Consider the following 288,358-nt stretch of genomic DNA (forward strand, 5'->3'; position numbering starts at 1 on the left):
CTTCATTGTCTGCCTTCAATATACAATCAGCAACCTTCACCACCTTCTTATAGGGCCACACATTGCCACAACTTAACAGCACTGTGTAGGGGTACAACATTTTCACTTGTAAAGGTTCCAGATACTTTGCCAAATCTTTGTCCTACCTTCTGCATGTGAATCCATGGATGTTTTTCACACAGTTTTTTCTTTCCACCCCTTTGGAAATCAGACCTCTCTCTTTCCTGCCCGCAAAATGACAAAAGTTCCCTTCTCTGTGGCACTGTTAGGGATAGTACAAAATTCCCACACCAATTTCTTCGCTACAATTCTCCACTGGCTGCCTTGACCCAATGCCAACTGTAAACCCTTCTTCAAGGTCCTATTGCACCTCTCAACTAATCCATTGCTCTGAAGGTAATACACTGAAGATCTAATGTGCTCCACACAACATTTGTTCATCTCCTGTGAGACAAACAGCATGCCGTTGCCAGTTACCACTTGCTCTGGTATCTCCTCCCTACTCCATAGTTATCCAAAAATGTTATTACATCTTGAGTGGTAACATGATCAGTAAACATAACCTCTGGCCACCTAGAATGATAGTGTATGTCTACCATTGCAAACTTAGGACACAAACCAATAACTCTGTATGGAGCAGAGATGTCCAGACCAATCTTCTTCCAGGGTGCATCCATCTTGTCAACCTCAACTTGTGGATTGTCCACCATCCTCTGTGACTTGCTGCTCCAAGGGCAGGACACACACTCCTGTATGGCTCACCCAACATCTTTGTCCAGCCCGACACCACTATTCCAATCTCATCCTATGCTTGTCACACACATGCCAATATGCCCTTCGTGCAACAACTTTAAGATGTGACCCCTCAACACTTCTGGTACAACTAATAGTTCTCCTCCAAGTATCACTTCATACACTACTGACAATTCTATGCTCACATTTGTAAAAGACTCCGCACCATCAGACGTTCTACCCTTCACCGGCCATGCCCTTGTCATGTACTCCTTCACCTTTTGCAATGTCCTGCTTGGACCCACTCCTCTTGAGATTATGTGGCCCTCTGTGAGTGTACTCACACTCGCTACTGACCACTCCTCACCCCCTTCAACTACCTCATCAGAACTTTTAACAGGTAATCGTGACAAGCAGTCAGCCACTACAAGGCTTTTTTCCGGGACATATTCCATCTTGAAAGTAAACTTCATCAATTTCAACACTCATTTGGGAATTCTGAATGATACTAGACAAATACGCTTATTGGTAACAACTTATACCAAAGGGCGATGATCCGTTCAAATGACAAAATCCTCTCCCTATTCAAATTTGTGGAAATGACACACTCCATCAACACGCCAATCCTTCCCTTTCAATCCTGAAATACATCAACTCAGCTCCCCTCCAGGGACGCCCGGCATAGGCAATGGTGACCTCCCTCCTATATCTGTACTGAATCAATGCTGCCCCCAAACCTGCTAGCATCCGTGCAAATTATACATTTGTCCCATGTGTCAAATGACTTACACGCAATACACTTCTTAAGATGTTCTAACTCCCTTTGACAATCTTCACTCCATTTGAATTTAACACTCTTTCCCATCAGCTCCCTCATGCTTTCAGTTTTGTCTGCAAACATCGGGACAAACCAGAATTAGTACTATGCCAGCCCTAAGACCGAACACAGTTGGTCTTTGTTCTGCAGAGATGGTTCTTCTTCTATTGCTCTCACCAACTTGAACTTGGGTGCCACCCCACACTCATCCAGCCAGTGACCCAAGTACTCTACCCCTCTCATGCCAATTCTGCACTTGTCCTTCTTCATAGTTAATCCATAGTCCTGTAAAGACTTTGTCTTGTTTTTCCACACTTTACCCAAACACCAATATGTCGTCCTGGAAGTATGGCACATTCTTGAACAGCTGGTGCATGGCCCTCTGAAACACCACATCTGCAGACACCAGCCTGAAAGCCATGCACCTAAACCGGTAAGCCCCCTCAATGTGAGGTTTGCCAGGTAAATTCAGGAATGGTGTTGGTGCCAATAATCCATACATAATGGCACAAAGGGATAGCCTGGGTTACCGCTATTATAAGTTGCATTATTGTAACAAAAAGTATGTGATTAATGTATTAAACATTAATTGTGGCATAGGCGGTAGGCACTTTCATATGATAGCATTAGAATAAACGCTTTCTTAAAATACAATCTGAAGTCTCTAATTCGATTTACTTGTGGTCAGAATTCCTCTTTGGGAGGGAGGGGTGGGGGGGAACAGACCACAAACCATCTATGTGTGTGTAAAATGCCGCTTTATTGAAACAGGTGCACATTAACAAATGTAAAACCTCGGCCAATGCCTTACAAAACTAAACCTCACTAAATAAAACACTTCCTTAACCCCCACTCCCGTCCCCATACATTACATCATTACAAAAATTACAAACAATACAAATCACTGCATAACCGTCTAAACCTATAATTAAAACAATCTGTTACACCAATTCCCCTGCCTGCCCTTTCACAACTCTTGATCCCCCAACCTATGCAACCACCCCAACAAATTAACCTGCCCAACATATCCTGTTGATAACCCAACTACGCTAGGCTCCTCACACCATCCTTCCAATGAGGCGGCCATTTCTCGGCACACCACCTGCCCTGCCAATAAAGGCCAAAACCATCACTGCCTGCCGCATCTGAAAAGATCTGAACATCCCACCGAAAGTCATCCTCCCTGTCCAATGGAACTCCATTAAAAAAGTGTAAAAAGACCGACCACATATGCAGATCTTCCTTCACCCCCACTAACAATCGGACATGGTGGTGAGTCAAATGTGATTGACGACATCGTAGCGCAAAGCGCTTGGCAGTGACTAAGGACTGTTTTTAGCGTTTTAAACTGTTTTACCTGTATTTCTTAAAATTGTACTTTGCACAACCTGTTCTTGTCCGCTCACTCCCCGTTCCACCGCAGCTACCAGTAATGTTTGTTGTGGAGGGAGGCAAGCGGTACCACTTCCTGGTTGCTCCAGCAGAGGCGGCCATTTTCGGAGGGTTGACGCGCTAGTCTCCCCTTCGCCCTCAGTACTTAAGGATCCCATTAGGCGCGCTCGACAGTGATTGACGACATCGTAGCGCAAAGCGCTTGGCAGTGACTAAGGACTGTTTTTAGCGTTTTAAACTGTTTTACCTGTATTTCTTAAAATTGTGCTTTGCACAACCTGTTCTTGTCCGCTCACTCCCCGTTCCACCACAGCTACCAGTGCTGTTTGTTGTGGAGGGAGGCAAGCGGTACCACTTCCTGGTTGCTCCAGCAGAGGCGGCCATTTTCGGAGGGTTGACGCGCTAGTCTCCCCTTCGCCCTCAGTACTTAAGGATCCCATTTGGCGCGCTCGACAGTGATTGACGACATCGTAGCGCAAAGCGCTTGGCAGTGACTAAGGACTGTTTTTAGCGTTTTAAACTGTTTTACCTGTATTTCTTAAAATTGTACTTTGCACAACCTGTTCTTGTCCGCTCACTCCCCGTTCCACCGCAGCTACCAGTGCTGTTTGTTGTGGAGGGAGGCAAGCGGTACCACTTCCTGGTTGCTCCAGCAGAGGCGGCCATTTTCGGAGGGTTGACGCGCTAGTCTCCCCTTCGCCCTCAGTACTTAAGGATCCCATTAGGCGCGCTCGACAGTGATTGACGACATCGTAGCGCAAAGCGCTTGGCAGTGACTAAGGACTGTTTTTAGCGTTTTAAACTGTTTTACCTGTATTTCTTAAAATTGTACTTTGCACAACCTGTTCTTGTCCGCTCACTCCCCGTTCCACCGCAGCTACCAGTGCTGTTTGTTGTGGAGGGAGGCAAGCGGTACCACTTCCTGGTTGCTCCAGCAGAGGCGGCCATTTTCGGAGGGTTGACGCGCTAGTCTCCCCTTCGCCCTCAGTACTTAAGGATCCCATTAGGCGCGCTCGACAGTGATTGACGACATCGTAGCGCAAAGCGCTTGGCAGTGACTAAGGACTGTTTTTAGCGTTTTAAACTGTTTTACCTGTATTTCTTAAAATTGTACTTTGCACAACCTGTTCTTGTCCGCTCACTCCCCGTTCCACCGCAGCTACCAGTGCTGTTTGTTGTGGAGGGAGGCAAGCGGTACCACTTCCTGGTTGCTCCAGCAGAGGCGGCCATTTTCGGAGGGTTGACGCGCTAGTCTCCACCTTCACCTAACCTATTTAGTCCTTCACCTATCCGCGCAGCGGTGACGCGCAGCGGTAGCGCCGTAGACGCGCCGAAGAGGCGCCAAAGAGAAGGCAGTCTGCGCCAGTCCGCGTCCAGACGCCTCCCGCAGTTCGGCGGTCAGTTCCACCATGGTGGGGCCTTCACTTGTTTATAATTCCTTATCCCTCCTTTCCTTACGCCCTTCCACGACTCTTCCATGTCACCACTCCTTCCTCCCTTCCCATACTGGGTACCATTGTTCCAAATGTAACTGGAGTCCTCTCCCGTCACATATCTGCCAGGCTCCCCCCGTTCAGGAATGGAGAATGTTTCTTCTTAATTGCCGTTCTCTACCCAAACATTACACTGAACTGCACATATTAATTGAAGAGCTCAAACCGGATGCCCTGTTTCTGACAGAAACATGGCTCCAAGCAGATCATGACCCGACTATTGCATGGGCTACTCCTCAAGGCTACACGCTTAAAAAACTGGATCGCCAATCCGGGAGAGGTGGCGGACTGGCCATTATATACCGTGACACCTATAAATGCCGCATTGTCCCAACCACCCTACCTTCCTGCGAGTGTTTTCATTTCTCGCTAGAACTCTCCCCCATCACTACCTTCACAGGCATTTTGGCGTATCGCCCCCCCGGCCCCCTCAATAATTTCATCACTAAATTAACGGACCTCGCTGCTAGCGTAGTACTGTCTTCACCCAACTTTACCCTGTTGGGAGACCTCAACCTACATCTAGATGACCCCCATGATACCCCAGCTAACAATCTCCGTTCTAACTTACAAGCTATGGATCTCTCTCAAAAAGGCTTTCATGCAACCCATAACAGGGGTCACCTCCTTGACCACATCTATAGTAATGTAGATGATCTAATGGTAGAGACCCCTCTACCTCTACCTTGGACCGACCACTTTTTAATACCTTTTACCTGGCGCACTAACCTGCCTTCCTCCTCTCAAAACCTTGCAAAGTATCGAGGCAGAAAGTGGCCCTCGCTCCCCCTCCAAGCGTGGGAAGCTGCCCTTGCCAGAGCCCCTCCTGGGAAGGCAACTAACCCCAATACGGCCACCAACAACTTTGACAACTGGATTTCCGGCACCCTTGATCTGGTCCTTCCCATGCATTCCTGCAACTCCTTAAAAAGACCTAAAGCTGCCCCATGGTATACCCCTTCCCTCAGAACCATGAAATTAGCTTGCCGTAAGCTTGAGAGAGCATGGAGACATGATTACTCCCAACTTAGGAAGGCTCAGTACAGAGCTGGTATAAAGCTCTACAAACAGGAATTAAAGGCAACTCAAGCCTCCTTCTATGAAGGGAAAATCAATGCGGCCGCGAATGCCCCAAAGGAAATTTTTAAAATTGTTAAATCCCTCATCTCACCCTCCGCGGAGCGTCCTTCTGCCGAAGGTGCCCATAAATGTTGTAATGACCTTGCCATCTTTTTTTCTCAAAAAATTCAGATCATCTACTCCTCATTCGGGGACGTCAAGAATGCCGGGGAATTTCGCATGCCCACTACCTCTGATCCTCCCGCCTCTTGTTCACTCGACACTATTCCTCTACTGGACAGTCTTGGCTTGGGTGGACTTACCACCAAGATCACCTCTGGTTCTCCTAACGACCCAGCACCCCCTCAGACCCTTACTAAGGTTATGGACGTCATTCGCCCGGTCATATTGGACGTCCTCAATACATCTATCACCTCCAAACTTGTGCCACCTTCTTGGAAGTGTGCGATGGTGAGGGCCCTATTGAAGAAGCCCAATCTTGACCAGAACAACTTGGCAAATTACCGCCCCATCTCCTTACTCCCCTGGCTGAGTAAATTGCTCGAGAGGCACGTAAATAACGTCCTGGTGGACTATCTAGAGTCCAACAGTCTACTACGTGCCTCCCAGACAGGGTTTCGCCCTCTACATGGGACTGAAACTGCCCTTCTGGCGGTAACGGAAGAGGCAAGAGCGGTGCTGGACCAGGGAGGAAAAGTCGCCATTATCCTACTCGATCTCAGTGCCGCGTTCGACACAGTCAACCATGTCACGCTATTGCAACGTTTGGCGGACATGGGTGTGTCGGGCGCGGCCCTGGAATGGCTGACATCCTTCCTGGCTAACCGCTCTTTCCAGGTCTTTGAGGGCGAGACAGTATCTCCCAAACACCCACTCCGGTGTGGAGTACCGCAGGGCTCCTCCCTCAGCCCTACCCTCTTTAATGCCTACATGGAACCCCTAGACAGGATAGTCCATCCCTTCGGTGTGCGTATCGTCACCTACGCTGACGATACCCAACTGGTGGTCTCTTTAGACCACTCTGAGGGATCGTCCCACACCTTAGGTCCCTGTCTAGAGGCCGTCGCTAGATGGATGCAATCCTCATGTCTGAAACTGAATGGGGAGAAGACAGACATTCTTCTCCTGGGCAACCCCTCTCCCACCGCCCTTGCATCCATCTGGCCCCCATGTCTAGGCCCAGCTCCGATTCCCAAACCCCAAGTAAAGAGCCTTGGGATCTGGCTCAACAAAGCGCTGGACTTCTCGGCCCAAGCAACCAAGACCGCCGCCACTTGCTTTGGGATTATGAGGATGTTGCGGAAGGTGCTCCCCCTGCTCCCATTCCAGGCAAGGAGGGTTTTGGTCCAGGCCCTCATTCTCTCCCGCCTGGACTACGGAAATGCTCTTTACATAGGAGCGCCGATCTCCGTCACCCAGAAACTCCAAGTGACACAAAACAGTGCGGCCCGTTTACTTTATAATCTCCCCCGCTGGCAGTCCGCGAGGAGTGCCCTAAGGGAGCTCCATTGGCTCCCTGTAGGAGCGAGAGTACAATTCAAGGCTATGTGTATTCTACACAAGGTCTTCCATCGTACAGGCCCCGCAATTCTTCACCCGCTGGCTACACCCTATGTCCCGTCCCGCTCCCTCCGTTCTTGCACCCTCCAACTGGCCACCCTCAACAGAGTCAGGAAGGCTCGCTGGGGCGGCCGCTCCTTCTCCCATACCGCCGGCAAGTTCTGGAACACCCTCCCTTTACCCCTCCGAGCCAACACTAATCACTTGTCCTTCAGGAAAGCCCTGAAAACGCACCTGTATAGTAACATCTACTGAACTGCCCGAGTCTCGCGTTGAGTATTCAGTCACAAGCGCGGCGAGGCCTCCGGGTAGTTTCAGCGCTATACAAATGTAATTTTCATTCATTCATTCATTCATTCATTCATTCATTCATTCAAATGATGGCCTGACAGTGAACGCCCGAATCGCCTACAAAAAGTCCTCCCTGCCCTGACCACTCTACAAGCAAAATTAAGATGCCTAGCAGGACTTGAATATCTTTGTCCGTCACTTTCCGTTTTGATAGAATGCTGTCCAATAGCTCCAACATTTTCACTTTCTTATCCACTGGCAAGCGAGCTTGCTTTACCACTGAATCAATTTCAATTCCCAGAAAAGACATGGTCGTGCATGGACCCATTGTCTTCTCCGATGCCAACGGTACTCCCAAGTCCCCCAGGAGCTCTTGAACAGTGTCCAGGGCTACCTGGCATTCCGTGGAGTCCGGGGAACAAACAAAAAAGAAATCATCCAACTAGTGTTTTACCAACTCATGACCAGCATGTTGTGTAAAATACCACTGCAAGAAGGTGCTAAAACACTCAAACAGAGCAAAAGACATCAAACAGTCCATCGGCTGTGCTTTGTCCATGTACCATTTACCGTCGAAATGGATCCCCAGAAGATTCCAATCATCTGGATGGACTGGAAGCAACCTAAATGCAGATTTCATATCACATTTTGCCATCTCTGCAGTTGCGCCCGCGGTCACTACTAGTGACTTAGCAACGTCAACTGAGTAATATGGAACAGAGGCCACCTCCTCATTAATAAAATCATTAACTGAAGACCCCTCTGGCCATGATAGGTGTTGAATTAGTCTGGACTGTCCCACCTCCTTTTTGGTGACCACCCCAATCGGGGAAATAATCAAGCCCTCCAATGGCCAATCATCAAATGGCTTGCCATCCTCCCTTCTTGCACCTCCTTGTTGAGTTTTTCTTGCACAACTGCCTTATGTTCATCAGCTGATTTCAAATTCTTGGCCCACCGCCTCTGCCTCGGACCAGTGTAACCCAGCCTAAACCCCTCCTGAAACCCCTCCAACAGCACCCTCCTAGCCCTCACATCCTCATACCCCCTTAGACCCTCTGTCCAGACCCTTGGGGACCTTTTCCTCCTCTAGCACCCTGGAATTGCCGAGAGGGGCCTGGAGCTCTGGTACTCGGCTGTTGCCACTGCTGGCTGCCTGAAGGCTTAACCCCCCAACATTTGACCAAGAGATGTTTCTTTCCACATTGTGAACACTTGTGTCAAAACCTACAGTACTCTGGTGTGCACAGGCCTTTATTAAAATCCCTTCAGAAAAGGGGGTGGTGATTTCAAATTCTTGGCCCACCGCCTCTGCCTCGGACCAGTGTAACCCAGCCTAAACCCCTCCTGAAACCCCTCCAACAGCACCCTCCTAGCCCTCACATCACAGCATCTGAATTAAGCAGAACACTCATACCCAGTCAAAAGATCAGAGTTTGATCCATCACCATTTTTTAGCTCACTGCACCATCCCAGTTCAGAACCTGGCTACATGCAAATTAGTCTGTCCCTGGCCCAGTGCATCATGGGAACAGGGAACCAAACTACCAAGCCAATTCTTTACTGGATAGGAAACAAGCTTCCGGGGACCGGTTTCTGGCATTGCAGCCGTCTTCGGCCCGGCTTGCTTGAATCCTGATGGTGCAGTGAGCAAGGGACTCATGTCTGAGCATACCCGTCCACTCCTATAGTGGCCAAAACGATTCAGAAAAGGGGGTGGTGATGGACAGAGCATCTGAATTAAGCAGAACACTCATACCCAGTCAAAAGATCAGGGCTTGATCCATCACCGTTTTTTAGCATGCTCCAGTCCCTGATTGTGTAGCTGTTCCACTCCCCACCCCTCCCCGGGTGGGCTTTCCCTGAAAGGGCCGATATACTAAAGGTAACCCACTAGCTGTGAATATGGTCTTACCACCAGCCGGTGCATCCATCGTGTGCTGCCACAAGTCAGTATCCAACTCCCCCCTCTTTGCCTCTGGGTCCCAAGCCATACAGGCCCGGAATTCCTCATCATATTGCGCCCAAGCAAAACCGCTACCCGTAATTTGAGCTTTCCTAATAACGTCCATATATTTGAAAATGGCAACACAGCACTCCGGAAATTTTTTGCAATATACGCTGGCATAAATTAGAAATGCTGCCGTCCAATTCTCAATCGTTTAAGGGACTTTTGAACGCTTAGCCAGCTCATACTCCTTGTGAGAGGTTAGCCTGGTATATGGTGCTCACTAGTTCTAGTGATCACCTTGTACAATGCCAAGCAACCCTTATGATGATTGGTTGTAAGTCAACCTTATAGACCAGCTATCCTAATGGTAGCATGGACAAAGCAGTCGTAGGCTAAACTCTGTAAAGGCATGTGAAGCAAGCTGTTATACCATATACACTCCCTTGAATATCAAATGAAAGGACAACACACAGATATATATTGAAAATATATATATATTTATTTACTACAAGTATCCCCTATACTCTTTATGAGCACAGAAGCAAATGCGTTAAAACAAAACAGGGTTTAAATACACAAAAGTTGCACAATATGGACATGCCCTGGTGGCCCCTAAAACCATATACTAAAATAGTGGTATAAGAACCACGTATCTAAAAGGAAGAAGGCCTAGGGCCTTGGGAATCGCTGGGACTTCGAGGAGCTAACAATAGTTAGTGACCAGGAGGCCCACGGGCTGCGTGTGCAGTGCTTGAAGTTACACACGGGCGCCCATAGACTTTCAATGGGTGCGTAAAAAGTACAAAGTTACTGCAAAGGGAACCTACGGATGGGCCAGAACCTAACAACTTAAAACCTAGACACTAGAGATGTTTCTCTCAACAGGAGCACTGGAGTGCCAGCATTACATCACCCACAGGAAGCGGGTGCATAGGGTTCAAAGTGCGTCGGGTTTCGTCGTGTGGTTCAATGGAGCCTGAAGATGAAGATGCTGCAGGCGGCCAGTCGAGAAGAGTTCTGGTGGATCCAAGGGTGGATCTGAAGATGTGAAGACCGGAAAGCAGAGGGGACAATGTTCAAAGTCACTAGCCAGTGACTACCGTGAACCCAGGAGGGAACCAGGCGATGTCGGGTGCCAACAGGTGAAGAAGGGAAGCTTGTCTCTGCAGCCACGTGGACACAGAGAGGTCAGCGACATTCAGGAGTCGATCACGAGCTGTCCCACGCATGCTCTCGCTGATGGCGGTGTCGGCAACTTGATGGAAGCAAACAGGCCTTGGCAAAAGCAAACCACGCAGGAAGTGAAGTAAGCTTGTTACTCTGACCAGCAAGGCCAGAGGGGCTGCTCCTTTTTACAGGAGCGAGGGCCAGTCTGGAGCAACCAGACCAGTGGTGTTGATTGTAGATTTCGTCGCTAAGATGGCCACTAGCCAATGGGCCAGTAACCGGGATGACGCGTCGAGTGGCAAAATGCAAAAGGGCCCCACGCAGATCTTGGAGATGCTGGGGGGCTGATCTTCAGTGCAAGTGCTGCTTGGTGGTGGGGCTTCTCAAACCCCAAAACACAGCATTGAGGGTACCTCGGGGTCTTTCAAGATGGCCGGTCCCACGTCTCTCGATGCCTCCACGGGTCTCTTCTTTTCAGGGACTGTGGATCGGGCTTGGAGATATCTGGGAATCCAGGTCTTGTTGGGCTCTGGGCTCGGGCTCCGGCGGGAGGCGGCGGCAAAGCAGACGTCGAGTTGCTGGATGGTGCCTGTGTTAACAGGGTGGTCACTCCTTGGCCACAAGGGACATTCTCTTCAGTCTTCTGTGCAGCAGAATGTTGAAGTTCAGTTTTCTTCTTAGTTGCACGTCGAGTTTAGGATGATCTGAAGTCTTAGGACACAGCTCCTACTCTTAAACCAAATCTAGGGGCCGGATTACCTGCTAGGTCCCTCCTCTGGGTGGGACCAGGAAGCGGGGTGGTTACACCCCCTTTCCTTAGTCCAGTTTCACGCCAGGACTGGGGCTGGAGAGCCCCAGGACCGGTTTGAACTGGCATAGGCACAGTGACACCTTGTGTGCCCCAGGCATGTCTCATTCTATTCAACCCTCCCTAACCCACTACACAAAATCCTGTCTGGAGTTGTGCAAGCACCTCCCCTGACTGGAAACCCTTTGGCCAAGCCTCCTAAGCTGGAAGGACTCCCACCAGCAGGAGGTCAGACTTGTGTCTGTGGTGGCAGCATCCATTTTGTGATGCTGAGGCTCGTGTTAAACTTTACCCGGGATTCAGGTTAGGTAAATGTCGTGTCCCTCTAGAAGGGTGGAATGCTACCCCCGTCACCAGAACTGGCGAGGGGGTAGTATTCCAATTCGTATGACACCTTACTCAACATGTTTTGATAAAGCCAAACCAAAGATAGCATTTAACCGTGAGGTTCATAATGCACTTAAGATTAAATGGTATGGCAATATCATGAAACAGCTGAAGGACATTGTTCCGAAAGCTGCAGACAGGCTCAGCTCATGCCAGAGCACCATCTCACATGAAACCAAGCACTCTGCCTCCAGGATTGTCGAGGCCTTCCATAGGAGTGACTCATAGGTTAACATGTGTCCATATAGGGTAGATATAGATACTATACCTAAGTAAGAGGTGATTACACCAACTTACCCCAGCTGAGTGATCAGCCAGTTGTGTCAAATAGCTAGGCCAGGCCAGTGGTGGCACAATACATGCTGCAGCCCCTGGTAGGCCTTGGATACACCTATGCCCTGGGTACCTAGGGTACACTGTTACAGGGACCTATAAGGTGAACCAGTTCCAATTGGTAATGCACCTAGAGTGCATTGGCATTAATTTAGAGAGAGAACAGCAGGTTGTGGGTCTGATTAGCAGGCCCACAGCCGCATTAAGTCAGAAACCAGTGAAGCAAAAGCAAACATTTGGGGTGACCATAGGATAGCAGACCCTACTCTCCTACACAACCCCCCCAAATGCAGGGACATTAGACTAACCTTGACCAGTTGTGTCTTCATGTTCTAAGTGGAAGTACCTGGAGAGACCATCTGCATTACCATGGTCAGTCCCTGGGCGGTGCTCCACTGTAAAGTCCATCCCCTGTAGGGAAATGGACCACCTGAGTAGTTTGGGGTTTTCACCCTTCATCTGATTAAGCCATAAGAGGGGCTTATGGTCAGTCTGAATCTTGAAGTGAGTCCCAAATAAGTATGGTCTCAACTTCTTCAGGGCCCACACCACAGCAAAGGCCTCCCTCTCAATAGCTGACCAACGTTTCTCTCTAGGGGTCAGCCTTCTGCTAATAAAAGCAATGGGCTGGTCTTGACCATCTACATTAAGTTGTGAAAGCACAGCTCCCACTCCCAACTCAGAAGCATCGGTTTGGACAATAAACTCTCTTGAGTAGTCAGGACTCTTCAGGATAGGTACAGAGCACATGGCCTTCTTCGGGTCATCAAATGCCTTCTGACAGCTTACTGTCCACTGAACCTTTTTGGATGTCAGGTCATTAAGAGGAGTCACAATGGACCCATAGTTCTTAACAAACTTCCTGTAATACCCAGTCAGGCCCAAGAAAGCTCTGACCTGAGTCTGGGTGGTTGGAGGGGACCAGTCCTTGATGGTCTGCATCTTACTCTCCAGTGGTTGAACTTGGCCTCCACCTACAAGGTGGCTCAAGTATACTACCTTACTCTGCCCTATCTGGCACTTTGTGGCCTTGATAGTGAGGCCTGCCTTTTGCCGAGCCTCTAGCAATTCCTTCAGGTGGACCAGGGGATCCTCCCAGGTGGAGCTGAAGACAGCAATATCGTCAAGATAAGCTGCACAAAAGTCATCCAACCCAGTAAGGACTTGATTCACCAACCTTTGGAAGGTGGCAGGGGCATTTTTCAAACTAAAGGACATCACCACAAACTGGTAATGACCTCCTGGGGTAGAAAAAGCAGTTTTGGCCTTGGATTCCTCAGCTAACCTGATTTGCCAATAGCCAGCTGACAAATCAAATGTGCTCAAATATTTGGCAGAAGCCAATTTGTCTATGAGCTCATCTGCCCTTGGAATAGGATGTGCATCTGTCCTGGTGACAGCATCGAGTCCTCTGTAGTCCACACAGAACCTAATTTCTCTCTTTCCATCTTTGGTATGAGATTTGGGACCAGAACCACTGGGCTAGCCCAAGGGCTCTCTGAAGGCTCAATAACACCTAATTCCAGCATCTTTTGCACCTCAGTCTTTATACAGTCCCTGACATGGTTAGGTTGCCTGTAAATCTTGTTCTTCACAGGAAGACTGTCACCAGTGTCCACCACATGGGTACACCAGTTAGTCTGACTGGGTGTCAAGGAGAACATATGTCTATATGACTGCAAAAAGTGTCTGCAGTCCTTTTGCTGATGTTCAGTGAGGCTGCCATCCAAGGCCACACCATCAACTGAGCCATCTTCAGGGTTCTGAGTCAACAGGTCTGGGAGAGGGTCACTCTCTTCCTCCTGCCCCTCATCTGTAGCCATGAGCAAGCCCATGTCTGCCCTGTCAACATATGCCTTCAATCTGTTGACATGGAGCACCCTGTGGGGGCTCCTGGGAGTTCCTAAGTCCACCAAGTAGGTAACCTCTCCCTTCTTTTCAACAATGGTATGGGGTCCAGACCATTTGTCCTGGAGTGCTGCCGGGGCCACTGGCTCCAACACCCATACTTTCTGTCCAGGCTGGTACTCAGTCAAGACAGCCTTTTGGTCATGCCAAGTTTTTTGTAATTCTTGGCTGGCCTCAAGGTTTTTGGATGCCTTCTCCATATACTCAGCCATCCTGGAGCGGAGACCAAGTACATAGTCCACTATTTATTTATTTATTTATTAAGCGATTTGTATTGCGCATACTCAACCCGAAGGTGTCAAGGCGCCTATCCAAAAAAGATCAGCAAATTACAGCAGCACTGCTACAGGTAGGCATGTACAAAGAGGTGAGTCTTTAGGGCAGATCTAAAGGCTTGAAGAGTGGGGAGAGACCTTACCTCAAGAGGGAGAGCATTCCACCATTTAGGGGCCAGATTGGAAAAGGCCTTGCCACCCCATCTGGTCTTCCGAACACGGGGAACGGAGAGGAGGAGTCTATTAGAGGAACGAAGGTTCCTACCGGGATTATAGCGGGACAGGATGCATCCAATCCCAGTGGGGCTGGTTTTAGCTAAGGCCTTATAAACCATGCACATGGACTTGAAAAGGATGCGGTCCGCAACGGGGAGCCAGTGCAGCTGCTTCCGAGCAACGGTGGCAGAGGCACGTTGGGGTAGATCGAGAACAAATCTGGCCGCTGCGTTCTGAACCACCTGCAAGCGCTGCAGCTGGCACTTGTTAAGACCAGCATACAGCGCATTGCAATAGTCCAGACGCGAGCCCAACAGGGCAACAGCCAGTTGCTTCCTTGCCTGTAAGGACAGGTAGTGCCTGATTTTCCTAAGGATGTGGATGATCCCCCAACAGGTCGATACAGTCCTGTTGACCTGTTGGCACATGCTAAGGATGGGATCGATCATGACCCCCAAGTTTTTAGCTGAGGATTTAGGATCCGGGCAGGCACCCAAAGAGTCCGGCCACCATTCCGCGGACCAAATGTCCTCCCTCCCTCCAAACACCATCACCTCAGTCTTCTCCCCGTTCAGTTTCAATGAATTGTGAATCATCCATTGGCCGACTGCCTCCATACAAGATCTAAAATTGGCGGCAGTCGACGTAACTGATTGAGAGAGAGAGACGAGGATCTGGGTGTCGTCCGCATAGGAGACTACCTCCATCCCGCAAGATCTAATGAGTCTGGCAAGGGGGGTCACATAGATATTGAAAAGGGTAGGGCTAAGCGCTGACCCTTGAGGGACCCCACAATGCACAGACAAGGATGGAGATAGAAACTGACCCAGCATCACCCTTTGCTCTCTATGATCGAGAAAAGAGGAAAGGAGTCCCAGGGCCGCCCCCCGCACTCCAATATCCCTCAGTCGAGATGTTAAGACTGAGGGAGAAAGGGTATCGAAAGCAGCCGTGAGATCTAGGAGGATCAGGAGGGAGGTCTGTCCCCCATCAACCCGCGTGCGGATGTTATCAAGCACTATGGTGAGGGCAGACTCGGTACTGTGTTCCCTCCTGAATCCATGCTGGGAAAGATCCAAGCATCCGGAGTTCTCCACAAATGCAGCAAGATGTTTATTTAGGTGGGCTTCTAACATCCTTGCGGGAGCCGGGAGCAGAGAGATGGGGCGAAAGTTTTTTAAAACCCCAGGGTCAAGAGAAGACTTCTTGAGCAGAGGTTTTACCACAGCATTTTTCCACTGCTGGGGAAAAACGCCCTCCTCCATCGCCCTATTCATGATGTCAACCAGAGGGGGAAGGAGGGATTCTCTGCACAGCTGTAGGATCTTTAGCGGACATACATCTAGCAGAGATCCAGATTTGGTTTTGGTAAGGAGGATCTCAAGATCTTGGTAGGAGAGAGGGGGGAAAAGATTCAAGACCCATGAGCCGAGGAGAGACGACGCCGTCAGAATCTAAAATAGCGGGCAACGAGGGCATAGTGGTGGAAGATTTAAGGGATTCCAACGCACTATGAATGTCTAATATTTTGGACTGAAAGAAAGAGGCTATTTCGTTACAGAGCCCCTGGGAGGCAACCACAGGGTCTCTGGTCTGGAGAGAGGTGAGGGAATCAACAATTCTGAAGAGCTCTTTAGGAGACGAAAGTGAGGAAGTGAGGGCCGTAAAGTAGTCCTGTTTGGTCTTGATCACTTCAAGTTTGTATTTTTTAAGCAAGATCTTATGTGCTTCTCTGTCCTTAGGATTCCAGCTAGAGTGCCATAAGCGCTCTTGTCTCCTTACGTGTTGTCTAAAGAGCCTTAATTGTTCGGAGAACCAGGGAGCTGAGGGTCTTTTCCTGGCTGTATAGCAGGACCTAGCAGGAGCCAGAAGATCCAAGGCCTCCAGAATGGTCTTTTCATATTGTGAGACCGCTGATGAAGCATCCTGTTCCTGAGCAGTAGACAGTCTGGGTGTCCACGGATGGAAAGAATCTTCCTTAATGTTTTTAAGGTTCCTACGTGCTTCCACCGTCCCTGGAGACCCTCTAGCTATATTCTGGGTCGGATAAGTCAGACCAAAGGGAACGGCCAGATGATCCGACCAAGAAAGATGGAGAGAGTTGGTAACTGTCAGCCTTTGATCATTAGAGAAAATACCATCGAGCGTGTGTCCAGCTCGATGAGTGGGTCCTTTCACCAGTTGGGTGAGTCCACATGCCGACATAGCTTCCAGAAGGGAGATGGTGTCATTTGCCTGCAGCAACTCTAGGTGAAAATTAAAATCACCTAGAATCGTGAGATCTTGGCGACCAAAATATGGTTCCAAGATCTGAAGCAGTTTCAGCCCAAAATCCGCTCTAGGGCCAGGAGGCCGATAGAGCAGAATCCCATTGAACACAGGGTTAGAGTGATCGGACAGTGAGAAGTTTAGTGCTTGGAGCGCATCCTTGGGGTCAGAGAGAGGTGTGATGCGACAGTGAAACCTGTCCTTATACAGGATAGCCAGGCCACCACCAACTCGGCCTATTCTGTCCTGTCGTGCTAGGCAATAGCCCTCTGGGATTGCTTCCACGAGATCAGGGCCAGAGGAATCTTTGGCCCAAGTCTCAGTAACGAAAACCCAAGAGGGGTTCCTTTCTGAAACAAACTCTTTAAAAACAATATTGTTTTTAACGAGAGATTGAGCGTTAATAAGAAAGCCGAGGTCGCTCGACATATTGGGCCCCACCGAAGAACAGAGCTCCCAGGGGGAAGGGGAGGAGAGAGGATTAAAACCCCCTAGGTCTGTCAGAAAACAAGCGCATCCCCGAGGTAATAGAAGGTCTTCAGGGGTGCACCGGTGGAAACAAGGTGCAGATGGAGGTTTAAGCCTTAATAAATCCTGTAGGGAGTATTTAGGTGGATAGGAGCTTACCTTAGCCTGGCCAGCAGTCCAGCCGTCCAGCCCGTCCTCAGCGCGGACGGGCGCAGACGGGCTGGACTCTGGCGTGACTCCGGCGTGGCTGCGGCACACACGCTGCGCGCCCACGCTGCGCGTCATGATGACCCGTTGAAATAGGGCTCTAGCTAGTCCTCGTGACTGCTAGAGCGCGGGAGTGTCCAGCGTCTCCCTACCCCACCCAAGATGGCGCTCACCAAATGTGGAGCGCGAGGGACCGGCCCGCCAAAGAGGCAGTGAGGAGACAGTTTAATTGCAGGTAATGCGGCCAGGGATTTAAAAACAAGGGAAAACGGTGCAAAAAGAAATTAAATCAAATACCAAAAAACGGGGCAGTTAAAATCAGAAAGTGTCTGAGACGAGCCTAGCTGTCGCAATGCTAGTAGGAGCAGGGAGAGCCTACCTCCTGTTCAATTTATGCACAGATCCCGGCGTCGGTCTCTAGCCAGTCCTCGTGACTGCTAGAGCGCGGGAGTGTCCAGCGTCTCCCTACCCCACCCAAGATGGCGCTCACCAAATGTGGAGCGCGAGGGACCGGCCCGCCAAAGAGGCAGTGAGGAGACAGTTTAATTGCAGGTAATGCGGCCAGGGATTTAAAAACAAGGGAAAACGGTGCAAAAAGAAATTAAATCAAATACCACAAAACGGGGCAGTTAAAATCAGAAAGTGTCTGAGACGAGCCTAGCTGTCGCAATGCTAGTAGGAGCCCTATGTCTTGCTTGGGCTTTCTGAGAGGTAACTCCCATCCTTCCCCCACTAGACATAGGGGTCCTCTAACAGGGTGCCCAAACAGCAATTCAAGGGGGCTGAAGCCAACCCCTTTTTGTGGGACCTCTCTGTAAGCGAACAGAAGGCAGGGTAGAAGGATGTCCCATCTACGCCTGAGCTTTTCAGGTAATCCTTTGATCATACCCTCTAGGGTCTTGTTGAACCTTTCAACAAGCCCATTATATTGTGGATGATAAGGAGTGGTGAACTTGTAGTTGACACCACATTCCTTCCACATAGCTGTCAAGTATCCTGACATGAAGTTGGCACCTCTATCAGATACTACCTCCTTAGGAAACCCCACTCTGGAGAAAACTCCAAGTAAGCCCCTGGCCACAACAGGAGCTGTTGTGGTCCTAAGGGGAATTGCCTCTGGGTACCTGGTGGCATGGTCCACCACCACCAGTATGAATCTGTGCCCAGATGCTATAGGGGGATCCATTGAACCTACAATATCAATCCCCACTCTTTCAAAGGGAACCCCCACCACAGGTAGTGGTATCAGGGGGGCCTTTGTTGTGCCACCTGCTTTGCCACTGGCTTGGCAGGTTACCCAGGAGCGACAAAACTCCTTGGTATCTTCAGACATGTGAGGCCAGTGAAAGTGAGGGACACGCCTGTCCCAAGTCTTGTTCTGGCCTAGGTGTCCTGCTAAAGGAATATCATGGGCCAAGGTTAGAAGAAAGCCCCTAAATTGCAGAGGTATAACCAACCTCCTGGTTGTACCAGGCTTGGGGTCTCTACCCTCTGAATAAAGGAGCCCATCATCCCAATATACTTTATGGGTACCTTGAGCATTCCCAGCAGCCTCAGCAGCAGCCTGCTGTCTGAGGGGTTCAAGAGAAGGATAGGTTAACTGAGCCTGCCCCAAGTCTGCCCTAGAAGGTCCCCCTTGCCCCAGAAACTCAACCTGGTCAGGTTCAAGTTCTTCAGGGACAGTTCCTTCAGGGGTCTCGAGATCATCTTCCTGGGAAGACTGATCCTCACTTGTAGACAGGTGGGAAGGCACAGCCTTAACCCTCCTGTTCTTCTTCTTGGTAGGTGCTTGGTCCATTGTTCCAGGATCCAGGACCTGAGGTTCAGAGAGGTACTTTTTGGCCTGTGACCTGGTCACAGCAAGGACATGTGATGATATCCCTAACATCTCTGCATGAGTCCTGTACTCTACTTCTGACCATTGCGAGCTCTCCAGGTCATTGCCCAACAAACATTCCACTGGGAGATCTGCACTAACCACAACTCTTTTTAGGCCAGTTACCCCTCCCCAGGAGAAATTAACAATTGCCACACTATGTGTAGTAGTGACATTGCTGGCATTGGTCACCAGGTAATTATCACCTGGTATGTATTGTCCAGGGTCCACTTAGCCAGGCGTCACCATAGTGACACTGACACATATGCCCCTATATGCTTGAGCCACTTTTTCATTAATCAAAGGTGTCTGTCTATACCTGCCCAGATTACTGGGGCTCACAGTAGTGGACAAATCTATGTCCACATCACAAATCAGAACAGCCTGTGTAGGGGTTCTGACTAGGCCAGATTCTCCCTCAGTTCCCAAGGCGGTACCCACTACCCCCTTAGTTTGTGGACCAACACTGCTGACTGTACTAGTGGGTGCAGGTGCCTTAAGGGCTGCATTGTTGGGGGATCCACCCTTTTTACACTCACTGGTCCAGTGAGAGGTGTTTTTACAGGTACTACACCAGGGTTTCCTTTGACCTTCTTCCTTCCTCTTCTTGGAAGTTTGGGACCCACCCTCAGTACTAGTTTGGGGCCCTGTTGAAGACTTCTGGTCTTTAGCTTTCTGCTCCTCACCCTTCTGGTCTGCCTTCTTTTGGTCACCACCCTGGTTCTGGTTCTGGTTCTTTTGCTTAACCCTGGTGCTAACCCATTTGTCTGCCCTCTTTCCCAATTCTTGGGAAGAGGTCAGATCTGAGTCAATCAGGTGTTGATGCAACTGCTGGTTCTGACAATTATTTAAAATTTGTTCTCTCATAAGTAAATTGTACAATCCTTCATAGTCTGTAACCTTACTTTCCAGCAACCAGCCCTCCAGAGCCTTAGTGGTACATTCAACAAAGTCAGACCAGTCCTGAGTCTGTGTCTTCTGGGTCTCTCTGAACATTAACCTGTACTGTTCAGTGGTTAAGCCTAACCCCTCAACCAGAGCATTCTTCAGGACCAGGTAGTTTCTAGAATCCTCATCACTAACTGTGAGGAGTCTGTCTCTGCCTCTACCTTTAAAGGAGAGCCACAAGATTGCCGCCCACTGCTCCTGAGGAATCTGCTGTACTCTGCAGGCCCTCTCAAGTGCAGTTATCCATTTGTGGATGTCATCCCCAGCTTTGTAGGGGGGCACAATCTTACTCAGGTTTCTATTGTCATAGGACCTGTCTTTATCCTTAGGGATAGTGCTGCCACCAGTGGATCCTAATCCACTCTCTCTAGGCTGTCTTGCTTTAGCAAGCTTCTCTTGGATCAGGGCTACTTCTAGCTCTCTCTTCTGGATCCTAAGCTTAGCCTCTCTCATGTTGGCCTCATGTTCCTTCCTCTGAGGGGTTGTCATTCTCCTTCTGGAGTGACCATGAGAACCTCTAGAAGCATGGGAAGTGTTAGATTCACCTGAGTGATTCCTTCTCCTCCTAGGCTCCTGGTTAAGTCCAGATGGGGGTCTGAGGGGGTTTGACCCTGTCTCAGTCCCAAATAGGCTTAAGTTAGCCTGGCTAAGTCTCCTGACTGGCACCTTACTAAGTCTCTCATCATCAGAATCACTTTCTTCTTCCTCCTCCTCATCCTCCTCATCCTCAAGCTGAGTATCTCCAGTGTTCTGGTTTTCCTCACCTATCTGGACAACAGGGACAGGGGCATCAGGGTTATCATCTTCAGAGGGAGAGCCTCCTTCTCCAGACCCTTTGGGGTCGGGATTAGAGGTCTTTAGAGCTTCAGACTGGTCTAAAAGCTCTCTGAGGTGTGCTGTGGTAGGGTTCTGACCCGTCTTGAGACCTCTTAAGGTACACAGCTGCCTCATCTCTTTAAACTTTAACATAGCAAATTTGGATGGTGCCGTTGGAGGGTCACTCTCAACAGGGACAGGTCCAGTGGACCCCTCTGCTCCAGACATTACTCTAGTGTGGGTGGATGTGTTGCAATCTACCTACACTGGTGTTTACCTACTAAACCTATCTAGTAGTTGTAGTCAGGGTGTGCTACTCCCTATCCTCTACAACAACTAAGTTCAGTAGAACTTAAGTATACTAGTTTTGTTTTATATGTACCTAGCAGGTACCTGTATGATCTTTTAAATGATATTTTCAAAGATTGCAATGGTAAAACAACAGCAAGCTCAAATCCCAACTGCTGCTCACCAATGTGAGAGGTTGGCCTGGTATATGGTGCTCACTAGTTCTAGTGATCACCTTGTACCATGCCAAGCAACCCTTATGATGATTGGTTGTAAGTCACCCTTATAGACCAGCTACCCTAATGGTAGCATGGACAAAGCAGTCTTAGGCTAAACTCTGTAAAGGCATGTGAAGCAAGCTGTTTTACCATATACACTCCCCTTGAATATCAAATGAAAGGACACCACACAGATATATATTGAAAAAATATATATATTTATTTACTACAAGTATCCCCTATACTCTTTATGAGCACAGAAGCAAATGCGTTAAAACAAAACAGGGTTTAAATACACAAAAGTTGCACAATATGAATAGGCCCTGGTGGCCCCTAAAACCATATACTAAAATAGTGGTATAAGTACCATATATCTAAAAGGAAGAAGGCCTAGGGCCTTGGGAATCGCTGGGACTTTGAGGAGCTAACAATAGTTAGTGACCAGGAGGCCCACGGGCTGCGTCTGCAGTACTTGAAGTTACACGCGGGCGCCCATAGACTTTCAATTGGTGCGTAAAAAGTACAAAGTTACTGCAAAGGGAACCTTCGGATGGGCCAGAACCTAACAACTTAAAACGTAGATACTAGAGATGTTTCTCTAAACAGGAGCACCGGAGTGCCAGCGTTACCTCACTCACAGGAAGCGGGTGCATAGGGTTCAAAGTGCGTCGGGTTTCGTCGTGTGGTTCAATGAAGATGCTGCAGGCGGCCAGTCGAGAAGAGTTCCGGTGGATCCAAGGGTGGATCTGAAGATGTGAAGACCTGAAAGCAGAGGGGACAATGTTCAAAGTCACTAGCCAGTGACTACCGTGGAACCAGGCGATGTCGGGTGCCAACAGGTGAAGAAGGGAAGCTTGTCTCTGCAGCCACGTGGACACGGAGAGGTCAGCGATGTTCAGGAGTCGATCACGAGCTGTCCCACGCAGGCTCTCGCTGATGGCGGTGTCGGCAACTTGATGGAAGCAAACAGGCCTTGGCAAAAGCAAGCCACGCAGGAAGTGAAGTAAGCTTGTTACTCTGACCAGCAAGGCCAGAGGGTCTGCTCCTTTTTACAGGAGCGAGGGCCAGTCTGGAGCAACCAGACCAGCGGTGTTGATTGTAGATTTCGTTGCCAAGATGGCCACTCGCCAACGGGCCAGTAACCGGGATGATGCGTCGAGTGGCAAAATTCAAAAGGGCCCCACGCAGATCGTGGAGATGCTTGGGGGCTGATCTTCGGTGCAGGTGCTGCTCGGTGGTGGGCTTCTCAAGCCACAAAACACAGCATTGAGGGTACCTCGGGTGCTGCGCCGTCAGCTTCTCGGGGGTCTTTCAAGATGGCCGGTCCCACATCTCTCGATGCCTCCACGGGTCTCTTCTTTTCAGGGACTGTGGATCGGGCTTGGAGATGTCTGGGAATCCAGGTCTTGTCAGGCTCTGGGCTCGTGCTCCTGCAGGAGGCGGCGGCAAAGCAGACGTCGAGTTACTGGATGGTGCCTGTGTTAACAGGGTGGTCACTCCTTGGCAACAAGGGAGATTCTCTTCAGTCTTCTGTGCAGCAGAATGTTGAAGTCCAGTTTTCTTCTTAGTTGCAAGTCGAGTTCAGGATGATTTGAAGTCTTAGGACACAGCTCCTACTCTTAAACCAAAACTAGGGGCCGGATTACCTGCTAGGTCCCTCCTCTGGGTGGGACCAGGAAGGGGGGTGGTTCCCCCCCTTTCCTTTGTCCAGTTTCATGCCAGGACTGGGGCTGGAGAGCCCCAGGACCGGTTTGAACTGGCATATGCACAGTGACACCTTGTGTGCCCAGGCATGTCTCATTCTATTCAGCCCTCCCTAACCCACTACACAAAATCCTGTCTGAAGTAGTGCAAGCACCTCCCCTGACAGGAAACCCTTTGTCCAAGCCTCCCAAGCTGGAGGTCAGACTTGTGTCCGTGGTGGCAGCATCCATTTTGTGATGCTGAGGCTCGTGTTAAACTTTACCCGGGTTTCAGGTTAGGTACATGTCGTGTCCCTCTAGAAGGGTGGAATGCTACCCTCGTCGCCAGAACTGGCGAGGGGGTAGTATTCCAATTCGCATGACACCTTACTCGACATGTTTTGATAAAGCCAAACCAAAGATAGCATTTAACCATGAGGTTCATAATGCACTTAAGAGTATATGGTATGGCAATATCATGAAACAACTGAAGGACATTGTTCCGAAAGCTGCAGACAGGCTCAGCTCATGCCAGAGCACCATCTCACATGAAACCAAGCACTCTGCCTCCAGGATTGTCGAGGCCTTCCATAGGAGTGTCTCATAGGTTAACATGTGTCCATATAGGGTAGATATAGATATACTTTACCTAAGTAAGAGGTGATTACACCAACTTACCCCAGCTGAGTGATCAGCCAGTTGTGTCAAATAGCTAGGCCAGGCCAGGGGTGGCACAATACATGCTGCAGCCCCTGGTAGGCCTTGTATATACCTATGCCCTGGGTACCTGGGGTACACTGTTACAGGGGCCCATAAGGTGAACCAGTTCCAATTGGTAATGCACCTAGAGTGCATTGGCATTAATTTAGAGAGAGAACAGCAGGCTGTGGGTCTGATTAGCAGGCCCACAGCCACATTAAGTCAGAAACCAGTGAAGCAAAAGCAAATATTTGGGGTGACCATAGGATAGCAGACCCTACTCTCCTACACTCCTCCTCCTTGGAACTCTCTTTCGAGCAGACCTCTCTGTGAAGAAGCTTCAGTATTTCTACCTATTCCCCCTTCCAAATTGTTCCTTAGTTGCTAACATCAAGTGTGAACCCAGGGGCTTAGTCACACCCATGTAAGGCAGCTTTTTAATCTTGAACTCCTTACTCAGTAAGGGCTCTTTACCTGATTCAGTGACCTCGGTGTTCATCCCGCTCTCCACCTTAGTACCCAATGTTCCCTCCATGTCTCCAGTTCCCACCCCTTGATCCTTAACATATTTACCTTTGTGAAGCTTCCCTTCCCCATCCCCTACCTCCCCCTCCCCCCTAGTCCCCACAGACACCATTTTTGGTTTGGCCCGTGGTTTACCAATCTCACCTGGCTCTGACATGGGTGCCCGACCTCCATGCCACATTTTCCGCATTGTCCACCGTCCAAGCAGCCCTCACCGAGGGGCCGTGCTCTCTTCTGGGTCCAAATGCCACTGTTTTCTTGGACTGCACCACCTCCGGTGCCTGCAAAATACTATGAGAAGGTCCCCTCCCCATCCTCATTATCCTTCAATTCCCCTTCCTCAGGGCTATCCTCATCATAGTCAAGTACCCCCGGTTCCTGTATCAGTAGAGAATCTGACACCAACACCACACCACAGGCCTTACCCGACCCTTCATGACCTGTCACGGCCCTAACGGCCCTTGTCTATACACCTGGCGGGGGAGCCGACTGTACACGTCTGTATTCCCCATTCGTTGACCACACCTAGAATCTCCATCCGCTGTCCAAACTGTCTGCCGTGTCCTGTCTATTGTTGGGGCCAGCGACGTCGCACTTGACCTTCGTGTGCTGGCAGCGCCGGGATCCCCCGACGGTACATAATGTGCCGCGTGAGGCTCCACCCTCCCTTCTCCTCAGCGCAACTGGGCCGCACTCCGCCCTACCGAGACTGCTGTTCCGCAACGCTCCCTGCCCTGTGGAAAAAAAGTTTGGACTGATGTGCTGGATCTCTTACTTCTGCTAACATACCAACTCTCTGACCTACCCCAAGCACCATCCCCCGACCACCTAGCCTTGCTCCGCTCTACCTGCCCTGCTCTCCCCATGCTTACCCTTGAAGTGGTATGGGGGGAGGACCTTCCCCCCTTCATCACTACTCCACTCCAGCATTGACTGCACTACAGCCGTTGAAGGCTCCAGAACCTGGCTCCCACTCTACCTACCTCCTGTGCCCGGGAAATCCCATGCGGTCTTACCCCTGCCCCCCCCCCCCCCACTGGGCCTATCAAATTACCTCCAACAGTACTGCTCTGGGGAGAAACATGACATACCGTACCAACCATTGCTCCAATGCCACGTACCCCCCCTGACCAAGCTGGAAAGATATCCAAACCCTCCCAAGACCTGCCCCCGCGTTGAACCTGCTCCCCCGCACCTACCTCATCAACCACTCCTACACCTCCCCATCCCCATAAACCGGCCTCCCATGACCCCACAGGGGGGGCGGTGGCAAAGCCGTCGCATCCTGACCACCCTCCTGAAAGTGGAAACCACCCCACCCTCCCACCTGTGCCCATTCCCCCTCTCCTAACGAGCTACCGACAACAGAGGCCCTATCACCCCTAGCAGAATAAGGTGGCGAGAAAAGGAGGGGGCTGGTAGTATCCCTGTCACCCCCTGCCTCAAAAACCAACATACTGGGGTCTTTCCTCACACTGCCCAGCACCCTCTTGGGATCAACCTCAGAATAAGCCCGAACCGGAGTGCTCAGACCAGCCCCCAGCCCCAAATGCACCGCTCCGCCTCCCTGCAACATAACCCCCTGGATAGGCGACACAGAAACGTGCTGCTCACTCCCCTCCGGCCTAACATACTTTGAAGGACTGCCGGCAGCCCCATAAAAATTTGGCTCCCCCTCCCGCCCACTCTCCAATGCCGCCTCAAAGACCGAGGCAGCGGAAGCCGAGGAAGAGCGTCTCTTAGCACTTCCCTCTCGGCGCAGGGGCAGACATCGCTCTTTCTCTAACCGCCAGAGCAGAAAGTGGCTCCAGCGGGTCAGCGCGCACCACTCTGCCAGCTACGGGGTCCCCCCCGCCCTCTCGCTCAAGACCGCCCTCCACTCCCAACCTACCCCCCTTGGCATAATGCGACTTTGCTACCGGGGTCGCCTTCTATCATGGGGCGTTTGGGGGACATGCACGCTGCCACCACAGCTGCCACCACAGCTGGAGGACTGCCGCGTGGGGCATGACGGCACGCAACGTCCCCCAAAACCAAATCCATCCTTCCTGCTTCGCTGAGAAGCCGGAGGGCTTCCAGCACTCAATAGTCTTCAGCCGCCATTGCTACCAAATCTAAAGAAACTACCTCACTACTCCTGACAAAATAAATCTAGCTAAAGCTCCCAGCCACCAGGTCACCAAACCTAAAATGGTGGCTGGGAGCCGGAGCCCAAAGCATTTATGCTTGTGCTCCTTTTGGGCTACAGAAAAACAAGCCCAAAAACAAAATACCCGCCTTGCAGCCTGACAAACCCCTCCCCCGCCCCTCCCAAACTACCCGGGGGGGCCTCCCTGCGGTCAGCTGCACCTCCAAACCCCCCTTACAGGCACTCACTTTAAAGGTTGAGTGCCTCTCATTGCAATGCGCTGCTATGAAGTGCGTGTGTGTCTTCACGCTCCACGTGTAGGCAATGCTGTGGAGAGGAAAGTGTCCTGCTGTTCTCTCATGTGCACGTGCCCTTTGACTAGAGAGTGGCACAGCCTCTGGCTCTCGAAAGCGTGCTGACTACAATGGCAGAGCGGTTGTGAGTACAGGTTCACCTATCAATCCTGCAGGATTCCTCGAATTTCTGCCTCCACAGCTCGAAAAAAAATGCAACCGGGCTACTGCTGTAGCGCTACACACCTCAGCGCCGTGCTGGTAGGGAAAGCACGGTATGCCAGCGTCATGCTGGGTTACCTGCATCTCTGACGGTGCTGGTCCCTAATCGAGCACTCTCCTCCTGGGTTCGGTTCGAAGCTCGTCACCAGTGAAAGGTGGATGTCATCAAACTGTCTTAAATTAAACTCCGACAAGACGGAGGTGATGACATTCGGGAACTTGCAACCCATCTGGTCCCCTCAGTGGTGGCCTTCCCAGCTGGGGAACCCCCCTCAACCTGTAGTCAAGGTTCGCAACCTGGGAGTAATTTTTGATACCAAGCTGACTTTCTCTCAACATGCCAACGCTGTGGTATCTTCTTCCTTCTACATCCTAAAAAGGATTAAAAAATTATTGCCATACCTACCGCCGTCTGCGGGTAAAACCCTAATTAGCTCCCTGGTGTTTTCAAGAACAGATTATTGTAATGCCCTCTTGTTAAATGCCCAAGAAAAGGTCCTTCACAAATTACAGACGGTACAAAATGCCACAGCCAGGGTCCTTTTGGCTATTCCCAAATTCACTCCCACTTCCTCCTACATCAGAGAGCTACACTGGCTCCCCATACGGAGTCGGATTAAATTCAAGGCTCTTTTTTATAGCCTACAAAGCTATTAATCACCCTGGCCCGCAGTTTTTAAAAACAGCTCTCCGTCCCCTGGAGCATGCCAGAACACTAAGATCATCTTCAGCACACCTACTGAGGGTTCCACGGACAAGGAGGACCAACTGGGGGGACAGATGTTTTTCCGTAGGGACTGCTAAATTGTGGAACACACTACCACTCCACATTAAAACTGCCCCTTCCTTGCTACACTTCAGAAAAAACCTTAAAACCTGGCTGTTTTCATCCTAAACCCGTCTTTTACCTCTAGAGTGAGTTCAGTGGTACTAGCGCCGAGACACCCTTACGGGTATTTGCGCGCTCTAAAAATCGCATAAAATAAATAAATAAATAAATAAATAAATAAATAAATAAAGGAAGTAGCTTTATCTTTATTTTCTTCAAGAGAAATCGTAACACCAGGAGGGAGCTGCCAGCCAGTTCAGTAAAGGGACATTCACTCAAAAGCATTCCACACATTACCACCAACCCTCCGCAATACAACAGAACACAACCACAATGGAATGCTGTGTGAAGTATCAACCAAATTCAACACTGAGCTTTTAGACTTTTTCAAACACTGAACCTGCCTGAGTCTTGGGTATTTGTTTATTCTTGTGGAAGTGGGAGTAGTATGAATTGAGTACAAAATGAGATAGAAGTGTGTCGGTGGAAAGGAATGACAGACAATTAGATGGTTAAAAAGAAGAGGAGTAGATGAACACATAACAGAATGTGAGAAAGTTAAAATTCAGAGAACGAGAAATGAGGTAAGTACCAGCAAAATGAGCAATAGAGGAGTGAGAGACAGAAATGGGAAAGGGAGTGGAAGAGAAATAGAGGAAAGGGATAGGGACAGCGAAAAGGGAAGATGGAGCTGGAGAGAGGGAAGAGAGAAGGTAAGAAATGTTGAATGGAGGACTAGAAGCTACAGTAATGCCAAGATCGGGGGTTGTGGTTATCCTACTGCACCCAATTATATCTTTATTTTAATATTAACCTTAGTGCTCATTTTCCTTGTGAGGAAAACTTGCCTTGCATCTTTTCGGTTTATGTAGAAAGTGTACATTACTGCTGCCAGTATGCCTCAGTTTCGTGTGTGTCTTTTGTGTGTGTGAGTGTGTGTGTGATGTCTATGTGTGTATGTCTGTAGGGGTCTGTGTGTGTGTATGTGTATGTGTGCATGTAAGAATAATCAACCATTTGTGACTGTGCAGTAGCCCTTACACTTAATTTTATCTGTAGACCGAATGTCGAAGCAGCTACCAAGAACTGTAAGCACAATGTCAAATGTTACAATTATGGAACACATTTCAGAGGGTTTATGCCATATCTGTCTCCAAAATGTATGTACTTTGGACCAATAAAAGAAAATATGCATAAAATAACCATTGCCAGTGTTGCATGAAGAGCATTTATTTGTTCATAAACGTTATGGTATATAAAAACACAAAGTGAAAACTAACCTATTGTGAAAGAACATTTACGTCTGGGTGGTGCCAGCAGAAGGAGAGGCGTAATGTACTTTGAGCCATATGCTATACATATTTCTAAGGAAAAGCCTCTTTTTTGAATGATCACCCCAACTCTGTGAGTGCATTGAGGCCTGCTAACTAGACCTCAATGCCAGTGTTTCTAACCCCTTACAAAGTACATGTTGAATTGGCTACCCTCAATTGGCATAAGCTGACTTAGTTATAAGTCCCTGGTACATGGTGCCAAGGGTACCGAGGGCACATAAAAGAGTGTTCTCCCAGGGCTGTAGCACTAGTTGTGCCACCTTGTGTGGGACAAAGTACACAATGTCTCACAGCCTGCCACTGTAGCATGGAAGGGCCAGTTTAAACTGCTAGTTCAACTTTGCCATTTAAACTAATGGCAATGCCCCCCATTTTCTGTAACAATATATGTAAGTCTCCCATAAGGAAGGCCTAAGGAGCCCTGAGGCAGGGAGCTATATATGATTAAGAAGAACATGTGCTTTTAATCTTCCCTGAAATCAACACTTGCAAATTGTCGTTATGCTGTGGAAAAGTGAATTGCCCCATTGGCTAACACAAAGTTACCGGCTGACCCCTTAGCCCAGCTTACGTCTGAATGGAACTACTAAAATTGGTACTTCAAGGTATTAAAATAATCATGGGATTAAAACAGACTTGATGCCCAAGTCGAATTTAATGTCACTTTTAAGGAAAAACAACCGTTAGAAAGTTGCCACTTTGTAGCCGAGCTTGTCCAGTGGCCTCACACGATTGTTGGCCACCAGTCAGCTTTCTGCCCTCCTGAGGAGGAGTGTGAATGACTCCCAGGCTTAGGAGCACTGGTAGTCTAATACGGAGGGATGTGTTACTTTCCCCATGCAGGAAGCCACTCAAGGTAGTGGCCCAAAAGACTAGCTTCAAAGGCCAGGCCTCCTTTTGTGGGCAGATGGCGATCACACTCCTGAGGGGTTGCCCCTTTGTTCAGATAGACAGGCTGGTGGCAGGAACAAAGAGGGTAGACCAGTGCCCAAACCGGTATTCCATCGGAGGGATAGCCCACAGGTAGCCACACCTCAAGTGTGAGCTACCAGGCTCCGAACATCCAAGGAAGGGTTCAGACATCTTGGGAGTGGGCAGAATAGTGCACCCAGCGTTTGCCAGGTGCCCTCACATGGCGGGAGGGATCCTGGTAGCCCATTTGCTTGTGACCGCATCATCTCCCCAGGGTACTTTCTGGGCATAATTATGACACCCCTGGCACCATGAACCTCAGATCACTATGGATAGGACCGAAGAAGGACTGCCCTGCTGTCTCCTGGACTTGGCAAAGAGAGGCTGCACCATCTGCTGGACTACACCTGCCGCACCTTGGGCTAGTTAAGAGAGGCATGTGCCTCCCAACTTGAGGAAAAGTCAATCACAAGCCCCAGACCAAAACAGTGAGAGAAGATCAGTCGGCTCACCATACAGATCCAGCACAAAGGCCATCAAAGCTGAAGTTGCCCAACTCCCAAGACACTAGCCACTTTTGGAGAATCGTCACTGACTGCCGCTGTGCACCCCATGAGGCCAATCCCCAATTGCCAAAAGTTGCACCCGAACCTGCCAAATCCAGGCGTATCATCTGAGTCCAGCTTGGTTGTTCAAGAGGGACACTAGCCTCCAGCAAAGGTTACAGCTGGACCAGCTGTGGACAGAGACCGGTAGCCCAACAGCAGCTGGCCTTCTACTGGCTCAAAGAAGCCTTTGAGGAATCTGATCTCTGTGGCCAAAGTCACCCCACCTGACCCCTGGGCCAAGGGGTAACCACAAGGACACCTCGGTTGATCGCACAGCAGCCATTGCACCCATTGCATCCTTCTTCTCCTGCATCCCCAGTATAAAGACCACTCCATCAACGTCTGTGGCGGTTGTGATGTAAAGTTCAGAACTGGTCTGGAGAAATGTTTGGTGACCAGGTAACTATCCAAATACTCCTTCGCGGCCCCTTGATTTTCTCTTTGCTGGATTTGGTGTCCCTAGACAGAGCCGGAGAAGAAGAACACAACTCTTTCAAACTTTTCAAAAGTTACCAAACTTCACAGTTACCAATGCTTGTTTGCAGTTGTGACTAAAAGAATTGAGATTTGCGTTTTCTTAATACATCTATATCTACATCGTTATACATCTGTTTCTAAGCATTCATAGAATTATAATCTATTTTTATAAATTGGTGTTAGATTTCTTTTGTGTTATGTCATCTTCTTTCATTGTTTGGCACTTCTAAATGTTCTAAATGCTTTACCCTAGTTTTTTTGTTTAAGTCTTGCTGCTCGAAGCCACGGCTACCCAGCGTTGGGCTAAAAGTTCTGCAAACAAGCCTGACTGAACCCAATACAGTCTTTACTAACGCATTACACAGTATGGTCTCTCAACCATACCATATAAAACATCCAAATCCTCACACTATTCCATAAGGAAGTGGAAAAGTTCATTTTTAGGGAAAGCCTGGGTAGCCCACTCTCTGCCCATATTTTTTATTGTCTTGTGTCATTGTCCTTCATGAATGCGGGCTTCTAATTCGTTAATAGGCTTGTAAGTCCCTCTGAAGTACTGCCTTGTCTTCATTTGTAACGTTCCATAAGGACATCCCCTGCTACGTGTGTTGGTGCTCGTTAGATTTTAATTACAGCCTCTGAGCACTATTTTGTTAAATGCTTTTCACCACACTCTCTCATAAGGCGTTATTTTTTTTCTCATAGCAACGCACGCTACAGTGGCTGCAAGGCTTTGGTTTATTTGCGGCCGCTTTGCGGCGCCGAACACAGCCGCATGTTTTTTTTTCCTATTTTTATATTTAACATTTGTTTGTAAATCATTCCATGCCCATTTCTTTAGATGACCCACATTTAAGGAAAGGGGCGCAGCTGCCATTACACTGAAAGTGCTGCATGGGGAGCTTTTGCAAACAACCATTTGCAATGCAATAGGTCTCGCGTTTTCGAGAGTTTCATAAATTTCTAGACCTATTGCATTGCAAATTCTTGTTAATTCTGTTTCCCATAATAGCTCAGTTTCGATTTTGGCCTACCTGTGTCATAATCTAAGAGGTTTTTTTTGTATGTATGGAAGAGGCTTTGACCTAAGTGGCAAAATTATATGGCAGCAGTGGATCTATGCTAGGGAGTTGGGTGTGAAAGCGGCAAGATGGCGGCTGTGTGAGTCTAGCGGTTAGCTGTCTCCTGACCACGGCCCCACTTTTTGACTCTGGAGTATCTGGTTACTGCCTAACTATGCTGGAAATTGCTTGAAAATTGCTACAGTCATGCTGCAAGATATCGGATATCGGCAACCCCATTAAAGAATAGTTTTCTTACCTAGCCCCTGACGGATGCGGCTCAGACTTTTCCCGGCGGCGCTGACTCTCGCCATCAAAGCGCTTTGAACCTGGTGAGGAGCTGTGATCGCCGTGTTCAGCAGTACAGAGCAGAGGAGGAATCAGAGTTACGTTGTGGCATCGCCGTTGAGCCCAATCCACGCCAGAATGCCCCCGAAAGGAAAGACAGTGAAGGAAGTAATCGGAGCAGGTGACAATCTGGCATCCCTACCTGCATCCTCTTTTCGGCGAGCCGGAGAGTGCATTGCCCCTGACTCCAAGGTGGATGCTCGCCACTCTAGTCTGAACGGGGACGGTGCGCAGGGGATGAGAACAACCCCAGGAGAGCGGAAGGGGGAGAAAGGAGCCCGCAGCAAGGCACCAACTGTGCCGGGGATGTTTGCTGGCAGAGGCGCCAGCAATTCTTCCTCTTTACAAACAGCCCTAGGAACTACCAAAGGTAAAAATGCTAACGCTAACGCTAACAGCAATAACACTAATGGCAACATTTTAAAAGATAAAAATGCTGGGTTAAAAGATTAGGGTCGAAAAAGCAGGTAGCCGACAAGAGTGCCGATAAGAGTGGCGATAAAGCTGCTGCCAAGGGGGCTGAAAAAGGGCCAAAAGACAATGTACTTACTACCATCACCACCATTACTCAGGGCCTGGTGTCAAGCGTAGAGGAGATCAATGGTCTTGCCAACAACCTTGCAAACATCTTTACTACGGCTCCTCCAAGCACAAAACACTCTGTAGTAGTAGAAACTACGGTGGACACGGTGGCAGCAGAAGGAAAGACTGGAAGCCCGGATATCAGAACCCCCAAAACCCTGTCTAAAAACTTACTGGATGCAACGGGTCAGGCACTTATGGCAGGAGCAGGCGCAGGGACTCCTGAGGTGGATAATTTTTATTCTGTGACGGATGAATCTGATGCATCAGAAGAGAGCTGGCAGAGCAGTCCCGATGAGCTCTCCTCAGAAAGCAGCGATCCCGATCTCAAGCTTGACACCCAGAAGCGCTTGCCGGCCCGCAGTAGGAAGAAACCCCACAAAGACTCTGGGAAAGATCTCGGATTTACATCAGATGCTAGCCAGTCAAATCAGCTGGTTTGGGACTACTCTGCCTCACACTTGGAGGGAGTACTGGAGCCTGACACCACACCTGGGCAGTATATCAACAAAGGCGCAGACACGGGATCAGAGGTGAAAGGCAGCCCAGCTTCGATGGATTTCATTTATGCTACCCTAAAGCAAATCCAGACAGAAGCCCGACAGGAGCACAAGAGGGCGCATGCCAGAAAGCTTCAGGGGGGTGTCAGGAAGGTCAATAAGGCTTGCTCCGAGATCAACATCCGTACGGCGGCACTGGAAGAGCACGTAGTCCAGATGGAGGCAACAGTTGAGAGCTCCGAAAAGCAAACCACCTCGCAAGAAAGCAGATTAACGGACGTTCTCTGGAAGCTGGAGGACTTCGAAAACAGACAGCGTCGGAATAACCTACGACTGTTAGGGATTGCGGAAAAGGAGGAAGGAGACAACATCCGAGGTTTTGTTTTGAGACTTCTTCAAGAGGCCTTTCCAGAACTGTCCCACTGGGATTGGGACGCAGAAGTACAAAGGGTGCACAGGTTTCCTTTAATGCTAAAGAAAAGACCAGGCCAGGAAGACAAACCAAGGGCCATACTAATATTTTTTGGTAACTTTCTGCTGCGCCAAGATATTTTTGACAAAGCCCGGCCCGATGCAAAAAGAACACCAGCAGGGCATTCCTTCTTTGTCCGCCCTGATTTCTGCCACACCACGGTAGAGCAGAGTTGGAGACTTCGCTCTCTGATCTCCCCCTTCCAGCAGCAAGGGTGTGATGTCTTTCTGTTGAGCCCAGCTAGGCTTAAAGTGATTTTTAAAGGCATGGCTAGAGTGTTTACCTCTGAGATCCAAGCGCAAGAATACTTAAATGAGCTTAAGGATAGGGCTATCAGTAAATGAGAGGTTTTTTCTTTTCTTTTGTTTGGTTAATTGTGCAGTTCCACGTAAAAGTTTCTGGTGTGGGGTCTGGGTCGGGGAGCAGCTGGGGGGCGCTAACACATTCAGGAGGCATCTTAAGGGTCTCAGGACCTTTTTGCCACATTGAAGGGAGGGGGAGGGTGGGGTTGTGCGGGGGGGGGGGCCACGGGTGAAGTAGTAATATATCACGGGAGATGGGTGTGTATAAAATACGGTGGTTCACTATTTTTCCAGGCGTCTGACCTTATTTATTTGATTCAATCTTTCTGTTATTTTTTCTATTCTATAAATGGGGAGGAAAATTAGAATAGCTTCTGTAAATATTTGCGGGTTAAATAACCCCCAGAAAAGGAGGCAGACCAGTATTGATGTACAAGTGCTGAGAGCTGATATCCTATGCCTCCACGAAATGCACATCGAGGGTTGTAGGAAAAGACTTTTGGTACTGTCTGGGTACTATATTGTTGCAAATACGTCCCAAGAATGTCGTGCAAAAGGGGTGGCTGTTCTGGCAAAGAACGGGACACGGGGCTTCCTTCACTTCCCCCGATGGCAGGTGGACAGCCTCGGCAGATGGGTGATTGTTCAGGGGTGTATTGAAAATAAATTTTTTACTTTATGCTCGGTTTACAGGTCAGTATTGGATGACTCAGCTCCGCTGGATTGGCTTAAGACAGAACTAGTAGGTTGGACCCTACCGTTGATTCTTTGTGGGGATCTAAATATAAATTTGAATTGTAAAGTCGCCTTAAGGAATCTTCCCTATCAGGGGAGGAAACCCAAAGTGTTTAAGTCCTTATCTCAGATGCAGGCAATACATGGGCTAGACGATCTGTGGGCTCTGAAAAAGGGGGCCGACCCAGGATTTACGTACTTCTCCGCACCCCATAAAGTCTTTACTAGGCTGGATTACTTCTTTGTTTCTCAGGAATTAGCCCACAATAGTACAATCGAGCTATTTCTAAAAGAGATGCCAGACCATAACCCCCTAGTGGTTGAGCTAGATTTGGAGCTCACTTTTAGGCAGACACAGTGCTCTTTTAACAGGGCTTACTTAAGTGAGGCAGATTACATCCGGAAGGTTGGTGAATGGATCCCAGGTTTATAGAAGAAAACTATGGTATCACTAGTTTAAGTGTCGTGTGGGAAACACTGAAAGCAGGGTTATGGGGCGAAACAAACAGATTTGGGTGGGAATCTCAGAGGGAAGAGAAGAACCGGCTACAAATATTATATCAAGAACTAGCCGCAGCTGTGTCCCAACTGATAGAGGTCTTGTATGCTGGTACAGACTCAGAGGCGGCGCAGACAAAAGTCACTATCGCAAAATCTGCTATCACTCAAATATCAGTTAAAAAGGCAGCTGGTAAATACTAGGCATGGAAATCCCGGGTGTATGAGAGTAGTGAAAAAATAGGGCACCTTCTTGCAACACACACCAGGAAAAGAACAGTGCACGCCAGAATAAGAGAGATTAGGGATCCTGACCTTGGGCCGGTGACGGAGACGAAGGCTATTATTACGGCATTTCAGAAATTTTATCAGAAACTGTATACTGAAGATATCAGGGGTGGGAGCCAGAATATCCAGGAATACCTAACAGGAGTGGCGCTGGGTCAATTATCAGAAGAAGAGGGAAATCAACTTGAGGGCCCTATTACCTGGGAAGAATTGTCAACAGCGATAGACCAGACCCCAAACGGCAAAGCCACGGGGCCTGACTCAATTCCAGGGGAATTCTATAAAAAATTTAAGAAACACAATATGGGGATGATGCTGGAAGTCTTCCAACGGGCGCAACGGGATCAGATTACGACAAAATCTTGGAAAGGGGCATCTATAATAGTTTTCCCAAAGAAAGGTAAGCCAATTGAAGAATTAGGTTCCTACAGACCAATAACCCTGCTGAACAGCAATTTAAAAATCTACTCAAAAATCTTAGCAAACAGGCTCTCGGCGGTTATAGCTAAACTAGTGTCTCCATTTCAGCATGGATTCGTACCTGGAAGAGGGACTACTGACTACATAAGGAGGTTCATTACGCTACTTGACCTAGCGGGAGTGTCAGGAGACCATGTCGGGGCCATACTCCTAGACGCCGAGAAGGCTTTCAACAGGGTCTCCTGGCCCTTTTTGTGGGCAACTATGGCAAAGCCGGGCATGGGCGAAAGATATATCTACGCGATACGGTGTATGTATCAAGACCCCGAGGCAAGGATCAATATGATGGGCGCTGCTTCAGAGATAATCAAAATTACCCGCGGATCTCGCCAAGGGTGTCCTTGTTCTCCACTATTATTTGCTTTATATATAGACCCTTTTATTAGGACAATAGTGGAGAACAACGACATCCGGGCAGCCCAAACCATGGGAGGAGAAATAAAAGATTTTAGCTTATGCAGACGACCTCGCCATAACAACATCTAACCCTGCGGAGGCAGTTAGGGTGGTAGAAAAAGAGGCTGAAAAATTTGGGGCAGTCTCAGGCTATTACCTGAACAGTGAAAAAACTATGATCATTAAAAACTCCATCACAAATATGGCAGATAGCAGGGTTACAGAAAAGGCTAGATATCTCGGGGTGGAAATTACAGCAAAAGTAGATGAGATAGTACGATGCAATCTGGAGCCACTACTTTCTAAAACCAATGCAGACTTCAATAGGATGAGCAACCTCCACTTGACACTACTAGGAAGGTGCAACGTCTTCAAAATGATGTTTCTACCTAGAATTTTATACTTTTTTAGATCAATCCCCTTGGAAGTTAATAAAAAATGGCTCTCTGCCTTTAACCAAGCTAACTCCAAGTTTTTATGGGCAGGGAAGCATCCACGGAGGGCATTGAAATATATGACGTTAGCTAAGGATCGGGGGAGCTGGTCGGTCCCTGACATTCAGATATTTTATTGGGCGGCTAATCTCCAGCAGCTGTCCGATCTGCTGGGCAGAGGACACATAGAAGACCAAACTGGATCCTACCCCTCCATATACAAATTACTGCTTGGGGAAGAGGCCCACGGCTGTCTGATACGGCATATTGATCTCGCCTACTTTAAAAGAGTTAAATTCAAGGTAATGTTGGGTGCTTTTAAAATTTGGACTTCAATTAGGAAAAAATTAAAATGAAATAGGATACACATTTACACGCCCCTACAAAACAATCAATTGCTACCAGAAATTTTCCACGACGGCTACATGGAATCTTGGAAGGAGAAAGGGATAAGACTCTATGGAGATTTAATTAGGGACAACACAATTCTGTCATTTGCTCTAACTAAAGAACAATTTGGTCTGGGGAATACATTTTTTTTAAAATACTTACAAATTAGGGACTACCTATTTAGAAAGCCGGTCCTGGGCCACAAATCGCCATTAATGGAGGCAGTTTTAGGTTCACAAGGCGTTTCAATCTCTACACTTTATACTTTACTTAATAATTTAAAGGAGGATGATCTCGGTAAGCATATGGATCTTTGGCAAGAGAAGGTGCAGGCTGATCAAGGGGCCTGCGAGGATTTTATGCTCCACTGCAGCTATCTCAGCTAATATTCAGGTTCAGTGTTATAAAACCTGGTTTAATCTGTATATTACCCCAGCAAGGATATTCAGGTGGCCTACAAAGTGATCTTGTCAGAAGAAGAGTCTGCAGTGTATAATTAATAAAAGAATTCAACAAAACAAGTCAAAATATCACAGTCTTTGTGGAGTTTGTTTCTGTTGTCATCAGGGATTTTTGGTTTTCTTGAATTTTAAGCAGTTAGCCAGTATAGCCTACCAGCTCTATTGGATCCTCCATAATAAATAGCATTAATTCTCAAACGAGTACTAAGCAGTTTCAGTGGAAAGCTAATTAAACAAAAGATTGACCTGCGTAAAGCATTAAAATTTGTCATTACGATTAGCAGAGTAAGGTGCATGTTCCAGTTTTTTAATTTGTTGTAGTAATGTAGATGATTCTAATCCCTTTTTGTTGCTGCATAATCAATGATGTATTCCTTTGCTGTCGCCTAAAGTAAATCCCAAACTAAACGAATTTTAGAATCAGGATTGATGTTAATATGAAAAATCAGTTATGAAGTGGTTAAAACCATTAACAAAGTCTTAATCATGCAGTAGACTGTTATTAAAATGCCTTCTGTTTGTATGAGTCTGAACATTTAGGCCCTGTTGGAAATGGCATCGAGCACCGCCTTCATCTCGCACCGCGACCCTGGTCTCACCGACGACGACATCTGATGACGCCACCGAGCCGCTGCTAGCACCGCGACCTGAGGGTACCGCACACATCACCGCTGCACTTCGCATCGCAGCACCCAACGCCGGCTGACAACAGCCTTTTGACTCCAACAAAGAGGAGATCAAAATGCAACGCGTGTGACTTCGAGGGCCCCAGACGCCTCCTGCTCCGTCCTCCGGAACGATGCCTGCGGACGCCGTGTTTACGGAAGCTCAACGAGAGGTCGCCGACGCCCTGCATTTCTAAAAGGTATGGTTTGCGGGTCTTCCTGACACCGTAGCTGACCCGCGACACCACGGTCATCCAGAACTGTTTGGATTTGTTTGCTCACGACGACGTGATAGCCCCAGATGGAGCTATCGACATCAAGGAACTGTTTTTAAAGCGTATTTTGATAACTGTGGATTTTTTGTCAGTACTGTACTGTGGATTTTTTTAATCATTTTTGGTCTTGTCTTAAGTATATAAAAATACTGGATATTTTTCTAAACTGGTGTGGTGTCCTTTTGTAGAGCTTACTCTGTATTACTGTTGGTTATGTGCAAATGCCTTACACACAGCCTCTAAGATAAGCCTGACTGCTCGTGCCAAGCTACCAAGGGGGTGAGCAGGGGTTATTTTAGGAGTGTAACTCCCTTATCCTGACTAGAGTGGTGGTTTTTGCCTGGCTTTGGCGAATGCCCTAGCCTGCCAAAAATCCCATTTCTAACATTGGTGGCAGCGGTGGGATAGGACTTGTGTTTGCACTTGACTTACAGTGATTGGTGTGCACTACTATCATATCGCAGACCAGTACGTACCACATACTGTTTTTTTGTGGGTCTATTTTTGCCTTTCCATTGGTTTTGAACTTGAACCTTCCAGTACAACATGCCTAAATCAATTGCATCATCTGTTGCATCCTTGGAAGTGGCCTTTGAGGAAGAGAGGTTAGGAACCTACAATGTGTAGGAATTGAAGGCATTCTGCAAAAAAATCAAAATCCCAATCAGGGGCCTCACCAGAAGAGAGGAGCTGCAAAAGTCGCTGAGAGCCTGGGTATCAGCCAGACATACTAGGGAGCTGTCTGGGGATCTTGGAATGGAGGACGAGGAGCCTATTCCAAAGGTGGATGTGCTTTTGGGAGGGGGGTCCCCTCTAAGCCAGGCAGCAGCAGTTTGACCCCAGAGGAGCTGGAGGACAGGCGGGAAGCAAGGAGAGTTCCTGTGGAAATGGAGAAGCTTAAGTTAGCCATGGAGGAGAAAAGGATGATGTTAGAGCATGAATTGAAAATGAAAGAGCTGGACTGGGAAGCCAGTAGGGCTTGTCCCAGCCCAGATGGTGGCAGTAAAAGTGTTAGGTCCAGTACTGAGGGTGAGGTACATACACACACAGATTTGGGACCCTGCTTCAAGGAGAGGGGTGACATACACCAGGGGGTTAAGGATTGTGAGGTTACTCCAGTGGTGCGCACTGTCCCTAAGGTGAATTGGTTAACTGTCACAGGAGATCATATTCCTGGTAGTGGGAGGGACACTCTACCAACTCTAGATGAGAAGTGCAGGGAGAGGGGTTCCCCCATTATAGAAGCCCTGGTAGGTGAGTAAGGAGACCAGCCAGAAGAGTATGGGTTGAGAGACAGCAACAGTCAGACACTGTCTCACCAGTCTTGTGAGAATGATGTGGGGTACGTTTCTGAGGCACTGGATGGTTGGGTGAAGAGCGGTTTGGTTAACACCTGCATGGAGCTGTGTGATTGAATTGTTTGAGAGCATATTTTAAGTCCCTGTTTTCCAGAGCTATGCCAACACACAGTGGATTGTGAGTTCTCTGACCCCAGGGAGCGTGCACGAGAGGCAGACCTTTTGGTGGATTCCAGAGGGTCTGGAGAAGCATCTGGGGATGACCTGGAAGGAAGGGGCTTAGGTATTTTCCCACCAAGGGTGGTGGGAAAGGTTTGTGGTAGCCCAGATAGGTCCCAGTGTCATGGTAAGGGTGTAGGGACTCATGTCCTGTCTCCGCAGAGAAGGAGTGGGAATTGGCTGCGGCCCAAGGTACCCGAAACCCAGTCTCAAAGCCTGGGTGGTTTTATGAAAAGGAATAACCCGTATTTTATTTTGAGAATTTGGAGAACAATAAACAGAAAAATCTAAATTTTCTTTAAGAGTGTGAATATCTTTTTCAGAAAGATGAGTTTCTTGCAGTAAAGCAATACAACATTTAAGTTTAGACAGTGCTTTCCATACTTTTTAGTCCCATGACTCACTTTTTAGAATAGCAAATTTTCAGGCCCGACCTAACCTTAATGGATATGAAGCCGGCGATTTTTAATATAACTAAAGCATCGTGCTGCAGTGCACTGTCATTTACAGACAGCACATTTTCCATTGAAATGGCAACTAAATTGTACACATGGTTATACTGATCGAACTATATTGCACACAAATGATGAGCGCAAATCGAGTTTCAGTGAATATTTATCATTCGTAAAGTATCTTAATTGGTATTGCTCCTATTAAAATCTTTACTTCTATCATACTTCAGATGTTTTTTTAAATGTGATTTATTTTTTATTTTTTACCTTCTGAATGAGTACAGTTCATTTTACAGGTATTTACATTTTGTTGTGTGTTACAAAAAATGACACCCTACAGTCTTTCCTGTCACACACTCAGTGCACCAATCTAGATTGTCACATAATTCACTTTCCTTTTCTTTTTCTGATTGTGAAGTGAGAGGACCTTGTAAACACCAATCTTCATGTTGAAAAAATAATTTTGCCATGAGACATAGCCTGAAATTTGATCTCTGTCTTTGAAGTGCAGTAAATGTGTAAAGACAAATACTGAATTTAAAGGCATCTTTATATATTGCTTGGACTTTCATGACCCAACAAAAAATGGTTTGCGCACCCCTAATGGGTAAGATTCATAAAAACAGATTTAGAGAGATGAGTAGGTAATTTTTACAGTTTAATTGGACTCGTAAGACCTTTAATATTCCAAGAAACAATTCTAAAGATATTCCTAAAAACGAAAGCAAATATTATTGGGCAGCCTTACGTCCAAAAGCCTGGTTTATCCAATGTGAGAGAAAGGGATGATAATGAATTTGACATAACAAAACAAGCATAAATTACATAGAAGAAATGGTAGGAAAGGAAAGAAAGAAGACAAGTGCAAAACAACAAAACAGGGGTCAGGAAGAAACTCTACATATATAGGGAAGAAGAGTATGGTGAAATGTCAAAAAGACTTGTACCATAATGATAAAGTTAAAGAAACAGAATATATTGACTATCGGGTGCAGAGGTGCAACATAATGGATCACCAGCCAGTACTTCCAGACCCATAAAGAAGAAAGGGAATACAGATGGCATAGGTAGAGGATCAGAATCTTCCATATGAGTCATATTAATTATTAAAAACTAAAATAATGAACATATAAAATATTAAAATGAAACATACTCAAATATGAGGAAAAAGGAGGGGAGATGAACTCATGTATCATGTAAAGCATTAAATAACTAGAAAACAGCATATGACAAGGGGTACAGTCAGGGATATCACTATGACATTACTGAATCTGCAAAAAGAATGAGAACCACAGTTTGATAGTTGTGAGGAGAAAGTGGTAAAAAATAAGCAATATAAACAATATAGAAAAACAGAATATATGCATGAGGCAATGAAAACTGTAACAGTATACACAAGCAACATACGGATAATCAGGTGTTGGTACTTTCCACAGTCTTGTTTGTGAAGTTGGATGAAGTCTCTAAGTAGAGTTGGCGATTCAAAAGTGGTAGTCGTATCCTTATAGGTGACTTTAAAAAGACAAGGTAATTCGTCCAAATCATTGCATTCACGGCTCATGGCGTGGAGACCGAAATTAACTTCATGACATTTGTAAACAGTAAGGAAAAAAAAACAATAATTCCTCTGAGTTTGGATGCCAAGCTTGAAGTAGTGAGTGATGAATAATAGAGCCTTATAAAAGTATCAGATGTAAAGAGGTGGAATCACATGTGGCAAAGTAGTAAAGGAAAGGTGTAAGCTATTCAACGAGAGATTATTTCAAAAGTAATTTGTATCTCTGCTGTTTTAATAAAATTGGTATCTCTGCTGTTGTATCTGACACACTTGTGCCTAATAATTATTGTAGAGTGGTTGAGAGGGCTACAGGTTACATGAACGTTTCTCATGATTAGGCTTCTGGTGTATGGCAGGGACTCTGCGTGAAGGGCTCTACCAAGTTTGTGCAGGCAGAGCTGGCGTAGCTCTACCATTCACTACAGAAGTCTACACGTTCAACATTATAAGCAAATAGGGCCCGGGCCTTAAAGGGAATCATAAAGCTGCAAGAACTGCTACGAATTGATGTAGATTCACAGTTCTTCCCAATCACAAACCATACCAGTAGTGCGTCTGGAAAACTGAATATTATTCCCATGAAGAAACTAGTTCCTCCATATCTCCGTAGCATGGAGGTTTCCATTCCCTTAACCACCATGGAACTCCAGCCTTTGTAGGAGTAAATGTTCAGCCATTTCAAGTATGTGAAGAGTAGGAGAGGTACTTGTGAACAGGGGTGGCTCCTCCGCTAAGGTAGCGGAGCGTCACTCCACTACCTTTCATCACTGCAAACAAGGAAAAATAAAATTGTTAATAACGCAAGGTTATTATCATTTTATTTTTCTGTGCGAAGGCAGATTAGCAGGGCGGGGCTGTTCTGACTACAGGAGCAGGGGGATTGATGAGCACACTTTGTAAGTGCGACTGAATGTTTGGCTGGCCGTCTCGGTCCAGCCAAACATTCATGCGCACTTTGCATGTTCTCCACCCAAGCTGCATTACAGTCTGGCTGGAGAACATTCACAGGCTCCCATTCCCTGTCTGAGCACCGAGCCTCGGCACTCAGACCAATTGCAACGCTGCATTGCAGCATTGTGAAGAGCTTAGGGAGCCTGGGTGCTTCCTGCTAGAAGACAAGCCAGGAAAAGATGAAAGAGATGGCAAGTAAGTGATCCACCCCTCTCCGCCCTGCCCCCCTGCCCCACTACCATTTCACAGTTAAAGCCGTCATTGCTTGTGAATGGCTACTAGCTGAGATATTTCTGGGCATTCACAAACTCACATAGCAAAACCCACCTTCTTACACCCACTGCTCACACCTTGTGTTTGAACAGAAGATCATGATGGTCTATAAGACCAGGAATACAGTAGTCATTTATAAGGACTGGAATCAGGCAAATCATATATTTACATTTTTGAAACTCCAGTGACTGACAGAGGCATACTAGTTTTAATGCCCCAAATGTGTACCACACTTCTGGTCCTGATCTCTTCTGCCAGGGGGCACAATGTCATAACATGTGCATTTGTAAAGTGCCTGTTCACCCCTTGTGGGATCCTGGTGCTGAATAACAGATGTTTATTGTTACGAAACTTAATGATACACATTTATTGACCTTCAAATGATCAAAGGGTGAGTGGATGTGCTGGCATTTGAACCAGCAATCATCAGGTCGAACACTGATTCCTGGAGAGTATGCATTAGTCCACTGAACAACCAGATCTGTCTAGACCCAGCTTATGCAAGTTATATTGGTTCTAGATATGAACTGGGAGATGTCTCCTGGGAGTTCCGGGCCATTTTATGTCTTTGTTTCACAGCAAAAAACCTTACTCTGAGGGTTTGTTATTTGTGGGGTGACTGTGGAGTGGCAGCTCATGCATCAAATTTAAAATTAGCACCCTCTTCTCCTTATTTGTACAGATGTTTGACAGCTCTGTCACAAAAATGCAGTACTGATTTTGTTAGATCCATCACCTGCATTTGATACCATCTCCCATGAGATTCTACTACATCACCTCAACGCATGTGGCAACTTCCATTTGGCTTTGGACTGGCTCAAATCATTCCTGACAGGCCGTCAGCAAGTAACCAAGCTTGGGCCCTACCAGTCAGCCATGAAACGTCTGCACATAGGTGTTCTGCAAGGATCTATATTGAGTCCAGTACTGTTTAACATCTACATGGCCCCACTTATAGAATTGATATAATCATTTAACATTGAAACTACATCTTATGCAGATGACACTCAGCTGATTCTAACATTAGATAAACAATCCATCAATGGTGAAGAAAACTTCCAATACTGTCTCACAGAGGTCTTCCATTAGATGTAGCAGACCCACGTGATGTGCAAACTGGAAAAGACTGAAATCATGCTCCTAGGGAAAGTCAACAACTTCACCCCAGTCGCTGGTGACCACCAAACACCCCTCCGCCAACCAATACAGTGGAGGTAGTAAACAATCTTTGGGTAAAATTTGATTTTAACCTATCCTCCCGTCCGCAAGTACTATCAGTGGCAGGAAAACTGCGAGGATAGTACTCGCAAGGAAAACTGTAAGAGCAGCCCTAATAACTTCGAGGCTTGACTACTGCAATAGCCTCTATGCAGGTGCCAACAAAATTATCCTAAAAAAACTTCAGACCATTCAACACTCAGCAGCCTGCCTGGTACTCAAGCTGCCACGTCGCTCCTCAGCATCCACAGCTTTAAAAGTGTTGCATTTGCTACCCGTACACAAAAGAGTGTTATTTAAGATACTCGTCATCACTTTTAGAGGTTTCAGGGCCACTGGACCAGTGTATCTAAGATCTCGATTCTGACTCTATATCACCACACGTACTCTGAGATCTACCTCAGCTAATCTTCTAAAAGCTGCCTTTTTCAAATTTAAAACTAGAGAAGGGAGATCAGTAACCGCCCTAGGAGCAAAAGCATGGAATACTCTCCCCAGACATCTTCGTTTCATCCAATCTGAAGCCTGTTTCAGGAAATCCTTAAAAACCTGGATTTTCGGAGCCCCCAACTCTCTATGCTTCTCCCTCATTTAACAGTGTCAGTCTCCTCAAGGTAACTCAGCCCACCCGGTACCTTTCTTCAACCATTTCTGCACAGCAACAAGATACTCCTTCAGAGTGATAGTCGCGCTATAGAAATTCCAGTTACAGATACAGTTAAAAAGATAACATGCCCTAATTAATGATTGATTGCCTGGTCTTGTTTGATGGTAAAAAAAAGCTTTGGCACAACCCCAGGAATTATGTTTTGTCATGGCTGTGATAGGTAGAACATGCTTGACAAACTCCTAGAACTGTACATGAGAGATGGATTTAGTATAAATTCTGATTGGACCTTTTTAATCTGATGTGCTACCGTGGGTAAGATTTGGACACCTTGCAAAGTCCCTTTTCAAATCTCTTATTCTGTTCTTTCTGAAGGTTAAAGCAGCGGAACCTTTTTGGTTAATTCCCCATTTCAAATAAACCCTGTGCAAAAGGTTAAACAATGGGTATTCCTCTAACCAGGTGCAATGAATTGCAGATTCCTATATGAAAAGAGTGCTAACCCGTGGCGCGGTGGAGAAGCAGACAGGGACACAACCTATACATTTTCAAATGCTTTATTAGCAAGCCAACACAGTCAGGATACTCAGTACACAGCTTGTTGGCATAAAGTCTTCTTTCCGGGGTCTTTTTGTGGGTGGACGCCGTCTTCTCTCAGATAGTGTGGAAGCCCTCAGCTTTCCTTCACCACGGCTCACAGGGGGAAGATCTCAGTGGATCGTCAGTGGTCCAAAAACATAAGGAAACAAAAAGAAAGATACCCCGTAAGGAGGAGGCTCCATTTGATTAAACAGTGGTCAGGGACAGGGAGTGTGGGGACTAAGCACCAGATACCAGCACCAGTGTGTTTGTGCACTGAAGAGCAGTTATGCGTCCAACATTATGCCTCACAGCAAAAGCGTGTTACGGTACTCAGTTCCCTCCACCCCTGCCTGACGTGGGAGTACCAGCCAGGGGCGGCCTTAGGCATGTGCAAGCTGTGCACCTGCACAGGGCCCCCAAACCCCTGGGGCCGCCACGCCAATATATATCATTATTATATTAATTCTCTGAGGATGGAAACATATTTGCCTGGTGGCCCCTAGCAGGGATTTGGTGGCCTCCGGCTCTGTTCCATTTCCAAACACCCTGACCCCCACCCCTTTTCACTGGCCTCCGCGCCTGCGTTCCTCCGGAGTTCCCCTACCTATGCTCCCTGCCCAGGGCCGCCATGAGCCTAGAGCCACCCCTGTACCAGCCCCCTTTCCTCACATGGTTTCCACTCGGCCCTTACCTTGTGGAGCCACGTACCACCAGGGACGTGGCGGGCATCTGCGTGATACCGGATTGGGTCCAGCTCCCTCTCTGGTTCCCGGCTTAAAAGAGCATCCTCTGGTCCTTGTTCCAGCGACCTTTTCTCCCCGTCTTTGGACCTTGTCAGTATCGGCAGCCCTCGAGAGACAAAGAAGGTCTGTACACGCCCCTCTTCTTCCTCCGATTCCTTTCTCGCCATCCACGGTGTTCAAGGTGAACGCGCCAGCCAGATTGCTTCTTCCTCTTTTAGAGAGACTGGGTCACCTGGCCTAGTCATGTGATCAGGACCCCAGGGTGTTTTGTTCTTAAAGGAACATTCCTGGTCTTTCTCTGTAGGCACGGTCTGCAAATAGAGGAGGGGACAAGGAGACAGGTAAGGGGGCACAGTTATACAGGGCATACAGAACCAGACTGAACCGTCCGGTTTTGGCACTAGCACGATCAGGGATGACCACTCGCTCTGTGAAGGTTTTATTACCCCCAAGGTGATCATGCTTTCGACAACTTGGCTTATCGCCTTTCTGCGGGCAGCAGGAATGCGGTATGGTTCTTGCTTCACTATTTTCCCGGGCTGTGTAGGGATGGAGTGTTCAGCTAGATAAGTCCTCCCTGGGAGGTCCGAAAACAAGGGAGAAAAAGGGCGTAAAGTGTCTTGTAGCGTTTCTTTCTGTGCAGGGGATAGGTCGGGGTTGACAACAGTTTGTTCAGGGTGGTATCGTGGGTTACGACGGGGATAAAAGTGTGCAGATCTCTGGGAAGGGGGCCTAGCCATTTTTTTAAAAGATTGATGTGCTACAACTGAGTGCATCTAGGAGTGATTTGTATGTGGTAGGATGTCAAGCCTACTTTGTTCATGACCTGGTATGGGCCTTGCCATTCGGATCTAATTTTTGGTAACGCTGACGGCATCAGCACCAGGACCCAATCCCCCACTTTTAGATGTCTCCATTTCTTTCCTTTGTTATATTGAATTTGCTGTTTGACCTGGGCCTGGTCTAAGTTTTCATCAGCAAACTCTTGTAGTTTGTGTAAGAGGGTACATAGGCTTTGGGTATAATGAAGGAAGGATTTGGTTTCCTCTTGTGTTTCTTGTTCCCTCACCAGCCAGACTGCTTCTTCCTCTTTTAGAGAGACTGGGTCACCTGGCCTAGTCACGTGATCGGGATGCCAGGGCGTTCTGTTCTTAAAGGAACAGTCCCGGTCTTCCTCTATAGGCACCGTCTGCAAATAGAGGAGGGGACAGGGAGACAGGTAAGGGGGGCACAATTCTGTTATCCTGTCCGGTGTTTCAACCTGAGGGGGTAACTGTCCGTCACACAACCCAAACATGTTTAAATTGTGTGAAGACTTAGATCCTTTTTGGTTCTCACTCACACCATGTCTGGATTATAAGGTGAAAGGCTCTTTGTGGAGAGAACTGGGAAGTGACCAGAGCTCTTGGGGCACTAATTTCAGTGCCCATAGATTATGCTGGAAGACAACAGCCTGGAAGGTTCTTATCCAGCAACAACCCTGACTTGGGGAGTGTTGTCATCAATCACAGGACCTGAGGGAATGGAAAGCGAGCCCTTTGGGCATTCAAGATCTATACCCCTGCACTATGGGGAAGTACAAGTCCCCTTGTGACTGTCTTCTGAAATAACCTAGAGCGCAAATCAATTTCTTATTTAACCTCTTAAAAACTTGAGATTCAATTGAATTGCAAATCACACTTTTTTAAATAATTTCATTGAAACAAATGAAAATTTGTTCCGTACAGTTGTCATCCAAGATGGTGATGATTTCAGAGTGTTGGAGAACATTGTGCATTCAAAAACGTAATTGAGAAAATTAAATATAGCATTTAGTCGTCCACAAAATGTACAAATTTTACCAAATTACATACATCTTTTATGATTCCCCTAAAAAAACATATAAAAACAGCTTCCACCATATTGTGGACATTGCTGAGGAACACGTAGATGCATGCCCATGCAAGCCAGTGAAGACAACTCAAGAGTGCCATCTGCCTTCAAAAATTTTAAAAGGTCACATTTAATGTTAACATTACTAAGTAAACAAGGAGAAGATTTTTAAAAAAAAATCATACAGGAAAAAATATGTTGTGGCAAACCAACTAGAGACGAAAACATGCACATGTCCCAAAAAAAACTTCCGGAGTAAAAGGATTCCAAAAAATACAGGAACCATCAAGTCTGCATATTAGAAATATTATGCAAGGTAAAGAATTGTCACAATGCTTTAAATTACCCACCAGGTACCTCTAGTATGCTGCACCAGGGAGCTGCATTGCAGAGAGGTGTTCAGAGGCCACGTCCCTTTTTACTCTTCTCTGAAACGCAGCTTTGTGGTGCTTACTGGAGGTACCTGGTGGGCTAGTTGGCCCCAGGGACCCTCAGGACTCAAGGGTAATTAATCAACCAATTTACAATGTGCCAGGGGGTGCATTTGCACAGTGGTGCACAGAGGGGACAAGCCTGACATACCAAGTGTGCAAATGCACCCCTGGCACATTGTAAATTGCAGCTCTTTGGCGCTTACTGGAGGTACCTGGTAGGCTGGTTGGCCCCCAGGGACCCTCAGGATTCAAGGGTACTTAATCCCCTAACTTAAAATGCGCCGCAGGGCGCATTTGCACATTTGTCATATCATGCCCCGCCCCCCTCCCTGTACCACTGTGCAAATGCGCCCGTGGCCCATTTTAAGTTTGGGGATTAGGTTCCCTTGAATTATGAGGGTCCCTGGGGGCCAACTAGCCCACCAAGTACCTATAGTAAGTGCCAGGGAGCTGCCTTGCAGAGAGGTGGTCTAAGGCCCCGCCCCCTTTTTACACCACTCTGAAATGCAGCTCTCTGGCACTTACTGGAGGTAGCTGGTGGGCTATTTGGCCCCCAGAGACCCTCAGGACTCAAGGGGACTTAATCCTCCAATTTACAACACACCAGGGGGTGCGTTTGCACAGTGGTGCAGGGAGGGGGCATGGTCTGATGTGACAAGTGTGCAAATGCACCCTGTGGCGCATTTTAAGTTTAGGAATTAAGTCCCCTTCAATTCTGAGGGTCCATGGGGGCCAACTAGCCCACCAGCTACTTCCTGTAAGCACCACAGAGTTGGCTTGCAGAGAGGTGTAAAAAGGGGCATGGCTTCGGGCCACCTCTCTGTAACGCAGCTCTGTGGCGCTTACTGGAGGTACATGGTGGGCTAGTTGGCCCTATCAGGATTCAAGTGGAATTAATCCCCCAAATTAAAACCCGCCTGGGCGCGCGTTTGCACAGTGGTGAAGGTAGGGGGAGGGGCCTGATGGGACATGTGTGTACTTATGCAATCACTCCACCAAAACCCAAGCACTTATAAATTCATCATGCACTCTCCTTGCAGCACTCTAATCATCCAGTCACTACCCATGCACTCATGCAATGACCCATGCACTAACTCATGCACTGCTACAATACCCTGAGCAGTACCCTTGCAGTCCAGCCATTGCCCTGTCAATACACATGCACTCCTCCAATCACCCAGCAAGCACCATGTACTTATCCAATCATTCCGCCAAAACCCAGGCACTTATAAATTCACCATGCACTCTCCTTGCAGTACTCTAATCTTCCAGTCAGTACCCATGTCCTCATGGAGTGACCCAGGCACTAACACATACACTGCTACAATCCCCTGTGCATTACCCATGCAGACCTCTAACCACCTACACAGTACTGATTCACTCCTCCAATTACCCAGATTGTACCCATGCACTCTAGAAATCCCTCTGTCACTACCCATGCACTTCTCCAATCACCCATCCAGCATCATATACTTATCCAATCACGCCGCCAAAACCCAAGCAGTTATAAAACCACCATGCACTGTCCTTGCAGCACTCTAATCATCCAGTCGCTACCCATGTACTCATGCAGTGACCCAGGCACTATCTCATGGCAAATACAGAGGAGGTCATGCTCATTACAGGGGTACTCCAACGCAAAACAGTGGTGTTGGTAGGATAGGCCCAGCTATCCAGTATATGGTTATCAAATGACTGTGATCCCTGCTTAGAGGAGGGGTGAACAAGACTAACAATGTCATACAGGGTTGGCATAACTCCTTAACCTGTACAATTGGCAAACCTCATCATTCATTTTATCATTTCATGGATTTGAAAGAAAAAGAAATTAGAGAAACACAATATTTTTGTGATAGTCTGCAAACATAAATATCTAAAAACAAATCAAAGGAATTGAATGCACAATTGTTTTCTAAAGTACAACAATTTAGCACATTTTTCAGAGAAGACTACCACAAACGAATTGCCTACATACTACACTACTAACAGTAAAACAAAATCCATGTATTAACATACCCAAAACCCTCGAACATATTTAATAAGCACTACAATATTACAAAAACAACCACTAAAAATTATAAAACATTTTAAATTACATTCAAAAAGAGGGAGGTGCCTTTGTCAGGGGAGACCTCTGGCAGGCCCCTCACTTGCATTAAAATCAAAGCATCTTTAAATTCTTCCTGTTCCTCATTCCAGTGTCCAAACTAAAACCCTCCAAAATCAAAGAAACTCTCCAGGAAAAATGAAATGATAAATAACCATAGTGAGCTTTTTACCCAAAAGGTAAAGAGCTGCTCGAGAAAACTTGAAAAATGCAGTAGATAAAGTCTGTATTTTGAGGGAGATCCTCAAAATCCCTATTCTGGTAACAGCAAAATGCCTCAAATCCATTCATGCCATTAAAGCAAATTCAAGACCAACCAAAACCTGAAAACAGAAAAAGTTTTTTTTAAAAGCGGTCCAAACATGATTTAAAAATGAAGGTGAGAGTAATTTTGTCAGGAGAGATACTGACCCTACTCTATCCTTTGAAATCATAGCCCTTTGTCTTCATCCATCTCCTCCATCCAAGACCAAAACCAGTCAGAACCCAAAAGTCCTAAAAAGTCAGAAACTCTTACCTAAACTAACATACCTTTCCCTGCAACAAACCTACTTTAAAGTACTATTCGAAGAAACATAATAGGTTTCTTACTTTTCCACAGCATCACCTTTTCATTGATGACCATGATGCTCTAACTACAGACAGAACAGCTGTATCCTGATGGCAAAATGGCAGCACAGAAAGGAAAAAAATACAATTTTCCCCACAGAAATTAGTGCAAATCTGTAATATTAAAGGACAACAAAATGGTTTAAAAAAGTTTGTAAATACTAATAAATTCTTTTTACTGTTGTAAATTATTTTAAAACACTATATTGTGTATATCAAAAATCTATAATAAATATATTAAATCATGTGTATTGATATAAATCAAGCAATATTTTTAAATGATGTAATACATAAGATAAATATTACCAAAAATAAATGTTTGTATTTTTTATTCAGTGTTACTATTGTATGGCTTCATTTATTTTAAATATTATCTATTTCTGCTAATGAAACTGTAATTTATTGTTACAGTTTAAATTATTAAAATTACTTAATAATTTTAAAAACCTACCTCCATGATGGGAAGTAACAACTTCTGATATAATGACTCCAGTGTAACCGCCTCCGATGTTACACTCATCACAAAGTAAAAACACTGTCACATGTACATCGAAGTAGTAACACTGGTCTAGTTTTATTGTGGCATCATTGGCTTATTGAAAGCCAGGGCTTGGACTCAAAGAAAAACACATAGCTGAGACATGGTGTGGATACCACAAATACATTTCAGTTGAGGCGGCAAGTGGATTCCCTGAAATATTTAGGGCCTGATTGCGATGTTGGATGGGCTGTTGCGGATTGGGAACCAACCGGCCTCAGGTGGCGGTTCTGACAGCATTATTTAGCTGCGACTCACATGGCACGGTCGGAAACATCAATTTTTCCATGGGAGCTTGTGCAGCAGGCTGAAACCGCACGCAGCACAAGCGCCCATTGAAAAATGCACCTCACAGTACCTGCCACACGGTGCAGGGATGTTTATGGGGGCACCATAGGGGCCCCACAGGGTCAAATGCTGATGGCCAGGAGGGAAGGGGGCCTGCTAGGTGCCCTCAAAGTCAGTTTCCGACAGCCAATCACAACGGCGGAAAAGCCATCCTTAAGGCATTATGAGAGCTTTATGACTGCCCGACGGACTTCTTGAGCCTGTCGGAACCGCGTTGGATTTCCTAGCCAGTTTAAACTCTGACCACCATAATCATAATACGGCTGTCAGACTTTAAACCTACCATGTCGATCAGAAAGCCTCCGACCAGGTGCAGACATCCAAAATACAGGTCTCAAAGGTACAAACAGGCATTCCCCGGGGGAGGTTGCAAACAGCCACAAAATGGCCATTGGTGAGGGATATTGCCTTGAAGGAGTTTTTACTAAGGCAGGGATTGATTTGCCAAATGTGCGAGTATATTCTCCTGTAAAGACACAGCTTCTTGGCAAAATACTGAGATACCATGTAATAAAATATGGTGCTTTCCCCTAAAGATGTTTTCAGATTGAAGGCTCCACCTTTAACATTGGAGTCAATCTACTCATCCTACCAGTCTTTGAGAGCAAGAGAAAAAACCCTGCTGATTTAAACGAATAAAAGACATTAGTTTTGAATTCTAGTTCTGCTGTTATATCAGCACTATTCCTTGCTACACAGCTGACAGGCAGCATAATCATTCCTTACACAAACACGGCTGATGCAGCACAGGCAACAGTAGTGGAACCTTCTATCACAGTTACTACCTTGAAACCCAAACCCAACAACACATTATTGGTACTATGCAAGTGTTAATATCAAGACATAGAATTATCATAATTGCCAGAGGGAGTTGCCTTACACCTGGTTGCTTTGTGTGTAAAAAGCCAGAGATACCGTTCGCTATTGTGAACAAAAGATCGCCCGTCTTTACAGTAGGGGTATGGGGACGGGGGAGGCAAGCAACATCGCTGGAGGTGGCAGGAGAGATGGGGCAAGCAAGTAACAACACTGCAGGGGGCTGGTGGAACGGGGCAAGCTATCAACAATGCAGTAATGGGAAAAGACAGTAAGAAAGACAGATGGGGCAAGCAACGGGAAAGTAGGTGTCAAGCAACAATGCTGAGCAGAACGAGGGTGTAGAGACCGCATGGAAATGTTTTCACTCTTATGGAGTGCTACAACTAAAAGAAACAAGATCAGTGGAAGGAACACTGAGCAAGGATATAGTACTCAAGCCACGCTCTAAGGAAGGGAAAAACACATGAAGCGGAAGGTAAACTAATACACACTGACCAAAGAGAAGCAAGGAAATGAGAGTGACGGTGAAGCCAATTAATGGTAAGCAATAGGCGGGCGCTAATCCCGCAAGCAACAGCACAGAACTAAACATGATGTGTTGTACAGTCCAGGTATGCTAGATTGATACTACAAGTCACCTCAGAGTTCTGGAACATAATAGAGGATAGTGACCTTTGACCTGTTTCATCTATATGGCCACAGACCTCCTTGATGATTACAAACACAGTTCCAATGTAGGGGGTTTAATTGAGCCCATATATAATATTTCATCATAATTACACTAAAGTACCACTATGCCAGAACCAAGAATATAAACCTAGTTTCACTTTTGCCATTTTAAAATTATAGATAATTGTATGTGTTCCTATATTCAACAGCTTATGTAGTGATTAGAGCTTCTAAAAATATTAAGATAGCTCAGTAGGTTGGGAACCTGCCATAGATGTCTGTATTCAACCGGAATATTCACGACGTGAGTTCTGGAAGGGTCCCATCCCTTTCCACTCACCGAAGGGTAATAAAAAGACTGCCTCTGAGATTAATAAAAACCCCTATTATGTGTATCAGAAGCCATGTCAATGGTATAGTATAAGATGAACAATTATTATGTTATGCGTATTTTTTTTTTGATAATCAATTTTTATTGAAATTTCTGGAACAAACAAGTTCATTGGTAGCAAGTCACACATCACAGTTAAAACACTTCCCCTCCTTGGCGACAACACAGACATATTAGGTCCCCACTGAGAGGTTACTTTAACTTCCACATAACACATTGACATAGCAAGACTAGGACCAACCCCTTCGACGCTCATGACGAGCCCAGCTCGTCATGGAGTTTTCATTGACTTCAATGGAAATTACATTCAAAGCCATAAAACACCTTAGCATCCAAGTGGTTAAAGATGGTAATAAGCCAAACCATTTGCCCCACACTTTACCGAATAGTTCCGGGCAGCCCCGGGCCTCAAAGAGAGACTCCTCCTGTACCCCGCACCAATCTACGCCCCTCCTCCATTTCTGCAGCGTTGGGGCCGCAGCTTGGGACCAACCGGCAGCTATGTCCCGCTTCGCCACCGCCACAGCTGTCCCCAGGAAACGCTTGTCGGCCCTAGAGCCATCTAGGCCATCAAACACCCCCAACAGCAAGTGCCTCGGGTCGTGGGGACCGCCCACCCCAGGGCCCGTGTGAGCTCGAGTTTCACCCCTCTCCAGAACGGCTCCAAGGCTGGGCACAGCCATACCATGTGGTAGAAGTCTGCTGGAGTACAGGCACAGCGCGTTCAAGCTGGGGAGGCTCTCATGCCGGCTCGGAAGAGACATGCCGCGGTGAGGTACACCGTGTGGGGATAGTAAAGCTGGACCAGGCGTAACTTAGATAATGTAGTCAGGGTTTTGGGTGCCATAAGGGCGTCTCGTCAGTCCGCCTCTTCTAAAGGACCCACCCACCCCTCCCACCGCTCTATAAGCTGCCGAAGGGATGTATGGCAATTATTTACCAGAGCTCGATATATACCGGACACACCCCCCTCCCCAGGTTCCCCATCATTAACTGGGCTTCCAGAGGACTACATTCGGGGAGAGAGGTGGGTGTTGGGAGGTGTATGTGGAGAGTATGACGGAGTTGTAAATATTTGTAGAACTGGGAGTGAAGAAGGGCATGCCTGTGTTGTAGGTCAGAAAAGGAGCACATGTGGCCCCCCACCCACACGTCCGCAAGGAGCGAAATCTCCACCAAGTCCCAGTGATGGAATCCCCCCAAGGACGAGACCTCCCTCAGCCAGGCACCATGCCATAAATGTGTTTGTCTAGTTAGCCTCCGATCCCCATCTCACGTGACGAAGGGCCGCGCGCCAGGCCGTGAGCACCGTCCTGGTGACTGGGGGTAAGGCATGCGGCACCGGGGAGCCGCAGAGGAATCCTTGGATCTGCGCGAAGTCCAAGGTACTGAGCTCCACCAGGTAAGCTGGGTCGGACCAGCCACCCGCAAACCAGTCATGGATCACGATAAGCCTCGTGGAGATGGAGATTGGTCACTCCCATGCCTCCGTCAAAGGGGGGAACCCGACAGTGAGACAGAGACATTCGCGATCGCCCACCTCCCCACAGAAATCGGGTGAGTGTGCCGTCCAGTTCCCGAAACCAGCCACCCAAAAGGTGGACCGTGGTGTTCTGCAGAATATAAAGAAAGCGGGGGAGAATCATCATTTTAAAAAGGGTGCTCCTGCCCAGCGGGTTGAGGGGGAGGGATTGCCAGTTCCTAAGGTCGGTTTTCATCCGAGCGACCAGGGGGGCAACTTTGAGGGCCCATTCCAGCTCTGGGAGCAAGGTTACCCACACGTACAGGTATTTGAATGATTGCCTCCGGAGGGGAATCACCGTTTGCCAGTCCAAACAAGCCCAAGAGGGGGGTGTAGGGGGACCAAGGTGGATTTTGTCGGGTTAAGACGAAGTCCCGAGACCTGCTCAAACGCCGAGATGGCCGCTAGGGATCTAGGGCCGGAATGCTCCGGATCCGCCAGGTAGAGCAGGACATCGTCCGCGTATAAAGCAATTTTATCAACCTGGCTCTGATCCCAGGCCCAATCCTGGATAAGGGAGTTCTGCCGGATTAACGCCACCAGGGGCTCCATTACTAGTGCGAATAAGAGTGGTGAGAGTGGGCAACCCTGACGGGTGCCTCTCCAGATCGGAAATGGTTCGGAAAGCTCACCGTTAACAAGTACATGGGCTCTAGGGCTATTATAAAGAACCCTGATCAGGCGGCGGAAGGGAAGGCCGAATCCCATTCTCTCCAGAACATCACCCAGGTACCCCCAGTCCACCGTGTCAAAGGCTTTCTCAAAGTCCACGAGAAGCAACGCCAGGTTTGGGGACAGTCGATGATGATGGGCCAGCGCCAGGTGGAGGCAGCGAAAACAGTGGCGGGTGCCCCTGGCAGGCATGAACCCACATTGATCAGGGTGGACCAGGTCTTGCAGGAGGGGCCGGAGTCGCTGAGCTAGCGCAGTGGCTAAGATTTTGATTTCTGTGTTAATCAACGAGGTTGGGCGGTAGTCAGAGCAGTCCAGGGATGACCACAATGGTTGCCGCATCAGATTCAGACGAGAAGGACACTTCATCGACCACCTGGCGGAAAAGCTCCGTCAAATGGGGGACCAGGTCATCTCGGAATGTAGCGTAATATTCCTGGGGGAACCCGTCGGGTCAAGGCGTCTTACCAGAGTGCAGCAAGGAGATGGCCCGTGAATTTCTTCCGGGGTGAGAGGGCCGTCCAGGGTATCAGCGGTTTCTCGGGAGAGACATGGGAGGTGGGTTCCGGACTCCTCCAACAGTCCAGCTAGGGAGGCTCCGGGAGGACGCGCTGCGTATAAGGCCGCGTAGCAGTGCGCGAAAGTTTGTGCGATGGTCGACGATGCCACTTGACAGGTTCCTGTGACCGTCCGGATCTCCAGGATGATACGGTTGGCCCTGGGGTATCACACCAGGTTGTGGAGAAGTTTACCATTTTTATCCCCCCAGCCGTAGATACGGGCCACCGAGGAGCACCAGAGCATTTTGGCCGACTCCAGGGAGAGCTGCCGAATCTCGTCTCGGACCAACGCCAGCTGCCTAGAGGAGTCGTTAGTACCATTGGTCAGCTGAGCGCGTTCCAGCTGGACAGCCCAGGACTCTAATTGCACCAGCTGGGTGACTTGGTCCGCGCGTTTGGCGTGGACTAGCCCCCTGGCCACCCCTCGAACCACCGCCCTACCGGCCTCCCAAAGCGTTCCTTGCGAAGGGACCGAGCCTGTGTTAGTGGAGAAGTAGAGACACAGTTCCTGGCCAAGGGACTCCACCAATGCGTAGTCTTGCAGGAACCAAGTGTTTAGTCGCCAGACCGCCCCAGGGCCTGCAGCGAGGGACCCAATGCAGAGTGAGATGGGGGAATGCTCGGAGATTCCCCTGAGCAGGATCTCTGCCCCTGACACCAGTTAGCAATCTGTGGTGGGCATCAGGACAAGATCTATGCGGGAATGGGTATGGTGAGCAGCCAACGTGTGTGTGTATTGTTCCCTGTGGGGGTTCCACACCCTCCAGACATCGCAGAGACCCACAGCCGAAGACCATCCTACAAGTTTCCTCGCGGAGGCCAACCGTTGTGCTGACGGAGTGCCCGTCACATCCCGGGAGGGCTGCAAGACAGCATTGAAGTCCCCCCGATGACAGTAAGGCTCTGGGGAAGGGAGGAGATCACCTGCATGAGGCGCCGAAGGTTGGGTGCCAAGAGCCCTGGGGGGACATAGGTGCACAGGAGGTTCACGGTATTCCCCTAAATCATCTCCGACAAAGCCACATACGTCCCCTGCACATCAGAGTCTGCGGTAACCAAGGTAAAGGGAAGCCCTCGTCTAAGGAGAATGGCCAACCCCCAGGAACCTCGGGCAAAGCAGGAGTGCCAGACTCGGTCAAACCCACATACTCTCACTCATAATTGGCGTTATTGTGTGCCTATGAAAGTAGATAGATGTTTTCCACACTATATCTGCTTCAGGACGAGCATAGATGACAGTTTAAAGTGCAGCTGCATAGAAATAAGTGCAGATTCTGGCTTGAATCCCCATAGATGTGTCTCATTGGTTTAATAGTAGAAAGAAGACAATAACTTGCTTTTATGTGAAGTCTGAATTGAGAATTAAATCATTTCAAATAACAGGTGTTACAAATACTTAATTTGATGGCATTCTCTTTACCAAACTTGAATGATGAAAATCTTATTGGGACATATGAGGGTGTGGCATATGTCCCTGAGGCAGTGCTTATTTAAAAACAATAAGTTCAGGTGCCCAAAATATTTCTTAGGAGACACCGCTCGCTGTCCCACCTGGCACCGTCCTCCTCCCCCACTGGCAGCTCGCACTGCATGCATGGACAGTGGCCAAAGCCAGATTGACATGAGTGGGCGAAATAAGCTAGCTGGAATTCCTAATGCAAAATGTTAAAAAAGGAGTAAAATATGTGCATTTATTGTGCAATTTTCACTTAAATTTAGTAAGAATGCACAGGCGCTGAAAGTATACTCATGAAATATTCCATTACTTTAATTGTCCATTTTGGGGGGTTAGGGTATACGAAGTAGTGCTTTGTTGTGTGTTCCATTGGTTCAAGTTAAAAGTTTAACTTAAATAATAAACCATTAATGGAGGTCAGACCACACAGTAAACCCATTGCTGTCATGTCACTAACAATCAGCATTAGGGGCCATGGGAAACAGTGGTACCTAGTAATCATAGAGGCTTTAGAGATCTTGACTGCAAAAGATCATTCAAAACACCTACCTCTCTTTGCTCTTACAGCAATTCATAGTCTATTCTGACAACAACCTTCCTCTCGTACCTTTAGACTTGTGAGGACTCCCCAATGAATCGCTACTAGAAGCTGGGGACCCCAACTGAATCACAACGGGAAGCCGGGGACGTCAGCATCAGCAATTTCTATGATTTGAACTTCATAACAATTAACAAAATTAGAGTAAGAAATATAGATCGAACAAATACACAATTTATTAAGTATATTTAGCACACAAACTAAAAATGTACAATAATCAAATGGGATTTTTCACAATGACGTTTTGTTTCTATATGATGAAGCAATATGCTAACATATCACTTTGTCTGTGCGCTTAATGCACACTCTCTCTTTGTTCACTGGTGCAGCGCAGCTCCAGAAATTTTCCATAAACCATCACCTTAAACCAGGGAGCTATTCACAAATTTCTCATCAGTGGGCCCATAACACTGCAATTCATTCATACACACATTTACTCTGCTCCGAGGATTCAGTAAAAACCAAAGGAGAGCCGCTTGATTATAGCGGAGTGTCTAAAACTAAAGTTTTATACATTGTTTTCACTGCAGTTTAATCTTGTTACCATGGTTTTATTAAATAAAACATTTAAAACACCCCACCATTATTTGTCGATGGATCAGCTAGTAAAAGTTAACTAAAGGAGAACAAGACCTGCTTAATTCTCCATTTATTTAATTTTTATTTAGAGATTAAATCTTCTAGCATGACCTCTACGTATTATTTCAAGGGGAAAATTCAATTATGCATTAAAAACCTGAAAGAAAAGTTACATTTAAAACAATCATTTATTAGCATGCCAGTTTAAAAAATAAGCAAAGACTATATTACCAAGATGTAGAGAAGCAGACAACAGCATAAGACAGACTAGTTCCCAAAGAACACCTCTCTATCTCTCTCGATGTTCCCCTCTCATAGGACTTTGCACCCATTCAAAAGTTAAAGTTAAGAAAAATTTCAAAGTCCCTGCGCCGTAGGAAAATTGCACAGTTCTACAGCATCTCAGGGTGCAAAGATTAAGTCGAAAAGCAAGCTCCTTTCATCGTCCCAAATGTCCTCTTTTATACCCTTTTTCACTAACTTATCTATCTAAAATTCGTAACTCTAAAGTCCTGGAGTGTCCGTGATTGATCAATTAAGGGATGGATGAGCATCGCCTCATCGCCTTACTGTTCAATTTCAGCAGAGTCATCGTTATAATCAATTGTTCATGTCATGCTTCTTCCGTTGTGTCCTTTAATTCATTATTCGATGCCCTATTCCCACGTTCAAGAGGCTAACATTTGAAAAAGTTGCCATCTATTCCAAGTGGCAGGCCAAGCTGTCCTTGACCCATTTCTACACAGGCACAGGCAGCTCGCACTTCTTCTCAGCGCATGCGTGCTTAGACCGCCATCTCAAAGTCACAGTTAGCTTCCATTTCTCTTAGGCCACATATGCCTCAATTTGGAAACTATTACAGAAACAAACTCAATTAAACGTAAAGCTGAGAAATAAAGCTCTTCTGTTTACCTCCCCCTTCTAATAATATCCCAGTTAGTATTTACCTAGGTTTAAGCAACAGATATGCGTGAATTTACTTACCAATCTTCCATGATTTATGCCACAAATAAACAGACAGAAAACATATTCATGCAATTTCCGATTAGATTATAACAAACGCATACTTTTTATGACGAGATACATAATAAATTAGTAAATTACGCTTGGCCATTATATGCACTTTAGTATCCCACGTTTATTTGTGTAGGTGCAGTCTTGCACCTGGCATTGCTGTTGTGGGGGTTGTGGTTAGGATCAGGATGGTCCAGGTCGGTGTCTGCTCATTGCTGCTTGTAGTCAGGGTTCACTCAGTGGTGATGCTTGTTAGTGGCTGGCACTACCTTTAGGCCCAAGGCTTGCTTTGCTACCTTCTGAGTTAAAGATATCTGGTATGTGCAATGGCAGGGAAAATTAAAGTCAGTGCTTGCCTGGAAGAGAACTAAATCAGGTTACTTTGTGAGTGTAATCTGTGAGTTGTAGCCTGTAGACTGTCCCAGATTGAGGCTATACCTTCATATCATAATACATTAAACACACATAATAGCTCACAGGCCATTTGAATCATTGAGTGGCTTGCAAATTCCCATCAGCTTTAGTCGTGAGCAGGTAAAGATGAGGGTTTATCAGGGTGTGACTTTCTTAATGCTAGATAGCTAGACCACAGAAAGTATACACTCTAAGCATGAAAATGTAATGCAATGTATTTTGTAGAAAACAAAAGTGAAAGTGTGAGTGAGTTGGTGTGCATTAGAAAACACTTGGAAGTCAGAAAGGGCTCGAGCCATGTGTTGTAGCTGGTGGGTTAAAGGGAGAACCATGAATGTTGAGAGAGGAGAGTGGCAGAATCCTCAAATAGTGAATATACAGTGTAGACGTGATGGGTAAATTTGCGATGAAAGGAGACATGTGAAGACCAAAATCCTGAAATAGCAGGCTGCGTCATAGAAGTATGTAGACAACAAAGAAACTTGAAGGTCAGAACTGGCTGAGTAGATTAGACTATCACTGGACTAAGCACAAAACAAGTGCAATACATCAGTTGTCACGTGATGGAAAGGCACTCAACATAATAGTTTGAGTCCTATCAGCCCACTTACATGGCGGAGCCTCATCATATAGGACATCTTGAACAGGGTCTGTGTACCGAAGCCCAGATGTATTTTGGCTTTGTATCACTAGGCCGTAGTTCAGTCAATGCAAGTGTCCTTACCAATGGTGGAGCTGATGAGTGCAGTGCAGAAAATAAAGTGATGTGTATTAAAATGGCGGTCAAGGCAAATAATGAATTTTTATTGATATTCACCTGGACGTCAAGTTAAAAAACAGTGTAGGGACAGTGTGAAAAAATCACTGTCTGTTTTGCTTGGTAGTAAATAGGGCCAACATGTTTCTGCCGTAAGGTGGATATTCACCGGCATTCGTCAGGGCCAAGCTAATTGGTATGCTACTGCAAAAAATGCGTCATAGAAGTACCACGAAGATGCATCAGTTATGCAAGAATTATGTTACTTTTCATATTACATATATTACATATGCTTTCTTAAACTGTGGTGCCTTTTGTGTTGCACTGGGCGTGTTTGATTGTGTTGTCTTGTTTCATTGTATTCAAGTTTTGTTTTGTTTTTGATGTTTGCTAGGGGTGTGCTGTGTTATATTATCCGGCCAGCTTGGGCTGTAATGTAGAATTGGAACTTTGGGTGTCATTATGATGGCGGAAGGACCGCCACCGCTGGGCCGGCGGTAGCCGTCCTTCTGCCATCACCAAGCTCATTACCCACCTCCAAATTAGGATGGCGGTGGGTATTATGGCGGATGCAAAGTCCGTCCGCCGCTTGTCCGCTAAAGGCAATTGCACTCATTGCCTGGTGGATGGTGTAGGGCCCTGAAATGGTGGCGGTGCCTAGCAGGCACCGTCCACCAGATCAGGATGTGGGTTGAAGAAGGCCCCTCCATTTTGGTGATGCCGCCATGGAAAGGCTGGCAGGGATTGGGGGCCTGTTACAGGCCCCCTTTGTGTGGGGGGCTGTTTCGCTGCACTGGGGGTGTACCCATGGTACCCCACTCATTTCCATGCACCAAGTGGCAGGCACTGTGTGGTGCCTGCCACGTAGTGTAGGGAAATGTTGTGCACGCACTTTTCTCATTGCGTGCGTTGCTGCAGCCAGCAGCACCGCCCGCAATGTGAAAAGCCCAGGATGCACCCACCAGTATGGCGGGCACGTCCTAATCACAGTGGTGGGACGGCAGAATGTCTGGCGGGCGATGCCAAACACCGCTACGATGGCACGGGGACCCAGTCCGCCTGCCATCTTAATCAGCCCCTTTGTGTTTAAAACCATGCCTGCCAAATTATGGAAGTGCTGACATGGGCTCTATATATACAATAAAGTACTTACTTTCTACCATCACACACACATTTGCTATCATTTGTCAACATTTAGACCGTTTTGACAGGGAAGCAACATGTTTAATGGTGTGGTGAAACGGATAATGAAGCTTGGTTGTTGTACTAGATAATGGAGGGAATTCACGGGTTGTGCTGCCTTGACATAGAAAGTACACTCTTAAATACAAGACGGATTGTACCTTGGTATATCTAGGAGATATTTACCAAAAACAGAAGGTTCTTGGTAATCTATTGAATTGGAAGCCACTTGTGAAAAATGAGGAACCCATATTGTGAAGGACTCGTTCAACAATTATCGTTTTCCTAACAGCAGCTAATGTGAAGCATGGACAAGAGAGCTACATGGTCTCAATTTTAAAGCCGCAGAGAGTTTGAACTGTGTTACTTTGCAGTTGTTGCATTTTTTCAGAAGGTAGGAGTAGAGAACTATGTGGGCAATTTTTCGATTCTAGAGGCAGCCAAGACCTTTTATTTTTTCTTCAACCCATTGACCGCGGTGCGAATTCCGCCTCGGTTCGGGCATTCTAACCAGTGGGTGGGGTTCAGACGCCCCCCGGCTGTCCTCCGCACATGCCCACCATCACGTGAGACAGCTGGGAGCCATCCGCAGCACCGAAGGGTTTAAGCTGGGTAAAAATCACAGAAGCAGACTGGCTCAGTGCCCTAAGCAATGATCAACTTAGTCCCATAGACAATCCTGACAAGGACATCAACAAGTTCAACAATTGGATCAAGAATGGCGCGGACTCCCTTGCACCAATCAAACCCAACAAGCATAGAAGATCAAACAAGTGGGCCAGCTGGTACACAGAAGACTCTGTCTGAGACACCAAACAACTCTGTAAAATGCTAGAAAGCAAATGGAGAGCTAGCCACAACACCACCGACAGAACTCCCCACAACGCTGCACACAGATAATATCACCAGCAAATAACAGATACCAAGAAAAAAGCACTAGTGGACCGCATCGAAGGAAGTTCCAACAGCTGTAAGGAGATCTTCTCGATCATCAAAGATTTCATCCCACCCTCAGCCACTGTCAACAACATTGCTGCCTCCCAACAAATCTGTGACAACCTATCCAACTTTTTTCACAGCAAAGTAGCAAACATTTACACACTGGTGTAGCAATTGCGGTCCGCCCCGGGTGGCACAAGTTTTGGGGCAGCAGCCGCCCCTGCTCTTAGCTGCCGCCTCGGGGAGGCAATCGCCCTCGCTCTTCAATCGGCCACCGAGGGACAGCAAATTGAAAAAATCTCGCCAGCACCTCCCACTGCTCTTTGATGTAGCCACAGTGGGACGGCAAGCACTGAGACCGCCACAGGCGGCCAAAGTGCTAGCTACACCACTGCATCTACAGTAACTTCACACACCAACCAAACCCCAGAGAACTCATCATCAACCTACCCATCAACAACCAAGATGGCCAATTACCGAAACAGCAACCATTCCCAGAAACCACACAGCAGCAATCATGCAGACCATCTTTAGGAAGTGGGGGTCCTTATCCCTCACCGCCACCACCAAATGCTGGAAGCGGGAGTCCCTGTCTCACACCACAGTCACCAGGTGCGAGATCTGGACCCCTCGTTTCAACGTTAGGCTAAGTAAGGACACCGTCTGAGATAGCCCTGCTCACCCCGTTAGTAGCTTGGCACGAGCAGCCAGGCTTATCTCCAAGGCATGAGTGTACAGTATGTGCAACCACACTCAGAGCAATCTAATGATATCACCAAATAGACTCCAAACGAGTTTTTATGAAACAAGTATAATCTTTATGTAAGCAGATATACGATATTGTGGAAAAGTAAATTTTGCCATGTTCTGTGTCCCTACGTGTTCCCCATGTTATGTTATATGTGCACGATTAATATGCATATGTATTCCCCATGATCGATTAAAGACGCAATTACAGTTGTGTCCATCTCTAGTATGCCAGTTTCCAGTTCTCGTGAAAGCTACGAGTATTAGGCCTATGTAAAGCTACGTTGCCACGTTTCTCAGTGTGCACGTTATTTCATTGTAAAGTCTCCGTTTCTAGGCCTCAAAAGGGCCCGGACTCAGATTCAGCTCCTGTCTCCTGAACCCTCGCTGAGGAGCGATACAGCCCCCACCTGTATCCCTGACCCTTCACTTACTTCCTGCCTCACAGTGCCCGGCTCGGCCTGGCTCTGCCTACCAGTCTGCCAAGAGTATGTTATGATTCCAGTTATCAGTCCAGCTCTCCTTCTCTGCATTCCTAAGCTACTGAATCGCATCAATAGTTTCAGTCATCGTCTAGCCTTTACGTCTCCATGTAAGAGAAATACTGTATTTATGGTCATTTAATATTCCTCAACACACACTACATGTAGAATAATGCATGCACCAGTCTTAGTGTCTGTTAGCCTTTGCCCTGATAACTTTTGGATTCTATCAACATGTTCTCTAAACATCAGATACTAGATAGTGTTTAGGTACATGTCGCTCTGACTCTCCAGACTTTCGTCTCTCCTTCTAGCTCAGAAGTCATAGCCCCCAGCTTCTCCCTAGTAACACGTCATTGCCAGCTTGCGCGCACCACTAGGTTAGAGGTCCCGGCTCCTTAGGTAGCCCCCTCCATGTTTCCGCCCCATTTTAGACATATTCTGTTACGTTTACATCACATGTCTATGTATACGCCCTGTTCACGCCTCCTGTTACACCTACTTTCACCCTTATCTTTCGCGACTGTTACAGGCCCCACCCACTGTTCCGCCTATTGTATGTACTGTAATGCAATTGTTTTAGTATATATACTTGTGTACTGTTATTAAAAGCCAGCGCGCTCATTCCAGATCCTGCCCGACAGCTGTCGGGGCCCCCTGTTGGCTAGCCATCCCAGATCTTGCCCGTGCAGGTTGTCCTGTTCCTGTCCTTTATGCTGTATTAAACCTGCAAACTCCTACTACCTCGAATCTTGACTCTTATTTATTGAGCTATCTGTTATTGTTATATCCAGTCAAAAATAGAGGTATTATTTATTTATTTACCACATAATGGCGCCCGAACACGGACTTGCCCTTTCCCCACGCGCCGGAGAAGCCACGCAAGCCCCCTGATCCTCTGCAGCCGTGACGGAACCATACCGTGCACGTGCAGATATTTCTGCTTCAAGTATCCCTCAGGCCCACGGAGGAGACGGAGGTTGCGGTCCAGCATCCAGACGAGGCGGTGGAGGAACGCGGCGAGTCCCGACCAGAGCCCAAGCCGAGAGTCCAAGGTCCGAGGTATCCGGAGACCCACCCGTAACAGAAGTCCGAAGTTCGTCCGTCCGTCATCGTAGCAGTCCAGTCCAGTCCGAGGCCTTCCGTTCTTGCTGCCCGGTGAGTACCGTTGCTGGGGTAGTATCTAGACAGGGTCAATTGCATTGTCTCTGGTCTGTGGGTTTGGGGTACACAGATCCAACACGAAGTGTCCACTTAGGTGGGTGCGGGTCCTGACCTGTCTCTTTATGAGACCGGTAAGTTTCGTACTGTTTTAGCAGTGCATCTAGTTTCTGTTCTAGTCCGTTCTGTTCTCGAGAAATTCATGTATTCTGTTTTCAGTATTCCAGGTAGTATTTTGTCAAAACTGTTCATTTAAATGTCATTCATGTATTTCAATGTCGTGGTATGAAAGTGGTGTAATCATCGTGTTCATTGTGTATTGTATTGTGTCTAGACTACAGTTCAGTCATGCCGCTGCTCTCAAAACTACGTCAGTTAAAAACTAGAAAAGGTCTGTTAGAAGAAGCGGTTCCTGTCCCGCCTAGGGACAGTCCAGGTCATTTTATGTATCAGAAGCATGGCATAAGTGCCATATTATATCTAGATTTATGGGTGGAGTACACCAAACAGTTAGAAGAAAAGTACAGATGGCCCGTATCGGGTACATGGGATGCCGAGTGCATCATGCGAGTAGAAGAAGTATTATGGAAAAAGAAAGCCAGACAGTCACAGAAAGATGCCATCGAGTTATGGCGCAAAGAATCTCATAAAAGAACCGAAAAAGAAATCAGAAAGTCAGAATTAAGTAGAGAATCCTTAGAAAGAGCCCAAGAAAGGGAATTAATCGAAATAGGTGAACGAGTTCAAACCGAACAGTCAGCCAGACAGAGGAATGCCCTCATTAAGGGTATGTATCCTCTTCTTGCCGAGGGCTTGCCAGGGGCAACCCCGGAGGCATCCAGTAGTTTTCCGCCACCTTTAGTTCCGACCAAGCTACGTCACAAACAGACCGCAGCTGATATTTTTCTCTCGTCCTATTTGGACGACACAGTCCCAGAATATGCAAATCCTGTTCCACCAGCTCCTGTAAATAATGTAAATCCTGCTCCTCCAGTCACCGGGGCACCTGTTGCAGTACCTGCTACGGTACCCCCGGTCCAGCCCGTAGTACAAATTCCCGCCACATCAGTCACTCTGCCAGCTCGAAGAGTATCAGTCGACGATTCCAGTTTAGGGGCCGCGGGAGGAGGTCCTCCTGGTACCCCGCCGCCAAGTAGACGTTTAGGAGCAGTCGAGTTACATGAACGTGCGTTACAGCGTACGCCTAAATATAAGTCCATTGCCGAAATCAGGCGACTTCTTACTGAATGCTGTTATGATCCAGTCCCAGGCGAGGATAGTATGGTTATATATTCCGTACGTATAAGACAGGTGTCCGAGTATTTGGTCACCCTACCGAATATGAAAGAAGATCTAGACAGAATGTATCGTTTCATTCGTACAGGACAAGATCCAGAAAGTATTGCTGAAGTCATGTCTCTCAGAAAAGCTGAGATCCAGTTCATGTTATTAAAGTTTCTGATCAATTGTTTAATTAGGGAACAAGATTCCCCGACTAAAGATCCGACCGAAATGAAAATTCTGACAAAGTGGAGTGATAATATAGCCGAGGGTAAGCACAAGACACTCAATAGTATAGAGAGTATGTACAAGAAAATACGTAAAGAAATAATAAGGTTACACGAACAACGCAAAGAAGCACAAGTAAGCGAGAAAGAAAATGACTCTTCTACTGAAGAGGTAGACGACGAGAATACCGCCAGAATAGCGTATGTAGGTAAATCTAGAATTCCAGACCGACATTTACGCCTAGAACGCAAGAAAACTGTTCATCTTCCAGCACCAGAACAAGGTTCTCTAGAACAAGTATTTCAAGCTACCGATCAAATTCTGAAATCACGAATCGGTTATAGTGAATTAAGTACTATGCATGAACAAGAACTAGCCCGATCAGCAGTCCGATGGATTACTGATTCTACCACTTTTCCAGACGAAATAGTGGCACAAATGTTTCTGAAACTGCCCCCAGCCGAGCAGCGACTGGTGGGTATGTATATGATCCAGCACCTCATTACGCTGTATGAGGGTCAACATTCTGATCCAGGTCCGTTACATGATGTCCTGAACGAGTTACTCCAGTATAGATGGAAAGGTTTAGGTACCGATTTAATTAGTGTCATTCTAGAACAGCGCCACAAATACAGAACGTTTTTGAACCCGCATTTTGTTCATGTCTCACCTCCAGAAAGTAAACCGTTTTTCATAGACAGACAGCATCCGTTACGAGAAGTACACCCAGTTAGGACACCAGATGGTGAAATGCAACGAGTATTTGTTTACACCCCAGTTACAAAGATGGAACTCTTAGAGATGAAGACATTAATTCCCTGTCACGACAAAGATCCAGCAGGGTTCCACCGAGAATTAAAAGACATGCTCCGTATGGGAGAATACACGTATCCAGATATTATTAAAATGTTAAAAGTCCTGTTGCCCGCAGGGGTATACGAAAAACTCAAGGAAAAGGATTGGGAGGTGGGAGAGAAAAAGATCGATTGGACAGCTCTAGAAGCTGAAGATAAGATACGAGTACCAGGTACCGGTCTTGGAGACAAATGTAAAGAATTACCAGAATTATTAATACAAGTTTTACCTAGATTATTAGCCACTAAAAAGGAAGACTGGGATGCAATCTCAGCCTGTAAACAGAAACCAGACGAAGATACTAGTGATTTTTATTCTAGATTCGAGAAATGCTTTGGCATTAACAGTGGTCTCAAGACGAGTAGTGAGTCATACCCTCATCTTTTTGTTACTAAACTAGTCGAGAATTCAAGTCCACAAGTTAAAAATAGAGTTTTGAAAGTCGAAAGTACCTGGCAAGCTAATACCCCGTCCCAAATGCTTCAGATGCTTCAGTACCACCAGAATAGAATCAGAGAAGAGCAAGATCACGAAAGGAAACGTATGAAAGACACGAAAATGAAAGTATTAGTTGCACAATCCGTCCCTCAAGACAGTCAGAAGAGGGGTACGAATCAAGCCAGTCATCCTGCAGTTCCTGTTAAAGGGACCTGCAATTACTGTAAACAACCAGGTCATTTTATAAACGAGTGTGCAGTTCTGAAACACAACATAGCTACTGGTAAGACTAAAGAAAGACCACGTCCGCCTAGACAAGAACAAGTTTCACAGACTTCTCAGCCACAGAATGCACAACAGACAGTTCCAGCACCGCAGCCTATGACTGCAACACAGCATGTTACACAGCAGATGTACCAGTATGCTCAGTCAGAGTAACCAGAGTATCAAGCGTATTCATGAAACAGCCTAGAGAGGGAGGTAGGCTTGCCTCTCATCGAGATTCCTGTAGATCAAGAAGGTCCCTATGTACATAGTCAAGTATTGGGGAAAGACAGAAAGTTTTTGATTGATACAGGGGCAAGTAGGACGACCATTAGTCACGACGAGGTTCCAGGGGCTCCGCTCTCAGGCTCTAGAAATGTTTCCCTTGGATTTTCAGGAAAGCCAATTGTTAACGAGATTTCCAAACCAGTTACTCTAGAAGTAGGTCCATTGTCCCGAACTACTGATCTATTACTTACAAAGTCATGTCCAGAAAATTTGTTAGGTATTAAGACACTGAAAGAATTAGGTGCAGTTATTTGTTGTTCCCCAGAGGGAATACGTTTGTTTTTACGTGACTTCAAGGGTCACTATGTTTTACGAGATTTTGATCCGAGATTGTCTAATGTTCCGCAGCATCTATGGGCGCAAGGTCCAACTGATGTTGGTTTCATGCAAATCACACCCCATCGTGTGACTCTCAAGCAAGGTGTAGTGTTACCACGAATCAGACAGTACAGATTGCCACCTGAGGCTGTAGCAGCCTTATCCAAAATTATTGACGAGCTCATTGCTCAAGGAGTAGTTGTAGAAACTGACTCCAATGTATGTAATTCTCCTATCATTCCAGTCATGAAACGTACTGATCTAAATGCACCTCCAGTATATCGATTAGTGATTGATCTTCGAGAACTTAATAAATGTATCATCCCCCAGTATCCAGTAGTCCCAGATATCTCATCTTTATTGACAGCTATTGATTCTGAAGCCACATTTTTCACAGTTATAGACCTCAAGAACGCATTTTTCAGTGTTCCCATTCATCCAGACAGCCAGTTTCTTTTCGGATTTTGTTTAAATGGAAGGAGCTATAAATTCACACGAGCTCCTCAAGGTTTCACAGAAAGTCCTAGTATTTACAGTCAAGCACTTAAGAGACAACTAGACAACATTCACATGCCAACTGACACTGCCCTGCTCCAGTATGTCGATGATCTACTGATCACAGCCCGTTCTGAACATGCTTGCGAGCGAGCATCGCTTACAGTCCTGTATTTCCTAGCCGAGGATGGGGCACAAGGTGTCTCCTTCAAAGCTTCAATTCTGTGTCCAGCAAGTGATCTACTTAGGCCACTTACTGTCCAAGTGGGGTAGGCAGTTGACACCTGACCGTATCCAGTTAATAGCGAGTCTTCCTCAGCCCAAGACACAGAAGGAGGTACGTGCTTTTATCGGCCTTACTTCTTATTGCAGACAATGGATTCCTCAGTATGCATTTCTAGCCAAGCCACTGATACAGTTAACGACACAGGAGGCAGCCGTATCGACTGTCCTCCCTTGGACATCTGAACATACACTTAGTTTCAATGAATTAAAGAAAGCCTTATGCCAAGCTCCCGTTCTAGCTACACCGAACTACAGTAAGCCTTTTACACTTTTTGTCACAGAACGTGATGGTACAGCATTATCTGTTCTTACACAAGATCAAGCAGGACAATACAAGCCCTGTGCTTATTTTTCGAGTACATTAGATCCTGTAGCCCAGGCTCTGCCTGCGTGCCTCAAGTCAGTTGCAGCCACGGCACTAGCTATCAGACAAAGTGACTCCATAGTATTAGGACATTCCTTGACAGTACAAGTTCCACACTCCGTGGAAGTTCTTTTAAACCGAACACAGACTCAGCACTTGACAATTGCACGTTTAACAGGTTATGAACTGACACTGTTCCAGCCACACATAGAAATCAGACGCTGCAACGTTCTAAATCCTGCTACACTGTTACCGTCAGTTACTTCAAATCCTGCCACACATGACTGTGTGGAAGTAGTTAACACTATGACTAAGCCAAGACAAGATCTGACAGATATTCCATTACCAGACCCCGACCTGACACTTTATGTGGATGGTTCATGTATGAGAACAAGTACAGGAGAACTAGTAGCCGCGTATGCAGTGTCTACTGACACTGAAGTTATTGAAACACATCGTATTGACACCCTGTCTGCTCAAGCAGCAGAGCTAGTTGCTCTGACTCAAGCCTGCATACACGCCAAGAACCTGAAAGTTAATATTTACACAGATTCACGCTACTCATTCGGAGTCGTACACGACTTCGGAGTGCTCTGGCAGGAGAGAGGTTTCATGACTTCTCATGGAACCAAGATTCAGCATGGTTTCCTTATTCAAGCTCTGTTAGATGCAATACATTTACCGACATCTATCGCTATCATGAAGTGCAAGGCACATACGAAAGTTAATGACATTATTTCCCAAGGAAATGATCTAGCAGATCGAACAGCCAAGCTTACAGCACAGACACCAGACATACCAGTTAACAAGACACCGACATCCACTCTAGAACAGACTACTTGTATGACAGTTAAGGACCCTACTCAAGATGTCATAGATATCCAGTTACATGCTACCCCCGAGGAAATTAAGAAATGGTCCGAACAAGGAGGGGTCCAGACAGACCAGGGATGGTTGACGAAGGGTAGAGCCACATGGTTTCTCCCCGACTCAATGGTTCAAGTCATTATCAATACCGCACATAGTCCTGCACACTTAGGAGAAAAAGCCATGTTAGACAGTATCCAGAACATTTGGTTTAACAAACATTTACGAGCTGCAGCCAAGCAGAAAGTCCGTACTTGTATGATATGTTGTCAATTCAATCCAGGTAAAAGTGTCCCGGTGGAACAAGGTGGATTCCAACCCCCTGACCACCCTTTTGAAGTCCTCCAGATGGATTATATTCAGATGGAGCGATGTCGAGGTTTCAAGTATGTCCTTGTAGTTGTATGCGCTTTGTCCAGGTGGACAGAAGCATATCCAGTCCCAGATTACACAGCCGCGACCACTGCCAAGCAGTTGGTTCGTGAATATTTCCCCCGTTATGGACTCCCAAGGGTTGTATATTCTGATAACGGCCAGCCCTTCTCATCTGAATTAATGAAGCACGTTTCCCTTTTGTTAGGGTACCAGTGGAAGTTCCATTGTGTACGCCATCCAGAAGCAGCCGGTCTCGTAGAGAGACATAATCAAACCTTGAAAATCCGTATTGCCAAAGTATGCAAAGAGAAAGGTGTAGACTGGCTAGTAGCCCTGCCAGTTGCGTTGTTTTATATGCGCATGGTCGCACATTCCAGATCAGGTCTGTCCCCTTATGAGGTCGTATTCGGCCGCCCCCCGAATGTATGGGGTACACCTAGACCCCGAAGTATTACAGATGTTTCCAGTAATATGCTGACAGATTACCTAGCTTCCTTGATGTCTGCCCTACACTCTTGTCGTTCACAGGTTGCCGCCGCATTTCCAGACAATACCGAGGTGAAACCGCATGAAATCGTTCCAGGAAGTCTAGTGCTTGTCCGGAATTTCGATCGTTCAAGTCCGCTGGAGCCTCGCTGGAAGGAGCCGAAGTTGGTCCTCTTAACCACCCGTACTGCCGTCAAGTTGGAAGGCAGGAAGGGGTGGGTCCATTTGTCTCATGTTAAGAAATTTCACGGACCCCGACTACAAACTGTTTCCAAGAACTTTTCCAAGGATTGTCAAGATTTTAAAGACTGCCAAAATACTATTCTCAAGGACTGTCCCGCAAATGACATTGATACCAAGCCTCCCCTGTTAGAGAAAACTCCACAGCAGGAGTATAAAAGTAAGCTACGGTCTAGTAAAATAAGTCAGCCAGTTTAATTGTCTAAGTCCTCCCCTAGGTGAAACGGTTAGACAGGTTTCTGACATGTATGAAATAGACCCCCATAGCGAGAGAGTTAGTCAAAACTCAATCCGATGTATCGTTTTTCTAAGTTTCATATTATTTTTAAGCTTAATGATTACCTGCACGAGTTATGCATTTCATTTATGTTTTCCAATTTCTCATGTAAATAAGTCTTCTAATGCTACAGTAGAGCACACATTTAGTGATCTACCCCCTCACGAACTATCCTATCGTCTTGCTATGCGCAACAATTCATTTATCCGTATGTTACATTATTCACACCAGACCAGCAATGCCACAAATTGTTGGGTGTGTGGTCGACTCCCCCCTTTTCAGACACCGAAGGGAGTTCTGCCACTGTTTCCTTATCCATTTTCACATAATGGCTCATGTGGAGCATGGTCCACGTTAACGTCATCTTCAACTGATATGTCCCTTCTGAACAGTACATGTTTTCCAGACAAGCAAGGTCTTCCCCACAGAACAGGGTTAGATCTAGAAAATGAAGTTTATAATTTGGGTAATTATTCTTCGAATTTCATGGTCCTGAATGTTCAGTCTGATCCTACTCCAGACTTACCTGCTATTTCAGTACTACCAGTCAAAGGCGAATTATGTGTCAGAAATAATGGTTCCGTACATGTAGGACATAGTGATTGTACTACTATTGTCGAGTATAGTGACAGTGGGAAATCTATTTTCAAAGCTTCACGTCATTCTTATTTTGTTTGTGGTCAGACCGCATATGTTCGTCTGCCCCTCGATTGGGAGGGAACCTGTTACATTGCCTTCCTACTGCCACCAGTTTTCCTAGCCCCATCTGATTATCATAGAAACACACATCTAGTACACATTAGACATAGAAGGGAGATTGAGTCCCCGATTGTCGACCAAACGGAAACTGCTCTAGAACAGTATACAGATTTCAATAGAGGATTCTTTTTCTTTATAGGACCTATCCAGAATAGTAAGTTAATCCGTAGATTAACCAGAACCCTTGAAGCAGTAGTGAATGAGACTGCCTCTGCCCTAGGTAACTTAACTGAAGAGCAATCTGCTATGAGATTTGTCGTGCTCCAAAATCGTCTCGTTCTTGACGTCATACTGGCCGATAGAGGAGGAGCATGTAGAGTCATCGGATCTAGTTGCTGCATTTTCATTCCTAATAACGCACCGTCTGTTTATTCAGCTATAACCAGACTTCATAAAATTGCCCATCAGTTACACCAGAATCCAGGCACCTGGACATGGTCCGGTTGGTTTTGGAGTATTATTTCTGCCTGGGGATGGAAAGTATTGTCCTTTCTAGGTATTGCAGTAGCGATCATATTCAGTTGCTGCCTCTGTATACAATGTGGCCCTACGATTTGCGGCATTTGTGCTACCTCTTGTATTCCTAGTCCCAAGTCCCGTCCTAGATCCCGTTCCAAGAAAATTCGAGACGAGCAAATGATACTGTATGAAATGATAGATGGTATCATGAATATTGATGTTTCTTGATGGAAACGCAGTGACAAGGAGGGAATGTGGAAAAGTAAATTTTGCCATGTTCTGTGTCCCTACGTGTTCCCCATGTTATGTTATATGTGCACGATTAATATGCATATGTATTCCCCATGATCGATTAAAGACGCAATTACAGTTGTGTCCATCTCTAGTATGCCAGTTTCCAGTTCTCGTGAAAGCTACGAGTATTAGGCCTATGTAAAGCTACGTTGCCACGTTTCTCAGTGTGCACGTTATTTCATTGTAAAGTCTCCGTTTCTAGGCCTCAAAAGGGCCCGGACTCAGATTCAGCTCCTGTCTCCTGAACCCTCGCTGAGGAGCGATACAGCCCCCACCTGTATCCCTGACCCTTCACTTACTTCCTGCCTCACAGTGCCCGGCTCGGCCTGGCTCTGCCTACCAGTCTGCCAAGAGTATGTTATGATTCCAGTTATCAGTCCAGCTCTCCTTCTCTGCATTCCTAAGCTACTGAATCGCATCAATAGTTTCAGTCATCGTCTAGCCTTTACGTCTCCATGTAAGAGAAATACTGTATTTATGGTCATTTAATATTCCTCAACACACACTACATGTAGAATAATGCATGCACCAGTCTTAGTGTCTGTTAGTCTTTGCCCTGATAACTTTTGGATTCTATCAACATGTTCTCTAAACATCAGATACTAGATAGTGTTTAGGTACATGTCGCTCTGACTCTCCAGACTTTCGTCTCTCCTTCTAGCTCAGAAGTCATAGCCCCCAGCTTCTCCCTAGTAACACGTCATTGCCAGCTTGCGCGCACCACTAGGTTAGAGGTCCCGGCTCCTTAGGTAGCCCCCTCCATGTTTCCGCCCCATTTTAGACATATTCTGTTACGTTTACATCACATGTCTATGTATACGCCCTGTTCACGCCTCCTGTTACACCTACTTTCACCCTTATCTTTCGCGACTGTTACAGGCCCCACCCACTGTTCCGCCTATTGTATGTACTGTAATGCAATTGTTTTAGTATATATACTTGTGTACTGTTATTAAAAGCCAGCGCGCTCATTCCAGATCCTGCCCGACAGCTGTCGGGGCCCCCTGTTGGCTAGCCATCCCAGATCTTGCCCGTGCAGGTTGTCCTGTTCCTGTCCTTTATGCTGTATTAAACCTGCAAACTCCTACTACCTCGAATCTTGACTCTTATTTATTGAGCTATCTGTTATTGTTATATCCAGTCAAAAATAGAGGTATTATTTATTTATTTACCACAATATGACCACACGATACAAAACCAACATATAATAATGGGTAGTATTCCTTCTGGTGGATTGGTAGGTTCTAATCCCAACCACCATTTCTAACCAACAGTTAAGCTTACGTCTAACCGTTTTCAAAAGGTTAGGCAGGTCGTATTGCTAGAATCACCCACGTTGCAAAAGAAAAGAAATACTGCAATGCGTAACGATATACTCCTGTACTGTGCAATAGAGAAACAATGCCATACATAGCGCCACAGTCATGCACTTTGCAATAGAAGGAATAATGCAATGCGTATCACTACCAGCATGCCCTGTTCAAAGAAGAAACAAAGCAATGCGTCATGCTACAATCATGTACTGTGCAATGAAGAAATAATGCAATGCACCAAGTTATAATCAGGTACGGTGCAATGAAGAAATAATGCAACGCACCACGTTACAATCATGTACTCTGCAAGGGAAACATAACGCAGTGCGTAGCGCACCAAGCATGTAGTTTGTCAGGCACAAATAAGGTCAGGCGTCATCCGACAGTTTGATAGTTCATTAGCAACAATAATGCAAAGTGTAATATGACAGTTTAGGTGCTCCGTTAATAGTTGTCCCCAATGATGACATAAAAGTACTGCTTCTCACACCGGCCCTAGTACTGCCCCTCCTTGGGCCAGCACGGGCCTAGATCTGAGCTAAAGCAATAGACTTGCGCAGCTGACAGACGCGAGAGGCAAAGAGAGTGTCCCTTCGGGCCTACACCCCACCCCAGGTGATGATCCACGTTACCTGGGGGGGCGCAACACCACTCTCCTCTCCTCCTTCATCGACGTAGGCCTTGATCCAGAACTCCGTCAATGGGCACGGCGAGCTTGGGCCGGCAGCTCAGCTCCTCTGGGGCTGCCGGTCTGGGCCATTACTGTTCCACTCCGAGGGCCCAATGACCTGGCCCTCCTTCCGGCGGTCTCAGTGGACACCGAGACCAGCCCTCAGCACTGTGGAGACTTGCTTCAATTTTGGTGCACATACTAGCCAGGCACTCCTCACCAGGGCCTCTGGTTGCACCTCGACACGCACTCTGTGCGTCCGAGACTCGCCTCTTCTCTGGTGCACATGATGACCAGGCTCTCTTCCCTAACGCCCCGACTTGCACCTCAATACGCACCCTGCGCATTCGAGTCTCACCTCTTCTCCCGGTACACATGATGACCAGACGCTCTTCACCAAAGCCTCGGCTTGCACCTCGACACGCACCTTGCGCGTCACAGTTTCACCTCTTCTCCGAGTGCACACCACGACCAGGAACTCTTCATCAACGCCTTGGCTGCACCTCAATACGCACCCTGCGCGTCTGAGTCTCACCTCTTCACACGGTGCACACCACGACTAGGTTCTCTTCACCAATGCCTTGGCTTGCACCACGACACGCACCCTGCTCGTCCGAGACTCAACTTCTGAGGGTCTCAAACTGCAAAAGCACGCACACACCACGTTGCTTGGGACTTCTCCAGAAACTTTTATGTTCCTGTGTTTCCAAACAGGGAGCCCGCTCACCTCGGGCCTTTGGGGTTCAAGACCCAGCACAAAGCACAGTGTTCGTCAAGCAGGGGTACCCAGCACCTCCAAGCACAGTCCCAACAGCCTCTTCCTTGTTTAGAACAGCAAACTGCAGACCAGCCCCAGATCATGAAGCAAGGATTGGTCTTTCGCCAGCAGTATCATCAGTTGCTCTTTCCTTAGCAGAGGTTCCTCTTGACCATGAAATGGGACCAAGCCTTTTCAGTCTCAATCCATTTCTGTTTCATTCCAACTTCAAGGGTTTCAGCTCTCATAGGTATACCCCTTAATGTCTTTGAAGTTTGTTGTGCTCAGGGGTCCCTGACCCCTCCCTAAATCATTTTTGGGTGTCTCCCTCCCGCTGTCACCTTTCTCCCTTTGATACTGGGGTCTGGAGCCTTCATCACTCAGCAGGAGATGGGTCAATTGGTTTATAGCACCAGCCCATGCCTTTTCACCTCCCAGGCTTCTCTGCCCCCTACTCTCCAGATGCAGGGCAGCCTGGTGCCATCTCAACCCCTCCCTGGGTCAAGACCTCTACCAGCTCCTCTCACCTCTCAGATCCAGACAGTCAATCCACATTCAGCAGAGACACACAGAAATGCTTAAAGCACAAAACTCAGCCACTTTCTAAAAAAGTTGGTTCTGAACACACAGTGACAAAACCACGTTCACAGTAAGATGTGTTCTGACACTGTGAGTTCACACATTCTAAACTTCACCTCTCCATTTTAAACTTATAGGAAGCTAGACTAACAAACACAACACCTAGCCGCCCCCATTCTGTCCTATGGGCAGGATGGCATTTCAGCTGTGAAAATTAAATAGAGTGGTTTTCACTGTCTGGACATAACACACACCTTAGTATATGTCCTGCCTTTTACTTACACTGCACCCTGCCCATGGGTTACCCGGGACCTACCACAGGGGTGCCCAATGTGTATGCAAAAGGGAAAGTACGCCTGACAAGTGGTTGCACTAGTCAGGACAACATGCTAACTTAGCAAACTGTGTGCAGGCCCTACACTGCAGGCCTGAGTTCCCTTCTCCACAGGCCTTTGTATTTCTAGCCCTGGCACACACCGTACACATCACTAGGGACTTTACTAGTAAGGCAAATATACCAATCATGGCCAACCAATTACGATTACACTTTACATAGGGAACACTTGTACTTTGACACTGATCAGCAGTGGCAAAGTACCCAAAGCATCTAAATTGGCAACTCTATGTCAGCAAAACGTTCTAGGGGGAAAGCAAAAAGTTTAGGGAACTTTAGCCAAAAAGGCCAAGTCCTACACCATCCATTCATGGGCCTAAACAAACACATACTACCACTACCACATCTACAACTTGAGAACATCACCAATCAGCACCACTCTTACCCCAATCATCAATACCGCCATCACGTTCGCTACTTTTCTGGACAAATAGAGGTTTTCAGAAATCAATGCCCTCCCCAAGAAGCCCACACCTGACCTAAACAACTGATCCATCTCCCTGCTCCTCTATCCAGCCAAAGTGATTGAGAAGGCCATCAACAAGCAATTGACAACTCAATTTCGGACTTCACCATCATCTAGACAACACTCAATCAAGATTCAACAAGAACCAAAGCACCGAAAGGGCACTCGGCCATCAACATTCAGATCATAGACTGATGAGAAACAGGAGCCCTCATCCTGCTTAACCTCTCTTCAGCATCAACACTGTCTCCCAGAACACCCTCGTCAGAAGATTTCACAAGACTGGCATAAAAGGATCTGCTTTCAAACGGATCTGCTCCTTCCTCACGGGAAAAACCCAAAGAGTTAGGTTGGGACCCTTCACATCAGAGACCAAGAAACTGATATGTGGAGTTCCATAGGGATAGTCACTAAGCCCCACTCTTTTCACCATATACTTGACACCGCTTGCCAACATCATGCTATCACAAGACATCACCGTCCTCTCCTACGCTGATGACACCCAACTCATTCTCTCCCCGACGGACATGACAACCACCACTAGAACCATCTTCACCTGGTTCTTCATATAAGCACCTTGGAGACCACACAACTATACATCTGTCCTAACGCTTGGATATCTTTTTGGATGATTAGTGCGCTATATAAATAAACATAATATAGAATTTTAATTTTGATACTGCCCACCACAGCATACAGCATGGGGCAAGAGGTCTGGTCACTTGAATCATTTGCTTCCCTCACCGTAAGTGACAGCATTTTCAATGTGCACTTGTACTTAACCGCATGCGCGCTGCGGCGATTTTCGTGCTACGTGGCTTTTTTCAAAAAGCAGCGTTAGATGACGAGCTCAGCTCGTCATCAGCGTGCGAGCGGCGCAACTGATGACGAGCTGAGCTCGTCATCAACGCCGAAGGGGTTAAAAAGAAGTACTAGAGATTTGTGGGCAAAAGTACTATTTTTTTAATAAAAGGTCGAAATTTTCCTCTTTTCAATTTTTCAAATATTTTTTATTTAACGAGGGTCCAGCAGCTCACGAGGCAATGCTGACGAGTCCTTGTTTGACTAATGTCAAAGCTCACAATGAACAATGGTGAATTATGCGCGCAAGTTCTCTCTTGCAGTCACTTTCTTCGAGTCTATTTTCACTTTTCATTTAAACAATTTTAGAAGCTGCAAATCCTGCTGGCCCTCGTTTCTGCCTCTTCGCACATTTCACCAACAGCCAGGCTCCTAAACACAGGCAGAGCACTACTCGGACTTTCTACTTGAGCGCGAACGCTGGGAAGCTGTGGCTGTTGTGTTTAATGTTTAATTAGTGAGTGTTGCAAGGAAATGACAGATCAGCATTACGTTACTATTTCAAAGAAAAATATAAAAATCATGTCTCTATTTATTTTAGTGACAGCTGTAAATCTCTTCACAATATGCAATGCAATCATTTTTAAATCCATAACTTCTGGATGTAACATTTCCAATTTACTGATTAAATTGCAGGGAAGCCAGATTTGCCTTGCAGGCTGTTCTTTTGTTCAGCCAAAATGCTTCATTAGGAATGGAAGTCTGGGAAGGAAGATACAAAAACTGCAGCATTTTATTCGTTTAACTCATCTAAGGCGCCGCGTCATTCTTTTTACTCTCAATACGATAATTTTCTTGGGTTTCGTATTTTTGGGTGCAGTGTATTGAGATTTATAGTAAGTCAAGAGCTGAGATATTTATATCTTGAACATGGTAAATAAGTGGTCACTAACAGCCCAGTGTGTCCAGCAGACTCTCTACAATTGAAACTCAGCATACAGCACCAGATCTGCTCAGCAGTAGTTGCGGATGCCTCCCTGCCCAGCTCCACCTAGAGCAACCCCCCTCCTTCATCTAAGACTGTCCATACCTGGCTACTTCCTTTTCTCCCCTAGCTCTGCTTTCTGTGCCAACGTTTCTTTGCACTCCACTATGCACACACCTTTGTTTCACTCACGTCTCATGTATTTCACTTTCTCCCCCACCTGCTTGTAACTTTTCCCTGTTTGTACAAATACCATGGATCCGCTTCTCTTTCACTTTATTTCTGCCCTCTTGAATACTCCTTTGCCTTATTCTTCTCCTATCTCCTCTCTATCCCCTTCTCTTTTCTGTACCTTACTTTCTTAACTCTAGTACACTCCATTATTTCTGCTTCACCCATCTTGGATACAAATATTTTTTTCTTCATTGTTTTCCTTTATTTAACTTCTTTTCACTTCTCTCCACTAGTATTTTCAATCTCTTCTCCCGTTATTTCCCTTTCCCCTGTTTTTCCTCTCCTCCACAAACCTCTCTCTCTACTTTTTCCTTCCTTCTTTTTCTTCATTTATACTATGACAATTCTTGTCCGTCTCTTCAACAACTATTCTAATCGCATCAGTTTTACTCCCTTCTTACGGACATCTCTTCCTTCTGGCCTTCTCTTCTGTTTTCCCAATCTCCTCACATCCCTCCTCTCAGCCTTCGCCTTTTCAGCTTATCTTCTCTATCATCATTCTCTTCCCATCTGCTCACTCTCCTCAGTTTGATCTTCTCTACTCTGTGACAGCGCAACATAATTTTCTCCCCTCCACTCCCATAGCTGCTGAGGTTGAGCTGAGATCCAAGTGGATGCACTCTGTAATCTGTTGTGGTGCAATGGTGTTATTTCAGAAACTTGGTGTAACAATCATAACATTAATTCCCCACATTATGTGACATTACACTGGCATAATTCGAAATGCTCTCCTGGCCTAGGTCGCTTGTTCGTCTCTGTCAGGAAACTTCAGTGCCCATGGTTGTCGCGTCTCTTGGCTCAGGTACGACAGGAGTCAGGTGAGAGATTCACGTAGTCTTTATTGATGTTGCTCTGTGCTGGACACACGTCCAGTCCCTTGCCCTTCTGGTCAAGCTCTGCCCCTTTCCCACTCCCCTGACTAGAAGTGGTGTCGGGTTTATGCTCCCTCCTCACCAGTCGGGTACAAGTTCCTGGTGCTTTTGTGCCCAGGTCACGAAATCTCCCCTTTTGTTGCAGGAAAATGACAGAAAAGGTGGTGATTGCTAATGTACCATAACAAAAAGGATATTACTGGCCTCACTGAAAGGTAATGTAAGGCAAAATCAGAAACTATAGCATCTAGACCTGTGTTAAGCTGGAAAGGAATCCCATCAGCCCACCCAATGGCAGAACTTCATCGTCTGGGATTTGAGAAAACTGGCGTTTGAAAGCAAAGCTCACCTTGTAAAATCGAGAGCTGTCCTAAATCAAAACCACCAGTGATGGATCAGGCCATGATGGTAAGATCTGTGGTGCTTAAAAACAATTTGCAGTGATACTAAATGTAAAGAACAACAAAAGTGCAATGTAAACGTGACGTGTTAATTGTGACGCGTATAAAAAGGCCCTTCCTGCCTGTCTGGTTACATCCCCCTCGGCTCAGACATGGCCCGAGGTACCGACGGACAGGTAGGGCGGCCTGACTACAGCGGGTATGTGGCGCATTTTTCTGGATCTCCTGCAGATAGCTTGCACATTTCTGGGCATTACTTTTTCATACAGCCATCAAACTGGGCGACCCTTGCTTTTGCAGCAGACATTTACAACGACTTTTTAAGAGAAATATGCGAACATTTCTGCATGCATTTCTACCTAGCAGTCCCACTTGGTTTTGGTCTTTATTCAGTAGGCACTCCATTGACCAAACTATAGCTTTGTACATGTGTGACATTTACCTGGCGACAATATAGCATCATGCTTAATACTGCTGCTGATGCTTTAGCAACATCAATTACAAAACCTCTGATTAAACCATCGACTATAGTGAGTCATGGCTACATATATATTCACAGTAAATGCTAGCAATTCAGGTTAATTTTCTAAATAGTATATCTTCGAAATAGCAAACTTTACAAAAGACAGGAGTTGATGGCACATTTGTTGAGGGGAGGAGTCTCAATTATGCTGTCATCTATTGGCTTATACCAAGTACCAAGGTTATAGCGTTTTTAAGCAAGTGGAAGACTGACGGGGGGATACTGACTTAGTCCTTTGCCATTTTCTATCCACTAACAGAGCGGGCCTCATCCCCTGAGCAGTTGCCAGGAGAGGTGAGGAGTACTCCCATGAGATAATGGGTGAGTTAACGAAAATTCTAATGTTATTTGAAAAGATTTAAATAAATCCTTGTTCGATTATTCATATAGAAATTAAAATAATTGGTATATGCGGCAAATATATGTGAAACTTATAGTTTTTAACTATTGTCAGTTCTTTCTTGTGTATTTTTCTACGAAAGAATCTAACTTTCTGAATATTCGTCCTACACAATGAAACCATAACAGTATGATAGGATGTATCATCATTATTCATTTATTTTACACCACACAGGTTTTTCGTTGTTTTTGCAGTAGTGTAGTCTTTGGTACTGAAGAAAGCCAGAGGTTGATTGTTACCTATTATGGCTGAAACATGTAGACCCTTCTAGTCAACTGACGATAGTTATTTTGACAGACTATCCACACTATGCTTTTAGTCTTGACACTGTGATAAGCTTCTAATAAAGTGACCTTTGTTATCACAGTAGCCAATTTTACATTGCACTTTTGTTTTTCTTTACATTTAGTATCACTGCAAATTGTTTTTCACCACCACAGATCTTACCATCATGGCCTGATCCATCACTGGTGGTTTTGATTTAGGACAGCTCTCCATTTTACAAGGTAAGCTGTGCTTTCAAATACCAGTTTTCTCAAATCCCAGATGATGAAGTTCTGCCATCGGGTGGGCTGATGGGATTCCTTTCCAGCTTAACACAGGTCTAGATGCTATAGTTTCTGATTTTGCCTTACATTACCTTTCAGTGAGACCAGTAATATCCTTTTTGTTATGGTACATTGTAGACTGGGGACAGAATATTACTTGGTCTATAAAAAGTTGTCTCTTGTACCCCTTCGTAAGTATTTGTATTGGGTGATTGCTAATGAGCTATAGAGAGAGACATGAGAGAGAAATGAGAGAGAGATGAGAGAAATGAGATGTGTCCAAAGACATGTCATTGTCTTCATCATTACATTTCTTCAATCAGTTCTTTTGGTCTTTTGTGTTCTCTTATTTGATATGTCTCTCCCTTGTCCATTTGCTGGTCCTCATCCGGCCTCTCGCCTGTGCCTTTGTCCCCTGCGGTATACAGTCAAAATATCGAGTAAAAAATATAGAATTAAATTTATATCGAATTAAAAATATAGAATGGACAGAATATCGAATGGACAGAATATAGACAACAAAAATATCGAATGTAATGGAAAAAATATCGAATGGACAGAATATAGACAACAAAAATATTGAATTTGAGGTAAGTAAGTTAATATCGATTTACATAAATATAGAAAGTCAAAATATCAAAGTTTATAATATAGATGTTAAATATATAAATTTTTTAATAATATCGACATTTTAAAGTGTTTTTTTATGTTAGTATATGTGTGAAAAGTGTACATATATTTTATAATTTATTATAAGTAATGAATTTAATGGTATTTAATTTTTGCATAATTTAATTCTGTAGCGGGTTGTGGGTTTATGGGGGAATAGGGTGGGAAGCCTTTTTAAAAATTGTATTGTGCCCATCTTGCTGCGAATTGCAAACTTAGCGTACTTGTACTGGAACTGTAGCCCTGATTTCCCCGATCCTCCCGCTCCTCTGTTGCAGACGATTTTGGGGCTGGAGGGAGACTGGGAAGGACCGGGCAAGAGGGAGATGCCATCTTGGGGAGGGTGCAGGGTCGGCGCACTAGTTGCTCGGGACCGCACCTGGCCAATGTTATAAATAGCCAGTTCTACACCACGCCAGTACCTGAGGGGACTCCTGAGGCGGAAGCCGGGACCCCGTAATTACAGCGCGTTTTAAAAAATTTATATTTTCCTTTTGGTAATCAGATTGAGTGATTTGCCTTTTTAAAAATTGTATTGTGCCCATCTTGCTGCAAATTGCAAACTTAGCATACTTGTACTGGAACAGTGGCCCTGATTTCCCTGATCCTCCCGCTCCTCTGTTGCAGCCGATTTTGGGGCTGGAGGGAGACTGGAAAGGACCAGGCAAGAGGGAGACGCCATCTTGGGGAGGGTGCAGGGTCGGCGCACTAGTTGCTCGGGACACCACCTGGTCTAACGCCCCCATTTAAGGATGTGATTGTACCGGGCGCGAAGTGGACGCGCCGGTGGCGCGCCAAAGGTAAGCCCGTCTGCGCCCGTCCGCGCCAGTACATCGCCTCCCACCAGGGACCCTCATCTAGAGAGGAGGGCAAACGTTATTTATACCAGAGATGTCCAATTGGGTTTCAACACCTTAACTGCCTCATGTAAGTGGATATCTCCTCATCATCTGAGGGGAATTCAACATGCTCTTGTGGATATACCCTTCCCAAACCCATTTCACTTCCGCCCCGCATGGACACTTGCCCTCAGCAACAAATCCGGGTAGCACAGCTTAACATTAGATCCCTGGCAAAACACCATATGGAAGTCCATGACCTGGTTAAACAATATGCATTAGACATCCTGTTCCTTACGGAGACTTGGTTGCTAGAGGACATGATTTCTGTAACTAACTTAGCTACCCCAGCGGGATACTCTATCTACCCACTGAATAGACAATCGAGAGGTGGGGGTATAGCGGTGATGGTTAAATCCCAATATTTATGCCTATTTACCAAACTGTACATCGAAGTGAGTGAATGCTCCCGCTACAATATTAAGATAAACCCCCAGTTAACTCTATCAGGTACCTTAATATATAGACCCCCAGGACAGGACAATAGTTTCATTAAGGCTCTCCTTGAAACCACCTGCTCGCTGGTAACAGGGCCGGCCAACTTTAGCATCATGGGAGACTTAAATATCCACTTTGACCTCATTGGGGATCAAAAGATCAGTGGTCTGCTAGCAGATCTCACCTTGTTCCAACTCTGCCAGCTCGTCAGTGGCCCTACTCATAGTGGAGGTCATCTTTTAGACCCTATATTCAGTGGCAGAAGCTCCTATCCCACTGACCTGGACGGACCATATGCTAGTGATCATGTCAGTACCGATTCGAGGTGCACCCAATGTGAGTTCTGCCCAACGGGTTTTGAAACGCCCCTGGCGGAAACTCCGACTTGATGATTTCTATGCACTACTTAAAAAAGACCCTCCTAACATCAGTGATAACTCTGAATTGGGATATGAGAGCTTTTGCAACTGGATTATCAAGGCGCTGGATGCGTTAATCCCGGCGGACTGGATTAAGGCATGCTCTCAGGAATCAAGCCCTTGGTACAGCAAAGCGCTCTCCACCCTTAGGAAAGAATGCAAAATTGCCGAGCGAAAGTGGAGAAAGGCATATGATCCTGTGCTCAAGACTCAATACACTCGGGAGCAAACAAATTATCATAGAAACATTTGGAGGGCGAGAGCCACCTACTATGCTAATGAGATCAATACTAGCCAGAATCCATCCAAAACTATTTTCAAAATTCTAAAAGATCTTAGCTCAAAAAAAGCTACTGAGAAAACTAATGCCTCTCCCACACTTTGTGAGAAATTAGCCTCCTTCTTCATTGACAAAATTCAGAAAATATATAACTCCTTCCCTACCACTCCACGTCTCAATTCCTCATCCACTGAGCCTACTTACAAACTTACTAATATACCAGAGCTGAGCCAAGAGGACTTCCTCAAACTTTGTGAAAAAATCAAATCAGGCTCGCCTGCGGACCCCCTAAAACCTGCGCAATTTAGAGCAGCAGACACACCTATACTCAACCCCCTCCGAGACATTATAAATTCCTCATTCTCTACTGCCATAATACCCACCAGATGGAAGCAGGCACTGGTATCTCCCATTATAAAAAAACCTACGCTGGACCGCACTCTGCCCGAGAATTTCAGGCCTATCTCACTACTCCCCTGGCCAGCCAAGGTAGCCGAGTCCCACATCAATACCATCTTGACGAAATTCCTTAGGTCAAACGCCACTCTAGACCCATCCCAGCATGGCTTTCGTGAGGGCCATAGCACCGAAACGGCACTCCTAAGTGTTACGGAACATCTCCAGTCCATCTTGGATTCTGGCCAGACGGCAGCACTGATATTACTAGATCTCAGTGCTGCCTTCGATACGGTCTCACACGAGGTACTGCTATATCGGTTAGAGGAGGCAGGAATTATGGGGCAGGCCCTGGAATGGTTCAAGGCATTCCTAACGGGAAGATCCTTCCAGGTCTCCACTCCGCCGTTCCTTTCTAAAGAACGTTCTATCGAACAGGGAGTGCCGCAAGGGTCTGCGCTCAGTCCGACGCTATTTAACATATACGTCAACCACTGGCTGAGGTCGCCAAAAGATGGGGACTATCGATAGTATCATACGCGGACGACACTCAGTTAGTGGCAACTTTGAGGGACGAAGCAGGACTGAGCGCACAGAACTTTAAACAGGGCCTAACAGCAACAACCAACTGGATGACAGCAAATTACCTACAGCTCAACGCGGGCAAGACCGAGGTACTGCTAGTAGGTAAGGAAGCTGTGGCATGGGGGGATACATGGTGGCCCGAAACTCTTGGCAATCCACCTGTGCCGAAAAGTGAGGTTTTAAACCTCGGAGTCTGGATAGACTCCTCTCTCAACTTCACCCATCAGACTAAAAAGGTGGCAGCTCCCTACGTGCTCCGGAACCTCCAGCCGATCCTAAAGTACTTTGATCCCCACACGCGTCAGCTAGTGGTACAGTCTGCCATTCTTTCGCGACTGGACTACGCGAGCTCTCTACTCCTAGGGGTCAATCAGGCAGAGAGAGTAAGGTTGCAACGAGTGCAAAATGCAGCAGCCAGAGCTTTGACGGGCCTCCCCCGTCATCACACGGTTGCTAGCACTCTGGTCAAACTCCACTGGCTCCCGGTAGAGAAAAGGATTCAATTCAAGACCTTATGCCTTGCATTCAAAATCTTGAAAACTGCCTCACCGCCCATGTTATGTCCCCTCCTGACACCATACACACCCCGGCGAACTCTTGGTTCGGAAGGCCAGAATCTGCCAATGATCCCCCGTGTCAAGCTAGCACGGATGGGAGGACGCTCCTTCCGGTATCTTGCAGCAAAGCTCTGGAACGCCCTCCCTCTCCATATTCGTGGACTAAATAACCTTCTGGCATTTAGAAAGGCCATTGAAACCCATCTTTTCTGTTAGACTGCTCTGCTATATGATTACCACTTTTCCATCTGTTGTGGCTGTCTCTACTACCTCTCAGGTAAGCGCCGGGACGCCCCTTTGCTGGGGCAGCCGTGCGCTATAGAAAATCATATAACATAACATAACATAACAAGTAATTTAATTATAATTGATTAAATGTTTTAATTTATGTATTGATATTTATCTTGAATTAATTGTTAACTCATTTCTAATTGTAATTAATTAAATTATAATTGGTAATTAATTTTTATTAATTGATTAATTGATAATTATGTTAATGTTATTAATTCTTTTTCTGTAGTGGGTTGTGGGTTTATAGGGGAATAGGGTGGGAAGTAATTTAATTATAATTGATAGAATGTTTTAATTTATTTATTGGTATTTATCTTGAATTAATTGTTAATTAATTTTTAATTGGTAATTCATTAAATTATAATTGTTAATTAATTTTTATTAATTGATTAATTGATAATTATGTAAATTTTTTTCTTTTCTGTAGCGGGTTGTGGGTTTATAGAGGAATAGGGTGGGAATTAATTTAATTATAATTGATTAAATGTTTTAATTTATTTATTGGTATTTATTTTTAATTAATTGTTAAGTATTTTTCATTTGCTAATTAATTAATTATAAATTGGTAATTAATTTGTATTAATAGGTAATGATTTTTAATAAATAATTTGTATTTGTATTTTTAATTGATTAAATATTATATTATATTAAAATGGTAATTATTTTTAATGAATTTGTAGTTGATATTAATATTTTTTAAAAAATTAATTAATATATGAAGTATTTACTTTCCCTACTGTTGCACTCACTGGAGTGGGAATAGTAATTTTTACCCCTACGCTATCCTACGCTTTCTCTACTGTTGCACTCTCTGGAATGGGAATAGTAATTTTTACCCCTACGCTATCCAACACTTTCCCTACTGTTGCACTCTCTGGAGTTGGAATAGTAATTTTTACCCTTACGCTATCCAACGCTTTCCCTACTGTTGCACTCACTGGAGTGGGAAGAGTAATTTTTACCTTCTCACTATCCAATGCCTTCCCTACTGTTGCACTCACTGGAGTGGGAATAGTAATTTTTACCCTCCCACTATCCAACACCTTCCCTACTGTTGTACTCTCTAGAGTGGGAATAGTAATTTTGACCCCTACGCTAGCCAACGCTTTCCCTACTGTTGCACTCTCTGGAGTGGGAATAGTAATTTTTACCCCTACGCTATCCAACGCTTTCCCTACTGTTGCACTCTCTGGAGTGGGAATAGTAATTTTTACCCCTACGCTATCCAATGTTTTCCCTACTGTTGCACTCACTGGAGTGGGAATAGTAATTTTTACCCTCCCGCTATCTAACGCTTTCCCTACTGTTGCACTCTCTGGAGTGGGAATAGTAATTTTGACCCCTACCCTATCCAACGCTTTCCCTACTGTTGCACTCTCTGGAGTGGGAATAGTATTTTTTACCTTCCCGCTATCCAACGCTTTCCCTACTGTTGCACTCTCTGGAGTGGGAATAGTAATTTTTACCCCTACGCTATCCAACGCTTTCCCTACTGTTGCACTCTCTGGAGTGGGAATAATATTTTTTACACTCCCACTATCCAACGCCTTCCCTACTGTTGAACTCTCTGGAGCGGGAATAGTAATTTTGACCCCTACGATATCCAACGCTTTCCCTACTGTTGCACTCTGTGGAGTGGGAATAGTAATTTCTACCCCTACGCTATCCAATGCTTTACCTACTGTTGCACTCTCTGGAGTGGGAATAGTAATTTTTACCCTCCAGCTACCCAACGCTTTCCCTACTGTTGCACTCTCTGGAGCGGGAATAGTAATTTTTACCCCTACGCGATCCAACACTTTCCCTACTGTTGCACTCTTTGGAGTGGGAATAGTAATTTTTACCCTCCCGCTATCCAACGCTTTCCCTATTTTTACACTCTCTGGAGTGGGAATAGTAATTTGTACCCCTACGCTATCCAACGCTTTCCCTACTGTTGCACTCTCTGAAGTGGGAATAGTAATTTTTACCACTACGCTATCCAACGCTTTCCCTACTGTTGCACTCTCTGGAGTGGGAATAGTCATTTTTACCCTCCCGCTATCCAACGCTTTCCCTACTGTTGACTCACTGTGGTGGGAATAATCATTTTTACCCCTACGCTATCCAACACTTTCTCTACTGTTGCACTCACTGGAGTGGTAATAGTAAATTTTACCCTTTTCGCTATCCTATGGTAAAGATATTTTATATTTTTTATTAATATTACGTTCATATATATATATATATATATGTATATATATATACATATATATATATGCACAACAGTTTCAAATGCTAAGTGCAGCAGACTCCATTCCGCCGCGGCACCGTCAAGAAACAGGAGACCCAAAAGTTTCGTGAGTAATTGTTTATTCTGCAACGGACAGCATAACGTTTCGGCCTTCCAACGGCCTTGGTCACATGGCGCCACTGAGGGCGGTGGCAGAATTTTAAAGTGCAAGTGCAAAAACGTTGTCCAATCACAATGGATAATTACAAGCAACACAATGAAAATAGCAAAAATACTGCACATTTTCCGTTTTCGTTATTGTGTGCATATAAATCATGAAATCACAATCTTAGGTTAAATCCCTCAGCACGAGATGTTTACGCTGGATAATCCTGCATTCGCTTATAAAGATGGCGATGGTTTAGGCAGGTGTTGATGAGTTTAAAATAACTACCACCATACAGGTCCTCATAATATTTGATTTCCTAGACCAAATTATCTTATATTCTTAACTCATTGTTTGTCATATCCCTATTACTAACATCTATACAAAAATACAATATTACAAAAATCCAAAACTACTAGATCTACAGTATATACAACATCCTATCACGATGCTTAAACATGTATCTGCATGTAACCCATAGTTCAACTTAGTATGTACAAGGGCTGACATATGAACACCTGGAAACCAAACCCTGTGTTATTTCAAAAAATACGTGTATAATACAGAGTACGTGAGATCCACACCAGTTTATCCTTTGTGATGAGGAACATTCCTGGACAACGCAAAAAAATGTATATACAAAAAAGATTTCTCTATATATACAAATTTATACAAAACGTGCTCGATATTTTAGTGTATGTGAATGTCAATTACTTAAGTATCAAGTAAATAAAAAATTGGACAGACTGGTCCCAGTCTGACAGATAGACACATCTAGTAGCATGTTCAGAAATAAGCAAAAACAAGAATGTTTGAGTTCACCAAACAACTAAAACAACTCACATACACAACATCCCGTTGGTAACACAGTAGGTTAATGTCAATGTGTATGTAACTATGGACTATTGTGTGCCAGATATTGCTACAGTTTGGCACAAATTGTGAAACAACCAGTCGCCTCATAGACAGGTGTAGAAATCTTCTGAGGCATTAAGTCCGTGAGGGGCCTTGCTATCTAGCATCACTATATACCTTGTTTCCAGCTTTCTTAATGCAGCATTCCTGTCGCCTCCCCTTCTCATAGGATCTATTGAGTCAATGGCATAAAACCTCAACAGAGTACTGTTGCTGTTATGGTACTCCTTGAAGTGCCTAGCCACTGGGTCGGCGGGGTCATTGGTGTTAATAGCCCTCAGATGTTGGAGAACCCGTTTGTGGACTTGCAGCTTCGAACTGCCCACGTATCTTAAACCACACGGGCATTCCAACACATACACTGCAAATTCACTCTTGCAGGTAAGCTTTTTACTGATCTTGTACGGGACTTCAGAGAAAGGGGTAGTGTATTCTGTTCTATTGACCCCATGAGTGCATGCCTTACAGACAGAACATTTCCTAAATCCTTTACTGCCACTCAGCCAGTCTTTGTTTGTTAATAATTCTGGACTGGATTTCACCAGGGCATCTTGTAAGGAATAGGCCTTTCTGTAGGTGATAGCGGGTTTTCTAGACATGCTTTCGCCAATTACTGGGTCGCACTTCACTAGATCCCAGTATTTATTGACGATCTTTCTTAAAGCACCGTGTTGAATGTTAAATGACCAAATTAATCTGACTGGTTGCTGCATGGATGAAACAGTTGGGGCTTGTGATTTTTTATGTAGCAAGGCAACCTCACGAGGAAATGCATTAGCTTTACGGATAGCAGCCTCGACAGCTTTAACATTGTATCCTCGTGCCAGAAACCTAAGTTTGCTGGCTTGTTGTGCTGCAATGCATTGTATCTCAGTACTGCAAACCCTTCTAATCCTAAGCATCTCCCCATAGGGGATGCTCCTGATTAAATGTGGAGGGTGGTGACTGTGGGCCTGCAGAACTGTATTCCCCGCAGTGGGTTTTCTAAACAAAGTTGTCTCCAAATACCCATTGTTGACTTCAATTGATACATCTAGAAAAGTTGCATGTTGTTCACTGATATTGGAGGTGAAAGCCAGGTTGTAGTTGTTCGTATTCAGCTGAGAAACAAAAAGTTCTGCCTCAGTGCGTGTGCCTTTCCAGATCATGAAAACATCGTCGATGTATCTATACCACCGCACGATGTGATCTTGACACATAGCTGAGTGCTCACCATGGAGGACCTGCTTCTCCCAGTAACCCATATGAATACAGGCATAACTTGGAGAGAAGCAGGCCCCCATGGCTACTCCCCTGATCTGTTGAAAGTATTGTTGGTTGAACATAAAAAAGTTATTATTAAGACAGAAACTAATCATAGACAGTAACATCTTATTATGTTCTACCAATTCAATCGCACGTTGACCCAAGTAGTACGAGACAGCCCTCAAACCATATATATATATATGTATTAATAAATCAATGTGTATGTTTAAGTTAATTATATTTATTATTTCATTAATTTTTAAATACTTTAAAGCATTAAAAAAAATCGATATTTTGACAAACTATTTTTTACAACAATATTTTTGATTCGATATTTTTGTACTTACCTGTTTGGAGATAGGAAGTCGATATTTTTGCATTCTATATTTTTTACTCGATATTTTGGTAGTTCTATATTTGTGTCATCGATATTTTTTCAGTGATCCGTCCCCTGCTGCGGCATCTCCTCCATCTTCATCCATGTTCTTTAGCTCCTTGAAGTGCAAGCTATTTTATGTGATCTGGTAAGGGCCTGCTCTTGCTGTTATCATGGGCCCTTTCACTTGAGTCACCGTTAATGGTTCCTTTGAGAACTGGCTCTCTGATTTTCTCAGCTGCCGCTCCTGTACCACCACGACATCCCCTTGCTTGAGGTGCGCGGGAGTGGCATGTCTCCTTGCCTTGGTATATGCCTTCATTTTCTCCTTGGCCTCTTGGTCTCCTATAGCAATGCTGCTGTGCTCTGGTGTTGTTGTTGCTTCCAGCTGCTGTAAACTTTTCCTGTTTGATGTGCCCAGCACCAGTTTGGTGGGACACCATCCCGTGGAGCGTTGAAGGGTGTTTCAACAGTCCCTTAGTACTTGACGCAGGGCCTGTCCTATTGATATCTTCGCCAGCTTTGCTCTTTAGACGGCCTTTTTTATGTTTCCCATGAATCTTTCCACCATGCCATTTGCTTGTGGCCACAGTGATGTTATCCTGTGATCGATACCTAGATAGTCCATAAACTATCGTCAATGATCACAAACAAGTAATTGCCCGTTTCTAGAGGACCGTATAAGTCTGCTGCCAGTTCCGTCCACACTGCCCGCGGGAGCACTGACATTTGTAGTGGTTCTGGTTTTGCTGGCTGCCCTGTTATTTGGCAGATGTGGCAGTTTGTGACGGTGGTCTCCACCATGTTGTCCAACCCAGGGAATCACACCTTCTCCCGTAGCAGTTTCTTAGTTGCTACCATGCCTCTGTGTGATTTGTGTGCCAAGTTTACAGTCTGTCTACGCAAAGCTCTTGGCATCACTATTCTTGTTCCTCTCATTTTTATTCCATTCACAGTCTCTAATAGCTCTTCATGAATCTTTTTGAACGCCAGCATTTCCTCTTTGTTCACTCCATCTTCCATGTGGCTGTTGTTGTTGATATGTCTCCATCTTTGTTGTCTTGTTACCATTTTTACCGCCTGCATCGTGGCATCCCTTTCTGTTTCTTGCTCCAGTTCCGCGATCTTTATTGATGCCGGAGTGTTTTGTTTCAGTACAAAGTTCAGTGTAGTGTAGCTCCTATTTTCCCAATAGGCTCTGCGCATTGGAATAGTACCTACAGCAGTAAAGGCCTAGGCCAGACGTTAACTAGGTCTACTACTGTCGATGTTAGACTTAATTTTTGGGTTTGCCAGCTAAGCTCAGAGTTCGCTAGAAACTTTCTCGAATGTTCAAGGAAGGAATTAACTCCCCTGATTAGACAAGAAGGGATTTAGTTTCTGACAACCATAGAACATGACAACTTTGCTCTCCCCTAATCAAGAGTCAATCTCGAGAGTCGTGTGAGCACAAGGCAATTATTTTACTCAGTCAGTACGTGCATTCTTAGTCTCATCAGAATGTAGAGAAAAGGAAGAGTCGGGCGTGTTCAATAAAATATGTTATTTATTGATCAGTCTCTTTTCTCGTACAAGAGAAATGGATCGATATTATTGCAATACTTATAGTTAAGTAAAGTGCATACATTAAAAGCAATAGTATAAAATAATACTGTAAAAACATTGATATGGTTTCTGAGCCATATGATGTTTAAAATGATTAAAATATATTTACATACACATATACATTTGACTAAACGTACTCAACTGGTGTTTCTAAATACGCCTACCCCGTGTACCTGACCTAAGTCTAATGCGTGGGCGGGAATAGAAAGTTACAGTTTAAGTTAAGTTTGTTTTTGACAAGTGAATAACTAAAGAATTCTCTGTGAGGGGTTATTCAGTTCTGTACCTGGAATTTAGGATGGATGAGGAATGGTATCTCTTTCTCTGCTCTCGATATTCCAGGCTGCCTGCGAGGGCTGCCCAGAAGCGCCGGTGCTGGGTCTCTCGGCTTGAGATAGCAGCGCGTCTCTCAGCGCGTCAGGAAGGCGGGGCTGCTGCCAGCGGGGTCTGCTTCTGCTCTCGGCTTCGGCAAGTATGGCTGCTCCGTCTTGTCACCACGCGTGTGTTTGCATAGGGCAAGGTCGGCAATATTTATACCTTAAAGGTGCCGAGATTGACGTAAGGATGGACATAGGTACGTCAATAAAGATGTCATACGACTTGCTCGTTAGCACATTCTTTTGCAAAAGTTCTCTGTGAAATCAAAACAATGGCCGCACGGATTATCCAGGTTGTCATAGGTTTGATTTGTTATGAGAACGTCGTATGCCTTATCAGGGGCTGGAGGAATGTCGCTTGTCTAATTAGATCTCAAGCGTTATGACCTAATCAGATAACACGTTCCTGTGCCGTAGTGTGACTGCGTCAGATAACGGTATCTGCATCATGGGGGATTTCTTGCCTCATGGGCTGACTGTTAGTTAACTTGATAGTTAGTTTAACCAGAATAGGGTCAGGAATAGGGGGACTGATTCAGAACCTATAGAAATACACGACACCCACTCCACGCTAACTATGGTCATATCTACTAATCTATGCATAGTATAACATAGTACAACATACTATAGAGTATAGTGTATACCTTACCACCCCAAAATACATAAATGCATTTCGAAATTTTCAAATATACTGAAAAATTGCAGTCATATATATTGTATGCACTTAAGCTATGAATTAAATGCAAAAGTAAACACGCATTGTTATGCATTATTGCTTTTTGGTATATGAGAAATACACATGAAATGGCTCTTAATATGGCTATACAGAAAGGAAGTCCGAGACCATTTCATCACATAATAAAATATTTGTGAACCTACCAGCGGGCAGCTAAAGTCTATATAAAGTATCTAAAAATAGAAATCTTATTTCTCTAGGAATAGTTTCTTACTTTAAGCAGAAGATCAGTGTCCCGGGAAAAAATATGTAGAAAAATATTTTAAGGGGCATGCTGAAAAAATTGCTGTCCGTGAACTGGATGGTAATTGTTCATGTGACTTTATTTTTAAAGTTGAAGGCCGAATTCAGGGAACGCCGTGTGCGAGTTTACTCAAAAGTCTCTATTTCTGTTCTGGAGAGAACATCATATCATTCAGGCTTTCGAAAAAACTGTCAACAGCTTCATGGGAAAGTTCCACTAAGTCGGAAATAGGGGTAACCATGCATTCATGCGCATGATTGTCTCCATTGACATTCTGATTTGCATTGCTGACAGAAGGTCGTACCTGTTCGATGTTGCTTTCATCTTGAACTTCACTACTCTTCAATCGCAGTGGTGAAGATTCCAGGAATGCCGTCATCAGGATTGGCAGCCTTTGAGGGCAGCACAAAGCGTGAACCTTGGTAGGAACCAACAGTGTATCTGCATCCACTGGCGCATCCGATTGTAGCGTCAGACAGGTGTCTAACACGCATTCTTCTCCGCATAGCAGACACCTTAGTACAGGTAAAACACACCTTTGCCACATTGGTCGAAATGATAGAAACCAAGTCATGTTTAGGTCTCTAAGCCGGGAAAGTCCCAGGATTTTTGATATCCGGTCCCGGTATCCAATGGCTAGGATCGTATCTTCCATTGTCGCGAGAGTTTGATCTGTGACATGGGTTGCCATAACGAAAAATAAGGACTAGGAATAGGATTCCGGCAATTAGTCCCAGGATCAGGGGAAGTCCGCCAAAAATCGAATGGACGAAATCTGGAAAAATACCCAGTATGGCTTTGAATGGTGTTAATGCCATCGAAAATACTGTCTTAAATACCTTTGAGACCCCAGTGGTATCAGAAATATTTAAGATTTCGCTCAGGATTTCCGCGAAATGTACGGGGGAATTAGTTGATAATAATGTATGTATCTCTGCAGTCGTCCTTGCGACTTGTAGATCATACATTTCTTTTGATGACGTGAGCCTTGTAGGCGTCTGAAGAAGCACTGTTTTCATTCTGCTTAAAGTGTCTATTCGAATAGAAGTAATTTTCAAACTGGGCCATGCCCTTGCCTCCCTGTCTGGAAAGGAGCTGGGGAACAAAGAACGTCCACAGCACTTGACCTTCGCTGTTGTAGTTACTAGATAAGGAGTCCCGGGCATAAGACTGCAACATCTGCGGTCTACAATAAGAATGTAACTCCCATTATAGAGTCTTTGAAAGAATGGTTCTATTTCAGTTGCAGGTGCGCCTTGCTGGTGACATGAAAGGTTGTATGAATTCCCTTCACAGGCTCCGTGCAAACTAATTCCGTTACACAGAAGCGTGCCGCTTAGTGACATAGCACAATTGTTGCCACTAAGAAACACTTTCTGTCCTTTATTACTGACACATGCATGTGAATAGGGCAGGTTCCAAGTTGTTTTAAGGTACCCCTTTCCCAATTTCTCGTACATGCCAGCCTGTATATATTTTTGGCAGTATTGAAACCTGAAGGTTGAGATTGGAATATTTATTATTCCGTGGATTATCCATTCACTGACAGGTCGTTCTGACATTGTCATTGGTAATCTTTCTAGTTTTTCAATGCTCAAGATTGTATAATCAGCACCCTTTTGTGCCATACCGATTTGTCTATCAGTAAGGTTAAAGATTTGGAATAGTGACGTTGTGTTGATTAAACGCCAAGGCACATAGCCTGAACGCAGATTTTGTAACGTCCAGCCAAGCTGTACAATGGAACGCAATTGTGACTGACCATGTTGTAATAACAGTAAGTCTTGCGATAGTATATCGATTGCTGAAGACACAATGCTGTCCAATGAAAAAATTCTGGAGGACAGAGTCATTAACCCATTGTCCACTACAGAAAGTGATTTTTCCAAATTGATACGGTCAATTTCCCGTATTCTTTCTGCTGTCTCAATTTGAGTAACCTTCCAGGCCTCATTGTATGCTGCATATACAGAGGCTGCTATGAAACGCTTTTGACGCTGTTTGCGTGGTCCCAGTATGAAATCACGCAAGTCAGCACCATCAGTAAGTAAAGTTAGGTGTTGCTTAATTTCAGGCAGTGTGGAAGTCTGTAGCCATTGAAGGCATAATTTGCCCACACTGTAGGTTGTTATTATCCCTGGGTGATGTCTTTGGGGATATCTAGGGTCTGGCCTGGTCATTTTGAAACCCTGTGTTTTATTCAGGAATCTATCTTGACAGTTATTTGTATCTGTGGGCCAGATCAACCATTGTTTCCAATCAGGATGTGTTCTGTTTTGGTTAAGTATATGGTTTATGTCTATACCTTCATCTGTATCAGACCTATTGCTAAACATTGTTGGCTTTGGAATAGACGGGTTATTTAAATCTTTGATTTTGGCTAAGCCAAGACAGGTGGTTTGTTGAACAGTGTCATTTAAAAATATCATTTGTTCTGGGATCATGCAGGCTCTAAACAAAGCTTCTAAACCCTGTACTTGCCATTCTTTTGTACCCCAAACACTTTTCAAATCAACATTTTTGTCCCAATAATCAAATCCAAAAGTATTCATTTTTTCAAAGAATGAATCTGAATATATCAATTTTGTGTTGGTTATCATGGTTTTCATCCCTGTCTTGTTTGACAATTTGTAATAAAATGTTTCAGCATTAGTTATGTTAAAACCTGAAAAATATGAATATTTGTCATAAACGGTTCTAGAGCTCCCTTTTGGAGGTGTAGCACAATGTTCCCATTGATTATAATTTAAAACATTTCTAGGTTGTGCAGATTTATGCAAGAAATGGTTACCATAATGGTTATAGCAATACATACTATCATAATTTGTAGAACCTTGCAAATATTCATGTTTTGTAAATTTAGCAGACATTACTAAGTCAGACATCATATGGTTAATACTTTCAAAGTCCCAATCATCAGCAAATGAGTTTGGTTTTGCAAAGTCACTCAAAGAGATCTTGATTTGGTGTGGATATTTCAGGATCTCGACCGGACCATAAATTTCATAGTCACTGTTGTCCCAGGCTACCCCACCAGGTATCGGATTGGCTGTGAAGTTGGCTGAAGAAAGTTCTGGAGAAAGTTCTCTTTTCTCGACGTGTGAAGATGTGTGTGGTTTGAGGACCAAGTTGATGTTCTGACTTGCTGTGTCCATTTTAGCATATTTTCCCTCAATGAAGCGTCCCAAAGTAAATACCATGATGAGCCAAAGTATGAGGATAAATGCACCAAAACCCACCCAAAATTCAATCCACGGAGAAACCAGATATGTTTCTTTCAGTTGTTTCAAAAGTTCCTTAGCTTTGTCTTTAAAGGATTTTGATGATGGCTGTGTCTTTGGTTCACTGAAGCCTTCAGAGGAATCATCGAAGTTGATGAAGTAACCAGATGCAGTTCTGTCAATTGTTCCAATTGGTTCAGGATTTTTGTTTTTTGCATTGTCACTTGGTACTTCAGTATAGATAGGTGTGTCTCTGCTAAATGTTTTTATTTGGGTTTTCAGAGGTCTTAGTTCTATTGCATTGTTGCATAGTCCTTCTTGTTCTTCTGCAGGCGTTTCGAATGTGATGAGCCTTTTTGTTAGGACCTCTGTACTGGTAGCAAACCTTGGTGTTCTGCTACTTATTGGGAGTCCACTTGGCCTACTGTTTGTTATCGGCCACATGTTGTGGTTTTACCAGGTCGATGGATACAACTCGGTTCTCCTTTTTTCCAGCAAGTGGCGGTAGTACAACTGATCTTGTCCCGTTGACAGACAAGACAGGAACTGCTTTTCTGTAAGAAGGCCCAAATTCCTTCTTTACCGCGATCTTCTCCCTGACTAGATCCCCGACTTTTGGAATCCAGACAGGTCTTGCTGGGACAGGTGGTGATTCTTCAGTGGTTGTTGGCTGTTGTTTCAACTGTATGTTGCTCAGGTCTTTTCTTGTTTTGTTTAAGTCCTGCAAAATAGCCAAACGGTCTTTGACATCAAAGGTTTTTTCTATCACCACTGAAGTCTGACTATCAAGGTCAGAGATCAACATCCTAGTTCCGAATAATAATTCGTACGGACTGAATCCCTTCAGAGAATTTCTTGGCAAGTTATTTAGACTACGTTGGACACTTATTAAATGTTTGACCCACCCAGCTCCCGAACCTAATATCCTTTCTATTATAGATTGCTTTCTGCCTTGGTTTTTTCTTTACACCATCCCATACCCTCAGGAAGGAAGTGAGAAGATTCCCGCTGGGCTGTGCTCATTTGGCCATGTTTCCCCCCCAGGCTGGTTTGCCTGAGTGAAAGAAATGGTCGAACGTAGCATGCTCTTAGCGTATATGCCATTTAGACTTGCAAATCTTGTATAACAGTCCGGACGTCAGCCGAGTGCTGGTGATCTACATTATAAGTGGAAACTAGCCTGTATATGTTAATCGCAAGCCATTCTTTTTGCTGGTAATATTATCTGCCTTGATTCGACGAGGTATTAAACTGCTTCTCTCCCCACTGCGATCTCTGTTGCAGTTTGGGCAGTTTTTTACAAACATGGTGTAGTGCAGGCTCATGCCTGGCCACCAGTACCGTGATTGTAATTCTTCCAGAGAATCTTTTAATTTAAGGTGTCTGTAACCCTCGCCCATGTGTGCGTCTGCGATTAACAAGTTTCTCCTGTCCATGTTTGGAATCACTCTATCCCCCACTCCAGGGATTCGAGCAAAAGGGACGGAGTTTGCATCGATTATGTATGTATAATTGAGTGGATAGTTGATCGGTAACGCTGAGCAGTCGCCTTTTGATGACGTTTTCACCGCCAGCAATGTTTCACCGTCAATGTATTTTAATGTACGCTTTTTTCGATCTACGGGAGCCGATTTAGTGGCTGCCGCTGCGGCTGTTTCAGCCAATGAATTCCCTACAACGTGAACGCCATCACGCTGATGACTCAGTGAGTGTGTCACGTGAGTCTTTGGTAGTTCTTTTTTCAAAAGAGCTACCTGTTCCCAGAGTAGTCTCTGCTTTATTGGTGCATCTGTGTCATCTTTGTAACCGTTCTGAATCCATGTCTGCAAATCTTTGTTATATGCTTTGACGCAGTAATATGAATCTGACACTATAAGTGTCGGGAATTCGCGATCCGCATTATCTAGCGCCATTTTCAAAGCTATTATTTCAGTTTGTAGTTCTGAATTAGTTTCTACTGAGTGTGATTTTGTTAATAGAGGTTTTAGTTTACCTCCGCGCCACACTTCTTTTGTAATCTCACATGTGGGGTTGTATGCATGTTCTCCCCAAACGGAGGGTTGAGCATGTCCGTCTGTATAGATTACACAGGCGTAATGTCGTAGAGGCAAAATGTCGATTGGCAGAGGATACGTCTTTTCATATTTTAGATTTTTTAATTCTTCTAGTTCTGGATCAAAGTAGTAGTATACTTTGTCCGTTGTGATTGAATTCACCCATTGTATCCATTCTGGATCCAATGTTGTTGATGGTAAATTACACGGTGTTGTTAATGCCTCAAAGGCTGATTCAGCTGTTCTGACTGTGATATGTCTACCGTCAGCTATGTCTTTTTCTCTAGCTATTGCGGTTTGAACTGCTTGAACAATTTTTCCTTTGTTGCTGAATCTCTGTTCAGCTTTTGTGTACAAGTGTGATTTGAATGCAATTGGTACCTTTTCTCCCTCATTAGAGGTTAGGTATGTGAATCCGCATCTCCCTGGGATGACTCGGATCACAAGGTTGCGTGTATTATCACGGGTTTCTAATTTTGTTTTAATTAGCATGTCTGTTTGTAAGGATCTCAAAATTTCTGTGTGTTTTTGAGTCCAACTGGATCTTTTAAAGTCTGGTTTAATTAGATCATAAAGGGGTTTGACCCTTTCTGCGTAATTTGCAATGTATGTTCTTCCGAAATTTAGGAAGCCTAGAATTGACTGTAGGTTTTTTAGTGTTTTAGGAGCTTGGAGTACGGCACATTTCTCTAGGAAATTGTCTGCCAGGCTTTTACCTTCACTTGATAACTCATATCCTAAGAATAGGACCGTCAGATGGGCAATTCTGGACTTTTTGAAGTTGAATTTGTAACCCTCTGCAGCGAACCCAAGTATTAGGGTGTTCACCCTTTTCAAGTGAGTCTCCAAGTCATCATCTGTTAAGTAAATGTCATCGACATAAGATAACGCTTCATCATCATATAGTTGTAGTAATTCTGTTACTCTCGCTGAGAATACCCCTGGGCTGTTCTTGTACCCCTGGGCTAACCGACAGAATTGTTTTTGAGTGCCATTTACTGAGAATGCAGTTAAAGATCTGCTCTCTGGTGCTATGTTTTGACAAAAGAATCCATTGGAGATGTCCAAGGTTGTTTTGTATTTTTTGCGCACTATGTTATTCATTAGTGCAGCACTGTGTGAGTTTTGCACTGCAAAGGTTTTGCAACATGTGTTAAGGTGTCGGTAATCCAAAACTAGACGGTACGAATTGTCTGGTTTGGAGACCGGAAACAAAGGATTGTTCATTTGTGAGGTGCAAGTTTCAATCACCCCCTGGTATTCTAGCTGATCTAGTATTTCATTTACTTGTTTTTTAGCTTCTTGCTTATTTGGGTAGTGCCTTTGTGCAGTTGGTTGTGATTTTAACTGGATTTTGTGAGGAGGAGAATCCTCATCCCATCCTACATGATTTTTATATAAAGCAGGTGCTAAGGCCACTGCCCACTTTCTAGCAAGTGTGTATTTTTTATGAATCGGTATTTGATTCGAGAAGGCAGGCATAATTACTTCTTCGCCATGAGGGCACTCCCTGACAAACTCTGGTGGCCAGTCTTTTTCAGCTAGAAGGATGTCATAGCCTTTGGAGAGGTTATCCCAAAATAGTCCCCTTATTTTCCTAGTCTTATCTCCCTCTATACGTAATGTTATCTCGTATATCTTGTGGGGCTTGCTAACTCTGGTGTCTGCAGTTTCCACTTGAAGGTATTCATTCATGTCCACTGTCTCCAGATGATTCATAAGGACTTTGCGAGCTATGCTCACCTCTGCTGCGCTGTCTAGCATTGTCTGAGCCCATTCTCCGTTTTTCAGTTGTGTCCTCAGTATTCTCGGCATTGTTAACTACCTTGATACTGGCTACCTTCTTTTTTGGAAATTGTAATTTCTTTTTTAGCTGAGCAGGTTCCTTGTCTTTGGACTTGGCGTGCTCTTCTGATCGTCCTCTTCTTTCCGATTTCTGCGAGGAATTCTGAAAAGATTGAGAGGGACGTGTATCAATGTCTTGATATCTATCAGGTTTTTTAATATTATCCCTATTTCTAAGGTTATATCTATTCCCAGAGGGGTCACTCTGTGGTGACCTCTGTCTTTGGTTTGGAGATTTCTCTCTTCGCCTCGGAGACCTTCCTCTGGACTGGAATTTCTTTTCTTTAGGATTGGATTGTTTGTTTCCATCCCAGTTCTTTTTTGGTGAATTATTATTAAAAAATATTTTTTCTGGACTTGTAGTCAGTTGCGGTTTTACTGGTATTCCACCTAGACTATCTCTGCCTAGTTCTTCATAGGATTTTTCTATGATTCTGGCAATTTCAGCTGGTTGGTCTGCTATAGCTGTCTCTTTTAACCTCTGGCGGATCGCCACGTTTGCTGCTTCACCTTTTATGTTGGCTAATAATATAGCCGAGACCTGCTTGAAGTCTTTTAGTAATTTCATACCAAGAGTTAAAGCAGGTTCTGGACCGTATTCATCTTGAATTTGTTTAAGCACATCTGGTATTACCGAAATGGATGGAACACCGTGCGTTTTTGTGTAGATGGAAGCAAAGACTGTACCCCAAGTGTCACAGTCCTCAATGTGTGGTGCGATTCCCATTGGGAGACATATAGTCAGAATCCTGTGTTTTTCCAGCGGGGTGGTGTCAGGAAACACCGCCTCTATTTGGGTGATTTTCTGTGCCAACCAGAATGGTATTTGTTCCCGTTTAGCTGGAACTTTACCTAGGCAGGGTTGGATGTTCTGTGGTGTAATTTTATTTGTGTTCCCCTGGTGAGGGGTCAGCTGTGGAAGTTTAATCGCTGGCTGAATTGTTGAAGTCCGCATTACATACTGAACTAATTGTCTGTGAATTTTTAGTAGTTGTTTTAGCTGTATTAATAGCTCTGCTGCAGGCATTCTTTCGATGTCTGGATGTGGTGTGTATCCGGCTAAGACCGGCCACGTTGCTCCTGGTCTTCCTAAAGGACCGAGCCTTGTAATGTGATTGTTATGTATTAGGGCGCCATCAAATAAGAGCAAATGCTCTTGGAATTTGAGTGGTACTTCCACCTCCTCGAAAGGAGTGTAAATGTCGGGTGGAACCTCTATTTTGTAATAGTGGAAGTACTTTGTTACAGCATTTGCTGCTGGAAAATGTATCCATGTATAGTATACCTCTGTCTGCCGATATTCATGTGCCTCAATTACGAATATAACTGTGCCACCTCTAGGTGTCAGTCCATTTTCTATAAGTTTTAAGGTTATAGATCTCCTTTTAATGACCGGAATGAGTGTTATATTCGGGTCTGCTGCTTGCATGGTAGCATCAGCATCTGCGAGTTCAGTTGCTAATCTAACTGCCTCTCTTTCATCATCACTCTCTGCCATTTTACAGACAGGATGATATTATGTTTGTTTGCAGATCAGGTTTCTTTATGGAACAAAGATTAGATGCACAATATTATGGAACTGTTTTTATCCTTCAACGTTGACTTGACCAAGAACCATACATCGGAGTTCCCTCCTGCGAGGTTTTGGAGGATATAACCTTTCACCCACTCCAGACGTCTTTGGAGTATTTGGGAAAAGGGGTCTGAGTGAGAGAGCACGACTGAGTTACTCTAAATGTCTTACGTTAGTTTTATCGCCCTTTCCAAACGCGTTGGGCGCCATGTAGTGTAGCTCCTATTTTCCCAATAGGCTCTGCGCATTGGAATAGTACCTACAGCAGTAAAGGCCTAGGCCAGACGTTAACTAGGTCTACTACTGTCGATGCTAGACTTAATTTTTGGGTTTGCCAGCTAAGCTCAGAGTTCGCTAGAAACTTTCTCGAATGTTCAAGGAAGGAATTAACTCCCCTGATTAGACAAGAAGGGATTTAGTTTCTGACAACCATAGAACATGACAACTTTGCTCTCCCCTAATCAAGAGTCAATCTCGAGAGTCGTGTGAGCACAAGGCAATTATTTTACTCAGTCAGTACGTGCATTCTTAGTCTCATCAGAATGTAGAGAAAAGGAAGAGACGGGCGTGTTCAATAAAATATGTTATTTATTGATCAGTCTCTTTTCTCGTACAAGAGAAATGGATCGATATTATTGCAATACTTATAGTTAAGTAAAGTGCATACATTAAAAGCAATAGTATAAAATAATACTGTAAAAACATTGATATGGTTTCTGAGCCATATGATGTTTAAAATGATTAAAATATATTTACATACACATATACATTTGACTAAACGTACTCAACTGGTGTTTCTAAATACGCCTACCCCGTGTACCTGACCTAAGTCTAATGCGTGGGCGGGAATAGAAAGTTACAGTTTAAGTTAAGTTTGTTTTTGCCAAGTGAATAACTAAAGAATTCTCTGTGAGGGGTTATTCAGTTCTGTACCTGGAATTTAGGATGGATGAGGAATGGTATCTCTTTCTCTGCTCTCGATATTCCAGGCTGCCTGCGAGGGCTGCCCAGAAGCGCCGGTGCTGGGTCTCTCGGCTTGAGATAGCAGCGCGTCTCTCAGCGCGTCAGGAAGGCGGGGCTGCTGCCAGCGGGGTCTGCTTCTGCTCTCGGCTTCGGCAAGTATGGCTGCTCCGTCTTGTCACCACGCGTGTGTTTGCATAGGGCAAGGTCGGCAATATTTATACCTTAAAGGTGCCGAGATTGACGTAAGGATGGACATAGGTACGTCAATAAAGATGTCATACGACTTGCTCGTTAGCACATTCTTTTGCAAAAGTTCTCTGTGAAATCAAAACAATGGCCGCACGGATTATCCAGGTTGTCATAGGTTTGATTTGTTATGAGAACGTCGTATGCCTTATCAGGGGCTGGAGGAATGTCGCTTGTCTAATTAGATCTCAAGCGTTATGACCTAATCAGATAACACGTTCCTGTGCCGTAGTGTGACTGCGTCAGATAACGGTATCTGCATCATGGGGGATTTCTTGCCTCATGGGCTGACTGTTAGTTAACTTGATAGTTAGTTTAACCAGAATAGGGTCAGGAATAGGGGGACTGATTCAGAACCTATAGAAATACACGACAATTCCTTCGCTATGATGTGGCCTGAGGTCTCTGTGGTAAAGGATGCCACGACATGTAGTCCGCGGGGTTGTGTTCTTTCCCTGGCTTATGCACGATCTTGAAGTTATAGTCCATTAGCCTTATGCCCCAGCGCTCGATTCGAGGTGGTATTTTTGCATTTGGATTTCCATACATGGTCACTAGGGCCTGATGATCTGTTATGATGGTGAATGGTTTCCTGTATATAAACATGTGATAGTGCTCCCACGCCCATACTACTGCGAGGCTTTCTTTTTCTTGCTGTGAATATGCTCTCTCAATGTCGGACAGGCTTTTGATTGCATATGCCACGATCTTTCTTGGAGAGTCTTTGCCTGGCATGTGGTGTGCCAGGATCGCTCCTAGTCCCACCAGGCTGGCGTCCACCGTCAGTTCTGTGCACAGTAGTGGATCGAAATACGCAAGATGGTCTACTGCTATCATCGCATGTCTGATGGCCTCAAATGCCTTGTTGCATTTTTCTGTCCACATGAAGGTCGGGCCTTGCTTCGTTAGTTCTCTCATTGGTGTGCTTACTGGGGCAAAGTCTTTTATGTATCTAGCGCAGTTGCTGGCAAGCCCAAGGAATGACCTCAGTTCTGGGGTCGTTTTTCCTGCGCTGTTTCTTCTCTCCCTCACTCAGGCCAGAGTGGGCTCCTGGCTCCGTATTTTGTTACTCCTGGGGGCACCTGGATACATGCTTCGTCGCTTCTATCCCACCTTCATTGCCAGTTGTTGCGTCTCTTGGCTCAGGTACAACTGGAGTCAGGTGAGAGATTCACATAGTCTTTATTGGTGTTGCTCTGTGCTGGACACACGTTCAGTCCCTTGCCCTTCTGGTCATGCTCTGCCCCTTCCCCACTCCCCTAACCAGAAATGGTGTCTGGTTTACGGTCCCTCCCCACCAGTCAGGTACAGGGTCCTAGTGCCCTTGTGCCCAGGTCATGACATCGGTGAGAGTCTGGACCTGAGCGAAAAACACATTGACGCTGCACCTCGTGGTGGGAAATATTGCAGCTGAATGGGAACTAAACAATACATTCTTAATATCCACATTTTGCTATTGTAAAGTGGTGCCCCCATTTGAATTTTCTGTTAAAGTTGGATTTCAGCTGTGCAAGTATGCCAACCACTTAACCATATTACAGTTTAGTTGGAGTAGTGGCTAAAAATACACATGTGGAATGGCTGCAGGATTGTGTTATATGAGCACATGCAACATTTGATCATGGACATATTGTTGTGATTCTTCGGTGGCCCATGACATAGAAAACCACTGAGGGGCAGATTTACTACTTTTTCACACAGCGCATAGCAGCAGCTGCAAATGCTGCGCTGCGCGAAAAGTAGAGAGGAGGAGAGCGCCAAATTTACTGAAATATGTCACTCTCCTCCCCTTTACCTAGCGCAGGCAGTGAAATCAGCTGGCGTGCGCCATGGAGACACCTTTGTGCCATGGTGCAAGGGTGTCTCCGTGAGTCTGGCATAAATTTTGTACTGCAAAATACTATACATAGACAGACTTAAACCAGTTTTCCTCTTTGTATGTGTGCTGTACAGTGCAGCAAACGTACAAAGTCAGAAAAAGGAGAAATGAAAGCTTTTCTTCTTCCTTGCACCTACTTCTAAAGAGCGCAGTCTACTTTATTTAGTAAATTGGCGATAGCATCAGAAACCTTAGGTGGTTGCATGGGAATGCCCATGCACCACCCGTGGTCCGCTCCCACTAAGTAATGAAAAGCGGCACTATGTGCTGCTTTGCGTTACTTTCACATAATTTCCAGTGCTAAGTTTAGTGTTGGAAAGTAAAGTGGAAAAAAAAGGATTTTGCACCAATTTGCGTCACTTTTGTGACGGAAGCACAGCATAAAATCTTAGTAAATCTCCCCCTGTGTGTTAAAACAGTCAAGAAGACACATGCACCACCAACCGCTGTCCCTTACATATCCAAACGATGTCAGTTGAGGTTTATAATAGAGGAAGCTGACAGCCCTGGGCTCACCACCATCTTTGAGATGACAGAATGTTGGAAAAGCAGGTGGAGTGGAAGGAGGACAAGTTGCAAGAATTGAATATAAGTTCTCTTACTTCTCCCATGTCGGCAGTCCCAGCCAGGACAAGACTGTCCACTGCCAGAACACAGCTCATACCACCCACAAACCATTTAATAAGTCTCGTTAAAAAACAGACCACATTGCTTGGAGAAAAGCATAAGGAACATATGTACTATATGTCTCCCTTGAGAGTGAAAATGCCCAGAGACTAGCTGCTATTTAGACTCTAGTACCATTCATATATGCCTATGTTTCACTATTGCTGTCTAAGTTTTGGTACTTCCCTTTTTGAGGCTAAGAGCGCCCACTGTTTGATCCTTTATCTCATCTTTGTTGAATGAATGTTCATGACTTGATGTGGTTTATAGCCATGGCCAGAGGAATCATGCAGCAGTGAGGATCAAATTATCTGACAGGTTGAGAAAATAACGCAGCAAGAAAAGCCAGATTTTACAGCTTAATCTGGCATGGTCGGAGTGAGTATTATATAGCTATTTTAATATTATTTCACTTTTTTATCATTTGAACCCATTAATTCTGTTTCAGCAAATACTTATCTTTACTAATACAATTTTAGCACCTGAAAACAATAATCATGAACTGAAAGGCTAATCTTTCCAATGGCTCCACCACTATGTGGTATTTCCTGGTGCTTTGTAGTAAGTAACTTTTGATCCATTTTTAGCATGAAATATTTTTATTTGTTAAAATCTACAAAATATGGAATTATTTGTTGGTTATGTGCCCGGTTTGGCAAATCGATTCATATTCATCCATTTTGGCCATTCTTATATCATCAAACCAATAAACTAACAACCATTACCCGAGCAAAACAGGTATGGGTTTGCCACACGTTCAATTGTTCACTGTGTTCAGCTAAAAACTGTATGGAAATGGGATTATATGTGTTTGACCGTGTTGTTTAAATCTGGGATTGCATAAAATATCAGGATCCTGAATCAGCAAAGAATGCCTTTTGTTTTCACATTTATACCGGTTTAAATCTCTCCAGAAAAGTGCTATGCTAAATCTTTCCTTTAGGACCTCTCGAGTAGGGCATCTACATAGAGCGGACAACACACCACACCCTGCATCTGAAATGAGTCTCCAGTATGGTGAAGAGAGCTTGGGCCTGCTAAGAGTTACTAGAACTGGTTAAGGGTAGCCTACCTCCCAAATTGTGTACACACATCTTGTGTCATTCATTGTTATGATGCAGTTTTTCATATAATGAATACACTAGCACATTTTTAAGTGGGATGTTCTTTGTGCAAAATATCTTTCCAGCTCATTCAGGATATTTTTGCACCATGTAGAAATCATCATTTGGATGACTTAGGGTCAGCTCATTTACATTGTCCTCTACCCATCGAACCATGCGCCTACTCACCTATTAGCTATCCATGACATTGGTAACAAATGTCTAACTATTAATCCACTCTATCCTCAATTCAAGCATCTTCCATATTCCCATACCCCCACTTGTTGATGCAACCATGCAAACTCACCATTCAATTAAGGGACACTTTCACTTACAAAATTGCCAGACCAATCCAGAGCAATTGGTTTTGCCAATGCTTGTTCTACTATTTGAAGAACCAGTAACCCTTTGGCCTGTAAATCTGAGGTAGATAATAAAATAAGGAGAGTTTTTGTTTTTTAAATAATTGTATAAATGTAGAAACCTGTACATAGGATCTTGGAAGTTTGAGGTTCTCTTTTCAGATATTCATTTCAGATGACCACCAGATTCCTTACTACTGGAATCTGTCTCACATTGGTGCTAACCAATGAGGCCGGACTTCCAAAGATCACTTTTGGATACACACTCACGGGCATTAGCATGGCTTTTAGAAAACTGCTGTCTGGTAAGGCTGCGAGCCATTTACACAACTATAGATTTAATTTCGATTTATATGGCCAGAATGTCGCAGCAGTAGTGGGTAATGCTTTGATTACTTACCGATAATTACATCGCTCTAAGTCCATTTCTCACCTTGATTAATTACATACAGAGGTCATGTGCATTTGAGGCGCACCACCTAGAAACATAAAATCCCTCCCACCCTCATTACTTCCTGTTAATTTAACATGCCCACACAAATGCAGTTGAACTGGATTACAGGGTGGGAGGGCGTAATTAATCAAGTCGAGAACTGGGCGTGGAGTAATGCAATTACCGGTAAGTAATCTAAGTATTACCCCCTCATTCCTCTCGCCTTGATGACTTACATAGTGAGATATACCCAGGCTAATAAAAACCAGTACAACTGCACACTTCTGCCCAAGAAAAATACCTTTTTATCCTAGAAAGTCTAACCACTGTTACTTCACAGCAGGAAGAACTTTTGAACCCAAAACAACCTCCACCTTAGAGTCTTGTACCACCTTGTAGTGCCTAATAAATATCAAAGGAGATGCCCAGGTGGCAGCTCTCCAATGGATACGGGATCCCGTACTCATTGTCAGGGCCAGACTGGCCATTGCAGGCACCGGGTGTTTCCCTGATGGGCTGCCAGGGTAGGCCGATTTTAGGCCCCTGGGGGACTGTTTTTGTTATCGGGGGTCAGCAATATCGACCCCCTGTAACAAAATCAGCAGAAGCAAGCCCTCGCAAACCGCTCAGCTGCACCACGCCCCTCCCAACAGGGGAGGGGGGACGACCGAGGAGTTTGCCAGGGCCTGTTTCGGTTCCCAGTCCGGCCCTGCTCATTGTAAGATAGAGAAATACAAAATCTGATCCATTTGCTCAGGATAAGGGCTGATGGATTCAAACCCTTCTTAGCTGAAGTCAGCCACCCTCTCAAGATAAACCATGTTAACTTCCAAAGAACGTAATCTGACTTCTTCAGGAGATTGAGCATTAGAAAAGAAGAATGGTCAAATAACCTCCTTCTGAGTGCGGAACGAGAAGTTAACTTTAGGAACAAATGAAGGATCTGGGCATTAAACAATCCTGTCTTCAAATACCCTAAAGAAAGGAGTCTTGCATGACATAGCACTCAACTCTCTCAGCCTTCTAGTCACAGTAATGGCCACTAGGAAGAACACTTTCAAGGTCAGGGTCCTGATGTCAACCAAGTGAAGTGCCTCAAAGGGTGAATATTTCAAAGCCTGTGACACCAATGGTAGATCCCATGCTAAACAGATTGGGCTCAGCGAAATCCTTGAATAATCTTCACACCAATCCTCGGTTGCTGTCTAATTTGCCCAAAGGAGCCGGAAAGCATTTATTGCCACCTATTAGATTCTGAGTGTTGATGGAACTAAGACCCAAGAAGAACCCATCCTACAGAAAATCCAGAATCTGAGAAAGCAGGAGCAACTGCTTCTGCAAACAACACTTACTAAAGGAACACCCAATGTCTCGCATAAAACAATCTAGTAGACAGACTTTGCGTAGACTGATTGAAAGAAGACATACAATCTAACAAACCCCTAGATCTCAGCCCCGCCCTTTCAACTGCCAGGCTCTCAACATGAGTCTTACTAGTGAGTCAGCCTGGAGAATGGGAAAAAAAGGAGGGGTTGGGGCTATTAGCATGAGTCACTATTGTTCCATCTTCATCACTAAAAGAAGGATCACCCTCTTTACTCGCTCGGATCAGAAAGCGCTGCATCAAGGGGAATGGAGGGAAAGTATATAAATGATCCCCTGGACAAGGAGGATGATTTTTGCCTCAAGAATTGGCTTTCCATGTCCATGGGCTAAATTGAGGAAGCTGGGAGTTGTGGAAAGTCGTAAAAAGATCTAGAGCTGGGCACGTCCACTTCTGACTAATCTGAAAGAAAAACTGAGAAAAGAGACAAAATTTGTGGGAGAAGGGAATTTCCCTGTTCAATCTTTCCGCTGGAATTTTCACAGTTCCCTGGATGTAAATCGCGCTAGGAGAGCTGAGGTCGGACTGGGCCCATGAGAAGATCTCGTCAAAATTACCAAATGAAAGGGAGCCATTGGCTCCCCTTTGACGGTTATATGACATTACCACGCCTTCCTTCACTACACATGTTTTTACATCACAGATTTTACAACACATACCACTACCACGCATTTACATTCACCCACATTTGAAACACCTTCACCACACAAACCACTACCATGCATACTTTTACCATGCTTCCTTTCACTGAAATATCCTGTCACAGTCTAAGACTGCCACCTACTGTTCAAAAATGTTTACTTTATTTCTTAATACATTATTAACAACATATATATATATATATATATTCACTGAAAAAACCATAGGTTTCAGGAGTTATATAGTTCGGAATTAGCTTTTAAAAAACCTTTGAAATTCACTCAAAAAACTATAAGTTTTAGTGGTGTTATAGTTAGCTGGACATTTTACTCATACAAAACCATTGAAATTGCTCCTATATAGTTAGTTGTACTAACTATATTTCGTGCACCCGCAATCCACTGCTGATGATGTCACATATTAGATCATTCATGACATGGTCAGTGCCATCACTGATGACATCTCAAATGACATCACTGATGACATCACTGATGACATCATCCAGTGAATGTGGTTTGCTTCGGTATTTAAATATGCATTATATATATAGCAATTTGCATTGAAGAATAAGTGGATATATATAAATAAATATTTGGATGGAGGTTTTAGTAGCAGTGTAATTGACTGTTTACTTGACCAATTTATAATGTCTCACTAAATATAGTGGATAGTGACTAAACTGTGTGAATATCTGTATCACTTTGTCAGTTGTTGTGTAAACTGATTCTACAGTTGGTTACTAGCTATGTGAAAGTCTATATTAGTTATTGATTAGTTAACTGAGTATTTGTATGGGAGTGTGAAAGTGTGTGTGGTTCGGTGGGGGGTGTGTGACTGTCCAAAGATGTGTGAATAGTTGATTCAGTAGATATATGAAGTTAAAACTACATGTTCTAACAGTTGTTTGGGTGAGTGAATCTCTTTATGGGTGTGGTGATGAGCAAATATATTTCTCAATGGTACATGTCCAACAATTTAGAAAAATAAAAGGCAGTGTATGTGTCAGTTGTTGCATATAAATAAGTATACATAAGACACAATGATTGTGTGAGTGACTGTATGGATAACTGTATACTTGTAATAATGATTTTATAATTCACTTAGTATGACTTACTATCTAAATGAATAGAAGAAGTGGTGTTTGTATAAGTGTTTTGCTAAGTAAATATGTAAGTATGATCCATTGTTTGCATAAGTGAGTAGGATGACTTCATATGTGAATAGGATGCGTGCTGTTGTTTAATGTCGATATAGATGTATAAGTATTTTTGATAGTGTTCTATTGTTCATTGACAGTATGTATGAGTGAATCCATAGGTAAGTGATTAGATGTGTGTATACATCTATGAATCACTGAGTGGATTTTTAGATACTTGAATTGCTGTGACAATGGATTTAAATATGATACTCTGTATTTTACAAAGAGTGATGAAAAATTGTAATAGTGTATGAAAAGGTGTATGTGATTGTCACGTGGATGATGTCATCAGTGATGTCATCAGTGATGTCATTTGAGATGTCATCAGTGATGTCACTGACCATGTCATGAATGATCTAATATGTGACATCATCAGCAGTGGATTGCGGGTGCGCGAAATATAGTTAGTACAACTAACTATATAGGAGCAATTTCAATGGTTTTGTATGAGTAAAATGTCCAGCTAACTATAACACCACTAAAACTTATAGTTTTTTGAGTGAATTTCAAAGGTTTTTTAAAAGCTAATTCCTAACTATATAACTCCTGAAACCTATGGTTTTTTCAGTGAATTTCAAAGGTTTTTTTAAATGCTAATTCCTAACTATATAAGGCCTGAAACCTATGGTTTTTTCTGTGAATTTCAAAGGTTTTTTAAATGCTAATTCCTAACTATATAAGGGCTGAAACCTATGGTTTTTTCAGTGAATTCGCAAGGTCTTTTAAATGCTAATTCATAACTATATAAGGCCTGAAACCTATGGTTTTTTCAGTGAATTGCAAAGGTTTTTTAAATGCTAATTCCTAACTATATAAGGCCTGAAACCTATGGTTTTTTCAGTGAATTTCAAAGGTTTTTTAAATGCTAATTCTATTAGCGGATAACGTTTAAATATATTAATATCCTAGTGGGACCACCTGAGCAGCCCTAAGGGGTCAGGGTGTTTCTACCCTGCCCCCTTTTTGTGTTCTATACGTTTGTTTTTCTGCTTTCTTGTGCCTAATTCCTAACTATATAAGGCCTGAAACCTATGTTTTTTTCAGTGAATTTAGGTGTGCCATACTTTTGTCATAAGTAAGACTGTTAGCGCTCTAGTTGTTCTTTAGAACACTCTGGGACATTCTGTCATTGGGCTATAGTTGGGCTACACCTGGCTGGTATTTGGGCTACATTTGTTTTTTTTTGTCTCTGGTGGCCATCTTTGGGCTACATTGGGCTACATTGGGCTACATTTGGGCTCTAACATATATATAGCCCAATGTAGCCCAATATATATTTTTTCAAAGTTAATTTTCGTAAAAACCACTGGAGCATATATCTTGAGACATAGCAAAGGCACATTGGGCTACCAGTCCCTACTATTTTGCCAAATTTGGTGGAAAACCATTCAGCCGTTCGGGCTAAAAGTGAGTCCAACCGCCCTATGGAAATTAACATGGGAAAACACGTTTTGGGACCCCCCTTTTATCTCGCCCCCCGCTTGACGTATCCCCCCCAAACTTTTAGTGAAGGACCGGAGCACCGAGAGGCAAAGTTAAGGAAAATTTCAGGAAGATTCCTCAACCGGCGCCAAAGTTATTCCCAATAGAATGTTGCGATTTCCCTATGGAAAACAATCCTAACTATATATACCTACTGGCTATCGCCAGTAGGTAATATATATATATTGGTTCACCATTCTGTGATACTGGACAAGCTCCTGATTGCTGTGCCTACCAAAAATAACATGAACGTTGTCTTTGTGTAAGCAGTTGGTGCCCATGTAAAATGCTTCAATAGCTTCGGTCCGAGTTTGCACTATATAGAATTGCAAAAAAGTACATTTAAAACCATGAACTGCTGCCCAGTTAAGATTTTTTCATTTCACCCATAGTGTGAGGGCAAAAACAAAGAGCCCGGTAGGAACCCGTCGCAGCACCTGCTTGACCCGGCCCACTTAAAGCCCCGGGTGAAGGAAGTGTAGTGCTGACATTATTTGAACATGGCAGAGGCATACGCTATGAATGAAGAGTTAAGAAAATCACTTACCCTGAAATTAAAACCAGTGTAGAAGTAACATGGAAGGAGAAAAGCAGAACAAAAGGGGGTGCCAAAGAAGGAGCAAAACGGACAAGCAGGTTGGAGGGGGAATAAGCCACAAGGACAGCGGGTGGAAGAAGAGGAACCTCCTGGACAGGGGGGTGGAAAAATGGTTAAACGAGGAAAGAAAATTGATCCACAGAAGGAACGTACAATCAGAAAAAATTCTGTAATGCAAATATAAAATTGGCTGACGAAATTAAGGGTGTGGCTAAAAATCTGTGCTCAGCATAGTGTGCCGCCCGACTGGCATTTTGCTACTCCTGTCAGTGCATCCAGATATATAAAACAAGTCAGATTGCACCTACAATAAGCCATGATTATTGGCGTTGTCAATGATTGTTGCCTGCAGAAGATAAGTAACAAATAATTATGGCTTTGTTTTGAAAATGGTTTAGTTCTTGGGGGCAAAGTTGTGGCATAAGGCAAGAGTTGCCGACTTTGGAGCTAGCGGGAAGCAGGTATGAGTCACAGCGCTGGCTCACCATTCTGTGATTGTGGACAAGCTTCTGATCCCCATGCCTGCAAACAAAAACATGAACGGTGTCTTTGTGTAATGTAACTGGTGCCCATGTAAAACGCTTCAATACATTTGGGCTGAGTTTGTGCTATATAGAATTGCAAAAAACAAAATGACACTTAGAACCGTGAACAGCTGCTGAGTTAAGATATTTTTTTCCCCGACGGTGAGGGCAAAAACGGAGACCCCGGTCGGCAGCCGTCGCCGCACCTGCTTGGACCCAGCCAACTTAAAGCCCTGGGTGAAGTGTAGTGCTGATCAAGTTTGAACATGGCGGAGACATATGCTATGAATAAAGATTTAAGAAAATCATGGACCCTGAAATTAGAACCAGTGTAGAAGCAAAATAGGAGGAGAAAAGCAGAACAAAACAGAGTGCAGAAGAAGAAGCAAAACAGACAGGCAGGTGGAAGGGCGAATAAGCCACAAGGACAGTGGGTGGAAGAAGAGGAACCTCACGGACAGGAGGGTAGAAGAATGGTTAAACGAGGAAAGAAAATTGATCCACAGAAGGAACGCACAATCCGCACAATTCTGTGATGCATTGCTGCCACTCTGTACCTCACGGACAGGGGGGTAGAAGAATGGTTAATCGAGGAAAGAAAAGTGATCCACAGAAGGAATGCACACTCGGCACAATTCTGTGATGCAATGCTGCGGCTCTGGTTACAGAGGCTAAAATAACTCCCCAGCGTATAATCCCACAGGGGAGAGTCTCCAGTTACAGGCGCAGGGGGGGATCTGCAAAATAAACAAGTTAAACAAACACGGCGTGAGCCAAAACAGATGTCACACAGCGTGCACTTAAAACAAGTGTGAACGGAGCGGATGAAAACTGTAGTTAGGCACCGCTGCTTCTAGACTACACAGAAGTTACTATCGGATCAACAGACAACAGAAAGCAAGATAAGAACAGCAATGCCACACCAATCGGAAGCGGTAAAACAAATTACACAGTGTTTCAGCCAACATATAGATTACTTTATGTCTCGCTGAGACAGCACATGCAGCGCATTCGCTGCCAAGGCGAGACCTAAAAACTAGAGTCTGAAAACACCCTTGTCTACCTAGTGTTCAGCGTAATTGGTGTAGATGTGAAACATCTCCTGGAGAGTAGGCTGGGCAACACTTTTAGTGACTTTGGCACTGCAAAATTTTCATTTTAGAGTTCTTGCCACTTGGTAAGCATAGAAATGTTGAGGAACAATTCGGGAAATGTTATTTTACAGTGCATGAGAAATGGCTTGCAATGATGCATAGAAATGTCCCTTCAACAACAATGGCATTTGAAGTCAATGAAGCCTCACAGAGGTACTCTGTACAAGTTCTAGATTCCTTTCGTAAAGGGGAATTTTCTCTGGACTTGCAAAAGTACTGCTTCATTTATGACCTCTTCAGTAATTGAGGGCATATGCACCTAGTTCAACACATATGTAGTAAAACCTGACTCAGAGAGTCGCAATCTTCAGGTGCACTAGTACTGGCATGGAAAGCTATGTCAGTGACCAGAGTTAGCAGATTGTGTACTAGCTGTTTTGGCGTTGCCCGTCTCAAGTGCCAATGTTGAGAGGGCCTTTTCACAGATAAACGTTTACTTGGGAAGGAAAGAGCAAGCGCACATGACCAAAGACTAACTCGAGAAGTATTGTATGATATACTACAAAACGTTTCATTTGTAAAAATGTAATTGGATCTCACATACCCTGTACGCATGCTGTCTAGACACATGTAGAAAGCAAGCTATAATAAAAGCAAAGCATTCTGTAAATACCGGAAAAACACTGTTTCTGTTGCTTTTAATGGTGCGAAATGTGCAACCACTGATAATCACTGTTTTATTTTTAAATATTGAAAACACTGAAAAAATCCCACCAGAATTTACCAATAATAGAAACTGAAAACAAGAAAGCCTAGTTATAACCTTTAATATAAAATATTTTTGTGGATGACTCACCCTTGTTGACAGGTTTCCTGATGTGTGTTCTACTCTAACCTTGTATTGTTCTAGTTGTATTAGCTTTGTGATGCTGATCCTTCATGAACTAGAGTGCAATGCACCTTTGATCCATGTTTTTGTTGTGACTGTCTTATAAGTGAGACTACAGTATCATGTGTGGCAGATCCTTAAGAGTGAGATGGCAGAATGCATTGTTTGACAAATCCCAATCAGTGCCATGTTCCTTGTTTGAGAACGGAGTACCCTGGCACTCCCCATCTTACATGAGTAGTACTTTAATAAGCTGAAAAACAGCGTTTATCGTGCAGGCATTACAATGTAATGTTTTTATCGCACATCAATTACAGTGCAATGCCTTTACCACGCATTGCCTTTGGCATACATGTTTTTACCACCCATATGCCTTTACCATGCATGCCTTTACAATGAAATGGTGAGTATATATAAGGTAAGTGTGTGTATAAAATCATTTCACTGTGTAGCCATGCGTGGTAAAGGCACATGGATGGTAAAAACATGCATCGTAAAGGCAATGCGTGGTAAAGGTGGTCACCAGTAGGTAGTTATAGTTAGGACCAAAGTTTCCACAGCAAAGGCGTTTTTTGTTTGGCCAATAACTATTGTGCTGCACATGGAATCTCCATTAAATTTTCACAAAACGTCCCGTTTGCAGCTCCTGTTACTTCCAGTAAGTCCCACACAGCAGGATCGCTGAGAAGTTGTTAGAGGCACGCCCCCTTTCTCCACCACTCTGCAAACATGCCTCCTCATGCACTACTAGTTGAGGTATGAAGTCCCCTTGGCTCCAGAAGGACCTTTGGGGCCAAGAAGCCCTCATGGTACCTGCTGTAAGTCCAACACAGCGGAATTCCTGAGTGCTGGTCGGAGGCCTCATCCCCTTTTAACACTACTCTGCAAACATGACTATTACTTTAAAACCATAGAAATTCACTGAAAAAAACAGGTTACAGGGACGTTATAGTTAGGCTGCATTTTCACTTATACAAAACCAGAAAAATTCAGCAGTTATAGTTAGCTGAGCTAACTATAAATCGCACCCCCCGCAATGCACTGCTTATGACTTCATATAGTACATCACTCATGACATGGTCAGTGACATCACTGTAAACATTGCATAAATTGTGCAAACAAAAAAAAAGAAAACCCTGGGTTCAACTGAGTCCCAGATTGGCTGCCAACACTTCCTGGTTAAAGTGTTGGCAGCCAATCAAATTTCAGTAGGGTCTCAGTAGGCTGTTGGGCTCCCAGTTATCTATATATTTTAAACTTAAATATCTCTGAAACTAATGAACGGATATACACCAAATCACAAAAATCACACTTTCTGGACCAACAGCTAGATTTCTGCTAAATTTGGTGTAATTCCGTGCAGCAGTTTGGGCTGTAGTCGTGTTAAAAAAATGAAAAAGCCCTGCAGTCATAACATGGGTAAAACGCATTTTGGGACGCTCCTTTTTACTCGGCCCACGCTTGATGGATCACCCCAAAACTTTCAATACAGTAGCTGAACCAAAAAGGGGAAGCTTTTTAAAACTTTCATCAAGATTTGTCAAGGAGCATCAAACTTATTGACAAAACAAAAAAAGCTTTTCCTATGGAAACGTTGGTCCTACCTTTAACTATCTACTGACAACTACCAGTATGTAATAAATATATAAGGTAAGTGAAGCCCATATGTCTATATATGGGTTTCATGTACCTTACAAATACTACATATACTTATCTTGTGTTGTAAAAGCATGCATGGTAAAGGTATATGCATGTTAAAGGTTTGTGTGGTAAAGGCAAAGCGTGGTAAAGTCATTGCTTTGTAAATGATGTGTTGCAAATGCATGCATGCTAATGTCACACTTCCTAATAACCTAAGTGACTTTTTTGCCGCCAGTGAGACAGCACCATGTTCTCTCTGGCAGTGCTCTTTGTGTTACTTGACATTCAATTGTGAGAGTGCAGGCAGGTGCTTAACTTGTGCCAGTGTTTGCCGGTGCTCACACCAGCACCTTTATCTGAACACGGAGCTATATTTATCCACCACACTGTGGCGTATTCCTAATTGGCAATTTAAAATATTTTTTTTATAAACTAGTAAACAGTTACTGCTGTCACTAGCATTTGGTAGAGGTGGCAGAAGCTGTTGCGGCACCATCTACAGTGGACTCACAAGAAATATTTTTGGCCCTCGTACTTCATTTTTTACAAATTAAGCACTGCTGCAGGCCGCTGTGAATAAACAGCCCAAACGGAGAACGCAATGCACTGTGGGAGACCCATCCCTTAAGAGAGACGCTACCGAATATTGGAATCATAGCGCTAAAACAGCTGCTTTTCATCCAAGGGAGACCCACTCCCTGTAATCGACTCCTTCCAGGCAGATGTTGAAAGGAGCATCCTTCATCAGCCAAGGGACCCTCATTTACATATCACCGTGCCAAAGTTGTGAGAGCATTGATTACCTTAATTAGGCTCAAACCGCAGAGTCCCTCCAGCAATGCCACGATCAATACGATTCACTATAAACAGATCAACTCTGGTCAAAGGTTAGGTGGCGCACAATATAAATCCCAACAGGCAGCTCTGAATACACAGTAGGTGTTGTGAACAGGGCAGGTGAAAGAAATGGGCAGGGAATTGAGAAAAGGTCAAAAGAACAGAAAATAGAGAGAGAGGTAGAAAAGAATACGAGGTATGGAGAAGATGACAGAAAGAAGAGGAAGAGAACGGGACTAGAAGATAGGGTGAAATGGAGAATGAGAGGAAACGGAGGAAAAAGTAGAGAGTGAAACGTAGGTGGACAGTACGATCTGAGAGAAAGTGGAAAGAGGTAATGAGAAAAGAGACTGGGAGAATAAGGATTAGAACCAGCAAAGAAGATGGTGAGGAGAAAGTAAGGGGGTCTGAAATGAGGGTGAAACAGTGATAAGAAGGAAGACGACGTGAAAGAGTGATAAGTACAGACAAGGTATGGATGTGACACAGAAAGGAAGATAGGGAACAGAGAGAGAAGTGGAAATATAATGGAGGTTGGGGGAAACAAGAGCAGGAAAAAAAGAAAAGAGAGGGGTGGTGAGGAGAGGATGAGGGGAAAGTGGGAAGGGAAAGGGGAGAGTAACGAGGAATATGGCGAAAAAAGTTAGAAAGGTAGGAATGATATTGAGACGAGTGAGAGAAAGAAGTGTAGAAAAAGAGTAGAAGGGGTAGTGAGGCGAGAGAGTCAAGGGAAGGAGGGAAGACAGGTAGAATAACAGCTCAGAGACCTATCAGGTGTAGTGTAGCTATCATTAATGCAGTAGGTGCAAAGGCACTGGTGGTCATGGGTTCGGGCAGCCCAATGAATTACAACAGTGGCTGTTTTTATCACCAACCTGTAATGTGATCGAGTCCATTTTTTTTTCGCTTGCATTGGGGCCCATGACACCCTTTCTATGCCGCTGGCTTCCTCAACATCTACAATTAGTTAGCCGTTAGAAAGCAGATGTTGCTCAAAGGTCTTAAAAGCATACAATGGATCTGTGTGGTGTTTTGTAGTATGCAGTAAGCAATCTGCCTTGTTGCAGTTGCTAGGCTATGATGTAATTTGGAATGCTCTCCCAAGTGAAAGAATCATTGTAGTTCAATCTTTGGCAGTTGATCTGACTGCCTGGTGGCTGAGGTCTCTTGTGTATGGATGTACAATAAAATAAGATTCTGTCATCCTACCTTCTTAAGTTTCCTGTCTGCTGTTTCATGGTGAGGGCATCACTTCAATCTGCGTTTTGGTATCTTTTATCAAGCTGAAATCTTAAGTAGGGGTGTGTAGAGTTTTAATTTACTCCACAATAGCATGCAAAGTTGTGACACCTTGCCTGTTGTGAAGATGTAAGTTTCCGAATTTCAAAGAAGTGATGTTTAGCTTCTTTTCCATGCAGCCAGATGTGCTGCTTTGTGCTGCCCGAAAATTGCAGGATACCGTGCTGCTGCATCATCGATTTCCCACACGCTAGAAGTAGTCCAGCCCTCTGGAGCGGGACGTCCAGAGATCATGGAATGGTGTCAGAAAGCCCTGCACATAGAAAGTAAAGGGCAACACTGGCTGAGCAGCTGCAGAGCATCAGAGGAACATGGAATGTAGTATAACTCTTACACTGGGCTCCTTTTTGATGTTTTATTTCAATATTGGTGATGCAGTGCAAATTTGAGGTTAAGTTACGTTTGAGCTTAGTAACTTGGCACACTCCTAGCCGTAACCCTTCAAGATGTGTTGGGGTATGACAATAAATAAATAAATACCAGTGCAGAAGATAGAGGGTCAAATTAGGAAGAATATAAATAGATCATATGCTTTTTCTCAAAAATAAGTAAAATTCAAAAGCATTAAAATACAGTACAGATGGAATACAAAACTCTTTACCAGTTTCTAAACAGTTAAAGGTATAAAAATATCAAACAAAATAGTATTTAAAAAGATAAAATATTCCCCCCTTGGCCCCAATGGATCTGTGTCCCCAGATAGGTCAACAGGTCTGAAATGATGCCTGAACTGCTAAGAACCTGTGTTATAGCAATCAGTGTAAGTCAAGTCGATCAGACCATCTAGAGGATCTGAGTTCAGGTCAGCCAGAGGCAGAGCCTTGTACCCTCAGAGTAATGCTCTCTGCCTCTCAAGCATCTGACTGCATGTGCCCCTAGATTACATTTCTGGAGGGTGAGGCTTGGATACCAAGATATTCTTGAATCTTCTGAGTTGGCAACAGGCAGGAAAGCACGACCGGTCTTACAGGACTTCCATCAGTTTAAAGCTGGAGATAGTTTAGGTGGAACTCTTTGTTGGGTGTTCCACTTATTGTGGTGGCAAACCCTCAAATCAGAGTCTAATTTGAGAAGAAATAAAACTACTAGATGCCACTCAGAGTTCTGAATGCTCTTTGAATAGTAAAACAAACATGCCAAAACTGTATAAGAGGAAAATGGGAGATTTAAATTTATAATAATCGGGAGAATCCAATTCTCTAACCAACTTCTATTGAGGCAGAGGCAATTACAGCGGGGGGGGGGGGCAGCCAAAAGAAAACAATTTTTGGCTTGGAAAGTAGGGTGTCTCCCGTTTGAATCGGGTCTATTGGCATGCATGGTAAAATCTAGGTAGAATAGTTTAAATGACTGCATGAGATTAAATCCTAACACACAAATGTGCACTTAAGTGACGATAAAGTTGATCTTGCTTCTAAGTTGCTGGAACTACATCTACAGAAACAGTCCTTAACAAAGGACAGGCACGGTAAAGGAGTCCATAATTAGAAATCTGCAACTCCAGGTAAACATTTCCTAACTCTCAGTAGTAATTTCAGTTGTCTCTGATCCTTCGATTCCAGTACATTCATCTACTTGCCTGCCACATCCTTTTTTACCTGAGTATTTCTGCCCTTGCATAGCAACACTTCTGCCTTAAAATGTTGAGCGAAGTTAATTGACCCTAAAACGCAAACACTCATACATCCGTGTCTTCTAAATTCAAAACACAAAAAACGTTATCAAATAGTTCTTAAGCTGGTTTATGTTGACCCGTTGTCTGCCTCAAACTCTAAATTCCATCTCGGTTTTTTTATCGTACATACAGGCAGACCTGACTCACCATCAGCCCCATATATTTTCTTAGCATTAGTGTGTCCCTCCTTGGCACCCTTCTCACTTACTGGACCAACATGACCTCAAAAACGTTTGTGAAATGCAGTACAGACCTTAAAAGAAGCACCATGAAATGCACTTCCACACATATAACATAACAAGAATTCCCTCTTCTGTTCCTTCACATCTATATTTCCCAACTTCCTCACAACAGTAAACATTTACCCTGATTTCATGCCGCTTTTCTCTTCATTTACTGTATTTACTTAACAGACAGATTACTCAATAGCCGTCCTCGTTGTGACTGCCATCTCTGATGATGGCTCATCCATAGTCTATCCTGGAGTTAGTGACTTTTTTGTATATACATACCATCAATGAACCCCTCAGCATATCATCAAAAATTGTGGCAAATTTTGAAGTAGCAGCTAAATTCAAAGTGTAATCAAACACGAATCTAATGTTTCTGACTCCTCCTGTGTCCCTACATAAAATATGTATTCTGCCACACTTCTGCAAGGCGTAAAATACTTTTCCAGCATTGCTGAAGGTTTCCCTCAGTGTTTCTAATTCTCTTCAAATATTATGCTCCAGTGAACACATGCAGGGGGAGCGAAATTTGCTCAACTTATTTTTTCATAATTAAGCAAAACTTTGGGAAAATTATACAAAATGACACCACTATGCAAAATGCTAGCCTTTCATTGATACAAAGGTGCAGTTTGCCCTAAACTAAAATATAGAGATGTAAGCAGAATTGTCGTGAACAGCAACCACTAGCATTCTGCTTGTTCATGTGTTCCCTCAGTTTAACTTTCCAACTAACGGTCGCATAATATGCAACATGGCATAATGGCATAATTGCAGGAATTACGTGTAAGAACCATAACGCGAAATTTCCGAGATTACGCAAACGTCACAATCATAATTTGAATTAGACCGGAGTCTAAATGCATTATTATACCCTTTTCTTGTTAACAGAAATCCTCTCTGTATAGAAACTGCAATGAAGTTAAACATCTTCTTTCTATTTCCTCCAGGGTGTAAGTGGCTCCCCTCTGCGATGCATGCTTTTTTGGGGGGCCTATCAAATTAATGTTGCATGCCAACAATTACAGGAAAACCCTTAACACAGCAGAGTCCCAGAACTACTAAAACGTCCATTATACCGTACATCTGGAACATAAGGTCCCAAAAATGGCACTGCTGCCAAAAGAGGAGCTAAAAGAGCAGGGTACGAACCATACTTTGTGTACAAGTGCAGTATGAAGCAAGATCTATACACGTAGTTCATTTTAGGTGCACATTAGATTAGCGAATTAGATTATGCACAAATAGAGCAGTATGAGTCGTTAAGTTTGTGTGTTGTTAATTTTGTCATCAATTACAGTACTAGACGATGTGCTGTCTTCATCTGTGCATAACACAGATGGTCGAACCACTGGCGTAACGAAACTTGAGGGGACCCCCTGCAAATTACATGGAGGTCTTTCCTCCCCCCGCCCACCACCAACCACTTTGGTCCCAGACCCAGTGTACTGTGCTGATGGGCCCCCAGGAGCTCGGCCTCCCTGTACCACGAGGGCTGCGGAGGCTAATGTTACACTACTGGTTGGGACTACCAATGGTGAAGTTCATAAAGCACGATCACAGGAGCTTTTATGTTCACAATATGCTCGTAAATCGAAGTTTCAATTTAAATGGCGCTCTTTTTAGGGCCTATATGAGAACAAAATGGCCTTCAAGCACATATGTGTGCACAAAAAGTTCACCTCACACTCTCCAGGCAGGGTATGGTTAAATATATGAGAGTGCCTAACAGCACAATGCCGGAGAGTAGTAAAGGACTCCAAACTGTACGACACAGGGTGATGTCGAAAATTGTGAAAGAAAATCTGTAGGATGTGTTTCAACTCCAACATGCCCCACAGCATTAAAAACAAGCATTTGCAATGCAATAGGTCTCGCATTATGAAAGTTTGAGCTATTGGTCTTGTAAATGACAATTTTTTTATTTATGTGTTGGTTTTGAAAATAGCTAAATTATTAGCTTTGTCATTTACAATGCCAATAGTTATAACTTTTGCATATGTGACACCTATAGCATTTGTAATGCAACATGTTTTGTATTTACGTGACTTAGATGTATTGATATTACAAATAACAATTGCTTTTAATTTTTTTAAATAATTAATACTTAAATAAAAGTGATTGTAATTTATAATGGCAATAGCTTAAACTTGTGTAAATAACTTTTGTGAAGATTATGTTCAGTGTATTTTATTGTGATGAAAATCAAAGAACAGAAGTGAAATATTAACATCTTTTTGTGACATTTGTAATAAAGCTTTAAACATTGAGAGAACATATTTGAACCAGTTGTTGTTGAATGGTTGCACAGATTGATGCTGTGATGGCGCGGAGACGCCCGCCCGATAAAGTCACCCAAGCGTGTCACCCCTGCCCCGCCCCCGCAATCTGCAAGATCTAACGCTGTTTACAAAACGCCACTTTTACTGGTTTTTCAGAGGCGGGGATAATTAATCCAGTCAAAAGCACCTGCACAAACTACATGCAACATGCACAGGCAAAGGTGGGAAAGAACTAGGAGAGAAAACCCCCCAAAAAAGAGTAAATGAAGGAAAATACAAGTAATTAATCAAACAGCAATATGCATCGCCATAGCATAGACTGGTTCTGCAAAGACTGTGCAGAATGTTCGCAAGGTGGATGCTATTCAAAACGAATTTTGGATTTGGAATTACTCTACCACTCTGTTAGAGTTGTTTTATCACTTTTAGCCCAGGGGCAGCTTGCTATTCTAGACAGTCAGTGGTCTTTCATTAGAAACAGCAGTATCTTCGCATCTCACAACGGGACTCTGTTTTACATAGTTGTGCTGTAAAGAGCGCTGCTAGGTCAGCCCTCAGATTTGCCTTTGCTGAGTCCCTTTAAGCCTTGAGACACCCGCCCGATAAAGTCACCCAAGCGTGTCACCCCTGCCCCGCCCCCGCAATCTGCAAGATCTAACGCTGTTTACAAAACGCCACTTTTACTGGGTTTTCAGAGGCGGGGATAATTAATCCAGTCAAAAGCACCTGCACATATTGGAATCCTGGCTTTTCAGCAGAGCCAGGCTGAGCAAACAGCGCCGGGCCCCGGGCAGCTGGTGGAAACGCACCCTGGATACACAGGGACACATTCTCTCGGCGTCCCCTTGGGGCTGGATCTGTGCGGTCACGTTTCTTCTCTCTAAACCGATGAGCTTGCACCAAGGCTTTTCACGTTTTCTGCCACTCACCCCCTGTGCCCGCTGTTGCTAATCCTAAAAGGGCCCCAAAAGAGACAGGCTAGGGACAGGTAGGTTCATGCGCAGACCTGGCACTGACATGGCTCCAATCCTGCTGACGACCCTGAGACATTGAAAGGGAAAAAGCACAAAGCCTGATTTAATGGTTCTCTTAACCGTCCTGTAGTACAGCTTGGTACACTCCTCCCGATTCCATCTGTGTGCTTACAAGTGAGGTAGCGATAAAAAGGGCGCCTGGCTACGCAGCTGGTATGTTGGAAGGCACAGGTGGAATGGACAGTCGAGTCGTGCAAAAAGAGACGCATATAAGCCGAGGGCTTCCCTTAAAATGTGCAGTTTTTGTGGTTGCCGGGTGCACAGAGCCCTTGTGTGCACAGGAATATTTGCGTTTTGCGCCTATTGCTCGTTTTCAATTGTATTTGTCCGTTTCTACGTGCACGTTTACAGGAACCCCTCTAATTCTTTTTCATGTCAATGAAACGCGCCTCCTCTCTCCAGCCCGTACTCTTAAGCCAGAATCAACAAATCAAAACGAAACCTAAGAGCCGCGCGCGTGAGCTTCTACCGTAGACAGTTCACGTTGCGCGGCTCTTAGGTTTCGGTTTCCAAGGCGCATGGCAGTGAAGCGGGTGCTCAGAGACTGACGACAAAAAAAAAACCTGCCTGTTTATCAGCGCCGCGCGCTGGTATGCAGACTCCCCTGCATTCCAGAGAGGCACGCGACGCGATCCGATCCTTTCCTGCCATGCTGTGGAGACAAGACCTGGCCGCGCGCACAACGTTATCCTATGGGGAAACGCTGCGCGCGGCCAGGTCTTGTCTCCCTTCGTCGGTCTCAGACTGCTGAGATGCCGACTATAGTTCTCGCTTGCGAGAACGCGCTTTCAGCGCGTTCGTCGTAGGCGAGACCTAAAAACCTAAGCTGGCAACCTGGGAGTACAATACATCAAACCATCTATGAGGTGTCAGTAGGGAACCTCCAATTGTTTGCATTCTGGCATATACAGACTCAGTCACCAAATGTGCACCTTCACATGCTTGGGACCTTTTGGTTAGACATCTACGGGATCCTACAGAAGCTCCTAGGACAGGGTCCCACAGCATGGAACCGTGTATTAAATCCGAGGCAGCCTCCCATAGAAAGGGTTGATTGTTGCTAAACAAAATGTGAGAGTGTTATACAATGGTATGCCCCCAAACAAAAGTGAACACATCTCAAGCCATAGGTTGCACCCCTATTCCACTTCAGTGGTCATGATGAGGGTGAACAGCACCTTAGGGGCGAAACTTAGGAGCAACCTATCGAGGGTTGGCATTCTGTGAGTACACATTGTGTGATCTGTTTCAAAATAACATACAAGCACCCCAGGGGAGCCTGCTGCAAGTACAAAATATGCAAAAGAGTCCTAGTAGTTGGATAATATGCAGTACGGTCTTAGAAAACACAGCACAGCCTCTCTAAGGGATGGTGTGATGTGAGTGCACAGCAGGTGAAATGCCATTAAACTCTAACATGCTACAATATGGAGGTAATCTTTAGGGCACAAGTCCTATAAAAAGAAGTGGGGGGGATAAGCAAGTAGCATCATGAAGCATGTCATCACAGCGCATGACGTCCCAACACGTGACATTACACGTGGCATCACAGGAAGTGACCTCTCTGTAAGTCACATCACAAGAAGTGATATCAGATATTAAGACCTCACACATGTTTCAGGTATATCATGAGTTAGTGCATTAGGAAATTTAACAAATTAGATTTGACGTCGGTGTTGTGCCAAAAAAGTGGCGCAATCCCGACGCAAACTCTGGGCCCCAACTAATATGGTATGTTTTTTAAACCCTTCCACAAATAAATTGGAAACAAGGAGCAGCATGGAAGTAAATCTGTTCTGTGTAATTGCTTGCAAAGTCTGGATTTTAAAATATTTTATGGGGTTACGGCATCTGCTACAGAGGTGCCCATTAAATCTCCAGGAATAACAATAATGGTGAGATAGCTCTGGAGGTTAACACATTTGTTAGAGAGATCTGTGTTTTGTGTAGCCCATATTTGATTCAAAGTAGTATAGAAGGTTAAGGTGTCTCCTGCAAAGCACATCATGTTGATATAAAATAGTACTGTTTACATTTTTTGTGTAAATACTGGGACAGACCAACCCAACTGACATTCTCACAGTGCATCCACTTATATACACAGACTGAACAAAGTCAAAAGCATGCCTCTCTTAAGTACATGTGAAGAGACAAGCTGTGTGCTTTTTGTTTCCTTTGCAGTTGCATTTAAGTGTGAGGTTTCAGGATGCCTCCAGTCAGGATACTTGATCCAAAGGAAGCCTGATGGATGGCCCTTTAACTTCTGCCTTTATCTTTGGCCCAGCTAGAATTGAAAAAAAGCCCTGTCGCTGCTTGCACATTGCTGCTAGGAAATGGAAAACAGACAACGTACAGGCACTGCTGAACGTGTCCAGTGTCTGAAAATTACAATGGACAAGTTCATCGTATTACTATTGGGCCCTACTACTTGGCAGGGTAGACAGCGTCCACCCTGTAAAAATAGTGGGTGGACGCCATGTACCCACGTTTATCCCCGACTTGTAGCTGGGTCATCTTGTACATACACAAACAGTGCTGGATAAAATCTTGTGGATGTCTCTAGGCAGTCAAAATCTGCCGGCAAGGGATCTCCCAATACGTTCTTAATTTTACCAACCAACAATTTTAATAAACCATTTTTATTACATAAATCTAAACATGAACAATCATTAATGTTATTAAACATAGATTCTTTTTTTTTAATTTTAACAAACCAACAACATTTTTAAATATTCACTCACTTTGTGGTGAAATCTTTCAGGATATCTTGGAAGTCTGCATTTTGCAAGACATCATATTCAGTGGAGTCTTTAATGTAACGTTTTTGTTTCTCTGAATTAATTCCTTTTTTTTATCTTTTGGAAACAATTTGAGAAAGTTTGATTGTATTTGTCTTTCAAAATCAAATCAATCAATAATATTTTGATCCATTGGAGTGGGCACCAAAGGCCGGCGCCTACTTTGCCTATTTGTTAATCCGGAACTGTACACAAAATCTGAAAGGTCTTGAAACCTGTGCTTTAAACAACATTTTGGACATCCTGTAAACACACAGGTCGAGATCCAATGCAGGCTCTCTCAGGGGGAACTCTTAGAACATGCCCACGCTCTCGTATGTGGTTAAACTGCAAGTACACTTCAAGAACAAAGGGTAATGCGACAGAAAAACAGCACACGAATGGGTCCTACCTAGTTGCTACTTCTCATAGTGAGGTAATGATGAAGGTGTAAAACACTTGATAGCTTCTGGTAGGTTCAGAATATTCCATGTCCATGGCATGTGATGGGTTCCTAGACCCGTGCTAGGCTGGTGGAGATACTTTTGGGATACAGCAAGTGACAGGTTGACGAAGATTGAATAATGAACTGTCTTTCAAAAAGCAATTAAAAACATGGTTTTTCACTCTCTAATTCTGTCCCTTCCCATTGTCTTACTTTCTAAAACAGTGCCGGGACACTCCTCTGAGTAGCCATGCACTTTAGAAATCCCAACATTCATTCATTCATTCAGATTCCTAGATTTAAAAAATCTTCTGAAAGTATATCATGAACTACACAGCACTTGACTGGGTTTGGTAGTCTATGTTGATCACGATACAAAGGGCTTTCTCTGATACACTGCATATCAAAGGTTTTTAGCCCCTAAGCAAACTCTTCTAAGGGGTTGTATGACGATCCATCGAACTTAATCGCATCGCGGTAATTTACATCGCCGTCACTACATCGCAATTGCAGTCACATCGGCGATTTTAGCATCGCACGATGTTGCAACGCAAATGCGGCCATGCAATAGGATCGCGTGTCACATCGGCGACCTTACATCGCGCGACATGACAACGCGATGGTTTAGCCCGCACGTTCAAATTCGTTATAGCCAATGGGTTGTTCGGGGGGTGGGGGGTGAGCCCTGCTGCTAAGAGCTAATACTAAGAGCTAATACTGCCCTATTACAATGATAGCAGTCCTACTGAGAAGTGATAACACTGCCCCGCTGAAAGTGTGAAAATCGTGCTGCTAAGAGCGGATACAAAGTGCTAGGACTGTCCCACTAAAAGTGTGACAATCCTGCTGCTAAGAGATAATACTGTCCTATCACAAATAAGCGCTAGTTCTGTTCCTGCTGCGACCTACCACTGCTGTGGTAATATATGCACATCTGTCTCACCTAGGCTGGCAGCTCTGTCCCATCAAGAGACGACCTAGCCTGGCAGCTCTGTCCCATCAAGTGACGGGTCTGCAGGGGCAGCGCCTGACTGCACCTGCCCTGCTTCGAAGCGCTAGTTCTAATATGCACATCTGTGATCTGTCTCACCTAGGCTGGCAGCTCTGTCCGCGCCTGACTGCACCTGCCCTGCTTCGAAGCGCTAGTTCTGTTCCTGCTGCGACCTACCACTGCTGTGGTAATATATGCACATCTGTCTCACATAGGCTGGCAGCTCTGTCCCATCAAGAGACGGGTCTGCAGGGGCAGCGCCTGACTGCACCTGCCCTGCTTCGAAGCGCTAGTTCTAATATGCACATCTGTGATCTGTCTCACCTAGGCTGGCAGCTCTGTCCGCGCCTGACTGCACCTGCCCTGCTTCGAAGCGCTAGTTCTGTTCCTGCTGCGACCTACCACTGCTGTGGTAATATATGCACATCTGTCTCACCTAGGCTGGCAGCTCTGTCCCATCAAGAGACGACCTAGCCTGGCAGCTCTGTCCCATCAAGAGACGGGTCTGCAGGGGCAGCGCCTGACTGCACCTGCCCTGCTTCGAAGCGCTAGTTCTAATATGCACATCTGTGATCTGTCTCACCTAGGCTGGCAGCTCTGTCCGCGCCTGACTGCACCTGCCCTGCTTCGAAGCGCTAGTTCTGTTCCTGCTGCGACCTACCACTGCTGTGGTAATATATGCACATCTGTCTCACATAGGCTGGCCGCTCTGTCCCATCAAGAGACGACCTAGCCTGGCAGCTCTGTCCCATCAAGAGACGGGTCTGCAGGACCGCACCTGCCTTGCTTCGAAGCGCTAGTTCTACCACTGCCGTGGTAATATATGCACATCTGTGCAAGATGATAACTCTCGTGTTTAATAATGCAATTTAGCTTAGCTTCAATTTACTGAAATAAACTTAATTGCATTTTACAATTTCCATGCTGATTAAATGAACTCTCGTGTTTAATAATGCAATTTAGCTTCAATTTACTTTTAAATAAACAAATTCTGCCCGATTCACGATGTAATCGTTAACGATGTATAAGGAAATGCGATGCACTTGCATGCGTCCTGATGACATGCGCTGTGATGTCGTCTACGATGTAACAGCCGCGATGCAATGTCAGCGCGATGCGATATATCCGTTGTAAGCGGTGCTTCCCCTTCTAAGGTGAGTAGGTCTGGATCTCTTTGGTGCCTTGTCTTCCAATTGTTTTGTTGGACCTGTAACGTTTTGCTGGCCCTGAAATGCTACGTTGTATTCAGAGATGCGGTGATCCATCCAGACACTGGGGGATTTCACGCCAGGCTGCGGTGCAACTTTCAGGATGGAGTGACCGCCTGTTCAGCATCGATTGTCCTGTAGGTATGCCCTCCTTTCTTTGGAGTGGTGTGGCAGGGTGACCATCTAACTACAGATCACTGCTAACACTGTCTCCAGTATTGGAATTTTCTCTTACAAATGTTTGTTTTCAGGTCTTTTTGTCTAATTAGTTCATGGAAGCAGATCAAGACTACAACACCCAGAGAGCGTCTGGCTATCACATAAAAAACCCAGGACTTTTATACAGTGTCCGTAATGACCTAAAGTGTGTTGGCACTGTGTGGTGGGGTGGGTGACATCCCTCCCTGTGACAACCCATTGGCCCTACATCCCATCCACTGACCTATGCAGTATCCCTCCCACTCTCTAACCCTTTTATTCACCTGCAAAGTGATGATTAGGTCAATCTCTGCAGCATATTTATGTTCTGCCTTAGGTGACAGACGTTATTTACACTTTCACATCATTCATCTCATTTAATAATAGCTGTGCTTTGAACACACAACAAAGCTGGGAAGGTATTAGAGTAATGAAGCCGCCCTCAACAGATAGAATATTGCTTTTACGAAGTGTTCAATGAGTATTTAATTTTTGATTTATAATTCAGATGACGTAGCAACACACATCTTGTGATGCTTTTCACTGGTCTCTTTGAATAAGCCATAACAATTTGAGCCAAGAGCTTCTGTGGAATATTAGCTAATAAATATTTATTTCAGGTAACCCTCATCAGGATTCTGTCAGCAATGAACTTGGATTTATATTTACTTTTGAATTTGATATAGCGCAAACTCAACCCGAAGATATCAGAGCGCTTTACATGAGCACAAGTTTCCTTACAGATGGACACATTCAATTTTGTTAGGCACGGAGAGATTAAGTGATTTGCCCACAATCACAGGATGTTGAGCGTTGTTGCCGAGATTCAAACCCGGTTCCCCAGCTTCAAGGTCAACCGCTCTAACCGTGAGGCTACATCCTTTCCCCAATGGGCCATAAGCAATGGTCTAAGTAACAATAAATCAACAGGAGTAGTCTTCCTGGCTTAGGGCAATGCCTAGAAATAAATAGGATAATATGTCAATGTACCAGAAAATCAGCCTTACATTTTCCAGATGCCCAGATAAAGTATGTCTAAATAGCTTACTGAAAGTTCTAGATGCAAAACTGGAAAAGAGTACTAATCAACCACTTGCATATATGCACAGCAGTCCTTGGGAACAGTCACTGGATTCTTCCTACTTAAAATGTTTGCTATTGACATCATAGGTTTGTCAAAGACTGAACCACTAATTTAAACCGATTTTCGGAATCTCTTCTCCTGGTATACCCCCACCAGAAACCTTAGATCTACTGATGCAGGTTTTATTTGTATTTCTAAGATTCGCATAGTCACATGGGGAGGCAGAAGTCTGGCACACTGTCCAGCCAAATTGTGGAATCATCTGCCTAGTTCTACAAGATTAATGTCTAACAGGCTTCTTTTCAGGAAGGCACTAAAAACACGACTCCTTAAAAATCAGTCATAGCTGCTATGATCCCCTAACTCACCTCTTAGCGCCAAGACGCCTCGGCATTCAAGCGCTCTATAAAATTACATCCTACCCTATCCTATCCTATCATTTTGCGATCATCTGGCTTTCAGTGAAGAAGAAACAGCCCTGTGCAGGGTAAACTCTCTGGCTGGTATAGTTACTGGCAGAGAATGCATGCTGGCATAAGGGCAGACTGACCATTAACTCTATCAGGCCTACACATGCTGGGCTACCTTAATGGCTTTGAGGATGAATCCCTGCGAGTTCAGGGTATGCGTCATTGCTGGGATTCATATTGCTATGTATTAGCATCTCTGAAAGTAACAAGCATTGGCAAGATCAAAAGCTCTTACCCTTGTAATGCCACTTCCAGGCTTTGCCCGTGCTTGTTTGTAAAGAATTGTTGTAAAAAAAAAAGTAAAAGGTTAAAGAATTTCCAAGTACTGTTGGAAAAGCAAAGATATCTTAAGGTATTTCAAACATATACATTTAGGGGGAGTGGCTTACCTGCTGAACATGGCGGTCGCGGTTTAGCCTAGCTCCATACAGCCTCCACTTATCCTCCACGATCCTGGCCTGCATCGGGGCCCTGGTGCCCTCCCACTTGCTGCTACAGGTAGCCGAGGCATGCATGTGATGACGTAGGCAAGGCAGTTTCAGTTCAGTTCAAAAAGCTTTATTCGGTTTGTGATAACAACCATATAAGCAGACATAAAAAAAATACATAATCACAGCCTCCGTAACGTTCTCAAAATAGGTAGTACTTAGCATGGGCAGCTATTTGTACAATATAGGCATTATACATATGTGCAAAATTCGCAAGATAACAGTATTCAAAACTGTACAATTTATATAAAATATTATAAATGTATACACAACATCCAGTCTAAAAAAAAAAAGTGACTTGTGCTAAAGTGTTTTATGCAAAATGTGCAAATTTCGCAATAAAGTGGCAGGTGCTTACAATATTCGTAACAAACAGTGGTTACCCTGGTATATTAAGTCTTGCCTAATATATAAATTACGCAATGAGATACCTTCTGTAAATTGTGTTCATATCATACAGATATAACCAAAAGTGACAAGTCCTAACATTGTAGATTATGTGCAAATTAAGCTATAAAGTGTCACGTGCCAACTAGGTTTTCTTTTTGTGCAAATTATGCAGAAAGTGCAAGATGCCTTAGATACTAAATTCATTGTACCATATCATATTGTAAACAAACTTTAGAAAGTAATAGCTTTCCTAGCAGCAATGCATTTTAAAATATAAGATGCCACATAAAAGCATACATCCTGGCTTTCTGGAGTAGATACTAGCCTCATAGCCTTTTTAGTGTCAGTCAGTCAGTCAATTATCTTTATTCGATTAATGAAAATCATAAAAGAACGAGCAAAATTACAGATCACCATTTCATCAGAGCACAAATTTTTACAAATTTTAAAAACAAACAATCTTTATACAAAAAACACTAAGTATGCAATAAGACATACATAAATATTTAAAAAAGATAAAAAGAAGGGCTTATTAAAACACAACTCATTCGAATAATGAGAAAAGAGGAAATTCATTTTTCAGAGATAAAGTGCCTGTACCTTGTACGATGCTTATTCAAACGTACTCCTGCAACTAGAAAACTAGCAACAGAGAAAACTACCTTAACATTGGGAAGAAGTTGCAAAAACAACAGGGCTGGTTTTACCTGAATAAAGCCCTGATTACGTAAAATGGGAAGCAAATACCTTTTTCTGATCTCAATGTAATGTCCGCAAAACATGATAAAGTGCATCGTGTCCTGTGTTGAAAAATTGTCACAGTCACATGGTTCAGCATCATCAGGTCTGGTCCAAGAACTAAAGTTGCCCAGTATAAAATGAATTAAAATAAAAACAAAATCTCGTTAAGAGAAAGCGATGATAAGAGTTTGTTACCAAAAGGAGATATGGTTCCATTCCTGGAACAGAGGAAAGCATACAGTATTTCCTTACCATGTTTTTTTTTTAGCTCAGTTGCTTCCCTCTCCAGGGAATATAAATTTGTCAGAGTGTTTTTGACTAATTTTAAATCTTCATAAATTATTCCATCTGGAGATGAGAAGAGCTCCGGTCGGCCTGCTAAAGTAAGCTGCATTTTCACATATCTTACCCATGGGATGTTAAGGGCTCTATCCAGGGCTAAACAGTCTTTTAGGATAATGTGGTTTAAAGTAAGCTCCTGGTTAAGCCAAGTTTTTATCCAACCAATCACTGGGGCTAATTTTAAAATATCAGATATATAGCCCAGACCTAGCTCTGTGTGCAATGCGAAGGTCGGGGTTGATTGGGGAACAGAAAGCAGAGATCTCAAGAATTTATTTTCTACTTTCTGTATTTTAGTGGAACCAGTATGTCCCCAGATAACAGAACCATACTGGGCAACTGACAAACATTTTGCTTTGTAAACTTTGATGATGCTTTCCATGGGACGGGCGCCCAGTTTTTTAGCAAAACCTAGCAGCCCTTCAGCCGCTCTAGCAACAGCGCTGCTTTTGACCAAAAGCTGGGGGCCCCAGGTACCCTTTTCATCAAAAGTCACTCCTAAGTATGGGAAAGAAGGGACTCTCTTGACCTCCTTCCCCGCACAGTAGAATGTTAACGACTTTCTTTTCCTGCCTGCGGCTCCAGCAATCATTACATGTGATTTTTCGGTATTAATTTTCATATCCAGCGATGACATAAAAAGTCCAAAGGATAAAAGAAGTTTGTTTAACGCCACTCCAGAACGTGCCAATAGGACGGCGTCATCCGCGTACAGGAGGACAGGTATCTTTGTCTCACCTGCACGCGGGATGTCACTATGGGATGTTGTCATTACTGCCTCAAGGTCATTGATGTATAAAGTAAAGAGGAGGGGGGCAAGTATACACCCTTGCCTAACCCCCCTCTCTGACCTAAAGTGACAAGTGCATCTTCCTTCCCTAGTGACTCTAACTGAGGTCATAAGATCTTTATGTAGCTCAGCTAAGTATTCAACCAAAGGGGGGTCAAGACCCATGGCCAAGAGGATCCTCCACAGCTTTGCCCTGTTGACCAGGTCGAAAGCTGAGGAGAGATCCATGAAGGCCATGTATAATGAGCCCCCCTTGGCGATTACGTATTTATTTAAAATTAATTCTAGGTTAAGGCACTGATCTAAGGTTCCTCTTTTGGCTCTAAAGCCATATTGTGCATTAGATAAAATGCCCTTACTTTCTAAAATCAAAGTCACTCTACCTAAGAGGACTCTCCCCAGGATTTTAACACTCGAGTCGATGAGGGAAATAGGCCTATAACAGGCCGGATCTGTCCTCTGACCTTTCTTAAAGATCGGCACAATGGTCGAGTTTGCCCAGCTAGAAGGGAAGGTAAATTCCCTTGTAGCATTAAAAATGTTAGTTAGGATCTTTGAACTTAGTTCAGGGGCGCTCTTAAAAAAGTCTGCGGGACCCCATCTGGTCCTGGTGCCTTTCTGCAGAGTGTGTCATTAATTGCTTGTTTTACCTCCTCCTGAGTAAAGGGAGGGATATGAATTGACAATTGTGGAAGAGATATATCGCATACTGTAGTGGTGTGAGTACAACTATAGATATTACTAAAATGTGTCACCCACTGTTCATCTGGGATAATGCAGTCAGCTCTCTGATTATCTAATCCCACAAAATATGGGTGATTTATGACTGCCCAAAATTTGGCACTATCTTTCTGCGTCTCCGGCAATAACAAATCATTCCAAGCTTCGTCTCTTATCTCAGATTTCCTCTTCCTGATAGCTAGATTATATTGTTTCCTTAATGACGCTATCAACACTCTGTCTCTAGGTATGTTCTTTAAGGCTTTAAGGAGAGTAGAATGGGCCTTAGAACAGTTTGTATCGAACCATTTGGGGCCCTTTGGCTTATTAGACTTTGCCTTTACAGTCAGATCTAATTTGACTTGGTTACAGATAACACTAAAGGCCTCAACCATAGTAGCGCTAGCATTATTATTATCCAAACAGATGGCAACTTCGCCAGCGACTTTGGCCAAAGTTTCCTGTAAAAAAGTTATTGGGGTGACATGATCCCATTTGAGCCTCCGGTTTTGATCTTTTAGCACAAGATCTGTTGCACACGATGTGTCTGACTTCCTTTTACCCAGGACTCCTTGAGCTGACATCTCTAAAATCACAGGATTGTGATCACTAAAAACAGAAGTTTCTACCTTATAAACAAATACTTCAGGCAGAACTTTAAAAGATACAAAAACATAATCTATAATTGTGCCTGAATCATTGCCCACGTATGTCGGTAACCTTGGATCATCAGAACAAATACATGGTTCATAAAGGTTAAAGGTAGCCAAGAGCAATTCCAAAGCCTCACCGCTTGAGGTGTGTTCAAAATGCGGCGGGGAGAAAGAAAAAAATTCCTCTGGTTCCCTTTGACAACCCGCCTGGCATGGATGAATATTAAAATCTCCCATGAGGATCACCTCGTACCCATAGGAACTGTTCTCAGTATGAGTAGATAAGAGATCCTCTAGGGATACCAAATGCTCGTTGGGAAATTGACTGGTCGGGGAATTATAAAAGTTAACAAGTAAAATAGGATGGGAGTTTGATAAAGTCAATTCAACCACTAAACAATTTTTAAATTTAGACTTAATGTGTCTAGGTTTTCCTAGAATGTCAAGTGAAATGTATACAGCCAACCCTCCCCTTGCTCTACCTGCTTTGCTGGGGTCTGCAGATACATAAAAATAAGAATAGCCATCTAAGGCCAAACAATCTAGCGTTTCCCACGTTTCCTGAAATGCAAGAATATCATAATTCTTGATTATGTCCAACCAATTCTTGTCTTTGAATTTAGCTCTTAGCCCGGCAATGTTCCAGCTCATAATTCTACAGCCCCTGGCGCTTACAGAAGACTGAGATGACGTACCAAGAGCGGGCTGTAGTCTCTCCACATCATTATCTCGACTTGGCAAAAGTCAATCATTTTGATCCATGGAAGATAATGGCGCAAAACGGTTAAAAAGTTCTAAAGGCTGTGTAACAGGGTTAAGCATTGAAGGTTGATGACGATGAGCTGGTGCGTTGTTCCTTAAGTTTTGTCCCCATCTGAAGTGTGAGTCCCAGTTGGTATCCCACGCTGGAGCGGGAGTCCTTGGGAAAGATACATTCTGCTGTTCCCCATAAAAGAATTTCAAAGTGAGGGGGACCACAGTGCCTCTTCTTCTTTGGGGGGGAAAAATGTTTGCAAGGATATTGGGAAGAACGTCTTGATTTGAAAAGCTCACCGCCACGCAATCCCCTTTTAATTTTTTGGGTCGATTTCCCAGCCAGGGAACCCTAGTTGCTGATTTAATTACACTTGCTAAGTGATGTTTTCCTCCTGGAGCTAGCCGCACATTGCTAGTTAGCCAATGTAGGGCTTTGCTACAAAGTGAATTAGAACTTTCCGCTATGCCTTCTTCCAGTGGAGGGACATTTGCGAGGACTAAGACCACAGGTGTGGCTTCAACAATGAATTGTAGGGGGTCCGTAGAAAAAGTTTGGGCTTGTACTTGTAATTGCGCTGGGGGAATGTTAGCCGAAGGAGTTGGGTCTGTTGAAGAACATGCTAATAAACGACCCTCATTAGTAATGACGGTCGAAAATGGTGGCGGTGGATTCTCCCCAAGCAGGTCTATTCCATCTCCAGCACCCATGTCACCCCCAGCGACGACTCCCCCAGAGTTATAGCCCAAATGATTGACTAGCGTGGTAATATTTTCAAAGCCACTTTCAACTATGTTTTGGAGGCCACCCAACTTCTTAACCTCTGCTTGCAGTTTGTCAATCTTAGATATAAGAGGTTTGACAATAGTGTTGATTTTAATCTCAATGAGATCTGCAATTTTATCAAATAGAGCTTCATCAAAAGAACGGGCAGATTGGTTCTCAGCATGAGTCACTTGTTTGCGTTTCGGGGTAGTAGCCCTCTTCCGTTTTGTACCTGAGCATAGCCCACCCCGCTTTGTAGGATTCTTTGTGCATTGACGTTTAGGTCTGGCTGCGTGCCCTATGGGAGATTGGTCAAGGGCGGAGACCTGAGACTGTGTATCTTGATCGAAATCATTGTCATTATCGTTATCTGTAGTGCCCCCAGCAGGCAAACCCTCTGAAGCCGGGGTTGCATTATCCGGTGGGCCAGGTATAGGTTGGGAAGTAATGTCAACAAGGGTGGCTATACTATGAGCATCTTGCATGCTGATGTCATCAGTCAAAGTAGTGGCAAGTGTGGTTGGGGACAGGCAAAGCAAATCAGGAGATTGGCTCAGCCCCAATGACTCCCTCCTTTGCATGTTGATTTTCTGTACAGTCTGAACAAGATAAGTGTTAATCTTATTTTGCTGAACTCCAACAAGTTTTTTAGACATAGCTTAATGTTTGAAAGCTATTGCAGTTGAACAACATGTAACAATATAAGTCGAATCTTGAACAGGCGAGACTTACTTGAGGAATTTTCGCTGAAATGTATCCTGCAGCATTTATGGCCCTGCCCCTGCCTCCTCGTGCCGATGAGGGCCGTAGAGGGCCCGCCCTTTGCCCGGGCTTAGCCCCGGGCGTCCCGCTCGCGTCCCGCGTAGCTGGTTCTAGCGCTGTTTATGAGCGCCTCCTGGCGCGCCGTCACAAATGCGCGCCGCCGCGATGCCTGCCGGGATCTGTGGTCCCGGAGCGGCGGCGCGATTCTGGCAGCAAATGACTCTTGGCCCCGGTGGCGGCGTCCTCCCAGCAAGGGAGCCTCGAGGTATGATGACTCTTGGCCCCGGTGGCGGCGTCCTCCCAGCAAGGGAGCCTTTCAGGTATGTGACTCTCAGCTCCGGTGGCGGCGTTAGAAGGTGGCCAGTAAAGTCCAGCGTTGTCCCCCCCTCCGCCGGTTCTAGCGCTGTTTATGAGCGCCTCCTGGCGCGCCGTCACAAATTCGCGCCGCCGCGATGCCTGCCGGGATCTGTGGTCCCGGAGCGGCGGCGCGATTCTGGCAGCAAATGACTCTTGGCCCCGGTGGCGGCGTCCTCCCAGCAAGGGAGCCTCGAGGGATGATGACTCTTGGCCCCGGTGGCGGCGTCCTCCCAGCAAGGGAGCCTTTCAGGTATGTGACTCTCAGCTCCGGTGGCGGCGTTAGAAGGTGGCCAGTAAAGTCCAGCGTTGTCCCCCCTCTCCGCCGGTTCTAGCGCTGTTTATGAGCGCCTCCTGGCGCGCCGTCACAAATGCGCGCCGCCGCGATGCCTGCCGGGATCTGTGGTCCCGGAGCGGGGGCGCGATTCTGGCAGCAAATGACTCTTGGCCCCGGTGGCGGCGTCCTCCCAGCAAGGGAGCCTCGAGGGATGATGACTCTTGGCCCCGGTGGCGGCGTCCTCCCAGCAAGGGAGCCTTTCAGGTATGTGACTCTCAGCTCCGGTGGCGGCGTTAGAAGGTGGCCAGTAAAGTCCAGCGTTGTCCCCCCTCTCCGCCGGTTCTAGCGCTGTTTATGAGCGCCTCCTGGCGCGCCGTCACAAATGCGCGCCGCCGCGATGCCTGCCGGGATCTGTGGTCCCGGAGCGGCGGCGCGATTCTGGCAGCAAATGACTCTTGGCCCCGGTGGCGGCGTCCTCCCAGCAAGGGAGCCTCGAGGGATGATGACTCTTGGCCCCGGTGGCGGCGTCCTCCCAGCAAGGGAGCCTTTCAGGTATGTGACTCTCAGCTCCGGTGGCGGCGTTAGAAGGTGGTCAGTAAAGTCCAGCGTTGTCCCCCCTCTCCGCCGGTTCTAGCGCTGTTTATGAGCGCCTCCTGGCGCGCCGTCACAAATGCGCACCGCCGCGATGCCTGCCGGGATCTGTGGTCCCGGAGCAGCGGCGCGATTCTGGCAGCAAATGACTCTTGGCCCCGGTGGCGGCGTCCTCCCAGCAAGGGAGCCTCGAGGGATGATGACTCTTGGCCCCGGTGGCGGCGTCCTCCCAGCAAGGGAGCCTTTCAGGTATGTGACTCTCAGCTCCGGTGGCGGCGTTAGAAGGTGGCCAGTAAAGTCCAGCGTTGCCTTTTTAGTGGATCGAACATGATATTTTAAAAACAAAGGGGCATATTACCAAGGGGGCGATAGACAATTATCGCTGATTTAGCGGCCGTTTTCGGACGCTAAGCGGTGATAATTCTATCGCCCTATTAGCAAGCTTTCGCTAACTGATGTTAGCGACAGCTTGTAGGCGATAGCGAGCGGTTTGGGGCCCGCTTTGCATGTAAGCGATGTTTGTCGCTAATCACATGCCAAGTGGGCATACCCAACCCGTTAGCGACTGAAAGCAGTCGATAACGTCGCTATCGCCTATTAACAAGGCAGGCGTAGCGTTGGAAATATTCGCGCTAGGCGCGAATATCTCCAAAAACTAACGCCTGCTCAGACCAGTTCTTAGCCATGTTATCAAATGGGAGGTGGATAACATGGCTAAGAGCATTTTGTCACTAATGCGTGAATATCGCTGTATTCTCAGCGATATTTACGCTATCGCCGGAAAATTTATCGCTTTGGAGATAAATGTTGCTAATAGCACGTTATCTCAGCGATAATTTCCGGCAATGCTTAGCGATAAAAATGTGCAAATTAAGCTATAAAGTGTCACGTGCCAACTAGGTTTTCTTTTTGTGCAAATTATGCAGAAAGTGCAAGATGCCTTAGATACTAAATTCATTGTACCATATCATATTGTAAACAAACTTTAGAAAGTAATAGCTTTCCTAGCAGCAATGCATTTTAAAATATAAGATGCCACATAAAAGCATACATCCGGGCTTTCTAGAGTAGATACTAGCCTCATAGCATTTTTAGTGGATCGAACATGATATTTTAACCCCTTTGATGCTCATGACGCGCTCAGCTCGTCATGAGGTACACCTCTCGTGTGCTCATGACGAGCTCAGCTCGTCATGCAAAAGGGGATTCAATAACTTTCAGCACAGGAGGTGGATCAGCTTAGCACCCAAGGTGTTAAAAACAAAGGGGCATATTGCCAAGGGGGCGATAGACAATTATCGCCGATTTAGCGGCCGTTTTCGGACGCTAAGCGGCGATAATTCTATCGCCCTATTAGCAAGCTGTCGCTAACTGATGTTAGCGACAACTTGTAGGCGATAGCGAGCGGTTTGGGGCCCACTTTGCATGTCAGCGATGTTTATCGCTAATGACATGCAAAGTGGGCGTACCCAACCCGTTAGCGACTGAAAGCAGTCGATAACGTCGCTATCGCCTATTAACATGGCAGGCATAGTGTTGGAAATATTCGTGCTAAGCGCAAATATCTCCAAAAACTAACGCCTGCTCAGACCAGTTCTTAGCCATGTTATCCAATGGGAGGTGGATAACATGGCTAAGAGCATTTTGTCGCTAATGCGTGAATATTGTTGTATTCTCAGCGATATTCACGCTATCGCCGGAAAATTTATCGCTTTGGAGATAAACGTTGCTAATAGCACGTTATCTCAGCGATAATTTCCGGCAATGCTTAACGATAACAAATTTGTTGCTAAGCCTAGTTAGCGATAAATATCGCAAATCGTTGGTAATATGCCCCAAAGGTTTCAGATAAAATTTCTTTAGAAAATGATAAAATTTGCAGAACATTAAAAATTGGCAGCAACTTTGCTTAGACATATTATCGCATGGGCATACAGAGCTGGTACTTCTTTTCATAATCGGGAAGGCCACGAGATGATGAACAATCCCTAGCCTTAGACTGCCCAGGACAAAGTGATGAGAGGTTTTTGTTATATCAGCCAAATATGCCTGAAGGCCAGCTTTAAGATTTAATTGCTGGTAAAATACAAGGGTAGGTTGTTGCCCAATTAATCTCCCTCGTGTCTCCCTTTTGTAAGCTAAAAAGGTTTCTTTAAGCTCTTTTTTTGCACTTAAGACTGCATACTCTGGTTCTGTGAAGATGTTGCAATTAAACAAAAGGCTAAACCAGAAGTGGATAAAACTTAACCAAGGAATACGTGAACAGAGGCCAAGCTTCAGGCAATCTTTAATAATACGTTGTGTAAATACGGTTTCCTCTTTCGACCAAATAGAACGCCATAGTAAAAGGGGTCGTAATGCGGCTAAATCTGAGATATAGTTAAGTCCCACTTCCTGGTGTATTAAATCTAAAGAGGCCGATGGTGGAACACTCAACAAGCGTTTAAGAAAGGTGTTTTCGTCTTGTTGTAGTAACTTTTCAAAGTGGTGGCCCCAGATTCCTGCACCATAAAGTGCAGAAGATACACACCTGGCATTATAAATAGCCACTATATCTTTGAATCTTCGGGCTCCCACTTTTGCTGAGAATCTGAAGATACTATTGGTGTTCCTACTCATTTTGTGTCGTATATTATCATATTCGCATAACCATTTCCCATTTCCTGCGAATGTTACACCAAGATAGGAAAATGATTGAACCAAGTGCATTTTTGTTCTCTCCAGGAAAAAAGCCAGATGTTTTTTTCCCACATGTCATAACAAATGTTTTGGATTTATTGATGGAAAGTTTCCTGCCATTGATAAACAATATAAAATTATTGATAAGACGGTGAAGGCCAATTGGGGTACATGATAATAAAACCGCATCATCTGCATATAATAAAATTGGGACAGCCTGGCCATCTATCAGAGGGGCATCCACGGGTATCTGTTTTAGTATTGCGTCAACATGATTAATAAATAATGAAAACAAAAGTGGAGCCAGGACGCAGCCCGGTCGGATGCCCCTTTTAACGTTAAAGAAGGGGGTACATTCGCCTGCGGGCCCATAGCGCACTTTGCTAAATAATCTCTCGTAAACTCTTGCCAAAAAATACACAATTTCTTTTGGGGCACCAGTATCCAATAGTATATGCCACAGTATGGAGTGGTCCACAAGATCATAAGCGCTGCTAAGGTCTGCGAAACATAAAAACAAATGAACCCCTTTCGCTAATGTATATTTGCTGATAAGAAGATCAAGGTTGACACACTGTTACAAAGTACCTAAACCCTTCCTAAACCCATATTGTGCTTGTGAGAGGATTTTGTTGTCTAAGGCCCATGTTTCGAGCCTTTTCAGCATAATCCTACTCATTACCTTAATGGACGAATCCAGCAACGATATGGGTCGGTAGTTACAGGCTTCTGATTTAGAGCCTTTTTTAAAAAGGGGAATAATTAATGACTGGCCCCAAGATGGCGGAAAATGGCCTTCTACAGCGGCATTAAAAATCCTAACTAAAATCGGGGCCCATACATCCATTTCGCTCTTATATAGATTAATAGGCACCCCATCGGGCCCCGGAGCCTTACCCCCTTTACTGTCCGCTAACCTTTCATAAACTTCTTCGATATTTATCAGTAGGGGTAAGATGGGCCAATTGGAGTCGGAAAACAAATTAATGTCAATCCTATCTGGGTTAAAAAATATTTGTATAATGTTCGATCCAGGCATTGCAATTTACATGCGAGGTTAGTTCTGGTCAACAGTCATCTTTTAAAAAGGGACAATTAATTATCTCCCAGAACAGTTTGCTGTTGTTAGTTGCTGCTGCTAGACTAAGTTTATCCCATCCTTCACCTTCAGTTCTCTTTTACGGGCCTCAATAATTTGTTTATAATTGAAACGTAGTTCTTGTTTATGCGCTTTGTTACGTGGCTTAGTTCCTAATACTAACTTCAAACTATGTAAGGCCTGAGTACAGCTCCTGTCAAACCATCCTGCATATGCTTGTTGTTTGGCACTATGGTTCTTAGTAAAAAGCCCTTCTATAGTCTTGTTAATCCTAAGAAAGTTAGAAATCAGGGACATTGAGTTTACCTTTTCGCTAAAACAGTGATCTATTTCCTGTCTGCATTTGACTAATACTTCCTTTTGTATTTTTTGTGGATCAACACCTGACCATTTTAACCTCATACCATTTGTTCTTGTGGGAATGATATCAGTAATACAGTTGGGGTCATTTGGTTGTCTGTTTCCCCAACATAGCAGTGATAACGAAATACTATTATGATCACTGACAACCTGTTCTGTAATCCATAAATTAGCATAGTCACTATTACACGAGATTAAAAAATGATCAATAGTAGTGGCGGCATTCCTGCCAGTAAAAGTTGGGCATTTGATATTGTCCCGAGTCATGGTGCAACTCAAAAGTTCAAGGTCATACATTGCTATTATAGAAATTAATGCTGTTCCATATTCGCCATGGGGAAAATGCATAAAGTCAACATTATCCTCTGCGGTATGACCCTTTGTAAAACCACATATTTTGGTGTGGGCCAGTGGACACACTTGGATGTTAAAGTCATAAATTATAAATTGCACACCTCCTATTGTTATTAAAAATGTTATTATAATAGTTGACTAGAAGCAAATCTTTACCCTTATAAAATCGAAGCCTCATTAACTGACAATGAGAGTCTATTGTTATACAACTTACAATTTTACATTCCACTTGTTTATTTGAAACAAGAATCAAGAAACCACCCTTTGCCCTTCCTGATATAGAGTCAGTGGCATTAATCCAATTTGAAGTATATCCCTCTACAAAAATTAAATCTCTATGCCAGGTCTCCTGCAGACATATTATGTCATAATTTGATGTAATGAAATCTTTCCAAAATGGCATATTTAGTTTCCTGTTAAGACCTGCTATATTCCATGTCATAATTGTATATCCTTCGTTTACATTGGCTATGGCAGGCTTACTGGTTGGATGCAAAATGTTTTGACTCTCATTAGTTGTAGGCACTAACATTACATCACTAGGTAGTATCTGGATTTCTAATAGCCCCCCTGAGTTTGGTTGTGGCAGTGTACTAACTGGAATTATAACCAATTTGGGGTTGCGATAAGCTTGATATCCATTAGGTAGAAAAGATAACGGTCTAACCTCTGGTACTACTCTTTGGGTTTCAATAGCCCGACTCCCTATTAAATTGGGCTTCTGCGCTGTTCCCTCGACTGACATAAGTCAGTCATTATCTTCCATAGAACTCAATGCCTGATAACTGTTAAATAAAGGAACATTTGTGCAGGGTGGTGGCAGTGCTGATAATGGTGCCTGTTTGTTGGAATGAAAGTTGTAAATTGGGCTACCCTGATTAATGTTCATCTTTAGGTATCTATAAATGTATCCTAATGGCAAAAGAGTCAGTCATGTTATACTCCCATTGGGATGGCGGAGGAGCATTTGCTAGAGTATGCCGCGCCCAACCCGGGGATTTAAAGTTGATAATAATACAATCTCCCTCTAATTTTTTCTTAATAGGGTCGATCCATCTAACCTGTTGCGTTAGCAGTACCTTGATTTGCCCCCGTCATCGGGAAGCCACAGTTATTGGACAGCCAGTGTAAGGTTATGTTTTTAAGCGCAGCATGATTTTCCCTCTGTTCTTTCCCTAATTTAGGCACGTTCACTAAGACTGCCACATAGGCCCCGCATTCTGGGGGCAAATCAATAGATAGGGGTGCTTTATTTGTATTAGAAGGCGTAAGGTCTAAATTGCCTACTCTAAGTGTATCGAATATAGGGGGATTACTGACCCCTACATTTGGTTTCTTGGCAATGGCAACATGCTTAGCTTTATTCTGCGTAAAGTTTTCCTTTAATGCTTCGCTATGATTTAAATTCCCTTTAGGTGCCCTCTCAGTGTGTTTATTAATTAAATTAGGTATTGGTGGATTGCTGCCACTATCAACGTTCAAGTTGGAACCCTCTGCACTAGCATATGTCCCCTAATTGCCCTTGCATAGATTTTCTCAAGGCTTCCACTTAGTTTATGGACCTCTTTGGCTATATTATCTATCCTATCATGGAGTGGCCTAAGTAATACAATTACTTTGTCAAAGATAGCTTCTAAATATATAGTATTCAGAACAGCATTTGAAGCTTGATTTGTATTTGCATTTGCTATGCCCCGTGTAGGATATTTCTTATCTTTCTTAGCCTTAGTATTTCCCTGACCAGTTGTTTTCTTTTTAAATCCGGACACTTTAGGTGGAGGAGTAGGAGATGCATTGAGTGGAGTAACCGGTATAGATAATGTGGGTGTGTTAGAAATGCGGGAAGGCTCATCAATAGTATCATTTACATCAACAACATGACCAGTTACATCTTCCACAATGAGGGGTGACTCAGTGATAATTACTCCTTCTTCATTAGCCAAGGTAGATTCTTCTCTAGATTTATCACCAGGCACAATGCTAGATCCCATAGACAAATGCCTCTCCGTGCGATTAATTTCCTCTGACATAGCACTAACTGCTTTTACTAGGAATGTGTCTATGGTGGTGCACGTCTTGTCCAACAGAGGTTTATTTGCCCGCCTCCTTGCCATTTTAGAGTATGGCCAGTAAACTGTCCACAACTTGGGGGAACGTTTCACGCAAATACTCCTACAAGCTATTTATAGAGTACAAGGTCAGGCTTTATCTTTGCAGTTTTGCACGGATAAGAAAAAAACAGTACCTTTCAGGGGTTCTATATTGCAAAGACCAGTTTAGTTTATTGCAGGCATTAGGTGGGTGGCCCAGCCCAGCCTCTTCTGGCCTCTGACGACCTAAGACGGTCCCGCCCTTGTCCCGGGCTTCTCCCGCGCGCGTCCCGCGACGCGGGAGTTCTGCACAGATTATATGCACCTCCTGGCGCTGCCTCCGTCGTGCTGAAGGCGCACCGCCACTGGGGCTACCGGGACTGGAGTCCCGTGATGGCGTGATGGTGGCGCTGGCGGCAAGGCTCACTGACTCCTGGCGGTGGCGGCAAGGCTCACTGACTCCTGGCGGTGGCGTCAAGGCTCACTGACTCCTGGCGGTGGCGGCAAGTTGTGCTGGTGATGCCGCGAACAACGAACAGGCCCCCAGGTAGGTCCTAGCAGGGCTCCCGCTCCACTGGAGTTCTGCGCATATTATATGCGCCTCCTGCCGCTGCCTCCGTCGTGCTGAATGCGCGCCGCCGCTGGGGCTGCTGGGAACTGAAGTCCCGTGATGGCGGCGCTGGCGGCAAGGTTCACTGACTCCTGGCGGTGGTGGCAAGTTGCGCTGGTGTGCTGGTGGTGCCGCGAACAACGAACAGGCCCCCCAGGTAGGTCCTAGTAGGTCCTAGCGAGGCATTTGGAGGCGGTGGGAGCCTCAGTGCTGCGTGAGCGGAGGAGAGAGGTGCCACAGCCGTTGGAAAGGTGCAGCCACACAAAATGGCCCAGCTGGTGCAGTGGAGGCAGCGTGGGGTGCTGCATTTTGCCCTTTAGGGGTCCAGCCTGAGACGTTGCATGGCTCGAGAACTGAAGGGGAGAGCGCTGCCCCTCCTGGACTAAGCTGGCAGCCTTGATCCCCCGGGCACTGAAGCAGCCTTGCCGGGCCTTGTATGCTAGAGCGGCCGGGCTGGCCGATGGAGTACCTGTGGTCCGCTATGCGCACCAAAGGCAATTGATCCTGGCCCCTGGTAGCCGGATGGGATCCCCCTTCTTGTACCCTTCAGGACTGCTTGTGGGGGTGGAGGCTATCGACGGAGAGGATAGGAGTTCAGAGAGATGCAGCCCTATACATTGAGACTACACAGCCTCCTTCCATTGCGCCAGGGTGCTTGACCCTCCTTTTGTCATCACCAGGCCAGCAGGTCTGGTTGATGTCTGTAGTCCCGCCAGAGGTGGAGGAACAGTAAGGGGTGCTGCTCCTCTTGACTGCCAGGCCTTTTGGAGCCCAAGTGAAAGGCATGAGAATGAGGTGAAGCTGGGAACCCCTTTCATCTCTTTTTATGTGCTCCTGGTTGGTTCTTAGGCCCCTTCCTCCCACCTTCTCCCTCTTTCCTTGGGGATTAGCATCTGATTCTGAGGTCAAGGAGCAAACCTTGCAGACTGACTGCTCATGTGCCCCACATGCTGGACTGTAGTGAGGGTCAGGAGGTTGAGAGGCCGGGCTGCATTCCTGGAGCAGCTCAGTTTGAATGACTTACGCCAAAGTATTAACTATGGCTAAGGATAAGATTCCTCTAGGAGGTAAACGGGGCAACCTAGAAAAGTTTACACACTCATTGAGTGCCAACCAGGCCACGCAGATGGATAAGTAGGGTCAATATAGAGACATGCTGGATGCTAAGATTAGCAGTGTATTAGCACGGTGGGAAGCGATGTCACTGTGCTGCGTCAGGACGTACGGAAGGCTGTCGAACAGATCACACAGACAAAAACCCGAGTGTCAGGGTTAGGGGATTCTGTCCACACTCTCCAGCAGACAGTGACCAGTGTCACTACCTCAATCACTGAACTGGTGGAAAGAGTTGAGGACATCGAGGGCACAGCTCCTGGAAATAACCTACAATCTGTGAGTTTCTCCGAGGGATCTAAGGGCACATCCCCAGAGCACTTCTTGGACAAATGGTTCAAATCCTTTGTGCCCGCCTCCTGGAGCTCAGCCCTGGCTTGTAATTATGAAACTCTTGAGCTATATAGTCAGAGAGTAATCCTTAAACACAACCTGCTCCAGGGCAAAGTCATGTTCCAGTCTGAAGCTATCATGGACTTCCCCAATTATACTTGGCCAGTGCAGAAGCAATGGTAATCCTTTTTGGAAGCCAAAAAATGGCTTTGTGATTTAAACATTCAATACATGTTGCTGTATCCTTCTAAGTTGAAGGTGATCTATGGCTCCTAGATCTTCTTTTTTGAGACGTCAGAGGAAGTTTTCCACTGGAACGATGAATGAGTTATTCTCAAACTGCATACTCGTCCAAGAATGGACTAAGACTCATCTCGGGGGCAGACAAGTCTGAGTCCTTCGCCCTTCAGAACCCTGGTGAAGAGATGAAACAGGTCATGCTCCTCCTGGGGAAACACTCAGCAAGATTGGAACCCTTCGCACCCTGACTGGGCAGATCCAACTGGGGACGCTGATCTCTCTGTGGCCTGTTACCTGCTACCATGACTGCAACCTGATGTCATAAGTGAGAGGTGGCTCCTGACATGACCACCTAGGAGCCCTGATACAGAGCAAGCTTTAAAGACTGTGTGACAGTGGGAGTGGTATAGCTTGATTCCCTCGTTGTATACCCTCCTGTAGAGGGGACATCATATTGAGGTTTGAGGGTAGGAGGCCACTGTGGCTTAAAGAGTAGTGGTGGCCATCTGGTGTTATAGGGGATAATTGGGACAGGCTTGTGGGGTTCATCATTTGGACCCATCGGCAGTCTGCCCCGCAACAGATACCTCTTGTTCTCAAAGTATGAGTTGGGGGTGTTGGAAAGATGTTGTTTATGTTTTGTAGATCCACTGCGCGACATCCACGACCCGGCTGCTAAGCGCCCCCTTTCTCCTTTTCCACCCAGGTGTTCTATGAGTGGTAATCCGGCTAGAGATACGGCTGATCAGCTCCATTTAGTGTCCTGGAATGTGAATGGGCTTGCTTGATAAAATTAAAAGGGTTGCAGTCCAGAAATATGCTCAGAGTTTAAAGGTGGAAGTCCTGTTCCTGCAGGAGACTCATCTCATGAGTAACAAGATCCTATGTCGGACTAGGTTCAGGTACACACAAGTGTTTCACTCTGGGTTCACAAGTGGCTCTAGGGGAACAGGTATCCTGATTAAGAATTTTGTTCCCTTCCAGCTTGTTAAGTCCTGGGTGGATCCGAGGAGCAGGTAAACAGCCATGATGGGTAACCTGTACAGGGAAACCCTCACCATCTTAATGTCTATGACCCTCCTCCTCTAAGTCAATCCTTTGTGAACTTAATCACTGGTATCGGGGGAATTTCCAGAGGGACACACAGTGATGGGGGGAGATTGGAATGCTGTAGTGGATAACACTATTCACTGGTGACTACCGCATGGACTGCCCTTGGATTCTGGGGGCACTTGCATACTTCCCTTTGTTAATGTCCTTTGTCTAATGGACGCTTGGAGAACATATCACTCCTGCAATGCGGTTATGCTTTCTTTTCTTAGGTGCATGGCTCCTTCTCATGCTTAGATTACTACTAAGTGTCACTCCCATAGATGCATAGGATTACTGACACCGACATACTAGCACTGGGGCTTTCGGACCATTCCCAGAACACCCTTCGAATTTGAGTGGGTTGCCAATGCCCTGACTTTTGGTAGCACCTATCACCTAGGAATCTACAAGACTTAAATTTATGCACAACACATCTGGCCGTCCATTGATGACTACTTCACCCACAATGCAGACTCCATATATGGTATCAAACACAGGTACTTGTCAACCTGGGATCACAGATTGCCACCTTAGGCATGCAGTGAAGACAGAACACTGGACAGGTGACTCAGAGGTAGCTGAGTCTCCTGCAGCAACTGTATCAGCAGACCATCCTGGAAGAGGCCAAACGGTACTGGCAGGCTGCCCTAGGTCACATACACCAGTGGGGAGAAAAGTAGAATAAAATGTTGCACAACCTGTGTCAAAGCGACTGGCACCCCTCCTCTGTTACCCTCCTGTGGGACCTAATCGGTTCCGTAGCTTTGCCACTTATTTTAGGAAAGTATTCACCCGGATGGAGGCTTTGTCACAGTATTAATCGAGGGGTTTGTGGCTGACCTCTGTCTCCAGACCCTCAATGGCAGAAAGCGACTCGTTGTAGGGCGACCTCAAAGTGGAGAACTGTCATCAGCCCTAGTAGGGCTGCATTCAGGGTAAGCTTCGGGCCCAAGGGCATTCCATGCGAGTTCTTTGAATCATATATGCCCAGACTCCAGAAACATATGTTGGCAGTGGTCCACTCCGCTGTTGACCACTCAGCTCTGGCCCCGGACTCACAACACGTAGAGATAGTGGTGATTCTTAAGCCTAACCGGCCAGCAGAGACCCATTCCTCATAACATCAAATTTTTCTCTGAAACTTAGAAGTGAAATTACTGGCGGAAGCATTGGCAAACCGTTTAGTACGGTTTGCCCCTAACATAATGCACCCTGATCAGGCTGGTTTATGCCCCATAAGGCTGACCGGTATAATGTCAGACACCTCTATAACACGTTGGCTCTGGCCGGCGGTGATCTTCTTGACATCATCGACAAAGCATTTGACTTAGAGAGCTGGGATGAAATGTTTGTCCTTCACCGCCACCTAACATTTGGCCCGACATTGCTTTAATGTGTCAAGTTACTGTACACGGACCTAGTGGTGACGGTGCACCTTGATGGTGCCTGATCTGACCCATTTCCAATCCAGCGGGTAAGAGACAGGGATGCCCCTTTTCTCTTCTGTTGTTCATTCTTACCATATAGCCACTGGCTGAATGGATGAGAATGGACTCCCAAGTACACAGGTTCAGGTGGGGAGATGGTGCCTCAAATATACGCCGATGATGTTATTTTCTTCTTAACTGACCCAGAACATACAGGACCCAATATCATGCAAATTCAGCGCATCTTCTGAGCTACGTCGGGTTCCACATTACCATCTCAAAATCTGTACTCTTCCAGGTGAGTGTTTACCCTCGGAGCTTTCACTTAGCTGTTCGGCTGCAAATCGCCACGGGGGATTTCAAATACCTGGGAATGTTTGTGTCCCTTGATGTAAGGTTTTTACACGAAGGAGTTAGGTCCTTAGTCGGGACTGAGGGCGGGCTGGACCATTATAACTATCGTAACAAAAAACACAGATGCCCACACTCTCTTTGTTTATGATACAATTATTATATAGACCAAATGAAAAAATTCATTAAATCTGGTCGGGTACTTTTATTTATACCTGTCACTTATATTTTTTTAGCAAAACTTTTTGGGGAACTTTCTTTTTTGGCAAAAGAAGAATACATATATACAAAATACATAAATCACTTATTTACACATATATAACCATTACATATTGGACAAAGCAAACATTATGAAAATTACAAATAAAGCAAAAAACATCCAAATGACAATAGACATTACAATTTCCGTTTTTCACTATTTCCAAATAAATTCTTATTAAAAAATCATACAAAACAACGTCAAATGACAAGAGCAACGAAACATATGCCTATTTTTCTATGACACTTGATGTAATATTTAGCTCTTGTAGATGTGCCGACGCGTTTCAGGTTCGGGTAACCAGTTCCCAAACCCTCATCAGGGCTTTGTTATTTGTCTGTATGTTTGTCTGTATGCTGCCAGCATCTGTGATTTTGTTACCTTGATGTAAGGTGGCATGGAAGCTTACCCTTGAGCCCATGTTGAATAGCCTGAGGGTGAACGTACTGGTGTGGTCTGTTTCACCCCTCTCCCTGATTAGAAGACCGGCAATTTTTAAAATAGTGTCCTTGACCTGCTTTTTATATTAGTTAAAAAAATAATTCATAGCTTCCCAAGGAATAATGGCATACCCCGTATTGCTCTTAGCAAATGTTTTAAATCTACCTACTTTGGGGGTAACGCAGCAACTGATATTAAGTCATATTACTGGGCCTTGCATCTACTGATTATTATTTATTGGTGGTATGACTTTCATGGTGACCCCACTTTTGTGTCAGAGAAGTGGGCTATGGGGGACAACCCCTTGTCTCCTTTCTATATGGTGGCAGCTGCCTTGACCAGGGTGGTTTTCAATCTGTGGAAGTGCACCCTCCAGCAAATGGGCTGGTGGGGGAGACTGACGGAGGTGACACTGCTTTGGAAGGGCTTTGCGCTGCCACAGTTGGCCGGATTGGAGGGATTCTGGAGGTGGGACTTGGTAGGGATATCTACTCTGGGTGATATTATGAGTGGGGACCCGCACAAGACCTTTCAGACCTTGCAAATTGAGAATGAGCTTCACCACAGTCAGTTTCATTGATACTGACAATTCAGACCCTTGCCAAACGAGACATAGCAATGGAATGGAAAGTCACAACTCCACTTCTTTGGAAGAGTGGAGAAAATGGGTTTGAGCCCTGCTTGCGTTTAGAAATAGAGGTGTATAGGGCAAGGGGCTGTCTGCAGAATCATGGTAAGGTGTGGCAGGCGTGGACGGACTATCGGGGTATTTTGCTGGAGCCCATCCACCCCATGCAACAAGAGTTAGATGATGTAATTTGAACCTTTATGGGCTGCGGCACATATGGGAAGGGTTAGGGTGATTGTTGATTATTTCATTGATGCCGCACATACAGATTGCATCGAGGATGGCAGGCGTGGGAGAGTTCAACACACAGGGCGTTGCATTTTACATTGGTTTCTGTGTTCATTGTGTAATCTCATACAGGAGCAGTGTTTTTGTCTCAAAAGCAATAAAAACATATTTAAAAAAACTTGTATTTTTAAATTAATATTTTCAAAGTGTATAAATGGCACTGTTTATTTTTTAAATGCTTTTCTTTTAGGGGACTCTGAACAAAATTAAAAAAGAATATGGAAGTGTTAGAACTTAATGGAAAATGCTTGCCAAGAAATTATGTACTTTCCACAGTACCCAGAACTGAAACAGATCTTACAGCATGTAGTAGCCTTGAGAGTGGCTTTATGGGCCTCCCCAATGCTTTAAAAGCTTTTGTGCGGAATGTCCTGTGCTTTCACGTCACATTTGGAATACAAAAACAACCTTTAAAGTCTGCTCTTCTGTCCTCCCGTGGCAAAAATATATCTTTTTTTTGTGCTGTGAAGGATTGGGAGCCACACTGTGAGTGCAAGAAAAGGCATTTGAGTGGGGAAGCAGCACACAAAGGAAAGAGCATGAGAACACACACATGGGGTGCAGAATAAGAAAAAAGAAGATCGCTGAATGTGAGCAATGGATTACTACAAGTCCTCCAAATAAAAGGATAGTGAAGAAACTCTACTCCAGCAGCAACACACAAGAAGAGGAAGTAAAGCCATGAAATAAGTGAAAGCAAATTGAGAGACAATATAGCCAACCAGGGGAAAGCCAGGACACAAAGCCCACTGGATTTTTTTGGCATGGTCCACTAGAGGTCTTTCGCCAACAGATAGCTAAAAGCTTTCTGTAGGTGAGGCCTAACAACTTGATACTAAAGTTGCATGAGAAGGACAACTGTACCTTAGCTCATCTAACCTATCTTTTAAACAAATGATGACCCATCATAGGTATGTCTTTATAGCTCATGTTCACAGTGTGCAGAGTATCCAGCAAGGGATGCACACCAGTCTGGGGTCCTTGAAGTCTCTCAGTCCTCCCTGTCTGGGTATCAGCAAAGCCACAGCAATATCATTTATCAGGAAAAAAACCTAAGCATACCTGCACATCCACCTCAACGGAGAGGCAAACAAATGCAAAACAGAAGCTTTGACCAAGTGTAACATGAGATACAAAATTGAACTGGAGAAACCTCAAAGTGGCAAAGCGTCCAAAGCATCGAAGTTGGCAACACAAAATCCATCACAGAAAAAGAGTCTAGGGGAAAAGCAAATAGTTTAGGGAACTTTAGGCAAAAAGGGCCAAGTCCTACAAGGTGTTATTCTTCGCACAGGTCGCCCTGGCGGCCTGACTAGGTCGACCTTGACCTGCATGCTTAGATTTTCTTTCGCACTTGGCTGGTGCACCTCCCCCCAACTAATATCTGGGAGTCGGGATTAGATGGTCAGCTAGGTGTAGACGATGGTGACTGTAGCAGCCAGGCAATCACTTCAATCTGAGGGCTATACAGCACTGCAGAGGCTTCATTCCAAATACCTCTTTGTGGCCCCGATTGGACCTGGAGCCCTGGTATATCCCCCTGTAATTCACGCTTGACTATTTTTGCAAGATAAAAGTTATATTCTAATGTAAATTGGGGAATTCCAAACCCAATGAAGGAGCAAAAGAAAGGCACTCACCAGAGGTTCAAGTATGAACACAAAGCAAAAGGGGGTGGTCCTGCCCAGCCTCCTCCGGACGATGACGGGTGCAAGACGGACCTGCCCTTTGCTTTGCCCAGGCGCATCCCATGTGGGCGTGGCTTACTCAGTGGCTCCCAAGCAGTGTCAGAAGGTCCCAGTGCCGCCATAAATGCACCAGGCTCCTTTGGCGCTATGTAGCGTGATGTGTGGGCATGGCCTGTCAGGTGTTTGGAACATATAGTGACATTGTGACATCTGTAAACAACAGTAATCAACTCCCCAAAATGTTCAGAACAAGAACCCTAGTGATTTAGGCAGTAGCTATACCCTACGCAAGAATAGCAAATCTCGACAGAGAGCTAGGTGTTGAGAATCTGGATGAACATCTCCTGAAGATCATAAAGTGTTGCATAGAGACCTAAAGGAAAATGTCAAAACCTGAGACGTGCTTACATAAATAAATGCAGTCCCCGATGCCTTGCAAAACACTCATAGTGAGTCTTTAGAAGATCAATGCTGCCCTACTTTGCAAATGTAGGTCACTTTGTTAACTATCGGATTTGATATTGGGAACCACTGTTATTTTGGCGCCTTGAATATTCTATGTTCCGGCCCGACACTGCCTGTATTGTGCACCATTGTACTGTTCATTTCTCCATAACATGTCATTATAGGTAGGATTTCCTGCTTCGAAACTCTGCACCGTTTCTGTCCCATTCTCTATCTTTATCCTCTAATTGTGTGAGACCACGTCCTGCTTCTGTTAGTGTCTTGAGACTCTTTCCTATCCTCTTGCATAGCTTTTTGTACCCTGTTTTGCCTTTATTCAGCTATCTGTTCTTGTCAATCTCTCATATTCTTCTGCAACTCCGACTGGTTGCTCCCTGTTGGAGGGATGACTCTGATTTATTCTCAGTCATCATATGATATTGATTTTTTTACTGTTGTTTACAGCACAGCAGAGTTGGTCGTACTGGATCCCCTGTTTCTGTGCTAATCTACCTTGAAGGTGGGGAGTGAGGAGTCAAAAGTAATGGGTTTGATTCCACCTGTTTCAGAGGAGGCGTTGCTCTGACACCTGTCAAAACACTCATCACAGTTCACTAGGTTCTCCTATATGTGATTCTGTGCAAGCTGGACTCAGTGTGCGTTTCTTTTAAAATTGTTTAATGTTTACCTAAGAATGAGTTATATCCGATCTTAGTATTACACATATAGTTCGTACACACTTTAGAAAGCATTATTTCCTCTTGTGTATTGAAGACAAGCAGGAATCTTAAAGTCTACGCTTCTGTCGCTATAGTTTGCGACCACGAACTCCAGTGCGAGTCCTGTGGCCTAACAAGAACATGGATTTCTGTGGTTTCCTTCGATTCTTAATAAAAGTAATTAAAGTAGCACATTATCCAGAAGAAGCAGAAGCCAGAGTTGTGATGACTTTAGTTTACTAAGAGTGCCTTAGTGGTTCCACTATATTTTGGTGGATGATATAGTTAAACCTAGTTAACCCCATTATGGTAACCTCAGATCTGTCAGCCACATAGCACAGCTTTTTCATCTTTGGCATTGCTCTTCTGAAGATTAGTGATAAATAGACATATTTACTTACCTCTTCCATTATTTTCATTATTATAATTTGGACTCCACTATACCTCATCACTATTCTGGACATCCCTTCAAGGTGATAAGAGACAGAGGACCTGGTTTAGAGCTTGGTGAATGAGTTATCCCGTCACGAATATGGTGAATAGTCTGTCCGCTTTATCACAAGTTCCATAGGATATAATGTACTTGTAATAAGGTCAGCAGGATAACAGCCATTTGTGAAGGAACAGTCTGTCCACCTGTTGGAAATGGCCCTTTTTGCAGGCTTATCTCTAAACATTTTGCTTCTTCCTCCTATTTTTTCCTGACTGGTTTGTGTTGGTGTTAGGACTCTGGGCACTTTACCACTGCTAATCAGTGCAAAAGTGCATATGCTCTCTGTGTAAATTGTGTTATGAATTGGTGTTTCCATGATTGGATATTTGATTTACTTGTTAGTCCCTAGTTAAGTGCACTAAATGTGCCAGGGCCTGTGAATCAAATGCTACTAGTGGGCCTGCAGCGCTGATTGTGCCACCCACGTGAGTAGCCTTAAAATGGTAACTCAGACCTGCGATTGCAGAGTCTGCGCGCAGTTGGTAACTGCCATGTCGGCTTGGCCAGTGCACACACTTGCCAGTCCCTTACCATCCCTTTTCTTACATGCAGGCACCCCTAAGGGAGGTCAAAGGTACCCCTGTGGACAGGGTGCAGTGTATGTGAAAGGTAGGACATACCCTGGTGTGTGAGACAAGTCCTGATAGTGAATTACAGCCCATTTAGTTTTTCACTATTGCAAGGTTACCTGTTCTCATAGGCCAGAATGGGCAGTTTGATTATAACATCTTATAATCCTAAACTGACCCAGGGAACAAGGTATACATTCGAGTTTAGTATGCCTGAACTCAGAATGTTAAAATACATATTTTAGTGAAGGTGAATTTTACATTCTGTGTTTGAAAACACCACATGTAGAAAGTAGGTATTTTCTTGCTCAGTCATCCCATGCGCCTCTGCTGGAATGTGAATTGCCTGTCTGGGTTTTGGATGGGGGAGCAGGAGGGGCTCAAGATAGTCTAGGTGGGCCAGGAAATGGCTGAATAGACCTGGGTTGCGATGGGGGAAAGGGAGGAGATTTCCTTACACCTCAAAGGTGTACCTCTGACAATGCCATCTACACCCACTGCAAGGAAATCACACCAGAGAAGGCCGAACTGGTTCTGGCTGGGCACAGACACCCTCTACCTAGAGGATCAAAGGATTTTTGGATACAAATACTGGGGCCTAGACCCCTGAACGTTAGAACTTTTTTGGACCAAGTAGACTGCCAAGAAGAAGAGCCGGAGACACAGTGAGGAGGAACTGCCACTTTGCTGTGTGCTTTGCTGGGTTGGCCTGCAGTGGCTGCTTCTGTCTTGGGCAGTGAAAGGACTGGACTGACCTTTCTGCAATCTACTTTGTGATTTTCTCCAAGGGCTTGAGGTAGGCTTACCCCCTGTTCAAGAAGTCTCAGGAACAGCAAAGACTTCAAGCTCTTCTGCTCTCAGCACTGGGGACTGTGTTTTTTGTGCTGCGACAGAAGAGAAGTAACTCGACAACGTCTACGACGCCGCTGCCGACTCCGTGTCCTGAAGGCACCGCAGAGGGCACCACCGGAACGCCGCACGGCAACCCTGGTCTCACCAACGATGCCTGATGATGCCGCCACCGAGCCGCTGCTTGCACTGCGACCTGTCGGCACTGCACTCCGCACCGATTGACTTCACGCTGAAGCCTTGGCACCACAGAGAGCACCACCGCAATGCCGCACTGTGACCCTGGTCTCACCGCAATGCCTGCTGACGCCGCCACCGAGCTGCTGCTCACACCGCGACCTTTGGGCACCACATTCCGCACCGCCTTGCTTCACGACGACGCCATGGCCTCCCCGATGACGCCGCTCCACAAGGGAAATGACGCCACTGCTTGCACCGTGGTTCGAAGCACCACTCGTAAAGTTACACGATGCACCGCCCTATCCCACACCGCAGCCTTGACCTACCGATGCCGGTGCCTTCGACTCCAGTTCGTCAGCCGACGGCAGCGCTTCAGCAACGATGATGAAGTTGCTAGCACTGTGATGAGCACCGCCTTCATCTCGCACCGCGACCCTGGTCTCACCGACAATTCCATCTGACGCCACCACCGAGCTGCTGCTCTCACTATGACCTGAGGGCGCTGCACCGCTGCACTTCGCACCTCAGCACCCGACGCCTGCAGACGCCAGCTCTCCTGACTCCATCAGAGAGGATGCAATGCATGTGACTTCGAGGTCCCAGAAGACTCCTGCACCGACCTCCGGAATTGACGCCTGCAGACGCCGTGTTTTTGGAAGCTTACCCAGAGATCGACGATGCCCTGCTTTTCTAAAAGGTACTGTTTGCGGGTCTTCCCGACACCGTAGCTGGCCCGTGACGCCGTGGTCAGCCAGAACTGTTTGGTTTTGTTTGCTCACGACTCTGAGATAGCCAAGACGGAGCTATAGGCATCAAGGAATTGTTTTCAGAAGCGGATTTTGATAACTGTGGATTTTTAAGTACTGTACTGTGGATTTATATCGTTTTTGATCTTGTCTTAAGTATATAAAAATACTGGATATTTTTCTAAACTGGTGTGGTATCCTTTTGTAGTGCTTACACTGTATTACTGTTGGTTATGTGCAAATGCTTTACACACTGCCTCTAAGATAAGCTTTACCAAAATGGATCATGTCTGAACTGGGGTGGTGGAGTGAGCTAACGAATGGTGATGGATTAAACCCAGATCAGTTGACTGGGGGTGAGGGTTTGATTTGCTTAAACGCTCCGTCCATCATCCCCTTTTGTATCGCTCTAAGATAAGCTTTACTGCTCGTGCCAAGCTACCAAGGGGGTGAGCAGGGGTTATTTTGGGAGTGTAACTCCCTTATCCTGACTAGAGTCGTGGTTTCTGCCTGGCTTTGGCGCATGCCCAAGCCTGCCAAAAAATCCCATTTCTAACACAATCAGACCCAGAGGGTTTTTTTGGGAGACATGATTAGGTTTGATATTGCATGAGTAGGACATCTATAAACAATACTGTGTCCTGTGTGCGAGACTGAAAAGAGATATTTTTTCACAACCAATGGAGGATGAGCTAGATAGAACTAAAGTAGTAGTGGTACTAGTGCATATCCTTGCTTTGACCTATTATTCATGTATATTTTCTTAGTCATTGGCTGGACCACTGGAATTATGTGATTGTGCGGCCGTGGAGATTTTAACATAAGTATAGATTTGCAGCATGTGCCAAATAATTAAGGCTCCCTGTTTTCCGTTTTTACTGATTTTTACAGATAAATACAGACAGAAAACATTTCTTTTCTCGTCTGTATTTATTTTTAAATGTGGATAAATACGGAAATTGGGTTGCTTTTTGAGTAATTCTAAACACTGTCTGTCATGACTGCAAGGCCAATAGCTGAGTGGATTGCTGAGTAAGGTGGATAAAAAAAGAAAGGACTTTTAGTAAAGAGGCTTTAACAGCACTAGATATGCACATTGTTGATACTGAAATTTTCATATTTTCTTATAAATGCATTGATTTATCTTCTGCGGGTCATTAGAAAGCATAAGTGCATATTTACTGGTTAAATAAATGCGGAAATATACTAATTTCAGCTTCATTTTCTACAAAACCCAAAATAAATATGGATAAATACAGATAAAATTAGCAAAAAATAAATATGGATAAATACAGACGGAAATGTTAAAAAAATAAATACCATACAACCAGGAGCCCTACACATAATCCATCATCTGCTGCATATCTTCAGATTTTACCAAGAGCAAATTTTGCTCAATAGGTTAAAAAATGACTAAAAACGCAGCTGCATGTGTTGGCGCACATTGGAAGGATCGTTTGCAAAGGTTGACTGTTGATCTTTCTGTTGCTTAGTGCTATATTTTAGTGTTAAACTGGTACCAAAGAGGAGCAACCAATGCCCAGACGGTGTTAACAATTGTAAAAATAACAAAATAATGAAGTAATATCGTCACAAAACATGCCGCATTATTTGCTAATGCATACTACATAATTTGGCCCTGCCCTGCCGCATGATTCCAGTTGCACAAAGTGCTATCTTTAGTTAAAGTATGCCCTCCTGTATTTCCCACAAAGCTAGTTTTCTCTGGGGTTACCTCAGTCAACACTAATGAGTTCACTTGTATATCTATGCCGCAAGCACATGCTTGTATCTGCTGTGTAATGTCCCCTGGGAAAATGTGACAGGATAAACCATTGTTCGATATAGTGCTCATTTCCTGACTAAAATGTAAATGGGGTTACGTCTAAGGTGAAAATTTGCGAAAATGAACCAATTATATTCATTCTTGCAACTACCCACTGGGAAAGAATCCAAATTCGAAGATCAGAAAGATGCAGTATGCCAGAATTTGGATCAGTCACCTGAGCTGAGCATCCTTTGTGGAAGCATACTTTGTTCAGCTGGTTCTTTAAGAGCAGAACGAATACAGCACAATTTAGCCTATTTTGCATACACATGCACAATGGCACCCCACCTAATTCCAGAATAAGAGAAATTAACATACACAATGGTGAAAGCCAAAAAACTGAGAGAAATGGAAAAAGCAGGGATGAAAAAGAACATACAAGAGTGAGAGAAAGGGCTAGGGAGTCAAATATTATTTAAGATGGCAGGCCTGGAAATGTCAGGCTGTTTCGTCTAGGGCATTTGCTGGTGGAGTGCCCCTCAATCCATTCACTGCGCAGGCGTCTTTCCTTTATTTCACAGAACAATGTGTTCAGCTCGACGGCAGGCGCTGACGGAGACTCATTGCTCACTGCAGGGCATAGTACTGCGGCGCTAAATTTTAATATTGCATGAGAGCAATGTCAATATTTGTTTTGGTGATTTTTCTCCTTTAATTACCTCTCCACTAGGGTGATGATAAACGCAAACTGTTTGTGTCTGACTATAGCATAACTGCTCCCGGGTAATGATTATAATCCTTCACATTTTATTCAGTTTATTGCCCATCCTTTGGGGTCTACGGCTTCCAGCAAGGGCCCTCCCAGGATGATTTAGAAAGGGAAATTACACAGTTTTGCTCTATAGTCATGACTCATTTTGTTAAAATTTTCAGGCACTATTCATGTGATATGTGATTTGTTATTATTGTCTTTATCTTTGACTGTCTCGAGGAAAAGAATCATGTTACTTTTATTTTTCATATTAGTATTTGCAGATTCTCATTTTTTTGTTAAACAATTTTTATTGCAGGTTAAGGAGGCAATCATAATACAAAAGGACAATCATAGAATGAGATACATTTTAAAAGGATTACATACATGGAAAATGTATATAAATGGGAAAACAATGTTTTGTTTTATGTAAAAAGAGAAACTGGAAAACAATAGTAGTGAGAACTGGGGAGAAGAGAAAGGAGAGCGGAAAAGTGGTAAGAAAATAGATTAGACAGTGAAGAGTGCAAGGAGAGAAAAGTAGTGAAAGGTAACCAGTATACATCAGAATTAACTTTCTGATGTAAAGTAGAAGAAGATACAGTTTGTATTCTATGTTCATCACATGCAAAATTCTATCATGTAAGCATGGATAATTTAGAAAAGACTTCCCAGCAAGAAAGTATTTAAAAGCAATTGCAGTGAGAAGGTTGCGCAGTAGAGGTCTAGTTGACCAATGCCCAATATTATGCGATAAAGAATCAAGGACATTTCCTGCAATGTTAATGGAATATTACATTGAAATATATTCAAACGTATAGACCAAGCTAGAGTCCAAAAGCTTGAATATGGCAACAGTGGTATAGCATTTGAACTAGAGAGCCAATATGTTTAGAAAAGGGCCAGCATAGAGGAGAAACAGAGGGGTTACATTTAGCAACATCTTCTTGTGTATTAACAGCTCTGTGATAAAGTAAAAAGGGTGATTGGGTAATACAGGCGGCTCTAGAGGTTGTAAAAAGTTTAAGTTACAATACAAAAACGTCCTTAATCAAAAGCACAAATATCTATACAATCTAGGTCACATAGTCAATAAACAAGTAACAAGAGATAGAATTACGTCAGCAAACACCAAAGGATCAAAGCCAAACGATATAGTTAAAAAAGAATAACTTGTGTCTGTTTATTACATTCGCATATTATAAAAACAATACATTCAAATAGTTAAAAACAAAATACATTTCATACAATAAAAGAAGTTTTTTTTATAATCAAATTTAAGAAAACAGGGTCGGTGCAGCGTTTTGGTGATTCAAAGGATGTTCACCTTCTTCAGGACAGTTTTCTAAACAGTAGAGAAACATTCTATTATTTAAACAAACGTGTGTTGCTGACAACAATCTCTAACTAATCTCTTGCACATCCCACATTTGTGTAAAACTGACATTTTATACTAAAGCAGTTCTCACAGTTATTATAAATGAAATCTCAAATATGTATACTAGAAGCATTAATTTTAACAGAACAAAACATAATTGAGTAAGACAAGATCAATATGGTCTATTTCCTATTGCTCCTTAAGATAACTTGTGGATTGCAAAGGGAGACATGAGAATCCTACCTCTCGCTAGCTGAGGGCTTTATTTCCTCCTAGCTTCTGTATAGCCACTTAGGTCGAAACAGAGTAAGGTGAATTACAGTTCACCTTTAATCAGACATGCTGTGAAGAAACATTCTTGCGTGAGATTTTCTATATATATACACAAAAGTTTTTCACTAGACTGTTTAAGCATAGGGAGGGGGTTAGTATTCCTTCTCTATACACACCACTAGATTCGTGTTCAATAAGTGTGGACCTTCCTTGGAGCCACGACTTATAAGCATTAAAAATCAACTGTAGGAGCAAGAAAAAGTATTTCTAACTTCAAATGCTTTTGTATAAAACCGTACAGATGTACAATAATTTTTAATAGGGTATATCACTTGCCTTTTACAAAAGCCTGTCAAGGAGCCTAGTTTAAGTCAACTTTGCAGTCGCGTCTAGATATCGACTGGGCTTGAAACCACACCATAAGTACTCTTTATGTCTTTTGAACTATGGATAGAAAGGATATTTTTTATTCTTTATAAAAAATTATGGTAGATCTACTCCTTCAGTTCTTTTATCACACCAACTAGTTATTACCTGGTATATTGTGGAAATGGCGTTGTACAGGTTAAAATGCTTGACAGACACACAAAATCACATAGATCGATATTAGGATTTCCTTTTAATATGTTTTCAACATTATTAGATTAGTGGTACTTCCTATACTAAATCATAACCGAATGTTATTGGTTATTGGTCCCCTTTTAGTACTTTATGCCTCTCTTTTCTAGATTACCATGATTCTGACATCTGTCGTTTTTCAGGGGGCATAAGATGATCAGCTATCAATAGGATCTATTTTTGTCTAATAATCATAATGCCATGGTCGCATTTTAAGCTATTTTCTTATCTTTTATGTTATTTACTTTATGAACCTATTCCCATGTTCAGGCACTAGGCAGTAATCAATTACAGAAATAGTATTGCCATAATTTATTGGATGACATATATGGTATGCTCCCCTCATACAGCGGTCATATGTGGTAACATGGAATACCGCTGACTCCTAGTTAGTTTATCCCTTTCAAATCGATTACCTCGGAGTACAGCCTTTTTTGAAAACATATGCGTTATACTACCATCTATTAACGGTCCAATAGAATTTATAGAAGTACCGCTAACTGGTTATTAGTGTATCCCTTTCCTGTCTATTACATACGAGATTAGCCCCATAATTGGGCCGACACGGTCACGCAACGCTTACCTTTATAAATGACAGAGGCCTCCCTGCCTCCAGCGTAGTCCCGTTTTGGTTGTGGCTTGGGATATGTGTATTGCGTGCGGCCGTTAAATACGTGCCGACGCGTGTAAAGGATGAAAGGTCATGACTAATTTCAGACACATTCCAAGACTGATTTCTTAAAAAAAGGTGAATCTAACTGTCTCCCACATTCCTAATTCGCTAGAGGCGTCGTGGATATGTAAACACATTTGTTTTTCCGCCTCTTCTGCAAATAGCGGCCGATCTCGTATCATGGCGGCCATCTTGGAGCAGTCAATGTGTGACCCTTTTGTTTAATTTATTAGTGTTACCCCTGTGTTTTTCTGGGCAATTCTGGTGTACAATAAAGGCCCTTCATAACCTTATTTGTGAAAAACGATTGTACCTTATATTTAAATTCGGGTAACGCTGTTTACTATAACTCGAATGCTCTGTGGGGGGTTTAAATGGCGGCCATCTTGGAACAGTAAAAGTTTAACACCTATTATTTCTGTTACATCCGTCTATTCCATAAGAAATTATGAAAAAAGAATACATCTTTCAATCTTCGTATTACTAAATATCCCTATATATTGAAAACTTGCTGTTTATTTTTAAATCCTAGTACCACTATATACCACAGACTGTCTCTATGAATTGAGTATTCTGTTGGTTTATTCTTCTGTAGTTCATATATAATTTTTCAATTGACTATAGCTTATTTCTCTAATCAACTGAAATGATTTACATAAGCGTTATTTAGGAATATTAAGAATAGGTCATTTTGAGGTACAGATATGTAGGTTACTTTGTCCTCCCTAGACATCTGCACTTTAAATGTGTTTTGATATAAAATCAAATGAGTTTTTCCCAGTCTTCCCTACTGTTTAACCCACTTTTCACAGTATCAAAGAAACACATTTAGAATTTTTCTCTCTTTTTCCTTTTGGTCAGTTCATCTCCGCAGGGAAATGAAAACCAGAATTTTGGAACACAAATCGACAATAAGAACCAATAAAAAAACTGCACCTCTGATTGAACATTGGATAAAAGAAAAACGCACCTTAAATGAACTCAAGTGGTGTGGCAATGAAATTATGAAAACTGGTTTCAGAGGCGGAGATGAACTGACCAAAAGGAAAAAGAGAGAACAATTCTATATCTGTTTCTTTGAAACTGTGGAAAGTGGGTTAAACAGTAGGGAATACTGGGAAAAACTCATCTGATTTTATATCAAAACACATTTAAAGTGCAGATGTCTAGGGTGGACAAAGTAACCTATATATCTGTACCTTAAAATGACCTATTCTTAATATTCCTAAATAACGCGTATGTAAATCATTTCAGTTGATTCGAGAAATAAGCTATAGTCAATTGAAAAATTATATATGAACTACAGAAGAATAAACCAACAGAATACTCGATTCATTGAGACAGTCTGTGGTACATAGTGGTACTAGGATTTAAAAATAAACAAGAAGTTTTCAATATATAGGGATATTTAGTAATACGAAGATTGAAAGATGTATTCTTTTTTCATAATTTCTTATGGAATAGACGGATGTAACAGAAATATTAGGTGTTAAACTTTTACCGTTCCAAGATGGCTGCCATTTAAACTCCCCCACAGAGCATTCGAGTTATAGTAAACAGCGTTACCCGAATTTAAATATAAGGTACAATCATTTTTCACAAATAAGGTTATGAAGGGCCTTTATTGTACACCAGAATTGCCCAGAAAAACACAGGGGTAACACTAATAAATTAAACAAAAGGGTCACACATTGACTGTTTCAAGATGGCCGCCATGATACGAGATCGGCCGCTATTTGCAGAAGAGGCGGAAAAACAAATGTGTTTATATATCCAAGACGCCTCTAGCGAATTAGAAATGTGGGAGACAGTTAGATTCACCTTTTTTTTTTAAATCAGTCGTGGAATGTGTCTGAAATTAGTCATGACCTTTCATCCTTTACACGCTTCGGCACGTATTTAACGGCCGCACGCGATACACATATCCCAAGCCACAACCAAAACGGGACCACGCTGGATGCAGGAAGGCCGCTGTCATTTATAAAGGTAAGCGTTGCGTGACCGTGTCGGCCCGATTATGGGGCTAATCTCGTATGTAATAGACAGGAAAGGGATACACTAATAACCAGTTAGCGGTACTTCTTTAAGTTCTATGGGACCGTTAATAGATGGTAGTATAACACATATGTTTTCAAAAAAGGCTGTACTCCGAGGTAATCGATTTGAAAGGGATAAACTAACTATGAGTCAGCGGTATTCCATGTTACCACATATGACCGCTGTATGAGGGGAGCATACCATATATGTCATCCAATAAATTATTGCAATACTATTTCTGTAATTGATTACTGCCTAGTGCCTGAACATGGGAATAGGTTCATAAAGTAAATAACATAAAAGATAAGAAAATAGTTTAAAATGCGACCGTGGCATTATGATTATTAGACAAAAATAGATCCTATTGATAGCTGATCATCTTATGCCCCCTGAAAAACGACAGATGTAAAGTCAGAATCATGGTAATCTAGAAAAGAGAGGCATAAAGTACTAAAAGGGGACCAATAACCAATAACATTCGGTTATGATTTAGTATAGGAAGTACCACTAATCTAATAATGTTGAAAACATATTAAAAGGAAATCCTAATATCGATCTATGTGATTTTGCAATTCCAGGTCTGTCAAGCATTTTAGCCTGTACAACGCCATTTCCACAATATACCAGGTAATAACTAGTTGGTGTGATAAAAGAAGTGAAGGAGTAGATCTACCATAATTTTTAATAAAGAATAAAAAATATCCTTTCTGTCCATAGTTCAAAAGACATAAAGAGAACTTATGGTGTGGTTTCAAGCCCAGTCGATATCCAGACGCGACTGCAAAGGTGACCTATACTAGGCTCCTTGACAGGCTTTTGTAAAAGGCAAGTGATATGTCCTAGTAAAAATTATTGTACATCTGTACGGTTTTATACAAAAGCATTTGAAGTCAGAAATACTTTTTCTTGCTCCTACAGTTGATTTTTAATGCTTATAAGTCGGTGGCTCCAACGAAGGTCCACACTTATTGAACACGAATCTAGTGGTATGTATAGAGAAGGAATACTAACCCCCTCCCTATGCTTAAAAAGTCTAGTGAAAAACTTTTGTGTATATATATAGAAAATCTCACGCAAGAATGTTTCTTCACAGCATGTCTGATTAAAGGTGAACTGTAATTCACCTTACTCTGTTTCGACCTAAGTGGCTATACAGAAGCTAGGAGGAAATAAAGCCCTCAGCTAGCGAGAGGTAGGATTCTCATGTCTCCCTTTGCAATCCACAAGTTATCTTAAGGAGCAATAGGAAATAGACCATATTGATCTGGTCTTACTCAATTATGTTTTGTTCTGTTAAAATTAATGCTTCTAGTATACATATTTGAGATTTCATTTTTAATAACTGTGAGAACTGCTTTAGTATAAAATGTCAGTTTTACACAAATGTGGGATGTGCAAGAGATTAGTTAGAGATTGTCGTCAGCAACACACGATTGTTTAAATAATAGAATTTTTCTCTACTGTTTAGAAAACTGTCCTGAAGAAGGCGAACATCCTTTGAATCACCGAAACGCTGCATCGACCCTGTTTTCTTAAATTTGATTGTAAAAAAAACTTCTTTTATTGTATAAAATGTATTTTGTTTTTAACTATTTGAATGTATTGTTTTTATAATATGCGAATGTAATAAACAGACACAAGTTATTCTTTTTTAACTATATTGTTTGGCTTTGATCCTTTGGTGTTTGCTGACGCAATTCTATCTCTTGTTACTTGTTACTTGTTACTTGTTTATTGACTATGTGACCTAGATTGTATAGATAGATGCTTTTGATTCGGGATGTTTTTCTATTGTAACCTGTACTCACCCTTTCCCTATTTTTTATAGTAGGGTACCTCCCTTTTTTCTAAAAAATGTAAAAAGTTTAAGCCATAGTTGATCTCAAACCTGTTGAGACAACGATATAGATGAGTCATCTTCCCATAGCAGTTCCAAAGAGCGTTTAGTTCTAGTGGAACCTGAAGAAGTCTTATAAGTGAGGGCAGCTTTGGGAACAGTATCAAGAGATATAGCATTGGGAATATTATTGAGAGACACAGCAGGTACTGGTAACAATTAATCAGGATTCATATGGTACTTGGAAAAATACTGAAAGGAGGAGGAAATACATTTATATGCAGGTAATTGGTATTCTGTTTGGAAGTGATCAAACTTTATATTAAAACGATCTTCCATAAATTGGTGTACATTAGTAATACTTTTTTCTTTCCAGTATTTAAAATAGAAAGATCGATTATGTAACTTAATAAATGTAGTATACCGAATGGAGAAATACAAGAAACACTGCTTGAAATTACATTTATCCAAAAATGTTCAGTGCAATAAATAGTGCAAGAAGTTAAAAATGAATTTTGGAGATAAAAGTACTATTTGACATATAAAGAACATCTATAAAGGAAGAAATCATTGAGTAAAGTTTGTTCTAGATTAATCCACATTGGTATGGAAAATCATATATCATTGCACAAAACTGTATGATTAAAAAGGAGTAATGATATCATTTAAAATCTGGGAATAGAAAACCCCCATAAAGTTTTGGGCATATGAAGTTAGAGAAAGCAATATGAGGAGTTTTATAATTCCATAGAATATTTATACAAATGGAGTCAATTTGTTTAATATAACGATTAGGAGTTCTAAAAGGTAACATGGAAGTAATGTATAGAATATGTGGTACAATCATAATTTTCATAGTGTCTAGTCTTACCCACTAAGATATACATAATGGAGACCAAGTCAAGAGTAATGCTTGTATTCTGGGTTTCAACATAGCAAAATTATGGGAAAGGGTTTCTTGTATGGTGGGAGAGCATCAAACGCCAAGATATGTAATCTTTGAGGGATACCTTGTAAAGTTAGTGTTGGCAAACGTGTTGATAACAAAAAGAGCTGAAGAGTAGGTCATCATCTGTATATGATGAGATGGCATGGGCACTACCTGGTGGGGCATGACCCAGAGGATGCGTGAGATGCCAGAGGCTTCATTGTCAGCATGAAAAGAAGGGATGAAAGAGGTCACCCCTGCTGCATGCCTCTGCCAATCTCCAGTGGCTCAGACATAGAGCCATCTAGATGGACCCAGACGGTGGCAGCCGAGTACAGCAAACAAATCATGCAGCTACTATGAGCACCGAATCCAAACCTGGCAAGGACCTCAAAAAGATATGCCCAGTTCAGTGAGTCGAACGTTTTTTTCAAATCTAGGCCTACAGCCGCCTGGTAAAAATTCATATTGATCCGGGTGAATTGAATGTAGTAGCACTTGTGGGATATGGGTAGCCAGTATCCTACTGAGGATCCTATAATTGTTAGGTAATTTTTCTAGAGGGCAATGGGATGTTGGGTCCGCAGGGTCTTTACTAGGTTTGAGTAGTGAGACTAGGGAGGTTTTCCAGCGGTTAGGGGGAAGGGATTCAGTGTTGGTCGCTGCCGCTCATACCTTGAGCAGGCGCAGCAAGGATTTTATGGAACTCCACCAGCAGACCATAGAATCCTGGGATCTTATGGCTGGCCAGCTCAGTAATGGCTACTCTAATGCCCTGGGTTGTGATCTGTGCATCGATCCCCTCTTTCCCAAAGGGGATAAACTTGGGAGGGAGATCGAGTTTACAAGGTTTCAGACAGCCTCCTTTGGGCCGTCTGGTCAATGTTGATAGACGTGAGAATATCCCACACTCATCCCACATACATTTTGGGGTCGATTCCGATCCGGTAAAAAAATCCGCCGTACAACTCGCATCCGGAGCCGTTTCCATACGACTCGTACAGACGCCGTACGACCCGACGAGTACGATCCCGACCGGTGTACCAGGACGTGAGTCGTACGGTCCACGTCAGGTAAGGGCGATCCGTACGGAAAAGCGCACATTCACATACACACCGTACGGCGCATACACCCCATGATCGCAGGGGTACGCGCCGTACCCCTGCGATCATGGGGGGTACGTGCCGTACACCCAGCGTACATGTGGTACGCACCGTACACCCAGCGTACATGGGGTACGGTGCGTACCCCATGTACGCTGGGTGTACGGCACGTACCCCCCATGATCGCAGGGGTACGGCGTGTACCCCTGCAATCATGGGGAGTACGCGCCGTACCCGGGGGGGCCGTACCGTACCAGTTTCGGGGCGAACACCGCTTTTACGACTGTTTTCAGCTCCCGGAGGAAAAGGGTTGTACGGTGCGTACCCAACACGAATCGTACTTGCCGGGTCGGAGAAATCGGCCGTGAACCGTACAGATGTCGCGTACAGCGGGTTCCGAGGGAGAGTCGTATGGGGATTTCATTTGTACGGTCCCTGTACGATTCGTACGGAGTACGGCTCCTGGTACGGATCGTACTTCGTCGTTTGTACGGTGGACGTTGCAGGGTACGAATCGTACGGGAAAAACGCTCCGAACGGCAATTCGGAGCGCTTTTTACCGGATCGGAATCGACCCCTTTGTGTACGCTGACATGAACTTGGTGCCTCTGTCAGACATCACTTCTTTGGGGGTTGAGGGAGGTGAAACCCTATTAAAGCAGAAACCGCCATTCCTGTCAGGGTGAAGTCACACCCAATTTCAAATTAACCTCTGCTTAATTCTCTGATAGCTTGCCAAAAAAGCAGTTAGGCTTAACTTAGAGGTAATGTGTAAAGTATTTCTGCAGCACTTCAAACAGTAATTCATTGAAAACACTGCACAGGTTACCACTTAAAAACATGGAGTAAAATCTAATAAATGATTTAAGACCAAAATGACAGAAATCCAGAACAAGAGATATGCAATTTGAAAGAATTAAGTGAAAATAGTGCCATCAAGTCAGAGAAGGCCCATCCTGCCAACACCTATTTCCCCTTTGTCTTAACTGCCAGCTACACCTCGCCATTTGACCAAGGATGCAGCCTGCAACCACCTACTGGTTGGGACAAGAAAATGTAAACTTTTTAAAAGTGGCATTTTCGGAATTGTGACTAAAATTTAACTTTTGAAATTGAATGATGAGTTTTACACTGGCAGCACATGTAAAGATCAAAAGTGCACATTCACCTTTTAAAATGCACTGCACCCTGTCCTATGGACTTAGGGCCTATCCTAGAGGTGCCATATATGTCTTAAAAAGGAAGGTATAGGCCTGGCAAAACAATTATTTTGCCAGGGCAAAATGGCAGTTCAAAATGGCACACGCAGGCTTCCATGGCAGGCCTGAGACATGTTTAAAAGGCTTCTTAAGTGGTTGATACAACAAGTGATGCAGGCCCAACAGCACAATTTAAATGTATTTAAATGTAAATTTAATTTTGGGGCCTCTGGTATGTTTAGTACATGTAGTACCACTTTACTAGGGACTTACTAGTAAATTAAAAGTGCCAATTGGGTGTAAACCAAAAACAAGATCAAAAATGGAGGAGTAAGGCAAAAAGTTGGGGGGAAGCCACGCCAAGGATGAGAGTCTTATGATGACCATGACAAAACTGTGTTTCTCGTCATATGTGGCTGCCTTCCACTCAGACCACAGCCTAGTTAGCAGCACAGCTCGGACCTCTCCATACAGCATTAATAGAGCTCACAATTGAGAAGTCTTGTTTGATTCAATTCTATCCTTCATCTTTCAGATTAATACAGTCTCATCCAAATTCTCCTTTCTTCTGAGAACTCTCAAAAAGATTCTAAGATACTTTACTTTTGAAGATTGCTGCATTGTGATGCAAGCCACTGTTTAATCTCGGCCTGGGCAAAATGTAAATTATGCTTGCAATTTTTGCATAATTTTAGGAATATCAAGTTACGCTTGTTATTTAGTATGCCTGAAATTATGCCATTACACTAACTTGTTAACTACGTTGCCGCTCATTGCAACAATTATCTCGGGAGAGTGATGGAACAAGGCAAACAGCCAGAACACGAGGAGCTGATGTTCATGGCATTGAGTTTTTCACTCTATTTTTTTAGTATAAAATATGTCCTTACATCAAAAATTGACGTGAGAACACATTTCGCGCTAAGATATAGTACTAAATGATTAATTTGCACTTCACATAATTATTCATAAATTGACAGAGGTTTCCAAAATTTCACATATTTACATGAAAGTAAATTATGTAAATTTTGCACATCCCTATATACCTCTTGCTTTCATTATGGTAATTGCTGTTATTTGGCATTACTTAAATACCACCTTAACAGGCTTGGATTTGTACAGAATGTGGCAGCTCACCATCTTCCAGGTCTTAGGAAATTCAACCCAGTCAGCTTTCTGCTGGCCAAACTCTATTGACTTATTATAAAATGAATCATCCTAAAATACCATTCAATATTTTCTTAGTGGACAGCTGTTCTAGCAAATTTTTATCTCGAGTGTTGGGTCTTGTCTCCAATCAACTTGCTTTTCACTAAAAACTAAAGACCCATCTCTTAGCTCAATAGTTTGCCCTTGATTGATTAAAGTCAAGTGTCAGGAAACACTTTGGTAACCAGGTGCCTATCAATCAATCAATCAATCAGTAAGAAGATCAGTTTGGTGGGCCATCTGTACATGTGTGAGTAACGCACTATTGCAAGGAAAGGTTTGGTATGGCGCTGCCATTTGTAAACCTACATTACATCTCTTCTCTTTTAATAAAGCATGTCTTTGTCGCCTGGTAACATTAGTGTAGCCTGCAGAAGTTGTCGCTTTTGTTGCTCCAATGCAAGGAGTGTGCATCGATGTTACAGATGGCTATGTAGCCTTTCATTGGCTCACATGACCCTTCCTTGGGTCCCAATGACCTGTACTACCAAAACGCTGCAGTTTATATCAATAAGAATGAGGGGTGGGGTGTAAAAGAGGGAGCTGGGGCTGCCATTTTTAACATTTAGCAAATACACGGGGATGCCAAGGTGTTTGTGAGAGTAATAAAATGGTCATCTTCCTACTCATGGAGTAGATACACTACTATTGAAAGTGCTAAATAAAGGGTGAATAATAGCTGTAAAAGATTGGACGGCTAGGGTGTTGTTTTATTCTCAGGTTAAATGTTATTAGAAAGAGCATACAAATAAATAAATAAATAATATAAAGTGAATTCAGGAGTCTGCATTTTAGGCCCCTCATGTGTCTTCATTACTTCCATATGTGCTTGCTTGCAATGTGCATATTATGTGCTTTGCATGTGCACTTGTGTTGCTTACCTTCACTCAGTGTGGTCACGCTTTTGTGTTTTTATGAGTCTGTGTGTGACGCACATCGACCGTCTGCATATTTCATTATCGGTTTGCAACTTGTCTGCCACGTACCATGTCCATTTGCAAACAGCTTGCGTGACTTGTGTTCCAGAATAGTGAGCTACTTGCCTAAAAAGCATGAATTTGCCTCGTCAGGTGTCGCATGCGCTACATAAATACATTTACAATTTACAGTGTACAATTGTGTGCATCATGTAATGCTTGCCGCTGTGAGTGCTCAGTGGTAAGACAAAGTTATTGCCGGTAGCATATCTGTATGTTGTATTTGCAGGGTGCATAACCTAAACTAGGTAGAGATGGCTTGAATGTGTGCACAATTCATTTTTATGGAACAGGGCGATGGTAACTGCTTACTGTGTTTCACAGTGTTTTTGTGGCCCTTTTCGAACGACCTGTTTATACAATGTCGTTTTTACACTACTTGGCCATTATGTTTCACAGTTACGATGGCTGGGTTTGTGTATCATGCTGACAATGTTCGTGGGGTGCATATGAAGTGTGACCACAGAGTTTATTCGGAGGTGTAATATTTGTGTAAGCTTAAAAATGGCCTCGCGTGGAGTGTCCATAGGGGGAATTCTAGCTCTCCTGGGTGTTATTGGTATGCACAAGGAAGCAGTTCCTTCTTCTCCATGCTGTCAGTGAATTTGTCACAAGATAAATCTATCTTTTTGACAAGGTCTCGGCATGCAAAAGAGAGATATTTTTCATCTGAGGTGTCACTGTATGTGCAAAAGGGAGCTCTTTCTCTCCTCGAGGGACTGAGTATGTACTATAGACAAAGGAGCAGCGCCTATCCCAAAGAAGCTCTCTCTCTACTCCAGACTCCACTGTACGGAAAGATGTAATGCCACTCCAAAGTGGAAAGTGTGGCCATGTGTGCATAAGATGCCAGTTCTGGGCATAATCCTCCGTGTTCCCTATGCATGTTTTTGCTTGCATTGCCTGAGAAACTGTTTTTTTTATACTGCACAAAACCATTACAAGTGTATCAGTGTGTTCACAAGTTAAAATGGGCAAATGATAACATCAGCATACGCAAATATTGTCCTCTATAGCTCATAAAAATTGACAATTTTTCAAATGATAAATAATTCAATTGTATTGCTTTACTAACCTTCCTGCTTAATCAAATTTTCTTTAAAATGCACCATTTGTCCACTCTTTTTTCAAACTTTTCTCGAGGGGCGAACCCCCCCCGAACCCCCTGTAGGTTCTTTGGGCATCCTTGCTACGCTGGCTCGCTGCAGTCAGGTACCACAATAAGTTTACACCTCACCGCTTTCAAATGTCACCAGCCGCCACTGTATTTATCTTAACTACAGTAGAACCTTTCTGGAGTTGCTAGTGGCATATGAGAGGGAATTGCTAAAGTTATGGCTACCAGAGTTGGCAGGGTGGATGACGTGGTAGTGGTCGGGGCAGCATCCAGTATACAAATCCTTTCAGTAGTGAATAGTAGGTTAGTGACCCTGTAATCTGAAAGGCTGCAGAGTGTGACGCGGTTGTGGGTTAATTAACTGGGGTAATGTGCAAGCATTCCTATGACCACAAATATGTAACTGCCTCACTCCAGACCTCAAGGCTTGGTTCTCTTGTGTACCACAGCTAATTCCACCTGAATGGTAGTTAATGTTTCAGTGTGTGTTAAGGAGTGTGCAAGAGACTCCATCTCACTCAGGCAGGATTACATCTCATGGGTTTGATCATTTGTCATACAGCTTTTGAAAACGAAGCCTATTTGTCAGCCCTATGGTGACAAACCTGCTATCTTGTGAAGCCTGAGGGACAAATGTATAGCCTCCCTTGACCTCACAGCATTTCTGTTGTCCCACATTGTCTTTTCTCATGTTTGACACCAGGGGCGGCTTGCATAGGTCGTGCTGAAGGGCGGTGGTGTGAGACGGGGAGGGGCAGGGTAGGGGGTAGTAAACTCAGACATACGACGGAACGGAGGAAAGTAATTATTAAGTTCCGTCGTATGTCTGAGTTTACAAGCCCCCCAACCTGCCCCTCCCCCGTCCCTCCCCACCACCCGCAGCATGCCCTATGCAAGCAGCCACGGCTTTACACACTGAAACCTAGCTAAGTTTACAAGCCTAGCGCCAAGGCAGGCACCCTTGCACCATTCTGCAAGGGTGTCTGCGATCAGGGAAAGATTGCTCATGTACAGGAAGGTGACTGATCAAGTCATCAAGGCCCAGACCTTTGGTAACACCATTTATTGCAAATACTTTAAAATTTGATTCTGAAAGACATATCCATCCACTACAGTTCATCCTTATTTTTTTCATATTAGCCAGACAAATAGAAATAATATTTCAGCAAACTGTGTTTAGTTTGTAAAATATAACATTTATGTACTACAAATTAACAAAGACAGAAGATTGACATAACAGAAATTGAGGTGGAAAATGTACAACCCTGAGAAGCTTTTGGGTGGAAAGCAGAGATGTACTGAAAGTGAGTAATCGATAGGGATTATAAAGTGTTTCAAAAGTTACAATACAAAAAAAAAGATTTAACAAAATAAGTTGAAAGATAAATAATGCCAATGTAAACATAAAACCTTACAAAAAATAAGTGACGAATGTAGGTTACATTTAGGGCCCTATTCCGACCGATATTTTTGGTTTCACTTTCGGCCGCCATATTACAATGACGTCAGTTGGAAGTGAAACCGGCCCGTCGGCTAGTTGGAACAGGCATGTAATCCCTTAAGGACTGCTTTTCCGCCATCGGGATTGCGTTGTCGGTTTCACACAGGCTTTCAATGTCGGACTTTACGACATGGCAAGCCTATCAGAAAGCAACTTTGGGGGCCCCTAGCAGGGCCCCTTTTCCTGAGGCCTCAAGTTGGGGGGGGGGGCACCTATGGTGTTTTCCTGTTAATCCTTGCACCATTGCACCGTGAGGTGCCTGCCACGCGGTGCAGGGATTACCAAAAACTCTCATTTCTCTATGGGAGCTTGCTCTGCAACCAGTTGCCAACCACAGCACAAGCTCCCATAGAGAAATGGGAACATGCAACTGCACCATGTGGTGTCGCATCATAATTGTGGTGTCGGTCCCACTCTGCGGCGATGTCTGTCCGTGGCAATTCAGAACGACATCGTAATTATGCCCTTAATGAACAAAAGAAAAAAAAGTAAAAATGTAAACTTTAGTTTGGCATTAACAAATAAATAAAAACACATCCAGAAAATAACATGGTGAGAAAATATTGTTTAATATACACAAATATGTTGGTGTGATTTGTAAAGCACTAGAAGAATGCTGAAAATGTGTATTTGTGATTTAGCTGTATAAGTCAAAAACCCCAAAAAAGGTTATTGGGTGACAATCATGTTCACTTTTTGTACAGAAATTTTGTGTGTCAATCTTTAAGAGTAACAAACTTCTATATAGTATGCCTCTTAAAGTCTGGAATGTCTCTGATAACTTTATTTTGTATAGACAACATAGCCAATGCATTCAGATGAGTCTTTATCATAGTAGTCCTTAAGAATGTTTCTATTTTCTTCAGAGTTGAAAAACACTGCTCGGATTCTGCTGTGGTCATGGGTATGGTGATCAGAATCTTCAACAGATTTATAGTCTCTGAAAATGGTTCTTGTAGATTGTTTTCAACAAATAAGCCAGATAAAGGAATGGCACCACTAGCACTTCAAAATGTAGCCCTCCCAAATAGAATTGATTGTTCAGTGTTTAATTCTCCTTTCTTTAGCATGGGAAATGCCTTTATAGGTTTGTTGAGTATTTCATTTGGACATGATACGTCATGTCTGTCAAAGTGGTCACTTTGGAGTAAGGTAGCACTAAGAAGATGTTTGGTAAATTCAAAGCGTTCTTTGGCGTGGACAATTATAATATCACAAACTTCTTTGGCAACTTGGTCCTAGACCTTTATTTCAGTTCTGTGGCTTGAAAACCTAGATTCCACTGGCAGTCTAGCATCTAGATTGTCAACAAAAGCCCTGACATGGGTGATGCGGCTGACAAAAACGTTTGTTGCTCTTTGTACATATAAAGTATCTATGTCCTGCTTTTGTAGTTGGTTATACAAAATGTGCACATGGGGCATTATGTCAGGAAATAAAAAAAGGAAGGAAAGAAACTCCCTGTCTTCCAATGTTCTAATGAATCCATGGGCCTCATGTACAGAAACAGATTTAAAATGACTGCTACTTCCAACGGTCTTAAAGCATTTTTTCAAGTCTTCGTGGGTACTCGTAGATCATATTGACAGTCGTACATGGAAATTCCAGCAAGTTGGGGCCAATTTTGGGAGTCTTCTAGAAACTATGTCCTGGAGAACTTCAGTTCTTTTTGGAGATTGTGAGATAAATGCCAGAAAGCCACCCACAATAGCAAAAAATGTTTTTACTTTTGAGATAGTTGATACTGCTTGCTCCATAATCAAATTTGGTTGATTAGAATAGTAATGCACATAATATGCATTGGGGTAAATAGGTCTAACTATTTTCTGGAATCCTCCAGAGCGGCCACTCATCACACTAGCAATGATTTTATTTTGTCCCTGTTCTCTGGGAAAACATTGTTAAGTTCCTGAAGCAAAGTTGTCACAACTGTATTAGCAGATGAATCTTTTAGTTAATTAGAACAATGAAATCTCTCAACAACATTATTGTGGGCATCAACATAGCAGAAAACCAGTATGGGCTGAGTCTGTGTGGTTACATCAGTAGTATCATCCACCTGAATTATCACATATTCAGATCTTTGTATCAGCTGTCTTATGAGGTCTTTTGTTACTTCCAACATACTGTGGAAAATTAGTACGGTCTGGTAAACATTATCTGCGCCATCTTGCCTTTTTCCCCTGATGCCACACTTTTTGTCGTGCGCACCCGCCATTTTAGGTGCCTCGATCAGAACAAACCCTTTTGCATGCCACTGGCCCCCAGCATAGCCCTCCTCCCTCACAAAGCCCGCACTCTGACAACCCCCGCTCGCACATGCCTTGGGTCATAAACCCCTCTTCAGCGCAGCTCTGCCTCAGAACCCCATCCTGTCCCCGGCGCGACACCTCCCTTCCTTCCTTTCATGGTCCCAGGCCCTTTTTGATACAAATCCCCTTTTCCTGTGTGCCCGTTTGTCTTCCTCGTTCCCAGGCCGACACCTATCTCTGCCGATACTGTTTATTGCCCCTCCCCGTACAGTAGAAAGCTTCCCTCATCAAAGGACCCCCGAGTTGATCAAAGCCCCCACCCTATGAGATCCGATCAAAATCCCCACATTCCATGAATCGGCGGAATGTCCAGCTGCGCGGTAATCATCACCTGTTGTGATCGGGGTGGGGACTTCAACTGTAAATATGTGTGGGAACGGGCCTGAAGGGGAGAGTCGGAGGATATCCCTCCGTACATCAAAGCATTGCCAAGAATGTGTTGTATGTAATAAAGCAATAAACCTGTGTATAAGAGGCCAGGCCTCAGAGATGCGAGTAGAGCACCTCATGACGATACCTGCTGTCTGAACTGATGTGTTCTCCTCCGGAGAGAATAAACCTTGTTTCCTGCCTTCCCGTCTCCAGCGCCTGCCTCCTCATTGATTAATAATTCGTGGGTTAAAGAGGCGATACCGCCGGGCAAATATCGATTGTCCCTTGACCTTAGATTTAACAATTGGCATCCCAAGCGTGGGGCCCATCAGCGACTCGTGGATCCAGTGGGAGAGGTCCTGACGACAGAGTGAACGACTGCAACGATCGGGAGAGCTCTTGCCCAATAGACCCTCGTCTGGCAGCCGATCATCCGAACTTCACTGGTTCCGAACAGACCTCTCCCGAGTGATCTACGGTCCTGACTGGGAACCATCAGGAGTGCTGCGAGGAATACAAAGAAAAGAGGACGATCGGGCGCTGGATTCGGAAGACAAGAAACTGTCCATACGGTCCGGGTAAGGTCGTGTAGACACGACGAAACACGAAATAATTGTTTAATTGTTCAGAAAATACTAGTATTACTCTTTGTTGACCTATTTGGAGATTCACTGTCTGCACACGAAGAAACAGTAGGCTCTTTCTCTTTGCAAACAGTGAAGGATAAGTAACGCAGCCAGCGTGCCTATCTTTCTCCCCCACTGATTGTTCATTTGTTCACGAATTATTTTCGGGAGATTTCCCCCTCCCACACTGATTAACGGTTTTTTGACCTCGAACTACTGTTCGCGGATTGTTTTCTGGAGATTCTCTGTCTGCAAACAGGAAAGAACAGGTTCCCCTTTGCAGATAGTGAAAGGGTAGAGGACGCAGACCTTTGCGGATCTACTTATTCTCCCCACTGGTCGTTTATTTATTGTTTTGATATTGGTTCATGAGGTATTCACTGCCTGCAAACAACGTAGAATAGAAATATTCTGTCTAGTCTTTGCACACAGTGATAAGATAGGCAGTGCTGACTTTTGTCCCTCGTTGTGAGCTGTCATGTCTGTCTTCTCCCCACTGGTCGATAGCTGGTTCAGCCCGGACCGTTTATTAGAGGTGGATCATCTAGCTCCGCTGGAAGGCACCCCTAATAAAGACATGTTCATAAACTATGGATTAGTTACCATAGCCTATAGTAAACTGTGGCACAGGTATACCAAAGAAAGTCAAGAGAAACAGTGGCCACTGATAGGATCCTTCGATCTTGATAAAATAGAAACGTTAGAAATAGCCCTTCGTGATAATAAGACAACGCCTATTATGCTCGACTGCCTCGGTATGTGGCGCAAAGAAGCAATGCAACGAAAGAAAAGAGACGAGGACAGAGCAGGTAAAGGAACATATCGACAGGACGACCCCAGGACACAACGTCCCGAAAGTAATCCCCCGACACTACGCACAGGACGGCCAGACTTAGGGCAAAACCAATGTGATTTTTGTAGATATGCCGGGCACTGGAAAGCCCAATGCCCGACTCTACTGAACGTGAGTAGGAGCAGAGGACCGACAGGAATAACAGGCCGGCAGAAAGGGAAAAGGCGCGAGACAAAGATGAATCAGACTGACATGGACAGGCCAGATAGAACCACCACGTTCGATTATGCCCGATGGCACAGATTTCGCCAGGCCGATTTCAGCGACATGTTCGAGTCCTCATAGATCAAACAACGATAAGACGGGAAAACCCAGTCTAGCTCTAAATTAACAGACGACAAACCCCGAAGAAACCAGAAAGAATAATGTACACACATGATCAAGCATCCTTACGTTTAGCCAAGTAGGGAAAAGTTTAGGGTATTTCGAGGTAAGGGTTATACAAGTATCCTTCGCCGAGAGGACTAGGGATATTGCCAATGTCTGAAAACCTACTACCTCCTTTCTTCCGCATCCTTATAGGCATATAACTAAAGCCTGCCCCATTGCTCTAACAATAAGTATGCGCAGCATACAGAAAAAGATAATTGTGGCCAATAACTGTTTTATGTTTGTCTTGGGTCTTTTTATATAATATTTGTACTGTCTCTCCGTCTGAGTTTGTGTGTACGTGATGCATGAATCTGCGTCATCCCTCTGCCTGTGTTAGCGTGTTACTTAAACTTCTGTTAACAGAAGCTTTAGCATGGAACAACCTGGAAAGAAAGGAATGGGAAAACGAAATCCGTAGGCCACTGATGAACTTGAACTTTTAGTTAACATAACGAACAAGAAACAAATAACAGTACGTAATAATAACACCTATCAATGCCCTAACAACAGAAAACGTTTGAAACAAGAATGGTAAACTAGAAAATGAAAGTCAGCAGAACATTCGCCCCCCCCCCCATTCTGGAACCTTCCAAAGTAGGGCAGGGTTACGGCTACGCCCAGCCGGCAGCAACCCATATAAGGCGGGTCCTGCTGCCAACAGTCGGCCAGGAAATCGTAACATAGGGTGGAGCCGGAGGAGAGACAAGGGCCAGCGGGACCCAGCCAGGGGATCACCTTGACCACACCGGAGAGTTGTAGGGGGGGGAATGTCTATGTCCTCGACCCCCCTCTCTCTCTCCCCCAGTCCGGCCACGGTGGCGTGTGGGAGTTTCAGGTAGTCCCGCCACATGTCTTCCCGTTCCGGCCACCAATGGCCGGGGACTGGGGCCAACTGGATCCGGCTGCAGCCGATGAGCCAAGGAACCCGTTCATGGGGCCAGAGCAAGGGGGCGTCCGGCCGACATCCACCGGAAGCCCGGCCCAGAGAAGGACGGGACACTTCTTTCTTTTCCCCTCCGTAATGGCCGCAGCAGCACGCCCGGCGCCACTTGAATAATGGCTGCGACAACTCTGGGGGGAGGGATGTCTTGTACATACCTCCGCGAAAATTAGTCCAGGTCGGGCTGGGAGGGAGAGGCGACGCGGACGAGCCTCTCCCACCTCCACGGATAGGAGGTTTCCCAGCCCCCGGCCCAGCGCCGAACTCCTCCAGCCAGGCGGTGGTGCCAATACCTGCGTAGCACCAAACATACCATGGTGGCGCCCCGATACTTGCGCAGCACCGAACATGCAATGGCTGCGCCAATACCCGCACAGCACCGAACATGCACCGCAGGTGGCCATACTTCCGCAGCACTGGACATGGGTTCACTCCAAAAGGTCTCCTCCACTCTTGCAGACTCGACGAAGGGCGGCTGCTGCAGGCCTCAAAATGGCGTCTGAGCCCCCTGGAAGGCGGGTCTCGGCCGCTAGAGTAACTTTGAACAGCAACGTAACTCGGGCGCTTGCCCACCGGGGCACGAGCCCCCACCTCCGACAGCACCCCCACAGCCTTGAAGATTCTACAAAAGTCCCAGGAGCCCTCGGCCCCTGCAGGCTTCCGGTGAGGAACAACTGCCTTGATCGCTAACGAAATAAGCATGACATAGCCACTCCTTCTGTTAGCATGAATTCTCGAACTGCCGAAAAGGACTCTGGTCCAACTGCCGGTTGTAGGAAACATTTTTTCCCTGACGCTACTTCCGGACTAACCCGGCCCCGCCCAAAATGGCGCCGGTATCAATAGGAACTCACGAACACCTCGTGGTGTTTTTTTAGCTAAAAAGACTCGATGTTCTGAAAAATATATATGATCCTTTGTACACTTGACGAAAAAGAGGGAGGGTTCACTCGATGAACATGAAGAAGGGCCCCGTGAAAACTGTTTTTTCAATGTACGATTCATTATGATATTATCATGTAACCTCGCTTATAACACACAGCCATGGTATACCTATAGGAATTTGATTACAACTAGTCCAACTGTGTTTCCAATTATGAAATGAATGCCCCTTGGTCCCTCAACTATTCGATAGACGTTTTTAGTTCCCTGCAAATGAATGAATGAACCTTTTTAAACATGTTTTTAATCCTACAAGATAGCCCCCCCCCTCTACTGTACGCACTTTAGCCATTGCCGTATCCGGCCAACCCCGATCACATTGTCCTATCAACATGCTGAACGATTGTGCAAATAAAGGTTTTCGAAACTATGAACGGGTATTGCATGCTTTATTTAAAATGTGGGATCGGCGGGAGAGTTTTTTCCTCTGCACCCTACTCTGCTCTCTCTTTAAGGTTAATAGAAGATGGTTGCCCAGCCCCGGATGGAGGATTGAATCTAAGACACGACACTCTGCCGTCAAATATGCGACTGACTCAGGGACTCGCGCATGGAGAAAGACCTCGATTTCTGGGGTTGGGTAAGGCGAAACGGTGTAAAAGATGGAATATAAAGGATGGGTAAAGTGAAACGATGTAAATGATAGAATATTATAAAGATACGACACTCAAAGGTACTAGGGAACAGAGTTGACCGAAGAGCTGATAAACCTTAGAACATCACAGCGTTGGAAGAGATTTAAGGACCCCGATAGCTAAGTACACCTACCAACTAGAAACCTCGCGCTAAGTGCTTCTGATTCTCTAACGTTTTCCTACTCACAGCCTATAAGGACACACTGCCCCCCCCCCCCCCTTGGCTCCAGAAACCACAACCCCAGGGATTCTATCCCGAGGAGATAAGACGAGTATGAGGTAAGTAAAAGACCTTCGTACCCGTGCTTTTGATATGCTCGAATGTTGTCCCCCTCCCCTCCCCTCTTTTTTCCCCCCCCCCTGCAGGCCACATCGGAATCACGACCAAGGTATGGTGAAGATCTGAAGCCTCGCCATGTCTGATACACGAAGCGGACTAACACTGCCTGGTGGCACCTAAACACACCCACAAACTGCTCTTGTACCAAAAGAGCCAATAAATTGTATGACATGATGAAAGCGATCACCCTTAATCCGTGTTGCGTGAATGGACACCTGTCACGTATGTCTGAAACTATGAGATGATGTTTGTGTATGACTGACGCGTTGACTTAACTGGTTAAAGGACCGAGAATGCAAGAAATGCGACACAATGGTGCCCTTTTTACTCGATGCATGTCCCCTGTACCCGGCCTAATGCTCGTCCATCCCAAACTGCATGCTTTCAACATTCTAACACAGACCCGTAATGTCTTATGTTGTATAATGCGCTGAATAGCCTATCTTAATGCACGGCCACTCCCCATGTCGCACGTGTACTATTTAGCCTGTTGTTGCACATCTCTCTCTCTCTCTCTCTCTCTCTCTCTCTCTCTCTCTCTCTCTCTCTCTCTCTCTCTCACTCTTCCGAACGACTAGCACCTAAATTGGCAAACCGCCACCCCTAGTGCACCACCCAATTGGCTCCAAATACCACAAGTATTTGCTCAAAATTTATCCTAAATAAAAATCACCCTGACGCCGTGTCACTACCTCTCCTTTCTGCTAAAAATTGATGAAACCGAGATTTGGCCATTAGGGAAAGGACAGGTAAGACGACTGAGGTTCCCTAATCTGACCTGAAATAAGGGAACTACATGTCAGCGGCTCCTGTGTTATAAAAAGATGCCTCAGATAACGCGACCTTCCCCGTCCCGAATTGTCGCAATACCCAAACAGTAAAGGTGATCGAAACATCCTCATGTTCCCGGAACGCCCCCTGTTTCGTATCAGCTGCCCCAGACGAGGGTTATAAAACTGTCCCTCACCCCCGGTCGTAAGAGATGGGTCTATTTACGCCCTTACCACAGTTTTCTATGTCCCTAGTTGTTTCCCATAAGACCCCTGTCTTTTCTAATTAAGTAGTCAGGCCGTAAGAGGCTACGTAGGAACCAGAATGATGTTTTACAAAGTTAAAGATTAGAACGAAGCGAAGAAATCATTGCAATGAACCCTGTTGAAAGCGAAAATGTTTAGTTGAAAGGCAGGATGCATTGATAGAATGAAAAATGTTTAGCCTATGTTCGTCCCTCAGCAAGATACCTGTCAGACCATGGTGATAGCCCACAGCACCCTTTTTAAATATAAAGCCCTGGAGAACGGTATAGCTTCGTAAGGCTCGTATTAAGAAGGTGGGTCTCCGTCAGAAGAACTGACGAAACTGTAATGCAATAAAAGGTGCCAGATCTCGTCCCACGACCAACAAACACCAAAGAAATAGCTGTGAAGGAAAGTTATAGTAAATCCAGCAGGCCCATCATCAATCATTTATATGTTAGTTGCGAACCCTAATATAACGGACGTTTCCATTTTTTGCCTGGAGCTGGGAGAGAAATAGACTTATGTGATTACCTTCCTCTGCCAATTCTCTAAAGACTGTCTTTTCAAACTCATTTAAGGGTACGACTGTCGGAGGAAAGAAGGACCGGATGTGGGAGCACGTGGCCTGACTACAGATCGTGGAACATCTGTGACATTGGCCAAGGCGAGACCGCGACAGAAAGGAGTTGCAGGACGAGGCACTGTTTCCGTCAAAGTGAGAGGAAAGGGCTGACCTGATGCCCCTGCTCAATGTTCAACGTGTGCCGAAAAGTCCCCGCTCTCTGAATTCGGTCATGAGCCCGCCTACCTGAAATTTCCGCCCCCCTGATCTGTTCCCGATTTGGCCCAGCTCCATCCCCCCTTTTTTCTCCGACCTACCCTATGGACTACACACTCTTCTTCCATCTGAACCTTTTTGACAATCAACTCAAAGGACACAGGGCGAAAAGGACCTTTTTGACCAGAAACGCGAGGAAAAGGTCGTGCCCTGCAACGCGGGACCTAGAATAGAGCTGGACCCGTAGCTCCACCGCCGGTGCTCCACAGCGCCAACAAAAGACGACAAAGAATGCTGAGAACTCGTTAACTTCGAACATTGACACCCTCAATTATCGTTTCTACTACGTCTCATTTCTCTCCCAGCCACCATTGTATTAATTATGCTCCAACCAAACATGAACAGAACTCACATATGTAATGACCTATCAATTTACATTCCGAACGACTATAAGCAGCTATGAAATGTACCCAATGCTCTCACTACAGAATCATCTTTGTCTGTTATTGCATTACTATGGCTTTCCTGCAAACGAGTTTTTTATCGATAGACCCGCCTCCTAAGATGAAAGATTTTAAAATGTAATGTTTATAACTCCTTCACCTGGGTACCTACTTCTTTTCCTATGACCACCACAGTCGACATGAATTGGAAATAGGCCAGCAAGATGTCTTGGATATGTTAAAGGGAGGACTGTGGAAAATTAGTACGGTCTGGTAAACATTATCTGCGCCATCTTGCCTTTTTCCCCTGATGCCACACTTTTTGTCGTGCGCACCCGCCATTTTAGGTGCCTCGATCAGAACAAACCCTTTTGCATGCCACTGGCCCCCAGCATAGCCCTCCTCCCTCACAAAGCCCGCACTCTGACAACCCCCGCTCGCACATGCCTTGGGTCATAAACCCCTCTTCAGCGCAGCTCTGCCTCAGAACCCCATCCTGTCCCCGGCGCGACACCTCCCTTCCTTCCTTTCATGGTCCCAGGCCCTTTTTGATACAAATCCCCTTTTCCTGTGTGCCCGTTTGTCTTCCTCGTTCCCAGGCCGACACCTAGCTCTGCCGATACTGTTTATTGCCCCTCCCCGTACAGTAGAAAGCTTCCCTCATCAAAGGACCCCCGAGTTGATCAAAGCCCCCACCCTATGAGATCCGATCAAAATCCCCACATTCCATGAATCGGCGGAATGTCCAGCTGCGCGGTAATCATCACCCGTTGTGATCGGGGTGGGGACTTCAACTGTAAATATGTGTGGGAACGGGCCTGAAGGGGAGAGTCGGAGGATATCCCTCCGTACATCAAAGCATTGCCAAGAATGTGTTGTATGTAATAAAGCAATAAACCTGTGTATAAGAGGCCAGGCCTCAGAGATGCGAGTAGAGCACCTCATGACGATACCTGCTGTCTGAACTGATGTGTTCTCCTCCGGAGAGAATAAACCTTGTTTCCTGCCTTCCCGTCTCCAGCGCCTGCCTCTTCATTGATTAATAATTCGTGGGTTAAAGAGGCGATACCGCCGGGCAAATATCGATTGTCCCTTGACCTTAGATTTAACAATACAGTCGAGGAGTTTGTTCTGTATGGTTTTGGAAAAGCCTTTAAAAACTGTTGCTGATTTTAAGTGAGTGTCCATTGCACTGTCTAAGCTGGTAACAAAATCAACCAGGGGTCTAAAGATTCCTTTATTTGAAGAACCTTCCTGCTCATCGTGACCATGTAATGCCAATTCGAAAGCACCACAAAAAAGCACACAGACAATCAATTTTAATAAATTTTACTTGTTTTTATCAACTTCTAGTTTATGGTTTCTTATTCCAATGCAATAGCTGTCTTCCAGCTCTGAAGCAATATTCATTCTTCCAAACATGGCAAGCTTTATTGAGCAATTTAGATGAGATTTACATGCCTTGTGCTTCTTTATTTTTTCAGAGAGATGTTTTAAATCTGTAACTCCTGTGTTTTTTCATGGTGCTTCACCACCAAACAGTAAGCAAGGAAAGCAGATCAGTGAATTTTTAGAAGTGCTAGCAGAAGCCACATGTTCTTTGTATACCATGTAGGACTGAATTTTCTAGTGTAATATTTTCCACGATCTTGGGCAGACTATTCAAGCTCGAACTCAGGCCCTGAACTTTTCTCTTCTTCTGTTAGTGTAAGAAAATGGTGCGAAGAGTAGTTGGTCAACTGTATCCATTTTGTAAAATAGAAAAGGAGCTAGGGATTCAAGTGGTGTGAATAGGACTGTGCTTTGAGTCTTGTAGTGATGCTGGTCTTGCTGCCAGTTACTGGCTTAATCAACTGCCCCTGTGAACAAGTACAAATGAGATGTACATTTTGGCACACGATAGTGCATAATTAAAGATGATATGTATGATGATATTGTAGAGAACAAAGAGTAGTGAGTAGTCTAACAAGTAAATTCTATCAACCAGGCAATACAAAATGGTAGAATGTGCTAAATGCCGATGGCTTATTTTCAAAACCTCCGAAATATGCCAGAAAGCGCTTTACAGACATGTTATTTAAATACTGCAAGTTACATTCTAAACAGTTGCCCCATTCTTATATCAGATGCATGTTATACTATAAATAAATTTCAACTATAAAAACAGGACCTGCTTTCAATGATGGCTTGACTTAGAAGCATTTATCAGATTAGCACACAGGCAACATCTACTTCACCCCAAATGTAACGGTGACATTTTAGACCAGGACATTGATCACTGTTTGCCTTTTTCGCACACAATGTATTTTGCTTTGCAATGCATCCTTTCTTGATGCTCCTGCCCAACAAAAGAGCTCTTTTTTGAAAAGGCATAATTTATTACTTTACACTGCCATACGGCTTACAGTGTCTGTGCTGGATGCAAACGATAGCAAGCCATCGGTTAATATGAAGTAGGGAAGAATGCAGCTAGAAATCATGACTTCAAACAGCAGTACCATAGAGAGCACTGGAAGAGTAGGATTCATCTTGTAGACAGACTATGCATGCCACAAAAAGGGACAAAGACAACACACCCTTAAGCAGAAGTGTTCTTGTATTTTGAGCTAAAGAACCAATTAGTGGGCTGCTATTGATGCCCTCCCCGACCCAGAGTGTCAAGTTCATACTGTTTCCCAGGGCCCCAACAACAATACAATGTATAGCAAGTACCATCTTCTTTTGTATTTGAATATCATTAAAGAAGTCCTCCTCCAGTCCACAAACATTGTTTGTTTCAAACACAAATAAAATAAATATCCTCTAAACAATCATAAAGTCAGAGACTTGATTGACAGAAGATTGCTGACACACATGGAAACAGAGTTCAGAGCTTGACAGACAGCTCATGACTGGAAGCTGATAGTTGACAAATTTGGTCACATATGTTGCTGCAAAACAGCTCACATCTAAGACTTAATTGGTGCAAATAGTATACATTCTGAATAGAACTGGGTGTTTGGCAGGCCAACATTTAAGATGTGACAGCTTGGAGACCTGGACAGTAGAAGCATGGAGTGAATGAAAATGCTTGATGTGCCTTTTATCCAGTACCCTCTCATGATAATCCTGGCCGGTAGCCCAATACTGGAGTGAAGCCCCAGCTTCCAGATGATGCTGTAATCAGCCTGACACCAAGTTAGTGCAAGCACATTTTCTGTGTCAGGTTTGAGTGGGATGAAGTCTATAGAACAAAGGAAATCAGAGTTCTCAACAGCTGTCTGATACTGAGGCCAGGTAGTCACTGCTACAGTTGAGGTCAGTTCAAGTAAAATTTTCATGTTCAGAGTTCAGACCCAAGAAGGTCTTTAGGCGCTGATATAATGGATGTTTGCTGTCACCAGTTTCAGTGGTACTCATTTTATCAATCTCAGGGATTAGAGCCTGTGTTCATGGATGGAAAACAGATCCCTACAGAGGCTGCATTAGTGCACTGAGCCACACGGTGACAGATAGGCCATCAGCCCATCACGTTTATTCCCATGACTGTTGATTATTGAAGATGGCAGAGTAAATACAATGAAACCATCAAAGGTTCTGTTGTGATGTCCCTCCTGGACCCATTAGTTTAGCATTTTTGAGATTAGGATGTCTCTGACTCTCACTGACATAAATTACAAATTTATTTTCGTGCTATTTAGGAGCATACTGTATTGTTTGTTGTTTAGTTCTTATCTGGATTCTGTCTGCACATTACCCAAGGTTGCTCAGAATGCACAACAACCTCACATATTATAGTCTGTCCAGTCTGCAATAGCGCCCAAGGTTATTAGACTCTATAGAGTAGTACATTTGTAGCTTTCCACTGCGAGCAGTTATTATATAAACTAGGTGCCATCGTATTTACCCCATAGAGGAGAATTCTAGCAGAGAAGACCTGTCTTGGAACAAGTGCCCTCCTAGACATGCAGCAAACATACACAGGCAGCAGCACAAAGAGAGATGCCAATAGGCATTGTGTGCAAATAAAAGACAAAACGGAATACTTGCTTCTGCACTGCAGTTGGGCAAAGACGTGAAATCTGTGGGGTAAGCATTCTCCCATGAATATGTTTCAACAATCTTGTTATAAGTCGGGACAAATCCGGGTGTCTTGGTTCTTATATAGTGTGTCGCTGAATAGTTGACACGGGCATCTCGTTTCCTTCGATGTTCGTAATGACAAAAATGCTTACCCCACAGATTTCACGTCAATCCTAAAATGGATGAGCGTTTTGCTGCCACCCGAGATCGGGTGCTCGGAGCCGATTTCTTAAGTGCTCTATTACACCATCCTGTCCTGAGGAAGACCCCATAATGAGGAACCAATAACCCTTGTCTACCAGGGGTCGAAACGTACACTACCATACAACTACCAAGCATAAACCAAAGGATTCAAAGAAATCAATCTATTTGGCCCTATGTGTAATGCATTGAAAAGGGAACAATAGACCTATAATAGGCTGTAAAGGTTCCACTGTACATAATTGAATTGTGTTTATGTCACATCACCTTTACCCTGTCCCTCACTGACCCAACCACCCCCAATTCCCTCCAAAACCTTTCTCTCTTTCTGCACTGAGAGCACTGTATTATATAATGAAAGTATTTAGATACCACACGGACTTATATGAATACTCTGAATTGTAAGAGCATTTATTGAATACTTGATTGTAGAATTAAATTGATGTTTCTGATTAACTCAACTTGAGTTGTCTTGTGACCTACTGTTTATATTATTGTAAATATATAGTGACTACATCGACCATCTCTTTAACGTACTACACTTCGGATCAAAGCCCTGACAAAATGCCTAAAATCCAGCAATTTGGCAGAGTCAGAATGGGGCTTTGTGGGGGGCGGCCGGCCGGAGGGAGGCTTGCCCCCCCGGGGAATTTTGGGGCCCCGGGAGGAAGGGGAGGGGGACTAGATAGGCAAGGGGACAGGCAGGAGTCTTAGGCTGGTTGGGCTGTTTGGGGGGATTTGCGCTTCCTTGGGCTAGCTTTGGGCTGGTGGTAGCCTTGGGCTTCTTTTGGGCTGTGTGTATAATACCGGCCATGTTGGGTCACTGTCCACCATTTTAGGGACAGTGACCCAGCAGTCGAGTTGCAGGCAGGAAAGTTTTTTGTGGGCAGTTAGTTTGAGCTTGTTGCAGGGTAGGGTTTCCAGGGTTTGGTTAGCAGCAGGGTTTTGGTGTGAGCGGTAGTAATTTTGAGGCGTGAGGTTTGGAGGCGACGGTGTTGTGGTTGTGAGTCGGCGGGAGCGGCGTTACCTGCAATGGCAGAGACAGCGATGTCGGACCCTCGAGTGCGGGAGGCGCTGCGCCTCCTAGGTGACGCGGGCAGGATGGACCTTCTGAGAGGCGATGTCAGGGTAAGGCCTCTGCGGCGCGCTGCGGATGGCGCCGCAGCGGTGGTTGCGGCTTGTGACCCGCCGAGGTCGCGGGCGCAGAGGGAGGAGGGGGAGGGGCGGGGAGGCGGAGTGACGCGCGGCGGCGGTCGGCAGGCGGCTGGGGCGCCGTGACGAGGAAAAGGGCCAGGGAGGAAGAGAGGAGGAGCGCAGAAGGCTCCGTTGACGTTTGTGGAGGGGGCGGGGGGCGAGGGGGAGCTGACTGAGGGGCAGAGGCGGGCGGGGCACGGGAGGGGGGCGCGGGGGGAGCAGGTGGCGCTGTCAGCGGGGGGAAGGGTGGGGGGTTAAGGGGAAGAGGATGAGTGCCCGGTTGGAGGTTTTGGCAGGGGGGAATGGGGGGGGGCAAGGTGGCTTGCTTGGGGGGGAGAGGGGATGGGGGTTGCCAGGCTTACAAGGTGTGGGGAGTGATGGGTGGGGGGAGGGGGGCCAACCCTGGGTGCAGGCGGCGGGGTGGGGCTGGGGGCCAGCGGGAGGGGGGGTGGCTCCCCGTTGCGGATAGAGGAATTGGAGGTGGAGGGGGGGGCAGGAGAGGGGGGGAGAGAGTGAACTGGACTGGGGGTCTTCATCGGAAGGGAAGGGGGGAGTGCTGGGGCCCAGCAGGCCGGCCTCTCCCCGGGGGGTGAGGGTGGACGGGGGGTTGGGGGGGTGAGGCGAGGCGTGGTCACGGGGGTCGGGGGTGGAGAGGGGGTGGGAGAGGAGGGGGGGAAGGGGGGTGCGGGGAGTGGGGTCTCGGAGGCACGGGGGTAGCGGGGGTAGGTCGCGGGGATGAGGGACGTGTGGGGTTTTGGGGGTGGGTGCGGGAGGGGGATGGGGGGACACGGGGGTGCGGGGTGGGGGTGGTGAGAAGGGGAGTGGGGGGGACATCCGGCGCGACGGGGAGGGCATTCAGCGGCCTGGGGGAGAGGCGCGCCAGGAGGTTGGGGGGGCGATGGAGGTGAGTTTCCATCGGCATGCTGGACTTCCCCGCTTTTTTTCTTGGCAGGAGCAGTTGGCAGGGGGCTCGGGTGAGCAGCATGCGGCTCCAACCCGCCGAGAGGATGGGCCGGCTCTGCCTTGTACGGGCGGTCGCGCTCCACCGAGGGACCATGCACGTGAGGACAGTGGATGGCAGGGCCATAGGTCTCCGCCGCCCCCTCCCGATGGGTCGAGACGGCCGCCTAGGTACGGGGATGGAGCGAACAGGTGTCAGGATATTCGGATTACCAAACAGAGAGGGGGAGAAGGGAGAGCGTAGACTTGGGGGCATTGATGCAGGCCTGCAGGGACAAGGTGGGTTTGAGCAGGGTGAGCAGAGAGATGGAGTCGGAGGAGGAAGGGGAGCTTCCAGAGGGAGAGGGGGAAACGAGTAATGCTATTTGAAGTATTTTGCAGGTACGCCCTCGGCAGACGGTGCCGCGAGTGACGGCCCCCCTAGCGGAACTGGTTAGGTGGCGGGATCCGGTGCGGACGCCAGCCTTGACGCCAGGTAAGACCAGAGCACAGATGGGGAGTGGTTTGGGCGGGCCTCATGGAGCCCAAGTGGCTGGGGGTGCGGATGCCGGGGGGGCGGTTTGGGCGTGCCTCAGAGAGGCCGGATGTCTGTGGGTACGGATGCTGAAGGTGGTGAGTTGGTGAGACTGGTGAAGGGCAGATATGTGATGGATGCGGGGGTGGGTACGGGGACGGAAGGTGCGGTGGGAAACGCGGCGTCAGTGAGCGCGGGGATGGGGGATGCAGCCACGTCTGGAGGAGCGATGGCGTCTGGCGGCGGAGCGAAGGAGAGTTGCGATGTGCCGGTCAAGAAGTTGCCGTATATGGGGGTGGCGAAACCACTGGGGGCGCACTTGTCGCTGGCAACCAAGGAGAAGATCTGGAAGGGGGTGTATGTGGAGATTTTGAAGTTGCTTCACAGGGAGTTGATGGCCAAGGAGGGTTCGAAGGAGGAGGAGCAGGAGTTAGCTAGACGCCCCAAGGTGCCAGTGACCATTGAGAATTGGTCGGCGGCTTTCCTGATTTACGCTAGTGTCTACTGCGAAAAGAATCCTGACAGGTCGGTTGCTTTATTTAAATATATGGATGTGGTGCGGGGGGCACATGTGACGTACGGAGGTTATGCGTGGTCGCATTCCGACGAGGAGTTCCTGGCGTGCATGGCGTCGGAAACAGAGGCGCAGTGGGGTGAGCTCGACTCAGCGGCCATGGAAGCACGCCTACCGGAGGAAAAGCGGGCAGTGATGATGGATTTGGTGAGAGACATGTTGGCCAGGCGGAAAGTGAAGGTGCAGGAGGTGCAGGTGTTGCTTGGGCATTTGAACTTTGCGTGCCGAGTCGTGCGGGCGGGGTGGACGTTTTGTAGTTGGCTGGGGCTGGCATTGTCCGGTCTGACGTTGCCACACCATCACGTACGCCTGTCGGCGGGTTCGAGAGAGGACTTGAGCATGTGGCTCGCCTTTTTGGGGTGCTTTAATGGAGTGCCCATGGTGCCGCCGGAGGGCTGGGAGTGGGACGTCACGATGTCGTCGGACGCGGCGGGAGTCGGCGGCTTCGGTCTCTACTGGGCGGGGAGATGGTGCGCGGAGCAGTGGCCGGCTCATTGGCAGGCGGGGGGCAGGAGTATTGCGTTCCTGGAACTTTTTCCGATGGTGGTGGCTGTGACAGTGTGGGCGCAGGACCTGGCGCACAAGCGAGTCTTGTTCAGGGTGGAAAATATGTCGGTGGTGCAAGTGGTGAATCGGCAGTCCGCGAGGGAGCCCCAGGGGCTGAAGTTGATGCGCGTTTTTGTGTTGAAGTGCCTGGAGCATGACATTCTGTTTCAAGCGCAGCATGTACTGGGGGTGGACAATGACATTGCGGATGCTTTGTCTCGTTCACAGTGGCAGAGGTTCCATGGGCTAGCCACGGAGGCGGCCGCAGCCAAGACGCGGGTGCCGGAGGAGCTTTGGTTGGTGGGAGAGCGCGGGTCGTTCAGTTGGTGAAGGCGTCTCTGGCGGCGTCCACGTGGAAGGCTTATGAGCAGGCTTGGCTGGAGTTTCTGCGTTGTGGAGCGGTAAGGCAGCGTGGCCAGTGGCGTCGGGAGGAGCAGGTGGTGCGGTACATGCTCGGGTTGATGGACAAGGGGCTGGCGAGGGTGACAATTGCTGGAAAGTTGGCGGGGGTGGCGTTAATGGGGAAGCTCTGGTGGGGTTATGCGCCTTCGGCGGGAGAGTTGGGGGGCGTCTTTTGGAGGGTTGGGAGAGAGAGAAGGGGGCGAGGGTGCGGCAGCGACGTCCGATTACGGAAGGGATGCTGGAAGGCTTGGTGCGCCGCCTACCGGAGGTATGCAGGGATCAGGCGGAGACGGTTTTGTTTTCCACACTGATGTCGTGGATGTTTTTTGGAGCGTTCCGGGTGTCGGAGTTGGTGGGGTTGCGGGGACGGCCAGGAGTGCGGTGGGGGGAGGTAGATTTGCGAGGCCGGGAGGTGGCGGTGCGTTTGCAATTGTCAAAGACTGATCAGCGCGGAGAGGGTACTTGGGTGGTGCTGGGTCCTGGGGGGTCAGAGGCGGTGTGTCCGGTGGAGTGGGGGAGACGACTGGCGGGAGGGCAGGCGCAGGACGGTGGGGAGGTTTTTTGTCGGGGAGAGGCCGGTCGGGTGACGGCGGCTCAGCTGCTGTGGGTCCTGCGGCACGCCCCGCGGTCTATGGGTGAGGACCCGAAGGAGTTCGGGACGCATTCCTTTCGCATTGGTGCGGCGACGGAGGCGGCGCGAAAGGGTTGGGCAAGGAAGAGATCAAACGACTGGGATGCTGGAAATCGGACTGTTATAGGACGTACGTTAGGATGCGGGGGGTAGGAGTGGAGTGAGGTTGACATGTTTGGCCCATTGCTTATATATGTATCTTTGCAGGTGCGGTGGCGGGGCCTACTGCGACAGCGATGAGCATTTACGTGGTGGGCCATTCCTTTGTTAAGAGAGCGGAGAGGGCCGAATGGGAAAATAACAGGAACCTCAATTTGGAGTTAGATGAACAGTTGTTTAGCTGTCATTGGAGGGGAAAAGAGGGCATGCGTTGGCACGAGTTGGTGCCGGATTTAAACAATGTTGGGTGGGGGGGTCTATCCGGATGTGGTTGTCATCCACTTGGGAGAAAATGACTTGGTGCAGTGTAAGGGACTGGCACTTGTGAAACAGATGAAGAGGGATTTGCTGGAAATTCGGAAGCAGTGGGCGGGGTGTGATGTCATTTGGTCAGAATTCATCCCTAGACAATGCTGGAGGGGGGCGGAGAGGCCTGCGGCTATTGACAGGACACGGAGGAAAATTAACAGGGAAATGCGGGCTTTCTGTGAGAAGGAAGGCTTGGGTAGGATGGAGCACCCGGAGTTGAAGTATGAGGCAGTGTTTTTTTTCATGGAGGATGGCGTGCATTTGTCACGATATGGGATGGAGCTCTATATTGTGCAGCTGAAAGAGGCAGTAGATCGGGCACTGGGGGTGCGCAGGTATCCGAAGGTGCAGGGGCCCTAGGGAGGGTCCAGAGCCGTATGGGGCTTTCGAGTGGCGCTTTTTCCTAGTTTAAGGGAGGGGGTAGGATAGGAGGAATGAGGTTTCCAGGACAGAGGGGGAGGGAGTGTACATATGGCAAGTGTTTAAACAGTTGAGGCAGGCGTTTGGGTAGTTGGTAATTATGTATATGCTGTTTGCGGGGGAACATGTTAGGAGTGGGGGCGGGGGTTTGCCAGGTATGTATGTATTTAGTTAGGCCTAGTTTTGTACGGCAAAGGCCAAGGATTTGGTATTGTGTTAAGATGCACCTGTTCCCAATAAAGCGGCCTTTATCACACCTTATGTTGTCTCCCGTCGGTCTTTCTCCTCCCCGTCTCCCGATGGGCCGAAATGGGGCTTTGTGGGGGGCACCGACCGGAGGGAGGCTTGCCCCCCCGGGGAATTTTGGGGCCCCGGGAGGAAGGGGAGGGGGACTAGATAGGCAAGGGGACAGGAAGGAGTCTTGGGCTGGTTGGGCTGTTTGGGGGGATTTGGGCTTCCCTGGGCTAGCTTTGGGCTGGTGGTAGCCTTGGTCTTCTTTTGGGCTGGTGTGTATAATACCGGCCATGTTGGGTCACTGTCCACCATTTTAGGGACAGTGACCCAGCAGTCGAGTTGCAGGCAGGAAAGTTTTTTGTCCCGCCCGCCCGCCCTATGGTGGCATGGTGAATGGGGGGTTTGGGCGAGGGCTGTTGGTCCTGGGGGGTTGCTATGGGAGGGGTTTTGTTGGGGCCAGGTGCTTTCTTTGTTAGGTGGCCAGGGTTTGATGTCGCTGGGGCAGGTGCCGGTGAGCTGTTGTCGGGATGGCGCTTTTTCCTAGTTTAAGGGGGGGGGGGTAGGATAGGGGGAATGAGGTTTCCAGGACAGAGGGGGAGGGAGTGTACATATGGCAAATGTTTAAACAGTTGAGGCAGGCGTTTGGGTAGTTGGTAATTATGTATATGCTGTTTGCGGGGGAACATGTTAGGGGTGGGGGTTTGCCAGGTATGTATATATTTAGTTAGGCTTAGTTTTGTACGGCAAAGGCCAAGGATTTGGTATTGTGTTAAGATGCACCTGTTTCCAATAAAGCGGCCTTTATCACACCTTATATTGTCTCCGGTCGGTCTTTCTCCTCCCCGTCTCCCGATGGGCCCCAAACTGTGAGGTCGGCCAGGTAGCCTGCAGATATCTCTTTCACCCTTATACGGGCTGGTGGTGCGGTATAGTCGTTGACTCAGGATCTATATAGGCGGAAAGCAAGGTTTGCCAGACACCATTCAGGGGTTTGCGGCATATTGTAGGAAGTAAAGACATTCACTACTCACTCAGACTATGGCTTTTATCATCAGTTTTCCAAATATGGTTTGGCTGAGAAAGTGTATTTGATGAGTCAAATCTTGGTCGCGTTTCCTGGCATTTCACTTGAAAGCTGAGTATGTGAAAAGATGAGATTACTTTTTTGCTTGGACAGAGAAAAATCGTGTTTCAGAAATCTCAATTCATTTTCCATTCTAAAGTGACAGTACAAAAAATGAATTAATAATGAAGGTAGCTAGATTGCCCATGTGTGTAATAAAGTTATATCAAACACCCCTGCTGCCAGTACTGTAAACTGGCAGGTACTCAGTACCTGCATTTCTTTCATTTGGAAGACACCGTACTAGCACTTCACTTATGGTTTTAATGGGAGAGTACTGGCACTTCTCAGTAGCAAACGTGTACTCTGGGACAAGGCGTATCTGCACTCCTATATTTCCATTTCAAGAACTGGGCATGGCTGTACGTCTCATCGGTGTCTCCCATAGGTACCCTGTGTTGCTCTCCATGGCCAACGAGCCCACTTGTACAGACACACTCAGCACAAATATAACTTTGACCGGTGTCATCATTCTGATTAGTGTCTCCCACCGCCTGTCGATCACCATCCCATTGCTCGAGACAGACTGATTGCCGAAAGTTTTGTGTTTTCATTCAGAGGGTAAGCCGTTCACACTCGCCACAAGGCTAGTAAGGCCCCTTCCGCCCTACGCAAGAATGGTTAAGCCAGCCCTTCCACTCAAGAACAGAGAGCTCCATCCTCCACCCTCCGGAATAGTAAAGCAACCCCGTTAATCACATTAGCACTCGGTCCTCCTAACTAACCAATTATTTATTTATTCACTTTTGAATTTCATGGAGCGTATATCACCCTGAGGTACCTTGGTGCGGGGCCTAAGAATGGACAAAGGAAAAAAACTGAAACCTAGGTCTAAAAGAGGGAAATAACCATGTTTTCCATGTTTCCCAAAAAGACAGAAGAGACTGCACAGAACGCAAAGAATCAGGCAATGAGTTTCAGAGTTCAGCTGCTGCAACAGAGAAAGGTCTGCCGTCCAGAGTAACTCTGTGGAACTTGGGAACAACTATAAAATACAAAAGACTAATTCAGACCCTAAACTGCGGCGTGGCACGTAGCTGCTGAATTTCTGACAAGGAGCATTTTTATATTTAGCATAAAAAGCTTTATGTGCAAGATACAAATATTTTAAAACTACTCTTTTACAGGCGACCAATGCAAAGCGCCTAGTGCAGAGGAGAAAGAATCAGAGCACTTTAGGATAGAAGCCGGCCTAGCTGCTGAGTTTTACACAATGTTACGTTTATTCAAAGACTTAGCTGAGTCTGAGAAAACGAATGCAAAAAACACTTCAATGTCCTGAGCTGGAAAACACAGGAAGATCAGAATCGAACCAGACCAGAATGGAGTGGCCTCCTATGAACTACATCAGTGTCAAGAGCAATTAGGCCTGCCTGCCCAACATAGATTGAAGCAGCCTCTGATCTACCGTCTCCAACACAAGAATGGTAAGGTCTAACAACCACATCAGCCACAATGAATTGTGAAGCCCGCCTACCAAACAAACAATGGAGAGGCATCTTATCAATCATAGCAACAGCAAAGCCTGTCAACCCAACACAGAATGGAGCCACCTCAGATGAGATCTGCCATCAACATCAAAGAATGGTGAAGTTTAACAACCACATAGGCCACAGGAGTGGCAAGGTCAGGCTACCCAACAAATAATGGAGACCAGTCCCTTCAAGCACATGACCAACAGGAACAGTGAGGCCTGGCTATCCGATAAGGACTGTAGGGGACTGCCATCGACCCACACATAGAGAGCCTTGATCTGACTCAGCCGAGGACATCTATTGTGCAAACTTCAGAACTGTCTCGGTCATAGGGTGTTATTTTATTTCCTATGTCTGTTAATTCCAGTGTGTCCAATGATATCTGTTGGTTTCTGGCTGTTTGTAAGTGTTTGCTGGTATAAGGCGTTCTCTGAATATCAAATGGTAACATTTGGTCCACTTAATGGTCCCTATAGGCACAGAGGGTGTCTGTTGGTATAGCTTTCAGTTTGTCTTGGGATGTCTAAATGCATCACCATGACAGTGACATCTGAACGTGTGTCTTGGTCTCGATTGCCTCTGTTGGACTTGTCCATCCCTTCCTGAATGTTATTCTCTGTCTGTCTCAGGGGCTCACAGGGTCCAATATGGTGCACTGCTTTTCTTCCACCATCCTAATTTTTTCCTACTGCTCCGACAAAGGGAAGTCCGTTGTTGTTCTGAGGAATTCTCCCCGGTAGATTCAATATATTTTCTTATATTTCAAACAGTCAAAAACCAAATGGTTCCCCACAAAGGCTGCTTGAGTTACTCATAGATCACTTGCTCTTCGTCTCCCTCGTATGACTGGGCCTGCTTCAGAGTTCAGCCTGTGGACACTGTCCCTGTACTTGGTCATCATCTGTATGGCTTTCAACTCCTATGGCCTGCCTCTGCCAGTCCTAAGCCCTGCTGCTGGGCACTGTTTTAAACACTTTGCCAGTCGAGTTTAAGCTTGAACCTTCAGATCTCACAGTTAAAGCCCTGTTAAAGCACATTGTACAAGAGATACTCTTGGTTCGGCTGAAAAATAGGATGAACACCTCCAACCACGCTCTCGCTCAGATGCATTTAATTAGGTTTGTAGTGCTACCTGTACCTGTGTAAGGAGTAAGAGCACTTTACATCACACACATATTACACGGAGACAATCATATGTGGGTAAATCAGTGTATAGGAATGTTACATAAGACAGAGGACTACAAGGTGTAGGAGACATATGTCATCCATACTGATAGGCAGTATAGTCTAAGAGTGCTTGGCCTGGAGAATCACATACTCAGAATTTAAAACATAACACCATGGTTGGGGGTTACATTTAATAATAAGATTTTTTTTCTTTGCTTTACTGAAATGAACTTTTGTGCAACATTTGAATAACAAAAGACTGGGAGGAAAATCATAACGCTCGAATCTATACCTTGAAGTTTGCATACAGCTCTTTGATGACAGTTATTAGCTCACTGTTCTATACTAGGTTTTAAACTTACACACTGCAAGTAACAAAAACATCTCTCTGACAAAAGCACTGACCTATTTACATTACATGCACTTCATGATCTGCAAGGGTCATGTCTTTTGCAGTAGGCAAATTAACCCTCTGTGCTACTTTCTGAGTCAAAACTTCCACTAGACCAAACTCTGATCTCACTACAGGAAGAACATTAATCACAAGAGTTATCTTGACATTTATATTGCTGTATGAAAATTGCTGGAGGCCAGGAGCGCAGCAGCAGGTGCTTTTAAAACGGTAATATACTTGCACACATGCCCCCGCCATCCCTTAAGTCAGCACCTGGTGCAGTGGCGCTAGTCGCACCGCCCTAGAACCAGCCCTGTGTATACAGTAATAACCCTTGATTTACATGGTGGTCTTGCACTGATGCCGGTGTCCCCCTACCTCAGTGCCTAGGTCAAGTATTTACCTGGTCTGAATCTATGTCCCTGAGCCTTTTGGGTCCTGGAGTTCTGGCCTACTAGTGCCACTGACTGTGTTGCTCTGCCTCAATTCAGAATCTCCTTGTCATAGTGTCTGTCGGTCTTCTAATGTCCTTCCCTTACTGTCCTTGTCCTATGTGACTCTTAGAGTATATCCATTCGTTTCCCTTCCCTATGTATATAGAGATAACTCTAATCACTAGTATATGCAGTAGACCTATGTACTCTCTACCATTCCTATGTGACTCTTAGAGTATATCCATTTGTATCCCTTCCCTATGTATATAGAGATAACTCTAATCACTAGTATATGCAGTAGACCTTTGTACTCTCTACCATTCCTATGTGACTCTTAGAGTATATCCATTCATATCCCTTCCCTATGTATATAGTGATAGCTATAATCACCAGTCTCTTCTTTGTGTGACTTTACATCTTGTACATTTGCATTTTTTTTCTGTGTGTATCTCTTATGTAACGCATGTAATCCTTAGTCCTTATGTTTTGCAACTGGTTCTTATGTAAAGCGCTCTGACACCTTCGGGCAAAGTTCGCGCTATATGAAATCGCATTCAATAAATAAATAAATAAATAAAACATCTGTGTGACTGGTCTTTTTATTGTCTTGAGTTCTTGTCTGCTTGACCTGGGATCTAGTTCCCTACTTTGGGTTCTGACTCTCCATGCCCCAGTGCTTGTGCCTGTCTTTTTGTCCTCATGTCCTTGCCTCACTGGTTCATGACGGGGCCTTCTGATATTCTGGTGTCTCTATAGAGTATTTAATCAAACTGAATCCCGGCAGAGATTCTGATTTGAGAGGGGGGGCTATGTAGAAAAGACGCCACAAAAAAAGCCAAGGACGCAAGGTTCAAAGTCTGCGTATTTCATGATTTTTACACATACACACCCGCCTTAACTAAATCACCTTTACCTCTTAAAGCAGAGCTGGCGCTCAAGAGCAGTTGGAGAATAAAAGCCTTGGAGAGTGCTTGGTCTCCTCTAAGGTGGAGTGACAGATCAAGCAGCCAGTAGCATGAAATGAGAGATGTATACTCCTAGCGGCTGACCCAAGATGTTTCATATGCTGTAATTGAGCAATGACAAGAGGGGGCTCTGTATAGTGTAAAGAAGTGAGCAGAACAATGCACTGCCATGCCAAACCTAAAAAGGTTGGTGCTTCCCTGACATTTCAGGGCTAACAGTACTACAGGCTAGTAGCTTAGACCCAGGTACAGCAACCACATGCCCAGGATCAACTACCATATTCCCAGGTAAACTCTCAAAATCCTGGTTACAGTCTCAAATGCATATTAAAGGCAACACATGGCCAGTGGAACTTCATCTGCTCAGTGCAGCCTCAGACGCACAGTTCTATCTGCGTACTGCCAGGAATAGCCCCACTTAGAGAAGCCTCATATGCACAGGTTTAGACCTAGAAGTAGCCACCTATAAGAAAGAATTGCCTCTAAGTGCTCAGTGAAGCAGCAGTGGGGTTTTGGACAGTGGATACGGGTAGGACTGGTGATAGGGCGTGCGTGTGAAGTGGATTAGGTGTTGGTGCTATTGCCTATCAGGGACAGGGTAATTCCTCCCCAGCATCTAGTCCCCTCTCCCACCTGACGCAGGAGCAGGACAGGCTCTGTAAGCTAAGACCCTCCTTAGCGCCTTCCAATGAGTGGAAGGTGGTAGAGTAGAGATGTCACTGGTAGCTGAAAAAGAAGCCTCAGCAGAATGGGTCTTTCCCCTGGCATTCCTGTAGCACTGCATCTCAACTAAAGGTGAGGCCACTAGCCCTGCCAGTAAGTTGCCTTCTGGTCGCAGACTTCCTTGGTGGGCCTCTTCTCACTGACTCCAATGTGCAGGTGATGTGGGACAGGAAGGAAATGTTGCCAACACATGTGCAACCCATAGGCATTGGACAATGAATGACTGCCAACAAACAGGGAAGGAACAAGGTATGTAGGTATCCAAAAGCTTGTTTTACAGCTTCCAAACCATGAAGGAGATTTAAGGTTGAAAGTAAACAGGGCTTTTGAAAAGGCCATTGATCCAGCAGAAGCTAAACATACAACCAGACTCATATACTTACAACCTTTCATTTATTTCCTGAATGTTCCCTCTCTGGGCCCAATTTAAACCACCCATCAAAGACCACCTCAACGCACACAACAGCAAGGAGCTCTTCAACATCGTGAAGGAACTCTCCAACCCCAGCTCCAACACCAACGGCATCCCGCCGTAGCAAACCCTGTGCGACTCCCTCACCACCTTCTTCCACCGCAAGATAGCAGACATCCACGACAGCTTCAACACCCAGACAGCCCCAACAGACAGCAACACAACAGACCCTCCGCACACCATCGACCATGTGCCCTTGCTAGCCTGGACCAGCGTGAGCGTCGATGACACCATCAAGACCATGAGCACAATCCACTCCGGCTCTCCGTTAGACCAATTCCTGCACCACGTCTTCAACAAGGCAAGCAGCTCCATCACACCCCACCTACGCAACGTCATCAATCTCTCCCTTGAGACCGTGACCTTCCCAGAGAGCTGGAAAGACGCTGAGATCAACTCCCTACTCAAAAACCCCAAGGCAGACCCAAGAGACCTCAAGAACTTCCGACCCATCTCTCTGCTCCCCTTCCCTACCAAGGTCATCGAGAAAATCGTTAACAGACAGCTAACCCGATACCTCGAAGAGAACAGAATCCTGGACTCTTCCCAGTCAGGGTTCCGCAGCAACCACAGCATCGATACCGCCCTCATCGCTGCCACCGATGACATCAGGACCCTGCTAGACAACGGGGAGACTGCATCACTCATCTGTCTAGACATCTCGGCCGCCTTCAACACCGTCTGCCACCGCACACTACGGGCACACCTCCACGCCGCAGGGATCCAAGACAAGGCTCTGGAATGGACCACCTCCTTCCTCTCCTGCAGAACCCAGAGCGTCCGCCTCCCCCGTTCCATTCCGAAGCCTCCGAGATCATCTGCGGCGTACCCCAAGGATCCTCCCTCAGCCAGATACTGTTCAACATTTACATAGCCCCGTTGCACACGTCACCCGACAGCACGACCTCAACATAATCTGCTATGCCGACGACACTCAACTGCTCCTCTCCCTCACCAAGAACCCCATCACCGCCAAAACCAACCTCCATGAAGGAATGAAGGCCGTCGCTGACTGGATGAAGATCAGCCATCTGAAGCTGAACTCGGACAAGACAGAGGTCCTCATCCTCGGCTCTAACCCGTCAGCCTGGGACGACTCCTGGTGGCCAACGGCACTGGGGTCAGCCCCGACCCCCACCGACCATGTACGCAACCTGGGAATCCTCCTCGACTCAACGCTCTCAATGACCAAGCAAGTCAACGCCGTCTCCTCCTCCTGCTTCAACACCCTCTGCATGCTCCGCAAGATCTACAGATGGATCCCGACAGATACAAGAAAGACAGTCACCCAGGCCCTCGTCAGCAGCAGACTCGACTACGGAAACGCCCTCTACGCGGGAGCTCCGACCAAGCACATCAATCGACTACAACGCATCAAAAACGCCTCAGCATGACTGATCCTCGATGTACCACAACACGGCCACATCACCCCTCACCTGAGAAACCTGCACTGGCTCCCCGTCAACAAGAGGATATCCTTCAAGCTCCTCATCTACGCACACAAGGCACTCCACAAGCCCGGCCCAGCCTACCTCAAGAGACGGCTCTCCTTCTACACCCCCCAACCGCCAGCTACGCTCTGTCGACCTCTCACTCGCCACCGTCCCGTGCATCTGAAGAACAACCACAGGCGGGAGATCCTTCTTCCACCTCGCCGCCAAGACATGGAACACCCTCCCACTGAGCCTACGACAGACCCAGGACCTGCTGACCTTCAGGAGGACACTAAAGACCTGGCTGTTCGAACAGTAGTGGCCCCCACCTCCCCCCCTCAGCGCCTTGAGACCCTCACGGATATTTAGTGTGCTTAACAAATGACTGATTGATTGACTGATTGATCAGTCAATAGATCCTCAAATGGATCTTTTATGTGATCTAACAGAGACTGAATATAAAGAGAACATGTGGCAAATCCTTTTGAAGATCTGGAATAAGAAGATGCCAAATTTATGCTGACAATAAGCAACCTCTCACGAAGACATTAATTTGATAAAGCTTACAACAAAAAATTTCCACACCAAGAATAACCCAAATACAAATCTTCTCATCTAAGCGTTATCTAAATCTCTGAATTGTCAAGAAACACAAATCACATTGAAGCTTTGTCTTTAGAAAATCATTTAGTACAATTAATCACACAATATAATACAGATCCATACATTTCACATATGCTGATCATCTTGGGGATAAGAAAGAGAGAGAGACATGTGGAATGGTCAAGTTCAGCATTTATGTTATACAAACCAAATATGCAGAGTTGAAGCATATGGAGTCACAAGAATGAGTCCGTAAATTCTCCAGCCGAAGAGTTATGCTTGCACACTTTACAAGTTGACAAAGTACAGGTGGAGTCAGTTCGGAAAGTTCAGTTCAATAGGGTTTAGCATAGGAACCAGAATCAGAGTTCAGTCCGACAGCATGCTAGGCAGGGAAATTGAAGATGATAACCAGCCCCTGCTCCTCCTCCAAGGGGGCAATTATACTTTCGAAAGTTCTCAGTTTATGCCCACAAAGTATCAGTTCCATTGTACCTTATGGTTTTCATTGGTTGTCCACAGTGGGCTACTAATGGTGTGATCAATACCTCACTAAGAAATCCGGAAGCGTTAAGTAATCCTTTTGGCTAAATCATAATTTTCAACAACTTTATCATTTCCATCGTTTCTTGCTTTGATACATTTCTATCAAAAGTGTTGACGTATCAGGAAAGGGCCTATTGTTCATAAGCATGGAAAGAAACATACGGAAAAGGTCTAAAAGAGTCTGAAATGACTACTTCAGCTAGATTGTGTTTTTCTAACGAGGAAAGAAAGCATTTGAGGCATTTGTGAAACACATTAATATGAATATTTCAGTTTTCTTAATAGATTCACTAGTTATTCTTTTCTCTAAAAGTTACATGCGAATTTTACGTACAACTAAAAAGAACATGTCATATAATTTTATTTCTCACATAGATTATTATGCGTTGCCTTTGTTTCGCGTTCATTTTCATGCGTTACTAAAATAAAAAAACAGATTTCTTGTACTTGTCAACAATCTTTAAACTAACGTTTCAATCATTTTCTAGTGTTTGATTACATAAGCATTAATTCATTTATCACATTTAAAAGTATCTAGCAGCACATTTCAGGTTATCCATGTTTAGATTTCTACCATGTGATTATATTGCATAAACAAATAACTTTTTCTCTCTCTTTTATTTACATCTTTCACAATGTTTATGTTTCAAAGCATTTCTGCATGTTTTTACAATGCAGTAGAAAATCTCAAGTTTTTCATCTTTTACAGTTTCACACATCTTTATCAAAATTATTGTCATAAATCTCATTTAAAGGTGAGGATTGATAGAGGCAACCATCATTAACTTTTACACTCCATCACCATCTTCACATCCTGCTCCTGGCACTGCTTCCGCCTTTAAGACAGTGGCAGCAAGGCTGGTGCAAAGGATTACCAAGGTGCTGCGGCGAGGATACCCCAGTAGCCTGAAAGTGGTTCCCTGCTCCTTACACCAGTGACCGCACAGCAGATTCAGAAGCATCTCCTCTGACATGGCAGCCCCGCCATCCTCCCTCTTCTGTTCCTACGACCGATTTCTAGCATTACACTGTGCTTTAAAACACTTATATATAACACATATATGCACGTACCCTTGGTGTACCTCTGTGATTGTAATTCCAATGGTGTCTCGCTTCAGAACTGGGGAATTTCAACAACCAGCTCAACAAGCATTTACAATGCAATGGTTTCGCCTTTTGAAAAGTTTGAGCTATTGGCATTGTAAATGACAAAATTTGTATTTTATGTTTTGGTTTTGAAAACAGATAAATAAATGGCATTGTCATTTACAATGCCAATAGTTTAATTTCTGGCAAATGCCACACAAAAACACACAGACCCACACACACACACACACAGACCCACACACAGAGCCACACACACACCCAGAGCCACACACACCCACCCACCCAGAGCCACACACACCCACACACCCAGAGCCACACACACCCACCCAGAGCCACACACACCCACCCAGAGCCACACACACCCACCCAGAGCCACACACACCCACCCAGAGCCACACACACACACACTCAGGAGAGCAAGCACAGCGAGGGGGCAGGGAAGCAAGCACAGCGAGGGGGCAGGGAAGCAAGCACAGCGAGGGGGCAGGGAAGCAAGCACAGCGAGGGGGCAGGGAAGCAAGCACAGCGAGGGGGCAGGGAAGCAAGCACAGCGAGGGGGCAGGGAAGCAAGCACAGCGAGGGGGCAGGGAAGCATGCACAGCCAGGGGAAGGGGAGCAAGCACAGCCAGGGGAAGGGAAACCAGGGGGCGGGGGAGCAAGAACAGCCAGGGGGCAGGGAAGCAAGCACGGGCAGGGAAGCAAGCATGGGCAGGGAAGCAAGCACAGCCAAGAGGCAGGGAAGCAAGCACAGCCAGGGGGCAGGGAAGCAAGCACAGCCAGGGGGCAGGGAAGCGAGCACAGCCAGGGGGCAGGGAAGCGAGCACAGCCAGGGGGCAGGGAAGCGAGCACAGCCAGGGGGAAGGGAAGCTAGCACAGCCAGGGGGAAGGGAAGCTAGCACAGCCAGGGGGCAGGGAAGCAAGCACAGCCATGTTTCCAGTGCTTGGCTATTCTGAACAAACCATTGGTATACGGCCTGCCACTCAAACGAAAACAACTCCCAGAATACCTTCTATGAGCATTAGTACCCAGGAACCTGCACTAGCCTAACTGACATGGTGGGTGTGTCTCAAACGCTGTGGGGTTTGGGAAGACGTGTGGAGTAGGCCCTTTTAAAAGCACCCACCCCTCAGACAATATCCACAAATGTGTGAGATAATCAGTGTTTACCTCTTTATTCACAAATGCACTTTCTGGAGCTAAATTCAGCAAATACTGTTCCTATGAGTCAGCACTCAGAATGTACCCACACAAATAGTGTTTGAGCCCACAAATGTTAAACTTCGGTGTGAGATATGGTTTGTGAATGAAGCCATAGAATTCCCACGCCCTACAAGTGACTAGGCTCCAACAAACAGAATCCTAGAAATAGCAGAGAGGCACAACTCATAGGCACAGCAATAAAACTCTTTAAAACATGGGTGGGAAACGGAATGGCAGGAAATGTGGCACAAAACTGCAGACCTATCATTTCACTTTTAGTCCTGACCCATTATTAGCAGGTGAGGTGTGTCTGCAGGAAGGAAACAACTTGCCAGCTCTGTAATACAGATAAACCCTAAACAGAAAGCAAAGAAAACAGCACCATTGGGGAGGGTGCAAAGCCAAAACACACACTACAAAGAGAACGTCAAGACACAGCAACAACCAGTACAAGAAACACCAACATGTAAAGCAAATCAAACAACTGTAAAAGCAGTAATATTAAAAACACGCTGGAAACAAGACAAACAACAGACACGAAAAAGGCAATATAAAGAGTACACGCCAACTGCATATAAAATAAGATAGAATAAAAGGCAAAATAATTTCAACAAAAACAACAAGACATGCAAAAAAGAGAACACATAAAATATGACACGTAAACAAAGTAAAGCGCCAACCACCTGTAAAATGAGGCTGCTCTTCCAATGAGTGCTCACCTGAAGTGATGGGAGGTCGATGTAAGATCCATCTCCTCACACTACATACAAGAAAGTAGAGACCTTGCTTTCAAAGGCCGAATTAGCTTAAGACTGGGGACTGGAAAATAATGTCTTACTTTTTTAGAACCAAAAAAAAATATTTTAATAAAATGAATTTTATGTTACTAATTGTAATTTGTATATGTACACTTTATGGTTGTGACAAACCAAATAAAGTTAATTTTGACTTGACTTGACTTACACTACATACACTCTATTGAACAGCCTTACTGTGAGGACCTCGAGTGGGAATAAAATAAGTACAATAGGGTGTGTCCACGTACTCATGTTGTTCTTGTAGTTCTTTCACGCTCCTTATCTGCTGTACATCTATTAAAATGCATACCCCCTAGTGCCACCTTACACTGTAGGTCTTCCAAGCACTCTCTCCGAAGCTGTACCTCGCCTGCATTTGTGGGTCGCAGGTGCAAGGCTTGGATGGATTAACCCTGTGGTGTGCCTTCCTTTACACCGTCTCAGGTATAAATCTTCTACAAGAAACTTGCCTGATCCACAAACATACCAGATCTTCTGCAACAACACTTAAACAGTTTTGAACTGGTAGAAGAATTCATCATTGGATCTCTTTGTATCGTCAAACCGACTGTTCCTCTGAGCAATCACCAACATATCACTCTAGCAGTCTCAAGCCCAGTTTTTAATTAAGGACCCCTTCTTTAGATGACTGTTCATCCAAGTCTGGTGTTAGGCAGGCCTTCAGACTTTGCACATCCACTGCACTACGAAGACTTCACCGATCCCAAAGACAAAGGACTTCAGTAGAAGCACCTGGCATGATGCAAACCTAGAAGCCACTCTTTACAAGGTTCTAGGCAATTCTTAATCTTGACATAACTGCTCCACAACAATGAGGCGAGTTGTTCTCCGATCACCTGAACGCCTCCTTTGCCCACTGGGCCACATTCCTGGTCGGCTCACCGCTGCTCTGATCTGGTCTTCTTAACATATTCCCCATCTCAGAGTCCAGCTCTTGTGCAGTTACTTCAGACTGATGTAACCAGAAAGTGCTCCTTTACATTTTTGAATAGAGGTCTGCGGTTTACCTAGCAGATTCTCTGCTCCTTTTTCACACAAATGATGACACTCTTTCCATAGGACTTCTTCCTGACTCCTTCACCGGGCTGATGTTTTCGCCCTCTCTCTTACTTCTTTCAGATTACCTTTGCTTCACCCAAACCATCTTCAAATTCCGCTGCTTTTCTTCCACATGGCCATCCTTGAGAAAGTGTGCCACCATGACATATAATACCATTCTTTATGTGCCAGGTCCCTTCATGCATACAATTCATTAAGAATACAGAGTGAGCATAGCACTACATCAAATCTCTTTCCTCCAGTTCAGAAGCAGCTATAATGGATGCCAGTAGCCCACCCTTCATCTAGCCATTCACACGGATCCTTCAAGATATCCGGCCAGACACATGCATGCCACCTTCCTGCTCCCTGGCAACCTGAATGCACCTCAGTGTCCAGAGTGGAAGCCCAAAAGAACAATCGTAAATTCAATTTTCTTCTAAAGTACTGATCAGGTTGATCTGATCTTTCAAACTAACAACATTATAACAGTCACCATAACCTCCCAGTCCTCCCTCATGCTCACCTAAAAGGCGAGAAGACTCCACACCGCCCTGTACAGATCAAGGGACAAATCACAGTGCTCGCCAGAAAAGAAGTCCAGTGGGATACCAGGAGGTATTAAATGTCAGACACCCTATGAAGCAACCTAAGTCTAGATATGGTGTTATTTTGCACTTGCCATCCACGTGGATCCAGACTCAACAATGGGAACGCCTCCATCACCCCCCTCTCCCCCGACACACACACACACACACCCTCCCAAAATAAAGTTTATTTTCCTGAAGGCAATTAAAAAAGCAGCATCCCACCTTTTCCTGGTTGCTCGAAAATGTGATCCTGCCCCCGCCTTTAATCTTAAAGGCTCTCCCGACACTGACCAGGGCTGGGCGGACTGCCCTTATAAAGCAACCAGGCAGTGCCCCACGAGCGGGTTAGTGTTCAGGCATTTTTTGGATGTCCGCCCGGGACTTGGGTACTTTCCAAAACCTTGAGTTTCATTCACCGCCCTGCCTATGGCACAGGGGCCGCGGAGGGACGTTCTCTTTCCCCGGGGCTCCTCCTGTGCAAGCAGATCGACTTACCTGCACCTTGCGACGGCGGCACTTCTCCGGTCTCCCTTTTCGGCATGGGAGACCGGTAACATCGACGGCGGCAATCTCGCTGGCACTTCTCCGGTCTCCCTCTTTGGCATGGGAGACCGGCAACGTCCTCCGCATCTCCCGGGGCTCCCTCCAGGCCACGGGAGCCCCGCGGGCGCCGCCATACTTCTTGCCGTCTTCCTTCTTCCCCCGGGCTGCGGGGGGCGGGCACTTCCGGCCGGCCGCGCTATGATTGGCCGGCCGGCCGGTCACTTCCGGGTCGCCGCGGGCAGCGCGGCGGCCCGTCTCTAGCTCAGGCAGGCGGGCGGCGAAGTTTCCCGAGGAGTGGGCTCCCTCGTGGACCAGCAGTGACGTCCACGCAGCTTCACCAATCAGGAGCAGGATAGTCACTGGTGCCGGCAATGCCGGACCAGATTCGGGGGCGTTCCCGGCTTTCGGCTGACGTCGCGTGACGTCGGCAAAAGCCAAAGAATCTCGGGAACGCCTCCGAATCTGGTCCGGCATTGACGGACAGGCCCCTCGTCCAATGGCTAGGCTCCATTTATGGAGCCAGCCAATGAATGACGAGGGCCGACCCAAATCCACACTACAGTTCTCATAAGATTTCTCCTGCGCAAAAGCTGCTTGCGCAGCTTTTTGCAGTCGAAACCTAAAAAGTGCTGAACAGGCTGTCCCTGTGCCGAAGCTCCTGGGGAGTTTAGAACAACAGCTTGGCATCTTCTGTAGTGAAATACAAGGTGACTTGAAGCTGCTGTGTCTGTGTTTCATTCTTTACTGAAAGGGGGTAACGTTTTCAGACATCTCAAGCATCTTAGACACCAAACAACAATTTTATGCAGACGTGCACGAGCTGCAATCTGGTATTTAGTTTCCAAATACATTTTAACCTTATTTTTAAAAGTGAAACACAATAGAATAATTACATTTTCTGTTTACTTTATGGAGCATTACGTCCTATGGTGTACACATTTTGCTGACCCACTGCTCTTCAGAGAAGCTTTAAATTATTGTTCACAGTATGCTGCTGCAGTTTATTCAAGTTTCACACATGGTAAAATACCTCATAGAAGCGGGGCATGCCCTCAAGGTGCTGGAAGACCAGCAGCTCAATTAATTAAAAGGTGAATGGGCCGTATCTCAAACATTTTAGGCACCGACACTATTTCTTCCGAACGAGTGTGCCAGGATTAGTACGCAAATACATTCTCGGACTTGGAGTCTCGTTATATTTCAACATTACTTTTCTGTAATCAAGAACAGTTGAAGCTTGATCAACTGAAAAAAATTACATTCTTGAATTGTAATTGAAAATCAAAAAGTAATGTTTGAGATGAGGCTCCTTTCTCCACCCCTGTTTTAGTAATACTCAGTAAAGACCTCGACCTGCCGGGCTGGCCTGTTACGTACTTTAGTAACTCAACTATGGAATGTTCTCACACCGGGCTCCTCGTGACTGGACTGCAGACAGCGTGGCACAAGTCTCAGCCTTGAAGAAACTGGAAACTGCTGGAGGTGGACTCCTACTCCAGGCCCTAGCACACAAATCATTTTAAAAATGAACAACCGTTGCTGGAGCTGTGGAAGAGGCATAGGCCTCTGACCCCCCACCCCCCCACACTCCTACATTGTCTAAGCCGGACTGCCCTGCCCCCCGTCATTGAAATTAATGGAGGGCTTCAGACTCCTCCCTGGGGCATATGAGTATTATCCAAATTCAAATGCTATTCTGGCAGTGATACACAGACAACACCCATCAGTGTGTCGTCACAGCCCTGCTTTCTGGCTCCAGGTTAAAGAAATATTCACCCAGCCAAGGAATGCGCAGAGCCAAGGGCCATCCTCCCCCACGCCCTCAAAGAAAACCACAGATGTACACATTTGTTCACCAAGTAGCCAGCACAATTTATTGCTAGCTGCTCGGTGTTCCATCATGCATTTCTTTACCCCCCCCCCCCACACACACAGTGGCAGGCCAACACCCATCTCGCCCCTGGACACCAGCCGTCCCTGGTCTCACATGCTCTTTTACAATTCTTTCGGTAACTGATGACCTTTGACAAAGCTGGGGCATCCCTTTACCTGTTATATTCACTTAACTGCCTTGGTCTTTGGGTAAATAGATTTCCGAAAACTAACTATGGGAATCATCATGATAGCGGAAGGCCAGCCAACGCCAGCTGTGCGGTGGTGGGCCTTTCGCCTTCGGACCGCGATTTTCCCCCTGCCAAATTAGGATGGCCGGGGGAATCCAACCGTGGCAAAGACCGCCTGCTATCGATCCCCCACAGGCAGTCTCTGGCATGGCAGAAACCATCTGTAAAATGGTGGTGGTGCCTAGCACCCACCCTCCTCCAAATTACAATGCTGCATCCCCGTCAGACGGTGCATGGCGGTGGAACTGCCATTCACAGGCTGGCTGGGATTGGTTTCAGGGGCCCGTTGCGGACCCCCCTTTTTTGGGGGGAAGGTGTGGGTGAACTGGGGGGTACCCATGGTACCCCCTACATTTCACAGCACTAGTGGCAGGTACAGTGTGGTACCTGCCATGTAGTGCCGTGAAATGCACAACCTGCTTTTTTAGCATTGCGGCGGGTGCTGCAGTGAGCAGCACCTGCCGCAATGTTAAATGGCAAGATGCAACCGTCGTGGTGGCAAACACATCCTAATTTGTACTGCGGGACTGCCACATGCATGGCGGGCGGTCCCGATCCCCACCACAATGGCGGGCGGACTCCAGTCCACCCGCCATTGTAATGACCCCAAAGTTCTCTTTGTTCTTTCTTCTCTAGGATGCAGCAGAGTGGCTGGCCGAGAAGACAGACTTTGCGTCAGGAGAACTTTATGTCACAGGAGTCACAGGCTATCCATAAAAGGGATCTTCAAGGAGTTCAGTAGCTCATAACCACTATGATCAGCAGTCTAAGATCAAGCAAGGAGAGCTGTCATAGGTGGGAATTTTATTGTCTAAATTCCAAGATGGCATCTGTAAAACTTGCTTACTTGTTTTTATATTGTTTTGTTGGTTTTAGTCAATGTGGGGCCCATCCTGGAATAAATTAGTCCCCAAAAAAAGAAGTGGCAGCAGGGGCACCCTTTATTTCCCTATTGTGTTGCCGATTCAGTGCCCAAGGACATGTGGATGGGGTCCTGACTGATCACGCTAGGAACATGAGGCCTGACAAGAAGGGGGCATCCCATGGGTGACACTTTTGACTTTCAACTCTATCAGCCAGAAAAAGTGATGTAAAGCAAGATCGACAAAGATTGTCTGTCCTATCTTTGCATTAAAAAAACAATCCCTCCTTGTGACACTTTAAGTAGGAGAACTGTATTCATTTCTTCTAATATTTAATACAATGCATGTATGCTGCACTGTATGGCACGCTTCAAATGTGTGAAATCTTTTAAGTTTGTCTATGATCTTGTACTGAAAGACAATCCTTTATGTACAAAAGCTATACTAGACAGCAGGCACATATCTTTGTACTGCGGTGCAAATGTGTTAATGTGACGCTAGCCAACGATTTACAGTGCAAGCACAGGGGAAGAGAGCAGCAGCGGCCATATTTAGAAAGTATGTCTCTGTGCTGCGTTCTTCTCCTTGTACCACACAGTGCAGCAACTTTGGTTGCTGAGCTGCACAAAGAATGCATCGTCCCCTCTAGCACCCTTAACAGCAATAATCCCATCACTCCTCCGAATCTCTCCCCCTAAATCGTGATATCAGACTCATCGCTCTGCATCTAGATAACCTCTTCGTATAAATTCAGCAGCGATTGTCTGGTGTCTTGTGTCAGGGGGTCAGGATGGTGAACCCCTCAGGTTCCTTGGGCAAAGCTTGTCCTGGATGTGTGTGCTATTTGAAGGTTTGTAAAGATCTGCATTGTGTTAAGGGACTCTAAACTTTTACAGTCGTCGGCTGTTAGAGATGCCACCTCTCTGGATAGGCCTACTCTCTGTAACGTGGAAGGACCGACTTTCCCATGACGCAAATCCGAAGTCGGATTTCCCTCTATCGGCATCACTGGTAGGTAAATCTGAGATCCAACCAGTTTACCTGTATACACCTGTGCGGCAAGCCAGCATCACTGTCCCTGATTCCACATTAGGTCTTCTCGGCCTAATGACAAGTAGTGTCTATAATGTGCCTATCTCTAGCTGTTCCCTTCCAACCAATTGTTATATGTAGATGGAATATATTATTAAAAAGCCAGTTTTCATTTTTTCACCCAATATGCAATGCACTATTGCTTGTCAAGATAATTGTAAAACAAGGTCACGTGAATATGATGACCTTTGCTCATTTTTCCCAGGTCTTATACGTATTTGTTCAAGTGCACTACCTTTTTCCTGACCAGACGTGTTTCCACTGTTCGGGAGATGCTCTTTCCTTCGGTTATCGTTATGGTTGGCACTCAAAACAAACATCCAGCTTTCTGTTTAATTTACGAATGCTTTTAACCATAACGTGATGTACAAGGGGGTGGTCGACATATATTTGCGGTTGTTCAAAGAAACTTAAATAATCAGAGAGGCATTTAATCAAAGCCAAACCAGACCTTCCCGAGCAATCTAACTTATTAACAAATTAAACAGCACTGTCTATGCCTGGTCTAAACGTTATGGTCACTATGACTTCAGCTCTTCACTGGCAAATACCGAATAGAAGAGCGAATGTTGCATGTTGATGATAATAATTCAATAAAGCACAATCCATTGTTTGACTTTCTTTTCATCATCCTAAATTTACATCAGTAATTTTCTCATTGTTCATAAATAAAACGGACGAACAATGAATGTACTTTCACATGTATCAGCAGGTTGACTTTTCAGAACTACATCATATTCAGTTCATAAATGAGAGACCATTCTTGTATTTCTTGTTAAAAGTAAAAAAAAGTAGAAATTAATTAGCTCATGTTATTTTACGCTCCTACGCAGTTACATCAAAACCAAATATTATATGCCTTTTGAAAATACATCCAATTCACGAACAAGGCAGATTTAAAGAAACAAATTGAAATATATAATAATGTGCGTTATTTTGCTTATCCCTAGTACCAAGACAAACCTAGCCAGAAATGTTCTGATTTTGTGTAATTGAGCGCAGGGCTTCATTTAGAGTTTGGCGAAAGGGTATTCAGTGACTAAGGTGACCTATATCTCACCGCCTTATTGCAAGCGAAGCCGACGGGATATCTGTAATGTTTGTGATAGAGTACCCACCTACAAACTGTAAATCAGGCACTCAGTTGTGTGTGTACTTACATATTGCACCTAAATTCATGTTTCTAAACTAAATTCTTTTCACCTAGGAAAATAAAAAAATATAGTCAACGACTATCTGAAGAACCTTCTATGGCAACATTAGTTATTAGTTCAACCTAAGATACAGAGGTATTGCTATGTGTTCATGGTCAATGGCATGTTATTTATTTAAAAACTACATTATGGAAGGAGCGGTACTGCACTCCGATCCAGGTGCACAGCTATTTATGATAGTTTCCAATCCATTTCAATAACTCTTTCACTTTCATCACAATTATTCCATGTAATCCAAAGCCTTTATCTTCAAATCATTTTATTTTCATAGATCTTATTGCACGTGATTTGCGTCTGTTATACAGCTTCTCACGCATCGGATATGCCAATCCAGGGCTTTTTCCATGCACGTTTAACAAAACATCCTCGGTTGCAAATTCATAAATTACCCAATGCATTTCGGACTTGTTTAAGTCCTTCGTCAGGGGTTCTCTGCAAAGCTAAAAAACGTGGATATTAAAATCTAGCTTCAAGGGGGCGTGGCCAAGATGGCGACGGAGTGAGACGTCCTTTCGAGTCCCTCCGGCGCCAAGCCCAGCTAAGCTTTGTTCCAGCATCGGAGGCGGCCTGCTCCTCGACCGATCAGGACCTGCAGTGACCCCTGGCACTGAGGGGCACGGTCCGGAGTCTCAAGTCTGAGCGACGGAGGCCTGAGAGTGGACTTAGCCGCGGCGGCGGACTGCAGCCTTGCAATCCCCGGCCTGGCGCAGAGGGAGGGGCCGAACTTCCGGTCCGTGGCTGAGCGGAGCGGACGCTGCTGGAGGCGGGACTGAGGCGACGCTCCCGGCCCTCGCTACACGGCGCAATACCCCTGCGGCCCACCGGGAGCGGCGACCGGCGGGAGAGCGTTGGCGAGGAGGATCGGCGGGACCCGGTGAGTGCGGCGGCCTTGCTGCTTCCCCGCCCCCCGGCCCCGCTCCGGCAGACCTGGCAGTGCGGCCCGGCCGCGATCTCCCCGCCTGCATCTGCCCCTGGGGTGAGCCCTGCAGCGGAGTGGTGGACGCCGGAGGACCGCTCTAGTCTAGAGGTGGCCTGGAGGAGGGCTCCGGAGCCCTCGCAGCTCGGGTCTCATGATCCACGGCCCTGGGAGCTTGGCGGTCTCAGGCTCCGGGCACAGTAAGAGGGGGTAGGAAACACTGAGGTGGGACAGCGACGGAGGGGACTCCTGCTGATCCTTGGGTTAGCGCCTACCCCCCGACGACCTGGAGAGTTGCTCCGTGCGCCAGAAGAGGGTGGCAGCGCACCGTGGCTGAAGCATGGAGGCCGCAGGGGACGACTAGCAGCCAATCGGGGCCCCAGCAACAGCGCTGTCTCTCCCCCCACTACGTCCCTGAGGTGACCAGGAAGTTGGGAAGGCCCTGCTGGGGAGCAGCCCCCGGAGACTCGAGCGCCTGGGGGGGACCCCCAGAGTGGACCTGGCGCCCCCCTGCCTGTGCCACACCTGTGCACCTGCGGTGCTGGTCCGTCGCGGACGTGACCTTCCTTGGGGGCCTGGCTGGAGAGCGCGGCAGTTCGGTGTAGTGAGAGGCGTGCGCTGTGCAGCGACGACTAGCTGCGGCAAGGCCGGACGTATGCCTGGGCCGTGAGTCCGGGGGGTTCCACAACCTTGGGACAGTAGCTGTGGCATCGGCGGCGCAACCCCCCCGAGGCGGAGTGCCAGCGGTGGACGCCTGAAATACGTGCTGGGACCTGCCTTTTGGAGAAACCCGGCCGCGAGAGGACCGGTGCAAGATCTGCTTTACCGGCACTGGTACCGAGGAGGCCTTGTGAATACCGAAGAGGGGTTTTCTGCCCTTCCCGGAGGTGCCGCGATGTCTTCCACGCTGCGCAAGGGGAAGCCTGGGAAAGATGGCGCAGCGAAGAATTCTCAACAACCGCCGTCCCCCGGACCCAGCGGATCGCCCAAGAATTCGGACGATGAGGCCCCAGCAACCAAGGCCTTTATGACGGAACTCTTGCCTCCATTAAGGAGGACATCTCTGAACTCCGCGCCCAATTAGCGTCGGACCTCCGTGAGGTGCGGAGAAACGTGGACGGCCTCGGGGAGAGAGTGGCCACGTTAGAGGACCATGACTTAAACGTGGCAAACGATGTCCATCAGCTGCAGCAAGACATAATCAGGCTCACGGAGCAGAACTTGGATCTCCAGTCCCATACGGAGGATCTGGAGAACCGTTCCCGCCGGAACAACATCCGCATTCGGGCGGTGCCGTGGGACGGAGAAGCAGGTGACCTGCGGGGTTATGTCCAAGCTCTTTTCTTACAGGTTCTGGACGACGCTGATGTTCAGGAAATCAGGATGGACAGAGTGCACAGAGTCGGTCTCCCTAGAAGGGGCGGGGGCCCACCCCCGGACATCCTAGCCTGTGTACACGATTTCCAGCTGAAGGAGCGGATCTTACGGAAGGCACGGTCCATCCCTTCCTTGCAATTCAGAGAGCATCATCCACAGCTGTATCAGGACTTAGCGGCATCGACCCTCCAGAAGCGGCGGGAGTTCCGCCCAGTGACCACTTTCCTTCGGGAACGCAACATCTCCTACTCGTGGGGTCATCCCTTCCGCATCATCTTTCGGTGGGAGAACAGACTTGCGCAGATTCGATCTCTCCAAGTGGCAAAGGAGCTGTTGGGGCTGGATGATGAGACTTCCTCACAGGCGTCTGGCAGATCGCCGCCGCGAAGACGCAGGCGTTCTTCCTCGTGGCAGAGAGTGGGCCCAGTCACGGATCGTGGGCGGCCTGATCATGCGGCTAGCCTACAAGAGAGAGGGAATGCAGTGGCTTCGGTGGCCTCGGCGACTTTGGCATCGTCCCAGCAGAGCTCCGGTGCTGCTTGATCTTTGAGCCGCCAGCTGGTTGGTGCCGGAGGGGCACGTGCTGACAGGTACCGTGGGTTTCATTGTACTTTTGGAGAATGGCCTGTGGGGTCCCACCTTGGATGCCACATCCCCGACCCAGGAGGACCGCTACGAACTGTACTCCGATGGGACTGCTAAGTACACTGTTTTGGTTTTGGTTTGGGGTTGGGGAGGGGGGGATGGGAGAGACTTGGAGGACAACTGGGGAGGGGGGCTGTTGGGAACCGGGATTGTTGCTCCACGTTTGAGGATTTTTGGGGTTGGGGAGAGTTGAATGCGGGAGGGGTGGCTGGGGGGAAGGTGGGGTTGGGGGTGGGGATGGTCGGGTGGGTTGTTCGAGGGGGTGGTGATGACAGGAATGCTTGGATGGTTGTGCATGCTGAATCTGCTGGGGAGCTCTTCCCTAGTCCCGAGAAATTGGGGGTCTGTGGCGGTTATAGATCATCTCTTGATTCTGCTGGCCCTGATTGTGGGAGGCTTTCGGGGAGCCCCGGGGGTGGGGGGTGGGGGGGAGGAGCTGGAGGCTGCAGGAAGAGGTGGTGGGGCATGTCGTTGAGAGGGACGCTGAGACTTGGAGAGGCTGGGGGACTTGGGCGGGTGTGCTGGCTGGTGCAGGGAGGCGAGTAGACGGGATGAATGCACTGCGGGTGAATCTGCTCTATTTCAATGCCACTTAATATTACTACTTGGAATGTGAAGGGCCTGAATTCTCCACAAATGCGCCAGAAAATTTGGAAATACCTGACTGATCATCAGCTGGATGTGGTGGGCCTCCAGGAAACCCATTTGGCGCGTAAAGATGAGCTTCGTCTTAGGCATAGGCACTTTCCCCTTATTTATAGGTCCTCGGCCTCCACCAAACATTGGGGGGTGGCCCTTCTGTTTCGTGCGGCCCTTCATTTTCCACCGATGGGGATGCAGGGTGACAGGGAGGGACGCTGGCTGATGGTCAAAGGGTTACTGCACGAAAGGCTCTGTACGTTTGTGGTGGTGTATGCTCCTAATTCAGGGCAAAATAGTTTTCTCCAGGATCTGCTGCGTAGAATTGAAAACTTTGTTGAGGGTGATTTGATTTTCCTCGGAGATTTTAACTTAGTGTGGGACAAAACTCTGGATAGTTCGGGCACTCTTAGAGCCGATGCCGGCTCGTTCTTTACAGCCACGCAGAGTAGGATGGGTGAAATGGGCCTGATTGATAGCTGGCGTGCGCTGCACCCCCAATCCCGAGACTACACCTTCTTCTCTGCTGTCCATCGCTCCTATTCCCGTCTAGACCATATCTTTCTAAGCCAGGCCCTTCGGGGCGATGTCCGCGATTCCAGCATATCTCCACTCTCTGTCTCAGATCACAGCCTGCTGGTCCTTGGGTTGCGCTGGTCGGTGAAGGGAGACGGGTTGCGCAAATGGTATTTCCCGGCTGCCTTAATCCGAGATGACACTTCTTGTAAGGCATTGCGGGCGGCCATCCGGGATTTCCGGGCTCTAAACCCTGTCTCGGACACCTCTGTCTTCAATACTTGGGATGCCTGCAAGGCTTCCTTGAGGGGCACATGCCTCGCTTTACACGCTAATCTTAACAAATTGCGAAGGGCGGAACGGAAGAAGCTAGAGGCGGAGCTTGCCTCCCTGGAATCAGCGCATAAATTAAACCCCTCCCGACTCACCCTTCGCCCCCTTACGGCGGTACGGTGGAAACTGAGGGCCCACTACAACAACAGGGCGGAATTTACTCTACTACGGCTGCGACACACTTCATACGCGCAGGGAGACAAGGTAGGGAGACATTTGGCCCGTCAGCTTCGAGACAAAAGAGAAAGAGAATATATTGGGAGCATGCGGGACGGAGCGGGGGACCCACTCCACCGACACGAGGAAAAGGCGGCCTTGTTTGGCCGTTTTATGCTGACCTCTATAGAAGCGACGACCTCGATCCTGAAGCACAAGGGCGATATCTGGCAGACTTATCACTGCCTCAAGTCTCGGCTGACCGAAACGAACTCTTAACGGCCCCCTTCTCCCGAGAGGAAATTCTAGACGCCATCAAAGCCCTGAAACCTCACAAGGCGCCGGGGCCGGATGGGTACACCGCCCTTTTTTATCAGACCTTTTCCACCGAGATCTGTGATTACCTGGTTGACCTCTTCAACGCGATGGCCGAGACTGGAGGCATCTCTGGCTCTATGGCCGAGGCGGTGATCTCTGTCATTCCTAAACCCGGGAAGGACCCCTCTCTTTGCTCCTCCTATCGACCGATTGCCCTTTTAAATATCGATGCAAAACTGTATTCAACAATTATTGCACGACGCCTCCACGATCTAATGCCGATCCTCATCCACCCGGATCAGTCGGGGTTTATCCCGGGATGACAGACTCACGATAACTTGCGTTGGGTGATTCATTTGATTGAAAAAGCCAATAGATTCCACATCCCTGCGGTACTAGTGGGATTGGATGCGGAGAAGGCTTTCGATCGGGTGGACTGGGGGTTTTTGTTCCGTACTCTAGCGGCCTTTGGATTCTCAGATAAATTTATCACAATGATCCGAGCGAACTACAGTACTCCCCGTTCCAGGGTGTCAGTTAATGGCCACTTGTCCCCTTCTTTCTCCCACTCCCGCGGAACCAGGCAGGGCTGTCCCCTTTCCCCTCTGCTCTTTGCGCTGAGCATAGAGCCACTGGCGTTGGTGGTGAGGGAGCATGAGGGGATTCGAGGCCTCCCCTTCACCGGGGAACAACACAAGATTTCACTCTTCGCGGATGACGTTCTACTGTCCGTTGGGGAGCCAGCTCGCTCACTCACACACGTCCAGAGGGTCCTGTCCGAGTTTGAGGAGGTAGCCGGATTTAAGGTTAACTTTGGGAAGTCGTATATCCTTAACCTCACATTATCGCCGGCTGAAATAGAGCGTGTACGGCTTTTGATCCCCCTGTCCTGGGCGACCGGCTCCCTCTTGTATTTGGGGGTCCATTTGACACCTACCATAGGTGGCCTATTCTCTGCAAATTTCCCTCTGCTGCTGACGTCCATACGGGCTGACTTAGCCCGCTGGAGGCCCAAATACATCTCGTGGCTCGGCAGAATACACGCCGTTAAGATGGTTCTCCTCCCCAAGTTCCTTTACCTTTTTCAGGCCCTTCCCATTCCGCTGCATCTAGACTTTTTTAGGCGCCTTAAAACCTTGATGCTCTGCTTCATCTGGCAAGACGGGCGAGCCCGTTTCTCCTTTTTTACACTGCGCCAATTACGATCGGAGGGGGGAGTGGGTCTTCCTGATATGCACCTGTACTATAAGGCAGCACAACTACGAGTCCTTGTGGAGTGGTCCCAGCGACTCTCAGAAAAACACTGGCTGCATATGGACAGGAGTGTCGCAGGTCGGTCCATATGGGATCTGGCTTGGAAGCCCAGGGGGGATAGGCCCAGGAATGCCTACATCAGTACCCCCACCAGCACGGTGCTGAAAGTATGGGACACAATCTCGGGCGATGATTGTTGGACGACGTTCCCGTCGCCCTTCACCCCCATTCATTTCAACCCGGCCTTCCCTCCAGCGTTGCAGGAAGGTCCCTTCCGACTGTGGCGCGAGGGAGGCTGTAGAGCACTTACTCATCTTTTCAACGGTACCGTCCCGCTTACCTTCGCTAATTGCATAAGAGACTATGGGGTTCCCCCGTCTGAAAGGTACCACCATCTCCAGCTCCTCCACTGGGCTACCTCCGCCGGGGTGGGCGATGCGGCTACGAGACCACCGTCCGCCTTCGAGGCCTTCCTCCTGCGCACTTCCACCATGAAGGGAGCCATCTCCTTTCTTTATAAGTTGCTTCTCACTATGGCGGCGTCGCCCCGCCCACGCTATATGGGACACTGGGAGGAACTGCTCGGAAGAGACATCGCCGATGCAGAATGGGCGGGCCTCTGGCGGGATATCACGGCGCACAACCGCTCTGTGGCTCTGCGAGAAGCCCATATCAAAACACTGATGGACTGGTACTTATACCCATCCAAACTGCGCCGCATCTTTCCGTCCTCGTCAGACCGCTGCTGGAGAGGTTGTGGTTTCCTGGGGGATTTCCGCCACATCTGGTGGGACTGCCCGATCATTCGCCCTTACTGGGAGGAGATTTTGTCCCACCTCAAGGACATACTTGGCTATCCAACATCTGACTCGCTGGAACATGTCCTACTTGGGCTTCGGGACCCGGATCTCGAACATCAGACGAGAGCCGACAAGCAGATTCTTTGGCTGTGCCTGGGAGCGGCTAAACTCACCCTTGCGGCAGCGTGGAAGACGCCAGCTGCTCCAGCGATCTCCCTCTGGCACGCGCGACTCTGGAGACTCCTGAGTGTGGAACGAGTGGCGGACATCTTTCTGGGCAACTTTAAGAACTTCATCTTCCGCTGGGGCCCTCTAGTCCGATTCCTTTCACGTGGATTGCCTTCAGCAGTCTGCCCTTCCTCAGTGCGCGCGCTCCACTTGTTTCAACTTTAATTGTGAGGAAGTATGTATGTATGTATGAATGGCTGTCATCACCATGGGGGGTGGGATGGGAGGGAGGGGGGTTCTTGTTGGTTGGTCCTGATATACGACACCCCTAGCACCTTTAGAAGGGTTCAGTGAATTATACAAGAGATTGCTTGCCTCCGTGGCAAAAATTAAGACTTTGACTTTGGACTGTTTATGCTTGACTGCCGTCGAGACTATTCCTTCTAAAGTGCTCTGCCCATATGTAGTCTGTATTGCAGGGGTGTCGCTCGTTGTATTGTTTTTCTTCCCTTTTTTCCCACTTTGTATTCTGAAAACCGAAAAATAAAAAGTTTACAAAAAAAATCTAGCTTCAAATCTTATAACAGTTTATATGAACATTCGAACAAATTATGTATTGCGTTTCTGATTAAAGCGCTTTCCCTCTAAACCCAGAGACAGCTGTCTCCGTAAAAAAACTTAAGGAATGCTCAAGAGCCCCACCTCACCATATATCTTTAACCTTCCCTTGCTTCCAGTAACGTCACTGTGCTCGCCCTCCTGATCGCTCCTACCTCCCCTTCATGTGTTCAGCTTAACATGTCCCTGAAGTAATGTGTTAATAAACCTCGTACCTTCGCAACAAGTCATCATGTCCCTCCTCACTGCAGTATGTTGCTCTCTCAATTGGCGGTTAACTGCACGCCGAGTTTTGAACTACTATATCACCTGGTCAGTTACCCCGCCTATTAAATCTAAACCTATCACAACCTTTCATTTGGCACTGTGGTTGACATTCCTAACTACATTACCCATGGTGCACCTTTCCTTCAACCTAACAACCCTCGAGTAGAGTGGAACTCTTACTTGTATCACCTTTCTAGTTTCGTCATTCCTTAGTTAAAATTATACTATACCCCGCCCTCCCTTATGATGTTAACTCATGCGCCATAAATCCAGTGATGAACAATCTGTTCATGATATTACACTTCAAGTAACACATAATACATGCTGAGTAAAAAAAATGTTCCCAAGGTAGTATTTCAAAACCTAAATTGTGTCCATCAACTAATTTGAAACCAAAAGTTCACACACACGAATCTTAAGTTCCTCGGATGTGCAAATCACGTGTTCAACATGTCCTTTTTAAATCCATTATACTTTATTCTTCTCTGTGGGTGCTTCTGCGGGTAGGGCAGAAAATCAAATGTCACTGTTAGGGGTTGCAGAGCACTCCTGTTGTCTCTTGTTCAAACCAAATATTTCCAAATTATAAGCTGTAGGCGTGCCACCTGGATTACGTGAACTGCCCTCTGTCACGTCGGTAATTCAACATTATGGAAGGAGCGGTACTGCACTCCGATCCAGGTGCACAGCTATTTATGATAGTTTCCAATCCATTGCAATACCTCTTTCACTTTCATCACAATTATTCCATGTAATCCAAAGCTTTTATCTTCAAATCATTTTATTTTCATAGATCTTATTGCACGTGATTTGCGTCTGTTATACAGCTTCTCATGCATCGGATATGCCGATCCAGGCCTTTTTCCATGCACGTTTAACAAAACATCCTCGGTTGCAAATTCATAAATTACCCAATGCATTTCGGACTTGTTTAAGTCCTTCGTCAGGGGTTCTCTGCAAAGTTAAAAAATGTGGATATTAAAATCTAGATTCAAATCTTATAACAGTTTATATGAACATTCGAACAAATTATGTATTGCGTTTCTGATTAAAGCGCTTTCCCTCTAAACTCAGAGACAGCTGTCTCCGTAAAAAAACTTGAGGAATGCTCAAGAGCCCCACCTCACCATATATCTTTAACCTTCCCTTGCTTCCAGTAACGTCACTGTGCTCGCCCTCCTGATCGCTCCTACCTCCCCTCCATGTGTTCAGCTTAACTTGTCCCCGAAGTAATGTGTTAATAAACCTCGTACCTTCGCAACAAGTCATCATGTCCCTCCTCACTGCAGTATGTTGCTCTCTCAATCGGCGGTTAACTGCACGCCGAGTTTTGAACTACTATATCACCTGGTCAGTTACCCCGCCTATTAAATCTAAACCTATCACAACCTTTCATTTAGCACTGTGGTTGACATTCCTAACTACATTACCCATGGTACACCTTTCCTTCAACCTAGCAACCCTCGAGTAGAGTGGAACTCTTACTTGTATCACCTTTCTAGTTTCGTCATTCCTTAGTTAAAATTATACTGAATTAAGCAGAGTACTCTCACCCAGTCAAGAGATCAGGGCTAGATCCAACACCGTTTTTTAGCTCATTGCACCATCCCAGTTTCAGAACCTGGCTGTATGCAAATTAGTCTGTCCCTGGCCCAGTGCATCATGGGAACAGGGCAGACCAGACTACAAAAGCCAATTCTTACACTTACAACAAGGGGTGGTGATGGACAGAGTCTCTGAATTAAGCAGCTTGTTGTAAATATTTTTGTCCACCCTAAGCGTGGAAGGGTATACTCAGACATGAGTCCCTTGCTCATTGCACCATCAGGATTCAAGCAAGCCGGGCCGAAGACGGCTGTAATGCCAGAAACCGGTCCCCGGAAGCTTGTTTCCTTCCCAGTGTAAGAATTGGCTTTTGTGGTTTGGTTTGCCCTGTTCCCATCATGCACTGGGACAGGAACAGACTAATTTGCATACAGCCAGGTTCTGAAACTGGGATGGTGCAGTGAGCTAAAAAACGGTGTTGGATCTAGCCCTGATCTCTTGACTGGGTGAGAGTATTCTGCTTAATTCAGAGACTCTGTCCTTCACCACCCCTTGTTGTAAATATTTTTGTCCACCCTAAGCGTGGAAGGGTATACTCAGACATGAGTCCCTTGCTCATTGCACCATCAGGATTCAAGCAAGCCGGGCCGAAGACGGCTGTAATGCCAGAAACCGGTCCCCGGAAGCTTGTTTCCTTCCCAGTGTAAGAATTGGCTTTTGTGGTTTGGTTTGCCCTGTTCCCATCATGCACTGGGACAGGAACAGACTAATTTGCATACAGCCAGGTTCTGAAACTGGGATGGTGCAGTGAGCTAAAAAACGGTGTTGGATCTAGCCCTGATCTCTTGACTGGGTGAGAGTATTCTGCTTAATTCAGAGACTCTGTCCCTCACCACCCCTTGTTGTAAATATTTATTTAAAAACAGCATGGATGTTCAGGAAAAAAATGTGTGTGTGTGTCTGGTCTATGCTCAGCTCCGTATGGGCAGCCAACCCCACACAAGGTAGACAATGCCCCACAGACCCATATGCAACGTTAGATTGTTTACATTTTTTTTGTGGCTGCAACGGTACTCACACAGAATCACTCAAGGGACTTTTTCAGGTCAGAGAACCTGAGTCCTCTAAAGGTGGTCGCAACATTTCTCCTCATGTCGTGGCCAGCCAATCAGAGGTTTTGATCCCACAGGACTGGTGTTGGTCCCTCAGGAGCAGCTTGACCGACAGGCAAAACAGCCCTCTTAATCAGAATGCTTTTTTTTTTATTCAAGTACCGCAGATATCAGGCTCAACAGGGTCACTTTCTGGGTAAAGGTCTAGTGTTCTGGCAAATTTAGTGTCATTCTTTTCAGACGTTTTTGCTGTAAATAGTGTCCCCCCTCTCACCCCTTTCTCTCACACCCCACTTGATCGATCTCCCTGAAACCTTTGAGTAAGGAGCTGAGGTGAATGAACTTTGCTTTGGAAAGTTTATCAAAAATTAATTTAACAGCACCAAAATCATTAGCAAAACAATAAATGCTCTTCTTACAGACATTCTGATTTACAAATAAATACATAGCAGCAACAGCCACTGTGTAATTTATGATAGGGAAACATTAATGATATTTACAAATATCTATTTATTGAGTTAGTAACTGGCAAGTTGATGGCTAGACATCTTTAGAAGACAATGACTAAATCCCTCCCTCAAACACACATTAATCCACTTAATGATATGGTTTCTCTATTTACCTAATCCTGATTTGGAATGCAATTATCTGTTTTCTCTGCTTTCAAGTCAGTCCCAAAGGTCCAATTTGTTAGGTATCAAAACAGCTCACCCAGCAATCTCTAAAAGCCAGTAGCCCCTTCCTGACGTCACCAAGGAGAAGTCAGGACTCAGTACAAAGAAATCAGCAGCAGAAAAAGACAGGCCCCAAGACCTCTGCCCAAGGCACAATCTCCAAAACTGACAGCGTCAGAGAGATCAGACAGACCATAGAGCCGTTGACTGTCAGTGCACCTTCTATCTATACTCTTGGGACCCACCTTTGAGGCCAAGTTGATATACAAAACAGATATTTATTTTGAGAAGGGGGAGCAGTGTTGAGCATTAAATCATCTTACATAATAGGCACCCATTTATCAAATGTCGCTGATCGCATGCCTGCCTGCATCAGCATGATCTGGAAAGCATGTAATGTTCCAAATGCAAGCTACCAGTTCTGGTTCATGTGGAATAATTCATTAAAGCACTAAAGTGCATAAGATTCATTCTTTATTGCCACTGTTATTTTGCTATTCAAAACCAATTTCTCTTTCATGTTTGTATGGAATATACCTCCTACATTTGGTACTGAGCGAATCTCTCTATTTGTATGGTGCCTTTGACTCAATTTTCAGTTCTATTTCAAAGGCCTGTAAACAAAAATACTTGGTGCACATGGACTTTTGTTGGACACTGACTAATTTGATTACAACTCTACACACGAATCCTTCCACCACTACATAAAATTATAATCACCTTTGGAAGACCCTTTAAACTGACTTGGAAATGGTACTTCACTAAAATGTGCAATCTGTCTTTGTAATGGTGCATTACATATTGGGTCAAAGTTTGGAACCTGCAAGTTGCCACATTGTGCCTTGCTGTTAAATGTCAGCCCTTTCAAGGTCATTAGTTAAGGAAACATCTAAGCCTGAAGAGGAATATAGATACTGGCTCAATGGTGAGGCACACCCCAATTGTTAAAAATTAAAAAAGGTGGTGTAATTCCTGGTATACCTTAATTAAATATAGGAATTTTGAGAAATCGTATTATCTTTGCTTGGTGCAACTTGTGAGGAATTACTTAATTATCAGAAGATAGAACAAAATCGTATACAAAGGGTACAGAAAGTACTCTCCCTATAAGCACAATCAACTGAATAGTGACTTCACTTGTTAGTGTGAAAAATAAGAGAAGTATTAAGCATAACAAAACCTAAAAGAATTACATAAACAAATCAAAATAAATGTGCCCTTTATCTGCAGCTAATTATTTGCAGTAACTGGCAGAGCAATGGATGCCTACATTTCATCACCAGCATGTTATTCACAAATTTACACTACAACTGCAAAACCATTTCAATGCAAAAATGGAAACAGATACTTGGAATGAATAAGCTGTTGAGTTCTAGTGTGCAATGTGGCAGACATGCGTATGGAATACAGAAACCTAGCAGAATTAATGATCTAAATGAGTTCAATATGTCTGGAATATGAAAAGCGAACTGTCTTTAACAAAAGCCACTTTTAAAACACAAACAATAATTACAGTCTTACACCATAAAACAAAAATGAACTAATGTGATTGAAGTCTGTGAAATAGAGGATTGAATTATGTTGGGAGGTTGACTAAAGAGACAAGGAAGGGACAATTATGTGCCAATAAAATGCACATCAGGCAGCATATTATGTAAATAAAGGCGAATTATGCAGTACATTCTGTGACATTATTATCATTAGCATTAATTTGACATTATAACACACAATGAGGCCTCCTCAAAGCAACACAATGCTTATTTTTCAAAACACATGCAGTAAAAACCTTTATAAATTCTTCTTCTATTAATGCTTTTTTGAGTAAAAGCACTGAATACCGTTTTACTAATGCTGTTCTTTCCGCCTGCCAGAGTAAAACAGTGGAAATACAAGTCCCCAGCGCCACCAAAGCGTCACTTTTTTGCACACTCTGGTGGTTTAGCACCATTTTCCAAATTTACAAGGTAGCGCTAAGCCACTTTGTTAACTTAAAGCCACCTTGTAAATATGCAACTTTCTGCCACAGTCCTCTGCGGCAAAGGGGTGTGCAATGGGTGTTGCTGTGGGTGTTCCACCACAACACCTATTTCTTTTTTACGCTGCCCCAGATTTACAAGACTGAGGCAGTGCCAAAAACTAACACCATGGAATACCAGGCATTAGAATGGCGCAACGAGGAGAACTTATTAATTTCTCCTCCTCGTTGTTTTGTTCTTTCCATGTGTGCTGCATTCTGCAGCACATATAGAAGGTGCAAATCACCTTTATTGATTGTTTATGTGCAGGTGCACATAAAAAATCATCCCTGCATCGCAGGCACCCTTGCCATATGACGGCAGGGTGCCTGTGCAGGCGCTACTCAGCTTCTTTGTGCCTGCGCTAGGGGATACACAAAGGCGTCCCGTATTTTTGTGAATACGACGCAACCCTTCATTTTGAAAATGTTGGAGCATGACGCTGCCAAATTTGGCGCTGCTCCGCGCTCCGACATTTTCTTGTGAATACGCTCCAATGTGTTCCATCTTAAGCTTGTTGCATTGAGAAACACGTTCTCAAGCGTTTTGTGTCGTGATTTTCTAATAACCACTGTCAGGACTATAATTATTCAATTTTATGGCAAGGCCGGAGGCTAACATTATTGCATTTTCCTTTAATCCTACCACATTTTCCTTTAATGCCACCACACATAAAGCAGCTCCTTTAAGAAAAGAATACATAACATAGAGAATTTCAACACTATAAAACCCTGAAACTCATTGCTAACATATTGTCTCGGACGTTAGAGGTATGCAAAATTCACTAACATGTTCCCAGATCTTTTAAAACAAAGCGTTGTTGGAAAATTATCCATTAAGATATATAATTGACAATACAGTCAGAAATAAAATACCACGTCCCCTGGCTGCACTCCTTTGAAACTGTCCCTATGTATTAATTTACCACACAGATCTATCACTTCATATTTTGGACTGCAAAGAAGCACCTTTACCATAAGAATATTGGGTTTAGAATATCATTCTATAAAAATCTCATAGCCAGAATATCGACTACAACCATACTGTGAAATAAAAATATGCAAGGAAGACATTGTTTATCATGCTTAACTTCACCTATACATACACCTGTATACCTTGATGCTATATATCTGGATATGTATAGTTGGGAACACGTTTCGAAAAGAAATGGATTTTTAGGTTTGCTAAAAATGTTGGCCCTTTTTGACAAATCTTCATGAAACTTTGTAGCAAAAGGTCTCATCACACCTGCCTTCTTCCTGACAAGTTTTGTGGTGATCCATCAAGTGGGGCCAAAGACAAAAATGGGAGGGGGAAACACGTTTTCCCCATGCAATTTTCCATGGGAAAAATGACCAGCAATAGCACTAAAACAGCTGAATGTAATTACACTGAGGGGCATATTTATGACTTAAATTGTGTTTGCACCACCCAACGTGATACATGCACAACGCAAACCTTAAGTGATATTTATAAAGCTACACAAGACCACTTTGCATGCCCTGAGTGGCTCCATATATCACAAGTAAAGCAATGCAGCACAAATTGCTGCGTTGCCTTACTCCTTTACTCTGCCCAGGGCAGGCGTTCCATGGGCATCCACACAACTCCCATGGATTTTGATGCATTTCCATATTTACAAAAATTGGGACACCTGGGAATGTAACGAGGAAAATATCTTTATTTCTCCTTGTTACTTCCTATTTCTATGTGTGATGCATTATGCAGCAGATATAGAAAGATGTATATGCCTCGGGGCATTATTTTTGTGTAGGAAGGTGCCCCTTCCTCCACAAAAAAATATCCTGCTTGCAAAGGAGGTGCCTGCATTGACGCTAGGGTGCCAAAACGGCACCAGCACAGGAGGAACGCAGGAATGCACCATATTGACTTAAGTATGGCATATTCCGCCCTTTCCTTGCCATGCAGCGCACCAAGGTCACTCGCTGTGTTGCACTGCGCTGCGTGACAATTTCGTACATATATTCCACTAAATTTGGCAAAAAAGCTAGATCTTGATCCAGAAAGCATGCTTCTTGTGGTTTGATGTAAATCCTTTCAGTAGTTTGTTAAAAATTAAGGTTAAAAAACTGAATGCATATTTCACGCTGCACAAGATCCGCAGACCTGACAGATCAAAAGGTACCATCTGATTGACTGCCACAATCTAAAAAAAGATGTTGCTGCATCCAATATAGGACTCAGAGACTCAGTCTCCTGTTCTGAAAATAGAATGAAAACAAACATAGGGAGAAGGGTAGTGATACCCTGCCCTCTTGGCCCTGTGCGGGGGGCTATCCCACAGTCACCTCCTCCCTCAGGGCCAAAAATGTAATTTTGTTTTTATAGCTGTGTTGCTGATCCATGGAGGTTCCACTGTAAAAAAATGTAAAAGGGCAGGTTTTTCAAATAAATACCTCCCAGGGTGGGTCAGTGCCCAGGTTGTCTTTCTTAATGTTAATGTGAATGGGGCTCTGGCTTGTCTCCAGAGAGCAAAACGTCTGGGAGTAAACATTTCACAAGAAGCTGGGTGGTGATATTTCACTGCCTCTCCTGTTGTTATACTGTGAGACAGCACATGAAGCTACACTGTCCTTTGACACATTTTGTTTTCCAAACTTTTTTTATTGAACACATAAAAATAATACACTTACAATAATTGCACTGAGTCACCAATCTGCACAATAAATCTGCTCACATCCTCCTGAAACACGAAAAAATAAATCAACAATAACAGCCACATTAGGGATCAAGGGTCCTCCAACACTTCTGGGTTATCTGTTGGCATTGGGGTGTACATATGTCGCCCCTATAAGCATTCCAGGGCCCCTAGATCTTCCCCCATTTCTTGGGTCTGCCCCTTGCCACATACACTGCCCGCTCTCGAAACATGCACCAATCCAAATCATCCAGCCACTCCCCACAACTGAGCGATATTACGCTTCGCTATACTACATGCCAGCATTGCCCACACCTTCCCATGCGAATTAAGCTCTGTTGGGTCCCATACATTCAAAAGACAGCGCCTCGCTTCCAAATCAAATCCCACTCCCCACACCTCTCTCACCTTGGTATGAACAGCCAACCAGTACCTCCACAAAATATGAAAAAAGGTTCCCGACTCACCACACCCTCTCCTGCACTCTCCGCTATCGGCCAAACCCATTCGCACCAGCCGAGGGCCAGACACATAACTACGATGTAGAATCTTTAACTGGACCAGGCGAACCCTCATCTGGACAGCCACAACCCGCGGAGAGGCCGCCGCCTCCCTCCAGTCCTCGTCATCAAATAGCAAACCGTCAGCTGACCATTGATCTCTCAGGGCCACCAAAGGATCCTCCGCATGATTGACTAGCTTCAAAGAAATCGCTTTCGTTAGGAGGTAACCATCGAGCACCCTATCCTCCAACGGAGATTCCTCCGGGGGTATCCCCCAAGGGGAATATTAGCCAGCAGCGCATGCCGAATCTGAAGATAACGGAACCTCTCACTCCCGTGCATCTGATACCGTTCTTGCAGGGTCTCGAAGGGGAGGATACCATCCTTCCCCCACAGATCCCCACCCGGGAGATCCCAATGAGATCCCACTTGTCAAATCCTTTAGATTTCCACAGGCTGCCCAATCGTTCCGAGTTCCAAAGGGGGGTTGCCAGTGTAATCTTCCCCTCCCAACCAAGGGAGCGGTTCGCCTCATGCCAGACCCGAACAGCCACCGCCGTCGGTCCCACCAGTGGAAAACGCCCCCGCCTAGCACAGAGCGCCCTGGTGACGTCTCCCCCGAGAGCCTGACCACGGTCCATAATACAGCCGGGGTCGAGCGGTGACCCATAAATAGCTTGGTTAACCGCCGCCAGCTGTGACGCCCAGTAATACCTCCTGATGTTGGGTAAGCCGATCCCCCCATCGTACCATGGCAGTGTCAACTTCGCGTATGCTATACGCGGTCTCCCTTCCCAGAGAAGTCTCCGCTGAAGAGACTCGACCTCCCTAAAATACGATGGCGGAACCGGGTCCATAGAGTTCTGAAGCGCATTTTGAACAAGACAGACCGACCAAGAAGGGAGAGGGGAAGCGCCTTCCAATGATCCACATCCCGCCGAACCAGTGGAGGCAGCAAATTATTAGAATGTCTAACCCGAGGGTCAAGAGATATGTAAATGCCTAAATACTTAAAGCCTACAGTTTCCAACCGGACCGGGCAATGCGGGGGAATTTTGGGGGGGTCCCCACTCAAAACGAACAAAACCGACTTAGTCCAATTGATAGCAAAGCCTGAATACCTGCCGAACACCTCCAAAATGTCCAAGAATGCCATAAGCGATGTCCGAGAGGGAGGACAAATACAACAAAATATCATCAGCGTATAGAGGTATGTTATCCTCCCACTCAGACGTCCACCGAAGACCCCTAATCGACCTATCCCACCGAACCCAGGCCACCAGCGGCTCCAGCGCCAACGCGAAGAGCAGAGGGGAAAGAGGACACCCCCGCCTGGTGCCCCTCCCCAGCACGAAATCCGCAGATCTGTGGTTATTAACGACTACACGGGCAAGAGGACCTGAATACAGGAGGCGAACCCAAGAAATAAATTCCGGGCCCACCCCCAATTTACCCAGGGCAGCAAAAAGGTAGGGCCACTCCACCCTGTCAAAGGCCATGGTGGCGTCCAGCGAGAGCAATATCGTCGGCTCATGTATCTGCGACGCCCCGCCAACGACCTCATGCAATCTTCGTAAATTAAGAGCCGTGTACCGGCGGGGCATAAAGCCCGATTGGTCCGGATGCACCAGCGTGGTAATCACCTTGACCAGACGGTTAGCCAACAATTTCGCCAAGATTTTGGGTTCGGCATTCAACAAAGAAATCGGCCGATAGGACGAACACTCAGTTTTCGGCTTGCCCTCCTTGTGAAGGACTATAATATTCGCCACTCGCTGGTCATGGGGAAGCCGACCCCTCTCCCTACTTTCCAAAAACATGCCCCTTAAAAAGGGAGCCAGCTTGTTCGCATTTACTTTGTATAGTTCAATCGGGAGCCCGTTCGGGCCCGACGCTTTACCAGAGCGAACCCCTCTAATTGCCTGAGCCACCTCATCATTGGTAAGGGGAGAATCGAGAAAACCTCTGTCCTCCTGCGAAAGAGCGGGCATCTGAATGTCCTTAATCATTTCTGCATTTTCAGCCTCTGAATACGGGCACTCAGCTGAATAGACCCCCTCATAATAAGTAGCAAAGACATCCACAATTTCCTGCGGGTCTGTGACTCTATCCGTACCAGGGGACCGAAGCACCGGGACCAGCCGCGACGCCCAGTCCCCCTTCTCCAACCAAGCTATTAATTTCCCCGCCTTGTCCCCATACTCATAAATCCTACTCTGGGTGTCCAGCAGCTGTGATCTAGCATTGTCACGGGCCAGTGACCGGTACTCATCTGTAAGAAGACGCAAACGGTGCAACCCCTCCGGCGTGGACGTCCAACGTCCATCGCTTGCAGATCCGACTCCACCCTATCCATCTCAGCGCGCACTTCCCTTTTCTTACCCGAGATATATGAAAGCAACTCCCCCCGAAGGACCGTTTTATAAGCCTCCCAGAGGGAGCATGCGGAGGCCACCGAGTCAACGTTATCCTGAAAATACCTATCTGCCACCCGCACAATCTACTTCTTGGCCCCGGGGTCTCTAAATCTCCAAGCACCTATCGGGGCAACACGTGCGACATCACACCCGCCGAGATCAAGACTGAGCCAAACAGGGGAGTGATCTGACACCCCCCTAGCCAGATGGCACACATCCCAGACCCAAGCGGCCTGCGCCGCCGGGACCAGAACGTAATCTATTCTAGAGAGGGATTTGTGCGCCGCAGAAACGTGTGTAAAGTGCGCCTCGTCGGGGTGTCTGAATCCCGTGGTATCCACAAACTCAGCCAACCACCTCTGAGAGGACGACAACTCGCAAGCCGGGCACCGATCAGTCATACCATCAACCACTGCATTAAAATCACCACCAACAACCACCACACCAACCGGCAGGGACAAAAAAATATTACCAAGGTCATGGAATGTGTCGGACTGAAGGGGCCGGAGGAGCATAAACAGACAAAAAAGTTACAGTTCTCCCCTCCCACAAGCCAGAGACCCCGACGTACCTCCCCCTATTGTCAACCCACCCATGTAGCCTGTATAGCAAGTGGAAAGGCCTTCCTAATCAAAATCCCAACACCTCGTGACTCAGTCGTGAACCCCGCATGCGCCACCAACCTATACCCCCTCTGTGGAGTGCCATGCAACGCTTAACCATGAGATGTGTTTCCTGCACCACATCTGGGGATTGTCTACGAATCAATTGGCTCACCATGCCCCTCTTGATCTAGTCCCCTAGACCATTAACATTCCAACTCAGTGTGGGGATCCCCATAGCACCTTTAACGAAGGACATTCAGAGAAAAACAACAATAGTATTGTGCTAAAGCACCCAGTGCAAAACAAAATGACATACAAAAACACAATAACAGACCCCAACCTCAGCCCCCCAACCCCCCTCCCTGCACCCCTGCATAAAGCTCACACTCATCCCCAACTAGCAGTGTGCCTGTCACCCCAAATAACTATTTATCTAAAAATAGAACATAGAGGAGGGCCTACGGACCAGCCCACCCACCCCCAGCCCATCGGCACTTAACATGATGAGTCATCAACTATACTGCCCAAAATCACTCACCCAAAATCTGCTCATAATCAATGCCCAGCAACCCAACGGAACCCACCCCCCATTACTGTATATTGTCCCCCATCAAGCCCCACTCAACACATCATTGTTCCTCAGCCTTCTCACGATCGGCGGCCTCCTGGTCCGGGTGATGAAGCGTGTCCAGCCAGTCCGCCACCACCTCAGGATAGTCAAAGAACCAGGCCTTCCCTTCAAGTTCCACACGAAGGCGAGCTGGAAACATCATCGCATACCGGATGCCCCGGTCTCTCAATTTCTTTTTAATCGAAATGAACCGTTGTCGCTGCTTTTGGACCGCCTGGGTAAAATCCGGAAAAAATAAGATCCTCGAATTCTCAAACTGTAAGGGATCCGCCGAACGGGCCGCCTGCAGGATAGCGTCCCGGTCGCGAAAGTTCAGCACTCGGGCAATTATTGGCCCAGGAGGCGCCCCGACCCGGGGCCTGCCTCCTGGCACTCTGTGAGCTCTTTCCACGGCCCCTTAGGCTTAAGTTGATCAAGCATAAGGTTCTCCACGAAGAGGTCAGTGGTCGCCCCTCCGACCTCCCTGGAACGTCTAGGATGCGGACATTATTGCGTCAAACCCGCCCTTCGTAGTCGTCCAGCCGCCGGTCCACAGCTCCCCTCGCGGATCGAAGCTCACCCACCTCACGCTGAAGCTGGCTCACATCATCAATAAGGCTACTCGTTTTAAGCTCCAGCGACTTAACCTTCTCGTTAGCCTTCGACAGGTCGGCTCTGATCAGCCCCATCTCAATCGACACCGTGTCGAGCTTCGCATCCAGAGTCTCCATCTGCTGCCCCAGGGAGGTGCGGACCCCGGTGATCGCCGCCATCAAATCTGTCAACGTAGGCTCCTCAGCAGCAGGATTATCGCCCATTCCGCCACTCGGACCCCTCTTAGGTTCAGCCGGTGACCCCTTAGGCAGGGTATATCTGTCCAGCTTATTGGACCGGACCTGCCGGGCCCCTCTGGTGGTCCTGGGGCCCTGTCGCTCGGGGTCCGTCTTCATCGACATTGTCACAGGCTCAACTCTCGGCCAGCCAGGACACCGTCAGCCAAACCACCTCTTCCGCCTCAACTATCAGGGAACCCAGGACCAGGCCCCCGAGCAGCAGCGGCACATCAGTGAGCACAACAATGCGGACCTCCTTCCAATCTGGACCGGACCACCACCTACAGAGGCGTACAGAGGTCCAACAAGCCAGGCAGCCCCTCCCGTGGGATCATCAGCTGGGACTACATTCCCGGAACACGGGGGTCCCGACCACCTCCAGACCGCTTGCAGCCACCTGTCGGAAGGCTAGACCTCGTAGGTTCCCAGCTCCCTGTCGTCCACTTTGTCTGTCGGGCTCCACTCCGCCCCCGGGGGCCCACTCCTCCGGGCAGAACTCCAGGGGATGCCCCGCAGGGTCGCACCGCCTTCAGGCGTTTGTTGGGCACCCGACTGCAGCCTGGGGGGAAACGTCACTGTCTCTCACCCCCTCTGATCCTCCTTCGACGTGGCCCCAACAACACTGGGGAGGCCCACTCCAAGCACCAGGGCACCACCCCAGTCAACACAGGCAAAGTCCAGGGGGCACCACCAGTAAAGGCCCTCCGGGGCTCACCAAGGGCAGATTTCAGCCCCCTTCGATTTTCGGGCCCCCCCCCCCCCTACGCCCAGTGGGGGTCCCGCACGCAAAAAAGCAGCCCCCGGGGCAAAACCCTGGCCCGCCCACCGACCGCCGACCGGGCCGGCAAAAGGCCGTCCCGGCGGCCGATGTTGTTGAACTGCGGTGGGGGGGCCAGGCCACGCAAGTACACAGCTGCAGTTAAAGCGTAGGCCGCAAACGTCCGAGCGGCACTACGCGGTCCCGGGGGTCCAAAAAAGTCAGGGGTGGCACCGTCGGTCACCGCTGGGATTCCCCCGCCAGATTAGCTGGGCGAGGGGCAGAATATCGGGCAGGATACGCGGCCGGCAGAGCTGGCGCAGCCGGAGCTGATCTTCAGGTGGCCATTGCGGTCGCCGGCTCGGCTCCTCCCTCCGTCCTTTGACACATTTACATACATTTTATTTAAGTGCGTTTGATATTTCACTGTCCTTTAGTGCTGTTGCCTGAGAGTCAGCTTGTGATCCTACACTGTGCCTTGGTATGTGAATTGTGAGGCCCGGTCTGAAATTATACTCTCCTCTGGAGCATGTACACTGTGACGTCTCATGTAGTATTTCCCCGTCCCTAGTGCACGTGCTCTGCGAGGCTGCTTGTGATACTACACCTCCCGCATGCACATTCAACACGATGGTTCAAGTACCGTTACAGTGACCTCTAGTGCGTCTACATCTTAACGCTGCATGAGATACGATACAACACTACCGCCAACATGCATACATGGCAGTCTATGACCCACCAGTAAGGATGTACCCCTTTGCTGAAGTCATTCTAAAAAGTAGCTGGGGTTCTACATCGACTATCGCATCTCCTTCAATTACAGATTACCAATATACCACAGACAGATAGTACAAACTGCCCTTCATCATGCATTGTATTGACCAGAGCTAGGGAAAAAGCTATGTGTGCCCTACTGCGAGGTCAGGGCATTTACCAGGTAAGGACGTCTCTACTATAAGATTATTGCAGGCAGCCGTTACAGACAGAATCAAGAAATGCCATAAAAGCCTTGTTAGTAAGGCAGCACCCAAATTGCAAAATTTCCTTTTCTCTTGGCCTCTAATAAATCCTTGTAACTGGAGCAACCTTTTTGCATATTTGGCAGAGGTTCGCCTTTCGCAGCAGATTATACAAGACAAGAGACCCCCTTGCCACATTGGAGATCAAAATTGCAAAAAACTCGATGGCAGGCAGTCTCAGCCTGTACCCCTAAGACAGTGAAGCCTCATCTTCATTCATACCTGTGCTATCACTCTTACGGTTTAGAAAGTACCTCTAGACCCTTCTCTTCAAACAACAACTTTATTAAAGAAACTAAAAACATTGGGGCATATTATCAAGCCCCAGGGGGATAATTATCGCTGAGCGCGTTTAGCGCGCTTTTAATTATCGCCGGCTATCTCTGGAATATATCACCAAGCTAGCTCTGTATTATCAACGCTTAGCACTATGGCAATAAATATTCCAGCAATAGCTGGTTTTCCATGGAACATCGCTGGTTTTCCAGCGATGTTCCATGGAAAACGGCGATAAGCTTGATGATAGGCCCTGTGGCCTTAGTCCCACAATCCACCTCCCATGATAGATATGCCTAAGTCAGGAATTTAACAGATGTTAAATTCCTGCGTTAAGGCAGAGTTAGAGCGATTTAAATTATCGCTATGCCTCATTGTAGTATAGTTCTAATGGTATACATCGTGCGGCCTGTCGCGCGATGTATACTCGCGCTGTTGCTCGTGTTGTAAACATGTTATAAATTGAATTGTAGAACTCGCGCATGGGCGGCTGTTCTGCGGTTGGCCTTCGTCACGGTTGGCGTTACCGCAGAGCAGACGCTTCATGTTCGGGTGGAGTATTTGGATGACAATAAATTCAATTAACTACTCAAGAAGACTTGATTCTTACTTCATTTCAACTTGCAACACTCATTGTTAGTATCGCAAAGCTGCCTTTGCAATATTTTCCCATGTTGTTTTCACAGCCACGCCTACTTTGCATCTCATTATCGATGTGAGGCGAGGCGTGTGAAAAACGGGAGCTAAGTCAAGGAAACACGCGCTAGTGTGTCCTTCTAAATAATTGCGATATAATTGAGTGCCCCAGTGGCACAATACATTTTACCTGAAGCTCGGATATTCATTGCACTGGATCTGACTAGAGCAAGCACTTCAAAGAAGCATGTGACAAGGAAACCCCATCTTACGGTTTATTTGTGACATCATAATACCTGCTGACAGCAGCCCGTGTGAAAGGTGGGTCAGGGACCATTATGATAGCTGCCTTTTAAACAACAAAAAGGGGAACTGGCCTATCATTTTTATAATATGTTTCTCTAATCTGTTTTTCTAATCTGTTTTTTATATTTAATGGCTTAAATAGATGATTTATTTGGTCTGTACAGCTCATTCTGCCAAAAGCGTATCCGTTAGTTTTGTACAGATGGGGGATGTTTACCGATTTGCCCAAGATCAGATTTTGGTCGGGTACTTTTAGCCGGGATTTGAACTCTAACTCCAGACATTTAAAGTTAGACCACATCTTGTGATTTATCACATCCAGTTCCTTTCTGCCTGATGCAACAACATCAACTGTTGCATGGCTAAACACTTATAAGGTCCCAAAGGCAAGACCTATTGGCTATGCCAATGCTTGTTTTTATGTTGTGGGGGGCTGCAATGAGCATAGCAATACCGCTCACAACATACAAAAAAATATCGTAAGCCTCCTGGGTCATTCATTACATCAACACTTCTTGTGGTTAGTCCTACAGCTGCATTGTGTGGCCTGAAAAGTGTGAAAAAAGTCTCAACGTATGTTTATGGTTGCTTTGAATAAAAGTGCTTCATTTTAAATATTTGTATGCTAGTACATATTAATCATCTTAGCCATGTACATGGGAACACATTACATTTTAATGATTGGTCAAATATTGTGGTGATTTATTGACAAAGTCAATAGGTCTGCTTTAAATATGTTGATGTGCTGACCCCCTGATTAAGCCAATGAGCATGCCGTTTATATTTTGGGCTTCTGACCCTTTAACAAAGCCCAGCAATTATATTATTACTTTACTTTAAAATAAAACTCTCAAATTCACCCCAAAAATAACTAAGATTAAAGTGATGTTATGGTGTGGTTTGGTAATAATATCTTACTTTACTTTTTTTTTTAAAACCTCAATAATTCACTGAAAGAAATAAAGGTTAAATTGATGTTATAATTAGAGGAAATATATTATTGTAAACAAACAAAAAACACTGAAATTCTCTAGTTATATTTAACAGAACATATTATAACTCGCACCCCATTGGAGGGAGGCTAGAGTTCTAGTTACTCCAGTTAACTATACCTGGCGAAATGTAGTTTTTTTTAGTTTTACATTTTTGTTTTACCCTAAATAGCCCATTGGTGAGCTATTTTCACATCTTCCTTCAAAATGTGAAAGCCCCATTAAAGTCTGAAGCTAATTTGCTGGGCCATGTGAAACTGGGTTCAGCAATTGTACTTTCAATATTGGGTGGACATATGTAGATTGACTTAATAATGGTGCATTACAAAGAGGAAGGAGTGATGCTCAATCATTTTGTACCAGTATGTAACCCAGTGTCGGCAATTTACCACATTATGTGCAGGGCTGGCTTTAGCGCCCAGTGCAACAATATGTTTGGTGCCCCTTTCCCCCACTGACCTCCTCAATGAATGTCCTCACTACCACCAGTGCCCCTCATCTCTACATAGACCCTCTCTCACTTACATTTTATGTGTTTCAAACACTGGTTGGGGTTTACTTTACTAATACTGCCCAAAAGAAATCTTTTCAGCAACATTAGGGACAGATAATGAAAGACTGGGGTAAACACATGACGTCCTATACTATGCAGTTTGAATGCAGTTCTTTGATGACAGTTCATAAGTCATTGTGCTATATTGGGATTGTAACTTATGACTGCAACTAACAAAAAGATCTCTGTGACAAAAGCAGTTACCCAGTGAGCTATCCACATATAATGCAGTTCTGTTCTTTCTCGGCTACTTTTTGATGAGTCAAACTGCCTCTAGATTTTATCTCTCTCAAGGTGGAACATTAATCACCAGAGTTATCTTGACATTTTTATTGTTGCCTGAAAACTGCTGATAAACACACTGCAGTAGGTGCTTGTAAACCCATAAGTTTTTTCTGAACCCAGCCCCCTACTCCCCTCCCCCCCCCAGGTTGGCGCCAGATGTGGCTGCACTGGTCACAGCCCTAATTATGTGACACTACATGCTAAACCTCAATATGTAACCGTTGGTAATAATTAAAGTACCAAATGAGGCAAGTTAAACTGTTAAGCACCATCATCTGATCAGGAAAAATAGTTTATGAATTGCTGTACGTTTGCATTGTTGGAGAAAACGTGTACATTGGCTAAATCAGGTGAATTACACAGGGTTGAAGCGTAGAAACGGTGCCAGTGTATGTATGGCCCACAATTACAGATAGAACACCGTTCCCTGACATTCGTCCCTCTTCCCTGGTCCTTCTTCTCTCCAGTCATCCTCCAAATAACTAACCCTAACCACCGTTTCCAGCTCACTGGCCCTTAGCAGTGGGGGATGTCAGATTTAGGAAGAGTGTGTGGAGCTATGGCTTAGAGGGTCGACAGAAAGGGACCAGCTATCATTGATGCATTAGGTGCTGTGACACTTGGGCACAGTTTGTGAGTGGCACATTAAAAAACAATTATGGAGATCTTTCACTACCCACATGGGCAAAAGAGGCTATTTTTCTTTCTTGATAAGGTACCCTTTTAGTACCGCTGGGTAGCAAAACATAGCCATAGCGCAGTACCCAGCAGCTCGCGCTCCATTTTTATGAAGGTATTAGCCTGCAGGCTCTGTTTAAAGAAAAACCAAATTCTAGGCCCTGCCTATGTGAAAAAGTGAGACAGCCTTCTGCAATCCCAATTTTACATGCAGTACACATACACATGCATAAGTGTGTGCAAACATGCACACACATCTTCACTTGTTTGTAATATGGTGCTTAGTGTGACAACTGTAGGAGAGTAGGGTCTGCTTCCTATGGTCACCCCCACTTTTTGCTGTGATTTTCTGGTTGTTCGACTTTAGTGTGGCTGTGGGCCTGCTAATCAGACCCAAAGCCCAGCTGTTCTCTCTCTAAATTGGTACCATGTACTTTAGGTACATACCTGATTGGGTATTGGGTCACCTTTGTGAGCCCCTGTATAGTGTACCATAGGTACCCAGGGCATAGGTGCATCCAAGGCCTACCAGGGTCTGCAGCATGTATTATGCCACCCCACGTTGGCCATCCAAACTGACACCACAGGCTGATCACTCAGCTTGGGTAAGGTGGTGTAATCACCCCTTACTTAGATATAGTATACCTATATTTTCCCATATATATAGACACATATGCACCGATAAGTCACTCCTATGGTAGGCCTCGACAATCCTGGAGGCAAAGTGCTTGGTTTTATGTGAGAGGGTGCCCTAGCATGAGCTGAGCCCCTCTGCAGCTTTCGGAACCATCTCCTTATAGCTGTTCTATGATATAGCCATAACATATACTCTTAAGCGCATTATAATCCTCGCGGTTATAGCTAACTTTGGTTTGGCTTTATCAAAACATGTCGTGTAAGGTGTCAAACACTTTGGAATACTACCCTTCGTCAGTTCTGGCGGCGGGGGTAGCATTCCACCCTTCTAGAGGGAAAAGACATGTATGTTACTGCTTTACCCGGTTAAAGCTAAACAGAGCCCTAGCATCACAAAATGGATGCTGCTGCTACAGACACAAGTCTGACCTCCTGCTGCTGGATGAAACTCCGGCAGGGGAGGCCTGGACAATAGGTTTCCTGTCCAGGGAGGTGCCAGCATCTCCCCAGACAGGCAGATGTGTATTGGGACAGGGAGGGTTGCATCAGCAGATGCTTTTTGAGACACTGCCTGGGGCACACAAGGTGCTCCATGCATAGTCCGGTTCAAACCAGTTGCTGGGGCACTCCAGCCCCGCTCTGGCGTGAAACTGGACAAAGGGAAAGGGGTGTAACCACCCCCTTCCCAGACCACCCATAGGAGGGACCTAGCAGTTAATCCAGCCCCTAAAATCAGTATAAAGATAGGAGCTGTGTCCCCAGGACTTTAGATTATCCTGGAACGAAACTTTGATTCAGAACTCTTGGACCTTCGACGTTCTATTTCGACTAGAAGACTGAAGACATCTCCTTTGTGGTCAAGGATTGACCACCCTGTGCAAACAGGCACCACCAGTAACAGCCGGTCTGCTTTGTCGATGGTCCCGCCGGAACCCGAAGACTCAGCGACACAGGAACTGGACTTCCAGACTTCTTTGACTTCGACCCAAATCCACAGCAAATCTGAGACCCATGGCGGACACGAGAGACGTGGGACTGGACACACTGGACATCCTGCATTTTGCTAACAGCTCAACTACTGAGGTAACCTCGCAGTTGTGCATTGGGGTATGAGAAGCCCCAGACACGAGCGACATTTGCACTGCAGCTCAGCCCTCCACACTCCACGAGTGCCGCATGGGGCCCGCTCTTGCTTTTCAGCTCAATGCATCTTCCCAGTTGCTAGCCCACTGGCTAGTGAGCCCCCTGAAAACAAACCCTTGCAACCAAACTGCTTTCCAGGTTGCTCAAGGCTTGCTCCAGCTTTCCTGCAAAGGAGAAGCTCCTCAGACCTTGCTGGTCTGACCCAAAGCCCATCTTCACTTCCTGCATGGATTGCATTTGCCAGGGCTTGTTGGGTCCAGTCCAGATACCGATACCGCAGTCAACTAAATCCTTTGTGGCACAGCTTGAATCCAGCTCCTGGTCATCGTCGACACCTCCTGGTCCTCGTGGCTGCAGAGACAAGTTTCACCTCTTCACCTGAGATCATCGTGACATCGCCTGGTTCCTTCCTGGTCACTGGCTAGTGGCCCAGACTCTGTCCCCTCTGCTTTCAGATTCTTCACATCTTCGATCCACCCTTGGATCCACCCGGACACTCTTCCTCTGGCCGCCTGCAGCACTTCTTTGCAGATCTCCATTGAAAGCATCAACGAAACCTGACACCAAAAGGCACCTATGCACCCCGCTTCCCTGGGTGAGGTAACACGAGAACTCCAGTGCTCCCGTGGGTCTTGACTCTCGAAGTGTCCTAGTCTAAAGGGGTTTTGTCGTAGTCCATCCAGAAGTGCCCTTAAACAGTAACTTTGTAACTTCTTCGTTCTCCATTATAAGTCAATGGTAACTCGCGACTGTGTTTAAACACTGCATGCGTCTCCCGTGGGCCTTCTACTTCCTAACCTTTGATTGTTTAGTGTAGCCCCAGCGATGCCCTAGGCCTACTCACTGTTTCTGTCATGGTTCTTATACCACTTACTTAGTATATGGTTTGTGAGGCCCCTAGGGCATAACTGTATTTGTGCAACTTATCGTACGCTAATTGAGTAACTTGTGATGTACTTCGATCTCTGACCTCATAAAGAGTGCAGAGGGGTTGTGTTAGAAATAAATACATATATATTTGATATATACCTTGTGTGGTGTCCTTTCATTTGCTATTCAAGGGATTATAATTGGTAAAACAGCTTGCTTCACATGCTCTCTGAAGTCTTAGCCTATAACTGCTGGTCCATGCTACCACTAGGATAGCTTGTCTATAAGGTTGACTTTACAACCACCATCAATAAGGGTCGTTTAGACTGGTGCAAGGTGCCCACTAGAAGAGTGGACATCATACACCAGGCTAACTTCTCACAACAACCTCACTGCATATAATCAAGGACACATTCTAGTCCTGGGCTTTTGTAATACAGCCTAAAACATTTTAGGTTGCGTAATCATGATTTGCTTCCAATGAACTGTGGTGTTGCGGTCTAGTGCCCAACACCCACGTGACCTGCGCCAAGCCTCACGAGAAGTCTCGGGGGCGGCGCAGACCGGCTGGGGACATGAAAATGTATACACGCTGTCCTCCCTCTGAATAAAGGAGTACACACTACACTTATGTCCCGGGTCATCTGTTCCTCCGGTGCACATAGTTCGACCCCACAGACTGGCTATGAGGATCCTTGGACCCTGTAGATACCGCCGCACCGAAGCCGAGTCAGCCCCAGTACGCAGCACGGCCTCCCAATCCTACAGTGCTCAGAGGGAGGGCGTCACTCAGCAGGAATCTGCCCTGAGGCAGTGCTACCACAGAACAGGAAAAATGCAGATTCGGCCTGCGCAACATCACATACCTGGGTATGAAATCAGCGAAAATGAGATTTCCCCCCAAAAAGCCAACATCGATGCCATCGAACAGCGCCTAAACCGCCCTGAGACAGCGCTACCACAGAGCAGGAAAAGTGCAGATTCGGCCTGCACCACGTCACATACCTGGGGCATAAAATCAGTGAAAATGGGATTTCCTCCAAAAAAAGCCAACATCGATGCCATCAGATCGGCGCCCAAACCGAGCTCCAAAGATGAAGTACGATTGTTCCTCGGAGTGGCGGAATTCTATAGCAAGTTTGTCAATTACTTTGCAACCAAGACCCACAACGTGCGCCAGCTGCTGAAGGAGAAGTCCACGTTCCACTGGTCGGCAAAATCAGATGTAGAATTCGAGACTATCAAAAACGACATCTGCAAAGCCGTTCCACTACAAGGGTTCAACAGATCAGCCCCAAGCATCCTGACAAGAAGTCACCATCAGCTTTGCGTCCCGCTCCCTCGCTCCCAACGAAGAGATGTTTAGCGTTATAGAAAAAGAGATGCTGGCTGCCATCTGGGCCATGGAGAAATTCTGACAATACCTCTGGGGCTCCAAGTTCATGCTCCGCATGGACCACAAGCCGCTGATCAAAGTTCTCACGTCCAACAGGAACGTGAAAGCCACCCCGTGCATTGCAAAAATTACTCTCCGACTCCTAGACTTCGTCTACGACATGGAATGCCTACCAGGCCACAAGAACAAAGTAGCCGATTTTCTCAACCGTTCGGCAGCAATGGAGGGCGCTCCGCTCGCCGACCGTTCGTATGAGTACCAAGTGCCCCTCACTGCAGACCAGGAGACCACCATCGGGACGCAAGACTGGAAGACGGCCTACGAACAGGACCCGGATCTCTCCAAAGTGAAGACCTTCATCACTCAGGGCTGGCCGGAGAAGAAACACATGAAGGGTGATCTCAGAAAAGTACTGGGAAGTGCGTGAGGAATTATCCCTCAGCGATGACGCCACGTTCCTCCTCAGAGGAGACAAAGTCATTCCCCCGAAGGACGTGCAGGACCGCCTCCTCACTATACTGCACGAAGGTCATCTAGGCTTCGTCAAATCCAAACTCAGATTGAAACAGTCGTACTGGAGGCCGGCAGTCGACAACTCCAAAGGAAAGATTTGTGCACGCCTGCCAACACTGCGCAAATGCCGACAAAGTCCACACAATGCTGAGACCCCGATGAGGGAATTCAATGCGCCCTCAAAGCCATAGGAAGAATTGTAAGTGGACATCTTGGGACCCCATCCTGGACTCCTGGGGAGTACCCAAATACGTGATTGTCCTCGCCGGCCACCACTCTAATTGGCCTGACGTGAAAATCTGCAAAGAAGTTGACACCGACGCCGTCATAACATTCTTCACAAACACATTCTTGAGGGAAGGTATTCCTAGAGTCCTCACCAGCGACTATGGACCTCGGAAAAGTGGATAGCATTCCTTCGGAGAAACGGCATCAGGAACAAACACACACCAGTAAATCATCCTGCAGGTAATGGCCAGGCAAGAGTTGAACCAAGTCCCCATGGGCTCAGTCCAGGCAGCCATCAGCGCGGGCAAGTACTGGGAAACAGAAATTAGAAACACAGTATGGGCCTATCGGATCACTCCCACCCTCACTGGATACAGCCCATTCCGGATCTTGCGTGGCAGGGAGCCGTTCACAAGGGACAACCTGGCGTGGATTGACTTGAAACTTCAAAGCTGCTGGTCACCTGCAGTGGTAAGAAACAACATACAGAAAGCCCAAAAGATATACAAAGACAATTATGACAGGACGCACGGAGTGCGAACGGTCACCCTAGCCCGAGAGACTGGGTATGGGTGAAGTTGGGTCACTTCGGTAAGAAAGGGGACAGCAAATTCAGCCCACCTCTACAAGTCCAAGAATTGTATTCCCGCTCAGCCCTACTAAGCGACGGCAAAGTATGGTCACACAGCAGGATGGCGAAGTGCAATAAGGTTCTACAGTGGCAGGCTCATGGAACCCCCTCGAGGGCACGCTCTCAAGGGATGACAGTGGATCTGGACGACGAGGCTGCTACCAACGGCTCAGAGCTTGATGGCCCGGAAGGGGGGACTGGGGGCAGCACTGAATCTGCAGGAGAAAGAAATAATGCCGCTTCAGCACAGCACACGCCCCCCCAAGCGCCTGATCACACGGACACACTAAAGAAAAGGCGAGGGGCATCCACCTCATGTGACGACTGCCAGTAAATGGAAACATATGAGGAGCAGGCCTCCTACACACACACCCGCACCAGCAGAAGAGTAGTGCGACCAAGAAGATACAATGACTTTACAACATAGAACTCCAAGGGGTCCACACCATCTTCACCCTGAGCTGACAACGTAGATGCCCAGGACTCCTCCCGTGAGGGGTCACCACGCAGAGACTATGTGCAGAAGTGCTTTCACGCACAAACCACCGTTTATGCAGTTTATGCAGTTGGGACTCTTGTTTTATGCCTTTTGCATTGTTATTGAAAGGGGGAGATAGGTGGTGTTGCGGTCTAGTGCCCAACAACCACGTGACCTGCGCCAAGCCTCAAGAGAAGTCTCGGGGCGGCGCACAATGGCTGGGGACATGAAAATGTATACTTGCTGTCCTCCCTCTGAGTAAAGGAGTAAACACTACCTCTTGTGTCCCGTGTCATCTGTTTCTGCGGGGCACAAAGTTCGACCCCACATGAACGAATTAGACTGCCAGACCAGAGAGCAATAATTAGAAAGTGAATAGTTCTGGAATGGAAGCTATGTTTGTGATGACAGGGCATGAGGCGATCACTCTGATGGTGCTTGGTATAAGTTGCTGCACTATACATCATTGTTATTGTTACGCTGCTCTGTGGTTCCACAGAAAGGTGCAATTCTAGGTTGGCCACAATGGCCTACCTTGCAAGCCTGCTGTCATTTTAATTGGGCAGAAAGCAAAGTGTTACGTGATCAGGATAGGCCTCGTAGGAGACACCATAATTTACATGCTCATGTTTCTTATGTTGCCTTCTCTTTTACACATAATGACTTTTGACAAACATTTGCATGTGTGACAATCCAGGATAAAATTCTCTGAATCGGCATTGCTTACATTTCTATTTCGTAGGCACATTATCATGACACCTTGAACATTCAGTACAAGGGCTAAAGTTCACTGAACAAATGTCGTTATTGTGCGGTCAGCAACTGAGCTATCAAACTAGAATAAACAATTGAGGCCTGACAGGTGTTGCAACATGACCACATGGGTGTTGTTTATTATATATACCTTGTTTAAGGGAGAGGAGAACTCAGCTGACACTGAGAGATCACTGCATGCCGGAATTCCAGCGCAGCTGATTCCTATTTGCCAACACGAGGGATGTCCAGCTCTACACCAAGACTTACAGCCTGATGACATTTACCTTCAGGTAATAGGGAGTTAGTCCATCCGGCACGGATTTGGCATATTACCCACCCCGGGCAGGACTAGGATAGGCAGCACTAGGTAGGACTACACTATGCACAGTACATATGTGCCAGCATATATTTACTGTCTTAGCCCTAAGGTGGAATTGTTCATCTTTTACACTATTCTCGTAAATGGGCCATTTTATCTTGGATTAAAACAATCGTGAAAACTTTCCACTGAGTGTGCTGCATTTGTTATTCAGTAGGAGAAATTCCTGAAGGATTTATTGCGGCGTGGCTCAGCCGAGGAGATAACTCACCACCCATCCATTAAGCGCCACACTGCCAGCAAAAGTGAGCCTTGCTTGGAAATATATATATACGTATTCACTGAAAAAAAACATAGGTTTTATAGACGTTATAGTTAGGAATTAGCATTTAAAAAAACCTTAGAAATTCACTGAAAAAACCATAGGTTTCAGGGACGTTATATTTAGTAGGACATTTCACTCATATAAAACTATAGAAATTCCCTGTTATAGTTAGTTCAGCTAACTATAACTCACGCCACAGCAATGCACTGCTGATGACGTCACATATTACATCATTCATGACATGGTCAGTGACATGGTTTTGTCATTGAATTTCTAAGGTTTTTTAAATGTTAATTTCATATTTTAATATTTTGCAACTCTATTATCCTTTTTTTAACTTTTTAAATTATGTAATATTTTATATCTACCCCAAAAAATATTTATATAATGTTTTCTTTTTTTTGAGAAAACTAAAGTCCTGTACCGGTAGTCTACCAAGCTCCATCAGCACGCGAATGCTATCCACCATAATGAAATGTTGTGCATTTCGTATCCGATGGGTTTGTGGCGCCTTGTCCCGCGTAACAACATATACGTATGAGGTCACGCCAGCTGCTGGTTTGGTATGCGACAGGTTTGATATTTGATATTTATTAGTTTTTGTAAAGCGCGTCTATCGCTCCGGAAGGAGCATCTTGGCGCTGAGCAGACAGAAGAAGCCAACTGGGCGTGAAACAGGATCAGATGGCTGCGAGGACCAAAGAGTCGAGTTGAGAGAATATCCATGTCTTCAGGAGTTTCCTGAAGAGGCTTTCTGAGGGGGCGTGCCTGAGGTAGAAGGGGAGGCTATTCCATGCCTTTGTTGCCAGGAGTGAGAATGTTTTTCCGCCCTTTGTTTTGAGCTTAAACCTGGGTATGGTGACCAGGTTGGCTCCTGATGACCTAAGGGAACGTAATGGAATATAGTGTGGGAAGCGCTTAATGAGATAGGAGGGGCCTGTGTTCTTGGTAGCCGCACATTACGTCATGTACGTATGGGTTCGGGCCCGCTGCGCGTTACCTATGCGACGCTGCCAGGCCCTGTCTTACATCATAGACGTATGGTGTCAAGCCGGGTACGCCATTTCCTCATTTTTTTTATGTTTCAAAAGTATATGTAAATAACTTTAAAGTGTATATGAGACCAAGCGATAATATAAACTATTTTAAACATTTATATATTTCTAACTGTATTAAACTTATATTATAGTAAATATATTTTCACAAAATCGCGTCGGGTGCGGTCTCCTTGCGCGCTGAGTGCGCGATTGTCATGTGACCTTAAAAAAAGCATTTCATTAGTTCATAACATTTCCCATTGTAGCAGTGGCAAAACGCCACCCATTTTAGTCATTCTCTCTACAGCATTTGATGAGACACACCTCTTCTGCTTAGGGAGCTTTTTTGAAACTTTTTGCTATGTACACATATCTTACACTACAAACAACATGCAACCACCATCTTCATCAATATTCATCGTCTGTAAAGTAGCCTTCCACCTGTGATACCCATACACCAAAAAGTTACATAACCAAAGTTTTCCCCACTACCAGAGGTAACATGGTTGCAAACTCCGTCCACAGCACAATGCAATGTAGTACAGCCCAAGGGCAGTATCATGCATAGATAATGAACACACAGACACAGATAGACAGTGGAAGTGGGTATGGGCATGTGCGCTCGACACCTTTTTATTACCAGAGTCACATATCCAGTGATGTCTGTGGTGGATGCGTGTGGAGTGAGTGTAAACCAGCCCTCCGAGAATGGCTGCTGCTACCATCAACTACAGCAGTAATCATTGGAACACACACAGACATTCAATAATAAAAGAATCAATAGTTTGTGCTGCAGTAAAGTAGGGACAGTAGATGTGAAATAATACAGAAAAATATTCTATCGTAAAAGAACCACAACTTGTGGTATACTGAGACACAATCAATAATTCTGAAATAATACACAAAAAGATTGTATCATAAAGGGTCCATCAGTTCTAGTGCACTCAGATAGCCACATCAAAAGCATTCAGCATGTGCACAGCCAGCAATGATAGGTGCTGCGGGCGGGCCGGACTAGGAGTAATACCTGTTGCCATCAACACAGCATCATCGGCAATAGCGACTCGATCTGAATTGTGAACACTGGTGTCTTCAGTGTAGGCAGGAGAGAGCAGTCAGCAAGGGCCCACAGATACGTAAAATGGACTTCAGTTACACAGTTTGTCATACGTGAAGCAACAAAAAGCGTGTGGGGAGCCTGCGATGATGCGTATGCGTGGTGCGGACAGAGCGCACTGCACCAATGTCTTTTCCTACAGGACTACCTAATCTACAATACCGACATGATCTGAATTCTGAACACTGCTGTCTGCAGTGTTAATTGAAGGCAGTACTCACACACACATCTATGAATAATTTTACGCACTTCCTCTTCACAAAATACAACAACATAAATTACAGAAAACTCAGCAATAAATAAATCAAATTAATTCGAATTGCGATTTCTGCTGTCCACAGTGTAGACTATTCAGTGTTCCTTTCCACTTGGAAGATAAATTTGGACATTGTAGTAAACCTATACGTCATCTAAAAAAATGTCTTCATACAAGTATACTAAAAGGATATTGTGTATATTTCAATAGACATTGTAGTTACTTGACTACTGGATTCTGTAATTAAACAATCACCACTCGATCTGAATTATGAACACTTCTGTCTGCAGTGTAGGCCAGAGAGAGTGGTCAGCAAGGCCCACAACTACGTAACGTGGACTTGAGCTGACCAGTTTGTAATGCACAAAGCAAACAAAAGCGTGTGCGGAGCCTGTAAGGATACGTATGCATGGTGCAGACAGAGAGCAGTGGAGCAATGTCTTTTCCTACAGGTCTGCATCATCTACAATAGCGACTCGATCTGAATTGTGAACACTGCTGTCTGCAGTGTTAATTGAAAGCAGTACTCACACAGACAACCATGAATACCATTTTCTCACTTCCTCTTCACAAAATACAACATAAATTACAGAAAACTCTGCAATAAATAAATCAAAACAATTTGAATTCCGATTTCTGTTGTCTACAGTGTAGACTATTCAGTGTTCCATTGGACTTGCAAGATTAATCTGGTCCTTGTAGTAAACCTATGAGTCATGTAAAAAAAAAACTTCAAGCAGGTATACTAAAAGGATATTGTGTATATTTCAATATTTCTAGTTACTTGACTACTGGATTCTGTAAATAAACAATCACCACTCGATCTCAATTGTGAGCCCTGCTGACCGGAGTTTAGGCCAGAAGCACTATTCATTAACGCCTCACAGTCACGTAACGTTGAATTTGAAAGCATGGAGTTGGTTGCACCAGATCGGAGGGGTACACAGAAATAATCATAGATTTTAACTTCTGACATCCTCAATCATAGAATCAAGACCCCGTTTCACTGTTCGTACATGCTGTACCACGGTGTTCTCCACCGACTGGTGTCAACCAAGCACAAAAAACAATGAGCAACAGTTAGCTACGCAAGCACAGACTCTGATGCACCTCAATGGAGGGAGTTCTATGAAAACCAAGCAACAAGTAATATCGGACATCTTCCATTGTGGAATCAAGACACCGTTCCACTGATGGCACCTAGAGTCGGTTGCACCTGATCGGAGGTGGTACACAGAAATAATCACAAACTTTAACTTCTGACATTCTCAATTATAGAATCAAGACGCCGTTTCACTGTTCAGACCTGCTGTACCGCAGTGTAGTTCTATGAAAAGCAAGCAGCAGGTAATATCGGACATCGTTCATTGTGGGATCAAGACACAGTTCCACTGTTAGGACCTAGAGTTGGTTGCACCTGGTCGAAGGTAGTACCTTAATCTCCACTCTCAGATGCAGTTCTAACATCATCCATTGTGGGATCAAGACACCGTTCCACTGTTGGTACCTGTTTGACTACTGTATTACTAGTATACACAGTACTCCACGCTGCTAAGCCTCAGACTGGAAGCTGTGTGCCTGTGTCGCGGTAGCCAGTGTTGATCTTAGGAGCCTTCCGAGCTCACACACCTCGGCCCAGGAGCTTCTGCCGGCACGTGGTGGGCCCTCTTTCACATACGGTTGTATCAAAAGATGAACTGTGGGGCATATATGCGTCGCAGCGGCCATGACAGTTTCTGAGTACCAGCCGACTGAGAGCATCATTCACGCAGCCACCTTCGCTCACAGGGTCAACCTCGTGGCAGTGTAAGCCATTCCGGAAGAGAACCACACCCAGAGTAATGTGCCTTTATTCATACCCCTACACGAGCCTTGCGTACGCCGAGCCAGCCCACCACGCTAAATATTTTGGGGGGGGGCATGTACGCGCTATATTACCGTAATCTTCCCTACTGACTGTACTATTATGGTAGCGTCCACTATCCTCTTCATTCAATACACCATCAGGGTATGTTGACATGTACATGTCTGTGCTCTGCATACTCAAGTCTGTCCGGCACATCCCCTCAACACTTTCCATTGTATACTTGTATAATGGAGAATCACTTGCCACCTTCGCACATACTTTGCTTGCATCTTTCCCCGCATTCTGCATTGTGTGGCAGAGGTGCCATGCCATGTTTGGTTTGTGTACATGGCTAGCCACGGTTTTCACAGTACGTAGTGTTGTTGTGTCTGCTAGGTATACAGGTTGTTTGTCATGTTGTATGTGATTATACAAGGCAGCCCGTTTATACACGACCAGTGGTTTCTCCCCATTACATAGCATTGTCTTAAAGAGCATACAAAAGTTTTTTGTCACAGGTCAATAACATGCACTCCTACGGAATGTGAGCAGGCATACTGTATGTCCTTACTGTTTCAAACCGAGTAACTTCCTGTGGCAATGTCTATTCCCTCCCACACAAAGTAATTCCCAAACTTCAACTTGGCCTTCAATCCCTACTCTGAAAACAGATTTCATGAAACTAACCAAACTGAAAGCACTTTTGTTCAGAACAGAAGTGTCCCTCACGTCTGCAAAAGAAATGTATCGACTGCAGATAGTACGAACTTCAAGTAAAATACAGTCCCTTTTAATTACAAACCTTCCATTACAGTTTGTGAATTGTTACACAATTTTCAACATATCTCACACTCAAAGTCTGGCACACTTTTTTAACATGGTCTCCTCCGGCCTTCTCACACCCGTTCAAACAGTTTTTGATATAATACCGGACTTCATTTTACAGGAACAGTGCCCATAATTCTCGCTTTGTTTGCTCCCATCCTACTGCTATTTTTGCTTGTAAAAAATGTCTGTGCTCTCTGTGGTAACAACCATGTCCGACAGAATACACCTCTACGCAAAGCTACATCAATACAGTGAAAAAATGTAACTACTTTTCGGCTGCCTCCCTCTATCTATTATCGGAGCCAGCTACAACATGACATTTATGTACACACATGCAATCTTTTTACTGCAAAACTTGCCCATTCGACTGGCGAATGGATCTATGCCTTGCCAACATCCCAACAATCGCTCCCCATATCCAGCAGCTAATGCAGTATCTTGAAAACCATGAACTTGATTGTTCAGGCACCTGAGCAATGGCAGATGCCACGCAAAAACGTATTGTGGCTGAATGGAATTCCTGCGCAGCCGCAAAATATCTCCTGCAACGTGCGACCTTTGACAACATCGCAGATTGCCTGCCAATTCAAATTGCCGCTCCATCATTCAAGGAACATTACTGTCCCTTCGAGGATATGAATTGGATCGCTTCACTTTTCTCACACAATGGCAACAATGACTGCTTGGAACATTACGCATCTCAAGCCGCTGAAGAACTTCGGGACTGCAATCTCCAAGACTTGTATGAAACTCACGTTATTCTTGGATTGATTTTTTCCATCTTTTTTACTTTTTCCTTAAATTTTTTTTTGATACACTTCAATTGTACTACTTTCATATAATAACTTTCTAAGTATACTCACGCTTTTGAACTCTGTTTTCAAATTGCCCCTTACGTCTCCACTCTAACCGGGGATCGGTGATGTATGGCCTATTCAAATACGCTATTTACTTGCTAAATTAGCCTACACCCGACATCCATTTTGAAACCATGTCTATTCTTTGTGCATACGTCTCTCTGCCTGCCTGATATCCACAAAGCCCTTTCACACAAATTTACTCTTCCTCAGCCTGTGCTCACAAGGTGCCGATGAAGATCAACAAGCACGACATTGTTTAGGAACTAGTTGGCACATTGTGGCAATCGTCTCCTACCTTTATGTTCCTTATACAATTTAGGCATTCATGTGTAATAGCTATTGTTCATGTCACATGAAGTGTAACATGTAATGTGGAATTCACTGATGCAGGAGCTTTGGTTTGAATACAGCAGAAGCGATTGAAGTTTGCCTCAGCTCGATGCCTTAGCTTTCTGCACAAGAATGTTTTTTTGAACAGCTGAAGACAATAATGTATGGTTTGACCAGAAGGGTACCGAATGTGCTTCTCAGAAGCGCAATGTTTGTATGCCTCCTCAAAGTTCCAATGTGGGTAGAACTATAACCAATTCTGACACGCACCAGATTGAATATGCTGTACAACAGATTCCTGACTGTTCTACTGTTGATAATTGTGTGTTACAAAAAAGCAGTACCAAGGTACCTAAAAAGTTTGATGATTACATTTTGGAAAATCTTTTTTTTCTTTGTTTTCTTAAAGGATACATGTGGTAATCATATCCTACCTTTATTTTCTTTATAGAATTTAGAGTCATTCAAGTCTAACAGGTATTGTTTATGTCACATGGAACTGATACAAGTAATATGGAATTCACTGATACAGGAGCTTACGTTTGAATCCAACAGAACAGGTTGCAGTTTGCCTCTGCTGGCTGCCTTAGCTCTTGCACCTGTGGGTCCATTTATGGCACTTAAATAAACACACTTTTTATATAACTTTCAAACTCCATCGCTTTATTACACACAACCACTTTCTTAGACACACCTGATTTCACCATTAGTCTTCTGTGGCATTGCAACATTCTGCATTATATTCTTCATGATTATTTCTTTATTCCTACCTGCTAAAACACTACATTCAAGTCTTCAGTCCGTTAGAGGTGAGTAGTTCGCTTCCCACTCCCTGTACAGTATAAACGCATTCTAACACTACTTAAACATGTATGCTACAGCGGCCAGTATCCTACAGCGCCCACAGCACATCACTTTACAGCAATCAGCTCATGGCTTAGGCTCACAGTTTCATCCCCGAGTCTTCAGAATGGTACCAGTGAGTAGTTTGGTTCCCACTCCTGCTATAGTCTAAACGCATTCTAACACCACCTGCACAGCTATGCTACAGCGCCCAGTATGCTACAGTGTCCAGAACACATCAGCTCATGGTTTAGGCGCACACTTTCATCCCCGAGTGTACCCGCCTCTCAACTCAGCACCATCTCACAGTGGGCAAAACAGCACTTTCACACCAGTACGGGTAAATACTTCTCTTCTGCCAGTACGCTAGAGCGCTCAGAGCACATCAGTTTACAGCACTCATCTCACGGTTTAGACGCAAGCTTTCATCCCCGACTGTACCGACACCTCACCTCAGCACCATCTCACTCTGGGCAAAACAGCACTTTCACACCGTAGGGGTAAATACTTCACTTCACACTCCCTGTATAGCATACCCTAAACACCCCATAGACGTTAAAGTGCTCCTACCCTCCTCTTTTCTACTTTTTTCCCCCTTTTTCCCCTTACTCGCTTCAGCAGAATAACAAAATGGCGTCCAACACTTCGTAGTTGCAACCGCTCACACCGGTCGCAGCAAATAAGCAGCAAGCTTGTGCTCGTAACGCCTCTGCCAATCAGATGACAGAATTCCCAAATATCTATATCTGTAAATTTCGATATTCCTCCAAAACTACTGAACAGATTGACACCAAATAAACAATTTGGGGTAATTCCATTCACCCGTTCCACCTGCAAGTTTCCTATGGAAATTAACATGGAGAAAGCATGTTTTGGGACCCCCTTTTATCTCACCCCCCCTTGACGAATCACCCCCAAACTTTCAACATAGGAGCTGATATGAACAAAGAATTTGTTTGGAAAATTTAATGAAGATTCAGCAAACGCCGCCAAAGTTATAAGCAAAACAGGAAATGCTCTTCCTATGGAAACTTGGTCCTACTATAACTACATACTGGTGACTGCCAGTAGGATATATATATATATTTATTGAAGAGCGACAGCGAAGCTTAAGAATAGGAGGTGCCGACGAGCAGCTTTCCCCTCGCCATTCCAGCAGCCACTGATGAAGAGAACAAACTCTCGAAACGCGTTTGGCTGAGATCCATGGTGTTCATTTTTAACTTGTCAAGGGAGCTTCTGCAGGCAGGCTGTCGCTCTTCAATAAATCTGCTGCCATCAACTGGGTCTCCACTGGTTCTTTCAGAAGTTGGGAGCTGCGAGATTTGGAATTTACAAACGGCCTGCCCAGGTCGGTGAAAGAGCCGCCCTCAGTTGCAGCGGGGCCGCAGCAGCGTCATTTACGCTGCTCAATAGCGGAGGGAGACAGAGCACACACCGGTGCAGTGAGGTGTTCTGCTTTCAGCGGGAGCAACGGCATGAAAAGCGGAGCAGGGATCCTAAGACAATGTACCGAAATACAAGGACATTTGACAAGGTGAAAGCGCACCCACTGTGGTTTTATTTTGGCACGGACTACATCGCCCAGAAGGCCTGAGGGCCACGCCCACATGGGCAGGTAGAAGCTTAAGAATAGGAGGTGCAGACAAGCAGCTTTCCCCTCGCCATTCCAGCAGCCACTGATGAAGAGAACAAACTCTCGAAACGCGTTTGGCTGGGATCCATGGTGTTAATTTTTAACTTGTCAAGGGAGCTTCTGCAGGCAGGCTGTCGCTCTTCAATAAATCTGCTGCCATCAACTGGGTCTCCACTGGTTCTTTCAGAAGTTGGGAGCTGCGAGATTTGGAATTTACAAACGGCCTGCCCAGGTCGGTGAAAGAGCCGCCCGCAGTTGCAGCGGGGCCGCAGCAGCATCATTTACGCTGCTCAATAGCGGAGGGAGACAGAGCACACACCGGTGCAGTGAGGTGTTCTGCTTTCAGCAGGAGCAACGGCATGAAAAGCGGAGCAGGGATCCTAAGACAATGTACCGAAATACAAGGACATTTGACAAGGTGAAAGCGCACCCACTGTGGTTTTATTTTGGCACGGACTACATCGCCCAGAAGGCCCAAGGGCCACGCCCACATGGGCAGGTAGAAGCTCAAGAATAGGAGGTGCCGACAAGCAGCTTTCCCCTCGCCATTCCAGCAGCCACTGATGAAGAGAACAAACTCTCGAAACGCGTTTGGCTGGGATCCATGGTGTTAATTTTTAACTTGTCAAGGGAGCTTCTGCAGGCAGGCTGTCGCTCTTCAATAAATCTGCTGCCATCAACTGGGTCTCCACTGGTTCTTTCAGAAGTTGGGAGCTGCGAGATTTGGAATTTACAAACGGCCTGCCCAGGTCGGTGAAAGAGCCGCCCGCAGTTGCAGCGGGGCCGCAGCAGCGTCATTTACGCTGCTCAATAGCGGAGGGAGACAGAGCACACACCGGTGCAGTGAGGTGTTCTGCTTTCAGCGGGAGCAACGGCATGAAAAGCGGAGCAGGGATCCTAAGACAATGTACCGAAATACAAGGACATTTGACAAGGTGAAAGCGCACCCACTGTGGTTTTATTTTGGCACGGACTACATCGCCCAGAAGGCCCGAGGGCCACGCCCACATGGGCAGGTAGAAGCTTAAGATAGGAGGTGCCGACAAGCAGCTTTCCCCTCGCCATTCCAGCAGCCACTGATGAAGAGAACAAACTCTCGAAACGCGTTTGGCTGGGATCCATGGTGTTAATTTTTAACTTGTCAAGGGAGCTTCTGCAGGCAGGCTGTCGCTCTTCAATAAATCTGCTGCCATCAACTGGGTCTCCACTGGTTCTTTCAGAAGTTGGGAGCTGCGAGATTTGGAATATATATATATATATATATATATATATGTCCAGGCTGAGGTGGCCGTTGACACAATTTATTAGGCAAAATGTACGGTAAGCAACAAACGCGTTTCGGAATCAATCCTTCATCAGTGTCAATTCTCAATACTCTGAGGCGCCATTTTATCTCAATCGCGTCACCGTTGTACCAACAGTGACGACGGCATATTGAACACTACATTGAGGCACAAACATTGTCCGCCATCTTAGCCTAGTCCGCTACACAATAACTCTTCATACATTTTCAGAGTTTGAAAATTAAATTCATTACATAAAGGTGACAATCAACACAGATATATTGTATCAATAGCGTTTGGAACACTCCACAATTGCTAAAAATAATCTCGCCGTGTATCGGCATTTGTCCACATGATTGGGGATCCACTTAGTAAATGTCGGTGACAATGCAGATGTCTTTAATAAAGACCCACAATACAATTAATTCATCAAATTTGATTCAACCTCCATGAAATATCCCTGTGTTACTTACGTGAATACACCAACCCCGGTTGTGGACAGAAATCAAGCCGTGTATCGGCAACTCAATAGTGGGTATTGTCCCAAACATAAAGTGCAGTGCCACAATATAGTACTTTAAGGGTATGAGATAACCAATCCCAGAAAAAATGGACACAATTCTCACACTAACTCAAAAATGGGACCAAAAAATGGAAAAAGATAGAGTATAATCTGAATACTAATACATGATAAAATCTCATTACATCATATCACTTACAGTCATGCTGATACTGAAACCGAAAAAATCCCAGATTCAAAATACTATTTATATTAGCCCTAATGTACTGTTAATTCCTCACTGCTATTTAACCCACTAGGTGTTTTGGTCTGTAAATCGATAATATATCGAGATTCCAGTCTACGTAGTCTTTGTACTCTATTTCCGCCCCTTGGGCTTATGGGCACATGATCGATTTCGTAGTACTGGAAACTTGAAAGGCTCTTTGAGAGGGAAATCAGGAAGTGGTGGGAGGCCACTTCCCTCTAGAATTATATTGATGTTGACAGAGTGCCCAGGGGTACCAGCGTACGAAAATCCCGAACCTCGTTTGTTGCAACAATGGGCCGAATACACTGCAGCATCATGCAAGGGAATGCTGGATATCCTGGTCAAATTTGCCTGGAGCGATAGAGCAACGGCTCTGGAAGAAATAGAGAGCCTTGAACAGGAAATGTATTTTATTTTATTTATTTTAGAAGTATTCTATAGCGCTGTCTAGACCCAGAGGTAACAGATCGCTTTACAGTAAGAGAATAGCATATAATCAACAGAAGCATGACATATGAAAGGTTTTAGCAATCAACGAGTGTCAGAGTAAGAGCTGCATAAATGTACTGCAGAGCTTCTTTGGTTTCAAGGTTCAATGCGGGCACAAAGTTCTGGTGTTGCGGTCTGTTCCCTGTTATCCACAACCAAGGGAACGGATGAGGAACAAGGATTTGAGTTGGCTTTTGAATTCCACAAAGGACGGTATGGTTCTGATGTGCGGGGTGATGGAGTTCCAAATTTTAGGGGCGTTTCCCGTGAAAGAGCAGTCCGCTGTTCTTTTCTTTCTAGTTTTAGGTAGGATGAGCAGGAGGGAGTTAGAGCTTCTCAGATTCCTGGCTTGGCCTGCTTTTTTGATTTTTTTGCCAAGTATTCGAGTTTGCCGGTATGGAGGGCTTTGGGGGTTAGGCAGGCCGTTCTGAAGTTACTTCGCATTTCTACTGGGACCAATTTGAGTACTTTCAGTGCCGGGGAGATGTGATCAGATTTTTTGATGCCGGTGATCATTCTGGCTGCCGCATGTAATGTTGTTTTGATCGGTGCTAAATGCGATTTAGGAATACCTGTTAGGATTGCGTTCCCATAGTCCAGTCTTGACAGTACCAGGGATTGAGTGGCCACTTTGAGATCCTTGTTAGGAATGTAGGGTTTGATTTTGTTCAGAAGTCTGAGGTTAAAGAATGCACTTTTGGCCGAGTTCTTAATGTGTTTCATCATGTTTAGTTTAGAGTCCAGGGTAACACCAAGAGATTTAACAGAGTCTGCTAGAGTAAGATTCCCTTTGAGCGCATCGATTGCCTTTAGCCATTCGGTGATTTGAGGGCTGTCCTCCTTGTTCGAGATGAGGAGTGTCTCGGTCTTGTCTGGATTTAGTTTCAGGTGGTTGTTTGTTAGCCATTCTTGAACATCTTTCAGGACATCATTTAGTCTTTGGATGTCAGTGAGAGAGGAGGTTTCCAGATAGATCTGTGTATCATCCGCCTAGAGGTGGAAGCGGATGTTGGCTTTTCTGAGTAACTTGGAGAGCGGTTCCATATAGATGTTAAAAAGCTGTGGAGAGAGCACCAATCCTTGGGGGACGCCCTTGTTAACTTGCTGGGTTTCAGAGGTGAAGTTCTTGATTTTTATTTTTGACGTGTGGTTGTGTATAAAGGAGGAGAACCACTTGAGAACTACCCCGCCGAGGCCAGCTCTTTCTTGGAGAGCGTTGATGAGGAGTTTGTGGTCCACCGTGTCAAATGCTGCCGAGAGGTCAAGGAGAATGAGGAGGCAGCATTTGTCTGAGTCGAGTGATCCATGGATGTCATTTATGATGTTCAGCATCGCGGTTTCTGTGCTGCAGTCTTTTCTAAAGCCAGACTGGTGGGGGTCTAGGAGGTTGATGTTGTCCAGGTGCTGTGTCAGTTGATGAAGTATTCAGCGCTCAAGTGTTTTTGAGAGCAAGGGGAGGTTAGATATAGGTCTGAAATTGTTCAGAACTGTCGAGTCTAGACCGGGTTTTTTCAGCAGACTTGCCCCATTTTAAGGCAATCAGGGACCACTCAAATTTTTAAGGAGCTATTTATGATTTTGCCCCATATAGGTGCAAAAGCGTGCTTCATTTTCTTGATTAGTAGGGGAGGAATGGGGTCTGAGATATGAGCTGATGGTTTGGAGGTCGAGATCAGCGAGATTATCTCTGTTTCTAGAACGGGGCGAAAGCTAAGCCAGGGGGTGAGAGAAGAGCCAGGAGAGAGGGCATGGGGTACAGCCGTGCTGCTCTTCTTGGTTGTGTGATTCGTTGATGTCTAATGATAGTTAGATTCTTGCGATCTTATTGTTGAAGAAGTGTGCAAAGTTGTCGCAAAGTTCTTTGGACGCCTGTACAGATGAGGACAGTGGCTTGGAGGTTTGTTGTCTGATGATGCTGTAGAGCTCCTTCGGTCTGTTTTTGGCCTTGTCCAGTGCCTCGCGGAAGAAGTTGGATTTCTTATTTTTGATGTGGTTGTTGTACTTCCTACGGGCTGATTTCAGTTGGTCACGAAGGGTGGCAGTCGGGTTATTTCTCCATTTTCTTTCTTTGGCTCTTGAGTTTCTCCTTTCTGCGTTGAGGTCAACGTTGGACCATGTTCTGGATGGAGTGGTTCTGCTTCTTTTGAGCTTTAGTGGAGCTAGTTTGTCGAGTATGGACACTAGCTCGGAATTGTACCAATCAGTGAGATCATTGGTGGTGAGGTGGGCTTTGTTGTCCGGGAGAAGTGAGCTTAACTGAGCTTCCAGGATATCCAGGGGTACTTGGGAGATGTTTCTCATCCATTTTGGGGGGTCATGTGGAGGTTGGTGGGAGATAATGGGGTGATTGATATGAAATAGGATCATGTGGTGGTCTGACCAGTCGACGGGAAGTATGTGGTTGACCGTGATAGAGTTCTTTTGCGAAATGATGGCATCCAATGTGGCTCCTTTGTAATGAGTTTCCTCAGTGCAGTGTTGTTTGAGGTTGTTATCATCGAGGAGGCTGGATAGCGATTGGATTAGAGGATTGTGTGTCTCGTTCCATCGTAGATTCAGATCACCAAGAATTAAGTTATTGGAATCGCCAAGTGCGCCTTGTGCTATCAGGTCGGATAGTTGTTCTCCAAAAGCGTTGTTTCTGCCTGGGGGTGATAGAGCAGGTGACATAGTAAAGAATCATTGTCTTTGGTCTTGATGATGGCGGATAGACATTCAAATGAATCGTAGTCAAAAGAGGTGGTTTCCGAGATGCCCAAACTATCCTTGTGGATGATAGCAACCCCTCCTCCTCGCTGATCTATCCTGTCTTTGGTGATGAGGGAGAAGCCAGGTGGTACCAGCATGTCTAGACAGGGAGGAGATATCTTATTCAGCCAGGTCTCCGTGAGGAACGCAATGTCAATATCATGAGTGAGAATAGTAAGCAGTTGGTGAAAAGCTCCTGATTGCTGGCAGTTCTATCTTTAGTCGCCCTAGGTATGGCGGTGAGGACAGGATGTCTCAGTGGTTTGGTGCAGGGAAGGTCTTTCCGGTGTCCTGTGATCACTTGAATTTTGGATTTAGGAGAGTCTAAGGCGGGAGTGTCGTATGCGGTGGCTAGTAAGGCTGCTTCGCTGTCTGACATAGGTACTTCTGTTCTGGAGGGCCTTGAGGTCGGGTGTTTTGTATCTGATAGTGTATGGATCTTGGTCCTAGGGAAGGGGCTCCGGTTTTTGAGGTCTTATGTGCATATGATCCCAAGACCCTGTAGGAGGGACCGTGCAGCTGGGTACTAGTGGTTTCTGTGGACCCAGGGGGGCAGTTTGTGTTGACAGTGTGGGGAGTCCCGGAAGGGGGTTTCAAGGGTCTGCTAGCTATACCTAGGTTAGAAAGGATTTCCATTAAGCCCAGGGAGATTACATCTATCTGGCTTTCAAGAGCCGCGAGACGCTGTGACACGGAATCGAGGGAGGAGTTGGGGGCATCTAGGGTGTTGTGGTTCAGGTTGAGGAATTGAGGTCTCTTGATGGTGGAGCAAGTCGGGTTATCCTTTTTCGGGATCGAGGGAGAGGTCGGAGGAAGGGGAGGGGAAGGGACAGGGAAAGGCTTTGAGTGTCTGAGAGCTGGGATGAGGCTCGTGGGGAGTGGGGTCCCTGTCGGCGTGTCGCATCTATGAATTTGCTGGGGAGGGATCCCATATGGGGGCGGGGTAGCGTTATCTGTAGGGAGCTGAGGGATACGGTAGGTGTGGGAAGTGGGGTGGTTGGAAGGGGGAATTGAGGGTGTGGTTAGGGTTTTCTGTTGTGGCTGGTTGGCTGTAAGCGTGCGTTGGGGTGTGGCGGGGAGAAGAAGAGCGTAGCGGGCAGTAGCGGTATCACGGAAGGGAGGATCATAGGCTTCTCTGTTGGTTGTGAATGAGGGCGAGGTGCGGATTGGGGCGGGGTTCGGTAGGGTTGGGAGGGCTAATCTTAATGCAGGAAATAGGGAGTCAAAAGCTTCAAGGTTCTCATTATTAGCCTGAATGAGGACCGTTCTGTTCGTGTAGATGGTCACGGATGTGTACCCTCTTCCGACCGAGCCCATAGGGAGTATAGAGGTTAGTTTGCAACTGTGGGAAGTGGATGTGGTTTTGGCGATATACAGCTGTGGAATATACTGATAAGAATAAACAAGAACAACTTAGAGAAGAAATGAAGATACGCTTGAAGAAATACGAATTAAAAATCCGACAAAGGAAACAAGAAAAATTTGAGAGGGACGAACGAGACTATGCACAGGGCAGGATTCTGACCTTTGCCAAGAAATTTGACGCTCCCCGGAAAGAGATGGATAAAAATAAATCTATCCCCCCTCCTGCCAGGGTCGAAACCTCAGAATCAGAGATCACTGAGGAGGAACAATCAGGAGATGACACAGCCGTTCCGACAACAGATAAAGGGAAGACTCCTTTTCATTTGGAGTTCAACCTAATTCGACAAACATGGCTCAGAGGGGGCAAGAGCAAACCACCAGAAAACGAAAGAGAACAAGACGAGGTGGTGGGAAGGGGAAGAGGCAGAGGCAAAGCCACACAGCGAATAACACGCAGCAAGAGGGGCAACCGGTGGTAGGGCCAGAAAATAACCTTACCATCGTCAATCTGACCCCCGTGTATTGACATCAGCACAAGAAGCTACCCTACAATTAGGATTAACATTCTGCCCTAGTGAGAAGTTCGAGTTCACACAGACCAGGATTTATCTGTTTAAATTAGTCGGGAAGATGAAACTGTATAAAATTTATAAACTCAAACCATCAGCTGCGGAAACAAGGAGATTAAAAATCAAACCTTTGCCCAATAATACAGACACTCTTACGATACAGGATCTAAGCATGGTGGAAATGCTTGAAGATCTACCCTCAGGACAGGAGAGTCTAGACATGTCATCAATGTAATAGCTGAAAGGACCAGGAAAATTTGCATCAAGACTGTCTTTAAGCCTACTTCCCAATTTAATCCTCAGATGCCCTACAATGCGAATGACTCTTTTTTCGGATTCGGTTCTTCAGGTTCTTGTGAGACTGAGGTACGATAAGAAGAGTCGAGTCCGCAAACACCAAAATTTGACAAAAGAACAAAAGGATATCCTGAGTATTCTGAGCAAAGATGATGATATTGTTAGTAAACCCTCGGACAAGGGCGGCAATATTGTGTTACAAACCAGGGAACAATATTGTCGGGAATCTCTATGACAATTGAATGATGTGAGGTATTATGAAAAAATGACAAAGGAGCGTTATCTTGAGAGCATTTCCTCTTATCATGATCTAATTAACAAATGGAAAATCAAATCCATATTGGACACAGATGAATTCCTATTTTTGGGAAATTGTGAACCTATGATACCGACTTTCTATCAATTACCTAAAGTGCATAAAAGCCTGATTGATCCGCCAGGGAGGCCTATTGTCTCTTCCTAAGGAGGACTTACTGAAAATCTTTCCAGGTATATAGACTCTTTCCTTTTTCAGATCGTTTTAGAACTTGCCTCATACGTTAAAGACACTAAGGATTTTATTGTACAATTAAATGACATTCAATGGGACCCTCGATTCTTGCTAATTACTCTTGACATCACGAGTTTATACACATGTATTGAACACTCACAAGGAATTCAAGCTGTAAGCTATTTTCTAAGAAAAAGATCACTGAAGATTGCAGAACACAGTAATATGCTAGTAGAACTTATTGATTTCTGCCTTCAAAATAACATCTTTTTGTTTCAGGGAGACATGTATAGACAGATTTCAGGGACGGCGATGGGCACCTGCTTCGCCCCCAGCTATGCGAACTTGTTCGTTGGCTGGTGGGAGGAGCAGGTGGCACTAGCCGGGTCCCGTTACAAAATGGGTGGACAATGTAGTGGTCTGGCGTCGATACATCGAGGACCTCTTTCTGGTATGGAAGGGCTCTTCTGGACAGGCAGAGGAGTTTATCAATGCACTGAATGACAAACTTGAAATTTACGTATGAGATGAGTGCAACCTCGGTCAATTATCTTGACCTTAGAGTGTTTGTAAGAGACGGAGGTCTAGGGACGGAATTGTACAGAAAGCCCACTGCCGGGAATCCAACTCTCCATGCAGAGAGTAGTCATCCCCCTAACCTGAGAATTGCTCCGTCTTAAACGGAATTGTATGTACAACTACGAATGTATGACCAGATTCCAGGTCAGGGGCTATGATGAAGGGTTGTTAACATCTACCTATAAAAACGTTCAGGCTAAATCACAAGAAGAATTGCTAATGAACAAAAAAGACATTGTAGGGGAAAGCAGCAATTATACTAACAAACATAAGGGCCAATTTCGCATGAGCACCAGGCATTCTGATTATGCGGTCTGTTTAAAACTTATTCTCAGAAAAAATGCCACATATTACAAACTGACTCTGTGATAGGAAAAGATATTCCAGCATCAGCTTTAATGACCTTTCGCAAATCGAAATCATTAAAAGACGTTCTAGTTCAGAGTCATTTACCACACATTTCTCGAAAAATAGGAACGCTTAAGGACATGAAGGGCTTTTTCCCCTGCGGGAAATGTAAAGCCTGCGTCTCGAGTAAAAGAACACTCAGTTACAATATCCCAGGTGTCAAACAGCCCAAAATAATTAACAAATTCATCTCCTGTCTTACCCCATTTGTGGTCTATTGCTTGGTGTGTCCCTGTGGACTCAAGTACATAGGGAGCTCCATCCATAATGTTAAGATCAGGATCCTGGAACACCAACGATCCATAGCCAATAAGGATGTTAACTATCCAGTGGCGAGGCACTTTGCCCTAAAACATCAGAGCAACAGGGATCTGCTCCAATACTACGGAATCGATCATGTGCCCATAAGCCCAAGGGGCGGAAATTGAGTACAAAGACTACGTAGACTGGAATCTCGATATATTATCGATTTACAGACCAAAACACCTAGTGGGTTAAATAGCAGCGATGAATTAACGGTACATTTGGGCTAATATAAATAGTATTATGAATCTGGGATTTTTTCGGTTTCAGTATCAGCATGACTGTACGGGATATGATGTAATGAGATTTTATTATGTATTTGTATTCAGATTATACTCTATATTTTTCCATTTTTTGGTCTAATTTTTTGAGTTAGTGTGAGAATTGTATCCATTTTTTCTGGGATTGGTTATCTCATACCCTTAAAGTACTATATTGTGGCACTGCACTTTATGTTTGGGACAATACCCACTATTGAGTTTCCGATACACGGCTTGATTTCTGTCCACACGCGGGGTTGGTGGATTCACGTAATTAACACGGGATATTTCCAGGAGGTTGAATCAAATTTGGTGAATTGATTGTATTGTGGTTCTTTATTTAAAGACATCTCCATTGTCACCGACATTTACTAAGTTGATACCCGATCATGTGGACAAATGCCGATACACAGCGAGATTATTTTCAGCAATTGTGGAGTTTTCCAAATGCTATCGATACAATATATCTGTGTTGATTGTCGCCTTTATGTAATGAATTTAATTTTCAAACTCTGAAAATGTATGAAGAGTTATTGTGTAGCGGACTAGGCTAAGATGTTGGACAATGTTTTTGCCTCAATGTAGTGTTCAAGATGCCGCCGTCACTGCTGGTACAACGTTGACGCAATTGACATAAAATGGCGCCTCACAGTATTGAGAATTGACACTGATGAAGGGTTGATTCCGAAACGCGTTTGTTGCTTACCGTACATTTTCCCTAATAAATTGTGTCAACGGTTACCTCCTGTGTGTCCAAACTTCTGTGGGAGAAACGGAAGTGGTAACGTGGAGATTTTTCGCTGCAGCACCGCCGCGATCGGGCACCCGCCTACGAGTGCCTCGGCTGAAAGGTGCACGAAGGAGCGGGATATATATGTATGTATATATAGATAGATAGATAGATAGATAGATAGATAGATAGATAGATAGATAGATAGATAGATAGATAGATAGATAGATAGATAGATAGATAGATAGATAGATATTACCGACTGGCGGTCGCCAGTAGGTAGTTATAGTTAGGACCTAGTTACCATAGGAAAATCGTAACATTCTATTCCCAATACCTTTGGCGCCGAATGACGAATCTTCGCAAAACTTTCAAAAGTTATGGCCAGCTTCGGTCCGCTTCTATCTTGAAAGTTTCAGGGTGATTGGGCAAGCGGGGGCTGAGAAAAAAGGGAGGTCCAAAACGTGTCTTCCCCATGTAATTTCCCATAGGAAACTTCAGCCCGATCTGCTAAACGGAATTACACCAAATTTGGCAAAAAGGTAGCCCTTGGTTCAGAAAGAACTCTTTTTGCTAAATGGTGTAAATCTGTTTATTAGTTGCTGAGAAAATCAAAATTAAAAAATGTCGAAGCACCCTGACCCCTTAGGCCTGCTTAGGAGTCCCACAAGGACCCCCAGGGCCAAAAAACCAAATTTTTTTTCAAACGGCAGAATGCGCGATGGATTCAGTTTATAGGTTTATGAGTACATATAATGAGTGAGTACATGAATGAGTGACTGTATAGGACTGTTGCTGAATGAGTATATGGGTGTGTAGATCTTGGAATTACTGAATAGGTGTGTTGTAACTGGTATTGGTGTGTCCATTGTTTTGAAAATGTTAGTTTCTATTTTTGAGTGTGTGTATCAAAGGTTATATTAGGGTGAGAGGAGGTCTGCCACTCTATCACAATGATGATGTCTTCAGTGATGTTATTTGAGATGTCATCAGAGATGTCATGAATAATGTCACTGACCATGTCATGAGTGGTGTAATATGTGACATCATCAGCAGTGCACAGCGGGCGCCTGAGTTATAGTTAGCTGAACTAACTACAACGGGAAAATTTCATTGGTTTTGTATGAGTGAAACATTCAACAAACTATAAGGCCCCTGAAACCTACATTTTTTTCAGTGAATTTCTAAGGTTTTTTAAATGCGCATTTCTAACTATAACATGCCTGAAACCTATGTTTTTTTAGGTGAATTTCAAAGGTTTTTTAAATGCTAATTCCTAACTATAACATGCCTGAAAGCTATGGTTTTTTAAGTGTATATATATATGTATATATATATATCACCACTCAATTTCCTTTTCAAGTAAAGGAACGGACTGCACTCGGTGGATAAGGTTATATTGTTTATTCTTTCAAAATTGCAGCAACAGGACGCGTTTCGGCTTCGCGCCTTCCTCTAGCTGTTACTTCACAGCACATAAATTAATTTTGTTAATAAAGTTTTAACATTGATGACATCATTTCCTGTAATAAACAACAATGATGGACTCAATTTTATGCTTCAAATGCAGCCATCTTGGAATGGCTTTTAAACATACGATAAGATTAAGCCCTGGATGGGCAATCATCAAACATAATCGGTCATTTTCCTACAACACTCAATAAATTCATGTTTTTCAAAAATTATTATCGTTTTGTAAAAAGAAACGACATTAAGCCATGGATGGGCATATTTGCAAGAATTTTACCACAATCACAAAGAAATACTCAATTATCACTTCTTGGAGAAATCATTCATGATATATGATCTACTAAATAGTTCTTTAATGTGAATATTTTTACAAAACAATGTATGAAGGATACTATGTGTGTATATATGTGGTTGTTTTAGGAGTTCAGCTTTGCAAGTATTCAGACTAATCATAGGAAATATGAGTACTGGGACTTACTGGCCTACGTGTATAGCTAATTCTTCTTCTGTGTTTAGCCCAGAGGGAGTTCTTGTATTAAGGTCGATGATGTATCTCGACTCGAGACGGCGTAGCTGAATTTCCCTATCACCGCCTCTTTCCTTAATGGGAACTTGGTCAAGGCAGAAAAAAAGCAGAAGATTCCGATCACTTCTGTGTTCCTTCGCAAAATGCCTTGCCACTGGGTAATTTGGGTCGTTATGCTGTATTGCCCTGGCGTGTTCCAAAATTCTCCTTTTTACTGGGTGAATTGTATTGCCTATGTATTGCAATTTACATGGACATACAAGGCAGTAAACACAGAATGGGGTGGTACATGTTAAGAATTTAGGTAAGCGCCGCGATACTGAGGCTGCTCCTGATTGAATTTGCATGCTGCTAACTAGCGCGAGCACAGCGCTTTTAAATGCGGAAATAATTAATTAATTTTCACTTTTATTTTAAATTATTCGAAGGGTCCCGTTTTTGATGGGGTTTGAGTTAGGACATACCTGCACTCTAATCGGAGACTACACCGCTGTTGAGCGGATCTTTAGCTGCTTTCTCGGGGCGGGAGCCATCTTGGGGGAGGAAGTGCCGCTTTGGGACGCCATTTTGGTTGACAGCCTAGTTGCTGCCTTGCCACCTTGCACGCTCGAGGCTACTTAAGCTGAGAAGCACAGGGCTTCTCCTTGCTAGGTAAGCGCCGCGATACTGAGGCTGCTCCTGATTGAATTTGCATGCTGCTAACTAGCGCGAGCACAGCGCTTTTAAATGCGGAAATAATTAATTAATTTTCACTTTTATTTTAAATTATTCGAAGGGTCCCGTTTTTGGTGGGGTTTGAGTTAGGACATACCTGCACTCTAATCGGAGACTACACCGCTGTTGAGCGGATCTTTAGCTGCTTTCTCGGGGCGGGAGCCATCTTGGGGGAGGAAGTGCCGCTTTGGGACGCCATTGTGGTTGACAGCCTAGTTGCTGCCTGGCCACCTTGCACGCTCGAGGCTACTTAAGCTGAGAAGCACAGGGCTTCTCTTTGCTAGGTAAGCGCCGCGATACTGAGGCAGCTCCTGATTGAATTTGCATGCTGCTAACTAGCGCGAGCACAGCGCTTTTAAATGCGGAAATAATTAATAAATTTTCACTTTTATTTTAAATTATTCGAAGGGTCCCGTTTTTGGTGGGGTTTGAGTTAGGACATACCTGCACTCTAATCGGAGACTACACCGCTGTTGAGCGGATCTTTAGCTGCTTTCTCGGGGCGGGAGCCATCTTGGGGGAGGAAGTGCCGCTTTGGGACGCCATTGTGGTTGACAGCCTAGTTGCTGCCTGGCCACCTTGCACGCTCGAGGCTACTTAACCCTGCCCTCATGCAGGCGCGCAGCGTATGCGCGCAGCATGGGCGCGCCGGAGGCTCGCCAGAGGCAAGCCCATCTGTGCCCATCCGAGACCAGACGGGACCCGGGGCCACGACCCCTGTTTCTCGCCTGGTATATACTAGAGGTGAGTTGGAGTCCCTGAACTCCTGTAATACTGACATTAGCCCAGAATGTGCTGCCATTCTTGTGCGAGAGAGACTCCTTTCTGCCCCTATTCCCCAGTTGGGTCGGAAGGTTATGGGTCAGGCCCGAGGCTTATGCTTTGGCCTACTTAATACACGCTCCCTGCAACGACATAATTTAGAGGTGTTTACCCTTCTAGAAGAAGGAGAACTAGACCTCTTGGGACTTACCGAGACATGGTTAGAGGATTCCTCTACGCCGGATCTCGTCGCCTCCTTACCATCCGACTTTTCGGCACTTTTCTATAATAGATCTGGAGCTAAGAGGGGGGGGGGGTGTTGCCCTCCTTTACAATTCACGCCTATTGGTCGAAAAGGTCTTGACGGAAAATTTAGCAGGTGCGGAAGTGATGGGCGTTAAGTTGCAATCAGGGATGGATTGTCTGGTGATCCTGTTAGTTTATCGCCCTCCGTGGACCACGCCTGAATTCCCTGACTTATTCATAAGACTGGCCCAGGACATCCGTTCAAGATATGATAAGGTAGTGATAATGGGGGACTTTAACTACCATTGGGAGAAGGTCCCAAAAGATGGTCAGGCGTTACAGATCGATGAGGCGTTATTCTTATGCCGACGATACTCAAATCGTCTATTCGCTTTCAACTAATAAGCATTTTCCCACGTCTTCCCTCCGGTCTGGTCTGGAACAAATTTCTAGCTGGACGCACAGACATAAATTAAAACTTAATGGAGATAAAACGGAGCTGCTTCTGTTTGGCCCGAATCCATCGCTCTGGGGCCCACAACATTGGCCTCAGCAGATGGGCCCTATTCCCACCCCTTCAGTAACAGCTCGTAACCTGGGGGTCCTCTTTGACAACCAGTTGTCAATGAAGCAACATGTGGTAAAAGTCTCAGCCACCTGTATTACCATCATCAGGTGGCTGAGAAAGATCACGTGGATGCTTCCAGCAGACACCCAGAGGACTGTAGTCCAGGCCCTTGTTACATCACGGATGGACTATGGGAACATCCTTCTTCTGGGTGCCTGCAAGGAGGTCACCAAGAAATTACAGGTGGTTCAGAATATGGCAGTTCGCCTCATCTGTAATCTGCCCGCCAGGTCCTCGGTCTCAATACATCTACGCAATTTGCACTGGCTGCGTATTGAGAGCCGAGTGAAATTTAAAGCTCTCTGTTTAATGCACCATATTAAAACTGGCAAAGCCCCGAAATATCTGTCCTCTTTGGCTCAGCATTATGTCCCCTCCCGTACATTGAGATCCTCTACGCAAAATAAGTTTCAGATCCCACGCTTTAATAAAGTCAAAACGGGCGGTCGCTCGTTTGCGTTCCTGGCACCCTCTCTATGGAACTCTATGCCTCAACCCCTGCGATCCGAAATCTGCTACCTTAAATTTCGGAGGGGAATCAAGACCTGGCTTTTTAATGTCTAAATCTATTGCTTAGTCCTTTTTAGCTTATTTCACCTTCCGTTTGTTCACTAGCGCCGGGAAACCTCCGGGTAGCTGCGCGCTCAATAAATGTAATAATAATAATAATAATAATAACCTCATTAGATCTGGCCCAACAAGTAAGAGGCCCAACACATACTAAAGGACACACCCTAGACTTGGTGTGGACGACAGTTCCTGTTCAGGACATGGCTGCGGCCCAGCCATGCGTATGGTCTGACCACCATTTGGTGAGAGGCAAGTTATTGGTGGACAGACAGAGAACAACAACCAAAGGAGGGTGGAAGGCAGTCAGGAAGTGGAACAAGATCGATGGGGATAAAATGATAAATCTACTTCGCACCAATCCCCTTGCTAACAATTGTCCTCTTAACCCAGAGGCCCTCTGTGGGGCACTCATGGACAAAATCCAGAATGCCACAGATAAAGTTGCACCTATTTGTAGGGTGAACCGTACGGATAGGAAACGAGGGGCCCCGTGGTACAATGACTCACTCAGAGTACAGAAACGTGGGTTACGTAAACTGGAAAGAACTTGGCGTAAAAACTACAGTCCTGACTCTCGGAGCAACTATATACGGGCTCTCGCTGGTTATAAGCAAGCGATTATAGCCAGGAAGTCCGAGTTCTACGAGGAGAGGATTTCTACGGCTACGAACCCTCAGAAAGAAGTTTTCCGAGTCCTTACGGAGCTTAGGAAGAACAAGGAACAGTCTCCGGACTTCAGTCAGGAGGATTGTCAGAAGTTCCAGGATTTCTTCACCAACAAAATCATTGATTTGGTCACTGAAATTACGGCAACCTCGCAAATTGACTGTCCACCGGTGGATATTCCAGCTATATTGCCCATTACAATTCCGCTTTCTAATCTACCCTTGATTACAAAGGATAGGTTAGTTTCCCTCATGGGACGGGTCAAGTCTGGCTCAAGGTCGGATCCATGCCCACCTGAAGTGTTTAAACTTGCACTCCCGGGCATAGAGGAAGATGTGCTGAGTCTCCTGAACCTTTCTCTACATACTGGTCAGGTGCCTTCCGCCTTCAAGGAAGCCCGTCTGATTCCCTTGTTAAAAAAACCGGGGGCAGACGCAAAATGTCTGAAAAATTTCAGACCAATCTCCCAGTTACCATTCTTGGCGAAGGTTCTGGAGCAGCATGTCCTCACCACCCTTTCAGCACATCTGGAAAGCAACACGCTGTTAGAGCCGAATCAAGCAGGCTTCCGTGCGAATCACAGCACGGAGCTGGTTATATTGTCAATCGTAGATGAGCTTAGGAACAGAGCAGACAAGAAAATTCCGGGGGCCCTGGTGCTGTTGGACCTCTCCGCGGCATTTGATACCGTGTGTCATGAACAACTATTGTCGCGGATGAGGGACTTTGGCATTCAGGGCATAACATTGGCATGGTTCACATCCTTCCTTCAAGGGAGGACGCAGAAAGTGCAATTAGGTGACATGCTTTCTACCGCAACTTCGATCACGTGCGGAGTCCCTCAAGGGTCTGCTCTGTCACCCCTATTGTTCAACATATACCTACAGCCTTTGATTCGAATGCTCAATCAAATGGACTGTCAGGTATATAACTACGCAGACGACACCCAGATTATCATCCAGTTGGAGGATAGCCAGAATGCCTTTACCAGACTGCAAAACATCCTGAGAAGTACAGCTAACTGGATGTCCGGCAACTCCCTAAAAATCAACCCGGACAAAACTGAGGTGTTGCCGATTACCATCGCTGGCAACCCTTGGTGTGATCGTTTCTGGCCTGGGGAGTTGGGCACGCCTCCAGAACCGGCGGAGGTGGTTAAGAGCCTGGGCATCCAGGTGGACAGTAAGCTGTCCATGAAAAAGCAAGTCACAGCTGTGGTGGGCTGCTGTGTCGGCCTCCTTCGCCAACTCAGGAAAGTTTCCCCGCTGTTCTCTTTCTCCACTCTAAGGAGTGCGGTCTCTGCAATGATTTTAGCCAGGCTGGACTATGGCAATTCATTGTATATAGGACTTCCACAGGGCCTTCTTAACAGAATGCAGACGGTCCTGAATGATGCTGCTTGGCTCATTTTTAAGAAACCGAGGAGTACCCAGGCATCCCCCCTCCTGCGGGAACTCCACTGGTTGCCAGTTAGGCAGAGGCTAATGTTCAAAGGGCTCTGCATTGTACACAAAGCGCTTCATGGCAGGGCACCCACCTATTTGAAATCTCGCCTGTCCCTTTATAAACCAGGGAGGGTGCTTAGATCTGCGGATTCCATCTATCTGGTCCAGCCACGCTGTAGACTGACCACGGTGGGTGGGCGTGCTTTTTCACATACTCTGCCAGCTATGTGGAATAAACTACCGCTGGAACTCCGCAATGAAAAGAAACTAATGCCCTTTCGCAAGAAATTAAAAACTGTGCTTTTCCAGCAAGCGTGGGGTGGCCGCTAATTGTAATCTGATGCATCTTTTATTGTCTAGCTGATCCTAACAAAGCGCTTAGAGACCCCTGGGTTATAGTGCGCTATATAAGTCACAATAAATAAATAAATAAATAAATTTTTCTGGTTAAAGGTTTCCCTGGAACAGAGTAATGTGTTTGTTTGGTACTTGCCTTGCAGGCTTTGCAATTTTGGCAAGGAAAAAATCCAGTCAGATTTCCTAATCTTGGTGTGCATGGAACTGAGTCAAAATGACTATGCACCAAAAGATCCCTCAGTGAACGATTCTTTCTATATGTAATTTTTTCATAGCATGCTAGCTCTTTTCCTATTATCCCATCCGATTTTAGAATCTGCCAATTTTGTTTCATAATGTTGTTTTGAAACACGTAAGGAGACGGAGTTTTAAATGCGCTGCTGTACCTACAATTAAAAGCTTCAACTCCGGTAATGTGCCTCACCTGTTCTTTGTGATGTGTGCCATTAAGATGGGTCTCTCCGGGACCATTGCTGTGAGGCGGCCCTGAAGGGTCAGGGGCTCCTGTGCCTGGAGGTTTTGTTGTGGATATTTATTTGGAGCCCGACCCACTCACCGCCAGGAGCCTAACCAAGGCAATGCCAATGTTGCAAATCTATGGCAGTGTTGGAAGGGATTCGAAGTGAGGTGATCCTCGCTTCGATCGTGCCGGAGGACAGGCTTGGTTGTAGTGACTGAAAACTACGGAGCACTGAGCGTGAAATAATCTGCACTGGACAGTTGACAATTTGTATTCGCACTATCCTCAAATGCCAGCATGATTTATAACTTTGTACGTGTAGGCAGATGGCTGTTACAAAATGCCCTGCAGCAAACGCTTAAAAGAAATGCATTCTGGTACTCGATGTGTTAAAAAACTGTCACGTGATTTTTTATAAAAAGGGCACACGATCTCATCAAAGTTACACATACTCCAACCTGTGAACACGGCGAAAGGTCACATCGAAACGCGTAAGGAGACGGAGTTTTAAATGCGCTGCTGTACCTACAATTAAAAGCTTCAACTCCGGTAATGTGCTTCACCTGTTCTTTGTGATGTGTGCCATTAAGATGGGTCTCTCCGGGACCATTGCTGGGAGGCTGCCCTGAAGGGTCAGGGGCTCCTGTGCCTGGAGGTTTTGTTGTGGATATATATATTTATATCAAAGCTACATGCTTCAAGCAGCCATCCGAAGAGTCTTATTAAAAGTATTCCGTACGGGGAATTTTTAAGACTAAAACGCAATTGCACATTGGATAGTGACTTTCGTAAGGCAGTAAGTGACAGTAAAATGAGGTTCCTTGCTAGAGGGTATAAGTCTGAACTGCTAGACAATGCCCTGCAGAGAGTAGATTCACTGACCAGGGAAAAATTGTTTGAGAAGAAAGTCAAAGCCCCTATTGATCAGGGTAAATTCAGATTGATAACTGCATTCTCACAGGATGCTGGTTGGCTTAGATCTGTCATGAAAAAACACTGGCATGTCCTGAAGACAGATCACATTATCGGTTTGGACATACCCCCCAGGCCCCAGATAACATTCAAGAAAGCTAGATCTATAAGGGACCAATTGGTACATAGTCACATGGACCCCATAATTAACACCAAAGGTACCCTACATGAAGCAAAGGGTTTTTTCCCTTGTGGAAAATGCAAAGCGTGTGCGTTCAGTAGGAGAGTACTCACTTACCAGGTTAATGGAGTGAAGGGAGGAAAAAGAATAACCAAATTTCTGTCTTGTCACACCAATTATGCAGTATATAGCCTGAGGTGTCCGTGTAAGTTAAACTACGTGGGGAGCACCATCAACCCCGTAAAACTGAGAATATTGGAGCACATAGCTAAGAAAGACTTTGCATACCCTGTCGCAAGACATTTTGCGATCAAACATCAGAGTGACAGGAATCTCCTTCAGTATTTTTGTCTTGATCAAGTAAACGACACTCCCAGAGGGGGGGATAGGCTTTTAAAGCTAAGGAGATTGGAGTCTAGATATATAGTGGATATGCAATCAAAGGCACCGGGTGGACTTAACAGTGGAGAGGATCTGTCCGTACATTTATGAATTTTGATGTGTATAAGTTGAAGCCATAACAGCCTCAAGTACAGTAATGAACTCTGATGCAGTGATGAAATATGAAGAGATTTTTCTGATATAACAATGTTAGATACTGTGTGAATTTTTTAACATAATGATAGGGATCTGTTGTTTATGTTCTTTGTCTCGTATGATGAAATGTAATATTGATATGTACATATGATACTTGATTTGACAGGTTATGTGCTAAACAGTGAATGCCCAATGTGTGAATGTATTTTTATTGATCACAAAATAGGAGGGACGTGGCAACCTATATGGGTTGCATTGCCGATCCACGGCAAGATAACACAGACTAAAACTACATGTTTTAACATGTCTGAGTCGCAATATTTATGTGCAACTTAGACCTCGTAATGTGGCATAAATGTGTATGCTTTGTAAATGCATCTAGCACTTACAAGATGGCGCCCATGAATATTCAGACTGCGCGTAGTCCCTCATTTGTGTCATTGGACTGTGAGTTACTTAAAAAATGTTGGCGCGCAAAACGCGATTGTTTGACACGGAAGAAGGGAGTTTCTCCCGAAACGCGTCTGTCTAAGGCGTAAATAAACCCACTTTTTGGCTACTGTTCCCGCGAGTGCGGTGTGTATTTCGAAGAAAGGAGAGAAAACTTTGGAGCCTTTATTTATTTCACGGACACGCCACAGTGGAACGGCACCCATTCGTTGTAGTGACTCGTTTTTGGCGTATCTTGGAGCGTTGATTTTTGTGAACGAGAGCACCGCCACCGCCGAACGGATTAATTCGATGAGTAATATCACCGGACATTGAAGACTTCTGAGGCGCTGGAGTTTGGTCGGATATGGGGTAAGACGAACCGAATTACTTATTCGACCTCTCCCGTTATAGCGCAGCATACAGAGGCGGCTGGCTGAACGAGGGAAGAGTAGCATTCTGAAAGTGTGGGACAGTTGATTGGAGCCCGGGCTCGGAGCTTCACCTGTAAACGCCTTATCAAACGGATCAAAATGTTTAATGTAACGGCACGCAGAGAAGCGGCGGTGGATATGTTTAAAAACAAAAATCCAGATATCACGCAACCTGTGAGAGACAATGTTATGGTTAAGAGTACTTTGGCCAACCAATATATGAAACTCAAGAGACTGTACGAGAGGGAGGTGCGCAAATGGTGGGAGGGTACCTCGCTACAAAGCTATATCGAGGTACAAAGGGTCCCCAGAGGCTTGCGCATCTTTACAGTTCCAGCGTACGAAAATCCGGACCCGCTTCTATTAGAAGCTTGGGCAGCACATATCAAACTATCGTGCAAAGGCATGCTGGAAATCTTGATACAGTTTGCATGGAGTGACAGAGATCGTACCTTGAAGGAAATCGAAGCTCTGGAGGAAGAGCTGCTTGCCAAGCAATGAAGAAAAGGTTGGAGAAGTACGAGACCAAAATTAAAATTCGCAAACAAGAAAAATTTGATCGCGACGAAAGGGACTATGCAATGGGCAGGGTCCTAACGTTTGCGAAAAAGTATGAACAGACACGCAAGGAGATGGCAAGTAAAAGTCATACGTCTCAAGCGACAACTGCTCAAAGGGTAGAAACTTCTGAGTCAGTAGCCACAGAAGGAGAGCAATCAGGAGATAAAGTGGCGGGCCCCCTCTGCTTCAGCACAAAAAAACTCCTTTTCAACAGGAGTTCAATCTCATCCGACAGAACTGGCTAAGGGGAGGGAAAAACAAACCCCCGGAAACAGGAGAAAAACCAGAAGAGGTGGTCGAAAGGGGAAGAGGGAGAGCGAAACAAAATCAAAACGCCAGAGTGACAAGGAGCAAGAGAGGGGGCAGGCAGGTGGTAACCAATCAAGATCTCCTGACTATAGTGAATCTCTCTAATAGAACTTTGACTTCCGATGAAGAATCGGTCTTGAAGTTAGGACTTACTTTCTGCCCTAATGATGGATTTGAGTACACCCAAACTAGAATAGACTTTTTTAAATTCATTCGGAAAATGAAACTACACAAGTTTTACAAAATTAAACCTACTCCCAAAGAAAACAGACTAATGAGGATTACTAATAAAGACACTGATCTTCTCAACGTGAATGATCTCACGGCATGTGAACTTTTGGAGAATCTCCGCAAGGAGAGTAGTGGAGGAGAAGTAGTGGAACCCACGACGTTGTCACAGAGATTATTGAATGTTGACATTGTACAAGATGCACCGCACAGTGGATTGAAGCCTTCAAGTAAGTTTCTTCCACAGTTACCTGCAGATACGATTGATATCTTCTCGGATTTAATTATCAGGGAGCTGAGGAATTTCCGAGCAAAGAAACCGTCGTCAAGAAGGTTTGACAATGTAACAAAGGCACAGAGGAAAGCCCTAAAAGATCTAGGGGATGACCACTCTATTGTCTGCAAACCCTCAGACAAGGGGGGGAATATTGTTCTTCTTTCAAGGGAACAATATATTGAGGAGCCATGCGTCAATTAGGCGATGTACACTGCTATGAGCCAACAACTAAAAAAGTGTACTTGGAAAGTATTGAGAATCTACACTGCCTATTGAAAAAATGGCATGATAAACATATGCTTGATGTGGAGGAATATCTTTTCCTGAAAACGACTAACCCTGTCCTGCCCACGTTTTATTATCTACCTAAGATACATAAACACATGAATAGACCACCGGGACGACCCATAGGTTCCTCTATGGGGGGGTTAACTGAAAGTCTATCCAAATTTTTGGACTATTTCTTGTTTGATTCAGTTCTTACTTTGAGTTCTTACATCAGAGACACTGCTGATTTCATTGAACATGTTGAACAAATTAAATGGCAATCATCATACTGCTTTGTAACTCTTGATATCACGAGTTTATACACATGCATAGATCGTACACAAGGTCTTCTAGCAGTGGAATACTTTTTGGGAAAGAAACCGTTGAAGCATGCTATACATAATCAGATGCTATTGGAGCTAATTGATTTTGGTCTTCTTAACAACATTTTTCTTTTTGAGGACAGAATGTTTAGACAGATCTCAGGGACGGCGATGGGCTCCTGCTTCGCCCCAGCTACGCAAATTTATTTGTGGGCTGGTGGGAGGAGCAGGTAGCCTGGGCCCCAAAAAACAAAGTCTGGTCTGAGAAGATTGTCGCATGGTACAGGTACATTGACGACCTGTTCCTGATATGGGATGGGTCTATTGTAGAGGCAGAAAATTACATAACTGTACTGAATGACAATTTGTGTAATCTAAAATTCACAGGACAGGTGAGCTCTGTGGCAGCGAGTTACCTGTATCTGAATGTTGAGATTTCCAATAACACTATAAAAACATCATTGTATAGAAAACCCACGGCGGGTAATAGCACCCGACATGCTTCAAGCAGCCATCCGAAGAGTCTTATTAAAAGTATTTCGTACGGGGAATTTTTAAGACTAAAACGCAATTGCACATTGGATAGTGACTTTCGTAAGGCAGTAAGTGACAGTAAAATGAGGTTCCTTTCTAGAGGGTATAAGTCTGAACTGCTAGACAATGCCCAGCAGAGAGTAGATTCACTGACCAGGGAAAAATTGTTTGAGAAGAAAGTCAAAGCCCCTATTGATCAGGGTAAATTCAGATTGATAACTGCATTCTCACAGGATGCTGGTTGGCTTAGATCTGTCATGAAAAAACACTGGCATGTCCTGAAGACAGATCACATTATCAGTTCGGACATACCCCCCAGGCCCCAGATAACATTCAAGAAAGCTAGATCTATAAGGGACCAATTGGTACATAGTCACATGGACCCCATAATTAACACCAAAGGTACCCTACATGAAGCAAAGGGTTTTTTCCCTTGTGGAAAATGCAAAGCGTGTGCGTTCAGTAGGAGAGTACTCACTTACCAGGTTAATGGAGTGCAGGGAGGAAAAAGAATAACCAAATTTCTGTCTTGTCACACCAATTATGCAGTATATTGCCTGAGGTGTCCGTGTAAGTTAAACTACTTGGGGAGCACCATCAACCCCGTAAAACTGAGGATATTGGAGCACATGCGGGCCATAGCTAAGAAAGACTTTGCATACCCTGTCGCAAGACATTTTGCGATCAAACATCAGAGTTACAGGAATCTCCTTCAGTATTTTTGTCTTGATCAAGTACCCAACACTCCCAGAGGGGGGGATAGGCTATTAAAGCTAAGGAGATTGGAGTCTAGATATATAGTGGATATGCAATCGAAGGCACCGGGTGGACTTAACAGTGGAGAGGATATGTTCGTACATTTATGAATTTTGATGTGTATAAGTTGAAGCCATAACAACTTCAAGTACAGTAGTGAACTCTGATGCAGTGATGAAATATAAAGAGCTTTTTCTGATATAACAATGTTAGATACTGTGTGAATTTTTGAACATAATGATAGGGATCTGTTGTTTATGTTCTTTGTCTCGTATGATGAAATGTAATATTGATATGTACATATGATACTTGATTTGACAGGTTATGTGCTAAACGGAGAATGCCCAATGTGTGAATGTATTTTTATTGATCACAAAGTAGGAGGGACGTGGCAACCTATATGGGTTGCATTGCCGATCCACGGCAAGATAACACAGATTAAAACGACATGTTTTAACATGTCTGAGTCGCAATATTTATGCGCAACTTAGACCTGGTAATGTGGCATGAATGTGTATGCTTTGTAAATGCATCTAGCACTTACAAGATGGCGCCCATGAATATTCAGAGTGCGCGTAGTCCCTCATTTGTGTCATTGGACTGTGAGTTACTTAAAAAATGTTGGCGCACAAAACGCGATTGTTTGACACGGAAGAAGGGAGTTTCTCCCGAAACGCGTCTGTCTAAGGCGTAAATAAACCCACTTTTTGGCTACTGTTCCTCCCGAGTGCTGTGTGTATTTCTCAGAAAGGAGAGAAAACTTTGGAGCCTTTATATATATTTATTCATAATGATTTCTCCAAGAAGTGATTATTGAGTATTTCTTTTTGATTGTGATAACATTCTTGCAAATATGCCCATCCATGGCTTAATGTCTTTTCTTTTTACAAAACGATAATAATTTTTGAAAAACATGAATCTATTGAGTGTTTTAGTAAAATGACCGATTATGTTTGATGATCGCTCATCCAGGGCTTAATCTTATCGTATGTTTAAAAGCCATTCCAAGATGGCTGCATTTGAAGCATAAAATTGAGTCCATCATTGTTGTTTATTACAGGAAATGATGTTATCAATGTTAAAACTTTATTTAAAAAATTAATTTGTGTGCTGTGAAGTAACAGCTAGAGGAAGGCGCGAAGCCGAAACGCGTCCTGTTGCTTCAATTTTGAAAGAATAAACAAAAAACCTTATCCACCGAGTGCGGTCCGTTCCTTTACTTGAAAAGGAAATTGAGCGGTGATAAATATATATATCCACTTCTTGGAGAAATCATTCATGATATATGATCTACTAAATAGTTCATTAATGTGAATATTTTTACAAAACAATGTATGAAGGATACTATGTGTGTATATATGTGGTTGTTTTAGGAGTTCAGCTTTGCAAGTATTCAGACTAATCAAAGGAAATATGAGTACTGGGACTTTCTGGCCTAAGTGTATAGCTAATTCTTCTTCTGTGTTTAGCCCAGAGGGAGTTCTTGTATTAAGGTCGATGCTGTATCTCGACTCGAGACGGCGTAGCTGAATTTCCCTATCACCGCCTCTTTCCTTAATGGGAACTTGGTCAAGGCAGAAAAAACGCAGAAGATTCCGATCACTTCTGTGTTCCTTCGCAAAATGCCTTGCCACTGGGTAATTTGGGTTGTTATGCTGTATTGCCCTGGCGTGTTCCAAAATTCTCCTTTTTACTGGGTGAATTGTACTGCCTATGTATTGCAATTTACATGGACATACAAGGCAGTAAACACAGAATGGGCTGGTACATGTTAAGAATTTATTGATTTTTCTGGTTAAAGGTTTCCCTGGAACAGAGTAATGTGTTTGTTTGGTACTTGCCTTGCAGGCTTTGCAATTTTGGCAAGGAAAAAATCCCGTCAGATTTCCTAATCTTGGTGTGCGTGGAACTGAGTCAAAATGACTATGCACCAAAAGATCTCTGAGTGAACGATTCTTTCTATATGTAATTTTTTTGATAGCATGCTAGCTCTTTTCCTATTATCCCATCCGATTTTAGAATCTGCCTATTTTGTTTCATAATGTTGTGTATTTCTTTAGACTCTCTCGAAAAGGTAGTAATAAATCGAGGTGTATTGTCTTCCTTAACAGAATTCTGTTTATCTTTTAGGAGATTGGTTCTCGGAATTATTCGGACTTTGTCATTCGCCTTATCTAAAATCTGATCCAAGTACCCTCTTATTCGAAACCTTGACAATGATTCCTGAGCTGCTATATCAAAATCAGTAGATCTTGTACAATTTGTTTTGATATGGAGCAATTCCCCGTACAGGAAGCTATTCTTAAGAGATTTAGGATGGCAGCTGCTTGCTTCAAGAATCGAATTTCCTGCAGTGGATTTACGATAAAGTGAGGTACATATATTACCGTCTTTTATAAAGAATTTCAAGTCTAAAAAATCAACCTCAGTATCACTTATATTGCAACTAAAATGCAGGTTCACTGTGTTGCCATTCAGATGTTTAATAAAAGACTCAGCTTCTCTTCGAGGACCTTTCCACACTATAAAAAGGTCGTCGATGTAACGGTACCAACCTTCAATTGACAAGACCCAGTGCTGATTTTCATCAGCCCAGGCAACCTGCTTCTCCCACCAGCCGACGGATAAGTATGCGTAGCTGGGGGCGAAGCGGGTTCCCATCGCCGCACCCCTATATTGCCTGAAGTACTGTTTTTGAAACAGGAAAATGTTATTGTTGAGGCAGAAAGACAAGAATTCTAATAACATCGCATTGTGTTTTGAAAACCTCGATGATCGTATCTTGAGAGAGTATTCCACTGCTTGTGTGCCATGTTGGTGAGAGATACATGTGTATAATCCAGTAACGTCAGGGACAATCATTAACATATCTGACTCCCATGCAATATATATAATATATATATATAGATATATATATATATATATAAATATATAGATATATATATATATCTATATATATATAAAACCTACTGGCGGTAGTCAGTAGGCAGGTATAGTTAGAACCTAGTTTCCATCGGAA

The sequence above is a fragment of the Lissotriton helveticus genome, chromosome 7 (assembly GCF_964261635.1).
Source record: "Lissotriton helveticus chromosome 7, aLisHel1.1, whole genome shotgun sequence".
NCBI lineage: Eukaryota > Metazoa > Chordata > Amphibia > Caudata > Salamandridae > Lissotriton > Lissotriton helveticus.